This window comes from Synchiropus splendidus, chromosome 2 (genome assembly GCF_027744825.2).
Source record: "Synchiropus splendidus isolate RoL2022-P1 chromosome 2, RoL_Sspl_1.0, whole genome shotgun sequence".
In the NCBI taxonomy this organism is placed as follows: domain Eukaryota; kingdom Metazoa; phylum Chordata; class Actinopteri; order Syngnathiformes; family Callionymidae; genus Synchiropus; species Synchiropus splendidus.
The window spans coordinates 37,865,501-38,121,185 of record NC_071335.1 but is presented as its reverse complement, the minus strand read 5'-3'; the positions used below and the strand labels follow the sequence as shown (position 1 = coordinate 38,121,185).

The following is a 255,685-nucleotide window of genomic DNA, read 5'->3' as shown; positions in this document are numbered from 1 at the left end:
CACACACGCACACTGCAGCACACTTGGTTTTCATCCGCTCACACGCGACAGACATATCTACTGCAGTAAAACTAACTTTAGTCCTCTCTATGTGTTCATCTCCACTGGGAGTCACATTGTTCAGCTCCTGCGTATTCTGCCCTGGAATATTCATGTCCGACGTGTTCCGTCTCTCTCCGAGATGCCGCGCTACAAAACGCAAAAGCTCATTTACTCAGTGTCATGAAAAGCTTTTGTATATCTCGAGCCAAAATCTTCTGTTACCGTGTTGTCACATCTGAGGAGACACGACACTCTCCGATTGTGTTTGCTCTTTTTTGTTCCTGTGTTTTCGTCAGGAGTGCTCGCCATGCTGGCAGACACAACCGCAACAGAAATTCTCAATCCTGATTCAGGCTTCTTCAATTATTCATACCGCTATTGCGGTGCTCTGGCACACTCTGAGAGAGAGAGAGAGAGAGAGAGAGAGAGAGAGACGGGGATGCTGGGGCTGGGAGGGGGTTTCCTGAGAAAGACAGCTCTAAAGAATCTATGTGGAGTCTCTGGGAGCATCTTTCTCTTATCCCAGCCTGTCTAACTCCCATCTACTGTTTCTCCCTCTAACGTTTTCCTCACACGATCCACTTTATCTTCTCTCTCATCATCTAACTTTCCGCTCACCTTTCTTGCCCTTTCTCCTCTTTTTTCTCTTCATATCATTCATTAACAGCCCCCTCCCACAGAGCTCTGATCAGAGGATGGACAATCAGACCCTTCAGAACAACTGGAAAAGTAGGAGAGAAGGAGAGGTGTGAGTCTCCTCTCTGCTGCACTCAAGGACTGTCGGCTGCCCTTGAACATGTGATCCCCCCTTTTTCACTTCCCCTGGGAGGGTGCATCATCTCATTTACAGTTACACTTCCCCTGCTATACCAAGGGGGGGGGAGGTCTCCAATCCATACACCAAAGCTATTTTTAGCTCAAATGTGTGTCTATACCTTTGACCTCTTTCCCTCTGCATATTATTTTCGATGTATTGTCTTTTTTTCCCCTCTCCTCTCCAGCCCTTAGCTCTCAGGAGCAGAGCAGGCTTGAGCGAGTCTCCCCTCCATCCCCTTATGGGAATCACTGCTCCAAGAGAGTGGTCCATATATATATGATGCTCCAGTGAGTGGTCCATGTATATGCGATATGAGCTGTAACTGGATCCCGAGAGATCGAGTGAGGCAGGAGTGTAAAAGAATGTGGTTGGGGGAGGGGAGAAATTATTTCTTTCAATTAAAGACACTGGATTCTGGAAAACATTGCAGGCCCAGATGAAAAGCATCAACGCAGCATTTATATAGTACATAAATTACCCTGTTTGCACAGATGAAATTTGTGTGTTGTGAATGTCATACTTGCTATTGTTTACTATTTAACATAAATTATAATACACAATTTTCTATGAAGGAAAAGTTGAGTTATGGCTGGGGGACTGATGTACTAGTTTTTCTAGTTTACCTGCAAGAATTTTCACCCTCAATTATTTGCGCAGGGGACTGAGGTACAATGGGCAACTGTCCTCCCAACCATCATTTAAGACTTACAGAACGTTTGAGAGATGGGATAGCATACGTGCGATAGCTAAAGGGTCTTCTTTAACAGTCATGAGTCGACAGGGATGAGTGGATGGAAAAGTGAGCGTAGAAAAAAACAACCATCACACCATTAACACATTCACACCCACTGCTAAACATTTATTGTGCACTCCAGAGACACATGCATGAACACACTGTTCTTTGTATTTGGCACTGGGGATTGCGATTAACTGAATCAACCTCTGTTTTTTTTTTCAGTGCAAGAATTTATTAGTGATTTCAAAAACATGCAAGTATCACATGAGTGAAACTATGGTGACAAATAACCGACATGTCATATGATGGCTCTTTTATCCTGACCATCAAGGCTTTTTCTTTTGCTTTTTTCCCCCCACCATAGACATCACAACTTCTGGTGCGACCTCAATGAGTTAGAGTGAGAGCACAAAATGACTGTTCGAACCCCAGTTTATCCTGATCATTGAAATACTGTCTTTCTGTACGAGGCTCCTGCAGCAACTCCAATCTTCAAATGATTCAAAATATCTTTGTTGAAAACATGGAGTGAGCTGTGTTTGAAAATATCATCTGATAAATGTGTCACATCCATTTGTGCCCAGATTATCTTTTCCGTAGTGGGCTCACCTCACACGACCCATGAAATGAGACCAGGACTCCTGAGGGCACTAACGCCGCCCATCACCCTCCCCAGTGATCCACCAACCTCTGTGACATCGCATCGCAGTGCCTCATACATGCATATTTCATTGAGGAGCCAGCATGGGGTCAGTGCTGGTGGGTTTGTGGTCTCAGCACAGGTTGTCTGTCCCTTCACAATGTGGATTCCTGCATTGCACCACGCATAAAATAACATTGTCATTTACAATGCTGAGCAGTCATGTACTTTTTTTTTACCTTTTCAGTACAAAAAAATGCTCAGTTTTGCCTTCACTTTATCAAATCCCTTGATCTCAACCCTACATTTACAACCAGCTCTGCCTGCTCAACTTTCAGCTTTCAACAGATTCCAGCGCTGGATATTGCAACATGGTTTGCTTGACACATTTCCAGTGCTTTTAATAGATGAAGGTAAACGAACCATCTGAGATATGAGGAAGAGGCGTGGCATTTTTTTCTGTCTGTTAAAACTAAAAACTAAAAACTTAAAAAAATACATAGAATGAGAATACTGGATCTAATGCTAAATGTTTATTTATTCAGAGAGAATGCAATGATTTGGGTTTTTCTAACAGGCAATAGCATGCATGCTCCAGTAAGTTCTAAAAAAAATGGGGCCCACTCTTACTGACAAAGTCAGAGTCATCAAGTAGACGTATTGTGTGTATTTATCACTCTTGTTTCACTTTCTTCAATCCCTCTGCAAGCTGGACACCGTCATTTTTGCTGTGTCTTCATGCTTTGAAACGTGATTACTTCCACATGTGACCTGGGTGCACTCAAGGTTAAGTTAACATGAAATTCCATTTTTATTTATGTATTTATTTTTCAGGAGAACACACCTGATTCCACAGAAGTAAAGATGCGGATTAGAACACAACAACAAGAGTTCTTTTTTACACACACACACTTCAAAACACGTCCATGGTTGATGTCCATGGTTGATGTGTATTGAATGCCTTTTTTGTATTCGTATTGAATTTATTGAACTATTTTAGTGACTAACTTTGGGGAGAAAATGAGGATTTTGCGATTGTGATTATATTTCCTTTGCATTTCCTTTGCAGGTTTCTTCCTAATCAAGTGTGTGACTTGTGTAACAATTCACAGATCACTATGCCTGGTAAAGTGCAAGCAGCCGTTGTGGCAGAAACCCCACAATGCTATTCTTTTGTCACAGAGCAGCAGCTGACAATTGTCTCTGTCCGTCTACCCTGCCAGCACTCTCCTCTTCACATCTAATCCCTGTCCATCACTCTGTATGACTGATCTCAAATACATGAACTGGCCTGTTCTCACTTCCTCTACTCTTCATCTTTCCTGCCTCTCTCTCTTATACAAACATGTATTCTGTCTTGATTCTACATTCTTGAGTCTATTTTAAGCCTATTTCTATCTCCTCCTGTCCAGCTCCTTCACCAACTCATCTCAGCTGATCCCTGATGGACTCCTGCTCTGTCTTTGAAACCCACCATCACTATTACGGCACACCACTGTCTCACTGTCCTCTCGCATGTCCTGCAGTGCACACAACTCACATCCTTCTCTCCTTACAATATGACAGCTTTCCCTCTCTGAGAACGCTGTCATAGGTGTTCACTATATCCACAAAGACACAGTGGAAGTCCGTCTCTGGGTCCATCATCTCTCTCATTCTCTATGATAATCCTCATCCCCAGCCTTGACCAGCCTCCAACAGTACCATGCCCCATACCCGCCTTGGTTCAAGGTGGAGCGGGAAACCATTGTCTTTTCATTTCCTCTTTGGCAAACTTGGCATGTCCCGAAAGGACATCACTCAGACAGATACATAATGGAAGCTCAGGTAGCCTGAAAGTAATGTGTACAAGTGTGCAAATTGAAAAATATACAAACTGGCGACTACCTTCTACGTGAGTAGGAGTTAAATTGCACCATCAGACCCTTTATCCTGCAATAACGTTGTGGGTCAGAACTTATTCAAATTAGAAGACATTCAAATAAGAAGACACATCGCAGTTGGGAGCACATTTTAAAGAAAAAGAGAGGTGAGATCATTGTTTACAATATAGTTTGTCAGTGGGAAACAAATTCATTATTATCCTTCAAAAACACAAATGCATAAATGCAATCCAGAGTGACCTATATGTGTAACATCTCAAACTTGTCAAACTGGTCCGAGTATCTCAGGACGAACATGGCATTCATCTTAATTACAAAAGTGATGTTGCTTTTATATTTCTCTATCCTATTTTCAGGTTTGTAGTTGACATTTTTTAGAACATGTCTGAGACACTAGGGACTGGAGTGGTACAAGGCCGAGAAACGGTCAGACTCGTCTTTGTCATTAGTTCCGAAGCCAGGTTTCAACTTTGCCACATTTGCAGTGCTGCAACAAATGCATATGAAATGCAGTTGTTTCATCATCCAAAGCGTTTCTCCTGCCTTACTGCTGCCATTGGGGACAGCTTCTGAATAAATGAGGCATAAGTGCAAACGCCACATCTTTATCCACTCAGTCTGTTTGGATGACTAAAAAAAAAAACCATGGAGGAATGGATGCAACATAGCTCCATGAATCTTGCCTCTCACGGGTGAATTGACTCCTGGGGGTTCATCCTTGACAAATCTTTCTTGTCTATTGTTTTGACAGTCAAACAAACGGGAGGAAAATGTTGGCACAATGTGAAAGTAAATGATTCATCAATAGAGATCTAATTAATTCCCTCAGAGGCAGTTGGGCTTAAATGCAACGAGAAATCTATGAGCTCAGCTGAGCTTTGCCCCCTGTTTTACTTAAGAATTATTGTTTGTTTTCAGTAGATAAAATCGGATTGGGCCTCCTCAGCACTCTGAAAGGTCCAAAGCCCCCAGCATCATTCATGTGAAATGTTTGTAGTGATTGGGGACAAGAAGACTTGGACAAGCAAGATTACAATTATAAGTATTTATTAACAATAATACTAACAATAAAACAAAGATGGATGAGAAAGCAGAGCCAAGGGAGTCACCAAACCAGGAGAGAGAACACAAACGAAGAAAACTTGAATCAAACAAACCGGAAACAACATGAAAAAAGGAGAACAGAAACCTCAGCAGAATAAAACACGCCGGGAGAAATAAACAATAGCAAACAGAGTATATTGTGGTGGTCACAAGTCACGCAGGATACACATAGAATAATCGATTGCACATAGTGGAGAAGCTCAACACTTACAACCACAATCATAGACTAAGGTGAACAAAAAGTGTGTGGAGGACCAGGGTCATTAGCAGTATCATCAAAACTTTCCAAATACACTATCTTACCAAAAGGATTCGCTATATGTTTTGGAATTGTTCAAAATGTTTTGCTATGATGAAGCATTCAAAGTTCCATTCACTGGAAATAAGGGGCCAAGGCCAACTGCTCAAAAATATCCCCACACCATAATTCCTCCTCCATCAAATTTCACACTTGGCACAAAGCAGTTTGAACCGTACCGTTCTCCTGGCAACCTCCAAACCCAGACTCATCCAGCGGATTGCTAGATGAAAAGAAAAAGCATGATTCATCACTCCAGAGAAGGTGTCTCCACTGCTCTATAGTCCAGTTGCAGGTGCTTTACACCACTGCATCCAGTGCTTTGCATTGCATTAGGTGATGTATGGCTTGGATGCAGCTGCACCGCCATGGAAACCCATTCCATGAAGCTCTCTGCGTACTTTACTTGGCCTAATTTTGAAGGCCACGTGAACTTTGGAGCTCTTTAGCGAGTGCAAAATGTTGGCGACCTCTTTGTACTATGTCCCTCAGCATCTGCTGACCCCTCTCCGTCGGTTTACATGGTCGACCACTTCGTGGCTAAGTTGCTGTTGTTCCCAAACTCTTCCATTTTCTTATGATAAAGCTGAGAGTTGACTGTGGAATATTAAGGAGCGAGGAAATTCCACAAATGGATTTGTTGCACAGGTAGCATCCTGTGGAACAGTCTGCAGGCCTAGGAGCTCTGTGTTATACACCTGTGACCAGGCCAAGTGTTTGGGACACCAGATTCTGATCATTTGGGTGGATGAGTAAATACTATTGGTAATGGTATGTTTGTACTCAGGCATCTGACGTGTGCCCTGTCTCCTGGCTTGCTTGGCAGAGCCACGGATTTTGAGCCACATTGAGACATGCTTCCTTGGTTCAAATGATGCTGATCATCTTTGTTGTCTGTGGAAGACATCATACCCTCCGCAACCTGTCGTGTGTTCCCGACACTCACTGCCGGCCATAGCACAGCTCGTGTGTAGTTTTCCGCCAAAGCTTGGACATTCCCTGCACTTTCCGTCAGTTCCACCGGCTCCTTGCACTTGGCACCGCAGCTGTGTGGGGGCAGGAACTGTAGGAACTTGGACGACTTCATTTTGTGGAAGTGAAGGCTGTTCGACAGGATCATGAACTTGAAACAAGACATAGAAGGGGTCATGATGCATGTAGACAGTGCTTACGCCTACATGCATGTCAGCTAGGATGTCAGCAGGAAGATAAAGAGGGGTTTTGGAACAAGCTAGATGAGATGATAGAACACATTCCCCAGAGGGAGAGAGCAGTGGCAGGAGCAGGCTTCAACGGCCATGTAGGTAAAGGAAACAGAGGCAGAAAGGCAAATCTGAAAGAGAGAGTGTTCCCAGGGAGCATAGGCCAGTGAGCAGTAGAATGAGGTGAGTGACTAGGAAGACAGTGAAATTAGAGCATTATGGGTGTTGAGGCAAGATGAAGGTTGGTTCGAGGTCCGTAACACAGGCTGTGGAAAGTGCTGAGGGACTACTGGAGGAGTGGGAATGTGTAGCAAACGTAAGGATACGGTAAGGGAAACCTTGAACAAGGTGTTGAGGGTATTGAGAGCAATTGAACATTTTATTGTTGCTTTCTCTTGGGCTATTCTTATTTAAATGATCTTTTGACAAGATAAAGACCCTGGTGACCAAAGCCAGCATAATGTGCTTTATGGATTATGGATGTTAATATCAATGGTGACTTTCAGCATGGTACAGGTTATAAAGTTGTCATGCAATATGCATGTATTTATCAATATTTATTCTGTCTTTGCACCACTTGCTTCCGCTCCTCAGGTTTCTTGAGCTTGTCTAATGGCACTCACCTGCCTGAAGTGGCATCTTTAGATGCTTATGTATTAATGTATTAATAAGAAATATTTTCCCAAAAAGTGCCTACGGGCAGTTCAATTGAGTTTTAGCTTCTGACCAACGTTTTAGCTCTGAGTTATTTATGGACTATTAGACAAAGAAAAGGGTTTTTCCTGTCTAAGACAGTGGTGGGTCCATGAGAAAGTTCAAATTAGGCTTTTATCTCAGCAGCACACTCTAAATGTCACGCGACACAGGACTGGGTCTATCAGAGATCTGGAGATTCAGATCGACCGCAGGAAACCGAGGGCATTCTGAAGCTCTCAAAAGTGAAAGGCTGGAATTAGCCAACCTGCTGGAGGCCAAGGTCCAGGACGCAATGGTACAAGCACAGATGCAGAGCAGAAAAAGAAAAGAAAAAAAAAGAAAAGCGGACAGAAAAAGATAATTCACTTGCTGTCGAAGTCTGGTTAAGAACTAGACGAAGCCAGCCAGATCAGAGAGAGAGCCATTGGATTTTTTTGAAAGACTGCATTCCAGTGAGCGATCTGATGACCCACACCCGCTAAATGACTTTTGTCATGGGCTGCCTCTGCTGAGGCCAACAAGTGCCTCGAGCGCCCCCTAACAAGGGAAGAACAGCACACCGCCCTTGAGAGCATGCCTAATGGGAAAGCTCCTGGAACTGACTGCTTCTCTTTGGACTTTTACAAGGCCGACATGGACATTCTGGCTGATGACAGCCTGAACTTCTGAACTCTCTCCGGCAGGAGAGCTCTCATCAACCTCCTGCCAAAGAAATGGAATCTGCAGGACCTAAAGAACTGGCGTCCCGTGTCACTCCTCTGCACGGACTACAAAATCCTCTCCAAAGCCTTTGCCAACCGGCTGAGAGAGGTCATGGAGGAGGTCATCCACCCGGACCAGACCTACTGTGTGCCTGGCAGGTCCACGGTAGACAATGTCTGCCTTATTTGGGATGTTTTGGAGGTCTCCAGTTCATTACAAATCAACGTCGGATTGATCGCACTAGACCAAGAAACAGCGTTCGATCACGTTGAGCAAGGCTTCCTGTGGAACATCATGGGAACGTTTGTGGTCAGGTCTTAACACCAAGATCCAGGTACAGCATACCTGTCAACCTCTGCCAATAACTCCCCTTATAAATCAGTGCAATTCCCCTTATAAGTTGAATAGAAACCTTGCAAACACAATCGTGGCGCATTTTAATATTTTATTATTACTATTTACATCACAGCAAGACAGACAATGTACTGGAAAATGATAACAAAGATATATATAACATATATGACAGCTCCTGCAATTACATTTATCTTCCAATCCAACCCAACAATCTTCCATAGTCTTCCATAGTGTCTTTCAATCAAAAAATCATAGAAGTAAGCATGGAAGAATCATGCTTACTTCTATGATTTTTCTCTGAATGATTCCTCTTGCAACACAATTCAAAACAACGGATGTGGGCCGCAGTGCAACACGCATGCGCAAACATCTCTCCTATCATCCAAGCCAAAAGCAAAGAGAAAAATACATGCGGATCGAGGGTAACTTTTGCCAGTATGATGCACCGAGAGTCGTCAGTTGAGACGAGACGATCCGTTTTGGATCCGAAATTGCCGAGTCGATATCGGTCTGGTGTGAAACGTCAGTGGGAATGTTTTTCTTCTAATGTATTTTTCCCCGTATAAAAGTCGTTATATGCCGTACATGATTTGAAATTGTAAAAAAAAAAAAAAAAAAAACGTATAGAATACAGGGAAAACGTGTAAGTTGACAGGGCTGAGGTACTGTACAGTGACATTTAGAGTGCGCCGAAACTGAATGGCAGTTTGTATGCTCCTTTTATGGTCCATCGTGTCTGACAGTACTGTGCTTTGTTGGGGATGCTCTATGCACTCACCCTGGAGCTATGCCTATGGTGATAATGCTGTTTTAGTGAAAGATCTGCAAGATATACAGTAAACGCACTCACCACTTTTCTGAAGCGTGTGAATAACTTGGGGCTGGACGCAGATCTGTTTTTAACTGATTCTAGTCTTCTAAACATAAACAATTTACCATCTATTTATCATGGAGTGTTTAGGTTATGTGCATTTTTCAAATGGAACCACGATCATTAAAGCAACTCTCTGCAATGGTTTTTAGAAGAACCTCTAGTTGGTGGAGCACTGTTTGGCAGCAGCACTTTAACTGGGCTGATGGGGGCGCTGGAAATATCAAAAAAACTACAGATACGACATCTGGCAGATGAAGCCAGCGCTCTCCAACTAACAGGCCACCTGCACCTTGTTGGGTATACACTCCCATACAGAGCAATCACCAGTAACTCCTTTTTATCCCATTTTAATCCTGGGGTTTTAAGTGTCCATTCTGCAACCAACCTGAGAATATTTGGGGGGTTGGGTGGAATTTTTAATGTTTTAACCATTGTCTCTAACCTTTTTAACTGTGTGTTCTCTGTCCCCGTTTTTTATAGGAGGAGCCAGATACACCATGAAAGAAATTAAATTACTTGGTGGGGGAAGCAAAGATGGCGGTGTATCTGACTCGCTGGCACCAGCTGCTCGATGGACACTTGCTGTACGTGGTGACTCTCCAGAGTGAGGCCGCAGTTCTGTTACCACAGGATCACCCTGAACACTGAGGTGTTTTGTAGAAAGTGAGGAGGTAATGGCCAACTTTGCACACTGTCAGAAGAAAACATTATATTTGGACACTGGCTTAATTAAATGAATGTTGCATTTTACACTTTACAGATAAATGTTTCACACTCATTTATAAATGAAGTATTTTTAAAAAGTCTTCTTCTTATTATTATCTTTTTAAAAAAACTTTTATACCCATGGAATCATGTTGTGGATCTGTCTCTGTCTGGTCAAGTTAGAATTCTGCAATGTAGGTGAATGTGTTGTGAGCCGCTCTGATGCAATTGCAGCAGCAATATACTCACAGGAGAGTTGTGCCCTGGCAGGTGTGGTAAGCATGAAGAAGTAGGCAGATAATGATGGAGCACTCAGTGACCGATAATGCGCGTGAGCAAGTAGCAGGGAAAGCCAATTGATCTCATCACAGCTCACCATCCACACCACTGACTTATCTGAGCCACTTTCACCTCCATAATCTAGCCATTAGAGGTTTTGCTAAAAACCGAAACAATCATGTCTGACTAGTTACCTGAATAAATTTCCCATGTTAAGCTAGCTCTGCCTCGGTTTCAAGGTCAGGAAGGGTAAATATTGGGCAAAAGATCCATGGATGGAGAACATATCCAAGACAGAAACTGGTAAGTATGCTGGCAGATGCAAGGTAAAACAGAGAATGATGAGTGGAAAGCTAAAAGTGGATATCTAAAAATGTTCATTTGTTGTAAGAAACATAGAGGCAATTCAGCTTGTGACATTAATTTGGGATGTTCTCACAACTTGCTGGTGCCCTTGAAATGAAGCTAATCATTGGCATCTGTGTTTGGTTTTTGGCTCCCAGGACCTGCTGCCTTGGCTACCCAGTGTCATTAGACAATAGACGACTATCTGCAACCAGAACTTGTGATGAATGAAGTGGTGCTGCTGGCTCCCTCAAACTGAGATTGCGCTGTCTAACTGTTTCTTAGATATCAGATAAGGAATTCAGTGACCCAGGAGAGACCAGAAGTCCAACCTCTTTTTCTCTGCATCAAGAGAAGCTAGTGAGTTGGTGTGGGCATCTTTGTAGTACACTTCCTGCACAGCTCTCTGGTGAGGTACTGTGAGAGGGGGCCCTGGGGCAGACCCAGCACCATTCTCTTGGCAGAGCAGTAGGTCTAGTTTGGGTCTCTTCTCTTCAACTGGTGCTCCTGTGTCCCAAACTTGGACAAGTGGGAAATGATGGATGGATGGACTGATGGGAAGCTACATTTAGGTGTCAATGAGTTTTATGGGTTGTGGATTAATGAGACCCCCAGTGTGACCCTGTTTCATGTATCTATTTGTCAACCTTATTGAGCATGGAGTCCAGAGTGTTTGGGGTTAGTCACAACCTTTTAAGAAAATCTGCTGTGGAATCATTAGAACCTGATCTGTAGCCTAGTTAGAATGCTGCAACAGAACTTGTACAGCCTTGCAGATGTCTGACGGGACTGATAATGAAAGTTGACCTCAAAGTGGTGCAGTGTGGGTTTTTGGCTGCTCTCTGTTGAACTGGGTCACTGGAGGGATGACATGACGAGGCACTTTTCCCCTCCGACAGCACGACTGCTGTTTTTAATGTTAGCGATGCAGCTCACAGAAGCAACAACAGGCCACGAGTCTAATCCACGCTCAACTAAAAGAAGTTTCTCCTTCCTGACCTTCACAGCTTTGGAATCTCTCTTTGAGAAAATGCTTTTTTATGATGAACCAGGACTCAAGATTTGTGTCAAGAGGTCAGAGTGAGAACAGAAATGTTATTTGGAAACAGTTGGAAAGGATGCTGGACAGAGATTAGAAGAGATCACAAAGAGGAGGGTGGAGGATGCAGGGTGGAGATGTTAGTCAGGTGCGCCCTGTGACTGGAGTGCAGCGACGAGAAGAAAGGGAAGCTTAATAGGACAGTAGTGACACCCACTGTGACCAAAGTTTGGAGACAGCAGCTCTGACTCACTGGGAATGTTAAAAAAGTGAAAAAAGTGAGGGTGGGAGTGAACATGTCTGTCAGACCAAGAGTGCTCACGATGAATATTATCATAAGGAAGATACGATGTGCTTATAACTATTTTGTCTTGAGAAAAAAGGACCACCAAAAGGAACTGTTATCAGTTGATCATATTGAAGTGCTTTTATTTACTCAATTAACATCCTTGTAGTACAAGAACCGGCCTACCATGTTTCTTGAACTCACTAGTTGATGTCTTCTGGCAGTGCTGTTGCTGTTTTTGCCAGGGATTGTGTCATCACGAGCAGTGGACACATGCCAGTTGAACACAGCAGGGACGGGAGCAGGGTAGCACATGTCAAGATCTCTTGTTCATTTCTCTTGACTCTGTGTATCATGAATACACTCTCAGCACAGTTCCTGTCCTAATATCTCTTTGTTGATTTGTTGCGCTCAATGACATATATTGAAAATGTTCTGAAAATGCTGCAAAAAAGGAAGGGTAGTTATCTCATTTTAATTGCGATTCAGGGGAAACTTTCGGCTGCAGTGAGAGAAGGTCATGTGATCTTAGGAAATAACTACCTGTTTCATCATAGCAAACAGTAAGTATCTTAAAGGACTACCAGAGAAAGAGTCACAGTCGCAGGTGAACAAAATGATTAAATTTCAATTGAATCCAATTTTAACGGCACAGTTTTAGAGTTGAATTAAGAGCTGAATTCTGTCTTTACAGAACAAGTAAGCGTGTTCCCATTCTTGATGTTGTTCAGTTAGTAATGTGTGTTGATATTTATCACTCCCATTCTTATTTAGTGTGCAGGATTTATCAAGAGTGCTGTGTGTTTCCTAAAAATGTCTTCGGCTGAACATACATGAACAGAGGACCACGCTCACATTAAGTATCACAATTTTATTACAAAAATTAAATTCTTCATCTCTCAGGTTTTGCCATGCTTGGAGCATATAACAATACAGTAAAAAACCCACACCCAGAGAAGATAGTAAAGCAGATTCGAACAATGCTTCCACAGCACTCCGTCATTCATGCTGTTACTATACAGATACTGTAACATTCCTAATACAGAGCAGTACAAACACCTGTCAACACACCATGTCAGAAAACAAACTCTTCAAAATTACATTTACCAGGGGAACGTCAAACTAAATTCAGCTTTAGGAAAGGAAGGATAAGAAAAACATAAACCAATAAACACTGAGTTTGCGACAGATTGGATGGTGCTGAATATTTGTACCAGCCCAAGGCACCCAGGCTTTGATGCAATGTTGGCAAGTTAACAACATTCTTACAGAAACACAAAGAGCAGACGAGAAATACAAATTGACTTGTGCCACAGTCTGACTTTGCAGTGTCCTCCGATATTCCCTCCTCTCCTTTCAACAGGGCTTTTTGTCAGTCACAGTGCAAGATCCGAAGGGGCCGGGCAAGAATGGAGGAGGAAGCTGTACCGAGTCAGAAGACGTCACGTCACGGCGCTTGAACACTGACAAGAATGAGACAGACAGCGTAATCTATCTCCAGAAGAATGGGCCAGGAGCAGTGAAGGAATCCCTCACTTGCACTGTGAGGTGGCCGAACATAAGGCTAGGATTGCCAGCTGCCAGTCCAAGACCAAATAAGCCAAACCAAAAAAGCTAGAAGTATCAACCGAAGTTGATGAAAACACATGGGTTTCTCGAAATTCTTTTTTTTTCTTCTTTTTTTTGTTTCTAAACCTCAAGTGTACTGCACATAAATACCCACGAAAGATCCAGGAGTGAAGCGTGACAACTAACTCAAGTATCAAAGGAAATTGAGAAGGGTAGAAACTCAAGAACAAAGCAGTTTAGTTGAGAGAACGACACGGCTCAAAGATCCACTTAGTTGCTCCACCGAATATTTCAATGTTGCTCTCGGTCCAGGAGAAGACATTTCCTGCTGGTGCCTTGCTGTTGCATGTCGCCAGGTTGTAGATCTCAGCGATAGAAAGTATTCTGTTCCAGATATTTAAGCCTGCTAGCTCGCCGACAAAGGCTTGTGTTGCGTCAAAACCTCCTCCAAGAGTGTCCTGGAGAGAGTAGAAAGCAGATAGAACATCAGATCCTTTAGTGAGCCAATTGTTGCCACTATTTCCATGATGCAATTACATCGCATGGTTGGATTAAATTCTTGAACATTTTGATGATCTTGTCTAGACCTACTGTTTGGAGTGTTTTATCAATTATATTGGACCCCACAAAACTCTTTTTAATTTTTAGCTAACTAACCCGAATCGTGCATTGTATCTCTGATGTGATGCGAAGCGGACAGTCAAATAAGGACAGACGCGGGGTCAGAACTAAGGCAGAGGGTGGGTTGTGCACTGTGACGTCCCTTTGCGCTTCGCTCCTGTAACCTCTCGTTCACAGAGAGGGGGAGAATGTTATGAAGGAATAACTTCATGAGGGAGGATCTTTTTATTACCACTACACCATTATGTACCGATCCCAACCAAACCAAACCAAAAAATATCTACCATTTCTTTTGCAGTTCAGTATGTGATAAATGTGTGTGTCTATACGACTAATAGACTTGGGCTCTGTATTCAGCGTTTTGAAGTAGCTTTGTGAGGCTTGCTGTCGGTGGAAATGAGCTGCTTGGCAGAGGGACAGTAGGTGCTCTCTTCTGAGATAAACATTCAGTCAATTAATTATTTGAATATTTCTTCATTGGAGACCTTTGATGAAATGCATTTTTGATTGTATGTTGACTCACATGCTGATGACGCTAAACATTCCAAGCTGTGTTGTTATTGGCATGACGCTCAAAATACCACTGAGAGGTCTTTTTTTAACCTCATTATTGCATTTTCTGCATTACTACAGTTTCAGGGCGTCCACCGTGAATTGCGTGTGTGCTTTTGACAAGCGAGACACAGCATTTCCCTGCATCATCATGTAAATCTGGTCAGCAGAACGCCATTCTCAAGGGTGCAGGCCATGGACTAAAGCTGCTGTCAGCTTTTCATCTCTGAAATGTGATGGCTGATCTCAACTCTTGAAGAAAGCTCTGGCAGCCCCTTGATCATAACGGTTACACAATGTGTCGTGAATCAGCTAAATTATAGCTCAGAATATTCTATTTCAAGTTCATCCAGCTGACAATTGCAGGAGACGTCATGGTCATTGTTGACGTTCTGGTAATCATTTCTTTGGAGTACTTTTTGTTCGGGGATCATGAATATAAATGAAATGCAAGAAAGCAGCATTGTCATGATGAGGGACTGCATCACAGAGAGGAGGAATTCAACATTTGAAACATACAGCATGCATGAGTCAGGAAAGTTGAATTTGTCGCTCTTTAAATGGATAACAACGGTGACAGTCCAAATTTTCATCTATTGACTCTAGTGAGTCAGAGTCAAAGGTGACTTCTGTTTGACCAGCTCATCTTTTTTATCACTTTACCACTGAGGATAGAGTCCAATTGGCTATATTAGCAGCTCGTAGTTTGCCTTGCCACTAAGTTTAAGAGGCAGAGATGAAAGTCAGCGCCCGTGGCCTTGAGAACATGTTCTCAGCAAACCTTTTTATTAACATTTCTTTTCCTCACATAGAGGTGGTTTGAGCCAGCCAGGTTATTGAATTGGTGTTACATCCAAGAGTCAGAAGAGTGAGCATCAGCATGCTGATCCTATATGTATTGACCCGAGGTCAAAGACTCCATAAACAAGATCACAATCCAAGGCCAAAATGCTTTCCTCACTCATATGACTGTCGCAGAGAGAGGAGGAGTTCACTCTTCCATTTGAGACTCAAAGCACAGCCACTGCTTGAACAAACGGAGAACGGAGCTAGGGGGTAGATGTAACCCAGTCAGCAATCTTGGAATTTTGAAATTCAGGTAGACCGAAACAGCAGGTGCAAATCAAAGGCCAGGCCAGAATATTTCCACTCCAACCGTATGATAAGCCTTTATTATATTTAATTACACAAACTTATGTCAGTTTGAATTGAATTTAACATAGTGAATGTCCAGCTAAACTCATAGATGACATTAGATATGAGTTAAAACAGTTTATAATGTACCTGCTCTTGTCCCAAGACCAGAACTCCCTCTGCTTTGATGGGGTGATACGGAGCCAGATTCTCTCCCTTTCCTCTCCAAACTCCATCCTGGAAGGCCTCCCATATCCCGTCACGCGTGGTCCACGTGATGCAAAGATGATGCCATTTACCGTCATTGATGTGGAAAGGCAGGTTGGCCACCTGCAATATATGCAACAAAACATCCACATGCACTGTCACACTTGCAGCTGACAAAACTGTTTTCATTTCTCCCCCTGTGCATCTAAGACATCTTTCACCTTTGCGCTTATCTCTTATTTCCACCCATCACACGTTGTCAGGCTACAATAAGTCACTCACACACATCTGTGACATGAGCAACAGAACCGACAAAAAAAATACAAATGTAACATGTCAGCTACCTTGTCATTGATGACAATCTCCATAGGATTGTTGCCCCACTCTATCAACACCAGCTCGTTGGCCTGGCCCGGGACGGCATAGGAGAAGGGTGTCCCAACTCCAGGAGAGGCGTTAGACTTAATCCACAGACACACACTGAAGGAGTACATCTCCGGGAGGCTCCTCTTGGCTTTGGCGTACATGTAGTTTGTTCGGAGCGGGACTGTCAGCTGGAACAAATCCATCTGTCTGTTGTCTTTGCCTGGTGGTGAGATTCATGTCAAATACTTCATCTGTTACACGCTGCGTATGACAACAGAACGAGGATATTTGATGAACATCAAACATCCTCATTTGTACATCAAGAAATAAAACTGAAGAAGATCAGAAAAGCTATTTTTACATTGCTTTCTGTTGATTCCCGATGGATATACCTCTTATTAAAGAAATTATTGTTGAAATACTTTATTGTCTCTTGCTTTATTTTCTGCCTCTGCAGTGTTCTCAAGACAAGTCAGCTGATCTGATTTCACGGTACAGTGTAGAAACGTGGAGGATGCTGATTGAAGTTGGATTGAATTTGTTGAATTTCTTTTTTTTTTATACCCCAGACAGTTTACATTTTTTACACTTGTTGTGTAGTTAAACTAAAAGGTTCTAATAGGACTTTTTTTCCTCAGTTCTTCAACGATCTGTCGGACACACGCACATTCGCGCGCCCGCACACACACGCGCACACACTGCAGTCATGAAGACACCCTTCACCGCATCTGAGTGAATCTTGTACTCGAATAATGCAAGCTTAAATCCATTCCATTTTCCCCAAATGGAACAAACACGGGACAGATGACACTGTTTGACCCCCAATGGAACAAACTCACGGACCAACGTGAATTTTAAAGTGACCCAGTAGCAATCCACTACCAGCGTCGCATCTTAGAGAAGACTCAAAGCCTCTTTTATCTCTGCGTCGGTTATCGAATCTCGTTACGTCCTGGGTATCTTATTCTTGCTGTCTACAAATCCCGCTTCTGTCAGATCTGGCAGCACAACAACAAACTCGGGATGTAAGCGACAAGGAGCAGCGCGCCTCGTCTCTCGCCATCTGCGCGCAGTTTGATTGCTGCGGCACTAGGAACCCAAATCTTTGCCACCCTTTCCGCGGGACCCTCCAATTGTAAGACTCGATAGCTTTAGGAATCCATAAGACGTAACTTGTTGGCAACTCCAAAAATCCAGTGCGCTCTGAAGATCCAGACGCACCTTTCTCCAGGTCTGTGATCCGGTGGTGCAGCGACGTGAGAGTGGACTCGACTCGGTTCCTCTGCTCGGAGTCGTTCCTGGCTCCAGGCTTGGCTTCCTCTATGGTGTTGACCCGGGACAGGACCTGCTTCTCCATGTCATCTATCTTGTTTTGGAGCAGATCTTTCAGGCTGTTCGCCTGCACTGTGTTGTTTCCGCGGCTGTATTGCTGCACGAGGGAGAAAAAAGTGGGTTAGATTTCGAAACAAACAGCTTGGAGCGTCACATAACCATCCACTCCTTTACCTCCAGATTCTCGAGTCTCTGCTTTAGGCTCTGTAAAGTCTGCCCCAGCTGTGCCAGAGTATCCGTGGTGCCCCTGGAAACATCCCCCATGGTGTTCTTGCCGCCCGGCCGTTTGCCCCCGGCTCCCGGGACACTCTGACCCTCACAGCGGCTCAACTTCGACGTGAGTTCCCTGATGGTCTCCCTTTGGTTCATGATTGTCTCCTTCTGCTGCAGCACAGTCTCCCGCAGTTGCATGACTGTGGTTTTCAGGTCCTCCGCCGGGCCACTGTTCTGCATGCTGGCCGTGCACAGGTCCATGTCTTTGGGCACCGAGGTGCAAATGAACTGCGTCTGGAAGTCATGAGCCTCCACCACCACTAGGCTGGAGAGTAGAAAAAGTTTCAAGGAGAGTCCCTCCATCTTCTTACGCATCGTGATCGACGGCGGGTCGGCGCAGGAGAAAGTGTCTGATATTTCAGCACCTCGGAACTGTCCACCGGAGCCTGCTCGCTTTATATAGCGGGAGAGCAGCGCGCTTTCCCGCATCACTGTCATCAAGATCCGCGGAGCCCTGCCCACGATTTAAGGTGGTCCGGAGAGATAGCGCCGTAGATCGTTTAGATTTAGAGATATGCGTGACTGTAACCAAGAGAAAGCGAGAACAAAATTAAATAAAACGCAGGGAAAATGAAAACCCGAGACATAGCAAAATATAGTATAACTAGAAGGCCAAAAAAAAGAAAAGAAAAAGATGTTTGACGTTTGTAAACGGTAAAGGTAAGGTGGTTGGAGGTGATCTGCACGACATTAAGTAAATACATATTGATCAGGGATTTCTGAACAAGGAATTCATTCGTAGAGAAGGACATTGTCTGTCGAAGAAGTCCTTTACAGAGGCTATTTTACTTATCGCATGGTTGTCATAAAAGCGTGATAAGGGGAATGACGGCTCCACCTTAATTGGAAGCTGTGGTACAGTGAAGCATGCCTCACTTCTCTCTTTTTTACCCCTCACGCACAAAATGTTTCTTACCCTGAAATGTGACGTAGATCATGTTCTCTTTGTCGTCAAAGGCTGTGTTCACTGGTGTTCTGTGCTTGTCTGTGTGTGTCGATCCGTTTTCACCTTCACATGAAGGAAGAAGAGGCTCACGTGCTGCTGCTCAATGAACACTTTCCTAAGTGTTGCATGCAGTGAGAGTGCTCCACTGAATTGCTTATGAATTCAACAGTTATTTTATAAATATTTTAAATATATTATAAATACCTTAAATGTGTTTTCATGAGTTTTAAAAAGTCCCCAGCCAATTGTTGCAGTTGAGGTTGCCCTTGTCAACAGCTGGAGCGGGCACCAATTTGCCAGTTCCTTGTGCACATCAAGAAAACTAACTGATTTTACCATGAACAAAATATGCCACCTTGTGCAGACAGCCAGTTCACCCCTGCCGAGGACCTCTCTGATTGTGTGCACTGAGGCATTAAAGTAGTCAGAGAGCTAAACCACTGTTTCTCCTCACAAAAGTTTCAGCAAATCCTGTGAACAACTTTCATCTGGATTTATTTTTGCACAAATATGATTGGAATTGAAAGGGATTCGTGATGATGTGAAGTTTCCTTCCTCCCACAAACCCAGCATGGAAGAGCAGATACGCAATTCATACAAACCCCTGCTGGTTCATCACTGAATCTGACAGGTGTGAGTCTTACTGGTTACTACTCTTAGAGTTCTTTCTTCTTCACAGGCTTGAGCAATCAAATGATGAGGAGCCATACTGTATAGCATGACTGTCCTCAGCGGGACGTCAAACCAAACAACACAGAAAAGTTAGATGGGGCAATAAAGACACATCCTTAAAGTCAAGATAAAAAATGAGGACAATAATAGAATAAGATCAAACCATAAACAACTAGTGGCAAATCAACTCATGAGGTCATGGCATATAAATAAGGTCTATACGCTAAAACGTTGGTTGGATATCTAATATTTCAGTGTGCTGCGTCATAATGTGTCAGAATGTTTTGCCAAAATCTGCACCCTCCATGTGACATCTGTCTTTGTTAAACAGGCAGATGGTTTCTCTGCATTTCCATGCTGCAGCTGAAAGACTAAGTGAATAAATATGTATAATATATAAGTCTTTTGCTGCCTCTCTCACCACAAGTTTCCTTGTTTAACTCAAATTGCTTATAATGATGATGTTTAATGCATAAATGTGTCGAGTTGGGCTTAGTGTGACATTGTGCAGTATAGAAGCTTAGTTCCAGCTGAAAAATAAAGAGAATAATTGATATCATATGATGATGGTGCTAATGCAGAGTTATTTTCCAATTCCATGTTGTGGATAAATTAATTTTGAGCAGCTACTTTGTTGGTATCTTCAAGGGATCGGTGCCATACATGCATTTTTTTTTTCCTGAAAATAATGCCATTGATTTTCTTTTAGAGTGTTCTGTAGTGTCAGACACTTGGGTCTGCTCGCATTATCCTTTAAAATCCACTTGAAAATATAAGAATATTCTACACTTGTATTCCTCTTATTTACAATAAACACATTTCCTTTTTATATACTACATGTTTTAAACATTGCTACTGCAATTAAGTATCTTATCGTGTGCATCTTCATATTACTATCATTATTCATCACATCCTGAGTCTATCGCCTTGTTTTGCTTCATACTTAGATTTCTAACTGTTCCCACTCCACTCTACGTGTCCAAGCCATTCTAGATAGTCAGCCCATGCCCCTCTGTTTTTTAAAATTTATAGTCAAGTCCTTCCTGCCCACACCCTGTGACAAAATAATTTTCAATTTTCAACCACCTTTTTGGACCGTGGGACAGTTCACAGGTTCATTCCAAACAACACTGTGCAGTGTGAATCACTTTCATACTGGGGTGGTCCATGCTCTTGAAAAGAATACGGAAAAAAAATATTTTATTTCAAATTGGCTAATAAAGTATTCACTTGCTACAATTTCCTCTCGGCAGTTTCTTACCGCAAGCATTAGCTTAAGGACGGACTTGGCAGCCGCTGGCTAAGATGGGATGAAAATTGACCTGGCGTCAGCTTTAATTTGTTAAATTATCGATCAGGCCGGTTGTAATCAGCAACACACCTAGCTGGTGGCACGGGTGTGAGGATGTAGCAATGGTTAATGGCAGAGTTTAATTGTCAGAGACGAGCCAGCCTCATAACCCATTCTCTCTGTCTCAGCAGAAAACCTGCAGCCTGATCTGTGCTAGATGCTTCACTGACAGCCGCAGACTGTGCAGCACGTTTGTGAGTTGGAGTGAGATAAACGCTTGGATGCTCCTGGTCCAGAGAGGTTCAGAGAGTGGCTCCTGACCGTTGTCCCCCGACTCACATTACTGATCACACCTGAAGAGCGCTGGGAGTGAAGAATCTGAACTTAAACACTATAGGGAGGGTATTCTTTCTTAAGTGGAAGAGCCTCTTTTTGTCAAGCTGTGATGAGTGCAGACACGAGGGTGGCCCCAGCAATTTTCGCTCATCCATTCCTTCACATTAACCCGATCAAGCTTAAGCTTGAAATGCAGTGTTTTGAAAAAACATAAACCTAAAGAGTGTCACCTGACAATGCTGTTTCACTAGCATTGTTTTTATTGACCAGGAAATTGTCAGAAAAAACATTCTGCCCATAAGTGAAGCAAAGACATCAGTATGCAGGGGCATGGATGACCAGTAGTAATCTAGATTTGTAGTGATATCAAAAAAAGATCTGCTCTGCAGCTGACAGAATAGAGCAAATATACAGAATGGAACTTCAGACTTATGGTGAACTTATGATAGAGTGGAATTATTTCACGCACTTTCAGACACCTGATCATTTTCTTTTTTTAAAATCACACACTGCTATGGCGGTGAAGACACAAAGAGATAATTCGCACAAGTCTCCTCTTGATCACCAGCTTATTGTTCATCAGAAGAGTACAAAAAAGCCCATAGTTGAAACCTGTTGCTTGCCCAGTTACATCATTCTTAATTGTTGTGAAGAGTCATTGTCACATAAATTAGCATCATTGAGCATGCGTAATATTAGCCTTTTGGAGAAGCAGAATGGACATCTGTGTGACGGAGTGCTGAGCAGGGTGGAACCCAATAGCAGAATGTCGAGGGACAAGGGACAACAAGGCAGAAACAGTTCAATAATTTAATAGAATAATTTGCAATTGTCCAACAATAGTGCACGAAACACAATCACAAAATATCAGGAGTCCAAATATCTCAGAAGGGCCAAAATTCAAAACGTAGAAAAACCACGGGTGAGAGGTAAAAGACGACTAAAAAGCTCAGGCACCAAGGCAAAAATGCAAGACCAGTAAGAAGAGAGCAATTTTACCAGTCTGGAAACTTCATCGGTCTGCACACGAGACTGGAACCATGTGGAATAAAGGCTGCCGGTGACTGGGAATCGGTTCCCGCTATGTGCCAAAGGTGAAAAACAAGAGAAAAGCAGATCACCACAATCTGGCTGGTTATGAATCGAAGGATCTCCTAGCTTGTCCACTAAGTTAAGGGCAGGAAGTTTACATAAATAGATAATCTTGATTCTGTTCTGATTTCTTTGACACAATGCGAGTGAGAACAGCCTTTCACTCCAATTCTGAATCGGTGTCTCACCAACGGCAGAAGGAAAAGCACTCCACTGGAACTAATTCCATTTAAATCGAGTTTTTGCTTCAGGACTTGAGGAATATTTCTTGATTAAAAGCTCAGTGAAATAAAGTGGATTGTGACTTATCAAGTTTAGCTTTTTCTACTGAGCAGATGTTAGTCTCCTTAAGATGTTTGAGCATTTCATCAGTGACCCACAGCACTTAATCATTATGTCCTTACGGTCACCCCAGAAATCAATGCTCTCAGACATGTTGATATTGATATGTTGGCACACACCAGAGACTTGCTCACCAGCTCATTCCCCACCCATTAAAACTCAAAGTGACACAAACAAATACCAGTGGCATTACTTCTAACCTCGTCATAATTCTCCAGCGTCTGCGCATTAACGCCGCTGCAGTGACAGCGCTGTTCATCAAGTCAATCCAGTTAGACCCGGTTGGACCCAATCCAACATTTCCTCCATCATGTCTCTGCACAGTCAAGTATGTACTGTAGGGGACTGTGTGTTTTTGATACATTTGAACACATTTACATATTTGAACCTGGAACCCACCGCAAACCGATATGTAGTTTTATTTTATTTTATTTTTAATTACTTAAACTACCAGTCAAAAGTTTGGACACACCTTCTCATTAAACGGTTCCTCTTCATTTTCAATACTACATACATTGTTGATTCTCAAGGCGTCAGAGCTATGAATGATCCTGTATGAAATTACATAGTAAACAGAAAAGTGTGTAATTATCTACAATATAGAAGGTAGTGTCCAAACTTTTGGTGAGTACACAACAGTATACATTGGCCAATGGTGGGTATTGTCTTGAAATGCAATCTTAAACTTGAATGGATGCAATCTCAATGAGGAGTCAAAGACAAGTTTACATTTTTATGACCAAAATTACACTGAAACAAAATCTAAATTGTAGCACTAGTCCCATTAGTGTTTGCAGTCAGGAAGGAAGGTCAAAGCTCTAGCTGTTCAGAGGGCGAGCAAAGCTTTGGCTCAGGGGGCGCAGGTGCGTTTTAGTACTCAATAATGTCGTGGAGATGAAATCTTGTAAAGCTGAAGGGCCTGGAGTGGAAGTGAATAAGAGCCAGAGTGACTTCTATGTACATCCCTGCTAAATTACATCAAGTGACCGAAGTGTCTCCTTGTAAAATATAACTTCCTCTGGCTCTGCACTGCAGTGCGCTTGCTCACTACCATGTTGGGAAAAATACATCATCTCATTCTCATGACATTGTCGTTCAGTCCATTTATGTAGTCCGTCCAACTTCCTAGGTTTGTCAAGCTCCATCTTCAATTGATGCTGTTGGAAAATGCAAATATATTATGTGTATGTACAGGAAGTACATTAGCTGAGCAAATCAACATTTGTTTTTTCCATTTGTTTTTGGTGTCCTGCATTATTAATGATGATGGAGTGAAGCTGAGAGGTCTCGGTTATTGTTGTGCTCTGTTTATTTATACACAACAAATAAGGAGCCGTGATGGACTGAACATGAATAATACAGACGCAAGGCCCTTCTAAACACTGCAGTGCTGTTTCCACTGGCATTATCAGAGAGATGCTTGCGTCTGATTTAGTAAGATAGTGTGGACAACATAACAGGAGCAAAAGTGTTAGAGACACGAGGAGCAAAAGTGTTAGAGACACGCCTATTTATATGAGAGATTGCGTGTTTCCGGTTTGTAGCAGGGTTAATTTGAACACAAGCTCGTGGAACAATGCTGTACAACACAGACCCTAGAACAGAGCTACAACAGTGCTGGAGTCAGCAGAAATTAAAGGCAAAAAACATTTTCACTGTCACATGATTTTATGGCACGATTTGACACCACACTATGCTCTAGTACAGACAAGTGTGGCCTGGGGTTCCAAATGCGGCCCTTTGATTGTACGTATGCAGCACGGGAGTAAAACTATTAAACTCACATCAGAATTGTTCATCGTTCAGTTGACTTTTACGAGCATTTCTTGTCTCCTTAAAGTACATAGGAATAGTACATAGATTATGTATAAGAGACATCAAGGATCTTTCGACGGAATGTGTTTTTTAGCACACAAGACAAATGCTTCAGCACCCCATCTGAGCCAGTAAAAGTGAATCTAACCCTTCATATCGATGGACCAGATGGACCAATGTCATGCTATAAAAGTAAAGCTAATAAAAAATACAGTATATAATTGCATTCAAGTGAAGACTTACTGTAGGAACCACGCACAGAGGAACAGAGGGAAAACAAAGACTGAAAAAAACTGAAAAAAGGAGAAAAAAAAAGTGTAGTCGATGAACAAATCACAAAAAGATAAAACGATTGAGTGGTTCAAGACATACAAAATAAAACAAAGATAATAGCAGATAATGACAAGAATTGTGGATTTACTGGTGGATGATGACTGTGTTTTATTCATTGGGCACCTAGGGCCAAGCAGCAACAACCACATGAGAAACCAGTTGCCTTTGAACTTCAAAAATATCCTGCTCTACTCCTGCCATTCCTCATTGGATTTTACACACCGACATTTGACAGCGCAGATTTCACCATTTAAATCTCAATATATCAGAGGGAGCTGAGCTTCTTGTAAATCTGCAAGAAATTGTCCCTTGAATCCCAAGACGTGACTCAATTGGACCCAGTAAAGATCCATTCCAGCGGTGACATCCGGCTCAACCTTCATTCCTCATGCATCCAAGACAATGATCCAGCTGTTTAGTCAAATATAAAGCGACATTTCTGTCAAAGTTGATGCTAATCAACGCTGGCTTTTTCTCTGCTTCCCTTCTTATTCTAGCCTCCATTTCTACAGGCATCCGTTTGCAACCACTTCAGAGTTCAGAGTAAGACGGTTCTTTTGTGGTATACTGCTATTGCAACGTCTCCCTCAAGTTCTTCTACAGTTGTTTGGCCGAAAGAAAGGAGAAGAAGATAAAGGCTCGACATGAATGAAGACTGTGCGGTGTAAGTGGCAACTGACTGTCTTGTCCTGAGATGCTGTCAGTGATTTCAGAGGATATGCCTGAACATTGGGGCGACCTACAGATCTCTCCAGGTGGATTATCAACGCAGCAGATGGAAAGTGATGGAATCATTATGTCATCTTGAATCCCTCAGTCACTCCCACAGCACACCTCATCCTTCCTCTCATGAGCTCTGTGCAACCCTCACACCTCTGATGGATTCCTCTGAGCATATGTATTTTCCCCGCACAGACTAATTATATCATCACATATTCACAAAGCAGAACTGTTTGTTATTTGAACATTATCATAATTGACCAGACGCCACCAATACGGCTATGTATGTTTTATGAATATGATAATCTCAACCCATGCTATAATGGTAAAACCATGCGTTATGCAACCCATAATTCATTGCAGCAAAGCGAAACTCATCCATCTCTCATATAATGGTATGATCACAACCTGCTCTACCAACAACAAAGCGCCGGAGGAGCCTACTGGCCCATTTAAATGAGTGCTGTGTGATATAAAAACTGCCCATTCAATGGCGACTTATGTAAGTAGAGGCTGCCATTGACACTTGTTAAGTCAAGGTTCTGTGGTTATGATCACTAGAGATGGGAACTTCAAAAAGGAGAAAAAGTGTAAAATAGAAAAGCATCAAATGAAGCCCACAGAGGTTTTACAAACACACGGCCATGTGGACCTCCCAATTCGGCCTGAATGGGAAAGTCATAAGAAACATTGGGAATCAACACATGCATATAGTTGACACAAAGGTTGCTTCGATTGTTTTGAGCTAAACAATGTGTAATCCATATAGTAGCTTTACGTGACAATTAACCATAACCTGAAACCATAACTGAAAGGTCAAGCAATGATCATGAAAAATTCAAAACAACAGTCCATAAACATCTTCCAGAGCCGTTTGTTGTGAATGATGTATACTGAACTTTAAAATGGCTTCGTTTGAGCGGGCACTGCCTGAAGACAAATAGAAATTAATGATTTCTAACTCCTTGAACTATTTCCTGGTGATTGTGAATGAGGATGTTCATCCATCAGGACACAAGTGATTGGTCAGTGGGAGGATCACACCATCAGTAATCTTTCTCATGATCTTTCTTGTTTTCAGTCATTTAATGACAATGACTTTTCTCTCCCTTTTTTCCTTTCTAGTCCAGCTAGACATGTCGCCTGCATGCAGAAAGACCATGCGAGGATAATACCTAAGCTTGCCCTTCCAAACGCATAGCTGCTACCATGAGCTTTCCCGGGGTCTCAACCTCCATCACACAGAGAAAATTGAATTGGTTTCCTCCATTGCAGGGGATAGTACACTGGAGGTGAATTCAGACGTATGTCTCAAGGTTTATTCCCTTTCTTCCCAGTTTGATTGCTTCTCTCCCAGCTCGGTGGTGGCCAACAGAACGGGACTATGATTACCATGTTGCTGAATGTGGTCAGAGGGATGTTTTCATCACCCATTTGTGGCAACATTTTCTTCTTTTCTAGGCACTGAGAACCCAAGGATGGCAAATTTATTCCATAGGCTGAGCAGTCAAGCACATTGAGGAAGGTCTTTGTCTGTTAAAATCTGGGCTAAAATCTGAAAACATGTTCATTACTGTCAGTTACCAAGAGCAAATTGACGTCATGGTCACCTGCCTGCGCGATTAAACTTGGTTAGGATTTGAGAGATGATGTGAGTCCCTCTCTCTGTGATGCTTCGCTCAAAAAACAAACCTTTGACTCCCACTGTTTGAGAAATGAGTGTGAGGCTTGACAGGAAAGGATGTTGGGGACAAAACAAGCCTAGGCTTTTTTTTTTTTTTTTTTTTAGAAATGGCTGTACCCAACCTTTATAATCGACCTGTTTTTGTTTCTGTTGACATTTGAAGGATCAGGTGTGGCAGCAGATGAAAGTAGTTTGAATAATTGCACTGCAACACGCACTTTCCAACTAATCAAACTAAACTGACAAAGGTATACACACACACACGTTTGTCTTCCTATCTTAGTGAGTACCGTCATTGGCATACATTGACATAACCCAGCATCACCCTATAAACCTAGCCATCTCAAACAAATGGCTAAGCTCAACCTTGACTCTGAACCAAACTAAAACCCAATTATAAAAACCCAGCTATTTTGTAGTTTTAACACTCAAACTCAGGCTTGACAAAGTGAGGACCGGCCTAAATGTCCTCACTTTGCAAAAATGTCCTCACTCTGATGATTAAAAACTCATACAGGTTGTCACAAAGATAGAAGTACAGGTACACACACACACATCAATTCTGGAAGATAAAATCTCTAGTCTCAAATTCTCCGTCTGATAATGTCGTTTTTTGTCACAGTCAACAACCCAGAGCCACCACAAATTGAATGAATATACCACGTGACCAAGTCATGTCAGTAATTGGTTTAGCTGCTGCACTGATATTTTCTGGCAACCCAGAAGCAGATTGTGATGCATGATGCTCTTTCACCCATGATATGGTGGATACCACTGTAGCAAAAGAGGTTACTGGATTCCAAAACTATCCCACTCAAATTATTTGAATTAAAAATACAACCTACATCATTCATCCATAAATAATAATGAGAAACCATAATAGCATCAAATCAAAAAGTTCACCAAGAGGATCGAGTGACTAAAGCATGAAGGTGGGAATATCAAAAGCATGGAAAGACATTCAAGACACGACATGAACAACGGACAGAGATGACCAATTAGCTCCTAAAGCTAAAAAAATGGCTGGAGAAGCCTGGATGACATCAACATACGGGGTCGAACATGGCCTGGAATAGTTGCGAGTCGCTTGCGACACCAGGCTACGTCAAGAGTTTTCACTGGACTTACACATTCAAAGAGCCCGTTGAGCACAGTTCCCGAGACCAAAACCAAACCAACCTCCACGGTCGATTGTTTTGAACTTAATGTTCACCATGAAAGGAATGATAGTGAAAATGGCATGGCAGAAACAAACACATTACACTGGAAGGAAAGGCTGTTATGCCGGCGTCAAGAGGGCGTTGAAGAGAGAGGGGATCGAGTTACGGAAGAGAGCAATCGAAATGGAGGATGTGTTGGAAAAACCTCAAACCTAATGAAAAAAATAGAATCATGACGCTCATGTCAATGTAAATGGGCTTGGAAACCCCATCAAAAGCACATAAACAAAACTCAAATCAACTTTCTGCAAGAAACTCACCTCACTCAGAACACAAAAAAATTTTCAAAATTCATACTTCAGTTCTAATATTAATTTAAGGAGTCACAATTTTTTATTTTATATAGAGCAATAAAGCAATGGCACATTTGCATCCTTGCGTGATCTTATACAGGTAACATGGTAAAGCAATGGTGTACTGTATGTACTGTATACGTGGCGGAGATTTCAATATGATTGCGAATACAGACCTTGATAGGACAAACAAGAAAAGAAGCGGAAACACCCATTTGCCAAATAGTTGACATTTTTTTACAGCACAATTATATACATATATACAATTTGAGATCCAAAAACGAATCAACTCAAATATCAGCTCAAAGAAATATTCAGAATTTGTTATCACAAACTGTGCACTCAGTCTGCAAACAGAAATGAAGAGCTCATTGAAAGATTTGACTTGATCCCTTGCACCTTCCATCTATTGACAGTAAGCAAAACAAACAATGTACAAACCAGATGACTCTTGAGGAGATTAAAAAAGCAATAAAAAAGTAAAACAACAAACAAATCACCAGGAAGTGATGGATTTCTAGGAGAATGATACAGAAAATTTGAAAATGAATTGACACCTCCACTTTAATCTATCTTTAACTGGACACTTTCAAAAGCTATTGTACCTCCATCCTGGAAAGAAGCCATAATCACATTTCTACCAAAACTATTGCCAAGTTACCGTCCGATCGCAATTCTGAACGAAGACTTTTGCATCAGTCATCTCAAGTAGATTACAGTGCTTTGTCACAGACCTTATAGATGAGGATCAAACAGGAATTGTACGACAAACACAACATAATATTAAGAGAACATTACATATTATAAATAATATATAAAAGAGAATAATATATCACCTGCATTAATAAGTTTAGACGCTGAAAAAGTGTTTGATCTGGAGTTTCTATATAAAAACAAGGACGAAATTTGGGTTTAATGAAAGCGCAATTCATATTATCAAGATGATTTATAACCAGCCGATGGCTAGGCTAAAAATTAATGGTTCTCTATCAAGCACGAAGATTTCTATTACCAAGGGGGACGATGCAGGGTTGTTAGCATCTTTCACACTCTAAATATGGTCCTTTGTAATTAAGAAACAAAAAGCTGGCAAATAAATCGGTCTACTGAGATCATTCCATGCGATAAAGATTAGATTTAAGAAGACTACAATGACAAAAAAATGATGACAAATATCAAAGAAACTCACCTTCTAATAAAATTACTAGAGCACTCATTTGCTAATATCATTACTAAAGCAATATCATTAATATACAAGCATCTAATTGGATACAAGAATGAAAATACATTATGTATTAAACCAAACGGTTCAAAGAATTGGATGAAGAGATAACGGACAAAATGTGGAATAAAATGTGGATAACAAAGCAGACCACCTCCCAATCACATGGATGGATGTAATTTGCATGGAAGAACCAAATACAGTACTTCATTACTCTCCACATTAAAGCCAAACACTTGAATAAAAATCTGCTATGTTAGAGAAAATACAATCGAATGGATCCTAACTCCTCACACATCTCCTGGGTGTGTCCAATAATTGTGTTTTTGGAGAATGGGTTGCGTGTGAAGTAATGGCATACATGATACCATTTACTGCAAGTGTTTTATATGTGGGCATCTAAAAGGACCTGCGCAGAAATCAGACACAAACTGTGTTTGGTGAATATTTTACTGAAGGATGGAAAGAAGGCCATCACAAGAAAATGGTGTCAATCAGCTGCACCGGACATTGAACAATGGTGTGATATTATTGAAAATATATTTACAATGGAAATACTGACATATAAATTAAAAATGAAAGATGAATGGGTAAAATACAAAGGAAAATGTGAATCTTAAGTTAATGTAATTGTTTCTCACATGTTTCATGTACGTTTACTTTATGTCAGTGTCTTTTTGTTAATTATGGCTGCTTTTATTTTAGGAGAGGGAATGTGTTTCTGGATGTTGTTGTTGATGTTTTAGTTTTTTGGGGTATGTTTATCTATGTTATCTTCTTTTCTGTGTACATTTTGTATATTGATGCCAAATCCAAAGTGTATTTGTCACAAAATGGACCATTGTATGTGCATCTACAATAAAAATTCCAAGAAAAAAAATATTACAATTTTACAAAAAAAGAAAAATGTCAAGTCACTTATTTCAAGGTACTGCTGACTTTTGACTCAGTGTTCTCAGTGACCACCACTACAAGTTCTCTTTCAACATGCAGTGAAGGATTTTAAAGGAGCTGCTTCCATGCTACTTTTGATGGATGCAGCTATCAGTGAAAGTGTTCTTGGTTCTAACACAGCACACAGAGAAAGAAAGTCATGACGTGTTCACCTGGATATTTAATCTAAACTCAACTCACTTGGCACTAATGGCGGCTGCGTTCCGGGGAGGGCCGGGGAATGCAATATTATTTATGGTAAATAGAAACTAGATGTTGTCATCATCCTTTCATATCACTTTTCACATTATTTGGAGTTTAATTATGGATGAAACATATACTATTAAAAAATGTGGTGCATGCGTGTGTTTTTGTGTGTGTATTTGTTTGTGTGTGTTTGTGTGTGTGTATTTGTGTGTGTGTATTTGTGTGTGTGTGTTTGTGTGTGTGCGTCTGGCTAAATTTCACTTGTGAGGACCAGTTCTTGACAAAACACTTTGTGAGGACCGTATGCCTGTGGGGACGATTTGCTTCACCTGATACAGACAAAACCACCCCATTTAATGGTTTGTTTGTTGTTTGTTGGTTTTTATAGTATGCACCACCCACTGAAATCACACAGAAGGCTCCTACTGTGCCTCCTCGCTGGTAGAGTAGGCAGCGATCACACTATTCAATGAGAAAGGGACACGATTCATTCTGCTGCAATGAATTATGGGTCACAAAACACACTTTTTTTAAACTTAATAATGCAGTTTCGGAATATCATATTGTCATAATACATACATTCCATGCATACATTACATGGCTTAATGAGGTAGTATACATAACTGCTGATGCCAAATTCATAATAAGGCACATGAACTTGGTAATATTGCATGAAAGACATCCAGGCAGCTTTGAACAGTTGACTGATCCTGATCCTAACCCCAACCATTGACCTATTAAAAGGGATGGTTATGGCATTTTGAACCAAACCACCCATTCTTCAACGTAACTGACTCATTATGATTTGGTTTAAGTTTGGTTCAGAGTCATGGTTAAGGTGAGTCATTTGTTTTGGATGGTTTAGGGTGAGAGGCTGGGGAAAGCACTATGGCAATGAGAAACCTCACAATGTTCCCACAAGGATAGAAATACAAACGTGTGTATGTGTGTGCATGTGCGTGTGTGTGTCTGTGTGCGAACTGATATAGCCACACCTATGGGAATGAACTCTTGGAAACACCTCCTTTAGGGGACTTTTGCTATTTGTGGGGACCTTTTGCTGGCTCAATTTGAGTATTAAAACTTCGAAATAACTGGGTCATTATATGTGAATTTAAGTGAATGTAAATAAACAAATAAAATAAAACTATAGATCTGTATAGCAGGAAGGTAAAACATTAACCTAAGAAGGTGGATGGATTTTTGAATATTATAAATTGTTATTTTGGAGTCTTTACATTAAGTTGACATTAATTCAAATAGTTGTCACTGGTTGGGGGTGGCAGTGGGAGGCACTTACTACTACTTACTATATCTCGTTAGTTACATTTAAATCATAAAATGTCAGCAACAATATCTACTGAGGCGGGCAATAAAAAGTTTGGACACAATCTGGGTTTAGCTCGGGAGTGATGACGTCACCTGACAACATCGCAGCGCTAACGGTGCATGCCGGGTACAACTCAAGATGGCGGCGCCCTTGCAGAAGTGCTGAAGAAGTGCCTCCGGTTATCATTCTTGAAATTCCTAGGGATATCCGGCAAGTCCTTGACTTCAGCCTCCTTCTTGTGCCGCCCAGACGAACCCGGCTGTCCAACAGCGTTAGCGGTGCCTGGCGTTGCTGTGTTGGACAGTGAGTGTGGAGATGGGCCTGGTGTTCAACTGCTTCCCTTAGCGAGGGTCCACGGATAGTGCCGCCGCACAGACCCTTCCTCTCCGGCTTGGAAGCCTTTCACCTGCTCTACCGGCTCTGGACGCTGCCCTACAACTTTCTTGCCAGGATAGTTTCTGTCATCGTCCGGAGACGGAGAGGTTCCCCAGCTCGTGCGGCTAATCCCACCGAACCGAGGTCTGCGCACATTTGCACACCGTGATTGCGCCATTTATGTGCCTCATGCACCTGTGGGCACCGTGTACTTGACAGCAGGCAAAGTTCAGGAGCTGCTCAGGCTCCCTTGTTGCCCAGCAGCTGACTGCCAATGAGCTGTCACTTTAGCCGCGATAGCTTAGCATGTACTTGCAAGACAGTTACCGGTTCTGCTTGAGACCAATGACATCTGTAGTGCTCTTATAACGGCGTCTTAATTTGGTGCTAGACACCCCAAATCACCGCAACATCTTCAAACTATCACGGCGAAGTGATCAATAAAGCATGAATCCACGTGTTTATCATTTATATGTGAAATAGATTTATAGCACTGAAGTTAAGAAGTGCCATAAGAATAGTGAAACATTTAAATTTCTGCTGTCATTTGACAGTGAATTTGTTAGTGAACTTTGCTGTGTATTTTAGCAGTATAGACACAATACGTGCTTCACTCCACTATGCTCCGCTAGCATATATATATTTTGTTGACAATGGATACTTATGACATGTTGCATGTGCTTCGTGGTTTGTTGATGTGTTTACAACTTGAGGCTGCGGGCCACTGGCGTTACCCAACTAAATCTGTGGAGCAGTAAAGGAGCCAAATGATACAATGGATAATCAGTGTATTGCAGTCATCTCCTGCAATGAACATACATTTTGATTGGGCTATTTTTAAAGGTTATTCGACTCAATCCAAAAATGGGTATGTGTTAGTGTGATTTCTTCTATCTCTGGTTTTTACCAGTCATTTCATTAAACAGTATTTGATTTGTTGTCAGTTGTTTTGTGTACATTATTTACAATGTGTAGTACGAATTGAAGCAACATGAATATCAGCGGCCATTTGGCAAATTCAAATCTGTGGAAGCTTACATTTGTTGGCAACATTGTATTGCGGTTTAGTTGACAGCGCCATGTAACAGCCCAAGGTTGATGCAGTATGACTAGTTTTTCATTGGCTAACCAGCACCAGTTATTTATTTACCATTTCCAATGTTATACTTTGTCTGTAATATTTTCATGTCTCAGTGTAGTTACCATCTTCTTTCCCTCTGTACAGTGCTCAAATGAAAATGGATGCGGACTTGATTCACTTGCCAGTCGCTGGCCTGGCTGAGGAAGAAGAGGCTGACATGAATGATTGGAAACTTCCTCTTGCCTTCATGAAGAAACGTCATTCAGAAAAAATTGAAGGTTCGAAAGCTTTAGCACAGAGCTGGCGGATGAAGGACCGGGTATGTCTTGTTTCTTGTTCACATCCTTTACTGGAGTCTTTTTGAATGTAACCTTATATATTATGAACCTCATATACCTTTGTGACGGTTGGAGATTCTTGTTCTCATTCTGCATTTCAGTACTTACTACTCACTTGCCTTTTCCTTCAAACCTGGATCAGTAATTACATTAATAGCACCATGAGTGGGGATGTCATTTTTTCCCCAGGTATTGTCTCTAATTGATGCTATAAATTTCATAAATTGAATGCTCCTTCAGCGTTTAAAGCTGTTCTTTTGGACTGATGAATAAAGCAGCAACGAGGCAAGCTTCTTTTGAGATTCAAAGAGCTGCTTTTCACGCGTCTCTCTTCACTTGAAGCTAATATATATCAAGCACAAACTGTCTTGGGTTTTGTTTGTACCTATGCGTTTTGTCCAAGTTCTGTGAAGCGTTATCATCGCATTACATGCGACAGAAAGCAGGTGTTTTGCATACATCCCTGTGGGATTCTTCAATCTAAGGGTACAAACTAGATGAGTTTTGTCTTTTGGGTTCTGAATACTACTGACACTGAAAAGTCAAGTTGATTGCATCCAGTACTCCAGGTTTTCCCCAGAGCTTGAGCGGCATGTTGACCCCCTACGCTGGGGTTTTGAGCCCCTGCATCTAACTTTTTCCAGTCAGTCTATGTTGTCTGGTGTGATTTGCAATGACAGCGCAACCTCATTGTTAGTCAAAGAATGCTCTTCTTAAAGAAGACTGTTACAGATGTACACCCTCCCAGCAGTTGCATGTTTTAATAATCATATAAAGATACAAGGGCGTGTGGTCTTTTTTCACTTCAACTTCCTTCACATGAATAAATACTAGAATATGTAGCAGATGTGGGATGGTATCTGTGTTATTGAGTATTTCTGTTTTAGAATCCATCTGTCTGATATTTTATTTGTAGATTCAAATGGTGTCAATCAGATTACTTTTTATTAGGGCTTCTCAATATTGGAAAAAAAATGACATGATTTCTCTTTCGTTGTGCTATTTATTGCAATATTAATTAAATAACTAGAAAGAGTAGCAATATGTGGAAATAACTAGGTACTAGGTTACCAGTGCTGGCAGATTGGGTTCCCTTTACGCAACTCTGGCCTTTCAATACACATGATTTTATTATTATTATTATTATTATTATTATAATTATATTATTACCCATGTCCATCCAACAAATACAAGTGTTGACTAGTCAGGTTATTTATGACATTATTGATTAAACGATGTTGTCTGATGCAGCATATGACTGAAACTGCAGATAGTATATCTTTTTGGATTACAAAAGTCGCACTGCACCCGCAATATCTGTGGCATTTCCACTGTAAATCACTGCTGCCAAGGCATCCTAAATCATCATCTGTTCCTTAAAGTGCATTTGCCTCTTTATATAGCTCTCTGTGACTTGTTGGGACCCCAAAGATTCGTCATTTTACCTCGAGTTGTGGGAATAACACACAGGCGCTGTCGACACAGCACAGTCTTTTGATCGACATCATCATTGTGAAATCCAAAAAAGCTTCATATTTCATATGTTGATTTTTCTTTTGGGGACTTCATCTCCCACTGACTCTTTTTCCTGTTCTTCTGTTCTTCTGGGATTTCTCAGTGATACTTAAATGAAACAATACAAAAGTTGAAAAGGGGAGTCAACATGTGTTGTCATCACAGACATTGTCCATGTTTAGGCAGAAATAACTTATGGTCAGCCAATGATGGTTTTCCATGTTTTTGGGTGAGCGATTCATCCATTCCTCCATTGCCATATAAATAACGAATATATCACCGAAACAAATTTCTCACTTTTGCAGATTCCTTTTGCCTACAGCTATTTTTACGTACTTCTTGCAACATGCAAAAAAATATGGGATCGATGACTCACTACAGAGGGACATGTATTTGCCTTTCGTAAATACTGTGCGACACAGGCTCCGTGGATTAAGTTACAGGATGCCTGCCGCAGGACCGTGACCGTCACATGGTGTCAATATTACACTATCTTGTCCTGAAATGCATTAAGAAAAGTCTTGTTATGATGATTTCTGAGTCGGGTTTATTTTTATAACAAACAGGTTGGTTTAAGCTGCTCTAATGCGTGATTGATATTTTTGTTCTGTTGAAACCGGAACGTGTTGAGGGCCTTGTCTCATCACCCATCTTTGTATGTAGTTATTGTTGCTCTGTCAACGTAGAGTGTTTTTAGGGAGGTGGCCATTTTGTAAATTTTGCTTCTATATAACTGAAAACATGAACATTTACATTTTTATGTAGGCACAAAGGAACTTTGTTAGCATGTACTATTCTGTGACTGAAGAAATAAAAATGCACGATAGGATACCTTTAAAAGGGTTGCATGTTACCCCGTTATTTTTTTGTGCTTCTTCTGTGCGAACAAGTTTCAACAACTTTCATCACACATTACCTATGGGATTCAGTTTTAAGTGTTTTATTGCCAAAATGGCTGCTTGTTTATGTTTTTACATTATTGTTTGGCGTTTCACGCAGATTCCATGGCAGGGGGGTTGACATTCATTCAGAAAGTATCATGCTTGAACTGTGTTATCCCTTCATAACTCAATCAGTTTATCTTATCTTTATCATAAGATTTTTTTTTTCAGTTTTTGAGTCAGATTTGGATCAGTCTCAGAGCTTCAATCTGACGGATGTGACATTGTGTCATGCGTGTCATGGTGAATAGGAGGAAATGAAATTACTTCGCAGACACCAGTCACGGACTGTTGTGGTGACATGATCTCTTGTTAGGCTTTCATTTCCTTCCTTTTTCTCTATGACAATTTACGCCTTTTTGTCCTCCAAATTAGCTCTGAATTCAGTGTTACTATTTATTACAAGTGAATTGAGTCATTCACTGTGCAACTACTGTACCAATGCAGTACAATTCATAAAAAAGTTGTTCTGTTCAAAACTTGCACATGCGAGTATTGAGTCCTTGTTGATGCTCACTTGTTTTATCAAACAACAATGGTATTTCATGGTCGCTCAATTCTGTTGCACGAGTGATTGAACTTAAAAGCTCTTATTGATGAGGACTTAAGAAGCTATTTTTTTCTGATTGATAAGCAGTTGGCTGCTGCAGTTGTGTTGTAGTGTTCGTCTGATTTAGATGGTGCGTTGAATGTTGCTTTTCTACATTTCAAAGTGAAATGAAAAACGTTTAAAGTATTGCGACGAAGATGGTCATTTTGTAAACGTAAACTAGGCATGACTTTGAAAGTGCAAGCGTTTAAAATGTTATGTTGATGGAACCAACTCTAATAGTTTGGGAGATGTGATTGCTGAAGAAAAGCGATGACATTATAGGGCCCCTTTAAAGGGTCCATGACACAGTTCTGTACATGCATAAATATACAGTATGAAATTATCTTGGATAGAAAAGTATATAAAGGATGGAGATCTTCGTAAATAAAATGAGTGGAGCAAGTTCAGAGAACAGGGTGTTTGGCTCTCAGCAGCGATCAGTGCACTGCTGACAGTTTTGAGGAGTTGCCTGCTCTTCATGAATCTTAAGGCCTGAAACTTTGCAACGGAGAAGCTGACTGACCCAGCCGGTTTTGGACTGAAAGTTGATGGGATAAGATTATGTCCATTTTCTTAAAACAGCAGAAAGAAGCAACAGTCAAATGTTGCTTGGAGAAGAGCAAGTGCCTTTGTTGTGTTTTGGCTGAGATTGATGTGCACACATCAGATAGATGAGACAATTGGTTGCGTTAAGTTACAAGCTCAGAAGGGGCAACAAATAATGACTCTGTTTTTTGACAATAGTGTCACATTTACTTTACATATGTGCATTTTGGAGCTGACTGATTGCCATCTCTGGTCCTTCACCAACACATCTTCATCCTGTGATAAGCTCCAGTCATCGGCTCCAAAACAAATTGATTCAAATATATGTTATGAACCTGCTCTTCTACCACAGAAACCACAAACGAAATGTTGAAAATCTTGTGTACACTAAATGAAAATTCTGTTGATTGGATCTATGTCATGGACCCTTTAAGTGGCTGCAAATATGTTGTCATTTGTAATGATGGGCGTTTCCCTTTGAGAAGCAACCACGATCCCCTCTGGTGTGGGAGCACAGCTACGGCATATTGGATACTGGAGGCCCTCACTGTTAATTGTAGCTGGTTTGTCTGATGTAGCTGCGGGAAACTGGTGCAACAACTTGACAGTAGAACCTGATATTCTGCGCCTGGGCTCTCATTTAGTGCAGATCCACAGCCTGACTGTTTCACTGCCTCTTGACTGCAGCACGTGGTAATGATGGCCCAAGTTATGCTGTCCCATAAAACCTGCATAATTCACACAAATGAAAGCCTAATGCCACCACTGCAGGAAATGCTGATTAGCACGACACCATTACAAAGTGCACAATGCAGTGATTCCAATCAGAAAGTCTGGATAATTTACATTTTCAGACCATTGACCCTCATTTGTTCACTCTCTTTTCACTTTCTCTTAGCTCAGTGCAAGCAGTGGAACATGATCCGGTGATTATGGAATTTCTCAAACCCTGATATGCCTCAGTAAGACTGTAATTTAATGAGCACAGGCGACTCAACAGCAGTTCACCAGTACATGTACACGTGCACACATGCCCCCTTGCGCAACATTAGCCAATTTAATTGATCAATTTTGTGCATTGTCCGTTTAGTTTTTGAATGCTCAGGTGGAACTGAATAGTCAGTGCACACACCATTATAGCATTTTCTAATCTCTGCCCTTAACAGCCACTAGCTTTTTGTTTTGGTCCAGCTCTTCCTTCATTCCACCAGAAAGGTCAACTCTTTGCTCTCCACTAATCTAAGTTTGGTCATATTGAACACGATTTCTTTCCAACATAGTGGACACTGATGCAGTTTTGGTGTAACAAAATCGATTTCTGGGCTTCCCGGGTGTTTTTGTCCTAATTATTGGATATAAATTCTTTTTCAAAGCTCTGAGGAGGCTGTTTTTGCTGGTGTTTATGGGTGGATTTATATATATATATATATATATATATATATATATATATATATATATATATATGAAATTGCAGTTTAATGGTGTAAGAATAATTACCACAAGAAGCCACATTTTTCAATTTCAATGAATTTGGTGCATAAGCACAATGAATCATGATGGTGGCTATATTGAAGTTTTAAATTTAATCTTATTTAAACTAAGACCCTATTTTTAACTCAGAGCAGTGGAAACCCTGGTCATTGTGTAGTGAAAAACTGATCAAAAGCAAACAGATTGCTGGATTCTGAAAAGATTCTGTGTTGTCTAGAGAGCAAACTGTTCAATTCAATTCAATTCAATTCAATTTTTGTTGTAATTATATGTAATAATCGTAATAATGTTGTAATTAATTAATCATGATTAACTTGTTAAAGTCCCACTTATATATATATATATATATATATATATATATATATATATATATATATATATATAATGTATAGCGGAACTGCCAGTCTTCAAAATCTGTACTTAGTTACTCTGAGCAATGAAAAACTACATCTGTTCCAGTCCCAGTCGCTCCTCCGTAGGTCTGGAGCTTGCCTGTCTTGCGACAATATTCAGCTGTAGCAGGATTGAATAAATGAGTCATCATGAAAGCAGCTCATTGTGGTAATACAAAGTAAGACAGGCAGTCTTTACTGATTTGTCTTCCGCATCATTTGCTGCAGGCAATCAATGTTTCTACTTCATTAGGCTGCGTACAGATTTTCAGAGCCACAAGCAAACATTGAAATGTCCTTTTGTTAAGTACCTGGTCTCATTAGCGATTTTTATAGCATGGTGCTGTATTTTCTCTTGTTTATATGAGCAGTTGGAAAACTGTGACCTCTGACCTTTGTGGGAACAAGCTTGCGAAATTGATCTATTGATCTGTAATTGTGCTTAAAGGGGCCTGATGATGCTTTTGCATGTGTTAAAACCTGTGTTGGCAAGATGAAGCATCGCCTTAATGTATGCTGGATTATGGAAAAATGTCATTCTTCCATTTCTGAATGTGAAAAAAAAATCCTACCCATTATATACATAAAACAGTTTTACTAGAGACGCTTGCCGACAGATTGTAACAGAGCGCCGTGATGGACCCACAATGGATCATGCGATCAATGGTGCACCAAACTATCTGAACACCTCCACGACTGTGGCAACTTTCCGGCGAGATGAGGAAGCATGTTTTTGACTCTGAGATAGAGAAACACATATTTAGTCTTTATTAATGAACCCACTGCGAAGGCTCAGTGGTGGTTTGAATTCAAGCTGCAGCTGTACGAAAACCTCCCTCCTAGAATAAGAATCCAGCTTGTGCTGAAGCTCTTTTTTTTTTTAAAAGAATACTTTGCTTTTGCCACGTTAAAAAAATGCTTGTCCAGAACAACAATGAGGACAGAGGAATTTAGATACTTGAGTTTGAACCAAATATCCACTCGACATTGACTGAATTGTATGCAATGTAACAATAATGAAGTCATGTAATGGTTTTCCAATAGTCGTATAGCTTGTCAAGTAATGCATTCAGAAAGTATTAGATGAGGTTGAAATAAACATGCATTCATTACTTCAAGCATTCTAATTCCTTTAAACAGATACTTGTGACAAACCTGTATTACAAATTGGTAACACAGTGAAATGGCACAGACTGTTTCACTGTCTTGCTTCCTGCTGTCGTGCAAGCCTTCCTCAATCAAGTTGCCCAGAGAATCTTGAGAACCTTTTCATATTCATGGTTGAATAAACTTTAACTCTCAGAATAGACTGTAAAATTCAACTTTCAATATGATGCAGTGCTGTTTCATTTTACTCAACCTGAGGCAGTTTCTCTGACAGCGGGCGAAGCTCATCTTTCCCTTGAAAATGGTCAGGCACTGTTGGTATCAAAACAACAGGAGTGACTTGTGAGAGGAAGAACAAATAAAAGAAAATAAATCCCGCTTTGAGTCTTATGTGTCTAGTTGCAGCCCTGTTATTACTCAATATAACAACATTGATGAAAATGTGTCAAATTATAATAAGATATTTTGTACTTCTTGATGTTTGGTTAATAGTTACATTAAAACAAATAATAATTCTTCATAAGTTAATTGTTTTTGGCATCCTTCATTTTTTTCCACAGACCACAGCTTTCACTCCTCATGGACCCAGCGGAAGCAAATGTGATTTATTGTATATGCAAATCATATAAGTGATTTCTTTGTTGGTGTCCACCTGACCTGTTGCTGCAGGCTGTTTTCCCAGGGGAGATCGATCCTCCCCATCGTTAGTATGTCCCTTATTTATTGCAGAGCGCACATGCAGAGCAATCAGAAGACATCGATTGTGGCAGTGGGCTGAACTATGGGCTACATAGGAGGCGCTCAGGAGGGAGGTGGAGGCAAAGGACCCCTGGAGACTTGTGTAGTATTCATTGGATACCCATTCATTATATACAGTAAATCAAGGGAACAGACACATTTTCTTATGCTTTTTCTTATGCTTTTTTCTTTTTTCTTATGTTGTCAATGTCACTGCTTGCATGTTTTTTTTGTGATTTTTTTTTTTTTCCCTTGTTGTATGGAATGTGACTATATGTCATATTCATAACATATTCATAACACAGTCTGTGCGTTTTGTGTGCGCACTGTAAAACCTTCATACAGTATATCTTTGTCTTTCATCACGATGTGCATGTTTAACTCAACTCATTGCCTCGTGGGCGTTCGCCTCCGCCAACCGGTCATGTTGCACTTCACGCCCACGTTCATCCTAGGTCCAGCCTGGATGCTCTGTTTTTATTTGATGGAATTCATTAGTTCTGGAGTTTTGTTGTGTGGGCTTTCAACAACATACAATCACAACTTTCATTTACGATTAAATGTTGATAATGTTGCATCAAATGTTTGTCAATCATGTACCAAGAATAGGAGAAAAATCTCAATGAATAAATTCACCCTAATATATTACAATGGTCGGATTATGCCCATATATTTTTTTTAATGTTCTACCATGCAGCAATTACTTCCTATTACCCCACGTATAATTAATGATAATAAAACAATCTTGACTTGACCGTGTTTATCATGTCTTGCTGTGACTTTGCGCCAATGTGCTTCTGCAGTTTTACTCTAATTACCACCCGACTCCATCTGAACCAAGTTGATAAATGAACTAGTTCCTGCAACATCACACTGTGATGATGAAGTGGAACAGCGAAACACTTTCTCCTGTTTGTGGACAGTATTTGCATACAAAGGAAGGTGGAGTAAATTAAAGCTTCCCTCGGAAGGAAGCAAATAAATTCATCAGGGTTGTTTGTACATGGACGATAATTAAGATAGGATTAGAAAGGCATCTGAGCAAATCACTGCAAGAAACAGAGGGACAGGACACCCTCTTGAAAAGAAGTTCTTTTGTGAAATGGGAGGGATTCACTATTTTCCAGAGGCCAAATTTTGTCCCTGTCTCCTAGAGTTTTGAATGTAAACGGTTAAGAGGAAAGAAGGGGTATAACTCAACTTTTCATACTTTTATTCAAGGACCTATTTTTTTTTAATTCTGTGAGTCATCTTTCCTGGAGCAACCACTTTTAACAGGCAATTGACAGCAAGCAGGGTAGCGACTGTGAACTGTGTTTTCTGGTGTGGATAGCTCCTCAAAAGAAGGAAGAAGTGATGCAAGACTGCGCCGAACTCGATTTCAGCCTGAGCCCAAATGTAATGTTTTCTGAGAGGGTAAGTCTTTTCATGAAAGCCGTTTTTGGATCAGATTTTCCGTGTGCGTACTGTATGTTCGAGTGGTGGGACTTGAGTCAAGGTTTAATCTAATTAGGGTTCTGATTGAAGTTGAATCAGTACACATCTGAAGTATCAGGGTTGAATTGATGAGTGGTTCAGTCCACTCTTCTATGTACATGTGTTCTTGAAGTGTGGACTTAACCACACTGATGCTCTACCTTTGCACCTAAAATGGTCATCTTTGACATTTCAGAGGCTCTGACAGAAACATTGTTTTCTCTCTGGGTGTTACAGTACCGTCGATCTTGTGCTGTCATTTGTTCAAAAGGTCAGATCTGTCTTCAGTCCAGAGCTGCGCTCTGTTATTTATCTTGCCTGATCATAAATGTCTATACCCAAGATGCAAGTGTAAATGCTTGGTGTGTCAGGTCAGGGACGAGGAACAGTCCAGCTTTTGCTCAAATCAAATAGGGCTGCACTGATCGCCCTTTTTCTGGCCGATATCGATTCCGATTGGAAGGCCCAACAGGCAGATATAAAATATTTGCAGATTGTTTGCTTTTTTTTCTCCTCAACTAAATCATGCAAAAGTCACTTTTTTATTTTTTCAATTAACAATGAACAGATCGAACCCAAAATGTAAACTTGTTAAACAGCGGAATGTTAACTTATAACCTGACAGACCGCTCCTTTTCATCCACTACATGTCCAGGGAATGAGTATCTGGGGTCCATGTGCTCTATTAGGTACTGATCCGGTCTCCAACGACAGAATCCGGCTACTCGTCTAAAACAATTACAACTCCATTGGCAATGGTTTCGACTGGAGTTAGCTCTGGTTAGCATTCGTTCCTTAGCCTCTTGGTAGTGATCGAATTTGACGCAGCGATTTCAAGCCTAGTGTCTTCTTTTAGTGCTGTGTTGAATCTGTGGGTACACAATTTGCAAACAGCAACTAGGTAGTCATTTTCCTGACACTTTGTCATTTTTACATCATGTCGTAAAAGTTTAAACAGTAATAACATTTCTCATCATATATGTATATAAATAGCATCTTATTAAAATAAATAATGAGTCGAAATAAGAAATCGGCCAATATTTGCCATTCGATCCGCCGTTCATGATGACATCGTAAATGCCCATATCGGCCACGCAGATTCATTGTGCAGCCCTGAAATAAACTCCAGAAGTTGACACAAGTGAACTGTAAGTCAAATGAGAAATGGAAAATAAATGCTCAATATCTTAAACTTGTAACCACCTGGTTTAAGAAAATTATTTTTTGGCTCAAATCTATCAATAAAAATTACAAATTCAACAGGTAGTCTGCAAAAACAACACAATCAATCAATGATTTTATGCATAGTAAATGCTTGCACCTGTCTGGGACTTGTTAATGAACACAATATATCTACATATGAAATTGCTTCCATGTTTGATAGCTCACATTAACAGGAATTGAAACACATTGGAATAATTTTTCATGGATGCATAAAAAATCGCATCAGTTTCTAGGTCACCCAAGAAGTATCATGCCATTGTCTATGTGGATGGTGAAAGGGCAAAGCATGTCGTGCAAGAACAAACAAAACACAGCGACTCCATGTCCTCTTGCACTATTGCACGAGTGGAATCTGATCCTGCAGATGTCTGCAGCCTGCTGACATTTTACTCAGTCAGTGGTATTGCAGAAAGCAATGTAACTATCTCAACAACACTAATAACATTGTTCCTCACAGTAGGATGCTCAGTAATACCCCAATGCTCATGAACTGGACCTCAGGTCCGAACCTCAGGTCCGTATACCAAACAGAGATTATATCTGATGCAACCCCTGAAAGGTCACTCTCCAGCAGTGATTACCAGGTTCATATGGGTTTGTAGAATTTTCAGGACCGCAGTATTCTTGGAAACATGCAATAAACCTGTGGTGCGAATCTGCAGCCCAAAATTAATCGTACCCCCAAGGGGTCTTCTGAAAAATGTCAGAATCAGAAGCAGCTTTACTCGCCATGTTGACAATGTACAAGGTGTTTAAAGCACATACAGTGTGTGTGTATGTATGTATGTGTATATATATATATATATATATATATATATATATATATGTATGTATGTGTGTGTGTGTGTGTATGCGAATGTACAATGACCCCACATTGACAGTAGATGGCAGTTTTACAGATTTTCTTAAGGCACTCGTGAGAAGTGAAGAAGAAATCAATAAATGAGAAAACTGTCACTGCAGTCACATGAAGGATGATTTATTACAATTTGATTGTATGTTGTTTTGTTAAATTAAAATGTCAGTATGTGAGTTGGTCATGAGGTGTAGTGCCCGTGGAACCGAACACCAACAGAACGCCACCTAAATCAAGTTTGCCCATTTCAAAACAGCTTTTAAACTTTTTAATAGAATTACGATCAGCTGTGTCGGAGTTATTCCGTATTCAAATGCACAAAACCTGCCATAATTCACACAAGGCATGCTGCTGAAAACACATCAAAGAATTTGATGGCTTGTCCAAGGTTTATGATATATAACTATTTCCTTGAACAAGTTAGTGCTGCAGGTCATCACTTTTACTGATCACCACTGTTACCATGGTGACACAAGACCTGAAATATTTTCAAGACTTGACTTATAAATGGGGAAATGTGTGCTTGCCTGCTGGTGCTCATTTGATTGCCGTCATTCGTTCACATCATTCAAAACACAAAAAGTCTAGATAGTGGTGACTTTTCTAAATCTTTTTAAAAGCTTTTTGATATCTTTATGGTTGTCCCACTGTTTTCTGTCTGTTGGCAGTGTTTGCTTTGCTATTACAATTTATCTGCATTGTCCTGGCATTCCTAAAACTTGCATATGTTGTGTGCAGTTGAATAAGTTTCACTGCAGTGATGAGTTAGGCAGATGGTGGACGTACATGTTGCAAAATTCCTTGAAAAAATTTCCACTTAAATGTTCAATTGTTTCTCGTTTAGTGTCAGTGCCGGCATCGTTGGAACTTTTGGCACTCGTGCTGGCTTTGTGTAGACTGTAGAAACAAACTTGGCTTTTTGATGCCTGGGGAGTTGAGCATTATTGCTGCTGTGTAAATGCAGTTTCATGAGGTATGGTTCTTCTTGCAGTCGTCGTTTTCACTAGGGTCGTCTCTGTGTAAACATTATCAATATCTTTTCTTTTTATTTCTTACAACATTGCCAGGGAATTGCCAAATACGTACTCTGCTCATGTTCAACAGCCTTCTTGTGAGGCGAAGCAATTTCAAAGCATTTGTTATTCGGAGCATTTATGGAAATGATTGTTGTTTTGATGATTGTCAAGTGTCCAGGGCCTAATTCATTATGCATCTCTATCGTTTTATACCAGTGTCGGTCCAGAAAAATGTTCTGCCACGGAAATATTGGTTCACCTAAGGACGTCATTTCTGAAAATGAAAAACATGTAGACTATGCAGCTATCGAATAATTCAGAAAATTCAGTTTGTTAATCAGATAAAATCTCTCTCTCTCTCTCTCTCTCTCTCTCTCTCTATATATATATATATATATATATATATATATATATATATAGCTTTTTTTCAGTTACAGAGCACTTACAAATATACATTACAAATATGTTTCTCTTAGAAATTTATGTTTTTCAGATATTTTGTTCTTGCAAGCAATGGTAAATTGAATACGCTGTTAAATTGACCTTGTTTGGGTTCCATGGCTCCAATCCGGATGCCTTGGCTGAAGGTGCTGCATCATCGAAGAGGACTAATAAAGGCCATCTAATCTAATCTGATCTGATCTGCTGTTACGAAAGGCGGCTTGGTTGCACTGAACACACAACCAAGTTTGTCAGGACATCCAGGTGTAAATGCTCCCATCCTCTTGACCAGGGGTCACCAAACTGTTCCAGAAAAAGCTGAAGTTGGTGCGGGTTTTTGTTTCAACCAGTCGAGCACACGCAGCTTCACCAACCTGGTCATCTCTAATCAGCTGTTGTCAGCTGCTGCGAAGTTCCAGGTGACACCTGGTTGGTTAAACTGTGTACTTCAATGGTGGAACTGACACCTGCGACCCCTGCGGCCCTTTCTGGAACAGTTTGGTGACCCCTGCTCTTGACAGTTTCTGTCAGATAGTTTTTATACACAGTCCTTATGTGTTTGTCCTCACCTCTGCAAGCTTTCCGTCTCCTATGTCTCCTGTTGCGTTGGTGACATAAAAACATGCTTTTCCACGCTACAAGCTGAGAGTGAGGTTTGCCGTAATTTGATGTGAAATTCACGATTACACAATTTACTCAGATGTGTCTGTTTCTCCCCTCTGTACAGCTTTTGTATATGACATGAGCTAGGCTGTTGACATTCAACAACATTTTTCAGCATTCAACAATGAGCATTTTATTTGTTTATTTGTTTGTTTTATTTGTGCATTTTATGGTCTGATATGAGAATTATATTGCTTGCAGATGAAGACCGTGAGTGTGGCCTTGGTGTTATGTCTCAATGTGGGAGTTGACCCACCAGACGTGGTCAAGACTTCCCCCTGTGCCAGACTGGAATGTTGGATTGGTAAGTAGAATGAAAATTGAGACGTGACGTCCACCTTGTACAGGTCTCCGCTTTATTCAAACCATGACCTACTCACGATGGCAGAATGTCTAGAACCTTGTTGCTTTATTGTAAAGATATTGCTAGGTAAAATGACTAAATAATGGTATATTTTTTTATAACCCAAGATCTTCCCATGTCACTACTTCATGAAATACTTTCCCAAGACTTCATTTCACATTCTGATGTTGGGTTCCTTCATGCTACATTTTACCTTCCTTTCTTTGCTTGTTGGGGAGTCTGTGCGTGCTTCAGGTCTCAGGAGGCAAGAGTTCTGACAGCTGTGGTTCAGTTCAGAAGAAACGGGTTTACCCTGTGGCCAACAACTTTTGGGCCGTTCAAAATCAAAGTAACTTCTTCGATCGCCAGAAATGTGTTTCAAAGAAGCAAAAAAAGAAAAGAAAAAGTAACTTTTTCAACAGCACAAATTATTGTCATTACAAAATCTATATTGATCTGCGCCTCTGTTGTGCTCTTCAGTCAAGATATACTGTTTAGAGTTTATCTTTTGTGGTCAAATACTATCAATATGTCAAATACCTTTTTGTCAAGCTTTTTTTTGGTTGCCTATCATTATTTTCCCACAAGTTTGATTGGCATGATGGCACTTTTTACATACAATGCAGTCACTCAATCACAGTTGACTGTGGCGTTCTTGAATTGTTCTTACGCAATCCAGGAAGTGTGCTTTGAGCCATTGTCCACCGGCTTCAATCACATGCTATCCACAGTGGATGGCTTGTCATTACGGATGGAGTGATGTTCCTTCCCTTTTTACTCGTTTCATTTTGCCCAAGTGTTTTCACATATATTATGCCTCATATATCCAAAAATCCCGCCCTCTACTCCGCATCTCCCCAATGACTTTGTGCTTTTGTCCAACTTAATCTTTTTATTTTATCGACTACTCTCAAAAATTGCATTTTCTTTGCCTCGCTACAGCTTGGAGTCACCTTTGTGCTGGGGATGTTGAGGCCATTTTTTAATAATGCTGCCAGTTGAGCTTTAGTTTTTCACATTTTCCTGCATGGGATGACCTTCATTTCTATCTGAAGATTAGACCAAATGAACAATGACTAGACTACTTCTCTGATTTGTTTAACATCATCTTCTTTGAGAGAAAACATACATCCCCTAAATACATACTGTATATGACCCCAAACTTTATAAAAGTGCTTTAATTCATTCGAAAGAGACAAAATTGTGCGAGAACTTACAAGTCAAAATACAATGATTATGATACAACAAATAACTACATTTTTAAGACCTAATGCAATGCAGTTGTGCAATTATGTAGAATCCATTGTCTGTCTGTATTGTGGTACTATATAGAGATGACGATGTATTTAATTCTGTGGAGTTTGGTTCTGCCATAGCTCCAATCTTATCTCGTGATTTCTATCGGGATTTAAACCTCATCCTTCATCTGAATGCACACGTGTGGTTTATTCTTTATCGACTATGGCTTTTTTCAGATGCTAACTACTTACAGATAAATAAATCCTCAACTCATGAGGTGTTGTTAATGCAGACTAAATGTTATGATTTAGACTGCATGACATGATTAACTCCCAGGAATATGACCAGTCGAATAAACCGCTACTGTTTTTGAGGAAGTGTGTGTTCTGAATACATAATGCACTTGAATGTTATTTTTATCTTTATTTTTCCAACAAAGTGCTAATTCGAGGGAACGAAATGCTAAATTGGGGCCAAGCACGGACAAATTGAGCACACCTCTCGTGTCAGCATCAGCCAATATGGCAGACCTGTTTAAGTTGACAAGTACACGTTAGATCGATTAAGAAGGACCCAGTGCTCTGGCCATTCGTCATGATCCTGTGCTAATCAGACATAACATCTACTGAAGCGAAGCGATCTAACAGAACAAATGGGAATGGCCCTGTTTACGGCCCTCACAACTGTTTTTTGGATCTGATTCCTTGGACGCTGGCCATGCTGGAATGCCATGATATTAAATAGATGCCTCAGTGACATAAACTCAGGTCATGTAACTTTGCCGTAATATAGTGGTTAAAGCACATCGCTGTGATTAACTGGGTTACCGGTTCGCATCTGGCGCTTGTCGGCAGTGCATTTATTTTATCCATGATATGATAAGTAAATAACAAAGCTATTTATAGTTCCATATACCAGTATAGCGTATAGCACATTGATAATTGCACCACACCAGGTAGGACAACGATAGTTGCCATTTCCATTTTTGTCTCACTCCCGCCTCTGAGTAACTCTGAAGCTTGAGTGATTTTCTCTTGTTTTTGAGAATGGAGTTAGTTAAAGTTTTAGCGCTGATTTCAATCTACATTTGTTTTCCAGATCCTTTGTCCATGAGTCCTCAAAAAGCCTTGGAGACCATTGGGGGCAACCTGCAGAAGCAATATGAAAACTGGCAACCTAGGGTAAGAGCCCAACAACCATGTGACACTGCATTTATGTCCATGAAAAGACATTCTCAATTAAATCAGGTCATTGAATGGGTTTTTGGGAAATTTGTAAAATGCCATTTGAACCCCCATTGAGCATTTTAGCAAGGTAGAGCTTCAAGTATCATCAATGATCCCACTTCCTGATGAAAGTGGAGGGAACAATATTTTAATATTTGGTGTCTTTGCACTACTGCAAGCACTCCAGGCTTTCAGGAAGTAGAATGGTCCTTCATTAAGTGTAGAACAGCATCTTGTAAGCCGAATATTTCCACTGAACATGAGGACTTCTGGCATCTAACTTCCGGGCACATTAATATGATGCAAAACACAAATGTTTGGGGTTTGGGGTGATGTGACTCGGTATGTTTCCTTGAAAGCTTGGTATAGATTTTCCTGTTAGGTAAAAATGGAAACTGAAGACAGTTAGCTTGTGTGTGTGGAAAGAGAAAGGTGCTAAAAGAGTGGGGAATTGTTTCATACTGGAGCTCAGCTGTAAAAAGTGAGCTGATATCCAGGAGGATGTGGGAGGATGATCGCTCACATCCTCGCAGCCTCACCAACACACCTTATATAAACTTGTGTTGAATCTTCAATTCCATTGCAAAAGCTAACTGTCAAGTCATTGCTGTTTCTCCTCAAGTCCACTTTCTCTACCCAATTTACGACAGTGTGTGCGAACATAGAGACAACTTTTTGAGATTTACTCTTCACCCTGTGTTTAACATTTATGGCCAGAAACACACACAGCTTGGCTGCCTCCCACTCACTCCTTCTTCCAATACTACCTTTAGCATCTTTGCTTTTCTTTCACTCTGCATGAACCATTTTACTTTGCCTTATTTGGACCCATTTCTAGTTAAATCTTAATGTGGCTGGATGTTATCTGAATTTGGCAGTTATTTTTGATCCCGAAAGCTACAATACATCTTTTACTTCTCTATCCAGCTTCTGTTATGCACGTTTGAAATTGGACTGTTTGTTTTTATTTATTGAACTTGGTCTGTCTTGGTCTCCGTTCTCTCCGGTTCAGGTGGTCTTGACTACAAGTCTAACCAGACCCCATCTTTATATGCTTTGCAAGCATTGTTTCGATATGCTTAAGGGTCTTGTGCCACCCTTTTGGATACATTTTTATTTGTCCACAGTTCATGGTACCTCTGAAAAGTATGTTTTGATCCAAGAAATCCGAAAGTCACACAAACTTCCCATCAGAATTTAGTGAGTTTCACCATTATATCTGGGCATTTCTGCCTGCTCATGTTGGAGTGTTGAGTAATGTTCACGGCTAGTCTGTTCTGTTCACTCAACAAGAAAGAAAGGTGCCACCCTTTGATTCTCTCTCCTTCACTCCCATCCACACAGGCACCATCTGCTCCTCTATTCTGCCAGGCTCCTCTTTCATTCTGTGTGTTTATGTCACCCTTTCACGCTCCATCTCTCTGTCTTCCCCTATATGTGTCGGGATGTGGTTTGAAATGACTTTCCATTGACACATGCTGTATCAAAAAATAAGCTTCTTGTCTTCTAAAATTGTCGCCACTGCTGTCTGACTTGTTTACTTTGCACCTGTGCTTGTTCTATATAGGCTTGGATGTTTTTGTGTCCTGCCTTTCCTTTGTGTTCTGCAACCCGTAAAAGATATAGAATCGTCTGGTTTATTCATCAAATAGCCTCACCACAAAGAACCCTGTGTTTTAGCATGGCAGGTGTAGTTCAGTGCATCAAATCTGAATGAATGAAACTTCACTCAAAAGCTGGTGCTTTGTGTCCAATTTGTACATTGCATTACAAACGACAGCACCATGAGTAAACTGCTCAGCCATGCAGGTCCTAGCCCCAACCCACCCCCTTGAAACATGATGCTGAAGAGGAAAGAAGAGGATGACTGCATTGAAACAACTCATGTGGCAACACTGAAGGCTGACAGGTGCATCTACACTCGATGCAAAATTCCTCTTAAAAATAGGGATGTCAGCCTAAAAATTAAATAATGACTTCAACTTCCGTTCTTGTCCTTAACTGACTTTGAAGGCTACCTTTGTCCAACTTTGTGTCCTTCTTCAGTCACTACCACATTGCATTGCAGAACATCTTTTTATAAAATTCGGATGTTTCTCATTAACAGCCACCCAAATCAATGATGAGTGCGCCCAACAGAGGCCCGGCTGTACTTCCTGTGTTTCTGATGCAATTGGAGCCAAAAACTTCCTAACAAGGTCCAACACTTATTACATTTTCATGTTAGATCGCAAATTGTACCGCAGTTATTCATAGAAACCTTCTTATTCCCTTTGAAATCAGGGCAAACATTAATCCGCTATTTTAATGACAAGATTTCACATTTTTACACTGTAAATCCAGCTGGTAATCAGGCAGTAGGATTGAAGACTTATTTCTCTCCGTAATGGGGAAATAAAAAATTGAGAACGTTTATGTTGTCTACAGAAATTAAGCGTGGCTTTGATGAGTTTTCTAATGGATAACTACAATGGACAAAGGTCATCAACTGTGTCTGTCAATGTTATTTGAGGGTTGTTAAAAATGACACAAAATGACACTTGGTGCTGCCATAAAAATGAATGGTATTGTATACTGTATACTATAATTGAAAACTGCAATATATTGCAATATACTCAGACGGCACATTGTTTCTAAATGTGATATTATATTTCAAGCTGTGGATGCACATTTTGATCACCTATCTTCATAAATAATCTGTAGATGCCATGATCATTGATGTTTCATTGGTCTTTCAGCTGTGGGATTCAACATCATTATGCTGCCTCAAGGATGTCTGAATAATGCAAACAAATTGCAATTAGGACAGGGTTCTCTATATGCTGGAAAAATCTATGCATTGGGTAAAATCTTAGTGTAGGGCTAGAAATCCCAGCAAAGGGAGCCCATGTTTTGCTGGTGCGAACCCTGTACGATGAGACATTTTTTGGAGTACGTCTATGAAAATTCGTGAGACAAACAATTGGATTTAGGTTGTAAATGTTGGTTGATTATCCTGGTAATATTTAGGTCAGCGGTGAAAAGGCTTTGTGTGTCTGGACTGCATGCCACTATCGGATTAACAGTCGTAGTCAAGTCGTAGTGTGCTGACTGGATTCTATCAAGTCCTTTTCGAGTGAATTTCCGAAGCACTTTGGTAAATCCATTCACTCAACAAGTAGCCTTTCCTGTCTTCCTCCTCAGTGAGGCAACCCGAACCCAATCAATGGCGATCTCTGCAGGAATTGTGTTGTTATGGCAACCATGTTGTTCATGATAGAGTGTGATTAGTTGTTATGAGATATCTGATATTCAAAGTATAAACACTGACCAGACTGTGTTGGTGGTACATATTTTCTGAGGACATCCATGCGTGTTGTCTTGGCTTGTTATTTGTTGACTTCACCCATCAGATTATTTCTCCTTAGGCCCCCTTACCTACTGATCTAGCAGTAGAATTCCAGCTTAGCTAAATTGATGGCCAGTGCTCATGAGGCTGCGGAGTGAATAATGTGCTCCGGGAAAATGCTCTAATGATCTCCACTCTTAGTCAGGTTGGAGCCTCATAAGAAAACCATTAGTCCCTTGGAAGGCCTGTGGTGGGACTGCTCCACGTCTTTTATCAACATGTTAAGGCAGAAGGCTTGAGGTCATAGCGGCTCAATCCCCACTGGACAGATGGGGAGTATTGATCTGTGTACCTGCGGGTGCGTATTGCTTTAAATATCTCACATTATCAGCTCCAGATTCCCCCTGTTGTTGCTCTGATTGCATAATGAAGTGGAATGCAAATGTGTTAGTGTTTTTCAAGCCTGTTGGTTAAATTAGTGAGCTTTGTACTGAGGAAAGAGGGGATCACTTTCTGTCATGGATGACTCTTATTTCAGCCAGCTCACAGATCAATTGAAGTTAAACCGGATTACTGTCAATAGTGGCTGTGCTTCTTTGAGACTTTTTTTTACACATAAATGAGGTGGTGTACGATGAAGTGATTGAACACAAAAAATGGCATGGTTCTAAACCAATCATAGGGGACTGCATTACTTAATCAAAGAAAGTGCATGTCGCTGTCGGGGCCAATCTTGTCTAGAGGTTAAAGCAGTATAAAAATGAAGGTCGGCACTGTGAAACCAAATCTGAATATTTGTGAACAAAGATGACACATCAAATCAGAAAATGCGGTGGTAAAGGTGCCCTATTGTGATTTTTTTTTTTTTTTTTTGTTACAGTAAAATCTCACAGACTTGGAAACAGGAAATGTGTTGGACAAGAGGTTTGTAATTGGATACATCTAGCAAAAGGAGAGGAAATGTCTTCTGTCATTTCCTCTCAGGGGTTGCTTCCATAGATTATCCTCCTAAGTCGCACCTACAGTATTTTCGTCTTCAGTCATCACATCCATGAACCTCAATGGTGGTCTATCTCGCCCGCTGCCAATTGTAGCACTCTTCATCCAACATGTTTCCAGTCTCCCACTCTGTGAGGTTTGATGAGTACAAAACATACAAAAGTAACTATAGGTTAAACTATTCTTTTTTCTTTTTTGATGACAATCACATGGATTGGTTATCAATTTTAAGATGTAGTTATGATCAGTGTGATTAAGTGCATGATGTGGATAAAATCAGTCATAAGTACTCCTTAACTAAATAACTTAATTATCGACCAATTGATCATGTAAAGAAAAGTGCTGAAAGAGACAACGCAATGTATCTGTTCCATGTCAACCTTGACTCTCCTGTGTGGAGACATGCTGGTTTTACTTTCTTGTAATGTAAGGTCAAGGCTTCTCTTTAAAGATACTATGCTTCTGCTATACTGTACTATACTTTATTCTGCATGAATGGTCCAAACTTTCACCAGTTGAGGACTATCTTGACTTCTGTTGTCCCAAGTCATAGCAATCACTAAATGCATGGTTATTGCTAAGTCATTTTATTTATTATTTTTTTAATATACGGCATCAAGTTCTTCCTGAAAGTAATTGACAATTGTTAATTTAGCATTGTTACTTTTAACAAATACAAACAAAAAACTAAACAAAAAATGTCAAATGTCTTCAAGGACTTCATGCTGTTAGTGTTGAAGACCTGCTCGTGGGTGTGTTGGAAAGGTCCTCTGGATAGAAGCAGACCAGAAGGGGCCATTACAGGAGGCCAGCGTGTGACTCATAGGACAGGGATGATTGATGCACCATGTACCTTCCTTTGAACTATTTTTACTTCAGTACAATCAAGGTCAGTCAGAAGAAATATGCATACAAGGCTGCTTTTTATGTTCATTTTTTCCTCTTTGCCATGGTGCATTGAATTTATTTGACTGTATGATTGGTCCAGTGTTGCTGTGCTCTTCACTGATTGAAGAATATTTTTATCAACATGGAATTCTTCACTAATGTAGAATTATTTTAGACACATATTTTCCTTGACCTTCCCTTCCTGCCCAACAGGAAGTAGCCAAGCTTATAAAGACTTCTTGAACAAGTATTTATAATTGATAATATGATAATTAATACAAGTAAAAAAAATAGTATGTCTTTGGATCATGTTTCTTGTCAACACATTTGCGCAAAACAGTTTCTTTAGTATTGCAACTGAGAGTTGTTCTGATAGGTTGTGCCAACCAGAGACCGTTAAGAAGAAGAGGCTGTGGCCGGGGTGAGTCTGACAGTCAGTTGGGGGTCTATTCTTGTCTTGCTTTGGTGGCTGAACCAAACAAATGGTTATGTAGGTGCAGCAAACAGACTGGATGAGAATAATTTGGAGTAGATGAAGATGTTAATTTCAATCCCACATCAACAACATTCAATAACATTCCATTTCAATGTGACTTGACGGATTGGAAAAGGTGCACAGAATATTTTTTTTCCTGGTCAGATTATCAGAATTAGTTCAGTCCTGTTGTGACAATTCTTTGTTGATTATTTGGCAACTTCAGTAGGTTTCTGAAGATGTAACACTCAATCATAACTTCTCATTCTTGCTCAATATTCCTTTGGTATTGTGGCAGTGGGCATGTTCTTCTACGTCTGGGCTTTGGCACATTTCCACATCTCTGTCTTGGAATTGAACACTCAGCTTTGCACAGAAGAAGCTGTGCTTTGCATTACCTTCATTCCCACAATTTATTTCTCATTTGTTCCTTCTTGTCTTTATAAACCTTCAGTGTTGGGGGAGGGTGGTTTCCTTCTTGAATGGCCATGAGCGGGTTGAGCAACAGATGGTTCTGATCCAGAGTTCCAGCCTGTCTATATTGACACTCATTGCTATTCTGGATCACAGAGACGACGCTGGTGTCTGCAAACTTCAGGTGTCTTTGACTCCTTTAAGACACTGGCTGTCAGGACAGTCACATTGAAGATGGTGGTGAGTCGTGGATATCTGAGATTATATTGTTATATTCCCTAAACAAAGTCCTTTTTTCTGTGTTGGGGCAGACAAGGTGTTGCTTAACGTGTTGCTTCCCATTGTCTGAACTGTTTGCTCTGTAACTGGACTGGTGACATGTTATGAAGACCATCACAGACCTCCCTGTGACATGTCATCGTATATTTCATGACCACAGATATGGACTCAATCAGTCTGTTTCTGAACTTGGACACAATGCATTTTTGCAGCACTGGACCTTTCTTGGTTGAGTTTGCATGCTCTCCATGTGACATTCTGACTAGGTTAATTGGTGTGCGTGCGTGCGTGCGTGTGTGCGTGCGTGCGTGGGTGGGTGCGTGTGTGCCGTGCGATGGACTGGTAACCTGTTCAGGGTGTTTTCCTGCCTCTTGCCCAGTGACCATTGAGACCGACTCCAGCAGACTAAGCGGTGGTTAAATGAAGATCTATTGACTGTGGTTTGGATAACTTCTGCAGTCCTTGACCGGAAGACTTTATTTTTGTATTAAGTATATCTGGCTTAATAAATTGAGAGAAAGACTTGTGCATGTCTTGTTTTTTAAAGCTCTGGTAGAATGACCATTTGCTTGTCTCGAATAAAGAGTTCTCTTTCTGAACCAGCACCATCTAACAAACCAGCTCCCCCAATTATGCACGGTAGATTGAGTTATCAGTCCTCTCTTCCGCTCTCTTGTTAGATGGGTCTGTATGTCACTGGATGCCCTGGACCCCTCACTCCAGATTGTCTCCCATTGTTGGTTCCTCAATTTGGCCCGATGGACCCTGGGTACGCTAGTAATTAGTCCAGCATCTGTCTTTGTAGATTATTGGTATCCCTGACTACTGCTTGGACAGATTGGGATTTCTGCTCAAGTGACCTGACCAGCATTGTTTTAGAAATGTTCTGCAACATCTCTTCAGGAGATCTGAGCTGACTAACTGCAACTACAAAACACTTCAGTTCTTGAATCAAATTTTCAGATCCAGGGTTGTTGTTGTCATCTGTATGGTGAGACTGTGGCCTTAAATTCACTTCTCCAAAGCTGAGGACATTTTTAATTGTCTTTAAAGGCAAACATTGCACGCTGTATATGTAGATCCTGTATTTTCCTCACATCTTTGACAACATTACAAATGAAAAGACGACTGTATTATTTATTTAGTTATTTATTTTTAAAGGATTACACATATCAAAACTTCAGCAAATGCATTTTTTTTTCTGTTTCATTTTTTTGGGGAAAGATCTCTGTCTTAGTTTCTGAGTGTAGCAGAACCTTATTTCCAGTGGTAGCTTTTGATGATAATGACTAATTGATTTTTTTTTTTCACTTGAGCATTTTCAGATAATCTTCATTGATTTGTAACTGATTGAAGTGTGAGATCATTCAGTTATTCAGCTCTGCAGTCACATGTATCCCCATCAGCTGCTGAGCAATAATTTACATTTGTGACAGCATAATATATATATATATATATATATATATATAATTGTTGATATTATTAATTAAATGTGGTTGATGCATTGTGTGTCCATAAAAAAAAAATCTTGTTACATTTTCTTGCCTGAGTGCATTTTCAAGTCCTTCAATAGTCTTCCCTTTCAACAAACGACAGCTGCTGTTGCAGGGATGAGCAAACGTATTGACTGTTCAACTTTCTCTGGTGAAACTATGTTGACTTTGTAACGTGATTTAGGCTTGAATCAATATATTCTAATTACATTTTAAGCTTCTCTTTCTTTCGTTTCTAAATTCATCTACTTTTATTTCCATTGTGGCTGATTATTTGAAGGAGCTTTTTTCACCCCCTAATGAAATTATCAATTTAAAGGCTCTGTTCAGAAAGGTTTGAGTTATTTAGAAAGTTTAAATGACTTTTTTTCTGTTTAATAACAGAATGGAACATTTGAAACTTGAAAGATCTTGAAAAGCAGTGCATGAAAAAGGGCCCCTTTTCTTTTAACATTTTATATATGGAAATGTCCGGTGGCATACTGTCGCGTATGCCATTGTTGCTACGATTTATAACAATGAAAGCACCCTAATCTCATAATTTCATGGATGACCGATGTCTGTGTCTCAATTTGTCTCCCCCTTGTCTTGATGCAATTGATATGTCACCTCCTCTGTGGATCCTTTACTGTGGCACGGCAACTACATGCTGAAGAGTGAGTGGCAACAATAACAAAGAGGGGTTTGTCCCAGGACATAAAAAGGAGTGCAGACAAAGCCATTTATCACAGCCAATCCTGCAGCACACTCCCGTAATGAAGACAGATGGAGGCTGCTGGATCAACACTGGAACTCTCTATATTAAGAACACATCAGCCACATATGAGAGGGTCTATCAAAATCACTTAGCCAATGAGTGGACCTTAATTATGCTGGCGTTTGACTTCCCTTTTGGTTTTCCATTGCATCCTTTCTCTCTGCCTGCAACCTGTCACTCAAGTCTATGCATGTTGGCAAAGCTGTTGATGTTTCAGGGAACGTCAAGTTCTCTCTGATCTATTCCAAAGGTGTTTTGCAAATGCATTTTGTCTCACTCTGTTACAGACATTTTAAGGTCAACAGACTGTGAATCACAACCCATAACCCATGTGCAGAGGAACCCTTGAGTAAAAAGAGGTATCTTCAGTTAGACCCCTTGTGCCGTGGAGCATATTGTAGGATGGGTAGTGAAGAAATAGCTTTTCACACCCTTTGCTTCCTCTTTTGTGATGTGATCCTTTATGGATTCACAAAAGGAAATTCTATTTCTCCCCTTTGCCCTCTGATCACAGCAGTGTCAAAGGTCCATTGAACAATGGTGTCTCCAGAGTTTGTGAAGTGAGCCTGACAGCAATAGGCTATCACACACAATTTATCACAAAAAACTATCTCCACGATAAGAATTAGACATCTCAACCACGACAGTGCGATGCTCTCCAGCTCCGTGGTGCGTGGCTGTTGACACCGAAGGGACCATATAGGTTTTCTGACGCGCCTATCGCACGAGAATCGTGTGAAGACATGCAGTGTTTCACTCAGAACTCTCCTCACTTCGACTATATTCTGCCCAGAAAATCGTTCACAATAATGCCAATAGATTTTGATCGTACTGGAACTATTCACCCAAACATCTCTCTCGTCTTTTGCAATAAAACCGCCAGAACAGAGCATGTAAGGTTACATGCTTCACAGAGTTATAAGAGAGATGTGAAACATTGAATTGCCCTTTAATACCCTTATTTAACCATAAACTAATGATGTTGGAGACAAACTCCAGTAATCTAATCGAATGCAGAAAACACAAGTTACCATTTAGTACGCGTTTTTTCTTTAGAAAACAGTTGGGCTTGAAAGTAGTAATAGAACAAAAACATATTTTTATCATTATTGCTAAAATGCCAAAATGTATGGTGACATAATATTTTGTCCATATCGCCCACCAAGTGTCTGATAACGGAGCAGGTGGGGGAGTTTTACCCCATTGAAAGGATGACCGTTATTCTAATGGCAACGCATTGCATTGTGACTGTCACTCCAACATGAGGCAGCACTGAACATGCAGGAAAGCTTGTTCATCTCCCCTTTCTCTGGTACCTGTCAACACTTCATTTACATGTACAGGTACTTTGAAGTCTAACTTTGTACTTTGAATTCTATACCATTCATTTCGCACACCTACAGGGAGTACTACAAATCCCTTGCCACGTACATGTTTGTAAGAAAAAAGTTTACCTTGGTCTCCTGCATAAAAGCCCTCTGTTAATGACTTTGGCTTTTAGTTTTTACTTTGTACTTAAATGTGAAAACAAGAAACAAAAAAAAAAAACGAGCTTTTTGACTTAATGCCATTACTTTCAATATGATATGAACTGAGAGGAAGCCTTGCATTCATGGAGTGATGCATTCTTGTCATGTTTAAAATGCCAAAGCTATATAAAATAATGGATGAGATAATGGGCTGGCCATTTTTTTGTCACACATGATTTGCTAGTTTCCAGGAATTTTGTATAGGAGAAAAATACGCTCAGATTTCTGCCTCAAGTGCTGGTGATTGGAGGCTTTGGGAGTTTTTCATTATTTTATTAGTAATACTCATCTACATTATTTTCTTCTATCTCTAATACATGATACCACACTGAAACAAATCATATTTCCACTGATAAGAGCCACATAACCCAGCAGATTGTTTGGCTACGTGTTCAGTATGGGCCGATGTCCAAATGGGGTTCAAATGCACTTGTTGAGTAATATGGCACAGTTGATGTGAACCATGCGTTGTGAATAATGATTTAAGTCATTCTACAACAGCAGTATGTTTCAGAATTTGTCAGCGGGTTGACATCTGATAGATTTCATGTTTGACTCAACAACCAGATGATCTCCAGTCTGTCTGGTTTGCTCGGTATTTGTGGCGTGTCCTCTGTTTTGTTGCATTTTAACCTTTTACTGAGTCTAAAATCAGTGGTTGAATAGCACTGCTGTACCTGAACACATTTTGGGTGAACATGAACTTTTGTAATTTTAAGCTTACCATTTTCTACCTCTGTTTCAGTTGGTAGAATGTGCTGTATGCCACTGTACTTTTCTTTAATAATTAAAAGACCACAATGTCATTTTGGTGTGAAAGCTTCAGCTGCTTCTTGTGTGGACTGAACTGACACCAACAATGGGGAATTGCTCCCTATATGCTAATGTGATTCCAGGTTTGAAATTTGATCTCAAGATGAAATCTAGCACATAGATTTCATCTGTGTTTTAGTTTTAACTGCACTATGAAGATACTGAGCAATTGTTTCATTTTATTTACGGAAAATACAGTCACTCTGCGTGCGATTGTTTTGTGTCCTGACTGTTTTCCCAATGTGGGGAAAGCACATATGGACCACCACTGTTCATTGACTTACAGACACAAAAGTTCAAATGCTACTCCAGCTCATACCAGGTCTGGTAATGAAATATTGATCCCATCCTGAACCAGTCATTTGAATCTTCTCTGTGCTGCAGGAAGTATATATTCTGAAACCTGATTTAAATTGGAGATCATCACAGAACAGTGTGTTAATCTGAGTAGGAAACACTAGCTCATCCTGTGGCCCCTGGAGGATTGCAGAACCACAGTCTCAATCATTGGACATCGTCTTTGAGCCTAAAATAACATTTCCATATCTGGTATCTCCTGATCGCCAGTAAATGTAGTCCACCGTGTTATAGAATTAACACAAAGTCATCACTTCCTTGGAATGCATGACAATAAATACGGGGACGCCACTGACCTGTAAGACGTTTATCATTGACTGTTTTTGTTGTACATAAATTGCACAGGCGTTGACTGCAATAGATGTAGAATTGTCTAGAATTTTTGAAATACCTTAAATAACTAAAGAAGAACCTTAAAATATCAATTCCAGTGTATTCGATATATACTTTCAAACATCTTTGTTTCATGCAACACCTATTTGTAGATCACTATTTATTTACTTTCAAGTTGATTCATTTTGGAATTTCCATCTTTAGCATCTATTCACATGAATGTTTTAACAAGGGGCTATTGAGAGGCTTTTAATCAGGTTCATGTGCGATTATGCTATGTGCTTCATCCACTTTGGCACATACCTCACTTAAGTCAGGCACAGTCACCTTGTCTCTTTGCTAATGGCTTTGGGCACTCTTGACTGCTCCAATCCCCTCTCAATCAGAAGCCACTGGAACTTTCCATCCAGGTGGTGGGATACGAAGGCGGCACTTGATTGGAGTCATACGTGGATCAGTCAGAGGCATCTGGCAGCTTGTGATCAGAATTGTTGTGCAGATGGATCTGTGAAACCACAGGTTTCTCAGAACTGATCATACAGTCTTGATCGGTACAGAGTAGTTGATGAAACATTCTCATGATTTACTCTTCACCACAGTTAATTTTTTTAATGCTTTCCTGTCATATTCTGATGTATGTCATGTAATTTAGTCGGCACCATTTGACTCTGATGATCCATTTAATGGTATTCATGATGACTAAAAAAGGAGGCAGAATTTCTGTAATTTACTGTGGAGCTCAGCTGATCAACACCACAGCCAGGAGACATGGAACATAAGTGAGCCAAGTGGCTCAAGTTCTTCCAGTGGCTGAGATTACACCTGGGTAGTTTGAAGAGCTGCTGTGTGTGAGGATCTAAATGGACAGTTTTGTGTGTATCAGGGAGGATAACACGGGCCAGATCCAGGACACTTTGAAGAGATTGTGTCTCTGGCCCACCTGGGAAGCTGGTGGTAGTGGCAGTGGTGAGGTGTCTCTGTGTTTCCCTATTGATGCTGTCGTTGTGAAGACAGCCACAACACAACAGATAAGCGACAGAAAATGGATGGATGCGTCGATGGATGGAAGGATTAGTTAGAAATGCCTCGCCATGAGATTCAGTCTGGGAAGGTGGAGAAAGGCAGTGGTAGAAGATTACTATTCACTGCAGCATTCACCACTGACCAGAGATGTGATCCTTTTTCATCACCCCTTATGTTGCAAATGTTTGTCAGCACATAATGAATTCCGTGAATCGTGATGAAAAACTTAATTTCAAACATGTTGACAGAGATATTTGATACTGTGGCTTCTTGTGCCAACACTTGTTTTCTGCCAGTTATGTAACCCACGCCACTTAGTCAGTGGTGTTCTGACTCCTGCTGCTCTGTTTCAGCCTCCAAATGGACTCCAAATCAGAAGCGGGCACAATTGGAACTGTCTGTTCGGGGTCGGCAATGTGGTGCACCAAATTTCTCTCACAAAAAATGTAAAAAAAACTGAAAACTACAACAATGCAAATCCTTCATAGAATATAACCTTTCTTCTTTGATCAGGAGATGTGTTCAGTTGGGGGCTTGCGGCTGATCTGTTGTGTGTGCTTCTCCATCAAACCTACTGTGAACTGAGTCATTGTGGCCTCAGCAGGACTGGTGTCTCTGGGGAGTTGACTGCTGCCCGTTATCACACTGGCTGTCCTTTATGTCATGCAGAAAATGCATCACAATCTGGTCTATCTTTTTACATTTGGAACTTGGGTATCCAAGCCTGTTTAAAAGACTGTTTATAATTTAAAGTAACATATAAGTGACTATGAAATACAGATGATTCAAACAGGACAGACTCATTGTGAATTCGATGTTGGCTGCAACATCAGAATCTTTAAAATGACCATTTACACAGAGCACAAACCTGTATGCACCACTTGTGATGTCCATATATGTCTGTTTTTTTTCATGCTGTAAAAATTTACTCATCTACTTACTTATCTATCGCCTTTGGATTTCATTATGTAATTAGAACTTCTGAAAGGAAGGATAATTATCCCCTTCCTCATCCTGCCATTTTTGTCATCGTCGTTGCCCGATGTAAAACCAAACATTGAGCGCGAAATGACCATTTTGACATAAGATAGTTATAACTTTAAAAATACAAACATTTGAAATGTTATTTTGATGCAAAGCAACTCTATTAGCATGTGAAATTTGGTTACTGAGGAAAAATCATAATGGTCTTCAAGTGGTACTTTGTTGTTATTCTCAGTAGTCTACTGTGACTGTTTAGATGTTAAGCCAGATGTGCTGGAAAGTGATTGTTGTATAAATGAGAAAAAGAAAAAGAAGAGCACTAGCACTACCCTATAACAACATCGTTGTTTAAACATATGTGCCTGCCGTAGGAATATATTGTTTTCATTGTTCTCCCTGGATCAAGAGAGGACAGCTGGGCAGTGATATATAAGACAATCATCAATAATCAGAAACTCTATTAAATATTTCATGAACTTACAACAGTACACTTGCGTTACAAGAGTGCCTCACTACCCCACGTCCACGTTTTAAGTTTTATTTTATACGTTTTATTTAGAAAATCTAATTACTGTGAAATGACTGTTGCAAAAGAATGGCTTTTGACTCATCACAGCCCAGAAAGTAGTCATGGGTGGAGTGCATCTTCTAAACGCGAGCAGGAGAGAAATGACAAATTCCCCATGAACACATCATGAAATGTTAAAGCATTTAATCTAAAGAAATTTACTGTGGTGCTCCACTGGGATCCAAAATATCCAAGCCACTGAATTGAGCATAGTATGAGACCTTTTTCCTGATGATTTGTTTCAAGAGCTGTGAACCTGCCCTTCCCCGTCTCGCTCCCTCATCGTTTCGAAATAAGCTCTGATTTCACTTGTAATTTTTACTTGGAGGATTCCTACTTTAACAACATTATGGTGCTTTGATAGCACTTGATATCTTGGGGCTGATCAGCGTGCCTCTCAGCATTCAGACGTTTCCGTTTGATTCCGCACAAATTGAATCAGCTTGCCAGAGCGCCTCTCTTGGTGCAATCTGATTCGGATATCAGAATTCACATTCCCATTACGATATTCACATTGCGGGATGTGACAAACGAACATCGTACATCCAGGTTAAAAAAATATGACCCGTATTGTGTGATTTCTTTGTCGAAACATCCGGTTAATGCCTTGTTAATCTTTATCTCAGATTTATCTGCAGTGTGATATAGAAACATTGCAGAATTTGATATGCATATTTTATTATAGCGGGGCAGTTCCCATACTGAATCAACAGACGGCAACAGTTGTAGGATTGTTGATTGATTATGGCAATGAATACACCTAATATTATTCTGCTGAAACGCAGTGAGAGTTATCTGTTTCATTGTGCTTTTTACTAAGGGAATTCAGCCAGTCTTGCATCAATTACAGTACCAATACAAGTAACATCCGACTTACAACCGGGATCGGTTCCGACCAGTCGGACTGGATGTAAGACGACGACGCGAGGTTTATAGGTACTACTGTAGTGGTAGATGGCTGTGTGACAGTGAGATGCTGGGATACTGTGCTGCTGTAACTGTCGTACACGTTGCCGGGCTGCTACGTGCTGAGGTGCGGCCAGAAAAAAAAGCATCTTCTGGCCGTGGAAGTACGTCGAGCAGGTCGTAAGTCGGATGTTACTTGTACACCTGAGCTTAACACTCATGATCTGAAGGTTCTTGGGACCTTTCAGTCATAAATAAAACAGACATAAACTGTATCAAAATGGACTGAAATCTTGCAGCACCTCAGGTCTCCATGCTGAAGAAGGGACTCAGTGGAACTTCTTACTGACTGGCCAAATAAAACCTGTTCTCTCATAAAAACACAAAGTGCTTTTGACTACCATGTATATTTACATTTACTGATAGCATTATTACTACAGTGTGCATTCAGAATAGGGCTACATGGTGGATGGAAAATATTTACATTGCGAATCATTTTTCTTTGCGATATATATTGTGATACTAACAAGAATTGTCACCTGATTGCTACAGTATTGTATTTGGAAAGAAATGGTTCTCGAACAAGTGAGCAAACTTATGTTATTTGACACTTCATTTTAACGAAAGAAGTATTTTGTTCACAAATCCAACAGTGAAATAAAAATCAGAGGCAAAGTTGATGAAGAATGATGGAATATGAAAAAAAGAAAAGTGTCTCTAATTCAATAGGGAGAGTGCTGGCAGATTGAGTTGCAAGGCTGCAGAGAGTTTTTCCTCTCTCACAGCTTCTCTACATCCATGTGAACTGGTTTATTTCTACACCCAAATAATGGTCTTTGTAATATGGATCAAGTAGAGTTGCACCTGTCTATGTCCATCATGCATTGGCAGTGGTTTTGCTTGTGTCATCACCAAATCCCATTTTTGCCTTTGGTCGTAAAAGTCTTTTGGATGAAAGCTGAAAATGCAGACAAATTTTGTTGGCCACATTTCTGGTGCATAGTGTGTTCGTAGGATGAACAGATGTGCAAGTGTGACCCAATGGACACAATCCCCACAGTAAAGCAATGGAAGTGGAAACACAATGTTTTGGGAGTATTTCATGTAACCTTTCCTGGTACTGCAGAGACATTGTGTACAGAAGAATTGGCCTGAATCTTCCCTAAGCTCTGCGCAAACCTGGTGATCAATGATGAGACATGACTCATTGCTGTTTGCCAACAAGAGTTTCTCGACCAAGTAGGATTTGCATTGATTAGTGTCTTTTTAAGTGGGAAAATGGACAACACCGCGGAGGATCAAATATGTTTCTCCCATTTCATGCTTTTGTCAAACACTGCACAGCCCCTGGACCTTTAGGTTGAAGGCCGGCTGTTTGCAGAATTACATGTTAGGTTCAGTACCAGAAGGGACTCTGTGAGTGTGATTATGACTCAGACTGGTCTGACTCCTCCAGTAATGCTTAAACAATGCTATACCTCAACAGGAAAGAACAAAGTCATTTCTTCTCAAGTCATCTCCTATTGTTACTGACGTGAATAAGTGTGTCTCAGTGAACACTTGGGACTCACTGCTGAACAGTATTAGTTATCAGTACTGACTGAAAGATATGTTGGCAAGTGAAAAATGTAATTAGACACATGAAAATGTTACTGACATCAATATCAGCATAAATGTGTTTAGGTTTTGACTGAATGCAGCATCAGGTTTTGACTTTGGTGTGAAATCATCTCGAACAAAATGTTGATCATGTCTGTCGGCTCATGACTCACTGAACTAGTCAGATTGTGTTATTTCATCTGGGTGATGTAAGGGTCTGTCCAGTTTCGCCTGACTTCAATGTGTGATTTTAAATCAAACGTTGAACACTAAACATCCACGACTGGTGAAATATATGAAGCTTCTGGATTGTGACGCAACACACAAAGGTCCTTTTTGTAACTTGTCCGTCTTACGTGGAACAGACTGGGTGCCCTGCAAGCTTATGCGATTAATTGGTGATAAAACCTGGCCCAAACTGTGGGGTGATGACAACCTGACATACCAACTGCCGAGGCACAGAGGGAGCCTACTGGTCTCTATAAATGGGTGATATGTTATATGCAGACAGCCATTCAGTGGGCTGATCCATGGTATTGATTGAACATCCTCTCAACACTTCACAAGGGAGAGGTCTGGAGGGCAATAAGCTAGGACACCATGGCCAAGTACATTAGCTCACTTCTATGTGGAAGAACAGTGAGCTCTAATCCAAAATACATGGTACTGTCATTCATGCAGAAGAGCGAGCAATTCTACCTAAAGTCATGCTCGACGTCATGGATGAATGTTCTAGTTTTTCAAACATGATGTTGGTGTTATTAATTGAAACATACGATGTCCGTATTTTTAATGTTCAGCCCTGTCATATTGATACTGTCAAGAATTCGGTTTTGCTAGTTTTTCTTGAAAACAATGAACAAAATAATGTAGAGATTATTTGTATTTGTGTCTACAGCCACGCCTTTTGTAATACAAGAAACAAAGAAATTGAAGAGTTTTTATGATAATATTTGAGGTTGCATCAAATTTGAAGGGTGTCTTTACCGTCCCTGAAAACAGTAGTGGTTTGTTAATTTCTTCTTCACTTTGTTATTATCTTTGTGGATGGTAGCTTCTCCCCATTTTCTGCTCCATCCTAATCTATTATGAAAACCTCATGGGTATGCTGATCGGTCTGCCCCATAGTATTAGAACTACAAGTCCTCCATCAGGTCACTATATGACTCATGTTTAGGGGTCCAGGTCCGCGAAGGACATATTTAGGCTGTCAACCACTAGAGCTCCTCCTGAAGAAGATCTGCTAAACTACTCCATGGCCAGAAAACAAAACCAAAACATCTTGGAGTTTGATTTATTCTCCAGTTCAGCACCCCTGAGAGGAAGCATATTATCCCAAATTATCCTTTGGACCATTGTGGTGTCTGCAACATAAACAGCAACGAGTCTGGTTTACACAAGTCATCACCATTGAGTGCTCACTTTGCCTCTGATGCTGACACTTACGATGAACACACACTCATCATAGAAAAATAAGCCATCTGGGTAGAAAGCCTCAGGGAGTCTTTTCCTACTGCCCTCTGAATGTTCATCTCTGTAATGTTTCTCTTTGCTTCGGCTATGTGAGACATTCAACACCACTGATGTGAATGACCAGTACATCCACCGGCATGATTTCTTAGTCTCCAAGATTTGAATGTGATAGGTGTTGATACATGTTTTCACTTTGCTATCTGATTTCCTGATTTTCACCGCGACTGAATGATTCAGTTGTAACACCCTGAGTGGATCTAATCTGTAATGTGTAGGATGCCACCTGCTATCATTTTGCACTCGGCGTCGGGCACAACAGCTGTACTGATGTGTCCTGCTTTCTGTCCTGCAGGCTCGTTACAAACAGAGTCTGGACCCCACGGTGGACGAAGTGAAGAAGCTCTGCACTTCTCTCAGACGGAATGCCAAAGAGGAACGAGTGTTGTTCCACTACAATGGCCATGGAGTGCCCCGTCCTACTGTGAACGGGGAGATTTGGGTTTTTAATAAGGTAAGCAACAGCCTTGATCTTTTTTTTTTAATACATTGATTATTTTCTTATATCTTTGAGGAAATTGTTTCCAAACGTACAATGTAAGATGCTCAGGTTCTCATTGGTAGTGACTAGGATTGGCAAGAAAAAAACACAGGTATAATTGAGGGACAACTCATGTTGCAAAAATTGGTGACAAGGTGAGGGAGGCCACACCCTATGTGGAGAGTAGAGACACATGTTACAAAAAGAGTGTTAGAAGTAGAAGTACAGGGCAAAAGAAGAAGCAGGAGCCGACCATTGAGGTTCTTGGGTAAGAGAAAAGAGCATATGAATAGGATAAGTCTGACCACAGTAGATGGCTCATGATGGCTGGGTGGAGGCTGACTTGCTGTTGCAAGGCAAATGCTGAAGGACAAAGAGTAAATATAATGAATTATTCTCCATCCACAATCAATAGTATATTTTCCACACATGTAATCAATTGAGTATGAAGTATGCTGATTTACGACTTGCCATTTCATTTCTGACAACATTAGTCCCCCGATGACTTGTATGAAGTGTTTCCACCGAACATGTTTACACAAATATAAAACATCAAGCGCTCCGTGGATCAGCCAAATAATTTAGGTATTTGATTAAAGTGAGGCCGTTTTACGCGTAGCTACCTTATCTTCTTGGTCAACTGGGGCCACAAGCTGCATTAGTCATTACTGTAGTCGAGCTGACTAAAGTTAGATGTGAGGAAAGTTTCTCTAGATCCTTGAGGGACATTGGGACTTTGATCCTTGATAGTTTTTTTTTTAGATGGTGGAAGGCAGACTTTGTAATTGATTTAATGTGGCCTTTCAAATTCTGGTCCATGTCTATGACCTCATCATGATTTTTCACTTGGCTCAATGCTTTTTATTCAGGGTGAGGGGACTAAAATCACATCTGAGTTTTATTTTGTGAAAGACTCTTGTGGAACACTGTGTACACTCCTAACATGTCACCATGTCAGGAGTTATCCACTGACCTGGCTAAGTAGATTTCTGGATGTCCTTCATTGACAAGCGTTTGATTGGGTATGTCCATGTTTTATGTCATCCAAAATGATTTAATGTCACCTATATTATATATATACAATAGGTGATTACCTATATATAATCACCTATTAACATGTGTGTATGCTCGAAAAGTACAAAGTCTTCTTTTTATACACATTAATGAGCTATTACCAAACTTACTGCAAGTCACAGAAACAATATATTATTTCCAGGTTTTGGAAGAAAAATGTATTTATTAAAGGTTTTGGAAATATCCCATTCATGCATCATCACATGGTGTTGTTTATGACTCATGGTGGTGAACATTTCATGGAGTTGAAAGCAGAGTTCATAATCATGACTCTACAAGGTATTGGAAAGTCTGGCAATGTTTCACACCTGATACAATGTGGACCCCTATTGACTTCATGTAAATAAAAGAAATCTAATCCTCTTGCTGATAGTAATTCTTCTGGCATTCTCACTCATTTAGTCTCTAAAAAATATAATTACTAATAGACTGTTGTCTGCCAGTATTATGTCAACATTTTAACCATAACTGAAATCCTCTGGCACCTTTTTTACAAAGTTTGATGGCAAGTGTTCACAAAACCTGAGGTACACAAACATGACTTGGGTGTTGTATTAAAAAAAATATATATATATCTTGGCAAAGAGAAAGACTAGAGCCTCAAATAAGCGATGGAGACTCTGGCTTTATTGTGCTATTTTTGCTGTTTTTCATTTCCAGGTGCCATTTTTGCTATGATAATTTCATTTATGGTTGCCACAGACTTCTGTGATATCACAAATCAGTGATCTTGTCTTTGGTTGTTGTTTGGTTAATGCTATATTGCCAGAAAGGATGAGGATGATGAAAATCACAAGTAAAGAGGAAAACCTGACATGCTTTCTCCACCTCTCTGTAGAACTACACCCAGTACATACCTCTGTCCATCTACGACCTGCAGACATGGATGGGGAGCCCGTCAATATTTGTCTACGACTGCTCGAATGCAGGAATCATCGTCAAGTCCTTCAAACAGTTTGCCCTGCAAAGAGAGCAGGAACTGGAGGTGGGATTCTATACTACATCCACGCAAGCTCACACTTGTGAACAAGTTCACAGCTTTTCACAACAGACCTGGGTTCTGAATTGTACAGTGATAGTTACAAAAATAAAAGGCACAATTCAAAGTTTTGGTGAGTCATAACAAGTGCTGATGTGCTCAACTGCCAAATAAAAAGCCCTATTGGTTTTTTTTTTTATGAATTATAAGTAGCACGGAGGATGAGACATTGAAATCATTGACAAATATTGAGTACTTAATCGATGAAGGTGAACAAAGTCAAAGCCACAGCCACTCTCGCTCTCTCTCTCTCTCTCTCTCTCTGTCTCTCTGTCCCTTAGCTCTGCCTTTTATTTTTACAATGTTTTCTCACTCTGCTATGGTGGCGTGTGTTAATTCTCGAAGAGCTGGTGCTGCCATTCATCTCAATTATTTACAAAGTGTCCTTCTGACTGCAGTAGGGGGAAGTAGGGGAAGCACAACTGTTTATTGGAAGTTAGGTCTGTTATTGCCGCTTTTTATCTTGTTAATTGGTATATTAACATACACTCTACTTTGACTGCCCTGGTTTGCTCAGAATGACTCAACAAAAAGATGCAACCGGTAGTCGCCCATTAATGGCTCAATACATTTGACCGCCACTACTGCATCATTAAACAGTTTTAATTTGTTCTCGATTGAGCCATCAGTTGAAACATTGCTTCACAAATAATGATTCCATTTACATTAAGCATTACTTGATGGCACTGGCAGGGGAGAGCAAAAGTGAGGATGCTTGGCAGGGTTGCTGGCCTGGCTAAAGTATGAACTCCACTGACCTCTGCCGCCATCTACTTGTCCTATGCCAGACCTCTGGGGAGTAAGATGGGGTGACTTTCCAGGACCACACGCGATGGTTGATGCACCATAAAGGAAGAAAGTCGCAGCACCAAAGTATGACCACAAACATTTTTTTTAAACTTATAAACTACATCATAAAGAAATCTTCCAGTATCTGGGTGGTTTCTCTCTCAGCAGCTGGAGTGGGTCATAAATCAGCTGATCAAAGACGCCGTGTCAGCAATCTCATTGCGGCAGACGTGCGGGTGGATCTCATCAGATCAACACTGTGAACTGTTGAGTTTCTTGTGTTAAAAGTACAAATAAAACTGCGATCTTGAACTCTAGCATGCTCAGCTTTGGTGTCTGGTTTCGGTTACGTGCTCTGCCCTCTAATGGGCTTTGCTATTGGCTACCTCCACTCCGAGGCCCCGCCCTGCACCTGAGAGTGTTTGATTGAGTCTCCACCCAGGAAGGCTCCACCTCTCCCCATCAGACCGCCTATCTACCGTTATGCCTGAGAGTGTGTCATCATCATCATCGCATGCTCAGCGACCGGCTGAGGGCCACTCTGGCCGACCTGGGCTGCAGCTGTGGCATGCAAGTGAGGGCCCTCGCTATCAGTATGTCCATATTGGCTGGCTGGCTCGCTCTGTCACTTAGTCTTCTCTAAGAAAGCTTTGAGGCCGCGGACATCCACAAAGTTTGGCGGCAGACCTCCTCTGGATGCCTAGTACTCTCTTTGGAGCACCGATCATGGACAACTTCCTGTTCGGACCGGTGGAGGAACTTTTCGCCAAGAAGGAGACCACGCAGAAGACAAAGAAACATCTGGAGCGCATTCTTCTCTGGGCCTCCACCGCCATCATTATCAGACTCGCCGTCTGGGGTCGCAGAGCGGAGTTACGGGGACCGTAGTCCCCTGTGTGTAAATATGTTAATAAAAGACAACTGAATTCTGGTGTCCTCTCTCCTGCTATTAAGGCTGGTCGGCTTGACTGTGTTGTGCTTGGTGGTAATGGCTTGGAGATTTGGCCTTCTCCGTGCTCGGTCTGTTGGTCGGAGCAGGGCACACTGAGCACTCCGATGAAGAAGGCTAAGCTAGTTAGCTGTGCACTGGTTGTCATTTTGGATCTGTCAGCAGGTCATGTAAAGTTGGTCGCCATTTGGGCCAACAAAAGGGCCAAAGACATGTGATATGCCTTGGTTATGTTAGTGAACTCAGGCTAAACAGTTCAAAAAAGCACAAGTCTTTTATACTGTTTGTCATGATAGAGGTGATGGTTGTGCATTAGCACTCTGCAAAAGTGGGAGGGAATGGTGACTGACGCACCCCGGTGTTGCTTGTGCACAGGAAACAGAAACTAGAGCGTGACCGAGTGTTGTGCCAGGTAAAGGAACTGACAAAATGATAACACTGCTGGGTGTAAAAGAAACATTTTGCTTTTTCATTTTCACTTCTAACCTGTTGATTAAAGTAGTAGTAGAGAAAAACTAAAAAATGTAGTATATTTGTAATGCTGTTGAGCCACATTTTTAAGAGCAGAGTGAATCACACAGTGATTTATCGATCCAAAGCTCGATGAATCAAAATCAAATAGATTTATGAAATGGACCATTATACCGAGCACTGTTTGCTGTTGAATGCGACAGATTGCTTACTCGTCATGTCCCATCACAAGTGTCACAGTGGGAGAGTCATTGCTGCTACCGAAAGTAAATCTGGCTGTGTCTCTCTTTGTACACACATCATTTACCACTTCTGTAAAGTGCTGGAAAATCGTGAAGATGTACCTTGAAAGTGCTGGGAAGTGCTTACTCAGATTGTTAGCCAGAAGGACCATTTTGTCGACTTTATCTGGGTTGTACTTGTGTTAAGGTTGGCATGTGGTTTCTAATCTACCTTCTTTTGTATCATTTCACTCTGGTTTTGGGGAGTTTGAGGACCAATCTTTCACATGCGTTATTTCAGCTAGCATCATAACGATAATCATTCTTTATGTGTTAATATTTTGGAGCGCATTTATTTGGGTCATAATTAAGTTTTAATCCACCTATTAACCGACAAGGTAAACCTTGATGCTCTGTGAGTGTTAATGAAGGTATGAAGTGAAACATCACATTCGCTGTTAGCTCCGTCAGCTCTGCGGTGCAGACACTCTTTGGCATCGTGGGTCAGACAAGAGAGACACTCCATCTGTCTCCTGTGAAGGTGTGTGGTAAAGTTAGAGCTGCATCTGCTTATAGAACAACTCAACACTGGCTGTTCGCTCTGACTGTGAGTGTAGGTGTGAGCACATGTGCTTGGGACAAGTGCACAGTTCCCATTGCGAGTGCATCAGCGTATATCTGCAAATGGTTGAATGTGTCTGTAACTATCCATACGACTCCTCACTGAGGCAGATCGTCAACACCTTCTAATCGTTCATGATCTAATGTTGTCGTGTCGTAAACCCCTGTCCCCAGACAAATGAGGTGGAATTGGACAGCTACCTAAAGCACACCTGATGATCTCTGGTCTCTGGGCACACTGGTTGACTGTACTTGTGCATAACCATATGTTTTCACCTCATGAATTAGAGTGGAGAAATTCTGAGCAATTAAATTGCTCTGCGAGTTTCCAAGTGATGCAAAGAAAACAGAAAGCTGTTGCTGTGATTTTCATGCTAATTCAGGAGATTACATTATGCTAATGTGATAATTACACTGTCTGCATGGCATTAATCAGCCAGCGATGTTGTAATGTTTACCATTTGGAAGAGAGTGACATGCTGTCCTTCCTCCTCTCCAAATGTCTTTCAGCGGACAAAGATCATCGTGCGCTCACTCAAAGAAAGGTTTTTTTTGTTGTTGTGGAAAAACTCTTTCCTTATTCAAAGTGACCATCATTCACACACACCTCACCCACTGATGCTGCCAACTATGTCTCGGAAGGTGTGTGTACATTCTGCTCTGGGATCAGGCGCCCTGAATTAATGACTGCAATTGCTTTTTCTCTCTTTGTTTTGATCATGATCTATTTGTGAGTGCCGAGCGCCTCATAGAGCCAAATTCCTTCTCTACTCAGGTGACTGATCCTGGAATCAACTATGAAGTTATTGAAGTGGTAAAAATATGAGGCTTCATGTCAGTCTTTAGTTCCCTTGATAATACATTCTTTCAGCTTCATTAATGGTGTTATTGGGCGAAACAAAACTCAGGTCGATCATTTACTACTTTAATCAAATAGCATTTTTGTAGCACACATGCTTCATGAGGTGGTAAACCTTGTGCAGAAGTCATGTGGTTTCAGTCCGTTTGGCTTAAAAGTGTTAGAGTTCACCACAGTGGTGAGTTTAATCAAGAGCGTTCAGTGTTCACACAGTGTATGGTTCCTCACCCCAAAAACAGCATTCCCCTGCTGCCCAAAAAATTGTAACTCACCAGTGAAGTCAGTTGTTAAATAAACTTTGCTACTACAAAGTTAGCAAAGGATTTTTGACAATGACAAGGATTTGATGAGGGAACAAAGTTGTAGACCCTGCATTGGACCTTCTCAATCCACAATGTCATGTTGCCAGGTTTTACATGTAGGATGCAGAAGGCTATATCAACTTTCAAATTCAAACAGATGATCCTGCTTAGGAATCGGCTATACTACAGACTTGGTTGATCTTCTGACCTAGTGTTGTTTGCTTTTGTCATGAAGCAATGAAATGCTGTGTGAGCTAAAGGCTCTGCTGTAATCCTCCTACCTCAATGCACTTCACTAATGGATAACAAAATCCGATTTCAGATGAAAAGTTGATAAAAATCATTATTCAAAGCTTCCTGCAGTCGAGAGTAGAAGAAAAGTGGCAAAAATACCAACACTTGAATGATGTCTTCTCCCTTCAACTTTAGGCTTCACAGGGCATGAAATAAGCCAGCAATGTCTGTGATGATAGGAAGCTTTGGATTGTTGCTTCCGTCTGTACCCACGGCTCATTAAAGTCTTCTCAGCCACAGACAAAACATATTGAATTCAATGCACACACACACACAGAAAAAGAACATTAATAATTACCACACAGTTAGCACAATCAGCGCAAACAACAACATGATGTTAAATGGTTTTAAATCACCCGCCAGTTTTCAATTCAATTGTATTCCGATACTAATCCAAAGCTGAGTGGTTTACGAGTTGGAGTGCCCTTGTCAAACATGTTCCTGTGTTTTTTAATGAACTTTAATGAACTCATTCTTTAGTTTCAAAGTAATACTAATATCCTGCTCCATGCGAAGTGAATCATAAGCATCATCATGCCACAATATAAATATCAGATTTTGCTGCCAAATAATTCCTATTTTACTTGGCACCTAAATATGCTTAAACATCCATGCCATGTTGTTACACAATGTCATTTCTGAAAGTCATTTAATGGAACTAATCGTAATAAAAACTTGTTTTGTTTATTAATCATCAATTGCAGGTATGTCCAAAGTGGCCCACGAGGGGTTGTGCAGGTTATTGTTCCAACCCACTCTGGTTCAGCTTGTTTCAGCAGACACCTCATTGATTAAATTGTGTGTGTTCACTGATTTATTGTATTCTGTCCATGTCTACCTGCAAGCATGTTTTTGTGTGTGTTATCATTTGACATATCTATTATCATGTCAATGCTACATTGCTCTTCCCACCTGTTTTAAAGTGTTAAAATTACCATTTTAATGAAGAGGTCATGCCTTTAATAGGGCCCTCTGACAGGATGTGTACATTTTCAAAACATCGAAGTCCTACATGATTTGTACCTGCCACATCATAACTTTGGGATGTTTTTAAGTTAGTCCAACTTCATTAATTATCAGCATATATGCACTTTTTACAGTATGTATTTTATTTCCTTCTCCAGACACACAGAAATAAAAATAAATAAATACATTTCACAAAAAAGTAAAATTAAATAAATAAATGAATTGAAGTGCAGTTCAATGCATGCTAGAGTTGGACGTCAGAAAAGATTACCCCACTTTCACCTTGATCAAAACTCTTTCTCAACCCTAAGTTATAGGCCAGACTACTTGGGATGGGTCAGTTCCATTGTTGGTATTGGTGTCCAAAAAAAGCTTAAACAAACTGATCAGGAATCCGCAATCCAACCATCGGATATTTCACATCCAAGAGCTTTTGAGCATCATGTTGTCAGCTGAAATTGCTTCCCCATCAGTGTCTTTGGTCAGTCACTGCAAACAGTAGAGTGGATTTCAGGAAATCCTTTCCACAGTATTCAGTCATTTAGCTTGCAAAGCGTTTAGCTGCACTGGAAGCTGAAACTTGCCTTGCATGCAAGTGTTTGGCATAGAATTACTTCACTATTTAAGATATACTGTATATGGGTCACTTGTAATTAGGGGTGTACCGATCAGCGTATTTTTGGCCAATTTCAATTTTTTTTTAAAGTCACAGCAGGCCATAACTGATTCAGGCATATAGTTTGTTCTGTTTTATTTGTCCCCCAACTAGACTAGACAGACTCTTCCTCTTTTCATCAACCAGATGTCCAGACAATAGAGAATATCTGGGATACATGTGCACTATTACAAAGCTCCGGTCTTCAACAATATAATAATGCCAAATAACGTTTTATATAGAATTAAATATATAATAATAAATAAATAATCTGTGCCTCGGCACAGACTTACTTGTAACCATTGTCATGATCATGATTGCTGAAGCTGTAGAAGTTCATGGACAATAAAAAGCCTAAAATATTAACGTGATGTGGCGTTAAAGCCCTCCAGCCTTAACGCTACATCATGGCCCGAGAGAGCCATAGTACAAAAGCATAGTACATAAATACAATTCATTCTACGTTCTGAAGTCAAGCCCATTCTCATTAGTCCTCCAGCTATGATGTCACTCTTCTCCAATGATTTATTTATGCTGCAAGAGTGAGTGTACTGTATGTCATTTTGCTATAACAATTGAATCTGTAGCTTGTACTTCATTTACCTTATATCTGACTTGGATTTACTAAATATGATCTGTCGTTGTGAAACCTTCTGAACTGCAAATTTGTTTTCATGACTTCCTTTTCTGGTTTTATACTTACCAAAATTTGCCTTTTTTATTGCCAAATCTACTATCATGATCATGAAGCAATCGGAGCTCTGACATTGGATCGGAGTAATATCGGTATCGGCTGATATCAAAATTCATGTCTCGGGATGGATTGGAACTAGGAGGGACATCCACAAACACATTTTAGCAATTGTCCACACAGGGGATGTATCACTCTTGTTTGCTCTGTAAATAACTTGTCCCTTGATGAATGCTTGGATATATAATTCAGTTGAGAATTTTTCTGAAATCACTTGAGACTCCACTGGATTGGTCGTTTACAAGCCAAATTGTTGTCCATAGCCTGCTGAGAGCAAAGCGGGCAGACACACCAGAGATAGATTATTATTGGTTTTTGTGGCAATTCAGTGCCTGAACTTCCTGTGGCCCTGTGTTTTGTTAGGTTGCAGCCATCAATCCCAGCCACCCACTTGCTCAATTACCACTGCCACCCTCCATGAAGAACTGTATTCAGCTGGCTGCCTGTGAGGCCACTGAGCTGCTACCTATGAACCCTGACCTTCCAGCTGACCTCTTCACATCCTGTCTCACAACACCCATCAAGATAGCTCTTCGTTGGTGAGTACAATGATTGTTTCCGTACCATTCTTCGGTCTTATTAATTATTCTTATTAGTAATATTGGTGAACAATTTCAACAACACATTTTGCATTGCTGCCTATAATGATAAAATTCACAGTTCATTTATTTTCATTCTGTTGCATTTGTTTGACACTTTACATTCTGTGTTGAAAGCCCAAATGTTCTATGATGAAACTTCTATCAAACTTACTATCTGGTCAGTTTTGTTCTCTGCATTACTGAAGTCTGTCTCCCGCATCAGTTGTGTTGATGTTTAAATATATTATTAAATAGATGATTATTCAATCTAACTAAACCGACACTGACCCAGAGTCTCAGTGTCCACCAATGTCATCATGAACCATCGAGATTGTGAACCAAAATTCTCCAGATTCTCCTTGCTGCTGTGTTCAGTCTGTGTCAGCCGCTACATGCAGTGGAGCTATAAGTCATGCTCGGCTGTCACTGTGTCGACATAGCCATGTATGCAAATTGGAAAATATTGAGATGTTAGAATCACCCCATAGGGATTGTTTTCAGTAGTACCTGTTCCGAGACTCAAAGGTTCAAATGGATTTTGGCCCTATTCCATTTCTCACTCTTAACATAGCAGTTTGTTCTGAATTCCCCCCCACTATGTAGTGCCCTCCGAAGACGGAGTGAGAAATGATTGACTTCTCAAAGAATTGGGACAACACTTGATGATGGTAAACGCTTAAAGACAACGTAAGCCTCATTGACCGCCGTGGTGTGTTTTATTCACTGAGTATTGAGTTTCGGAGAAGTTTTGGAAATGCCAGCGTCAGCATTTTTGCAACGTCTTGCATTAGCACTGATACATTCTTACTGTTTTTTGTGAACCAGCGGAGAAGACATGGGCACAGCCGAAGCTGGCTTCGCTGCTGTATTGTGATGATACATATGTTAGCGGTGTGTCGACGTTAACACTAGCCTGAATGCTAGCCGACTGTTGTTTGTCAAGAAGAAAAAGCAACATACGAGTGAGAGCCTGCGACAAGCATTATAGTTCACTACTACATATCACACAAAACTTATAGTAAAGGAAGTTTTGATGCTGGTCGAAAAGCTGAATGATGAGAACGTATCTTTCAAATTCACAGACATCAAATATGAGATCAATGATATATTTGAAGCTAGATCTGAAAAATTACGTTTTATCTCTCCGTTGACTCCCATTAGGCGTAAGTAGATGGCGTGACATAGGCTCCCCATTGTCTTAGTCAGTCTTTCTTTCTTTCTTTCTTGGATCATTTGAGAAGCCAGTTGGTTTTCTTGGCAGCGCTGCAAACCCTTGGCCTTTGTGGTGATGACCTCATAAAGCTCACGGTAAGAGTGCCAACACAGAGCAAAGTAGGGATCAAAGCAAACTGAGGCTAATTTGAAGAATGTAAAATACAAAACATGCTTTGAGTCATTTCACACTTTCTTTTTGCTTTTTTTTGTTCGCTACATAATTCTTTATGTGTTCAACCATAGTTTGACGCCTTCACTGAGAATCTGCAATGTAAAGTGAATCGTGTGTCCAAGCTAGTGTTGCAGAAATTGAGCCGACAGAGAAACTAGGGAGAAAAGGGAGGATTTTTGACATGTATTGAACCAATGACAATAAATGTGCTTCTAATCGTGTGACAGAAGTCTCACTCCAATCTGCACCTATCTACATTGTTCATTGCTTCATGGAAAAACACACCTGAACCATCAAGTCCACTTCCATGTTGCGAGTTGTGTTTTCCTCTGGCTGTAGTGTTTCCTCTTCTATTTGTCATGTGTGATCAGGCAAGATTTCTGACTTGTGCTGAGAGTAGAATCTTGATCAAGTCGTGTGCTCTGTAAAGATCATCAGGGTACAGCACAGACATGATGTTCTCACCACATTTGTTGTCCTCATGTGTGGGGAAAATCCTCATGTATGTGCCCCCCTTTAGATACCTTTAGATTCCTCCTTGCTGCCGCCACTCTTGAGCGAAAAGCAGTTCAACCGGACAGGAAGTTGAGACTCCAGTATGCACTTTTCAAATTAAATTATTTCTGGATACAATTTCAAGATTTTTTTATGGTCCGTAAATGTTCAGTGATATAGACTTTTGATTTAGCTGAATGTTTCGTACTATTTGATTTATATATGTGGAATAAAAAAAGAAACAATAATATGAACAGTTCTGAATTCATGGTGGATTTTATTTCACTGCCACGATCCTTTACATGTGGAAGCCTAGCCTTTTAGTTTCTGTGATGTTGTCTCACACTCATTTGAACAGATCATTGATCTTCCTTGAAGCGCTTTGCAAAATAATTTCAAAATACATATCAGTCAAACATTATCAAACATAATTTTGATTTTCACCCAATACTTAATTAAATATGCTTCAAGAATCTTTGAGCTGCTCAAAATGAACACTCAACCTAAATGGACATGAACTCCTTTCAGAGAGCCATAATCTATTAGGTATGTTAAGGCCGACAGGAAACCATCTTCATCAGCCGTGATGGTGGGCCTCACATGACACACTGCCATCTTTTTATTTATTTATTTATTTTTATTGACAGCTTCTCTAATGAACAATCTTCACCAAGTTGAGTGAGCTGATGAGTGACATTAGGTAGGATGGTGCTCATATATCTTTTGGAGTTTTGTGTCACTTTGCCACCTGTAAACAAAAAACCCAAGACAATAACTGCTATCACACCACTACAAAAATACAAGTACATTTTGATAGTTAAGACGACTAATGTGTCATCTTTATCCCCTTTTCCATCTCTTCAAAATGGATTTGCCATAACTTTCACAATTTATGGCATAAAAAAATTAAAACAACCAACAGGAGTCACAAAGCTACTCTGAAAAGGTTTTGGCTCTATTTTATTTTACCATTTTACCATTTTACTTTTCATGTGATCGTCCTTGCTTGTACTCCACACAAGTTCTCGGGTAGTGTGTCAAAAGAGTCACCTGTGGGAAGTGTGACTCTGCCAGAGCAATGTTCTTCCACGATATGATTGTAAAAGAATTGTGTTTGTCTTGTCCTGCTCCAAATCCACTCCCCCGCTGCAACCTTCTTCATAATGAGGGCTCAGTGTTATGCCATTAATATTGATATCCTTGAGCAGCATCCCGTTCCTGAGATGGAACCTCTGCAAGATGGCTTCGTATTATTGACTAAGCTATTCCCCTGTAGCCCGTCTCTCAAGTTTGGGCAGAATCTGTGTGTTTATGATTGTGTAATGTCAACCTCAGTGATTCATCACAATGTTTTAATTTGTCTGCCTGTCTGTGATGAATCAGGGGAAATTAACACTTACATAATTCCTCACTTTGTGCTAGAGAACCATCAGCTTTCCTTTGTGTCCCACTTTGATTGTGTAAGTTGCCTTTTCACTTATTCACAGACTCAAGTAATAACAGTGGATTTTAAACATGATGCTTTGGTTATTTAAGCAACTAAAAAAAAAATCTTGCTTTTCTTTTGCTATCAGGGATTCTGTAGGATCTCATCATCTCAGTTCTCATGGAAATTGTCAGCAGTTGCTTGACATTTCAGTTTTGAGTTATGTACTATTTTTCAAAGCATGGCTTTCCATCATAACTGCATTTCAAATGTTTGTGTTTATTAGTTGTTTTTCGCTCAAGTTTCCATAATGGATGCCTCACTGGGAAAAAAAGACTGGTGATTTGGGAAATACAAGGAGTAGAAAAATAGGCGATCCCCTGTCCTGACAGTCCTTTGCAAATGTATGGCGGCTCCATTACGGTATGAGGTAATCATACCTGCCCTCGGACAGCATCAAATGGATTATTCCATGAGCCTGATGACTTTGTTAATGATGATGCTAGTCAGTAATCTTCAGATCGTCATGTAAATTAGCAGATTAGCAAATCATTGGACTCAACAATTGCATATTGTTCTACATTTGGTATCAATTCATTCAGCTCTGTCCAGGAACAGGGAAGCAATGTACACTATTGACTTTAATACTGCGCAGGCACTAAGCAAACTTTGTCGGCTCCACTTTCATGACAGCCCATACGTATTTACAAGGAAAGAGTCATTTTTCTCAAAATTGTTTTGTGAGACAATTTTGTCTCGTCAAACAACACAAGAAAATGACAAGATGAAAGAAATACAAAAGAGAAATGAAATAACAATTACAATGCGACTGCCAGCCTAATAACAAATATCAGAATACATAATTGCCCAGCAGTATGATAATTACAGTATAATTCTACTTTTCACTTTTTATTGGACAAATGCAAAAGGAACGATCCCCACAGAAGGCCAGACTTGTCAATCATTTTAGTCAACACTTGTGGGAAAAGTGGGGAGGAAGGGCACTTACATTCCTTTAGGTTCAGTTTTTTGGCCACAGTCATTCCTTGAGTTGAGGCATGTTGGATCGATAGGAGAAAATGTAAAGCTTGTTTAGACCATTCAAGACGAAATGTCTCTTAATTAGGATTTGTTGTTGTACAGGGTTTGTCTGAAAAGTTGTCGGAAGGAGATTTGTGCTTGTGTCTTTGTGACACTGCCATCGACGTACTATGCTTCAGTTGACTTCAGTTGTATTTATGGTTGTGTTTTAGGCACATGCTCCTATAAATTGTGTTTAATCCCTCTATCAGCTCTTTTTGTCCACCTCAAGTGCAGATTCTTTGCTGTAGGGTGTGGGTTGTAGACTTCTGAGTGGGCGAATGGTGGGATCCACTGATGCACTGGCTTACACAGCTTTAAATCTTTAATGAGATGCACAGAGGTATGTATGATGGGGAGAAAATGTGAGTGGTGATGGGTTGGGGGAGCACAGGGTGAGTGCAAGCCCGACTTTCATCACTCAGCTGAGCCAAAGATAATTACTGCCGAAGAGCCATCTTCAAGGGATTTCCCTGCTGCTGTGACAGGCAGCGAGGGGAGAAGGACTGGGGTCAGCAAGCCATTACATCAGGGAACTGGAGATAAGTGGGAAAATGCTCATCTGTATGTTAAACTATGCCGTCACATGACTGACTATCTAAGTGTTATCATTTGTGAAATCATATGTTCAACTGTTTATCTTCAGGTCATATATGCCAATCATTGAGTGGTTTCATGGGAACTAGTGAGACCCATTCAAAAGTCCTCAACTATAGCACAGAAATGTCAACAGAAGATAGTTTGAGATTGATAGAGATTTGATTTGAGCACCTGGTAAAGCAACAAAACTTTTCCAAAAATGTTACAATTTCCTTCTTCTACTGAGTCACTTCCTCTTGGATAGGTTTCGCCAGCGCTGTGAATTAAAACACACCCGGGTTTTTGGGTGCCGTTTTCACCTTTCTGAAGTCAGAAATGTAATCTTGTTTTTCCTCGTACAGTCTGGAAAGAAAGTCAATACTTGCCAAAATATATCTACTACCGTCTAGGACAGATCAGAGCAATTTATCTACACAGTCTGGGACATGCCACAATCCCTCACAGTCAGTTATAGCACTGAACGCTAACCTGGCTCAATATTCTATTCTATTCTATTCTATTCTATTCTATTCTATTCTATTCAATTATATTATATTATATTATATTATATTATGTTATATTGTATTGTATTGTATTGTATTGTATTGTATTGTATTACCTTTATTAACGTTTACAGTTTTTTTTTTTATCAACATACCCATTAGGAAATATGCCCTTGTTGTCAAAAGGTTAAAGCCAGAGTAAAGTAATGTGACAAGTCTCTTTTTAGCTCCAAGAGAATGCACAATTACAGTCAGCTCACCATGAGTAGTGTAGACATACAGCAGTCAGATCATCAGTGGGAGCTTCCGTTTCAAAGCAGCTGGACAGATGCTGCTTCTTAATTGCGAGGCCCAGAGTCGCTCTTCCTTGCCCTAAGGGTCGACATAATTGGGAGCAACTTGAGAGCGCACAAGGCCTCATTATGCTCATGAGGCAGACTGTAGTCAGTATACCTGTGATTTATACAGTCTGCATTGATTTAATAATGGGTGGAATCTACCTCACCATTTTTTGTAAAACCAAAATCAATTGGAATTGAATTGGTAAGCCAACAAAATTTTGCTGGGGTCTATGGTGGGCTCAGAGTTCAATCAGAGAGGCATGTTGTAAAACTCAAACTACTTGGATTTGAACGTTAGAATAACATGTGTTAGAATAACATTCATAATGTAACATTAATTATGTTGTCATTCATTTTACCGGAATGAACCAGTGTTTTCCGTGACTAGTTGTTCTCAATGTGAATGGAATGGATTGAAGTCTCAGATGAAATGATCAAGTTGTCATGGGACAACATGTCACTACAACATTTGGGTTGCCTGACAACATTCTATGGAGATGGACACAGTTTTCCCTTCAGCCTGTGTGTGTGTGTGTCTCTACCCTACACAAACTGACGTCATGTGACACAAGTACAAATGATTGTATTCCCATTGATATGACTGTCTAGATACGCACATGCAGCCACTGGGACCACTTGCTTCTGGCTTGTGCGTGAATCATGTATGATGAACATCTACTGCTGACGATACTGTCGATAAGTACTCCTCAGAGAGGTGCTGCTCAGATTGAACATGCCTGTTGGCAAATTTATTATCTTTGTGTAGCTGCAGAATATGTAGTGAAAACCTTGAAGAGTAGAAACAGCTCCAGTTGGTTTGTTATAATATTTAATACTGTGAGTGCTGGATGTGGACCAGTTGCTGTTAAATATGAAGCACTGACTTTGAATGTAACTCTGCTTTTTAAATCGTGTAGATCTACTTGGGGGAGGACACTAAATCTATTCTCCTGAATGAGCTTTGCAACATGGCAGGTCAATCTTGACTGTTGAATTTGTGAACAGCCTTGTTGTTGACTCTGCGATTCACATAGCTGTTTATATGTATTCAGATAACAAATTTCTTGTTGAGTTATGCTTTTCCCTGAATTGAATGTTTTAAATGCGTGACTGTTGCTGCAGCTATTGCACCTACGGATGTTTGCAGCATTCTTCCGGGACTCAAGCTCGACAGGGAGTCTTTTTGGTGCATGATAGTTTGATAAATAAATGATTTAGTTTCCCACACACCTGCTGTCCAGGTGTGTGCACTCTTGCTGGGAGCTTGGCGCCTCTGCTTATGTCTGTCAGGCCTCTGCGAGTTGACCCGCTGTGAAGTGCAGCTGGTTCAACCTGTCACGAGATTCCTGAGCTCAGTAAACAATAACAGTGGTGGCAGACAACTCTCAGTTCTGACTGTTTCCTCGCTGCCTCCTGGAGTCCACTTTTTTCATGTGTTCCTTTTGCTCACTGGCCGAGAAACTTTGTACCACCGATCGCAAATCTTGTTTGTGTTCACCTTCGAGTTTTCATTTCTAATGATTACACGAAGAAGTGCGGTGAAAGGAACACAAGGAAGTTTGTACACTCAGTATACGTTTCTGGAAATGTCTCAAACAACACCAGTCCTTTTTGACAGTTTCAATGCTCTCCTGTCTGCATTGAACTGAAGGAAAAATGAGTAATTCAAGGTTGCTACTGGAATTATATGGTTGACGAGTTAAGGGTCTCTTTATCAAACATCATCATTAGTTCAGTCTACTTCTTGAGTCTTTTGATGAAAGGAAATGTTTCATGGTTCTCTGTTTACAACCCATGAGTTTTCATTTTTAGTTTCATATCAACAAGTTCATGTTTAAGACTGTCGCTGAAATCTTATGTTTAAACAAATTCTCCACTTATACATTTGCATGAATTAAGTGCCTAGATTTGCCCTGGAGTACAGAAGATTTTAAATCAGTTCTTTTGGAATGAACAAAATGGCAATTGCTTGATCAGTCAGTTAAATGATTCTAGCCTGCCCTCTCCATTTCTCATCATCTCTTTCTGCTCCCTTTACAGGTTCTGTATGCAGAAAAGTGCCAAGTTGGTGCCAGGGGTGACGTTAGACCTCATTGAGAAGTAAGTGCATCTCTTCTCAGGAGGCAGCAGTCAGTTATCCTTCGCGCCTCACGTGGTTGTCTTCTACTGACAGTCACTCCTCTCTTTGTTGTTCATCATCCTGCAGCTATGATTTCATGCCTTTGCTCCTCAAAGATAGAGGGAAGAAGTAGTTCGGCAGATTTAAAGCTTCACCAATAAAACCCTCGGGTGCACGAGCAATGCGTGGAACGTTTATTGCTGTGAGCACACACACTCCCCAATAGATGCTGGGGATGGGTGTGGATGCCATCCAAACAGTTATAGTTGTTCCAGAAGACTGTCAGGCCTGATTTGGCACCAGTAACCTGAATTAGATTACGTTTGTGTTCAGAGGACGTTCATCAAATGCAGAAATGAGAAATCAGCCCATGGTCAAATCTGTTTTATGTCCATTGTCATGGTCACTTGACTGACAACTCAGATATCTAGATGATGATGATGCTGTCGATTTTCAAGGATAATTGTGGCTAAAAACTGTCATGCTCATGCATCAGGTTGATTCTGAAGATGAGGGAGAGGGAAGAAGCCTAAGATGGCTTCACCTCATTAAACTACAGTATGTCACACATTTCTGCTCTCTGTCCGCTGATGCAAGTTGATTTGCCTAAACATCCCTGTCCGCTCTTATCTCTTTCAAATACTCATAGTTTCACTCATCACTCAATTCTCCCTTCATCTCCAGTATATTTTTTTTCTCCTCATGTCAGCCATGTACTTACCCTACCTTAGAGGCTGAGTACTCGATGAAAACTCCTTCAGTTGACAAACCACCACTTGAAAAAGCCAGCTGTTATGTAGAGAAGTGACAGAGGAGCCCCACTTATTTTTTGGCCCCCTGTCTTGCCGTCTTTCTTTGATACAGGGAGCTCACTCAATTTGAGTTGTTTTTCACAGTTGTGTCCAGTTTTAAACCATCAATTATTGCGTCTCCAAGCTGTCATCACAGCGGACTGCTACATGAGAACCGGCTTCTAGGAACTTGAGGTGTGGTTGGCTACATTAAACACTGTTTACATGGTGCAGAGGACTCTGCAATCAATTTTCATCATTTGTTGGATCTGTGTGCCCATTGATTCTCTATTTCTGTGAGTCAGCCGATTATAGTCCAGTAGGAAAATATGTATTTATTTATGAAAAAGCTCATTCAATGATTGTCTTCACATTGTATCACGAGCTCATCTACTGTGTCATATGTCTGTGACCATTTAGAATGTGCATAAATTCCACCCCGTCCATCCCTCCAAACCCCCATTTTTTCTTCAAATACTGTCTGTTATAATAACAAAATATCGATATATATAAAATATGTAGAAAATATATCAACGCTAGATAAATTTCTTTTGTTTTGGCCTTTCTTTGGAGCTTCACTGCATTAGGCATAAAATCTTGCCAAATATCAAGCCTTGAATGGCCAGTTGTCGATCTGGCTACACGGTGGATCCTATATATCTACTGCTTTCTATCAATCCTTTGTGTCAAATCTGTCAAGTTACAACGAGTGAGTGAGTGAGTGAGTGAGTGAGAGAGAGTGTGAGAGAGAGAGCGAGCGAGAGCGAGAGAGAGAGAGAGAGAGAGAGAGAGAGAGAGAGAGAGAGAGAACATCTTAAAGCCTAATATAGAGGAGCCAAAGAAAGAAAACGATGTTTAGAAAAGCAGTCAGAGTACAGACCTCCCCCGCAGGCAGGTTTGTTCCCAAAGCACACAGAGTCAGATATTGAACAATTTTTATTTTCTTTAACTCCAAATTGGGGAATAATACTATTACATAAAATGAGTATATAAACTGTCTGGCTGTCAGAATGCAATTAGGCTCTGTTGTGACCTGCGTGAAAAGGCAGATGTTTGTCTGACATCTGTCTATCATCTTCCGTTTCCATCCAAAGTGTTGTTCTCCCAGTGATTTCATTTCATCTACTCCTGACCAGATGCACCTGTTGGCCCATTGAAATCTTTAAATCTTTTGAACGTTCATAAATCCAAACAAACTGAAAGAACACCACCAAACTCAAATCACATCAACCTTAGCGCATTTCTAACCGGCCATTAAAATCCTTCTATTTTGAAGGTATTCCGTTCACATACAAATGTGGAAAACATAGAAAACGGAGACACACAAACTCCAGAGGAAATTGAAAAGCTCCACCTAGAAATACACAAAGCTCAAGGTGATTTGCAGCACATCCGCTGCATAAAATCTGGAAAAAAGAATCCACAAACACAATGTGTTTTGTTTCACATTATTTTAACATTTGTGATTGTTTCTCTAATATTCCACTAAATGTTGCATGTTTGTAGGTGTAGTTGCTACAGAAAGCCATGATGTAAGTTGTATCCTAGCAACAGCAAGACATAGTTGTGCTGGCCTGTTTTCAGTAGAGAAATCAAGTGACTTTATTATTGTGCATGTTCACCAGTTTTATTGACATTCCGAACTACACAGGTAAACCATTTTAGACCAGCAGTTTCATTTCTGGTCTATACATATTTCAATAGAACATCATTGCTGTACATGACTGGGAATGACTGTAAGTAAATAATATTGATAATAATAACTCGTGGGTTTTATTTTATGATTAATAAAATAAAAATCCATGACCCTTCCTATTTGTTTCCTCCATCTGTGCATCCTTCTGTCTCTGCTTCCCACATAGATCCAACACATATTCTCACCACGTCCACTGATACTCGCCTCCTGGATAAGATAGTCACGATTTTGTGTGGATGATACTTTCTCTCACGATCCACTCACGTGTCTTTCTCCTGCCACAAACTTGCATGCTTCTCCCACATATGTCGCTTTTGCTTACTAATTAACTGGATGACAATAATAAATACAAAATAATAAATGGACAGAAATGTTTTCCATCTAACTTTACCGCACACAGGGCATCTGTTGTGCCCTGGGTCTGTACTGGTACCCCCCCTGCCCCCTGCCAGGAGTAGCTAACCAGGGAGCCATTCATATGACTTACATTTCTTTGCATCATTTTATATATTCTCCTTGACGTTGGGTGGTCCTGAGCTTTAAAGTCTCTCCTCCAGAATGTCCTCCAAGTCTGTGTCAGATACATTTTCTTGCAAACCCTCATTTGCTGTTTTGGTTTTTCATTTGCTTTGTCACCAAGATCCACATTTTTCCTTCCACTATTGCAGTGAACATTTGTCTCAGTGTGGTTCTAGCATATGGTTGGTTGAAGTCCCCGCTTCTTCTCTGGTCCTCATCATCAGGATTTAGTTTAAACAGTCTTTGGAGATTATGCAGTAGCAGTCCATTTCTGGCTCAGTTGGGTCAGTTGCCTAGCTTTGGCAAACATTGGTGTTGGTATGTGGTCTGTAATCTGCCTTAGTATTGTTTTTAAGATAGGGGTGCTAGTCCTTTTTCGGTGTTGTAGGAACAGACTTGCCAATCAGTCTTTTTGGCTGTGACATTCTTACAACATCCAGAGCCTTGAGATACTCCAGATAGAGTTTCTGCAGTCTCAGTTCTGGTGATTCCAATTAATACCCAAGTCTGAAAAATAGCAGGGAAACCCCGATTTTAGTAACATGGTGGAATAAAATTGTAGTCTTCCACACCGCATGACATATAGCAATTAATTTTTGCTTTAACATTTGAAGCAATATGCCCCACAACCATGATGCAATTTCTTGTGTCTGTGAGGCCCATTTCCCACCAGAAATAAAATGTGTAAAAACTGTTACTTCAGCACTCAAAACCTGAAAAGTGGCATATTTTTGCAATGTGTCGAGCCATACATTCATCTCTTTGCCCTTCTACGCCATCCTCAAATATATTAGCATGGATATTGAGAAATGATGTGAAGTGCTGAGTGCTCATCTTCTTGCTGCTGACTTGTCAAATACCTTTGGCTGAAGCTCAACGTCCCTTGGTGCTGGCTGGCCTTGTGGTTTTAGTGCCACTTCGTAATTGTGAGGGGCTCATAATTATTCGCCTCTTGGAGGAAAGGTGGTAGTTTGAGTTAAGGAAAGGTTCATATCTACCATCTATATTTATGGGGAATTTATGAGATATATTAGAATTGCTAGCCAAAGATTTCACATGTTGCTTTGAGACATTTAAGTCCTTTCACATTATGTCAGTGATTGTTTAATCTGACCTTAAGGTCACCGCATTTCTTGTTGAGTCCTACAACTTACTAATATCTGAGTTCTGGTTCTTGCTTTCAGAACTTAGGATACTTTGTATGAGTTTTAGCAGAAACCATGCGGTAAGTTTAATTCTAGCAATATATGGTTGCTATACTGTTGCTATACTGTTAAGAAAAAGTAGAAAAAAAAATCACACGGTACTTTTTTGTGTGTTATTCAACCGCAACCTTGACCAAGCTGAGTTGCTGTTCCATCCAACGATAACATAGACTTCATCTCCAATCTTGAATGAAAATGAAACTCACTCACACATTACCATTCCTGCCATCTCTTCACTGGCTCCTCATTGAAGCCACAATCCATTTCTAGACTTTGGTGCTTGCCTACCAGGCCACTAATGGATAAGGACCAATGTACATCTAAACCTTGCATCTTGGTCCGTACATCGGCTTGCTGCTCCTTCACCCAGAGGATGACATTCACATGAGGGTAGGTGAACTAGGTGTCGCCAAGAGCGTTGGAACAACTTAGTTGGAGCAGGATCCGGCATTCAAACCATCAACCCTACAATGTCTACACCCACCAAATTTCCCCGTCTTAGCATTAATGTGGTCTTTCTTTTCTTAATGGGTGTCGAGTTAAAGACATCTCTGACAGCAACACAGTTCGCTTCCTGTTTTTTAGCGACACATTAAGGCTGGACAGATATTGCTATTGTTCAGGAAATTGAGCAAACTCATGCACCTGCAAGCACTGTGTGTGTGACTTATCTTTGCGATGTCTAGATCGGGCAGAAATACCTTCTTGTGTAGCGTATCATTCATCTTGAAGTATTCCATTCATTCAAAGCAATTTCTCTGTCCTCACTCTACCCTCGTGTGTGGTCTCAGCATGTTGTCTCACTGAAATAGTTGAAAGAGCAGACTGCTGTTCAGTGTAGGTAATTTGATCAGTTTTGCTTCAGAGGTGATTGTTCCAATGTTTTTGACTCCCTCTGGAGAACAAAATCCCTCCTCTCATTTCCATCTCATACCCGTTTTCCATGATCTGATAACCACCACCATAGCAGCCAGCCTCATTCATGGTTTTGATTAAAAAAAAGTTCAAATGTACAATATATAATTTGCTAATGTATCACTTTAGCACCCCTGTAACACTAAGACTGCAGACCAACAGCAATATTTTATTTATTATTTATTAAAAACAGGTAACCTTTTGCAGGAAAGTGGATGTTGTGCTCTCATGTATTTGTGTAAGACTACATTAGCAACCTTCAGTATCACCTCTGAATAGTCGATGTGCACCTTCAGTATAACTGAGTGACGCCCTGTAAGCATCACGTCTTGCTCATGGCTTTTTTATGGCATTTTCATGGCATAGGTAGTAAGACTTATGATGATTTTCCAATCTCTGAAAAATCTACATTCATTTTTTTTGTCAGATGTGGAAAAGTCTTGTGGTCTTGACCTGCTCATGGGATAATTTAAAATAATGAATTGTCAGTCAGAAAATTCAGATTCACATGTTGGTACAGTAATAACCACAGTCCAACACAGGCTCTGTGCATACACCAACTGCTAACATCCCTTGCACTGCTCCTGGCGCATGTGCAATGTGCTTGTTTTTCAGTGACCACTTCAAAATACTGTGCTACTCGCCGACCAGTCATTGCTACTTTCATGACAGCACCTGATACCTACTACAGTGTTCTCTTGCAATATTCACCTTCCGTCTATTCACAGATTTTTACTGGGCTGTCAGCTCTCACGCAAATGAGGGTTGTTGTAGGACCTCGTGCCACTCTCATGGATTAACTATACTTCCTGATGAGCTGCGCGGCGACGGACCTCCACTCCACTTAAAATCAGCTTTACTTCTATTTTTCACGGAGCTCCATGCAGCACTGAGGACAGTTCCAGACAGGAACTCAGCCGTGAAAAGTGGCGTGAATCTGGAAAAGTGTCATCATAAAACACCATGTGTAGACACAGTTCACATTTTACTGTAAAGGAGCAAGTAGATCATTACAATGGTTTGACATGCTGTGGTTTATCGACCAGGTATTTGAATGTTTTGAGAGAATTTTCCTCATTGGTTTGCAAATTGAACATTTTTTTAGCTCCTGGGATTATGTTTAGTTCAGAAATACATTCAATTCATTTTGACAGAAATGAACCCATTCATTGTTGCGAAGCAAACATTTAGGCACCCCACATACCCGCTGACACAGAGGTGACGATGCAATGACGGTGCCTTGCACGTGCACAATTTCCTGCCATGTTATCCTCTTATTGCAACATAATAATTGTTATGACAGGATGCTTGAAAAAGTAGTTATTTATTGATGTTGTGGCACAAATAAAACCATTACCATGTTCTGAAATCTTCTGTATGACCCTTTCATTAGTTTCATTGACTGTCATGGCTGTTTTTATCTCTCCTTGTTTACCAGAGTCAAATTAATAATCTACGCTTAACTTATCCTGATTAAAAACATAAACACAAGTCGTTATTTTTCTGTGGTTAAATATACAAGATTTTATTGCGTGCTGTGAATTTGGAATTTCTCCCTGCTGGATGAATAAAGGAATCCTATCTTTCCCTAATAATTCATTCACCAACGTCCTTCTTATATCGGCTGTCTTTTTAATGCATTTGTGGAAACGTTTTCATTTTTGTTCATCAAAAAAGGATGAAATAAGAATGTTGATGAGGAAATGAGAAAAAAAATCCTATAGCAAATGACTCTAATGCCACAGCCATAAGTAATAAAAATAAGGAAACAAAAAAGCAGCAGTTAAAGTACTGGAATGGACATTGTTGGCCTTTTGGACCGTCGGACCAACTCCGTATGTGGACCATTAAATGATCCATGAATGTGGTCCAGTTGTCTGCACTGATTTTAATTCCAAGTGTTTTCAGAAACTGTGTGCTAAATATTTGTAACTGATGTCAGCTGTATTTATGTAGCACCTGTTTTGTGTGTTGCAGAATCCCAGGCAGACTCAATGACCGTCGAACTCCCCTTGGAGAGCTCAACTGGATTTTCACAGCCATCACTGACACCATCGCTTGGAATGTGCTGCCCAGAGGTGAGGCCCTCACAGGTCCCAGAAGTCTTGTTTTCTCTGTTCATCTGCACACATTTGGCGTTTGGTTGGCAAAGTGTCATCTTACTGTGGATCTTCTTTCACAACATGAAACCCTGCCATTAGACCTTAATTGCATCATGAAATGTGTCTCAAGGTGCCTGAAGACTTCGACTGACTTTTTGGGCTCCTCAGCTCACTGTCAGGTGTTGTCCCAACAGAGAGCCGAATAAAGGTTTCCACTTTTTGGCCTCTTGCAGGTGTAATTTCATGGGACTGAACCTACCCATGTGTGCTACTGTCAAGCACAGAGGAAAATAAGTTATTTGAGGAATTAATATTTCTTTGTAGAATTGTTGTTTCATTCAGTTCAGTTAATCTTCTTCATTTGTCCTTCAGCATAACCCATCAAAGCCACCTTAGTCTTATGTTAGTAGTCTCCTCTGCATTCATCTTCCCCTGTTTGAATGCATTAAGGGAATGAGTAGAATACAATAAATGAAGAAACCTAAATTAATTATTGATGACTAACTTTTGCAATACACCATGATCATTGGCCAGTTTTTGTAGGCTGCATCTCAAGTGCACATGAAAATAGAAGGCATAGACATTCTGGTTTCTTTATATCATCCAATGAACTAATGAAATTCTGCTTCTTGAAAATTGTAACGATGACAAATGAAATGACAACTGTGAGCCGCACCATGAGGCCAAATGAGGGCGCCAAGTGAAAGTGGCGCAGTGAAGCATCAGCAGTCCTGGAATTCCCATCCCTGTTGGATGGAAGAAGTTAGCTTCTGTAAAAGTCAGTAGTGCAGCAGGTCCAGGTTGGCCGCTTAAATGGAGATTAATTGTGTTTAGAGTTTGGAGCAGTTTAATTGGGGATATTATTTTAGTGGTTATTTGGCAGCCCAGCAGTTAAAGCGAACACACTTCAGAATGGCTCCTCTGGCTGTGTGTTCTCTGCGACACCCTCGTGAGAGTGGCTCCCTGCTAGAATAACAATGTGACAACACTGATGGCTGCCAAAGCCCTTAAACCCTGGAGGCCGGGCTGTTAATAAAGCAGCCCACATTGCGGTGAGAGTCTCTGTAATGAAGGCACGACACGCCTAATCCAAATGGTACACACAACACTCAACTTACTGGCAAACACAAGAGCATTTGAATTTCTCGTAATGCTTTGAATATGAGCTGTTCAACACTGTCCCTCATTAACTCATCCAAAGCAACATCATCAGGTGATTGTCAAGCTGACCGTCCCCTCATTAACATGAATCTGTTACATCAATAGGGAGGTCATCACTATATTTTGGCACTGTGATTTCAGCGACTTGTTCCAATTAAAGTTTTGCTTGAACTTTTTTCAGGACATTCACTGTCCCATTTATATCCGAGTGTCCCCTTTTTTGTGGTATCCATCCTTGCGTTGGCCCTTATCTGTCTCTGACATGATGGATCTTCCTATGTTGGTCTTTATGTCTGCAGATCTGTTCCAGAAGTTGTTCCGCCAGGATCTCCTCGTGGCCAGCTTGTTTCGCAACTTCCTCTTAGCTGAGAGGATAATGAGGTCATACAACTGTACGCCGGTGAGCAGCCCACGTCTCCCACCAACGTACATGCACGCCATGTGGTAAGACTCATTCAGTCACATCTCATACATATGCTGATTTCCTGTTGCTGTTTATGCTTTGTCATTTGTATTCCCGATGTATTCCTTCCCTTTGAATATGAATTGTGTCAGGATAATAGTTGAATCCAAATTTTGACATGCGATCTCCTTATGATTCTGAATCTCCTCTTGTCAACTCGCTAATAAAACATTACAAGGGTCATCTTAGTCAATTCATGTTTAGGTATCTGTTTATGGGAAAGACACATTTTGTCCTGTGGAATGCTGCGCTGGTTCATATAGTGCTGGCATCAGAGCTAACTTGAACTGGCAACTTTTGAAGCAGACCTCCGAAGTGGAAAAATTTGGCCCAAGAATTTGCACGTCACAGCCAAGCAGGGCTTTAAAGCGGTGGAAATTCGGCTGAGACGGGCCAGTGTTCCACCTCGCTCTCAAGCAAGCTCTGGCCCCAGAGCACCAGATTGAATTTGTTGTAAAGGAAACCCAAACAACAAAAATCCAACTTGAACTGAGTAGACCACTGCTAGAACTTGTAATGAAATGCTGCTTTTTAAGTCTGTAGTTGATTGATTGCACTTGCAAAGTTCTTGCATTTTTTTTTTACCGGTTTTACAGCTTTCATCTTTATTTTTCTTATTGATGTGATGGTAACTAATTCGAATGATCTCTCTTGCCTCATTTCTTTCGGTCTGCACAAATGAAAGTGAGATCAATGATTGAGATCAGGAAAAAAAGTAGTAATAGTGGTAGTTTCATTTAACACTCAACATGCCACCTCACACCACATATCAGGTGTTTTTTTAATCTTTTTATTAAAGAAAGGCATAGAATATCACATACATACATTGCAATATATGTTTCTATTATGATTCCCAGTCTCTTGGATTTTCCATATAGCTTGCACTCAATGGGTGTGCATCCATAGATCAGAAGTTTGGGTATCTCTATCAACATTGCCATTTTGTTTTTGATTTTTTCTTATATAACAATAAAACACCATAACTACAGAGTAAGGGAGCATATATTTTCAAAGAAAAATAAAATGTATAACAGGTTTGTTTTACATCTTTCCTCAGGTGAAAACGCTTCTTACAGGTTTGACATATTCAGTCCATTTTGACCATATCTTTTTCTGTTCTGAGAGCATACGTCGACTTCTCCGTGATGTAGATATTATATACAACATCTAGCCATTCTTCTGTGGTGGGGGGTTCTATTTTCAACCATTTCCTCATTATATATTTTTTAGTGGCTGCCATCAATATACAGAGTAATTTTCTGTTTTCTGTGGCATTCCAAACTTATATCACACACATCACCCAAGTACAGGTTTTCACATTTGAGAGCAATATTTACGCAAAAAATATTGTTTATATGATTGTGGATCTCTGACCAAAAAGATCTGATTCTTTGGCAGTCAAATATGCCAATGACTTGCATCTTTAGCCCCACATTGCCTCCAACATGAATTGCCAGTCCCAAGATGTCTTTTTTGAATGGGTGAGACAAAAAAATCTCACAATATTCTTCCAACGAAATTCTCGCCACATATTTGACCCTCTTGACAACCACTGTAACCGACAGATTCTCTCCCAACTTTCCTTTGCCAGCATCATGCCTCCATCTTTTTCCCATCTCTTTTGAATATATTCTGTGCTTTCTTGTTTTGATTGTTGAATCTCTTTGTACAATTTGGAGATAACTTTACAGCTACTGTTGGCTTTGAGTAAGGAAAGAAATAGCTCAAGAAATCCAGTTTCACATTTTTTTCAAGTCTTCTTCACATTTTGATTTAAATAATTTAATTAAAATAAAAAAAAACTTGTTCATATCTGGTGTTTTATGGCTGGAAGATTGGAATTCATGAGAAGTGGAGACATACTACCACCACAGATGCTGAGGAGTTACAATCATGTAGTGAGATAATCCTTAATAATGTTGTTTGAGGACTATCTTTTGATTTAATAATATAGTAATTATGATGATTTTAAAAATTGCTTGTAATAGAATCATGAGTGAATATGCTGACCGAGGTGTTAGAACACTTTTGAATGCCTTTGATGATTGATCACCTGTTTCACTTGTACATGTTCTGGTATGCACATGCATATTTATACCCATAGCATCACTCATAACATTTTTAAGTACCGCATATACTATACTACGCAAGTTATTAAAGTAAATAACATGAGAGTAATAACAGCCAGCTGAAGAACGGAGGCATCAGCAAGGCATGTAAGCACATGTTTGGAGTTTTTTTTATTTCCTGGCTTTGTTTCTGTTATGTTTTTGGCAACAATTCAGAATATTAAATAGATACACGTCAAAACTCTAAATATCTGCATTCATATGTACATAATATATGTTTCTTCAATGATTGTTGACATTACAGTTAAGATAACTCACATATACGACTGATATTAAACTGCAGTAATTGCAGCAATTTTCATTATATGATCACTATTATTACCTCGCTGTTTTCGCCACTTATATAATGATGACCATGTGGGAACCTGCTGTTTCCCAAATTGGTGTTGTCAAGTTGTTGAGTGCATTGGTGATGTCAAGCCTCTAGGTGATGATGTCTTACCATCGTGGTCCACATTACTGAGTTTGAATGAGGAGTCATGTAATATCCAGATTTCACTTGTATAGCGCCATTAAGCCTGGTCGTGGTACCTTTACAACAACTATACCATTTTAATTGATGTCCTGAAATGTTTTAATATTTCACAAAGCTATCTGATTGGAAGGTAAAAGGTTAAAACAATGGTTTGTGCTGTATAAGCCGTGCACCATAATTGTTCACATGTGTTAAGATTGGCTACATTGAACTGGTAACCTGATTTGATTCTTGTTGTCCTTGGCATGGTCTGCCACGACTTCCTGTGTTGTTGTGTGTATTATCCATTGTTTCAGGTTTTATACGATTGTGGGCCGTTGTTGCCTCGAGTCACTTTGCAAATTGAAATAGAAAGTTGATTGTTGACCTGAATCAAATGGTGTTCAGTCAACATGTTTTCGTCTGAATCACAATTGAAATCTTCCTGTTATGTTTTCTGGCCTAATTGTGACAGATAGGTGACGTTTGAGTGGTGCATTGCTGAGATGAGAGTTCCATCCTATCATTTCCTGCATTGTTCAAACAGAATCTGTTCTTTGCATATTGGCTTTACATTCTCCTCCGCTGTGTAACAAATACCGTCCTGTCATCCGTCTCACTTTAGTTACACAAACACTTCACCCACTATTTATCGTTGCTAGTCTTCTAAAAATGCCTCTCTCCACTCTCCCACTTATTATCTAGCTTGTGTTAATTAAAAAATAAAATAAATAAATAAACTAAACCGCGTTCTCATTCTTCACTGCCTACAGGAGCTCTGTTGTGTAACACACTGGCATCATTTATTATAAAGAACATCTTCCCCTCCTGGAGAAAACAATCCTGCTTGTCCGGCTGATATCGTCGTCTTACTTACCGTCGTAGGTCTATTACTACTACTATACTGTCTACCAGCAGAAATGTGAACGCTGGCGTCAGGAGAGGGCTGAAGGATGCACAGGTGAAGAAGGAAAAGGAAGACAAGCGTAAAAGCAGTGTGAGTTATATGAGTCTCTGTCAAAGTCTGCTCTTTTTCCTTTTTGGATTTCATTCCAAAGTTTGGATCGTGAAATATTATTGGATTTAAATGACCCTTGGGAATAATTAAAGGGTGAAACAGAAGGCAGTTGCGCAATATAATGCTGGCCATTGAATTCTTTCATCACGATTAATCTCGCAATTTGCACTCTTTGTATCGGTTCCCAATTAGACTTAGACTTAGACTTAGACTTAGACTTAGACTTAGACTTTCTTTATTGTCATTGCACAAAACATATTACTATATGATGGCAACGAAATTTCGGTGCGAGGCCTCCAGTTTCCAAAAACAAAACGAAATGTCCAAAAATAAATAGATAGATAAATAATAAAAAAAATAATAACAGATAAGTGCCAGTCCAGAGGATGTACAATTGAACAAATAAACAGTATTGCAGCTATTGTCCAATGTTCAGCAACCTGACAGCACCAGGAACAAAACTGTTCCTGAATCTGGTGGTTCTGCACCGTCTGCCAGATGGCAGGAGGGAGAACAGTGCATAGTTTGGATGAGACTGTGACTATGTCATATCAATGTGACTTCATTGAAGATTTCACAAAGTGTTGAAGATTTTATCAACAGAAAACTTTACTAAAGTTGGACACTTTTTTGTTGTGTTTATGCCTTATGGATTCAAATAGCTGCCCACAAATGTGCAGAACAATAGCAAAAAATAAATAAAATAAAAATCATCATGACATCATGACAAGCCAAAATTTGCTGCAGTAAACCTGCCAAAAAGGGATTCAACATCATGTTTCACTTCTGATTCTTGCTATTTGTGCGTAAATCGCTTCACTACATTGTGTAGTCCTTGCCATCATTCCCGCTCATTTGTGTCATACTACTAGTCCTAAAAGCTTGTATTTTTGAATGAGGTTTGTGCCCATGTGATGGCCAGCTCCATGATCATGAGACATAAGCTATTGGGTTAATCATAGGCAACGCAGAAATGTTAAACATGATGACACATGCAACATCCCTATTCAGAAGAGTACAGTCGACACCATCCACTGGATGCCATATGATTGCTGGGTTGCAGAAAGGGCTGAGACGTTATTTTCTTTAAGGCTCGAGGAGAGATTGGCATTTGGGAAAGGGGGGTTATCTCCTTAATCTTCCTAAATGGATTTTTGTGTGTGTTTAAAGTTCACATTCGGATACACATCACACATGAAAATGCAGCCTACAATGTCTAAACAGCTGTTGACACGACAATAATTGAATGAATAATTGCTGATGCTTATAGTAGGTTGAATGAAAGTTGTTGGGCCCTTTTATTGATGGGATCATATCTATAATTTTATTGAATCTAAGAGGCCACTTAATTATGGTGATTGCTTTTTTGGTATTTTGTCAATGCTAATTGTTGAGCTTGATGATACTGGTTCAATATTGAAAATACACAGTTTTATGAGTTGATCATTGTGATTGACTGATATTCATTCAAGAGTCTCTCAAGATGATGCATCAAAATGAAGAGAATCGATAGGCTATGTTGACCAGCATGTGGCTGCAACTCAAAAAAAAAAAAAGTGAGGATTACTTGACTGGACAGAACAGAGGCTGATTTATCCCTTGGGCCAGATTCAGTGTGGGTGTGTAACCAAGTGTCGTGCTGCTCTCCGCAGGCGACTGGGAAAAGAGCTTAGTCAGCCTCCAACTGGTCTTGACACTCCTCAGTTTCCCCCGATCTCTCTCCCTGGCACGCATGCACACACACACACACACACACACACACACCCATACAAACACACACACAGTCTCCATCTCACAGGAAGGTTCTGATGATGAGTCACTCATCCATATTGGCAAGCGTTTGTTCTCGAGTGAGTGCTGTCATCTCCATCGGTGCTGCAGCCTCTCGTGAACGTTTCTTCGTTAATTCGACTGCTCTTTCTGTCTGCCGGTTTTCTCGCCTCCTGGTTACATAAACACTGGCAGGGATGTGCTGGCAGTAAGCAGTTTCAAATCCCAGCACTTGAAGTTCTGAAGGCCTCATGAATTACCTGCTTGATGCATCCCTTCCAAAAGCTTGACTTTTGAAAGGTTGCCTCATGTTTTCATGTCACTTTTGGCATGAATTCTATCCATTACAACATTTGGTCTTCCCTTTGCTCTACTCTTTTGAACTTATTTGTTTCTAAGTCACCTGTTATTCTTACAACATGTAAGTGTTTTCAGCGAGTGCTGTGGCCCAAAGAGTGACGAGCCAGCTCTTCAGCATGTGTGCAGCCCACCTAGTGGAGGGTTTAGCTTCTGAAAACACAGTATGATTTCATACTGATGCAGTAGAAACAAAACAAATAGCATGTGTAGCTTCTTTTTGCGGAATTACCAACATAAGCACTTGTCACTCTTGTCACTTTCATTGGCATGCGTGTACTAGGAGATCATCTCCTGTCACTGGTGACTGAATTTGCCCACATTGACGACATGATTGAAGTGCACAAATGTTTTGGAATGATGCTGTCTCATCTGTCCTCGTACTGAGGAAGGAGTAAGAGTGGGGAGGAGTCAGGCATTCTCTTAGCAGGGAGATGAGACGTTTTTTTCTCCTTCGAGTTCACTGACTACTCATTGTGAATGAGGTATATCTTAGTCCTCGACTCTGAGAAAGGTTCTCAGGTTGCCTACAGTTGAGTCCAAATGCCCAAAAGCTATGGAATCAGTGCTATTCATTTACAAAACATATACATTTAGCGCAATAAAGTGACATGTTATCGTCAAAAAACAAATAAAAAGAAAAAAAGAAGAAAAAGATCCAAGTTTTCACTTGAGGTGCATTGGGAGGGATGGCTTTCCTCCAGCACAACTGGAAGTCACTGACTCATTATGTTGTTCTCCTGAACTGTCAAAGGAAATATTTGTTTGCAGAAGTACCAAAGGAGCATTTATAAAAAAAGTAGATTTTTAATTACTTTTGATTTAGTTATTTTCAATTAAAAGTGTTGTTTGCAAGGGCAAAAGTCATCTCAAAGAACAACTCATAAACGGTTGACAGCAATATATAAAAAAAACATCAATGGCACATTCTGTGGCTACTTTTTGTTTGTGAACTGTGACTTCAAACTGTTTTTAATGTGAGTCGAATGTCCTAAACTGAAATAAATGAAAACTGCAGAAGGCTGTTTGCTTTAGAAAAAAAACAAAACAAAGAACTTCAAGATTTCTGGTCCACTTCAACGTGGAAAACTGAACTATGTTATTGCTCAGTGACACACTACTTAAATGTTTTGACTGCTCTTGCCGTGTGAGGGGCAAACTGCACAAATGAGCCTCTAGCTACATTTCTTTCACCCGTAGAAAGGGAGAGTCGAGCACCAAAGCTGCGGGAAGGTTTGAAGTGAGTTACATAACTCCATGAATTAGATATGATGTCCATGTGAGAGCACTGGTGCTTAGAAGCAGATTAAAGACTCCTCGCCGCCCTCTGCAGGACCGCCGGCTGGGAGTAAGACGAGGTGCATACGGGAGAATGAAAAGCGAGAAAAAGGGTAGTGAGGGTGGTTTAAAAGCTGCCACCAAGGATGAAGTATTGATCCAATGCTGTACTTGCCATAATGTTGTTTTCATCAACATGTTCTGGGTCTTTTTTCAGAAGCATAATTGCAATGTTTTTATCTTCAGGCAAGCATGGGACCTTGCTGTGGACATATGCCTCTCTCAGCTGCCGACCATCATTGAGGAGGGTACTGCCTTCAGAGTAAGTGTGTGAGGGAGGCCTTATAGAGAGCTAACAGTCCACAGACCAACAGTGCTCAAAAAAAAAAAAATCAAACAAGCAGTACCTTGAACAATAACTTGAATGTCAGATCTACTATCTTTACACACATGATTAGTGCTAGTGAGCTCTTTTTGGTGAGCGCTGTTGGTGAAGATTAATTCCTACCTCTTTTTTGTCCATGAGAGGCTCAAAGTGGAGACTGTTTACAAAATGGATTATGCTGTCATGTCTGTCCTGTCAGTCTGTTTTTAGATTTTGCTGTTTTTTGAAGGTGATGGATGTCGTTTATCTTGTATATGCTGACACACACTCACACCAACACGAGCTACAGTATATCTCATTTAATCTCACTCTGTTACTGGTCACTCGCACCCGACAAGCTTGTGTTCCCCGTGACCAAAGCTGTAAAATGTCTGCTGTAATAACCTTTTGGTTTGAGTGTCAAATTAAGAGTCAGTGACAAACCAGTGGCTGCTCTTTGCTGTGTGTATCACTTTGTTAACTGACATGGCTGGAACTGTTATGAAGGTGCTGAGTGCACAGGGACAGCATTTCATGTGGGCAGTAGAATTGATGATGCCTGAAGACCAACCGAGTCTTTTTTTTCTTTTTTATTTATATTTTAGCAAACTAAATCTAATTTAATTCTGATGGCAAATTTACGACCAAATTCTAAATGAAAACCAAGAGTGCATGATAGTTCCATACTTGCTCGTTCTTGCTACACTGAGTGCTTTCAGTCTCTTTTTCTGTGGTGCCAACATGAATGCACTGCTAAAGAGGACCTGCTCCTGCTTAATGGGAATGTGTTGCTACTATTTCTCCCCAACTACCATCTAATTTATTATGACTTATTATGATGATGTCAATCACATTTTGGGGTCTCATTTGTCTCAAATACGTCATTGTTATTGCCATGAAAATATCCCATTTGCTAGCTAGCATGTTTTATCAAGTCATATACATTGTCTGAGCACATCATGCCATAGCTCCGCTGGTTCTGAAGGGGCTATGTCAATATGCGTGACTCAATGGAATCAAACAATGTCTTAATATGTTGTGTGACAAAACCAGAAGACCACAGGCTTGTCCAACAATGAAGACATGAAGGACAGTAAGTGGTGAATGTGGAATAAGATGTCACGCCTCGGAGAGTGCGACCACATCTTACGACACGAATTTAGCAGGTTGAGCTATTATTATTATAATATTATACAATGTAATATAATTATAATATAATACATTATTATTATTGTTATTATTTATTGTTGTTGTTGTTGTTGTTGTTATTATTATTATTTAGCTATACCCGGTATTTTCACAGCAGTCAATGGAAGAAGAAAAAAATCGTGTTGACGAGGCCGACAGGATGTTTGTGTTGCAGTAAGAACACTTAGTGGACTGGCACAGGTGTTACTCTTCCTCAATGAGCAGGTCCTCCCACCTTGGTGTAGAATCACTTACCACCACTGTAATTGAATCGCCCGGGACTCATTCCGGTGTTTCTCCTGTCTGACTATGTTGGTCTGGAAATTTCCATTTATGCACTGAACAGTTCATCTTCTTTGCTCCTCACTATATTCCCACACAGATAAAGCTGTACCATATGCAGTCAACTCAACACATACCTCCTCACTCTTTTTCACACATTGACACACGTTGTTATTCACACATACAAAACAGACATAATTTCCACACTTAGTAAAGTTATTAACCAGTGGCGCTGGTGGAAAAACAGGGGAGCCCGGATCAAGTTTCACCATCAAAACTTCTCAATACATATAATTTAACACAAATCACTAAAAAGTACTTTCATAGTTCACAGTTTCATAGTACTCTGACTTTATGTTATTGTGAGTGTTTAGAACTGTAAATTCTCCTGCTATATATGAATATTAAATAGAACATGCTGAAATGCTCACATTCAAATAGGAGTCAGGCGCTTAAGTTCTCTGTTATGAGAAAAAAAGAAGAAGAATTGTAGTTATTTTGTCAAAATAACTAATACATTCATGAAAAAACAGTCATTAAATGTATGTGAACATTAAACACATTGATGTTCATGCAAAACATGCAAAACATTTATTGCAAAAGACGAAAAGATCATTTTCCAAGCATATATCCAACAACTTCTGTGATTGGCTGATATGCACCACATTGTCTTCAGACCAGGAAGTAGCTGGGCCACGTTCTGTATAGTGAGAAGCGCATTCATTGATGCACAATTTTTCGCTATAGATTAATAAATGCATCCTCTATGGCGTGCAGTTCTCTTCTGAGATGTACATTTTGAATTTTGTGCATTAGGAAATAAAAGTAATAACCTGTACATGTTAGCCAGTCATCATGATCAGGAAGTTGAATGGACATGTGCTTGGCAAAGGACCTGCTTGACAAATGTTGTCTTTTGCTAATGTTTTATGTGTAGCAAACAGTTCCATCCTTCATTTGAGGTTTCATTCTCTCATTAAAAGGTTTTTACAAAATGTCACGTGACAGCTAGGACACACTCTGTACCTCCACCGGTGTTGGCGAATTATTTTCTCGGCTACTCCAATTCTCTCAATGTGGGGCTAACGTTGTTAGCGCTTTTGTTAGCGGCGTTTCGGTCAATGACTGATACATTTTTATTCATACAGCTGGTGAACTGCTTCATATGCTACGGTACAAAGAACATTATCTGCGTTGTAGATTTTGTTACATGCACATGTCTTTGTCCCCGTGTAGTGACTGCGGAAAAGCAACGCGCTTTAGCAAACTGTTTAATTCATATATTTCATTTGTATATTGACATTATCTGTTACGGATGGGTTCTTCAATTATTTCACTGTAAAAAAAAAAAAAAAAAAAAAAAAAAAGATTCACATTTATTCCACCACAGAGGTTGGGGTTAGGGTAAGCCATGGAATGGCATTAGATTCATTCTGCGTTTCTAAGGTGTCAGATTTAAAGGCCATCAAACGGCTCCGCATTTTAATCATGGTGACACGGAGTAGAGCCAAGTAAGGGGTTATAAACGGTAACTGACATCTGACAGTCTTTTCAGTGTCTTCCTGCGATGCACACCACTCTTGAGCATTCCTGCACCTTGGCGTGTGCTTCTTGTCTCGTGCAATAATGCATTCCTACGTGTGGTGCTCTTCGCTCTCCATGACAGGGGGATCTATACCCACGCTTGGATTTCTGTGGAATAAAATGTGTCTCCCCTCGCACAATGTGCCCGCGCGTGCTCAATGTACGCTCACTGCAACACATGATCCACGCCATCCCACCTGTAACGTGACTGAAGGAAACCGTTCTTTCAGTCCATTGAAACCCCTTTTCATAACATTTTATGGTGAAGGCTGCCTTTTTTGTTAGTGTACGACAGAAAAGTCCTCTTTCCCAATCAATATCAATATATTACACCATGGGAGTGAGGATGGGTTGACTAATCAGTCGCTACTGTTATCAACAAGTGTTTCTACACCAACACACAAATTAGACATTTTGAAACGCCATCTACCAGGCATGAAAACCTCTCACCTTTTGGCGAAATACAAACATTATTTTTGCTCAGTGAGTGTTAAGGTGGGATGCAGCTCTTGCTTAAAGAGCTGGATGCTGGGTTTGAAGTGCAGCTGAAACAGTCTGTAGCTAAAACTGGAGAGCAAGGCGTGTCACTCTAGCTACATGATGGAGGAACACAAAATCATTCCATTTTTTTCAGAACCTGTGCTTGGTTTACATTGCACCCTACTCCAATGGCTACTGTGAATCAATCGGATATGTTTCAATAATGATGGCCCAAGCTTTACATGCATGCACCCTTTTTCGCCCATGACCCGTTTTCAAGCTCACCATTTACTCACACAGAAGGAGGTCCATTCAGTTTCCAACCGGTGATCCACTTTACTACACTTGAGCTACAGCACATTGAACCATAGCCAGAACCTGTGGCAAAAAAAGAATAGTTACAGACATTGTGATGCAGATGTTATTCACAGTAGATTTTGTTCTGTGATTTTTGTTTTTCTTTGTATATATTTATGTACTTTTTTGTGCCCACAGCACAGTCCATTCTTTGCAGAGCAGTTGACGGCGTTTCAGGTGTGGCTGACAATGGGTGTGGAGAACCGAAACCCTCCAGAGCAGCTCCCAATTGTGCTGCAGGTAACAGATTTAAATAGGCACCCACAATCTGACTCGCACAGATACACACACATATACAACCTTAATAAGAATATGGGCATGTGTGACTTGGATCATTAAAACAAAGACTGAATGAGGGTCTCGCTAGCTGTTAATTCCATTGGCTAGAGTTTATTATATTGGAATACATTTAAAAATATGACACTCAACTGAAGTCTGTCAGATTGACACTGCAGAACAAATGTAAAGAGTGGTGGCTAGGCTTATATTCTGCTGGGTTTCATTTGACTTTTGACTTTTTTTGATTTCTTTGTTCTCTAGAGAAACAAAGGTATTTTAAAGTTATTAACCTTAATTGGGAAATGTAAATCCCATGTCATGGTTAGTGAGATGTCACTGTCATTCAGCTTGTTAAAAAATTATATTAATAATTCATTGGAACACATAAAATCGAAAGCAACCATCTCTTGAGACGACACAATGATCGGCTGGCGGTCAGCTCCTATCTTTGAGAAGACATGCCTGCGCTGCAATGTCCAAATGGCTCTTTTCTGTCATCTGATGGATTTTACCGGTTCATGCTCTGACTTTTTATGAATCTAAACATGCATACATTGATGTTTTTTACCCGGCAGAACATGATTTGAGAATTTCAGAATCTGAAATATGCCTTGTAATTCCTGGAATTACAAAAATAAATTAAATAAATAAATATTTGCCAATAAGGTAGAATATTACTGGATATAATATTTTCTGCTTTGAAATAAAGTGAAACATTTTGGTTTCCTCTGGACATTGACCTTTGTGGTGAATGTGAATTTTTCTTTTGTGGATTTACATAATAAATTACTCTGATTTTGTCTCCCCACAATTTTCTATTTCTATTATTGCTACCAAGTATTTTGACAACAAAATAAATCTTTACATGCACAAGTTAGCAGCAGTGAATAACTATCTGATCTTCTGTCTTGCTTTGTTGATAGCAACTCATATGGATTATAGAACACATTATTTAATTAAATGAAACTAAACTCTTCTGGAAAAAAAATAAAACGAAATAAACTAAATTGCCATAATTGTTATTATTATTTTTAATTCTATCCTCTCAAAGCATCAACGTTGCTCGATCATGCAAAGGTCATCAGTCAATCATGTTCTCCTCATCTCGACTAACTGCCTGCACTGTCGCACACTTGCGCCTTTATATTCATTTTATGTATCACAGAGTGGTAGTACACTGTATTGAATGGTAATTTCCTGCTCACTCAGCAATGTGTGAGCCCTAGCACATCTGTACAGCACTGGTGTCAGGTCATGTTAACAGGGAGGAAGAGGCAAAGTGATAGGAAACACAGCATGGACAACATGTGCTGTGGTTCCTGGAGGATGGTGAGGCACTTTAGCAGCTTTTAAAATTACATGTTACATTGTGGATTAAATAAAATATCCCAAGACCAGTCTGCTCATGGATGTGGTCGAGCATCACATGAACAGGTTTCATACTCTTCTGAACATGCGTTGGCATAAAAGTCAAGTTTAAAAGCCGGCGTATTCTGAAAGGATTTACGGCTCAGTGTCAATTTATAATCTGCCCTCATTGATAGATGCAAAAGAAATGGGAGTATGTGAAGTCAGTGGTGGAGGTAGTAGGAGGAGGACAAACAGGAGGCTGAGTTTCCATAACAACAGCCAGTGAGGATTGACAGTGTTTTAGCTAGACAAATCAGGTCTCACACTTGTCATTTGAACTCTCTCTCTTGTCAAAACTCACTCTCACCAATCTCTCACTGACTATTAACTAACAATGTCACTCACCCGGCTGCCATTCTTCATTTGCGCTTTCAGTCTGTCTCACTCGCTCACTCGCTTTCACGCTCACTCGCTCACACAATGACTCACTCACTCACTCACTCACTCACTCGCTCACACAATGACTCACTCGCTCACACAGTGACTCACTCACTCACTCACTCACTCACTCACTCACTCACTCACTCACTCACTCACTCACTCACTCACTCACTCACTCACTCACTCACACAATGACTCACTCACTCACTCACTCACTCACTCACTCACTCACTCACTCGGCACAGATCAGGTCTTCCCTCTGCCTCCTACTGTTCATTTATAGTCACGCTCGCCGGGGTTAAGTCCTGTTGTGTGCTAATTATACACAGTAGTGAGTGTGTCCATATGCTTGTTCCCACACACACTCTGAGGCAGTCTCCTGAAGGTGGATCCGGTGTTCAGCCCACATCACGGGTTCTTATTGTTCAAGTAGCACACATGCTGTACACACACGCACATGCACGCAGCCTCTTCGTTTTTAAGACATACATGCCTCTAATATCAGCAAATAACAACGGGGAAGGGCAGCAAAAAGGATTTCATGGACACAGGCAGGTACACATTCAGGTTTGTTGCACTGTCTTTGTGGGGATCGCTCATCGCCATAATGCTTTCCTCAGTTTCTCCTAACCATACAAAACAAATGGCTAACCAGGACTCTGAACCGAACTTAAGCCTAATTATGACCTTGTTTTATTCAAGACTTCATCCTCAAGTTCAGGCTTGACATTGTGGTTTCTTGCAAAAGGGCCCCACAAAGGCATAAGGTCCCCACAAGAAGGTGTTTTCCCCATAATTACGCCTCACTACGATAAATGAGCTTAAACACACGCACACACACAGAGGGTGTGTGCCACCTGTCCGCTGGATTCCTTACCACTGAATCTTGTGCTCCCTCAGGTTCTGCTCAGCCAAGTGCATCGGCTACGAGCTCTGGACCTGCTTGGAAACTTCCTAGACCTTGGACCATGGGCTGTGAGTCTGGTATGTTAAACTCATCAAGGTACTGTTTGTAATGAGCGGTTATCATACCAACCAGATAGAATTGCTTTCAGAATGCTTTTCCGAGCATCGCTTACATTTGCAGGCCGTGAACAGAATTTAGAATGTACTCCTTCGCCAGATCAAAGTTTACCATTCCCATCCTCAATGATTTGCTTCTTCTTTGATTCTGCAACACCGGATATTCCAATGTCAAGTCAATATGGAGTCATTTCACTCATTTCACATATTTCCAGAAACAACTTAATCTGTCCGTTACTTTTCAAGTTTCTTTTAAATACAGACTTACAGACAAATCAATTTTGTCGATAGTATAACCTCCTTGGCAAGAAAGTCTATGATCGTTATTTCAAAGGTGCTTAAGGGCAGTTAATTGTCACAGAAAGTAGGTCAAAGAAAATGTGAAAGGAGAAAACACAGAAACACTAAACTGTATGTATGCGTTTTTGTGCCGGTCTGTTTGCAGGCTTTGTCAGTGGGGATCTTCCCTTATGTCTTGAAGCTGCTTCAAAGTTCAGCTCGAGAGCTGCGACCGCTGTTAGTCTTCATCTGGGCCAAAATCTTAGCCGTGGACAGTGTAAGTAAAAAACCATGACCTGAGACCTCAGACCAGATGTATAGATTTTGTTTTTCTGAGCACACCACCTCTATCAATCTGTCGCTTGCGCTACTCTTCGTCTCTGCACTATAATGTCTGTTTTCCCTTCCATTGTGTCATAGATCTGAGTATAAAACGGCACACGGCTTAAATGCTTCACTCATCGCATAATGCTGAAAGAGGATGCGCATGCAGAGACAGTAGCCACAAGAAAGTAGATTTTTATCACTGTTGGTCAAAACAGGATTATTGACTTCGACCACTTTGTTGTCATGCCATAGCCTGCCTCCAAACTGCGGCACTTATCAGGTGGTAACACTGTGCAGTCGTCGGCAAACGCCCGCAATTGTCTTTGTCATCTAATTTATCAAATTACATCTTATTTTAACAACAATACCAATGATATCTTGTACAGCCTCCTGATTTTTCCAACACTTGATGCAACTATGAATCAAATATTGACTCAGCAGCTGGTCATAATATTGTGTTACCCTTTTCAATTATAAGTCACGCCAAAAACTATTGTCTGCGATCCTGTTTCCTCAGCTCAATCACTTGTGAGTGAATGTTTTTGTTTATTCTGTTACGTTGCGACTGAATTGATAAAAAATAAATAATAATATCAATGGGAATTATGCATGTATACTGAGCTTTTCTTCCCCTCTCCTTCTCTCCACAGTCCTGTCAGGCTGACCTGGTGAAGGATAATGGACACAAATACTTCCTGTCCGTGTTAGCTGATAATTACATGCCAGTGAGTGATAACAATGTGGCCACAAATGAAAGTGAAATCCTCCAGGAATTGTATGTCATTTTTATATCCATTGAAAAGATGCTACTACATCACTGCAATTTGATTTTGAAGTACTCAGTCTTGATATGTTGAAGGTAATGGTCGTGTAAAGCGTGTGTGTTTATGAGAAATCAGCTTAAACCTTGCTGAGGGTGTTGTATGAGAATCATCAGAATGTTTCGATGTTCAGTGAGGAACATTTTCACATATTAGTTCACTTCATAAACAAGAATATTGAAGACAGTTATCCTGTGCTGTTGGCTTTTGGAAAATGAATCACATCATTCATTTTACAGATTTAATTTATTCAATAAGACATTTCTACATTTGGTCGTGAAGAAATTCTGCCATGGAACTGTCAGATACTGTATATCTACCTTACCTTACTTCTGAAGCTTGACTGAGTCTTTCTTTCAGGCTGAACACCGAACCATGGCCGTCTTCATCTTGGCTGTTATTGTCAATAACTACACAACTGGACAGGTATGTTTAAGTGTGTTTGGTTCATCTCTGTTCTGTCTGACCTGCAGGATCAAGAAGTCAACCAAGTAATTCATTAGTTTCCGTCAGGAGCTACTGCGTAGGAGGATCACTCCTCTGTCACCAGTTCTTCTTCTGGACATGCGTGACACTTTTGTCGCTTGCAGTCACCCGTATGATCTCTTTATTTTCAAATTGTCAAACAATTTAGCTTTTTGCTCTGTATTGACAGCACTTCCTTAAGGGAGGATTTTCAATTGGACTCTTGTTGACTGTTAAATTTGAAGAAGAATCTCTTTTCCAATTTCCTGTTATGTATTCATCAATATCTGATGTGATGACTAGTCATGCGTCACTGCAATGATGGAAAGTTTCGATTTCCTCTTCTTAAGAACGATCAAAAACGTCTAATTTCTTTGAATATGAGTCTGTTGTCTGTGGCCAAGGTGACACTTTTTTGTTATGTTTTTTCCAGATTTTTTTTTTTGTTTTTGTTTTAGCTGTAGCTAATATGCACAGTCAAGTCAACCATAGAATTTTGTGTACAGACCTGAAAGTTCAGTTGTGGCTTCCCTCTATGGCAACATCTGAGTGCTGATTTATAGCTAGTTTTTTAGAGGTCTCCAGACACACAGTATTTCGTTTTGAAGCTAATTCTCATGTTGTGTTTAAAAATATTAGCACATCCATACGATTCATGCTTATCTCTGAAAAAGTTTCAGTCATGTTAAAGTAAGTTCACGCCTCAGTTCAGCTCATCCTCGCTCTGGTCCCACCAGGAGGCCTGTCTGCAGGGCAACCTCATTGCCAACTGCCTGGAGCAGCTGTCGGACCCTCACCCTCTGCTCCGACAGTGGGTGGCCATCTGCCTGGGTCGAATCTGGCAGAACTTTGACCCAGCACGCTGGTGTGGCGTCCGGGACAGCGCCCATGAGAAGCTCTACACGTTACTGTCTGATCCCGTCCCTGAGGTAAAAATGCACTTTGTACTTAGCAAGACACGTGCATTTAAATAAGTGCAATTTAGAAATAGAATAGAATAGAATAGAATAGAATAGAATAGAATAGCCTTTATTGTCCTTGTACAGTGTACAACGAAATTTGAGCGCTACTCCCTTGGTGCAAACAATGTACAAAAGAATATATAAAAAAAAAAAACAATGAAGCATGCACTAAAAATTAAATAAAAAAAAAAAAATTAAATAAAAAGTATATACACAAGTAGCAGCAGAAATATAGAAACATCACTTTTAACTTCATAAGCTTTGCATTATTGGAAGTCAATGCTAAAATGGAGAGAATAATACATCTGTCAGTGGATCTGTGTCGGTTCGTAGAGATTTAAATTGAGTTCTGGTTCTGGTAACATCCTGACAAGGTGAACGCCAAACGGACCTCCAGGCAGAGTTCACCTGCAAATTCACCCCGACACATTTTGCCCTTCTTTTGCCTGTGCTTTCACACTTACCTTCTTGCACATAAGCACACCACGACCGCGCATCTGTTTCATGCTCTAACCTGCTGCTTTCTATGATCTGACATCTGTTCTGGTGATGATGTTTCAGACTCTCCTCATGTTTACTTTTACATGTCGCCTGTTGGGTCCATTCAACAGACGAACAGAGCAAATGTAATCAAAGGTGGTTATGATTTCATTTACTCAGGGAGTACTGTAAAAGGCACTATTTAACTTGCCTGGCCTTTAAGATACCACGTTCCTGTTACGTTGCATTGAATTAATGTTGACAAATACTGCGCGTGGAATACATCCTTTCATCTCATGATTGCAGTCTGCTCAAACAGCGTGTGTGAGTTTGCGTGCTCCAATTCAATGTATGTCCTCCAGCATTTAAGTTGCAATCCAAGTTCGCTACATTTGGTGATTTCCACTGTGATCAATGATCAAACTGAGCCTTTTTTCCATGCCATCTGGTATAGGAAGGACGTAAGAGGTTTAATTACTGAACTTTGCCTCAAATGAAAGTATTTTCTGCCAAAAACATAAAATATAGATCTTGCATGTCAAAATTTGGCTTATTACTGTGATTATTATTTTTTTCTTCAAATATGAACCTTAATGTTGACCTTCCTGCCATATTGCTTTAACTGAAATGTGTAAGATGGTCTGAGCGGTGTAGCTGAAGAAAAAGAAAAAAAGACCTGCCGTCAATCAATCGCAGGACTGACTGCTGCTGTTTGTCATCCTGGGGCTATTTTTCATCAGGTTAGGACAATCCACTGAAATGGTAGGGGGTTGCTACCGTGTACTGCAGCACAAAAGGCACATGATGCTTGCACACATTTTTTTTGTGGCAACCAAAAATCAACTAGGATATTGATGCTTCATTAATGCCTGTATAAATAGTGATTCATCCTCACGTGCAAGTCCAGAAACGTTGTCCTGAACTAAAGCTGACTTTGCTCACATACTCAACAATTAATTCAAAAGTAACCACTCACTTCTAGGCCCAAATAAATACATGTTCTTACAGCATGAATGATGCAAGTGAATGTATTGTTTGTCTACTCATTTTTCTGCCAGCACATCAGTTAGCCTTTATTGTTTGTTTTCCCATACTGCTGTGGGATGATGAATGGTGATTGATCGGGCTGCTTCCTTCCCAGGTCCTTATAGACCGCGTCTTTGTAATTACAGCTAATGCATTTTAGTGAGATTCTCTGGGAATAAATGCTGGTAGAATATGATGAGGGGCATCATTATCACATGAAATCCGAGGAAGGGATTTGTGAAGTGAAGTCTTTCTTGCTTATGGTTCTTTCATATGGTTCTAAAAATGTGTGTTCCAGGTGTGTTTATTAATGCTTCTGCTGTACCAGTGTGGTCAGTTACACATACGGATCAGTGAACAGACATTCATTTACTGGAAATAATCTTTTAAATGTCATCGGTGTTGCGATAAAATGTCACAGTTTTGTGCAAGATGAGCATCGATAATGTAACTTCTTGTGGCTGTTCAGTGACATATAAACCATGTGACTTTTTTTACCAAAGTACGTCTCATTTACATACAGGTTCTCACAAAGATAGAAGTGTACACACACACACACACACACACACACACACACTCACACACACACTCACACACACACTCACACTCACACTCACACTCACACACACACACACACACACACACACACACACACACACACACACACACACACACACACACACACACACACACACTGTACTGTCTTGCTCATCCAGTCATCTCTGGTGTCAACCCCGCAAATGCACGTTTGGGTGAAACCAAGCGAGAGGAGCCACTAATGAGTTTTCTTTTACAATGGAACAACAGAATTTAGGAGTTGTAGTGATGTGTGTCCGTGCTGATGCAGGTCAGGTGTGCTGCTGTCTTTGCCCTCGGGACCTTTGTGGGCAACTCTGCTGAGAGGACGGACCACTCCACCACTATTGACCACAATGTGGCCATGATGTTGGCTCAGCTCATCAACGATGGCAGTCCTGTTGTTCGCAAGGTCAGAATACTCTGCCAGAAAACATGGATAAATACACCCACATGTATCCCACGTCATAAACACATATAGTAATGTGCTTTGATGCAATTGTAAACTGTGCAAGCAGACAGTACATGCAAATACCCCTGTACCTTCACAAGTGCAAACATACACACCCGTATACATGCACAGTCATGTTTTTAGGTTTGGGGAGACATTTCACTGACTTTCATGCTTACTTCAGCCTCTCACCCCAAACTTAACCATCCAAAACAAATGGCTAACATTAACCAGGACTCAATCATAATGACTTATATCAATTATAATGACTCAATTATTTTGAACTTTTCATCCTCAAACTGAGGGTTATCCTTGTGGAGACCTGGAAAAGTATTGCATCAGGTCCCCATAAGAAGGTATGTTTCCAACAATTGGTCCCCACAGGTATAGCTGTACAAGTCTGCACACATACACGTGTCCCATGTTGCCATAGCACTATCTCTGATGCACTCAATTCCTCCTTACTGTATGCACTTTACCATACATTGTCTTCCAAACACTCATAACTGATATTTGCAAGACAATACATTTACAGGCCAAAACTGAGTTAAAACATAAATAAACATAAACAGCTTCATTACATTGAATCAGTTAACCAGTGATGACTATTCAAATTTGTGGCTCATTGAAGCAGTGTGTTCTCAGTATATTGGCTCAGTGTTTAACTGACTCTGTCTAACAGGAGCTGGTAGTGGCTCTGAGCCACCTGGTGGTCCAGTATGAGAGCAACTTCTGCACCGTTGCCCTTCAGTTCATCGAGGAGGAGAAGAACTACTCGGTACCCTCCCCAGCAAACACTTCAGGTACATGAAGCGAACCTGTAAAGTCTTGGTCACCTGGACAGTGATACGATTACCACATTGTATGACTTGAGAGACTTTCGCCGTGTAAGAACCTTTTTACTTCTAGGAACCATTTCTCAGATTAAATGGTAACTTGTCAGCAAATCTACACTTAACTGGTGAACTGGCAATGCCAACTCTTGTTCATTACAGGATGAGAATGATTGTCTGAATGAAAGCTAATCATAAACCTCATCCCTCTTTGTCAATAACCAGAGCCTGGTAACCTGACCCCAGTGAGGGACAGTCCCGCCATTCCCCGCTTGAGATCCGTCAACTCCTATACCAACATCCGAGCTGTGACAACAGCCCGCAACCTGAACAAGAGCCTGCAGAACCTCAACCTCAGCGAAGAAGGTAAAGAGAGTGATTTAGACAGTGAGGTGGAGGTTAGGCTTGAGCAACAGCGTAGAAGATGATGTAGAAGAAGGGAGGAAATCAATCTGGTGCGAACACGTCAGGCTAAGTAGCTTTATCAGTAGTGCAGTTGATGTGAATGAGTCCTTGGAGTAAATCCAAGAAATATTAAGAACCTCTTGAGGCTGCTGATGGTTTTTCCAGCGGAGGTGAAATTATATCACCCGCTCTTCACACATCCCCTGGCCAGAGGAGTAATTGGTTGTAAAGCGCTACGGGCGAGAAGTTCCAGAATCATTTGTGTAATGGTCATTTGTATTTCTGATAATAATACAAAGGCTGAGCTTGTCATTCGAACGACCAGCTACTCATCTTGCGGGTTAAATCGTGTATCGCTGTTTTCTGCAGTAGTTCATAAACCTCTTTCTTTCGGCTGCTGCTTGCATTTGGCAAAAATGTAATGGAAATGACTCATCAGAAATGACCTTTAACATGATCATTCTTTGAGAAAATCAACGAGATCCAATCTTATTTAACAAAACGGACTGCACTGTTCCTTGTACCAAAGGGGGAAATGATTTCATCAGGACATTGCTGGAAGTAGTGAAGAAGTTCTGCTGTTCATGACCATCTCTGAAACTGAAACATCTTTTAAGCATAGGAAACTTGACCTGCTTCAGACAATCACAAAGTTTGTATTTCATCCCATCATCTCGTGCTTATTCCTGGATTATTGGAAAATGTCAGAAGGGACACACTCTTGTCCATCTCCTGGATTTATGGAGCAGTGTTCACCTAACTCTTGATGATAAATCAAACTCCTCATCCGTGTTCAGCTCGGGCTTGGGCGCTCATCACTGATCATCATTTTTATAAAAAACTTATTTGAGACAACTCAGAATGGTGGCCTGAGTGGACCTGGGAATGCAACGGGAAATGATGTCAACACAGTTATGAACAATGAATTCTAAGAAACCGGTTCACCTGGCACTTGCTGTCCCACAATTTTTGTTGATGTATTCTATTTTAATTATTCATGATTAAATATCTCGCATTGGTTTTTAGATAATCTATTTTAGTGACATTTCATTTTGCATGAACAGACAGATAATAGTTGGGAATGTGTGTGTGTGTGTGTGTATATATATATATATATATATATATATATATATATATATATATATATATATATATATATATACATATTCATTTAACGGCTCATGTTCACAGCAACATTTCATTCCCATTATTGTGCAGCTATTCAATAAATGGACTTGAAACCTCAACAGCTTTGGAATGGCAAGAATCCTTTGCTGCAAACCGTGGCAGATCTACTGTGACACTGTAACGCTAGTGTCAATATGATAATAATAATATAATAATATTATGATCGTCCGGTTCTTTCGGAACAGATGACCATTGTCGTTATGATATTTCACTCAATAACAAAAAAAAGTAAAATGAATCTTCAATTTGAAATACAATATTGAAATTCTGTGAAGGTTTGAATGAGCTAAAATGTAAAACAAAAAATTACAATTAATATGTGATCTCATGATGTTATTACTGTAACGGGGTTAAACCTTCCAAGTGTTGGTTTAAGGGTTTTGTTTATCTAGCTGACAGAACTCGGACTTCCAGACCCCTGATGGCTTTGTCTACTAAGTGGATCTAGAGGTTAAAAAAAATCCTGCACTCTGCTATCACCTGTCACCCATAGTAAATCATGAGCTGGGCCATTGACGCTGTCTCTCATTCATATGCGTAGTGCTCACTGCGAGGAACCAATGTGTTTACCTGTCTGTAAACCGGGTGCTGACAGCATTTCCATTTTCTTTCAATATCTTTTCCTTTATCTCAGCCGGCAGATTCGTGCACTGAAGTCAATGCGACACAGAATTGTGAGATCACAGGAGTCGCTGTGTGTCTGACATGACCTGTGATGTTATTTATGTACTGTTCACACAACTTTTGGTTTTTTCTTTTTTAAATTAAGCTGAGAGCGATTATAATGACAAAAAAAACAAAACAAAAAAAATCATTGGAGTGTTCCTGTTGTCCTCATCAGTGCCTTTCCTGACTCTCCAGGTGGACCGGCAGCCTTCTCACCAGGAAACCTGAGCACCAGCAGCAGTGCCAGCAGCACTTTAGGAAGCCCTGACAATGATGAGTACATCCTGTCTTTTGAAACCATCGACAAGATGAGACGAGTCTCCTCCTACTCCTCGCTCAACTCCCTCATTGGTAAATATTGTTCATATGGTGATACAGTCTTGCCTCCCTGCTTTGCTGAGTCCCCAAAGTGCTTACTAGCCACAAAATTGAAAGTTACTTACAGTGCGTTTTGACAGTTCACTTTTGGAACAGGTGAAAGTGACGGAACCTTCATCTAAGTTGTTTTATTTCTTGGGCCACAGCTAAAGGGAAGTGGGACCATAAAAATGCTCTACGTGAAGGGAGACAACTCATTTTGATCGATCACAGCAAATCTTTCCTTCCTGCTTGTGCTCACACTCCAGTTTTGATCTCAGGGACATGCCCAAGAGGCTCATGGTGTGCGTAGTCCCATTCCTGTAAATACTATGTATTGATCACAGGCATGTGATCTTGTCTTTACCTTCTGATTTCTCCCGCCCGAGAAATTTCTCTTATAAGATTAAAATGTTCTCCTTCACTTTTCCCATCCTTGTTGAAACCATTCATCCTTGAAAGCTGCTGAAGCATGCTGGGTGTTATGTTACGATATTTATAATATATCAGGCAGGCAAAAATCCTTAGAGTACTGCTCACCTGGTAAGGTAAGATAAGGTAAGGTAGCTTTTATTCTCAATTCTGCCATATGCATTACATACAGTGGACCGTGCGGTGACATATGCAACATTAAACCATGTATAACATTAAGCCACCAATACAACATAAACAATAAAACAACATAAACAACAACAAAAACCTAAGTGTCGAGTTAATGATGGTGCAAGTTAACAACAAGAGTGCAAACAATTAAAGTCCAACTAGGAATGTAAGCGGTGGTTGAGAGTTCAGCTTCCTGGCGGTCTGGTGGATGAAGCTGTCCCTCAGTCTGCTGGTTCGGGCCCACGTCGCAGCCTCCTTCCTGTTGGTAGCAGATAGGTTGTATGATGAGTGTGTGGCGTCTTTCATTATCCTGACGGCTTTCCGGGTGCTGTAGATGTCCTGCAAGGACTGTTCTTACTGTGTGGTGGAGAGTCTTGCGACAGGATGAGGTGCAGGCTCCATACTACACAGTGATGAGGTGTTGCTGGTCCAGGAGAGATCGTCGGCAAAATGCACTCCCAGGAACTTAGTACTGCCCACCCCCCTCACTGCTGAGCCATTGATGCTCATGCCACAACAATTGTTCTTGTCCACATTCAGGGAGAGCTTGTTGTCAGCGCACCAGCAGGCAAGGCGGCTCACCTTGTTTCTGTATTTGGTCTCATAGGCGATGCTGATGAGACTCACCACAGTCGTGTCATCCGCAAACTTGATGAGGAGGTTGGAACTGTGCGCTGGGATGCAGACGTGGGTCTGTACGGTGAAGGGGAGTGGGCTCAGAACACATCCTCGTGGGGCCCATGTGTTCATGATGATGGTGCTGGATGTGTTGCTGCTGGATCAAACTGCCTGTGGTCTCCCTGTCAGGAAGTCCACCAGCCACTTGCATGTTGAGATGTTTATTTATGAGCTGTAAGGGGATGATGGTGTTGAATGCCGAACTGTAGTCTACAAACAGCATTCTGACATATGAGTCCTTGGTCATGGTGGGTGAGTGCAGAGTGGGGGGCGGTGGAGATGGCATTGTCCGTTGAGCGGTTGGGCTGATATGCAAACTGGAAGGGATCCAAAGAGAGGGGTATAGAGGACCTGCGGTGGCGATGACTTGTCGCTCGAGCACTTCATCGGGATGGGGGTCAGTATTATTGGACGCGACCAGGTATGTTGTCTGGGCCCGTGGCCTTCTGTGTGTCCAGGGTCAGCACCAGCACCGGGTTCACCGGTGACAGACTCTGTATACTCCTGGATGTCCGTGGTGGAGTCGTAGATGGCAGCTTGATTGAACATGCTCAGGTCTGTGGTGGCAAAACAGTCTTGGAGTGCTTCTCCTGCCCCCTCTGGCCACACAGCTACATTAGCATAACAATGGTCTGAGGCACCCTGTTGGGAGAGGGGAAGGGCCTTGTAGGCTCCTCTCTGGAAGGTAGATAGATAGATAGATAGATAGATAGATACTTTATTGATCTCCGAAGAGAAATTCCCAGGTTTAGTCATTGTCTTAAATGTTGCTTCCTTGTGTTGGAAAGTTGATGTGTGGAAACACAGTTTTCGGGTTGGCATGGTTGATGAGTAAGGCATCTGGGTGGACTGTCTGCAGATACTGATGTGATGGTGCAGTTTGTTTAGTGTTTCACTTCTTCTTGTTGTGGTTAGGAGTTAATGACTTGATTCTGACATGCATGTTTCATGACAAACACTGTAAAAAGTGGCAAACTACAACATGTGCGCCTCAAAAGGAGCAAGGGAGATAAGTGGCCTGATCTGACTAATCTTTTTTTTTTTCTTTCTTCACATTGTTTACACTGTATCCAACAGGGACTGCAGTATCTGGACACGCAACATGTTGCATGAAATTTTTTCACATCGACTTGTGTTTTGTGTCTTCACCCAGTGTAATGCAGAATTGTCATGAGTCGAATATTGCATTACGGCAAATTGTTTTACTTGGATTTTTTTCACTCTCACTGTATGCCAACAGCATTCAAGACTTTGAACTTGTTTCTGCTCTTCAATACACTTAATAAATTAAAATTGCTTGTAATAAAGAGACAATATAAACATCCACCAAGTCAACCTATAAATACATTGTAGCAAGTTCTGAACTCAAGGTGACACCAAGCTCCAATAGGACTGTAACAACAGTGTAATTTATATAAATTAGGTGTGAATATTTGATTCATGGATAGCTGTGCTCAGACAGAAATGTCATAAAGTAGGCTCTGTTAAATTATCATTGACTCTCAACTATCAGTGAAAGGAGAGCGTGGTACAGTAGATTTGTGGACGGTCTCTGTCCAGGGACAGCAGATGTGTAAAAGCTGTTTTCTGATGTGTGAAGGACGGCAGGTCAGGTGGGGGCGCTGAGGCCAAACCTGCAAGCCGCTCGAGGTGATTAAAGTGCTTTTCCTAGTACTAACTGTGCTCAAACCCACACACCCATCTCTTTCAGGCCCACTCCTGACTGGCAGCTTGCTCCATGGTCCCTGACAGCCCCTTTGCTGTGCTATACTAGGAAAGCCATTAACTCCCCCACCTTTCCTTCCGCCACATGAAAAAGTAAAACTGGGGATTCCCTGTTTGTTTTGCTGCAGAAAGTCTTGTGGTCTCCCAGAGGCCGGGTCAGGTCTCAGCCTTTTTGTTTCACTGAACAAAATTTAAATGAGACAAGAAGGGAAATGAAAAAGTAAATGGAGCTCAAAGGCTAGCAGGTTTCACTTGTCATTTCCATGAGTTCAAACACTCTTTATTGTCTTTCAGACCTTGTTTGTTTTCACTTCCTGCCTTTAAATATCCGTTTGTTCCATCTCAACTCAATTACACCTAAGTTTAGCAGGGTTTGAAAGGAAAACCTTGTACTTGTAGTCCCACAGCAATGTAGGTAGGATGCGTGTGAGCTATTGTCCTAGTCTTTTCCCAAGATAGTTTTCATCATTGAACAATGTCAAACGGTGTATGTGGAAAAAAGGCTGATTTGGCATTTTTTGATCGTTGACCGCATATAAGCCAGGTGAGGACCACATGAGAAGGTGGTCTTAGAACCACTTTCTTCGTGCCGGGTGCTCCACTGATGCATTTGAATGTAGACTTCATTAATGTGTTCTTACCTCAAGTGGAGAAGTTTAAGTATCGTGGGGTCTTGTTCTCGAGTGAGGGCGTGAGAGACGTGAAAATTGGATGGTGAATTGCTGAGCAGGGACGGTAATTGCAGTCGCTCTACTGCACTGAGAGAGAGCTGAGCCAAAGGCAAGGCGCTCTATTTACCAATAAATCTTCATCCCGAACCTCAACTATGGACATGAGCTGTGGGTCATGACCGAAAGAACAAGATCCTGGATCCACACAGTCATTTCTTCAATCACTGTTTTAGCCCTACAACACCCCTGTGGGGATGTAGACAAGCTGATGTAGAATGCAGCTGCATAGCAGGTGGAAGTTTCTTTCATGTGTAAATGTCAGAGTTGGATATTTATTTTCTGACCATATGTGTCTGTTTTCATGGCAAACTGTCTTTTACAGTTGAGTTGAAGACTGACTATATATTGCCCAGAATTGGTCAGTAAAAGGTCATGCTAAACAGCACCATAATTATTATTATTATTATTATTATTATTATTATTATTATTATTATTATTATTATTATATATATTATCTGCAGTACTTAATAAACCAATTGTTAGTAGCTCTCCCTTAAGGCCCTTGGGTAAGATAAATATTTATTTCATATAAATTAAAAAAATAAGTATCAAATTTTTCTGTTCCGTATCAGTAGCTATGCTCTCAACTGAATAATGTTCCCTTTGGAAGCAGATCTGATCAGTTGCCTTGTTGCACTCCAGGTACTTGAAATTTAACCAAGAGAATTATTTATGTGATAAAAGAGGATATGAAAAGAATATCCTGTATGTGTGATGAAGGAGGATGCACAACATGGGTATGTCATTGGCCTATTGTGGAAACCCCTGACAGGAAATGCTGAAAGACGAAAGTCATTTTATTTTTATTTTTTTAAATCGTGAATAGAAATTGTTTCATTTTATTATTTAAAAATATGAAGTTCAAATAGTGCGTTTTCTAAACTCATCTCAGGGTGTTATTTCACTGTCAGTAGAGCAACATTCGACAGGTAGTATTATGTCTCTCACATTACCTGTGTTGTGGTGCAACCGTTTTGAAGATCAGATGGGTCGTAACGTGGAGCTGCTTTCTAATGCCATGTGAGAAGTGTTTAAAAATTGTCCCCAAAAGGAATTGTCTTTTGGCCTTCAAATATTGAGTATATATTAAATGCCTGGGTCTTTTTTGAGCAGCCAAATCTCTGTGTGGTGTTAAAAATGCTTTATGCGATGTGGCAGACGTGAGCGGCCCATAAAGTAGTGAGGAATAGCTTCATTCACCCAACAGTTAATGTCTTTACTACTGTACATCCATTTTACCCCGTCAAACGACACAGCGAGTCACCCGAGGACAAGACAGTGGCGCAGCCCGTGACTAATGCCCACCACTACTGTCCCTTGTGTGGAGTAAGTGGTGGCGCTGCAGTGGTAATTTGTGTGCTGCTGTAATGTTGTGTGGCGTTTCAATGAGACAGAAAGTGTTTTCCACATTAATCACTGGCTTTTTTGCGGCGGCTGCTAGCCCGAGAGCTAACCATTGCTAATTACATTTGGTCCCAGAGGCAACAACCTAATCACCTCTTTAGCTCGCTGGCTAGAATTCCGCTGTGTTCTGCTTCCCTCACCAATCTCTCACCCTGTTCTTCAGACGCAGTGCATTCCTTGATATGTGTTTGATAAAATTGTCCAAGTTTACATATGCATTTCTTCTGATTCTACTTTCCATGCACATCATTTAGCAACTGCATGGCAGCATCCACTTACTGTACTTACTGTCATGTTTTTTCACTTAGCATTTTTGTGTGGTATGTGTTAATTGATTGACGATGAATTGTTTGTTCATCCACCTCATTTCCTTCCAATCCTCAAAATGCCTTTTACAATGACTATTCCCGTGAGCTACAAGATTAAGTCAGAGTATACTGTGTCCGTGAAGCAGGGCCTTCTGTATGTTGGGCACACGCACACCTACACCTGCGTCATCCAAATCCTCTTTATATGAAAGGTGAGCATGTGATGTGGCGAGTGAATCATATCCTTTTGATAAACAGTTTGAGCCTGATATTAATTCATATTTGGTTGTGTCTCTCTGAATTTCTCAGTCATTTCCTAGGCATTTCTTCCAGCTCATCTGTATGTTTGCAGATGTTGAGGGAGGGACTGCAAGTTGACTCAGAAATAGGATGATGAGACTTTCCTGCTCCAAAGCTGACAGGTGTTCAAATCCAGATTGTGTGAAATGATTATCCAGCAGCTCTGTTGGACTCCCAGTCCAGGTGTTTGTAATGATGTTTGTCTGCAGGTACTAATTTGGATTATCTTGATTTTCATGTGTAATGACACAAAATTTCAGATGGGCACGGTTCCAGCTGTTTGATGATTGCTTTAGTGTGCATTTCAATGTCAGTCTGTTTGGGGGGGATTGGGCTGCAATTCTAGGCTCTGCCATTGTGTTTAAAACAATTTTGAGAAACATCTGGACCCTACGAAGTTAGTCACCAAGAGGCAAAAAATAGCTTCTTTCGATAAAAAAAAGCTGACAAATACAATAAGAAATAATTGCACCGAAATCCACTTCATATAACCCATTCATCACTGTGGATCTGATCAGGTGAAATTTGCTGCTCACCACTTCCAAAAAACGAGTATGTGAATGAAGGTGAATGAAACATATGGTTAACACAATTATTGATTTGAGCTTACTCATATGAATACACATTGGTTTTTTTTACCTCTTTAATGACGTGTTTTGAGAACTGAGGAGATGTCCAATGTATTCAGGAGCCAGCGTGTCCCGGCTGTACCATGATGTCCCCCATAGGGCTTAATGTTAATGTTCATCTTTCTGTTTTTAATTATGTATGATTAACATGAATTCATAACGTATATTGTGTTGTCCATTTTTGTTAAATGTTTATTTTTTTCGTGCAAATTGTTTTGTTTTATGTTAATTTTTATTTTAAACTCCTCTAATGCAATCTAATTACATTCAACTTTTTCTTCTCAGGTTGTCATAAAATAAGTTAGCTCGAGCACTAGAAATGACCTATAAGATCATAAGAACTCCCTTGCACTAAAATAAGGCATACGAGAGTCCAAGTCCAGAGTTTTTGCTAAATTAATTAAAGTTAATTGTATTGTCTTGTTATCATCTTGTTAATGACTAAATACATGTAGGTTTGACCACATTGTATTAGTTTAGATGAGCCGATTCTAGCCCAGCCAAGTGTGGCTTAGCGTTTAGCCTAGCATTTATTCTGTTTACAACCGGCAAGTTTTGGTTGCACTGCTTGATACCAGCTGGAAAAATGCACTAGGAGCAATGAAAATATGTGTTGAAATGTATTTCGCCATGCCTTTTCCACCATAGATGTCTGTTGTTGCTGTGCACATTTTTTTCATATATTTGTGCCTTTTTCTGTTCTCATGTTTCTTTCCCTCAGGAATTGTTTTTCTTCCCCTGTTCACCCCACAGAATTTCCCTCCTTTGACACTGTTCCAACTCAGCTTTACTGTATTAAACACTTGATAATGGTCCCTGCCTTGGTATCACGTAATGAAGTGTGCGTCAATGCTCACTGTCCCATATCTCCTTGACTGTCTCTACAGCAACTTTGCTTACTATTTCACGTGTGTTTTCTAGGCGTTTCCTTCAACAGTGTGTACACTCAGATCTGGAGAGTTCTGCTGCATCTCGCTGCTGATCCATTTCCTGAAGTGTCAGATCTGGCAATGAAGGTTCTCAACTGCATTGCTTACAAGGTACGTGCTGCCCATGTATATGTCGTACATGCAGTCATGTAGTACAATATCTGAGCTTCTTAAGATTTATATTCAGAAACTCAAAATGCAACCAACTTTTAAACCATGACGCAAACTTTGATGGTCTGTGGGTCTCTGACGTTTTGAAGTGAGATGTCATGTGAGCCATCAGCTCTATTACCTATGTGGTGCAGACAGTCTTTGTCTTCGAAGGACCAACAAGGAACACTTCATAATTCTGCTGTGAAGGTGTGTGGTGAAGTTAGAGGCACATCAGGTTTAAAAACAACTCGAAGTTGCACATTTGACTGGCTTCTTCGCTGTGACTGTGTGTGGGAAGAGCAACTTGCTCAGATCAGTTTTGAGTGATGGACAAATCATCATCATGGGTACGTCAACAAAGATCTATAGTCTATTGGAAGAATGTGACCAAATCCATGGCGTCTCCTCATATTGGTAGATTGTCAACAAATTGGAATTGTTCATGATTCCATGTCCTTATATGGCCCACCTCTAGCTCTTAACAAATTAAGTGATGTTGGAACAGTTTAAACAGCGTGAAGCAGAATGCACCTGGGGCAAAACTCCATTACTTCACTCCTGCTATGTGCAGTATTTATGACTCACTTTAACCCAAAGTAGACGTAAATAAAGTGGAGCTGTGGTGCTCACTGACAAAACACACTGTAACAGGAGCGCGAGACGGTTAAACGTCGCATGTCGTCGCAGCATGTGAGGGAACAGCACATTGAATGTTTTTGATTTGCAAACAGCATGTGTCCTTAAATTAATCCACCCTAATTTTATTTGCATGCAACTATTTTAACTACTAAACTGCTTTAGCTACTGAATTGCTATTTCAAAAGTCACATCATCCACCTTGCACTCTTCAGAACACTCCTCATTAGATAATATGCAGCACCAGCAACTGGTATGTGCACATCTATTCGCCAAATGCTGGTGCATGAATACAGTTAAAGATTGGTGTGTGCTGTTGGTTCAGGAGCCATATTAACAGCTGTGGGGAGCCCATATTTTCACCCTCAGGCACCAGTTACCACCCTGAGCCACAGCACACTCAGCTATACCCTATCTTAAATGCATTGCATTTAAAAAATGCATTTAAAAAGAAAATAATTAATGTGATATACAGAATTATTGCTGTTTACTAAAACTTTTTATTTTTTGCCTGCATTCATATAAAATAATGGAGCAAGACAATATCAAGATCCTTGTTGAGTTTGGCCAGTAACTGGAACTCGTTTCTATATACAGTAACACTATCTTACAGTGCTGCCAGATTTTTGTAAAATGATGCACAAGCGGTACAGAGTTTGAAAAATGTTCTCCTTTAATCCAGGAGTCCACTAGAGTCAGACAATACATGTACAATGTGAGACAGAGGGACACAATTGTGTGAAATAAAGCCTTTGAACTTGAAAGATGAGGCTGGCTGACTGAAACCTGCTCAAAACCATGGAGTGTTCTGGTGACAAGCCAGGTCACCCCTATCCTATAGTTGCCTCCTGGTTTTCTGCTGTTCAGACCCACTACAATGCACTAATTTCATGAGGTGGCTCCTACTGTTGGTCAGCAGGGCGAAGAACAAAAGGCTGAGCACACTCTCTGGGAGTCCTGTGGTCAGTGTGATGGTCTTGGAGGTGTTTGAAATCATTTTCTCTGTTGCACAGTCAAACTTTATTCACCACATCAACCAAGGCTAAATTGTTGTAACAGTTCGGGCAACATTCAGGCCCTTTCATTCAGTCACGCTCATTTACAGGGCAGAATTCAATCACCACGAGCAAGGGCATCAAGTGAATCAAACCACTATAGTAAATAAATTTTAACGCAGTACTCAAGATTCTTGATCTGATTTGGAAGCCTCCTCTCCAATTACACAAGGCCAAGTGGCTTGATCAAACCAAATAAACACTTTGTAAGACTCCCTTGAAGTGTCAGAAACTACGAATCTTATTGGCCCTTTCTTGTCAACTTGTCAAAAGTTTAATTTAAAATGATATTGGACCCCGACTGAACACATTAGTATGTATGTTAGCATAAAACGCTCTATGGTTTAAAATACTATATGGTTTAAAACTGCAACTCATTTTCCCAAATTGACCCTCACCCTTATCCCCAAGAACGAGGGAGGAGACAGCAGTGCCTTTATTCCCTGCATTACTGGAATCTCTGCCCAAAATTAATGGACTTGACTCTCTTGCAACCTCTTAAAAATGTAGAGTCATGATGATGAGGCACTCAGTGGATCATGGAGAGGAGGACTTCAACATTTGAAACATGAGACTGGATCAGGAAAGTTGGACTTGGACATTAGATGTGACAATGCCACACCTTGTTGAACAAAAAGACACCAATGAAGCTTGTACTTGGAACAGGGACCTTTCATACAGTATTTCCGGTGTGTGCTCGGAAACACGTCGGCTGCGTTCCACCAATCTTTTTAATTAGTGTTTTAAATGTCAAATGTTATTGATCTGTAATAGATCCTGTAAGGTTAGTGGCCAATTACTTTATTTTTAATTATAGAGCTAAATGGTTCTCATAAATTGATATTTGAAAGCAACCCTCAGGTGATAGGATCAATGAAGAAATCGTTGGGAGAAACAAACTACTGTTTTTCAGCGTTATTTCATCAACACTTTTAAGCCTAAATGTTCAATCCAAATAGCCGATTAAGTCTCTCTTGAGACCAGCACTGGAAGGTTTGTGCTTTAGGTCAATTTAAGCAGGAAACAACGTAAATTGTAGAAGTTGTAATTTGCCTTTTTGCCTGCCCCTTTACCTTTGAGTGCATTGATGTTGTCACCTGAAGTTTATTTCCCTCGTAAAATAATAAAAAATAAATTATGTACTTCACTGAGGCATTATGCATCACCAGCTGCGTGAGCATCCACTGATGCTCTCATTTGTTTGTGCAGTCGACTCACATTCTGGTAAATGACTGATTAGGAGCATCTACAGGTGCAAAGTGAAGCAACTGAGTGCACCAATTACCCTTCGTTTCCAGCTAATGTGGGAGTTTTTTTTTCTCCGCTAGCTGGTGTGTACAGCCAGCAGCGGCTTGAGTATGATGTTTAGTTAGTGCTCCGAGTATGAATTATGCATGAATGTTGTGTCGTCGATGGTCTGATGATGGCGCTTTTTGGTTTAAGGTGATTTCATCCAGGAGCCTTCAAGCCTAGTGATAGTGATTTTCAAACCAGAAACACACCTAATGTGAATTATACTGAGAGCTTGTTTTTGTTTATTGATACATTGAAAGAGCAATAGCGATGATAAAGATCACAACTATTAAACATGAATACAGTCCAGCTGTTTGTAACATTATTCGGGAAGGGATGTGGAAGACATGGTCTGGTCAAAGGTTATCACCATGGAAGTACGGCTCTGCTGCTGCTTGTCCTGCCGCTACGCTTGGCCCTTGATATTTCTTGATCAAATGGGCTTTGCCACAACCTCTTGAATTAGCTCTGGAGCTGCAGTGCCCAGCTGCTGACTCCCACTCACCACTGCCTACTGTTTCCACTCCTATCACCTCCTTTTGCAACTAAAAATGGTGCTGCTTTGCGACTTTTCTGTTTCAGATCATGCAAACTACGGTAGCTAAACAGGAAAAGTTGTGACTCTCATTCATTAATTCATATTCTGTGGGTCTGTGTTAGCATGTTGTGTTGCACAAGACGACGTGCACAGACTGAGAGACCTCACCATCATCTTCTTTCATACACTTTGTAGCAGCAGTTTTCTCATTAGCATAGAAATCAAATAAAAGACACTTCCAGCAATTAAAATGTTAGTCTTCTCGACTTCTAGATAACTAGATTTTGTTTGCACCTTTTTTCTCCCTCCATTGGTTTGCTATCTGTCGTCTCTGCTATTCATCAGCCATGCTCTGCTGTCTTTATTAAGTTTCTCCCTCTCCCGCGTGTAGCTATTAGACTACACACAATGAAGAGCGCTCGTATCACCGGTTAATGAGATGAAGTTGTTCCAGTAGTGGCAAACTTTATGAGCTTTCACGTTACATCTTTGTGTGTAAAAACAGCTTTTGCTCAGTTATAATGGGTTAAAACAAGGTCATTATGTACTAGTAATCGATGACTGTCACAGTCAAGTTTGAGTCCAATATTCAAAGGACTGTTTAGCTTGTTCATGATCTTCCTTATAAATGCTTTTTCATCTTTCCTCTCGACTATGGTGCTTTAATGAATGGATGTCTTGCGTTTGAGACAAATAATGGATTATGCCATCTTATTGAGGCTCAAATCTTTTTAGCGTATCACATTTAAATGCATTATTGTCTGTAAAGTGATGGAAACTTTTCTGTTCCAGGCTACAATGAACGCTCGGCCTCAGAGGATCACGGACTCTGGGTCTCTCACGCAGTCAGCCCCTGCCAGTCCCACCAGCAAGGGCGCACACATCCATCAGGCTGGGTAGGAGCACATGGACTTGCCTGTCAATACTTCTGGAACTGGAACACATTCAATTTAAAACCTGATTCATTGCAAAGTGATGTTTAAAATTATGTTACTTTTATCTTGTATTTTTAAACAGCTGTAAGTTTGAGAGGAAAAAGGGGCTAAGTTGTGTATGTGGCTTTTTGTATGTTTTCAGTGTGACCAATATAACTTTGGTCCACTCAGTTGCCTCACTTTGAACCTGGAGCTGCTCCTCATCATGAGTTTTCTTATGTGCATGTGAAATTCATCAGGTGATAAAAGCGTTCAACACTCAATTAAATTCAACACTTCAAGCCAATTAACTGGGAACAAGAGATGGCGTGTTGAGACTGCACGTGATAAGAAGCCCAAAATTTGCTCGAAATTCTCCCCTCAACAATGGACGGGGATGCTGCAGGAAGCAACCTGAAGGGAAACAGATGGGGAGGTGGACTCAAAATATGTCTCAGACAAAATATACAAGGAACTACGAATGGAGCTTGGCAATGACTGCAAAAATATAACACCTGGAGTATAATATGCTTAAACATGAATTTCAAAAGCTGTGGAAGAGAAACCTCTAGCTATGCTGTGCATGAGCATTGCACAGTAGCAACGATTGAGGCGAACTAGTCGTCTTCTTTTTCATGACTCTTCATTTTACTGATGCCAAGAGAACAGTTTTTATACAATCATTTGTCTTGGAAAAGAAGCACACTGCACTTTCAGTGAGTGGCTATGATTGTAATTTCTTTTGTATATGTATACATTTTGTGTATAAATATATGTAAATATTTTGTGACATTTGACATATAATTTGATCACCTCTCTTTTGATCACCTCTCTTTTTCTTCAGTGGCTCTCCTCCCATGCCAAGTGCTAGCAGCTCCAGTCTTACCAACGATGTACCCAAACCCCCTACCAGAGAGCAGACCGCCACACGTCCCCCCTACACCCCCACATTGGGAGGGCAGGCTCCCCACTCACATCAGTTCCCCAGGACACGCAAGATGTTTGACAAGGGACCTGAGCAGGTATGAGCTTTCCTCCATATTGGTATTCACTGTTTTCCTCTAATAATTGGTGTGTCTTTGTGTCTATGCGCAGGCAGCAGACGATGGCGATGAACCAGGGGGTCATCGGAACTATATAAGCGCTGCACTGCAAACCGGACTCTGTGACTGGAGCGCAAAGTACTTCGCTCAGCCCGTCATGAAGGTAGTAGCCGCTCAATACACAGCACTCGCTGTGAAGTAGTTATACAATGCTGCATATACCCCGAGCGGTCCACTTCAGTTTGCCATGGATAGTAACCCTTAATTTGAGATTCTACTACCAAAAGTGGGCCTTCCATCTTGTTTGGTTCATCTTGGCTTGGGATCCCAAAGTGTGCCGATACCTGTGAAACGCCCAGGCGCCGCTTATTGCATGGCAGTGAGGGAGGGAAGTTGAGTTGTACTCATCAGTACAACAGTACAGTAAAGTGTGTCACGAGCTCGAACGTGCATCTGCGCAATTGCATTATGAGATCCTATTCAGATCCAGCAAAGCAGTGTGTGTTTGCAGCTTAACGCGGGCAGTGAATCTAATATGAATTTGTGAATACTTTTACAGCCAAAATACATGTTAATTTAGTGTTTCTCCCAAACCACTGTGGCGAATTATCACTTGAACATACGGGCACGTCAAGATGATCCTCTAAGTCTTCATTAACGTGTGCATTGGTGATCGTCTCCTGTCATTTGTGACCTAGTTTGTCCACACTCACATGATCAAGCACAAAAGGTTGTTCTGGAGTCCTCCTGTTTCATGTTTAATCGCGCTGTTCTTCTTTCGGACGACTTGTAACTTCTGTTAGCACGTGAATATGCTTCCTAGAGATTTAATGTTCTTTACATGGGGTCAAGGATGAAGTAGTCATGTAAGGACACGAGCAGTAGTTTAGAAAAGATTAAAAGGCAAAGCAGGAAGTCCTCTCGCACGCAGCAGGGAGCCGGGACAGTTGACAGTGCAAGAGACTTCCTGCTGCTTTAACAAGATGGCTCTGCTGAATAATTGAGTTTCACAAGTTCTATAAGTCTACATCCTCTCCAGTGGAATGATCTGGTGCTTTGACTGTGCATTTGAGTTTTATCAGATTAAATCAAGCCTTTTTCGGCTAATGTACTGAAAGTCGATTATGTCTGAATTTTATCCATTTTGAAGAGGTAGGTACGTGATCCTAACAGAACCAGGTTTGGACCGTCTTATCTTTCTTGAATTCAAAACGTTCTCAAAAAGTAATATCAAATGATTCCTTTTTTCATGATTATTATTATTTAATCCAGTGACTTTTTCATCATCCCCCTATTATTAACACACAGAAATCTATTGTTTTTGTGACACAAATGATCCACAGCACTGTATTGTAAAGGTGCCCATGTGACAGATTTGATTTATGATGAGATCAAGTCTCATAGTCTGACAGAATGTGATGTCAAGGTTTGTTTGAGAGTTCTGCTGTTAGTTCCTTCTTGTTCTTGTTGTTTTTGTTAATATTCAAGCATCGTACTACATTTCTGTTTGTCAAGAATCACAGTTGAATTTATAAAAGTAGTGTCTAACACAATGGTCCATTGTAAGGTGTTGTTGTGTTAGAGGAGTGGCAAAGATAGCAAGATCTGGAATAAAAAGAAATGTGACAGCAACAAAGAACAAGAAGAGGCAGAAGAGTGATTGTTTGAATCTTCTGACACATTTCAACCATGTTATATGACATTTGCGTCACCATTATTTCACGTGGATTCTTAGTTGATGCATTGCGTACAACTCAGACAATAGTTCTACTGACATGATACAGAGACTGGAGAAGGAGCACAGTGCAGAACAGTTATAATTTTGAGCATCAGAGTAAAGTGTTGATTGGGTGAAAGAAACTATATATTCTGCCACATTGGCGAAATTTTGAGTGCTGCTATAAAACTAGCTTCATTACAACTCACGGCATCTGTGTGAGTTTTAACGTCTGTGAATGGGTTATCATATTGCCGTGTCAGCAGTGGCTTGGAACATGTGTGTTTGGCTGTGGCAGGTTTCTTAAAAAAAAAAAAAAAAACATGAATCGCTGTCTGCAATCTGTGTACGCAATATGGACCAAACACAACAAATAACAGCTGCTCTTAAACCCAAATTTAAAACTGGTTTCCTAAAATCCTCTCCCAAAACATTAGGTTGGTGAAACAAAGACAAAAGTGCAGCAATGAATCTTGTTTTCATATTGGTACCCACAACACATAGAGCAATGTGTTGCACCGACATTGAGGCATGTCCCAGTGGCATCGTCATTGTTTTACTGGAAAAAGAAAAAGGTATAACTATTAATGAGCTCATTACTATATATATATATATACTATATAGTCATATATACTATATGACTTAATTATTGTGTTATTGGCAGTAATATATAGTGGTAATGGTGACACTTTAGATTGGGGGAACACATATTAACTATTAATTGAATAATTACTTGTTTATTTAAGGTTATTACTTGGTAATTACAGTGTTGTTTGGAGTGAAGTCCTGACCAGACCTTAATAAATAATCTATAAAATAAAATATATAAAATAATCTCTTGGATGGCGTAATGGTGAAAAAGGTCCACTTCATCATTGTGTGTCACGAATAATACATGATAGATGTGTCTTCATATGAACCCAGTGCAGAGATCCAGTCATCAGGACCAGCTGTATCAGCTGGTTCTTACCTTTGCCAATAATACTGAAGCATGCGGACACACTTATTCCCACTTGACGGAATAATTTAGCCGTGGTCTGACGGCTTGATCTATCGCTCTTTAAGCAGGAATTCAAATGCCACACAAACAGTGAAGCACTGTGTCGATGTGCCTTGTGTGTTTGTTGTTTTGTATTCAGCAGACATTGCAGGACTCACTTTTGAAAAGTGCTTAGTAAGCAAATACTGACAACTAGATGACACCAACACTCACGCCTCTAGATTTATACAGTTGCTGTCTTCCCTCACTGTGATCTCCATTAAATATTCATGGAGGGAGGAAAGTTCAGGGTTTTTTTCATGTCTTTTGTGTCATTTGTGCTTTGTGTTTGTTCACAATTCTCAGTTTATGGTTAGTAATTGCCAAGATGGGTAAAATGCAGCCATTAATCTATGTTTGATGTCGCAGCTCCTGACATGGGCAGCTGATTTGAAAGGGAATATTTCAGGGTTAAGATATCAATTACTACTCAGAAGGTATAAGATTATGACCACCTTCTATTGTTGCCCCTATCTTATTTTTCCTGCTTGACTTTTTATTTACGTTCTCTGTGCTGTGCAGAAACAGAATTATGACTCATTTTTATACATTTTATTGGTCCGGTCATTTTAGCTTATGTTGTGTTCATGTTGTAAGTAGTAAGGGAGGGAGAGAGACTGAGAGAGTGAAGGAGACACGGTCTTGTAGCATGAGATAGTGGCTATAGTAGTGGAAGAGAGACAGTTGAAGAAAACGGCTAGAGCAAAAGGAAATTCAGACATGGATTTTGGCTAAATTATGCTCATCCAGAGGTAGAAATCATCATTTTAAATGTGGAAATACTAAAAATGGTGGTTGTTAAGCTTTGCATCAACTGCTTTGTCTGTATTGTTAACTAATGATTTGCACCTTTCAGATGCCAGAAGAACATGACTTGGAGAGCCAGGTGAGAATGGAGCGGCAGTGGAGGTTCCTGAGAAACGCTCGAGTAAGGAGGCAGAGCAGGACTATCACACAAAGAGGTTTGTTGCACATACATACACTCATGCAATGGCCGTCGATTATTAAAAATGTTATTTTAGAAATGCACTGATATCGCTCGATTTCCCACTTATTTTGTTATCTTGGTATAACATCTTTCGCTCATGACAACATAATTGTTTTTCATGATCGCAACATGTTGTCATAGAGATGATCATTTTGCTTTTTTGCTTATTAAGTTTGTTTGTGAGCACATTTTTCACACAACGCACCATGCACACTGCCTCACACACATACGATTTCTCCTCAAAATAATCCAGACAGAATATACAGTAACACGGACAAATGGTGTTGCACTGGAAACAGGTTCAACTGTGGTTTGTTGAAATATTAAAGTTATTTTGCGAAGAGCTGTTCAGGAAACTCAGCTAGAAACGTATACCTAGCAATGATTAACTGTCTGTCACTGTCTCAGCTATTTGTTGGTGGACATGCCCAAATGTTACATCAAAATGTCTGAGAACGACTTCAGAAAAGAAAATGACCATTAAAGAAAAAAGTCGCATATTTCAAATTTGCCATCAGGGTCACGTTGACTGGCATCTGCCGTGCACACATTTAGGCGCACCATGGCCTTCAGATATATCGTGGCTGGATTCTTTAAAGAGACATGCTGAAAGTGTCTTCACAGCTTTCCAATGAATTTCTCCCAGGGCTGAGGTCAACTGGCACATAAATGTCAAGTATATGAACTACATTTTCTTTTTTAAAGATAACTTTACTTTTTAAAACACTTGAAAACACATTTACACATGTCTATACATGGCTGTCTGATGCAGCAGGTTTCTGTCCTCACACTCTTTCTGTCCTCACACTCTTGACTTGGTCAGGTCTACGGTCGACTCATGCTATAAATAAGTTTTATCTTTGCTGATCTTAACTAAACTTGGTCTGAACTGGAAATGGATTCTGTTCAGGTGTTGGCTTGACCACGCACACACTGGTGAAATTTCATCATCAGTGACATCATTGAGTTCATAATTTCTGATTTAATACTAAAAAACTTTTGTTTCATGACACTGTTGTAGCTCAAAATACATGAAAATCAACTTGTGAGCTGACACACTGAATTTGAGTGAGCTCCACATTTATTCGACCAGTATTTAAACACTAAAATGATTCTTCATTGGACAGATTCCAGTGATGGAGCGAACACTAACCTTTGATCACTAGGTTCTCCTGCAGTGGAGAAGACACATTTACCGGGTGTAGAAGATCCTTGAATGGGCATGTATGAGTCTGGCAATTGAAATTAGGAACCAAAATGTTAAAATTTAAAAGAGCTCTGAATATCAGGGTAATTGGATAGATTGTCCCACTTCCAATCAATCCTGGATGCCCAACCCTGGTGGCTAGTCAGCATGTTTGCATTACTTGGAATGGGTCCAAAGGAGAGCAATCTCAGCACTGTGTCTCCATGGAGCTGCGCTGCTTTGAGGTGGAAATGTTACCTTTTGACCTGTGTTAAGGGTGTTAACAAAACAGTTTTGGGCTGGTTGCAGAAAACAAACTGTTTCCATAAAAACCCATTTTCAATACAACTTACAATGCCTGTATACCATGATTCAGCTGCTGTAATTCACAACCATCACAATCCTGCTGGAGAGTCTTCTGTCTGAGAGACCTAACAAGATTGTCAGCAAAAGATGAATATGTCGATCTGAGTTCAAGTCCCCAGCTGAGTAATGTTTCATTCATGCGGCTAAAGCGTAGTCACTCGGCAAAAATGCATTTGTACCAAATTTGATTGATTAAAATGGCTCTGAGTTTGGCTGGTCTGACACACTCATTCTCACGTGTCAGAGTGCCCGTGGTGCAGGCACACTCAAGTCAACCAGAAATCTCTCAGACAGAATTGCCAGCACCTCCGACGTCAGCGGCAAACCCCCTCCCTCCCATTCACGTTGAGTCACGAGGTGATTGGCGTCATAGCTTGCGCCACGTCTCCCCACTTCTCTTTCTGCTCCCTTCATCAATGAATTCTCTTCCATCCTCGCTGATCATGTGTGCCGGCTGTGGTGCGGCTGCCCTCATTCAGTCTGGTGCCTCTGGTGAGGGGTGAGGATTGGGGAGGAGGAAGGTGCGTGTGAGACAGTGACTGTGTGAAGTGCTCTCTGACTGTGTGTTGCTTTGAAAATTCTGTGCTCATGGTTAAATGATGTGAGACCTCAGCTAACGCACAATGTTGAAGATCTCTCCTGCTTGAAATGAGAGTGTTTCAGTCCAGAGTCGTGACTTAGTCTGCCGTTTTATGATCATTACACTGGTCTCATGGCTCTTTCAGCCAGTCAAGGATAAATCTGTCCAGATGTTCGCATTGCCATGACAACGGAGGCTGAATCGGTCAACTTTCTGGCACCATCATCATACCACCAGTAAAATGCGCAAACAAAGTGAACTGTTCACTGTGTAATATATGACCAATTTCCAATTGTTGTTGGGTCATTTGTGTCACTTTCCTGAAACATCTCTGAGCTTCAGATTCATTGCATCCGAGCATGCTGGTGTGACTGAGCTCCATCTCAGACCTGCTGCAATGAGGTTCAACCACCTGTTGCCATAAATCCACTAAAATGTGTTGCACATCCTTATGTTAACAAGGCAGAAATGAAAGTATCACTTTAATTCAAGCATCATCTTGTGGGTGTTTATTTTGATCAAAACAATAAACCTCAGTCTTTGCTGTGAAATCTTCATCAATGGTACCAGGGGAGCATTGGTGCCGTTGTACCGATGTGGTCTGTCATTTTAATTCCACCAATCATTTTTCTTTGTCACTGCTGCTTGGTGTGAAACAAATCATTTCAGAGTTATTGATTCAGAGTTTTATGGTACGTGTAGATTATCTTAATCCTAAAAGTTTTTAGATTCTGATCCTGATGAAACATAGAGTCAATATCTTGTTTTCAAGAAACTCTCAAAAGTGATGTTATATGACACTGATTCAGGATGCTTTAAGAGTTCAAGGTGCACAGCTCTTTTCTCAGTGAAGTTGTCGTGATTGATGGATTCAACCTTTGCACATTAATTGCTGTTAAGACAATTAAAGAGAAAACCCTAGTCTCTGTCAGCAATGTCAATTTGACACAATTTCACTGACAGTCAAATTGCAATTTGAAATTTCTTAAATGTTTTGCAGAAATGATATTAAGATGTACTATGACCCATGTCTGAAAACTTTTGATCATTTGAGTGCTCAATATATATGTCAGTTTTAATCTGCACAGTAAAAAAGCATTTTCTGACTTGCTAATATGGCAGTTTCTGTCTCTTTTAAAATGACATTGGACCTCTATTGAACACATCAGCATGTATCTGTTTGCACAAAATTCTGATTTGATATTACAAAATGTGCATACAGTAAGGCCCACCCATCGAAGCATATTTATAGTGTTAAGCGATGATACCAACCTGTTAAACCAACGCATCCTCCCTCCCAATGCGGGAATGCGCGAGGCGGGGGCTCGTGGGGAGCATCGCTGGGAGATGTGCTGAAGCTCCTCACTGAATGACACTGGATATCAGTTGCTATTTCTAACCCCTTACGTGGCTCTCCTCCTATCCACCATGACTAAGACACACGACCACTTGATGGCCTTTAAATAGCTATATGACACCTTATTAAACATTGAATGAATGGAGCGCCATCCCATAGACACTCCTCTTACAAAAGTCAGAGTTGTCGCTTCTGACATGACATGACAGGACATGGTAAACTAATCCTAATCCTTCATTTTCATGTACCTGCTTCTGGCGCAAAAATCCTTGACCAACCTTATGAGAACCTTGTCAGATTCATAATATGTGATTAATACTATTTATGGTATTGATTTTATAGTACTATTTGGAAACAAATTTCTATTGATATGTACACACAGAATGAAAACCCAGTATTTTTTTTCTTTCTACTTATGTATTGGTTGTTTAGGGCCTATAACAGTAGTTATAATAATATCATCTTTGTTCTTAGTATTGAATTACTGTAGCATCAAGCAAAGTGCATGTGTACAGTGGAACAATGTAAAGGCAAAGTTGACTGAATTAAACTGGAATTGCAGTTTGTGTTTCAGTTGAAACTAGCAGCACTTTGTCCCCACGACTCAGCAGAACATCCATTACCTGTGTAAATCAAATTTTTACCTATTTCATTTTCATGCATTTTCAATCACAAAGGCATATTATTTCCATTTCCCTACCATTTTTATTATTCAGTGACTCCAGATGGGACACACAGTTGCTTCATTTTCACTCTCTGAAATGTTTTCATTAAATTCTGCTGTATTCTGTGAGGCGTGTTGCTGCAGTCACTCCATGTGTCAGTGAGTGTTGAGTCCAGCAAACATCATCAGTAAGCACTGGGATATCTACTGAGTTCTTTTCACTCACATTGGTGAAAATGTTTCAGTTGGTGCTTCCACTCAGCATTTCTCAGTACCGCAGGCAGAAACTCCGACCAAACGAGAAGACTGCGCTTTTCAGTGCACTTACTACCACTTACGCACAGTTATACAGTAATCGATGACTACCTCGACTGGAGCATATTTACTGGAATACACTCCCAGAACACCTCAAAACTGCTCCAAATGTTGCCTTGTTGAAAAACACATGTTTATTGCAACTTTTCTTTTCAGATTTTGATTGTATTCATTACCACTTCACCACTATTGTGATGATGCTAAATGCTAGATTTTAAATATCCCAATACTTTTTGTCTGTTAGTGGTTAAAAATCCAATTGCCTTTCCCTACTAAAAAAAAAAATATTGATCCACATCTCAACCGTGTTGAACAGGGCTCACAGAAACAAACCAGGGTCACTAGGGTGTGAGCAAATGTTTTATTCTTGTTTTGTTGTGTGTGTAATCCTTTGTTTCACTGTTAACTGTGGGAAAATTCACAAAAATTCAAGATATTTGACTTTTTTGTCTAATTGAGGTTTTTTTTTCATATAATAAAACGCATATGTCATTAAAATGGTACAAGCTGTCTAGTCGCATTAGAAATTTAGTTCAGCCTTAACTTTAATATGACACTTGAAGTAAGGTACAAAAGGCTCCTTAAAACAGCATAACTGCAGACTTAGCTTCAAATATTCTTAAAATTGGTCCTGATGAAGTAGCGGAAGAAGAACATTTTTCTTCGTACTAAGTGCTGCCTTTCAATTCAAAACGTTATATGTTGCATTGGAATTAGATGTTGCTCTGTATCAAATGATGAGTTCTCTGCAGATGCCATCTTATTCTATCTTACTGTGCATTGTTGACAGCCCATGGGCTGCTTGTCTGAGACCCCTGATTTTGAACGCGCAGTGTTGCCTTCCCTGTCATGTTTGCACCAACATTGTTTTTGGCTCTTCCAGGCATATCCCGTTTGGATGATCAAATATTCATTAACCGCAACCCAGGAGTTCCTTCTGTTGTCAAGTTCCACCCCTTCAATACCTGCATTGCTGTGGCTGACAAGGACAGTATCTGGTAGGTCCCAAACACAGAGTTACACAAGTGTCGCACAGGAGCTCAGCAGCTATTATTTAGCCTTGGGTGTGCAGCGACGCTGATGTCCCATGCGAGGTCATCAGAAGGTGGAGGATTTTATCAATCTGTCAGCTGTAGTTAATGTAATGTGATTACAAGTGGAAGAAGGTCCTTAAAATTGCTCCTAATGAAGTAGTGGAATAAGAACATTTGCACTTTGGTTTTTGTTCTTTGCAAGAAAAATCGGCCTCACTCAACGACATCAACTTCCTGTTTCATTTTCTTCACATGGCATTTTTGACTTTTCAATGTGGTGAAATGCTTGTTTGTTTTTTTGTTTGTTTGTTTTTTTGTTTTTAAACCTGCCACATTTCTCGAAACTCAGTGGCCAGATGTGTAACTCAACCAGAGGGTAAACCAGGTGTCCATTACCTTTTTCCTACGCCTTTCATTTAACTTTTTTTCTGTGCTTCTTTTTTCATATGTATGGTTGCTAGCATTGGTTAAAGGCTGAAGAAAAAACAGAAAATCCACATTTAATGAATTAAGAAAGGTGCTTTATTTCTCATGAATGACCATGACTCCTCCATGCTGCTGTTCCTGCTCTAGTCACTGCTCACTGGCCTGTCTTCTCTTGTCGCTCCTTCTCCCTGTCTTCAGCCACTCACTTCCAGTTCTTGATATCTGAAAGTGTTAAATACTCGTTCACTTCTGTAGGTAGTTAGAGTTTCGTCAGCAGCTGTCTTACAATAACGTTATTACATTTCCGCCATGATAAAGGTGTAGGCGAAACTACTGCTTTCAGTTAAATGTGTCTTACATATAAAGGACATATACACAAAAATGAATGCACGTTTATTGTTCTGTAGTTTTTGGGACTGGGAAAAAGGCGAGCGCCTGGACTACTTCTACAATGGAAACCCTCGGTACACTCGCATCACCGCCATGGAGTACCTGAACGGACACGACTGCTCTCTGCTGCTCACCGCCACAGGTTGGTGACTAAACAACACACAGTGTGGTCCAAATTAATTCTGTAGAGTTCCTTCATGCCCACCAGAGCTAATTGCATTGAAACTCATTTGTAAGTACAGAAGGAAGCTTAAAACACTTGACTCTTATTAGTAACAGACACACACACACATACCCCCAAGCCTCCGGTGGCTGTGTTTATCATCTTTTATCGACGGACCGCACCAATTACACTTGTGGTTTTATCTTATTAACATGAAAGTGCAGCAAACAACACAGACATGGGCACACTTGGATTAATGTTGTAGACTGAGGTTGGATCAAGGATGACGGATCTGATCCGGGCTTTCTTTCTGAGGGAGCTTAATGGCAGCTCAGGGATGAATGGATCTCATTATTGCCATCGACAAAAACATAGCGTTGCACTTCCTCTCCATCAGTCAAGATGTGACCAGATGTGAGGGACATCACAGACACTTAAGTAGTAAAATAAATAATTTAAAATAATAGAAAATGCACAAATTCAAGTACAAATCCCACCCACACACAGCGAGGAATGGTGAAACTTTCTCATCTTAACTGAGAGTTTTTAATTGTCGTGCTGTGGGCTTGTTTCCTAACACCTGATGTTTCATGCCAGCTTGATTGTAATACACAGGAAGTTAGACGCTTAAGTCCTCGATGATGACATCTCACATAAATACAACACGAGTGTTATGTTTCGAAAATACTCTACGTGACTAGTGTTGAATGATATCGTGAAATAGTTTTCAAGATTGGAGTGACTTATTTCCTCCACTGTCACACGTCTTAATGTGGCTGCTGAATCGCAAAATAATCACAAATGGAAACAGACATTTCTTTTTGCGCATTTACAATAAAATCACAAAAAAATCCCCCAAAACTGTCAAAACGTGGATGGAATGGAACTCATTTCAGCAACAGCTGCTCCAGTGAAGTGATTCACGGATCCTGACATCAACGCTCAGATCCAGGACAAATCTTAGTATATTGCTCTGGTTATATTTGTCCCTGAGTGGTTTTCAAAATCTGTAAGGCATGACTTAATCCAGTCATGTCTGTCTAACAGTCCGCCATGAAATGTCTGCAACAATATACCAGAAATGTGGTTGCTGTATGGAGAGACTCCTTCAGTGCTGACATCCTGCAGCAGTATCGTCTTTTCATTGCCTTAAAATCTATCCAAATCCATGTTCCTTACCCTCACAGATAAAAGCACACTTCATCTTTCAAGTCAATGGTTTGCAAGGCTTAAAAAGTTACTCGGTGAAGTCAGTAAGTGGCACCGTATGCAGACACTTGATGTCACAAAACTGGAGAGGATTGCATCGTGGTTTATTGTGCCGGCTTATTTTTATAACTGAACTACTATATACTATTAAATGGATGATCATAGTTTTTCCACACTCACACCATGAGCTAAGGTGACAGTCTTGCTGACACAGTAGATAACTCTTTAACCTTCTAAGTCGTCCCCTTAAGTTGACAATTTTGTTTTCCAGATGATGGTGCACTGCGTATCTGGAAGAACTTCGCTGATCAGAAGAATCCAGAGATGGTAACGGCGTGGCAGGGTCTTTCTGATATGTTGCCCACGACCAGAGGTCAGCCTTCCTCCAGCGCACACAGTAAAGATCAAGATGCTTTTTCTTCCATCATTCTCATCTGTCACTCTCACTATGCTTCATTGCCATCCATCAAGTCTCCACTTGGACAGTTTTCCAAAATCTTTCCCTGAAGTGAGGCACCTAAGACTGTGGTTTTTGTTTCGTCACCAAAATTAAAGTGGTGATTTTCCATCCAAAAAGGTCATTTTGGTTAGAAAATTGCCTCTTTCTTGTGGTAAAGAACGCTGACCTTTGTGGTTCTATGGCTATTGCGGTGGGGTCTTTTGTGACCTCATGGATGAGTCGTTGCTGCACTCTTGAGACAAATTTGGAAGACAGACTGTGTTGTTCCATGTGATCATTTGTGATTTGTGGCTCTCAGCTTTAGAAATGGCTTAAGAATCTTTTCCAAGCTGATAGGTCTAAATTACGGTCTCGCTCATTTTTTCGGAATTTCTGCAGCTCACCTTGATGTCTAACGTTTGAGGGTCTTTTAGTCTACTTCACAATGTCAGACAGGTGCTGCACAAAGCTGCCACTTTTGAGGACTGGATTTCCCAGGTTTCATCAGGTTAAGCGAGCAATACGTTTTCACACAGGCCAGTGGAGGTGTTGTAACCTCTGTTAGAAAAGACTTCACATACAATAATAACAGTAACAATAAATATTTTTATTCATATAATTTTGCCCACCTGTCTAACAGCTTATCTTTGTTTAACTTGACCTACATTATTTTTGTTTGGACAAGCACACCTGTTTAATGCTACATGAGAGCGTGGTAGATCGTATGCTCAGGTGGTGACCTTTAATTATATAGTTACATCTGTCCACAGTGGAGCGTTGTTATATCATTGTGTCCATTGTGGGAATGCAGCGTCAGTTGAAGTCATCAACACAGTGTGTAGTAAACTTCCACAGTGATGTCAGAGGTGGAAAGTCATAGACAGAAGTGGAAGCATATGTGACAGGCACACTCGTCAGAGATGTCACACACATGCACACACACGAACACACTTAACTCTGCTCCATATTTCCATATCCTGCCTGCCTCGGGCGTTTCTTGGGCATGTGGATTTTTAGGGAACTTTGACAGCAGATTGACTGGTTGTTTGTCATACTATGAGAAAACTATTCTAGTTTGTTGAGCAAAGTTCAACTTATTTTGATATTGCCATTAAATACTTAGGACTTAGGAATCATGTTGCTTGCATGTTCATGCTCAACAGCTCTTTGTCTTCTGTGCTGTCTGTGTTAACAACACCAGATTGATGAGGTATGCGAATCCAATATTCACTGTTAATCTGCGTGATCAAACAGATTACCCGACTGATAAACATTAAACTGATGATTTTTTCAACATGATTGTGAAGAGAACGTCTCAGTCGGTATCGATGTGCTCTATGTCTGTCTTAACTGTCTGCCGCTCTTTCTGAAGCCATGATGAAAGAAGTATATTGACTACACTAGTCATTTGCATTGTGAGAGACCTGTGGAGCTGCTAGACTGTGATGACAGGTTCTTGAGAGGACGAACAGCTCTCTTGCGGTTTTAGCTTGTATTTCTGATGATTTATATTTTGTCAATTGTTGTCAAGGAGATTGGCACTGTTGGCCTGAGGGTTTTGTACCTGTTTTGGCTCTTTTTTTCTATTTTCTTTCGTTTGTCCCCGGATGACGCACACTCAGCTTGCACATTTTTGCCTCCGTCATTCCAAAGTCCTGTGGATGCTGCAGAGAGGTGATGCTCCTCTCTGTCTGTCTCCCACTGTCTCTCTCCACTGAACTAGACCCCTGAGACGGTGTTCTTGCTTATCCCACTGCGTGTACTCTCTTGCTTTCAGCCAGACTTTAGCGTGGTTAGATGGTGTGCTTGTTATCCACTACGTATGCTTGGTGACACTTGCTGTGCGGATAATCCACTGCAGAGCCATCAATATCCATCAAGTCCATCATTTCTCAGAGATCTTTCCTGAAAAAGGGTTTGAGAAGCATCCAGGTCCACTATTTTTGTAACAAATCTTTTACTTCAAAGGCTTGTGCGTTGTTCATATTTTATGGAATTCCCCATCATTTTGCATTCCCGACCACCGACTTGTCTGTCTGTCCGCTAAAGCAAGATAATTATATGATTTATTTTTGAACACTTGAGGTTTTTCGAAGTTGCCTCAGCTGCATTAATAATCTAGCAGCTGATGAAATCTTGCAGTCTGTCTATGTCCTGCCAAAAAGCCTGCTGAACTGTGGAGAACATGTTGCAGGAGGCACAAACACTCCTTTTCCATCTTCCCACCCCTCAGTGTCACAAAGATGTGTGCTGCTTTTGCTCATGCATTTCTCATTTGTCAACGCCATTATTATTATTATTATTATTATTATTATGTTTGCATGCTGCAAGAGACCCTGCTAATGTGTTGCTTTGCTTGCATCCCCTCCCACCAACCCCTCCACCCCATGCATGCAGGTCTAGCCAGAAGGGTCTCCATTTATCTGGACCGAAGTAAGCAAGGAGGTGAGTGTGGCTTTCTGTTCTCCTCTCCCCAGTTTTATTTTGTTCTATACACTTACACGTAGCAATCAGCAGCTCAGCTACTACCTAATTTGTGGTTATGCAAATTCCAAGCACTTATGAATGGTATGCAAACTGCCAGTTATTTACTTCTTTAAAAAGATGCCAACCACGTTGTTTAGAAGATCAATTCTCATGATGACGCACAGCACGGCAACTGCAGAAGCATTGCAAAAGGGTGGCCTGACAGTTGTCGGTTAGAAGGCACATTGAGGCCTCCACTCTGAATGCACCACGGCAGTGCTTACTGTTGCTAAATCGACTGAAATCATCTTCAGTTCCAGTGTGGTTTATGTGGACATTGTAATCGTTGACCTTAATCTTGCAGTGTGTCATTTACCAGTCACTGATCACCAAGATGTTTTGTAGTTCTGTCTTGTCACCTGAACTGGAGCTCATATTAAAGATTGTCTTCAATTTTTTGTTCTGGCATTTCCTGTCAGGCATTGACAGTCGTCTCCATCCTGACTGCACTCTCCTCTGTACCTCCATTATTCTCTGTCCATAACTCTGTGTCCATAACTGTGTGACTGAACCTAAATACTTGATCTTGTCTGTTTCCACTTCCTTGTCTTTCTTTCTCTCAATTACACACATGCATTCTGTTTCACTTCTTCTGAGTTTCACTCCTATCCAGCTTGTCCACTTTACTCTCTCTACAGATTACTGTATCATCAGCAAACATCATTGTCCATCGTTGCGTCGGTCTGCCATGGGTCTGCCATGTTTTTTTGTTTTTTTTTTAGGTTGGGATGATTCTAGTGGTGGCCGAGAAAGCTCACATAAAATGTTGCAACAAATGAAATACAACATCATTAGCTCACAACACATCTGCAAAAGCCACAACAAATTGAAATGCTACAACATGACAACATTAAGCCATAACATTACTTCATAAACCAAACGGAGGTCATAACGGAAGTTTCCACAGTGTAACCCAATGCCACAAAAATACATGGCAACCTTCAAAGTGGCAGAATATTCACAATATTCACACGTTTGAATGATTTGTTGGTGTTCAATATCGGAGCGTTAGCATAATTATAGCTGGAGCTTCTGCATTATACAGGTATAGAGCACGTACATGGACTTGTTGACCCATAGTACTTTTAAAAGTCAAACATGGTACACATCTGAAAACCAGAAAGTCAGCCATATGTAATGTAATGTAATTCTGTCCTTACTGGATGAGAGAGCATATAAAATGTGATGACACTGCCATCTATGGCGTCTGTTGTTTCCAGATCTTCTACTTGTCCTTGACTTGGTGTTGATAATTTGTAAGGTTCTAGAAAGCTTTCAGTCACAAATTTCAATTACTCTAACTTGAACAACCTTGCTATGTTGAAGCTAGAAATGTATTGTCGACAGGAAAATGTCTCCAAAATGTCCTTCCTGAGATCCTGAGTTGCTTTTCTGAAACTTAACTGTTTGCTTCAGCAAGTTACGTCATTAATTGGGCAGAATTTGTGAGAGGGACTTCTTATCAGAAAGCTGATCCAGGTGTGTCGCCTGCGTCCCTCAGCGTTAGTCTCTCATTTTAAGAAGAATTCATGAATGTTTCTTCTCTAAAGGCCACAGCAGTTACTCATCTTCACTTTTAGTGGATTCACTGCCTTTACTGGGATTTCTCTCTTTAATCCACACAATCCTCTCCCCAAGGTGTCTGTGTTTAATTGGGAATGTGTCAATGCCATGTGACTTGAAATGCACCAAACCAGAAGTTCGTGCTGCCACAGGGATCAGTCTGTTGGACTCTGGAGAAACCAAGGAAATTAGGAAGCTGAGGCTGGCACACGCTCCTGCAGCTGCCGCATTAGTATGCCAGTGCTGTGATGGGAGCAAGAGAGAAAGTGCTCTGGGCCAAAGAAAAACATGAGGGAAATGGATTTCGAGGTAAAATGTTAGAGTTCCTATGCGGTAAGGTCACGAAGAGGGTTAAAGGAGTTAGACAAATAGTTTGGACGGGCCGAGAGATTGATGACGACTGTGGCTGTAAATCAGCTGGAAGAACAGGGAGGGAGAAAAAAGGTAGATGATAAAGAGATAAATCAAAAGTGGGAAAAAGATCATAAATTGGTTCATTTCAGGTGAGTACAGAACACACACACACACACACACACACACACACACACACACACACACACACACAGAAAGAACAGATACACATTCTGATACTCTATCAGTTTGCGAGATTGAGTAAAGTACTTATCTGAGGATAAAGTGTCTTTGTAATGACATTTCATCTGCTCTCTGTTTCACATTTTCTCCATGTCATTTATGTTTTGGGTCAACCTTTATTGAAATACAAAATATAGAAATATAAATACATGCCAGCCTTAACAAAGCTTTTTTTGTGGGTTCACGTTGACCGTGAGATTTTAACTTGAATTTATTTCTTTAGTTTCCCTACGCAAGCTTTGGGCTCACAGTGATCAACACTGCATGACATGACAGAGTGCGACAAGAGGAAGACAGGATATCAGTCTGATTATAGCAAACTAAATATTGTCATTCAATTAATTCCGCTTAATCCAATGTATTTAATTGCTGACTTGAATATATGTAATTCCTAACTGTCCACGTACTTGGATCTGTCTCTACTCCTACATCCTTGAACAGCAAAGGAGACCCATATAAATGAATACCGGTGGTGTCAGTTAAAGCGCTGGAATAAGCGCTTTCTGCTTTTCCGCAAGTTTGCCGACAACAATGTGAATGCTGATAGTGAGTACAAGCTAGGTTGAAGATGTACAGAAGAACTGATATGTTCAAATGGTGGTTGTTAACAAGCTTCATTCAATAACAGTAAAACCGTAACGGGCTCTTACCCTGCTCGTTTTAGGGGCTTGTAAAATGGTATTGAGTCCCAATGGAGCATGGTGGTAACTTCTAATAAAATTCTCCATGAATGTCAAGACAAGACAACTTTCAAATGTGATCTTGAACCAGCCTCACTGCAGAATGTTTTTGACGTTGGGTTGAGAGGTTTCACGGAGTCCCAGTTGCAGGCTGCTGAAAAGGAACCGCTATGTCCAGGTCTAACTAGAATCCATCACAAAATGAATTTGACTTCTGGAAAACAACCAGATTGCATGTTGTAACGTCAGCATTTATTAATTCATTCCTGCTTTTTATTTCATCTTCAGCGAATGTCAATGTTGATTTTTAGTTCTTTTTATAAGACAGAGTTAACAGAAAAGCTAGTGTAATCAGTCACATCATGCCTCCCTGCTGCCTGTGCTGCTCACCTGTTCTCGGGCTGCGCTGCTGCATGATCGTTTCTGTTTAGTTTGAAGCGTATTACTTTAGTTTTTCATACTCTGTGGATGGATCCAAATGATACAAAAATGCTTACCGTATTTTCCGGATTGTAAGCTGCTACTTTTTTTCTTGTGGTCTGAGCCCTCCGGCTAATATATACATATTTACTAGGGATGCTCCAATCGATCGCCACCGATTATGAAAGGCTGATCTCGGTGTGATCGGTGAGTGGCGATCACTGCCTGTCATTGCCGATCACAAAATCTGATCACATGTGACAGCTGATCTGTGATGCGTCCGCTCCTTCCTTCCCTTCTGCCGACTCGCCGCTCGCTTAGCAACAACATGTCTACTGTGGAGGTTTTCTTCAGTGATGGACCACAGAGAGTGTTCTGAAATATGAATTCTCATGAAAGTGAAACTGCAGGAACCAGCGGTCACTTGCAGACACTTGCCGGTCTGAGCGTGACATTCGAATGCAAAGCATCATTAATTACACCATTATTATTATTTTTTTTTATTATGAAAATTATTATTTGCTGCTTTTGTTTAGCAAAGGCAAGATCAAACTCAGTGAAGATAAATGTTTACTTTTCAAGCTGTCCTCCTGATAACTTCCTTGACATACAGTGTGTAAGCGCAAGGGTTGCAGTCAATACATTACTGTGGTGAGTATGCTGTTTATTTTATAGGCAGTAAACAGGAATTTGCTTCTCTGTTTTGCTGCATGGATGCTGCTTCTTCCTTTCATGTGGCAGAAGTTGTGTGAGAGCACTGGACATGTGCGTTTACAGAATCAATCATTAAATTAACCTGTAAGTCTCAAATGAGCTTTCCACTCGCTGAGATGTTTTATGCATGCGACATTGATGCCCACCAGCAGGCCCCCTGGTGCTGCGGTGTCCACTCATGCAGCTGATAGTTTAGAGTTTAATGGTATCAGAATATTTGCCACTAGAAGCCAAATTTTTCAATTTGAAGGAATTTGGTGTATTACTGAATCAAATGATGGAACCAGACATACATTTAAACAACAAAATATTGTTTAGTTTGCAATAGCACAATAAGTGCTAAGTGCTAGTTTGACAATAGCACAATAAATCACGATGGTGGCGATATTCAAGTTTTTATATCTCCTCATTTAAACTAAAGCTCTTTTAATGTCTTGAAAATATTTGTATAAGAATTTCAGTTTTATAAGAATTTCAAGTACATTCTGAGTAGTGGAAACTCCGGCCATTGTGTAGCGGAAAACATCCCTGAACAAAAGCAGATGCTTTTGTTTGCTCTGTTCAGGGATTCCTCCATGTTTGTTGTTGTTGTTATCATCCTAGGTGTGACGTGTCTTGTGCATCAGTGTGATCAGTGGACCAGGAACTCCTGCAATTACAAAGGTTCTGTGTTGTCTGGCGGGCAAACTTAAATTAATGTTTAAATTAAATGAAATGAAATATTTTAACACATTTTTGGACTAACTGGCACATGCACATATGAAAGAGTCTTCAACTACTTAATCACTTCCCAAAGCTATGTAATAGTAGTATGTTAGTAACATGTGGAGTGTTTTCCAAATGGTCTTTTCCTCAATCCCATAAGGTGCCATGTGGTTAGTGTCAGTTGTTGTTCATCCATATGTGCCCTTCCACAGCCTGGTGATCTCTTCCTGACTTCTGATAAGCATTTCTGGTTGGTGTGGTTTGAGCCCAGGTTTCTTTGAGTTGTTGGGTCTGGTGTCTCTAATCTTGTGTCTCACAACAGCCCATAGATTCCCCGCCAGAATCATGTTGGGGCAGTTGCTGGTTGTCCGTGGCGAGTCCTGAGTTTGCAATGGCCCAGAAACATCACCCAATTATGACTAGGAAATGTTTTTGTCACTGGTCTCCTGTAAAAATGACCAATTTGGGGTTTGTTAAAAATTAAGGTTCCGATTCTATTACGTCAACATGGTATTCGTGAAATGTGCATTGGTCAGCGTTCTTTCGTAAACAAAGACTCATTCTATTTATGAGCCGTTGATATTCCATGGTAATCCGTGGTAATGAAGTTCTCTAAGTGGAGTCCTAAAGGAGCAAACAGGAAGAGGGAGAGGGAGGGATAGAAGAAGCAGGAAAGCTGCTACATGGGTTTAATGAGCTTTACTTGGTGGGAGAGTGAGTCAATCACTGCAGATAATGGTGCAGAATAAGAATTCAGAGAAGGCTTGTTCTCCAGAGGGGAGGCGTGCAACAATAATATTAATGAAAAAAGATAAATATAGATGAAATTAGAGTGAGGTCTGCGCACTGGAGCTAGACCATGATCTGCATTGACTTCTGGGGAAGTGCTGCGTTTTTTTCTTCATACTGGAGGCTGTCATGGGAGAAGTCATTATACCAACCATGTCATTACTGCTTTGATATCATTATTAGAGAGGAATCAGAGCAGCAAGGAAAAAAACCTAGGTTTGTTCTATCTATATCGAGAACTCTACTGGGGAAGGAAGAACATGCCCACAATCCTTTGTTCCATGTTCCAGTATTGGATGTATATGGGGACAACTCGGACTCACTGTTTACGTGCTAGCATACCTGACTGATCACTGGCTGCAAAACAAAGGTCAAGTTTGTTGGAGCAGACATGTAATCCCTCTAAAGAGTTTTAGAAGAGGAGGGGATTTTTTGTGTTTGAGACCTTGACAGCGTTCGTCGAATCAAAGGACGTGTCAAACGTTCCTGGAGAAGCTATGTTGAACATCTTTCATCAGGAGTTGGTTCTGCATTTATTTGACCTCATGGTATTTATTTATATTTATTATTTTGTGATGCAAGTCGGGTGCTTCACTGTACCCTGGTTAAAATGGTGTTACACTCTGGTAACTGTTGGAGAAAAGCAGTTACTCTTGCTTCGTCTTTCCACTACGCTGTACAAATTATACTTTAAAATGACTCGTGACAAGTTGGAAGACTTTCCAACTACTACATCACATAACACCATGACAGAAAGGAAGAAAGTCATCTTTTTTTTTTTTTTAATGTGCATTTGTCTGGCAAGGTAAGATTGGCTTGACCACTTCACCTATTTCACTGTTCTGCTTAACTTGGTTGGGTCAGTCCACCCCCCGAGACGTATGCAATGCATTACATAAACAGAAATAGATACTGATCAAAATCTCAAGACCAGAGCAAGATTGTCATACTTGTCATATTGTCTTTTTCAGTTGAAAAAAAGGATAGGAAGGAAGGAAATTGACATTTGAAGCATGAGGTGCATAATCTTTGGTTTGGCTCAAAAAAACAAATGTTGTGCATCCTCAGCTTTTGAGCTCTTGATGTCTCTCGAGTCTCTCTTCTACTGGCACACGTGCTTCTCACTGTCACTCTGCTAAGTTGTTCAGGCTTCGCACTTTTAATAGCTTTTTCCCCCCACTAATCCTGGCAGTCGATTAGCATTTAGCTTTAGTCATCGTCCTTTTATTTTTCTCCCTCGTCATGCTTTATAACACCATTAGCAGTTGTATTTTCAATGGCATATACAAGGTCAACTATGTTTCTTCCTTACATAGCAGTGGCCATCATTCAAGCTAACAGATAAGATGAATCAGACTGGTTTTGTTCTATTATGCTTTCAATCTGGTTTGAATGAAGTCATTCTGCCAAAGATGATGGGAGAGGAGTGGAGAACATGCTGCACATCAGCATGGTTGACTGCTCTGCCTCACTTTCCAAGTGGCGGATGAAACCCCTGTCCAGACCGAAACATCTATATCTTGAAAAGTGTTAGGATGTCCAGTCGTATTTCCACGCGCTATTTTTGAAAACGCTGCCACTTGCATGTGGACACTTTGAAACCAAACCGCTCATCCTCATCCCTGGCCGTGCCAGTGCCTGGGCACCTCCCAATTCTCCCTTCACTGTGCCATTATATACAAAAAAAAAAGATTCCAAACTACACAAGTACACACAAGCAAGTCAAATGATAGCAAGTGATCACCTCCACTTAGATGCAAACGTTGTGGTGATTCTGCTTCACCAATTTGATGATGTCGATACTTACTGTAGTTTCTGAGGGGCCTTCTTACACTGGGGGCCTTAATCGCCTTTTTCATCATCCGTCAAATGCTCGCCGTTCAATGTTGAGTCTGTTCACTCTTTACAAACAGACAACACACATCTAAATGACAGGTGCAAGTGTTCTCAAAATCTGTTGGCAAAACCCACATTAATTTTGGCTTTTTCCCTTAAACCACATGTCATGATACACTGAATAATGGCCATGTTGTAGTAGAGCGTTTATATTAATTGATCTAATACCACTGAGAAGTATGGTCTGAAATGGACAATCACTTCAACTCAATGTTTTACAGAAATTACTATTGAGGTAGTAAATAACCCTTCAATGCTCCGGAAGCTGCAGTAGCACTCACACAACACCCTCTGGATCCCCCATTCCCTCGCCGCTGAGCCGACTGCTTCAAAGGGAATGCCTCTTCTATCCTCTCATCGCCTCAGAATTGAACAGGCATCAAACGTACCCACATGCGAGTGCTCGCATCAGCGGGCTTCTTCCCTGCACGCGTCTATTTCATCTGCTGCGTGGTGCCAAGGCGGGGAGCAATGACGTCATAGAGGAGGATTTAACATCGCCACGTGGGACTTGGGTTTTCCTCACAGCAGAGCCAAAGTCTTTGAAACAGATGGTTCTGCGGAGGGAGAATAGAAGCACAAGTCTAAGAGGCAATGCTTGTTTACTTGTGTAATGGCTCTGTGTTGGTCCATGATGCTGCTGGTGCAAGAAGATCTGTTGTGGCTGGATTCAGGGTCACCATTTAAAGTAGTTATTACTAAATTATTATGCATCATTCTCATGCGTCATTTGTGCCACTGAGCCAATATTTGCCACACTTGTTGCGATACACACATGTTTGTCACACCATCTTTATGGGGACCACTCATTGCTATAATGCTTTCCCCAGCTTCTCACCATAAATGTAACCATCCAAAACTCATGTCTAAGCTTAACCAGTTCTCTGAACCAAATTTACACCCTGTTATAATGACCCAGTTCTTTTGAAGTCCTACCCATGCTGCCTCATTTACTTATGCAACAATGAGCATTGAATGTGGTTCCATCACTTTCCTAATTCTTTCGGGTAGTGAGTCAGCACAGGAACCTCAATTGGCTCCTCAACCCATCGAGATAGATGTTTCACTGGTGAGCATCATGGCTGGCCATTCACATACATCATTGAGCATGTTATCTCAAAGGACATAATCTAACATAATGTAAAATGTGAGTGTGGCAGAGTATGTAGTATCCTCTGGATCAAGATGTTGCAGGAACTTAAGTGTCCTATATGCACAGAGCTTGGGGGTTCCTGCACAGCATGTTGCGAGCCTCAGGTACTTTGTTTCAAAAACCCATTAAATTACATATTGATGATATAAAATAAGTTGCTCGTACTACATCTATGTTCGGTACCATGGTTCCAACAAAATGAATCCATTTTTGAAGCCTCCCCTGAATTGTATGAAACACGGCACTTCTTCTCTTCCTTTTTGTGTCACTGAGCCAGCTAGAGCTTGATTCTTGTCACGACTGTCGACATACGAAAAATTCTCGGTGCCTCCACTCTCTCATCCAAATGCTATTTGACTGATGCCGTGCAGAATGTGCTGACGGCGCCACCCCTATGGTCACACCGTAACTTGACGTCCCACTCACGATGCAATATTGTGCTGTTGTTCACGCATATGTCAAAAGAAAGACTGAACCACCACTTTATGTAAAAGTATTTAATTGATGGAGCTGGAGAGTCGGGGATTCTTGATCCATATCAATGTGAAAAAGTTCTTGCATCTATCCATCACTTGAGCTGCTGCGAGTGGCGGATAGATTTCACTGAGACTGCTAACAGATTGTCTGCGTTGTGTTTGAAGGGGTCGAACACATGCTCGGTGTATTTTGGCAGCTGTGTGTACAGTAATAAATTATGCAGTTTAGAAAATGTGATTTCACTTACTGTGTACAGGCTTGGCTCAGGAACTTCATCTTTCAAGGCCATATGTCACACAGAGCTCATGGATTTCTGTTTTGCTCGCTTGTTTTTGTCAAATGAAATGGAAGTAACTCTGTACTGTACCTGTGTATTTTACTTTTGTTTGGCCTTCCTCAGGTGCAGGAATGGTGGTGGACTGGGAACAGGACACTGGTCTCCTAATGACATCAGGTGACGTCCGTGTCATTCGAATCTGGGACACGGACAGGGAGATGAAGGTCCAGGTAAGACACTGCATCTGGTCCTTACTATAATGTCAGTCTGAGTTTGACCAGTATAGGTGTGTAGCCCTGTTCACACTGAGAGATTATTCAGCGATGTTGAACGTCAATGACCTCATCTTGTGCTTTTCTATACCAATGACCAGTTTAGTCCGGCACTGTTAAGCGGTGTGCCATATTCATCAGGAGTCAAGACACGATAACTGAGCCAAAAATCCCCGCTTCAAGGGTTCTGTTCTTGTCTGAGGAGAGACGAGACTGAACTGAGAATTGCTTTAAGGAAGGCATCAGATAGTTTCCAACACTGCTGCATTAAATAGTACAGCAGTACTCATCCGAAAGCCCAAAACAATCCGGGGTATTTAGTATGTGATAGCTTGTTTTACAATTCAAGCTAATTGACTCTGACACTGAAGTTCAACGCTCATTTAGGATTTGCTCTAAATAATGACCATTCCCCGTCCAGGATATTCCGACGGGAGCGGACAGTTGCGTGACCAGCCTCTCGTGCGACTCACAGCGCTCGCTCATCGTTGCTGGTCTGGGTGATGGATCAGTTCGTGTTTTTGACAGAAGGATGGCCCCCAACGAAAGGTAACACCTCCATCCATCTGTGTTGTCTCACCATGAACCCCATGATCTTGTCATTATCAGTGAGTTTTGGATGTTGAATTTAAGGTTGGTGACCTCTTCTAATGTTGCATTATCAGATTGCTCAAACTATTCACCTCTCCTATCGACATGTATCACCTATACATCCGGGCGTTCCTCGTGGCCGTCACCTCTAATGGAGCCTCATGATATAACCCCCCCCCCCTAGTTAAATATTATTTTAATGACATTCTCTTAAGGAGGAAATGAAGCCGTTACAGCAGGAAGTGATCCTATAAATATTTTAGTCAAGTTCATTAGGTGTTTTCCTCTCGGGCTAGAGGATGATATTATTCCTGGACGTGTGGGCTGGGCATATTTATCCTTTTCTCCAGCCTATGTGCTTCCAACTATATAAGTACGTATTGTGGGAACGAAAGAGTAGCGTTTGAAGAATTATCAGTATATTATTTCAGTTCTCAATGACCGTTAAGAAAGCTTCGAGTCATTCCTGTTCAAATGCTGCTCCCTAGTGTCGACTTATTGGAATTACAACTCTGACTCATCCCAGCGAAAAAATACTTTTTCTGTCCATATAAAACATAATTATGCGCAGAATGAATGAGAAGAATACATTTAGAACTCAAATATACAAATCTGATAAAGAGGTGCCTCAAAGATTCAGTTAACTAGACTGCTGAGGGAAACTACAACTACCTACTTCTCTTTGAATTGAATTCTCCAGATCCTTTTGTCTGGAATGTTGAACCTGTCCTTCATATAGTGGAAGTCAGTGCAGTCAGCGTGGAATGGAGCGTGATCGACGCTCCTGGTTTTCATTGACAGCTTGGTCCGCAGGTGGTTGAGCTTTGAGCTCTTTAGGTGTGCAGTAATCCTGCTCCTTCGTTGACTTATCACAGATTGATGTTGCTGGAGGAGGTATATGTACAGTTACATTATTGTTTTATTATATTGTTGGCTTCTACCCCCTGCCGGCTTCTTTTATTAGATAGGGGAGACGCGACAATCAGTTGTTCAGTGTCCCAGGTGCTGCTTTGTTCAGCGAAGATGCTATCATGTACCGCCTTTCTCAGCGTTCAGCATCCCTTCTTGTGTCATGGCTGTGCAGTGCTTAAGCTGAGTTTTTGTAACCACCCCATGGTTTTCAATAATAACCCGCATCACTATGCAGAGCAGTGCCATCAGGCTGCTGTCCAGAGAGGTGGTCTTTTTCAGTGTTTCACAGGATGCTGCCCTTCCATCATGCGCACGCTTACATGGGCCACTTCACTTTATCACACTTTCTGCGTCCATTTCTTGGCATCATCTAATAAATGTGATGTCATCTGTCCAAAGTCGCGTGATGACATACCGGGAGCACGGCGCCTGGGTGGTCAAAGCTCACCTTCGGAAGGAGACAGACGGCAACATAATCAGTGTCAGGTCGGTACAGTTCCTCCATTCCTGCTGAAATCTTCAGAATGCATCTTCATTTTGCACTGACCTCACTGTCGTCCATCAGTGTTAATGGAGACGTGCGATTCTTCGAGCCGCGGTCGCCCGACTCCACCAATGTGTTACAGACGGTGAAGGGACTGACAGCCCTGGACATCCACCCGCAGGCGAACCTCTTAGCTTGGTCAGTGATGCAGTACTAGTTTTTTTAAAGACCATCCATATTGTTCTGGAGTGACTGTGTGTTCCCTATCTGTCTCTCCCGCCAGTGGATCCATGAACCAGTTCATAGCAGTTTACAACACCAATGGTGACATCATCAGCAACATAAAGTATTACGATGGATTCATGGGCCAAAGGATTGGGGCCATCAGCTGTTTAGCCTTCCATCCTTACTGGGTAACTTGTCTCTCCCTCCATTTTAAAACGGTTAAGATGTTGAACGTCTACGTTTGACACAAACATTATGTACTGTAGTTCCAGATGGATAAAGCTAGCATGGCGATGAAATGTTTCTTTTATCTGGTCACCTGGTTTACACAGGAGGCCCCCTCCTCATAACAGAAAGTAAAGAAAGACTGCAAACAATAAGCTTTTGATGTCCTGGAGGGAGCTGCAAATGTTCCCTGAACTCCTCAGCACACCTCCAGTAGCTTCTACCAACTACGGTGGCCTCAGGTGGACATGAAGCCTCACACTGAAACTGAATAATACAGTAGATGTCCGTGCCAAGGAAGGCACCCCGGGGCGCTGCCGTGCTCACGTCTGAAATTCAAAGAGTTCATGCAGTATTTTTGAGTGCTATATTTTTGTCAATACATTCATTCATGCAGAATAAGAAACATAAGAAACAGAGCATAATGTGAATGCATTCACGGAGTGAAAGCTTTGACCTTTAAAATGTATCGTGTTCAACAACTTGCTGACTTCCTGAACGCTGTTCATGCCTGGAGGCATCGATCATCAGGGCATCACTGATTCTAAAGTAGCCATATTGGATTCCGGCATGTTTCTCTCATCACTGTCTTCTCTCCTCCTTCAGCCTCACTTGGCAGTGGGCAGCAATGACTACTACATGTCCATCTACTCGGCAGAGAAGCGGCTCAGATAACACACCAGCATCACCCCGACTCCCCATCACCACACTTGACTTCTACCCCGGAACGCTCTGTGCCGGCTTGTAAATTATATTGTACATATGCAATTACAACCCTGAATGTTCTTGTGATGGCTGCTGACGAAACCGCTACAAACGACAAGATATACATATATAGATGTGTGTTCTATTATTGGTATTCTCCTTGTTTCTCTGAGGCGGATGATTGTATCTGGGCAGCACTGAGGACGCTGTAAAAATGCTGATGATGAAAGGTTTTTTTTTTTGAAGACGTGTCACCTGCACTTCAATGGACACCCACCTCCTCCATCCACTGCAGAGTTGTTCCCTGAGACTCACTCTGGCGTTCTGCCTGCAGTGCTGGGAGATGTACAGACGCCCTCAGGGCAGTGACCTTTTGTCCTCTACGCTGATGACCACAGGACCTTGTGTGGACCCAGAGACTGTGACTGAGTCCACTTTGCTTTGCCATATATGTGCCATGTTGCTATCCCACAACCCCTTACGGCTGCTGAGAAGGGGTCACCTCTGCACATGTTTTCGCTAACAAGAGAAAGGAATCACTTTAGTGCTGTGCCTCGCTCCCGTCAGGTCCTGCTCACCTGGTTAGAGAAGCAATAACTGTCACACATCCTGACTGGACATTTGGTCCCTCTCAACTGGCCACAGCTCAACACCGACTCATGACGTCATGCGCAGTCCAGTGCTTCAGTGCTTGGCGATGCTGCCACACCTCCTGCCAAGTGAACTTTTAGTTACTTTCTGCCCTGAGTTTTAAGTAGGTTTTATTGCCAGACCTTCTTTCTGCATGCGCTGTTTCTTTGCCACGTGCTCAGGTATCTGTCTGTCATCCCATTGTAATTCAACAGTCAGTCTCAGAGATGTGCCTCTTCCACACAGTTTCTTATATGTTTGAACTTGTTCTTTTCTGTTTTGTTATTTCTGGCAATTTTATGGTTTTAAATTCTGCAACGCACACACACCGACACACACACGTCTGCATCACTGAAGTGGATCGCTTGACAGTCGGCCTGGCAACAGCCCAGGCCTTGCATCGCGCTGTCGTCTCTGACTGTCTAGTTTTAAGATTTTTAGACTCGAGATGTAGTTCAGCAAAGTAGGAGAGGGTACTGTCTGTGACGTCACGTTAGAAAAGACACCTGGTGGAGCGTTAACAAAATAAACCAAATATAACACCACATTTGTTTTTGCTCTTGTTTGCATCTAAAATTGTTTGTTGCATTAATAAATGTATACAGGATCCGTGTGGATCCTTAAAAAGTCTTAAAAGAAGAATTCAATTAATGAATCCAAAAACAAGGCCTTAGTAGGCATTAAAATGTCTTAAATCAAATTCAAAAGTATTAAAAATGTGAACATAAAAGTTTTTAGGCTTGTGTTGAATTTCAAAATATTTGCCAACATTCATGTATTAAAAATTATTTTAATAAACAAAACGGTGACGTGGTTGGTATTTTGTTTTATTGTCGAGTTGGTCTTTAAATCAACTTGAAATGGCAATAAAGTCTTGAATTAAACTTAAGATATCAGAACCCTGGCATCGGAGATTAAATAGAAGATGACAAGAAAGCAATTCTTTGAGACTTTAGATATGAAAAATGGCTGTGTAGTACCTCTTTAAATGACAGAAAACTGCAGTGTGATCAATTTGGTTCAAAATTGAGAACAGGGTTTGCTTTTTTTGCCCCTTGTCTGTTGATTGTCGAATTGTGAAAATATGCTGAGTGGATTAGCGGAATTTTTTTTTTTTAAACCTTTGTTTTCCTCGGCATCGTGCGTTCTGCAGAGAAGGTGATTGGTTGCAGCCAGCAGCCACCTCTTCAGGACCTGTATATCTCCAGGACCCAGAGACGTGCAGGTGGGATCAGAGCCGACTCTTCTCACCCTGCTCCAGGACTGTTTGTCCATCTTCCCTCTGGCAGGAGGCTACGGTCCATCCAGACCAAAATCTCCCGTCACAGGAACAGCTTCTTCCCCTCGGCCGTCAGACTGTTGAATTCGTGAACAGCCTTGTTGTTTATTTTATTTTATTTTATTTTCTCTCAGCACTTTATTCCAAAACACTTTCCTAGCTGGTGGGATCCCCACTGACCATGGCAATAAATTTGATTCTGATTCTGAGTCATGTCTGCAGCTCTACATCAATGTCCTGTGGCCCCTACCAGAGCCCTGCGTCTTGGCGCACCCTCGGTGCCAGGCTACTAACACAAGGTGAGTGCTCCTGATTCTTCCTCGTAATTCCTCTGTGGCAGTGTGAAGATAGTCTTCATGCGTTCAACACCTGGGGAGTTTCGTCCCTCAATAAATCGACCGCGACTTATCTTGTGATTTTCGTAATGGCGCCATCTGCTGAATTCAAATAGTCAAGACACTCGTGAAGAGATAATTGATTTTCCTTCAGTTATACAAGTTTGTAAACCAAATCGGGTCCACGCAGATTCTCAAAAAACAGAGGGGAAAAAAAACAATTAACAAATTTAAAAATAATTAACAAAAAAAAGTCAGAAGGGACCAATGACGCAGGTCTGCAAAGTAATTGGAGAGCCAACTTGTACAGGTGTGGTCGACTTTTTGTGTACACCAGTACCACGATGGATCCTAAGCTCTGGACGGGTTGGTGTCATCCAGATAGCCCTGAAACTGTAGACCTTCGTAATGGCATCAGCTGTCAAGTTGGAGGTTACTCTCTCAGACCCAATGTTCAATTCTTGAATATGCCAGCGAAGATGGTGGACACGTGGTACCGCACATCTCCATGTTCATTTCTCATCTACTTTATATGCAACAATTAAAATGGTTAATAATCAGAAAATCGAATAAGAAAAGAATAAAAGCAAAAAATGCTAAAGTTAGCCTAATTTGCAAACATCATAAATCATCATGCAGCTAAAAGAATATTTTGACACCATTATGTCTCTCTGTCTTTTAACCCTATATATTTTTGGTCTGGATGCTGTCAGCATGCAAAATAGTTTTATAACCTGGTGCCGTGTGGTTTTAGGTCACACACATCTCGAGGATGCGGAGAGAGCTATGGCGGCGCCCTTTGGCGCCATCTTGTGGGTGCCTCTCCGTTGATGCGCCCTTAGACACGGTGCAGTGAAAAGGTATTTGAAACCTGTTTCTTTGCATATTAATCGCACAAAAGAAGGAAATGATTGACCCAATTTTGATATCAGTCAGAGTCAACCCAGGGAAATACAAAATGCATTTTCTAAATTATGATTTTATTTAGCAAGTAGGGAAAAATTACAATCCCATCTGGCTCTTTGTGGAAAAAAGTAACTAAGTAAATCACAAAATAACTTGCCAACATACTTGTTCAGTCATGAAATCACTTAAATAGATCATGTCCGAGAAAGTAGGCTACAAGATCTCAAGAACCAACGCACCATGCCACAATCCAAAGAAATTCAAGAAGAAATGAGGAAAAAAAGCGATTGAATTCCATCCATCTGGAAAAGGTTACAAAGACATTTCCAAGTGTTTGGGGCTCAGCAAACCACAGTCAGAGCTATGATCCACAAATGGAGAAAACGGGGCAGCGTGGCAAACCTTGTGGTGGTTGACCGACTGAAATAACTCCAAGTGCGAGTGCGAGAGTGCGAGTGCGACGACGACTCATCCAGGAGCTGACAAAAGAACTGCAGGCCTGACTGGCATCGGTTAAGGGCAGTGTTCATGACTCTACCATGAGACAGACACTGGCCAAAAGTGGCGTCCATGGGAGAATTCTCAGGCAAAAACCCTTGCTGTCAGCAAAGAACACAAGGCTCGTCTCACTTTAGCTAAAAACCATCTTGATGATTCTCAAGACGTTTGGTGAATTCATTCTGTGGACTGACGAGCCAAAAACGGAACTTTTCGGAAGGTGCCCGGTGGAACATGAAACGCTGTGATTTTTGTTATTGCTACCAGGGGTGGCCCGACCCGTTTTTAGAAATTACTTTCTCACATGAGGTCAGATGGTTTGGGATTTTTTGTGCATTTTAAATGAGTATTTCCTTGGGTTCTCTGTGAGTGATATTAAAATTGGTTTGACTGTTTGAAACTTTCTCTGTGAGTGATATGAAAAGAAGAAACAAAACAAAACAAAACATTAGTTAGAGGGCAAACACTTCTTCAGGCACCGTACATGAGAATGTTCACTCACCAACTTGGTATCCAGCGGTCCATTGGCGACACTCGGTGGCGATCCTGGGATGTGCACATCAGAGACACATGAACAAACAGAATGGACAGTTTTCTTTATATCATTGCTTTAGGCCACTCCTGATGAATATATCATTTCTACTCTCCTCACAATGGCAGAAATGCACAGTGCGTCCACAAACGTAATGAAGAAACCAATTACTCTAAAATAGTTTGATTACTTTATTCTTTATATCAAACATATTTTGTAACAGAAGTGTAAAATAAAATATTTAAAAAAACATTTAAAGGGAACGCACCCTGCTTTCCTGACTCATGAATACCTTTTCATGACGCAGTAAGCCCCACATCATGACGTTTGTACTTTGTAAAGTTCTCTCCTGTCAGAATCCTCAGTGAATGACTCATACACAATGTGACATTGCATTGGGGTTGACAGTGGTTAGTCTGTCTTGGCATGTTTCGGACATTTCTAAGCATGTTTTGTAAAACAAAGGCTCATTCTCTCAGACATGTATTACGTACAGCCCTGCACCAAGTGCGATGTGGACCCTTGAGCTTGCTAGCACCTGGTTCACATGTATATTATTATACAGTCTGTGTGTGTGCGTGTGTTTGTGGCATTTAGATGTGCCAGCTTCAGTGGAAAAATATTAATCAAATAAAACATGATTTAACTGTATATCTACAAAATTGTGTAGGGCCTCATTTGGCCCTGCACTTGAGTTGTACACACACCTTGAGTGAAACGTCTGTCCATTTAAAGCCCAATATATACAGTACCTGGAGACACTAGGTGCTTCAAGCCAGAGACGGACTCCCACCTGGTGGTTTGATCTTGTCTTGAAGTTTTGTGACTATGGTCTTCCTCGGGTGTAGCTATACTTCTGGCTGAATGAACTGTCACCCCTCAATTTGTGATGGAAAAATTATTGTTAACAGAGTGCAGACTGAGCATCTCACAGATGCTCAAGGTTTGTTGCTGCATTCTTGTTATCTCCACATCGAGGCACTGGCCTCGGCCTGAGACTTCAACTGATTGGCTCCCCGCCAGGAAGGCACCACCCCCCACGTATAACACCCCCTCGTCTTCCGCTGCTCGGCTCCTTTTGGAACTCAGCCGCCGAAGACAGGCCTGCTGGGCAGCCAGTGAGAGGGCTCCACACATATTCATAGAACTGCAGCTATATTAGGGAACCAGGATTTCTATGTCATATGTGCTTTCAGTTCCCTCCCAGCATGGCCTAAGAAATAAACTAGACCATACCTCAGGAGCCAAGTGGTTGACGTCCTACCAGCTCTGCCGAGGACGAAGATGCACCTCTGGAAAGGACAGTATGGGCAACTGAGGTGTCCACCATGTCCTCCAAGTAGGTCCGAGCGAAGGTCAACGCAGATGACCAGGGCACCGCCTGGCAGATGTCCTCCATGGAAGCGCCACCAAACAGTGCCGCCGAAAGGGAAATGGCACTTGGGGAGTGTGTCCTGAAGCCCTCCGGGACTCCAGCTCCTGTGGCCTCATACGCCTTCTTCATGGCTGAGCACACCGAGTGTGCCAGCCGCTGGGAAGAAACCAATCTCCCTTCTGTCCCTTCTCCTAGCTGTCTCCAAAGCTAAGAGCAGTACCGTCTGAAGACTCAGGCCTTCTAGGACCACCTGCAAATACCATCTCTGAGTTAGGCTCCTTACAGGAGGCCAGACCTGTCTGGCACCAAGCAGAAACCTCTTGATGATCGGACTCTTGATTCTCACAGAGAAACGACCCAGGGCCTGGTGTCCCACATAGATGGCTGCCGAGAACCCATTCACTGTGGAGACGGCAAAGTTTCCAGTGCTCCAATGGAAACTTTGATATTGCACACTTCCTGAGGGGCGACGCATCACACAACCAAATATGGTAATGAGCAAAGTGGGCGGCACGTTCCGCGACCAAATATGGTTATGAGCAAAGTGGGTGGCAAAGTGGGCAGCAAAGTTAGCGGCGGGTTACATGACCAAATATGTTAATGAGCAAAGTGGGCGGCGCATCACGCAACCAAATATTGAAATGAACAATGTGGGCGGCGCGTCACGCGACCAAATATGGTAATGAGCAAAGTGGGCGGCGCGGCACGCAACCAGATATGGAAATGAGCAAAGTGGGCGGCGCGTCACGTGACCAAATATGGTAATGAGCAAAGTGGGTGGCAAAGTGGGCGGCAAAGTTAGCGGCGTGTTACACGACCAAATATGGTAATGAGCAAAGAGGGCGGCGCATTACATAACGAAATATGGAAATGAACAAAGTGGGCCACGCCTCACACGACCAAATATGGAAATGAACAAAGTGGGCGGCAAAGTGGGCGGCAAAGTGGGCGGCAAAGTGGGCGGCGCGTCACACGACCAAATATGGTAATGAACAAATTGGGCCGCGCGTCACCCGACCAAATATGGTAATGAGCAAAGTGGGCGGCGCGTCACGCAACAAATATGGTAATGAGCAAAGTGGGCGGCGCGTCACGCGACCAAATATGGTAATGAACAAAGTGGGCGGTGCGTCACGCGACCAAATATGGTGATGAGCAAAGTGGGCGGTGCGTCACACGACCAAATATGGCAATGAACAAAGTGGGCGGCGCGTCAGGCGACCTAATGTGGTAATGAGCAAAGTGGCCGGCAAAGTGGGCGGCGCGTTACACACGACCAAATATGGCAATGAGCAAAGTGGGCGGCGCGTCACGGGACGAAATATGGTAATGAACAAAGTGGGCGGCGCGTCACACACGACCAAATATGGTAATGAGCAAAGTGGGCGGCGCGTCATGGGACGAAATATGGTAATGAACAAAGTGGGCGGCGCGTCACGTGACCAAATATGGTAATGAGCAAAGTGGGCGGCGCGTCACGCGACCAAATATGGTGATGAGCAAAGTGGGCAGCGCGTCACGTGACCAAATATGGTAATGAGCAAAGTGGGCGGCGCGTCACGCGACCAAATATGGTGATGAGCAAAGTGGGCAGTGCGTCACGCGACCAAATATGGTAATGAACAAAGTGGGCGGTACGTCACGCGACCAAATATGGTAATTAGCAAAGTGGGCGGCGCGTCACGCAACCAAATATGGTAATGAACAAAGTGTGCGGCGCAGAACGTTACCAAATATGGTAATTAGCAAAGTTGGCGGCGCGTCACGTGACCAAATATGGTAATGAACAAAGTGGGCGGCGCGTCACGCGACCAAATATGGTAATGAACAAAGTGGGCGGCGCGTCACGCGACCAAATATGGTAATGAACAAAGTGGGCGGCGCGTCACACAACCAAATATCGAAATGAACAAAGTGGGCGGCGCGTAACCCGACCAAATATAGTAATGAACAAAGTGGGCGGCGCGTCAGGCAACCTAATATGGTAATGAGCAAAGTGGCCGGCGCGTCACACACGACCAAATATGGTAATGAGCAAAGTGGGCGGCGCGTCACGGGACGAAAAATGGTAATGAACAAAGTGGGCGGCGCGTAACACGACCAAATATGGAAATGAACAAAGTGGGCGGCGCGTAACCCGACCAGATATGGTAATGAACAAAGTGGGCGGCGCGTCACACACGACCAAATATGGTAATGAGCAAAGTGGGCGGCGCGTCACGGGACGAAAAATGGTAATGAACAAAGTGGGCGGCGCGTCACACAACCAAATATGGAAATGAACAAAGTGGGCGGCGCGTAACCCGACCAAATATGGTAATGAACAAAATGGGCGGCGCGTCACGCGACCAAACATGGTGATGAACAAAGTGGGCGGCGCGTCACGTGACCAAATATGGTAATGAACAAAGTGGGCGGCGCGTCACGCGACCAAATATGGTGATGAACAAGGTGGGCGGCGCGTCACGCGACCAAATATGGTGATGAACAAAGTGGGCGGCGCGTCACGCGACCAAATATGGTGATGAACAAAGTGGGCGGCGCGTCACGCAACCAAATACGGTAATGAACAAAGTGGGCGGTGCGTCTCACGACCAAATATGGTAATGAACAAAGTGGGCGGCGCGTCAGGCGACCTAATATGGTAATGAGCAAAGTGGCCAGCAAAGTGGCCGGCAAAGTGGGCGGCGCGTTACACACGACCAAATATGGTAATGAGCAAAGTGGGCGGCGCGTCACGGGACGAAATATAGTAATGAACAAAGTGGGCGGCGCGTCACGCGACCAAATATGGTAATGAACAAAGTGTGCGGCGCAGAACGTTACCAAATATGGTAATGAACAAAGTTGGCGGCGCGTCACGTGACCAAATATGGTAATGAACAAAGTGGGCGGCGTGTCACACACGACCAAATATGGTAATGAGCAAAGTGGGCGGCGCGTCACGGGACGAAAAATGGTAATGAATAAAGTGGGCGGCGCGTAACACGACCAAATATGGAAATGAACAAAGTGGGCGGCGCGTAACCCGACCAAATATGGTAATGAACAAAGTGGGCGGCGCGTCACACACGACCAAATATGGTAATGAGCAAAGTGGGCGGCGCGTCACGGGACGAAAAATGGTAATGAACAAAGTGGGCGGCGCGTCACACAACCAAATATGGAAATGAACAAAGTGGGCGGCGCGTCACGCGACCAAATATGGTGATGAGCAAAGTGGGCGGCACGTCACGTGACCAAATATGGTAATGAGCAAAGTGGGCGGCGCGTCACGCAACCAAATATGGTAATGAACAAAGTGGGCGCCGCGTCACGGGACGAAATATGGTAATGAACAAAGTGGGCGGTGCGTCACACGACCAAATATGGTAATGAACAAAGTGGGCGGCGCGTCAGGCGACCTAATATGGTAATGAGCAAAGTGGCCGGCAAAGTGGCCGGCGCGTCACACACGACCAAATATGGTAATGAACAAAGTGGGCGGCGGGTCACACAACCAAATATCGAAATGAACAAAGTGGGCGGTGCGTAACCCGACCAAATATGGTAATGCACAAAGTGGGCGGCGCGTCAGGCAACCTAATGTGGTAATGAGCAAAGTGGCCGGCAAAGTGGGCGGCGCGTTACACACGACCAAATATGGCAATGAGCAAAGTGGGCGGCGCGTCACGGGACGAAATATGGTAATGAACAAAGTGGGCGGCGCGTCACACACGACCAAATATGGTAATGAGCAAAGTGGGCGGCGCGTCATGGGACGAAATATGGTAATGAACAAAGTGGGCGGCGCGTCACGTGACCAAATATGGTAATGAGCAAAGTGGGCGGCGCGTCACGCGACCAAATATGGTGATGAGCAAAGTGGGCAGCGCGTCACGTGACCAAATATGGTAATGAGCAAAGTGGGCGGCGCGTCACGCGACCAAATATGGTGATGAGCAAAGTGGGCAGTGCGTCACGCGACCAAATATGGTAATGAACAAAGTGGGCGGTACGTCACGCGACCAAATATGGTAATTAGCAAAGTGGGCGGCGCGTCACGCAACCAAATATGGTAATGAACAAAGTGTGCGGCGCAGAACGTTACCAAATATGGTAATTAGCAAAGTTGGCGGCGCGTCACGTGACCAAATATGGTAATGAACAAAGTGGGCGGCGCGTCACGCGACCAAATATGGTAATGAACAAAGTGGGCGGCGCGTCACGCGACCAAATATGGTAATGAACAAAGTGGGCGGCGCGTCACACAACCAAATATCGAAATGAACAAAGTGGGCGGCGCGTAACCCGACCAAATATAGTAATGAACAAAGTGGGCGGCGCGTCAGGCAACCTAATATGGTAATGAGCAAAGTGGCCGGCGCGTCACACACGACCAAATATGGTAATGAGCAAAGTGGGCGGCGCGTCACGGGACGAAAAATGGTAATGAACAAAGTGGGCGGCGCGTAACACGACCAAATATGGAAATGAACAAAGTGGGCGGCGCGTAACCCGACCAGATATGGTAATGAACAAAGTGGGCGGCGCGTCACACACGACCAAATATGGTAATGAGCAAAGTGGGCGGCGCGTCACGGGACGAAAAATGGTAATGAACAAAGTGGGCGGCGCGTCACACAACCAAATATGGAAATGAACAAAGTGGGCGGCGCGTAACCCGACCAAATATGGTAATGAACAAAATGGGCGGCGCGTCACGCGACCAAACATGGTGATGAACAAAGTGGGCGGCGCGTCACGTGACCAAATATGGTAATGAACAAAGTGGGCGGCGCGTCACGCGACCAAATATGGTGATGAACAAGGTGGGCGGCGCGTCACGCGACCAAATATGGTGATGAACAAAGTGGGCGGCGCGTCACGCGACCAAATATGGTGATGAACAAAGTGGGCGGCGCGTCACGCAACCAAATACGGTAATGAACAAAGTGGGCGGTGCGTCTCACGACCAAATATGGTAATGAACAAAGTGGGCGGCGCGTCAGGCGACCTAATATGGTAATGAGCAAAGTGGCCAGCAAAGTGGCCGGCAAAGTGGGCGGCGCGTTACACACGACCAAATATGGTAATGAGCAAAGTGGGCGGCGCGTCACGGGACGAAATATAGTAATGAACAAAGTGGGCGGCGCGTCACGCGACCAAATATGGTAATGAACAAAGTGTGCGGCGCAGAACGTTACCAAATATGGTAATGAACAAAGTTGGCGGCGCGTCACGTGACCAAATATGGTAATGAACAAAGTGGGCGGCGTGTCACACACGACCAAATATGGTAATGAGCAAAGTGGGCGGCGCGTCACGGGACGAAAAATGGTAATGAATAAAGTGGGCGGCGCGTAACACGACCAAATATGGAAATGAACAAAGTGGGCGGCGCGTAACCCGACCAAATATGGTAATGAACAAAGTGGGCGGCGCGTCACACACGACCAAATATGGTAATGAGCAAAGTGGGCGGCGCGTCACGGGACGAAAAATGGTAATGAACAAAGTGGGCGGCGCGTCACACAACCAAATATGGAAATGAACAAAGTGGGCGGCGCGTCACGCGACCAAATATGGTGATGAGCAAAGTGGGCGGCACGTCACGTGACCAAATATGGTAATGAGCAAAGTGGGCGGCGCGTCACGCAACCAAATATGGTAATGAACAAAGTGGGCGCCGCGTCACGGGACGAAATATGGTAATGAACAAAGTGGGCGGTGCGTCACACGACCAAATATGGTAATGAACAAAGTGGGCGGCGCGTCAGACGACCTAATATGGTAATGAGCAAAGTGGCCGGCAAAGTGGCCGGCGCGTCACACACGACCAAATATGGTAATGAACAAAGTGGGCGGCGGGTCACACAACCAAATATCGAAATGAACAAAGTGGGCGGTGCGTAACCCGACCAAATATGGTAATGCACAAAGTGGGCGGCGCGTCAGGCAACCTAATATGGTAATGAGCAAAGTGGCCGGCAAAGTGGCCGGCAAAGTGGCCGGCAAAGTGGCCGGAAAAGTGGCCGGCAAAGTGGCCGGCGCGTCACACACGACCAAATATGGTAATGAGCAAAGTGGACGTCGCGTCACGGGACGAAAAATGGTAATGAACAAAGTGGGCGGCGCGTCACACAACCAAATATGGAAATGAACAAAGTGGGCGGCGCGTCACGCGACCAAATATGCTGATGAGCAAAGTGGGCGGTGCGTCACACGACCAAATATGGAAATGAACAAAGTGGGCGGCGCGTAACCCGACCAAATATGGTAATGAACAAAGTGGGCGGCGCGTCACACACGACCAAATATGGTAATGAGCAAAGTGGGCGGCGCGTCACGGGACGAAATATGGTAATGTACAAAGTGGGCGGTGCGTCACACGACCAAATATGGTAATGAACAAAGTGGGCGGCGCGTCACACAACCAAATATGGAAATGAGCAAAGTGGGCGGCGCGTCACGGGACGAAATATGGTAATGAACATAGTGGGCGGCGCGTCACGTGACCAAATATGGTGATGAGCAAAGTGGGCGGCGCGTCACGGGACGAAATATGGTAATGAACAAAGTGGGCGGCGCGTAACCCGACCAAATATGGTAATGAACAAAGTGGGCGGCGCGTCACGTGACCAAATATGGTAATGAGCAAAGTGGGCGGCGCGTCACGCAACCAAATATGGTAATGAACAAAGTGGGCGGCGCGTCAGGCAACCTAATATGGTAATGAGCAAAGTCGCCGGCGCGTCACACACGACCAAATATGGTAATGACCAAAGTGGACGGCGCGTCACGGGACGAAAAATGGTAATGAACAAAGTGGGCGGCGCGTCACACAACCAAATATGGAAATGAACAAAGTGGGCGGCGCGTCACGCGACCAAATATGCTGATGAGCAAAGTGGGCGGTGCGTCACACGACCAAATATGGAAATGAACAAAGTGGGCGGCGCGTAACCCGACCAAATATGGTAATGAACAAAGTGGGCGGCGCGTCACACACGACCAAATATGGTAATGAGCAAAGTGGGCGGCGCGTCACGGGACGAAATATGGTAATGAACAAAGTGGGCGGTGCGTCACACGACCAAATATGGTAATGAACAAAGTGGGCGGCGCGTCACGCGACCAAATATGGCGATGAGCAAAGTGGGCGGCGCGTCACGGGACGAAATATGGTAATGAACAAAGTGGGCGGCGCGTCACGTGACCAAATATGGTGATGAGCAAAGTGGGCGGCGCGTCACGGGACGAAATATGGTAATGAACAAAGTGGGCGGCGCGTAACCCGACCAAATATGGTAATGAACAAAGTGGGCGGCGCGTCACGTGACCAAATATGGTAATGAGCAAAGTGGGCGGCGCGTCACGGGACGAAATATGGTAATGAACAAAGTGGGCGGCGCGTCACGGGACGAAATATGGTAATGAACAAAGTGGGCGGCGCGTCACGCAACCAAATATGGTAATGAGCAAAGTGGGCGGCGGGTCACGCGACCAAATATGGTAATGATGCGATTCGCACTACAAACACCACACCTTGCTGACTTTTCCAGAACCCATTGTATAATTTGGAGAAGCAAGAAGAAGCCATTATGATATGTTTTTTGAACGATAATACTGTTCATGAATGTGCCTTGACGTTTTGTAAAACATTTAAATGTAGACTTTTTGCTCTTTCAGAATTCAGCCAGATGGTTGGACAAGGTAGTTATCAGCCAGTGAAACAGTTAAAGCCAAGAATCCAAGGGTCCTGTTTTGTCATTACTTCATCTGGATATTTAATGCAAATATACACCTTCACTGTGGATGTATTTAGTCGATTTGAACATATTGCAATTGGGAAAGCAACAATGCATAACATTTAGACATAAATACATTATTTTCATGTTTTCTGAGAAGACAGGTTTCAGTATGAACGGTCACAAATCCCGGAGTCAGACTCTCCAGCTCACTGTTAAACAATCCCTACGACTGTGTAATTTCTCTGGGCGAGCTGCCCAGAGGCGTATTCTGAGAGTGGTGTCACTGCCCCAACTCCACCCCGACCGCTACACTTTAAGGCAGAAGAGTAGAGCGACCTCGGAAGCGAGCTGGCTTCGTAACTGTTCATCAACGTTGTCATTCACTGTCTGCTAGTCAGAATATTGCTGAGGGCAAAATCTCTGCACTTTTAACACTCTGATCAAGTGCCTTCTCCTCAGAATAATAGGTATGTATGTATGCTCCTTATTGATGTAATAAAGCCAGGCAGGAAAAAAGCTTGGTTCTTATTCATTCTCCGGTTCTTGTTCCCCTGTGCTCTCTGTTCTGTTTCCCGACAAATTCACGGAGAAAAACGAGCGCAGACTCATCATATGGACGTGCATTTTATTGGTTTAAATTTGACTGAATCAGTTTAGTGAATGTGCCACATTTTCGTGGAAATAAATGAAACTTATTCGCCGTGCATGCATGCGCGCGCACGAACGTATGGTCAACTAATTTTTAAACAGGCATTGTCACCGGCTACTATGCTACTGCGTGACGCTTCAAGGACCCCAGGAACAGACAGACCGTCGCTGCCTGATGCGGTCTGCTGGAAATTCTGGGACTGGAACCGGAAATTGCGCATGTTTTACCAACTGACGTTTACTGGTAAGCGCGTCCATCCATGGTTATATCACGTGCAGGTGATGAAAGTTTCTTTTTTAACTAGATTAAGGGCTATGGTTAGGTTTAGGTCTGTGCAGTCCGACGCCCTCAAAGAGAACCAGAGGGGACATTTTGCATTCACTTTTGTAGCGAACAGATCTGCAAGCAGTAATCCGAACCGACTCCAAACAGATTTTATAATTCGAGGAGACAGCTCCCCCTCTGGACATACTGTCTGCTCCCACATTGAGCGACCCCGGGACGTGACGTGCTCTCAGTGACAGCAGATGACTGTCCGCCCATACTACGATGGATGCTGCCACCTTGTGGAGAGCGGGTGACCTGACACCCCCTTGTCTGTTCAGGTACGCTACAGCAGTCGAGTTGTCCGACCTGATCATGACATGCGAGGAGCAAACATTTATGTGGCGGACCTGACCAGACTCCGCCCACGCTGTCTCCGTCCTGCACCCCGCCCCAGCCCGACAGGGACGCGTCTGTGAACATGTGAAGATATCGTGGGACACAACCGATCGGCATGCCCCTTATCAGACGTGCCCGAGAGTCCCAGAACATCAGATCCCGACGTGCCTGTCTGGACAGCACCAGACGGCGATTCTTGTCCTTCACTTGGTCCAGCTTCAAGCGGCTGAACTGGGTGGGCTGCAGACATGAGCCGCAGCAGCGACATGACATTGCAGGCTCTCACACGGGGGTTGTCTCTGGCTGTCGCTATTTGATCGAGCCACCTCATCATCAAAAAACCCATCTCCATGTCTTCCTGATCCACTCTCGACTTTTTTTTAATAAAGACGAGACTTCCTGGTTGAGACATTCTCTCTCCTGCATTGTGCAGGGTGGAGAGACAAAATGCCCGAACCTCCCACGTGAGCCACACTCGTCCGCACAAAATGGTCGGTCGTCATCTTCCCCACATCAGAACCGGTGGTCCGTGAAGATGGCGACGTCGTAACTCCTACTCGGAAAACGCGTTGACAAGCAGGAACCGTTGTATTAGGCCTCAGGGGTCAAGCCAGGCCTGCAGAACCACGTGCCGCGTCACCACACAGTGAAACAGTGTGAACAACAGTACATGAATCACCAGGCAGAGAATACTTTTGGGATTTTTCATTGAATCTGATGTCAGATGAAGGAGTCTCTCATCTCCTCCCTCCGTGGAGCACCGCTGCTGGAAGGGCCTGGTCTCGGCTTGCTCACCTCCTGTTCATGGGTCCGTGATGGTTCCCGCCTCCGGTCCTCACTGCTCTCCTCCTGGCGTGGACCCCTTCGGTCCTCCCTGCAATCGGACCGGGAACTAGGCCGCTTGCACGGAGGAGGCGCCGGCCTCTTCTCCGTGCCCACTTTCAGCATGCCGGAAAGCGGGGCCGCCGTCTTCCGTGAGCTCTCCAGCTTCTCCAAATGTTCGGTGATACCCTCACCTTGTAGGGAGGCCGCCATCGTTACCTGGGCCTCCTGTAGCTCCTCCCTGGTCAGGTCCTCTTTGCTGTACAGCATCCTGTCCATCGAGCAGGCCAAGAGCGACATGTTGATGGCCAACGCCGTGACTTGGCCATCACAAGCGTCATGCAGTAGCATAGTAGCCGATGACAATGCCTGTTTAAAAATTAGTTGACCGTACGTTCGTGGGCGCGCATGCATGCACGGCGGTACATTATTAATATTTTCTTACAATGTGTGTGGCCTTCCTTCAAAGCGTCAAAAGAAATGTACTGTTCGTGCCTGTACTGTGGCTTTTTGGACCTGCCTACAACTTCCATATAAGTTGTTGGGTGAGAGTTAACACCCTCTGGCTCTATGTGCTTTGTTGCACTTAGTCTGGTTGCTACATACATTTTTCTATTTATTTAATTTTTTTTTATTTTAGCAGTAGGTATCCCCAACATAGCGGTTTGATGACGTGCCGTGAAAACCCTCTATACTACTATTTCATCAAGACCCACGAAAGAGTCTGGGTCAAAATGGAAAAATCTAAGCTTCATATACATAAACCGATCAGGTAACACGAAGGCAAAGAATATAGCGTGACGTGATCAAAACATAACAAAAGCTTTTCATTATTTTTAAATCTTGCAATGTACTGTGGAATAACAGGCGACATGTGCAAACGTCATAATACTATTTCAACGACACCCACAAAAGAATCTGGGCCAAAACAAAACAAAACAAAAAAGAAACAAGCGACATATACATACACCGAGTGGGTAGTATAACAATAAAGAATAAATTGTCCCTAGAAATGCGAGCAAAACTCTACAAACACTTTCATTATTATAAAATTAGCAATTTACATAAGAATTGCAGGTGAGATGAGCAAACGTCACAATACAAGTAGTTCATCGAGACCCACACTAAAAAATGAAATCAAAAATAGAACGGATGTTCGCCATATTTTGTGTTCAGACACGGGAGAAACCTGAAAGCTATTGAGAAGTAAAACGTACCAAGGTGACGTTTTTTGAGGCATTCCTGTCAAATGGATTGACAAACATCATTATTGCACGTTTTTCAGTGAGACTGGGTTGTCAGAGACGTGAGGACCAGTTTGCCCACCACAGGGTTAATGCCTTTGGTTCAAGAACAACGATCACTTTGGGGTGTGATTTGAAACTTTGAGTTATCACAGTTCATCTCAACAATGCTCACTACTACCTGTCATGTGCCGTTCATAAGTGCGTTCATTAAAAAATGCTTGAACTGTTCATGGCACTGGATGGTTCAGTGTCTTTCATGCCATCATGTGAAAAAAAGGCTTGTCATGTATCTGTAGTGTGGTGGTTATCACATCTGCCCAACGTGTGGAAGGTCCTCGGCTCGAAACCGAGCAGAAACCACTTTGGCTTCTTACAGAGAGGAACCCTGACAACTTGCCTGTGATTTCCACCGTATTATCCACCCCTCTGGAACTCGGATTGAAACCTCTGAAAAAAAGTGCAGAACAAAGGCAAAAGTCTCACCAAGCCTTGATGACAATATCTTGAGTTGACGTGTGGTGGAAAACCAACTCTCAGTTTTGTGCCCTGAATCAAACCAGTTTTTAATTGAGTTATGGTGTTTCTACACTCTCTGCAAGAGCAGAAGTGAAGTTCTGCCGAGGCTTCATGAAATACTGCCATTATTTTCACAGCTCAGTAGGTGGCGCTCTTAAAATTGACATGAGGCTTCACTGACATGTTTGTTCAAATCAGAAGAAGTGTGCCATCTAGTGGTCTCTGAAAATTAAAGAAAATGATGCAAACCCGAAAGTGTAGTAGTAAACAAAAATGTTGTACAAAAAAAAATGCTGCCTCCCAACTCCAAAGTCCAGGAGGTAATAAGGTAACTATACCCTCTGGGATAAAACACAATACACTTTTTCACTGTTGACCTCTGAAATGTAAAACAAATCTTAAAACCCATACAACCATGGTTAGGCTTGAGGCTGGCTCTCTTGTTTGAGATGATATTTCCTGCTGCTGAGAAGAGGCGCTTATTTGCCTTCCACCAAGAAAGGAGACTCTCAGTCTCAGAGGAGGCTGCCCTACAAAGTATATCGGCACCTGTAACAGTATAACAAATGAAAACAAATATTTTGACAACACTGGTATAACAAATGTTGTTAAAAAAACACTTATTCATATAAATACAAATTCCCTCATTTGTCATTGCCTGATTTTGAGCGTCCAGTGAGTGATAGAGTGAATAATGGCAGACATGAGATACAGTACGACTGTGCTTTCCTGTTGTCCATATATATATGTGAAAGGATATAACTTGATGGCGACGAGGCATGGCTTCACGTTGTGCTTAACCGGTGTAGAGTTGGCGTTAGGGTTAGCCTAACCTAACCCTCATCACTAGAAAGGCATGTTAAGGCAAGAACGCGAAGCACACTGGTAAACTGATTGTTGTGACATGAATAAAAACACTGGCATCACGCAAGCCTGCAATCTACATATACCCATCCCGCCTTTTCACAAAAAAAAATGTGTGTCTATTTGTGCAGTTACGGTAGCGACACCGAAAGCTACAGTGAAGTGTTGAATGTGTCGAAATGTTTGTTGTGTTTTACTGAGATGACTGATAACAATGTGCTGTGTTCTGAAATAAATAAATAGACTTTATGTATTGTAAGAATATGGCTTCAACATCTTTTACAAATAAATACACATTATGTCATGTAATAACATGCACATTTAAAAAAAATATTAAAAAATACCACAAGGGGTTAGTGAAATCTTTCACTGGATTCACATTCAGGAGGCCTGGCTACCATACATGTGAGGTTTTTTGTTTTTTTTTTTTAAATAGAATTCTGAAGTAAAGGGGTGGGATTCGATTTAAAACAAATAATCGAGTTAATGAGAGAATTTGTGATGAATTAATCTCAATTAATCACTGTTTAATGGTATAAGAATATTTTGCCACAAGAAGCCACATTTTTTCAATTTGGATGAATTTGGTATATTACTGAATGAAATGATGGAGCCATACATACATTTAAACAACAAAATATTGTTTATTTTGCATCAGTTTTACAATAGCACAATAAATCACGATGGTGGTGATATTCAAGTGAAGTTTTTCACCTTATCACCTTACTTCAACTAAAGCTCTTTTAATGTCTAGAAAATATTTGTAGTGTAGTGGTGGAAACCCTGGTCACTGTGTAGCGAAAAACATCCCTGAACAAAAGCAAATAGATGCTTTGTGTGTAGGTGTAGGTCATGTCATAGCTCCCCCACACGGGGGCAGCACTTGATCGGTTTGGGGGGTTAAGATGTCTGAATGTTCTCTCAGTAGTTGTTGTTTGAGTTGTGTCCGGTAACTCTTGTCCAGTTCGTCTGTGGTGTAATCTGTGTCATATCATTAACTGTTGTTAATGGTTTCGTTCTTTGGTTTCGTGAAAACAGATTGTAAATTGTTTGTTCATGTTTTTTTTTATACCAATTGGAGTCGTGTTCTGTATGTTGAAAAGGTTGAAAAGAGTAAAAAGTCCATCCACAGCTTCTGAACCGTAGCCACTCGTCCTCTTTTCGCTCCACCCTGCACATCAAACCCCAACAAACACAAGGCAGAGTACCGGCGGGTGCAGCGTCGTCGAGGCAGCAGACCAGCATAGAAGTTTGGGTTACATCTTTGGTGCCGTGACCCCTTGATGGTGGATGTCGTGAGACAAACTTTTAAGACTTTTCTCTTTTTAATCTGTTGTCGACATTGAGGAGTAGTGAGATGTACTAACTTTTGACAACGTAACTGCAAATGGTGCTGTTATACTGATGAGGGGTTAGAAAGTGTTAGTGTTTCAGAAGAAGATATTGCAGTGTGACATTTGCTTGAATTGTTGGTACCACAATTGTCATATATTATAGCACATAACATGTCTAATTGGGAAACAGAACACTCATATGTAGTGGACATCCCTGGTCAACTTTTCCCAGAAGAAACGGAGGGGATGAGGGAAAACAGCAACACCCAACGCGCATGTCCAGAGCCAGTGGCGCGGCTCAGGCCTTATTATCCGCCCCCCACAATTCCTAAATTCCACTGAACGCCTCAGAACACTCCTCATCTGGCTCCTCTGCAGTCAACTCCACCACCTCCAGACCTCTCAAGACATTACAGTCATCAGGACGCAACTGATCTAGCATCACTGGATTACAACCATCCTGCTCCCTGGCCTGATCAAGCGCAGCCATTCTCCACTCCAGCGTATCAAACGCAATCTGGACCCCACCGCACACAGTCAGTCCCTGGTGCCAGGATGGCAAATACAGTGCCCCAAGTCTTTTATCCAGGGCACAAAGAGACGATGGCACCACAGCCCTCCAGGGTGGCAAATCCCCAAATTGCATACGGGGGTTTCCTGCAGACCCATCAGGTGAAAAATGTGCAAATGTTCAGTGGTAACGCTGACAGTAGGATTCTGGTGGAGGACTGGATCAGAGATATGCAGTATCTTCTAGATGCTATAGAACTTCCCTCACATTTGCGCTTCCCAACTATAGTGCGACACCTGAGCGGGGAGGCCAGGAAGTTGGTTTTGAACCTGCCGGTGCATGAGCAGAATCCAGCCAGAGCCTTTGAGGAGTTGAGGGCCGAATACAGCGAGGCACAAAGCTCCCTGGATCCACTGGCTGATTTCTATGAACGCAGCCAGCGCCCAGATGAATCGGCATGTTCATATGCAATAAGTCTTGAGGCTACACTGCGTGCTGTTGAAGAGGATGAAAGAGGTGGCCGTCCTTTTCCTGACAGAGACAACAAGCTGACCAGGCAGTTTCTACGAGGACTGGCAGACGAGGAAGTGTATATGCGAATCTCACCCATGAAACCCAGATTGTTGACTTTCAAAGAGCTGCAGGAAAAGCTGAGAACCCTGAGCCGGGAGACTAAGACGTTTCAGTTCAGACACAGTCCGAAAAAGATGTTCTCTCAAGTTCATGTGGCTGGACATGTGGCTGACATAAAGGGAACTGAGAAGTCCACAGAGTTAACGGAGTTAATGGAGATTGTGAAGAAGCTGGCCTTGAATCAGGAAGAGCAGATGAAAAAGCTGTTCCAATTGGATTCCAGAGATACAGCTCTCGGATGCCCTGCCATCTCCAACGCCATCACAGGCTCGTGGTCAAGCACTTCGGAGCAGAGAGGTAGTGTGTTACAGATGTGGTCGGGTTGGGCATATAGCAAGAGTGTGTAGGTCAGTTCTGTTAAATACTGATCACATGCAGGCTCCTCCGCTAGTGCCTACACAGTCATTGACGCCTGCCGACGGTGGGGCGACATCCCTGCCACCTCAGCATTTAAACCACTAGGATCCATGGTTATTGGGGCAACCATGGATACAAAGCAAGTCCCCCCACCCAAAGAGAAGGCCAGCAAAGAGACTGCTCCCTTGGTAGGTCCTCGAAATGAGGGCGAGGTTCTGATAAATGGGTTGAAGTGCCGTGCTCTCATTGATTCTGGTTCTCAGATCACCAGCATTACTCACAGCTACTGGTGCAGTCATCCTTCACTAAAAACTCAAAAACCTCAATCATCTAACATTCCCATAGAAGGTGCTGGAGGTCAGACCGTCCCTCATCATGGTGTCCTGAACATCAGCTTAGAAGTGTTGGGCAAGAAATTTCCCAGTGTTCCTGCATTTATTGTACCTGACTCTGAGTACAGGTCTTCTGTCCCTCTGCTGGTGGGAACCAATGTCATCCGTGCATCCAGGGAGCAGCTTATAGCGTCTTACGGTCAGCAGTTTCTCCATCGAGTGAAGGAAGACCATCCAGAATGGTATACGGCTCTCCGGCAGGTGGGCGACATGGAGGAGCAAGATACACGTGAGATTGTGGGCCCGCTAGTGTATACTGGCAGGAACATTAAAGTCCCAGGGGCAACAGAAATGGATCTGCGTTGCAGGATTCGAGCTGGGCCACAGAGAAAGTCTTACACTGCCCTGATTGAGGGTCACAGCTCATATAGTCTCCCCCAAGGTCTGCTAGTAGCCCGAGTTGTCGCCGATGTGAAAGGAGGCATGGCTCCCGTCAGGGTGATGAATTTATCCCAACGTACCATTACGCTGAGGCCACACACTCACATTGGCCAAGTGTCTCTGATTAAAAGGGTGATCGAGTCTCACCCTGCTCAGGTGGAAGCAAAGGATGGTGGGAAGAGTAAAAGTTTCAACCAGGTTCTCGTGGCCAGTGGGGTGGACCTAACTGAAGCTGCAGTTGAAGATGACAGCCAGCGGGTTCTTCTGAAGGAGTTGTTGGAGAAAAATTCACACGTTTTTTCACAACATCCAACGGACTATGGTCACACGAGTACTGTGCAGCACGAGATCCCCCTGGTGGACTCCAGACCTTTCAGGCTGCCTTATCGGAGAATCCCACCCTCACAGTGGCAAGATGTCAGAAAAATGTTGATGGAGATGGAGGCTGCAGGAGTCATCAGACCAAGCAAGAGTCCCTATGCATCTCCAGTCGTGATTGCTGCTAAGAAAGATGGTTCCCTGAGGTTGTGTGTAGATTACAGAAAATTGAACTCCTACAGCACGAGAGACGCATTTCCCCTGACGAGAATAGAGGAAGCTTTGGAGGCTCTGGGACAGGCCCGGTACTTCTCTACTCTCGATCTTACCTCTGGATATTGGCAGGTGGAAGTGGCGGAGCAGGACAAACACAAAACGGCGTTCAGCACTCCAATGGGTCTGTTTGAAGCTAACAGGATGCCTTTTGGCCTGCAAAATGCTCCCTCTACCTTTCAGCGACTCATGACCTGTTGTTTCGGCGACATCAACTACACTCAGCTCCTCATTTATTTAGATGACATCATAGTGTTTTCTAAAACATTTGAGGAGCACCTTGAACGACTGCAGCTAGTCTTTGTTCGACTCAAGAACCATGGTTTGAAATTAAAACCATCAAAATGTCACCTGCTGAGAAAAGAAGTGCAGTATTTGGGGCACGTGGTGTCATCTGAAGGAGTGAGAACTGACCCAGAGAAGATCAGAAGAGTGAACGACTGGGAGAGACCTAAGAGCAAGAGAGAATTGCTGCAGTTTCTGGGTTTTGTCGGCTACTACCGCCGTTATGTGCAGGATTTCTCTGCCATAGCTGCTCCATTATACCGCCTCACCACAGGTGATCCTAGAAAAAGAGAGGATGAAAGAGAAGTGCTGGCCCAGACCCACCATTTATTTGGACAGATGAGTGTGATTCAGCTTTTCTTACTCTGAAACAAAAGTTGGTGACTGCTCCTGTCCTCTGCTACCCCGACTACAGTTTACCGTTTGTCCTGCAAACTGACGCCTCAGGTGAGGGAAGTACAAGATGGGAAAGAAAGAGTTGTGGCCTATGCAAGCAGAGGGTTGAGTCCTGCAGAGACCAGATATGCTGCACATAAGTTGGAGTTCCTGGCTTTAAAATGGGCTGTAACTGAGAAATTTTACGACCATCTCTGTGGCCGCAAATTCACAGTCCAAACTGACAATAATCCTCTCAAATATGTGATGACATCCTCAAAGTTGGATGCCACTGGTCAAAGATGGGTTTCCCAGCTTGCAGCCTTTGATTTTAACATCCAGTACAGGAGGGGGCGGAGCAACACAAATGCAGATGCTTTGTCAGGCATGTCACCGCAAGAGGTCACCCAGGTCCTGAGGTGCTGCCCGCACACCGTCTATGATGTTTGTACAGAGGGAAGGGAGTCACCTGCACAAGTTCCATTAGAGGCTGAAACTAGCCAGAAAGTGGATCTGGATGAGAGATACTGTGGAGTCGGCACTGACTCTCTCCCTGCTCTGACGAAACAGGAAATCCGTGAAAGTCAGAGACAAGATCCGGTGATTGGCCCGGTTTTACACTTCAAGAGTGGAGACCAGAAACCATGCCGTCAGGAGAGAACCGCAGGGGAAGAGCAGGTGCTCCTTCTGTTAAAAGAGTGGAGGAGGTTGGTGATTAAAGATGGTCTCTTGTACAGGAACATCAACGACTGCCAAAGAGGACCTACATGTCAACTGGTGCTACCTGAGAGTCTGAGAACGTTTGTCAAAACTGCACTTCACAATGATTGTGGACATTTGGGATTCGAACGAACACTGCAGACGATAAGATAGAGGTTCTACTGGCCCAAGATGTTCCATGATGAAAAAATGTGGTGCGAGCAATGTGAGAGATGTTGTTTGAGGAAGACTCCCACGGCAGGTCACAGGGCCCCCCTGGTCAGCATCCACAGTGGTGCACCGATGGAGCTGATTTGTGTGGACTTTCTAACCCTGGAAAAATCCAAAGGCAGTATAGAAAATGTGCTGGTGGTGACTGACCATTTTTTCTCGCTTCGCACAAGCGTACCCAACCAAAGACCAAAAGGTCCAAACAGTGGCCAGGGTGTTGTGGAAAAACTTCTTTTGCCAGTTTGGCTTTCCTGCTAAATTGCATGCCGACCAAGGGAGAAATTTTGAAAGCGCAGTGGTGAAGGAGTTATGTAAATGCACTGGCATAAGAAAGACTCGCACGACCCCTTATCACCCTCAAGGTAATGGCACTACCGAGAGGTTCAACAGAACTCTGATGAACATGCTGGGAACTCTGGAGCCTCACTTGAAGACACGGTGGCATGAACATGTTCAGGCAATGACACATGCTTACAACTGTAGCAAGCATGACTCGACTGGGTTCACACCATATTTCCTGATGTTTGGCAGACATCCCAGACTTCCTGTCAATCTAGTGTTTGGTCTTGGGAGCAAAGATGAACCTTGTGAGTACCATGAGTATGTCCAGACTCTACATGACTCGCTGTCACAAGCCTATGCAGTGGCCAATTGTGGAGGGCCGACAAAAACTCGGCGACAAGTGGGAGTCCTGTCCCTATAGTGTTGTGAAGAAACAGCCTGGTGTTCCAGTGTATGTTGTGAGAAAGGAGGGCCAGGAGTCAGAGAGAGTGGTCCATGGTAACCTGCTCACACAATGTATGTTCCTACCAGTGGAGGATGGCACTCACCTGGAGACCGAGGAGGTAAACCTGGCAGAAGACGTCACAGAGGCAGGACTTGACAAGGGAGTAAGAAGTGATGTGAGACAAGAGGTTAATGAGCCACTGACGAAAGATGACGATGAAAAGGAGGATATAGATTCGACGGAAACAGAAGGATCGGCCGAAGAAGAGTGTGTGACAGCAAGACCCTCCCATGATGTCACACCCATGAGAAGACATCCAAACCGAAATCGTCGTGCTCCAAAGAGGTTGATCTGTGAGCGCCAAATTGTGGAGGTCGCTGACCGAATGAAGATTCAAAGAGGTTTGGAGTTGTGGCAGAAATGCTGCAACACGGGGTTCAGAGTAGTTTGGACGCATGTTGCTGTTTTTGTTGTTTACACATGTTCCAATATTTTGCATGACACATTACTGCTTGGGCGACTGACACAAGACAAGGTTTCTTTTGTTGTGTTCTATTTAGGAGAGTTATGTGTGTGTGTTAGAAGGTTTCCTAACATTCTGATTGACTCGGAAGTCAACAATTAAAGAAGGGGTGAATGTAGGTGTAGGTCATGTCATAGCTGTGATATTTTCCTTTTGGTGATATGATGAAACTCCAAACACTGACGACACTGACTTGTATATTTTCTGTTTATTCCTCCATCATCGATCACATCCCACAACTCCCGTTCTCGCGTGACGTTAAACACTTACGGTGGTCCAAGTGACCCGGATGTTACATCTCCCTTCTTAACAAAATAAAATCTATTTTATTTAGACATAATGAAACAAATGCACTGAAAACAAAACACTGCCTTTTAAACCGTTAACAAGTGCTGCATAACAGATTAAACAGGCTATACGTATATCTGTAGAGAATACAAGTGCATTTCAAAAGCATAACAATTAACAAATGTTTAGAGATCTAGTATTTGTCTCGGCTTGATGGTACGGCCAGTTCTGGTGGTGTAGCTGGGTAGCTGGCTGACAAGTGGTGGTTGATCCACAGGCTCTGGCTGTGGGGGTTGCGCGTCTCTGTCGGGTGATTGCTGCGCGTTGCTGTTCGGTGTATGTTGAGTGCTTCTGGTGGGCGTCTGTGGGGCGTCCGTGATGTCTGGATTTTCTTGTCTCGCATGGAGATGCCGTCTGTTGCGTCGGAACATCTGACCTTCATTTGTTTGTATGTGATAGCTTCTCTGTGTATCTGCCACTTGTGTCACTATGGCCGGCTTCCAGGAACCGTCATCTTGCTGGTAACGGACAGGTGTGCCAACAGGTAGACGGGGTAGTGGTCTTGCTGATCTGTTATAATATTTTTGCTGGCGGCTCTGACACACTTCTCTCCTCTTGTGTACAGCTTTCAGATGTGCAACTCGTGGTTTCAGCTGTCTCACAGTCATTGGGAGTACTGAGCGGAGTCTACGGCTCATCAGAAGTTGGGCGGGGGATTTTAGATTGTCCACCGGTGTGTTCCTGTACTCTAACATGCCCATATAGTGGTCCTTATTTCCAGCTTTAGCCTTGTCTAGAATGTGTTTGGCAGTCTGGACTGTTTTTTCAGCAAGGCCGTTACTTTGTGGGTAACGCGGGCTTGAAGTGATGTGCTTGAAGTCCCACTCTTCTGAGAAAAGGCGAAACTCCGTCGAGCTGTAGCATGGTCCATTGTCACTGATCACCAAGTCAGGGATGCCATGTCGTGCGAACGCTGCTTTGCACTTTGCTATGATAGCAGTCGAGGTGCAGCTGGTTAGTTTCTCCATCTCGAAGTATCTACTGTAGTAGTCCACGATGACGATGAAGTCCTGCGAGTTCCACGTAAATAGATCAGTTCCAATAACTTGCCATGGTCTCTCTGGTATGGGATACGAGATGAGCGGCTCTCTGATGTTGGAACTTCGTCGTTCTTGACATATGTCGCACTCTGCAACGGAGGCCTCGATTTGTTTAGACATGCCGGGCCAGAAAAGGATGTCACGAGCACGGCTTTTACTCTTTTCTATACCCATATGTCCAGTGTGGATGCGGGCGATCATGGCAGCTCTTAGTGCGTGAGGGATTATGATTTTTTCACCTTTGAACATTAAGTTGTCGGCTTCACTTATTTTATCCCTGTGGTTCCAATATTCCTGGATGTTGGCTGGGCACTTTCTTCTCTCGTCGGGCCACCCTGATTTCACAGTATTTTTTAGTGTGGTGAGCTGGATGTCTCTGGACGTTGCCTCTTTGATTTCCTGCAGCTTGGTCTTGCTCACCGGGACGTTGCTGATGAGGGTGTGCACTTGTGCCTCTAATCCTTCTGTTATACGGTTGTCGTGGTGTTGGATCGACTTACGTGACAGGGTATCAGCCACAGGTATATCCTTTCCAGGAAGGTGTGTGATCTGGATGTTGTATCGCTGTAGCTGTAGTATCATCCTTTGAAGCCGTGGGGGCGCTGCGGCCAAAGGTTTGCGTAAAATGGCTTCCAAAGGTTTGTGGTCTGACTCAACAATGACCCTTCTTCCGTACATGTATTCGTGGAAGCGTTTGCACCCGAACAGTACTGCATACAGCTCTTTTTCTATCTGAGCGTAGTTTTCTTCTGTGCTGTTTAGTGATTTGGATGCATATGCCACTGGTCTTCCCTCTTGGAGCATGACGGCTCCCAAACCGTATTTCGAAGCGTCGACCTGGAGCCTCAACTCTTTCTGGGGGTCGAAAAACGCAAGCACCGGGTGGTGTGTTATCAGGTCTTTTATGTGCTTGAATGTCTCATCATGATGGGGGTCCCATGTAAAGTCGTTTTCTTGTTTGAGTATCTGCCGCAGGGGTGAGTTTATCTGGGACAGGTTTGGGGCAAATCGGGCCAAGTAATTGATCATCCCCAGTATGGTCTCCAGCTCTGCTTTGTTCTTTGGCGGTGGCATCTCTGTGATGGCTTTTACCTTAGCAGGGTCTGGTTTGATGCCTTCACTTGACAGCGTATGTCCAAAATAACTGACCTCTGGAACGCAGATCTGACATTTCTCGGGATTCAGTCGCACTCCTCTTTCTCGTGTGCGCTGTAACATGGCTCGAAGATTTTCGTTGTGCTCTTCTTTTGTCTTCCCGAACACCAGGATGTCGTCCACTATTGCTGCAACTCCGTTGAGCCCTTCATACGTCTCATCAACACGTCTCTGGAACTCATCTTGGGCTGAGTTGAGCCCAAATGGTAGCCTTAGGAATCGATACCGACCAAACGGGGTGTTGAAAGTTGTCATCTTGGATGAATCTGTGCATAGTTTGATGGTCCAGTAGCCAGATCTAGCATCCAGGACGCTGAAAAACTGTGCTCCAGCCAGTTTTGTTGTGATGTCCTCTAGTGTTGGAAGTGGGTAGTGCGGCCTTTTGATGGCTTTGTTGAGGTCCCTGGGGTCAAGACACACTCTAAGCTTTCCACTGTGTGGTTTTTCTACTACCACCAATGCGTTCACCCACTCAGTGGGCTCGGTCACTTTGCATATTATGTTGGACTTCTCCATCTGGTCGAGCTCTTGTTTCAGTCTGTCGCGCAGTGCAATGGGGACACGACGTGGTGGATATGCCACAGGCGTGGCTTCCGGGTCAATATGGAGGCGACATTCTCCTGGGAATTCTCCTATTCCTTGGAACACATCAGCATATTCTTTTAAAAGACTCTGTGCGTCGTCTTCTTTCTCCACTGCAAATATTAATTTGATCAGGTCCAAATCCAAACTGGCCCTCATGCTCAGTATGGGTGGCGCTTCTGTGTCGACGATATGGAATTCCAGCATACTTGACCGGTCTTTGTAGCTACATTTGAGCTGGCAGGTGCCCCTCACTTTCAGCTGCTCACCTCCATACGTTGTGAGTCTTTGTGTAGCTGGTTTCAGTCTCATATTTTTGAATAAACGTCGAAACATGGAATTTGGGATGGCGTTGGTCTGTGCGCCTGTGTCGATTTTAAATTTGATGTTTTGCGTGCCCACTTCAATTTCTGCATATGCCTGTTCCGTGTCTTTGCCAGTGTTCTCTGTCGTGAGTCCATCTATGAACAGCTCTTCCTCGTCACTCACTTCCATCACACTGTGCATGGCTTTGTGACGGGGTTGTGTAGTGGTTCTTGATTTACATGCTTTAGCAAAGTGGTTCATCTTTTTGCAGTTCAAACATTGTTTCCCTTTTGCTGGGCAGGTGTCTTTGGTACTGTGTTGTCCTCCACATCTGCCACAGTCTGTGTTGGTTGAGGTAGGGTCTCTGGGTCGTGCCCTTCTATTGACTGGACGTCTGTTGTCAGGTCTCTTGTTGATAGTGTGTATGGCTTCACTTCCGTGGTCCCTGTTTCCAACCATCTCCTTCATCTGTGCTTGTGCCAATTCATAGGACCTTGCTATGTCAATAGCTTTTTCTAGTGTGAGGTCCGCACCATGGCTGAGAAGCTTCTCGCGCACACGCGGGGAGTTGGTTGCTATGACGATGCGGTCTCTCACCATTTCGTCACTATTTGGGTAACCACAGTCCTTAACGAGTAGCTTTAGTTCAGTTATAAAGTGCTCGAACGTTTCTTTATCTCCTTGTTTCTTTTCATGGAAGCGATATCTGGCATAAATGGGGTTGGACTTAGGAGTGACATATTTAGTGTATAAGTCGTAATATGTCTTCAACTTCTTGGCGTCCTCCGCAGACAGTGTCCATGTGTTAAACACATCCCTGCCCTTCTCTCCGACCCATAATAGTAGGTAGCTGCACTTATCTGCCTCCTCTTTCTCCCGTAGCGGTCCTGAGAACATCAACTCTGCATGTTGTTGAAAACTGCGCCATGCCTCCGGCAAGTTCGGCGAATCCCAATCCATCCTGGGTGCTGGAACTCCAAACGTCTCCATCTCGGTCTGACGTGCGGGTTTTTATCCTTACTCTGACACCATGTGATATTTTCCTTTTGGTGATATGATGAAACTCCAAACACTGACGACACTGACTTGTATATTTTCTGTTTATTCCTCCATCATCGATCACATCCCACAACTCCCGTTCTCGCGTGACGTTAAACACTTACGGTGGTCCAAGTGACCCGGATGTTACAATAGCTCCCCCACACGGGGGCAGCACTTGATCGGTTTGGGGGGTATAACCCGCCAGTCGTGTTCTGTATGTTGAAAAGTTAAGATGTCTGAATGTTCTCTGAGTCGTTGTTGTTTGAGTTGTGTCCGGTAACTCTTGTCCAGTTCGTCTGTGGTGTAATCTGTGTCATATCATTAACTGTTGTTAATTGTTTCGTTCTTTGGTTTCGTGAAAACAGATTGTAAATTGTTTGTTCATGTTTTTTTTTATACCAATTGGAGTCGTGTTCTGTATGTTGAAAAGGTTGAAAAGAGTAAAAAGTCCATCCACAGCTTCTGAACCGTAGCCACTCGTCCTCTTTTCGCTCCACCCTGCACATCAAACCCCAACAAACACAACGCAGAGTACCGGCGGGTGCAGCGTCGTCGAGGCCGCAGACCAGCATAGAAGTTTGGGTTACATATGTATGTATTGTCTTCGCCATGGAGGAGCCTGAATGTCTAGCCTTAATGGTAAAAGTATTTCTAGATTTGTTTATTACCAAGATTTTATGTTTGTGTAGATGTATGTTTCCCCAAATTCATATGGCATTGGTGGGAATTAAATTTCTCATAATTATATGTATAGGGTAATGACATGGACCCTCTGATCACATCATCAGATCCCAGTGATAAAGAACAGTTTTTCACACGTCAAATGCCACGTTCGACACAAAGGAATGGCTTGACTTAAGGAAAACTCAGAAAGTATGATGCTTTACTGGGCTGCAATGGACTAATGTGGTTTCAAAAGGAATTAAAACAGTCCATCCACACTGCAGCTTTGCATTTAAACATTACACTCCCCTAATACCAGTTGACTTTTTAAATGCTCTGGTTATTGCCGATTTGAGGATTTCTGAGGATTGCCCTGTCACCTTCACCATCGACATAAAAGATGAACACACCCTGAAAGCTGATGTGGAGAGGTGTGCCACTGCACTACTGAACTGAAACAACGACCCGTACGAGCAGATTTGCACTGTGAATATGAAGAGATAAGAGCAGAAACATTGTGAGGACTCATAGGCAAGAAAATAGGGCCCACCCAAATGAGTTGCGTCTGGATGCTCTACTGCGCCAACAAACAGACCCAGAGGTTCTGAAGAAAGTGATAATGCATCCAAAACTTGTAATGCCATGGTCTATAAAGACACTTGCAGTGTATTACAAGAAATGCAAGGATGATGCTGTGTATTTGGATGCAACAGAAAGCATAATACAGAAGGAATGTGCCAGAGGTCAACCATATTAAATCTATGAACTTGTGGTGAGAAATCCCACTGAAGGTGCATCTCCCCTGCCTGTTGCATCATACACACAGCATCAGAGACATGCTTCCTGCAGGCATTCCAAACAGTTTTCCTAAGGCTGTATGGAACTCAAGCAGTGAGGAGGCCTGACATGCTCATTTGTGATGGCTCTCTTGTTTCACTATATCTATCTCATTCATCTCCTGTGGAATGGCATTACAAGAACTTTTACAAAAGTACTTAGAAGTGGATGCTGGCCAACTTCAAAAGGACAAATTTGACATCCCTATTTTGCACAAGCGTCTTAGCCATGTTATGATGCTAAGGATCTGTGATCAAAACAGTGTTTTTCATGGACATGTTATTACAATACAATGTCAATTTACATCATAATTCCAAAGCCAAGAGCATCCTGAACAAGAAGCCAGTGAAAGATTTCACTAACCCCTTGTGGTGTATATATATATATATATATATATATATATATATTTAATACTCATGTTATTACATGACATAAGGTTTATTTACTTTATAATTCCAAAGTGAAAACTCACTGGCATAATAGTCAAGAGCATCCTTTCACTAAGTCCTTGTGGTATTTACTTCAGAATTTCATAGCAAAAAGAATCCAGTGAAAGATTTCACTAACCCCTGTGGTATTTTTAATTCATATATTTTTTTTAAATATACAGTGGTTCGGTTCTCGACCACAATCCGTTCCAGAAGGCCGTTCGAGAAGCCATTTGTTCCAAATATGAATTGATTTTTCCCATTACAATTAATGGAAAAAGAAATCATGTCTTCCAAGCCACGGTCCAGACCAGGTTTTACACCTCAATATGAAGAAAAAATTTGTTCAATTTGTTCGAAGTCGGGGACGTTCGAAAACCGAACATGACATAAGGTGTATTTATTTGTAAAAACGAAGTCTAGTTATGAGTCTCATCACACGGTTCCTTGAGAATGTCTTTGTGGATTATGGAGCGGCTCCAGGGGAAACGCAAGTTGTCTGCCGTGTGGGGCATTTATTTCAATCTTTCCCAAGCCTTGTCTCCTTCCATTCTTTTTCAAATTAATTTCAAGGTATAATGTAATTGAAAAAATTTAAAAACATTGGAAAAATGATGCCATTATATACAGTAGGTCACCAAATCATTGTCAATTCAGTCTGTCAGGTCGGTTGCCTGCAGGGATTTCTTATGTCCAGCAGGTGTCAGCATTCAGTGACACAGTATCAACACAGAGGTCATTGAGTCTTCACACTTAATGATGCCTCATTCACCCATCACTACACCTTGTGTGTTTGTTCACTGGTGAGTGTACCTAAAATTCTGTGCTCAAAGTGACATTACATATCGGTTATAGCTGCACAATTAATCATTTTACTGATTTACTAAACGTATTTAGAGTGAGCTATTTCACATTCGGCCCACTTCTTTGAAAAAGAAAAAAAAATCTGTGGTTTCCATCACAAAATGACAAAAGAAGACTTTGAGGGAGGGGTGAACCGCACTCGACGGCAGCTCAGGCATTTCATGACTCATCACAAATTGTTGTTAGATCTGCCATTAACATGACAAACTTATCCAATTTTTTTCAGCATGCATTTACCTTTCCCCGTTTTATTTTCCTGTTACATTTGATGGATTATTTATTTCAGGATCAGGATTTGCTTTATTGTCATTGTTGAGATCTCAGAGATAGTCAATCTATAAGCCCTACCCAACTTCAAGTTCAGTTCTATTACAAAGTCACCACTTAGTGACCAGAAAGTGCAATGGCAGTGCGAGTGTCAGGGCTCAGACAATGTGGAGAAGCCAAGCGCAGGAAGTATAGAAAGGCTGATACCAATATGCCCACAAAGAGTCAAAGACAAGAGCCAACACAAATGGGGCATGGCCTGAGTCCAAACAAATAACTGGGAGGAACTCCAACGAAGCAAGCTCAACCGAAATCCAGGGAGCATCAAAACAGTCCAGAGACACACTTGACAACAGATCAGGCACGAGTGATGAGGAACTAAGAAACAAGAAAACATCAAGTAGAATAAACTTACAAAAATTCTCAGGCACAAAGGCAAAAAAAAGGCAAAGCAGGAAGGGGAAAAAAATACAAGGAAGTAAAAGGCCAAAATGTTCAGAACAGGAGTCCAAAAGCAAATCACGGTGTAGAAACATTCACGATGTGGCGCTGCATCAACCTCCAGCTTCTGCTTAAGAGGTTCATCAGTGATAAATTGATTGCAGCTGCTGATTGCGCCCGACACTGTCAAGAGAGTTAAAGACACACACAGGAGCAGGAAGTAGCTGACAAAATAAAAGCATGGTGTGAGGGGCCATGACAGTGAGAAACTTTTGATGGTCATATTTATTGTAATCATTTACATAACAAACTATACTTTTAGCAGTGAAAAAAAAATCAAATCTTTTACAGAACAAACAGCAGCAAGAACAAACAATAGTGCAAATAGTGCTATGCTGATAATCATTAAACAGCAACACAACCATACCAAACTGGGAAATTAACAGCAGTGACAATGGTTTGGTATAGCAAATATTTTTAGCCACACAAACAAAAATTAATTTTCTTAATTCTAGATATTATGATAAATAAAATAACAAATGAAATAAAAAATCTTTTTTAAATCGAATCCCACCCATAATTATTTTATAATATCCACGTCACAGATGATACACTATTTCCCGATTTTCACTACTTCCATTTGTTTCAGTTTGCCAAACACCAACTTCCCTCGACCTTTAACCAGGACACTGTTCCTGAACTCCTGCTTCTGCTATAAACTTTGGAACACAGACCTGATTTGACTTTTGGCTTTTTGTCATGTCCATGTTCAGCACTTTTATTTTGTTGTTCCCAGTTGTGTTTTTTTCTGTTTCCTGTCCTGCTGTTCACCCCTCCTCCAGCTTCACAGCTACACAGCTGGGACCAATTCTGCAATCAAACCTCGCTGATTTCAACACCTTGGTTCCAGACTGTGTTGGCAGATGGTTGCTTCACATCCACAGGTAAAGATCGTCCTCATTGGTTCCCTATGTAATTGAAAGAGTTGGCTTGTGTGTGTGCGTGTTTATTGTCTGCTGCCTTCTTAGTTCATTCCTTGTTTTGTTTTCTGCATTTTGGTGTTTGTCTTTGTGGGTAAGTGTGTAACAGGAGATCGCTCTGAACCAGGAAATGAGACGGAACCAGCTAGTCAACCAGAACCAGCAGAGTCAGTTGCTGCAGTCTGATCATCCAGTCCGAGGGTTTGCTTCCCCTTTTCCAAGTCCCAGATTAACAAAGACTTGTATGGAAATGTGTCTTAATGTGTATTTCTGAAAAGGGACTTTGCTTCTCAACTAACCCAGTGACCCCCACAGGACATTCAAACAAGCCAGATGCCCTGAACATGTGATGAGAAGATTAACATGAATAGTGATTGTTATATTGGTCATCACAGATCTCGTGCGCTAGAATCCTCATGTTTGGTCTAGTTTGAATGCTTAAATAGAGGTGGGAAAGTTTTCAGATTGTCAGCAACTTTAAACCTCAATGTTTTATCAATGAAACTCTGGTACTGAGGGAATCAAGATCTCCCATTTGCAAATGGGAACTTGCGACCTCAGCAGGGTAGGAGGACGAGCTTGGGAACCCTGGTCCAATTGGCAATAGGTGATGGAACTCATTCAACCAACCAAAACTGGGCAATGGGACTTTCCAACATAGTTTAAAAGAGCCAGTTTCCAGAGGCTCTTCATCCTCTTTTGATCATCTCTCGCTTCTTCCTCTTCTCTTTGGCTCCGTCACCTCTTCAACTTGCCTCGATCATCTCATGCCATTATTGCATTTTTCTGTTAAATTTATAATTACCTTGGTCTTAATCATGTTAGTCTGGAATGTATTATCAGTCTAAGAGCCTCTGACCAGTAAAGAACATTAAATCATGACAAAAGTAGTGACTACAGAGATTTATTATGCTAATTATTTTACTAACATTTGCAGGCAAAGATGTAAGAGGTTCTCAGACACTCCCATTCAGTGGTTGCGAAGGGAATTGCACAGGCAGCACATTTTCATCCGGTTATGTTGAAGTTGGCGTTAAGCAGATCTGGGATTTTTATGGACGTCTCTTCCACAGGTGTCCTTGTGTTGACCCTCACGCAGTCCATTAAAGGCACGTTCATTCCGGCCGCTACTTCCGCGAGCGGCACGACTGACTTGCATACAAAGTCAATGGAGTTGGTGTGATTGACAGCGATCAGCGGCGACCAACATGGCCGCGACGCTCCTGGAGTGTGCGACGCTATGTAATTCCTCACCACAGGGGGAAGTCGGAAAAGAAATGGACAAAATGGAAGACATTCTAATTTCTGCGGTGGCTGCATGCCCGGCCCTTTACGACCTGCAATGCCCCTTTCACTGGGACAGAAACAGGAACTCGCCTGGAGGGAAGTCAGCAAAACCATTGACGTCCCTGGTGAGTTGTGAAATTTATCATTTTGCTTAATTTACGTAGCGCATGCGCTACATTTCCTTCAGTGGAGATCTGCAAAAAAAGGGAAAGGACTGAGGGACATGAGAGAGAGAAGAGGAATGCCACGGAGAAAAAGAGGGTGAATACTCGCTGAACATAAGTGTAATGAGCTTTCTGAATAGGAAATATAATACAAATCACACTGTTCTCATTTTTCAGAAAGATGCCATCATGAGGAGGAATTGACCCTAGAGGAAAGTACAGAGGTAGAACCGCCTTCTTCCTCATCTGGTGCTGCGTCAGCTCCTTCACCTGTCGCTGGCCCATCCACATCCTCTGCTGGTCCCCAACGTATGTATGAAAATATTTTTTATTCATACAATATTAAATGACTGTACTGTTATTAAAATGGTTAAACTGGATCACATAAAATGCCATAGCAACGTCATTTTACTTATTAATCTGTGATTTATGATATACAGGTTATTGTTAGTAATAATTTACTTATATTATTGAAATCTATATGCCTTATTTACAGAACAAAAGGAAGAGGTCTACGTCATCCGTGGTAGGGGAGGACCGACAGTTGCGACGGGTTCTCATCGCCTCGCTGTCCAAACCCACTGCTCCACCTCCCTCAGCAGAGGAGTCATTTTTGATGAGCCTGGTTCCTATGATCCAGAGATTGTCGTTAGAAAAAAAAGAATCTCTTCTTTTGGACATACACAATTAAGTTTATGAGCGTACAAAACAGCAGCAAAGTGTATTCTCGTTCAATTTTATTTGTATTTTTCGTTTCTAGATCCTAGAAACCAGGCTCCCTGTCCTTCCTCTTCTCTCTCTCAAGTCCCTCATTCCTCCAGACAAGCTCCTTTCATGAAGAAAGTCTATAAGTTTATGTATAGTAATGTCTGTTTGTCATATTTTGACTGGGAACTTTCAAGTAAAGAAATTGAAAAACAGTGCAAAACTCCAACTCAAGTTAAATGGACACAGTTATAGTTTATTGCAGAGATGATAATATATAAAGGAACTATATATATATATAGCTCTTTTGTAATACAGGGCTTGGACATAATGGAAACACCTTAAGGCCCAACCCCTGTAGGTGTGTGGCTCTCAAAAGAGCCGTTGTGGTGCACTGAATGTGCTCTTGGTGTGTGGCTGCCATGGAACTGCCTCCTCTGCAGAGAAGTACTCCACGAAGGTCTCCCTCACCAGAGAATTTCCCACGACCCAGACCTGGAAGTGGCTCCTCTGCATGAGATGACACGCTCTGTATTGCTGAACACACGTGCGCCTTCACACACCTCTCCACAACATCAGGATCGACATTAATGACGCACCAAAACAACTTCCTCTGACGAAAGAATGGAGCCAAAAGCATTCTCAACAACCAGCCAGGCCCTGGCCTGACGGTAGTTGTCCACACTTCGCTCAGGAGGGAGGGTGCACCCAGGGAAGGGTCTCATGAGGTTCTTCTGCAGAGGAAAAGCCTCATCCACAAACACATATGGCTGTGGCCATCTCCGAGAAGTGGCCGGTCAGCAGGCAGGGACAGAGAACCGGATCTCAGAGTCTGAACAAAGGCTGAATTTCCCAGGATCCCACCATCGCTACTTCTCTCATACCCACCTCAATTAGTCAGCAGCAGTATTTGTAGTCTACAACTGCAAGGAGAACTAGAGAAAAAGTTCCCTTGTAAAAAAAAAAAAAAAAAAAAGATCCTAACTTTGGTGATTTCATGATGTTTCCCGTAAAGTGGCTCCTGGAGGAGGTGGTGATACTCACAGAATTGTGAGCGATTTCGGAGGACATTATGTACCTACAGATGTTTATTCCTTTTTTTTTTTCTAAAACATATAGCTCCGCTGTCTTTAAATCCACAATTCACAACTTGAGACCACGCCCCCCGGCCACTGACTTACTTTGGCGACATGTTCGAATCGGGCAGGTGACAACTAATCACTACCTGAGCAAGCTACGAGCTACTGACCACTGGCGCTACGCCGGTGTGAACGTGCCTTAAGAGGAAGACCATAGAATTCGCCGACCGGAGAGAGCAGGCATTAAACTCTGATCATAGGGTACATATCATCATCTGGGAACATGAATGACATTCAACAGTCAAACGATCTCAGATCCCCCGGAGCCTCCCAACCTTCGTAATGCCCTCTACGGCAGTAGAACCAGTGCTTTAAAGCTGTGTTACACCGCTAAGCCTGGTGAACAAGTCTACTACGCTGATGTAACCTCCTTACTAGTGATGGGCAAAACGGTTCATTTTGACTCAGTTTATAAACTCTCCTTCAGTAAAAACAAATCTTTTTTTGAGTCTTACAGTTCTTAGTGGCGACACGCAATACTGCGATTGTATTGAATGTAAGGTCTTTTTAATTGACTTTACCAACATTTTACAAATAAAACAAAGTGTCAAACATGGGATGCTGTTTGACACTTTGCAATTTTTCTGTTTGCAGACATACGGTCTGCAATTTACTGCTTGAATGAAGAAGTGGTTGGACATCATTGCATGGTATAAATGTATATAAACCAGCACAACCTCTGATGCTGGCTCTACATCAGTCTAATGTCTAAACCATAGTCTAAACCATCTTGAAGAGTTGGCCTGGTGTTTGACACCATATGAAGAAGTAACAGGTCATCAAAATATCACCACTGAGGGAAGAATACAGGCACTCTCATCAGGGTAATGTTAGAAGATAAATAACAGAGGGAGATTTTAAAAACTTATTTTTTTCAAAACATAATAAATTACGTAAAACAAATGACTCTCTCCAGCACATGGAACAGGTTCCGCAGCATCCTCCTTGACACCCCACAGGAACAGGGTCTGAGAGACAAGAATGTTAGTGGTCACACACTGCATCAGCAACATGATTTTAGCATAGAAAAAGTACCTGCAATTGGATCACATGGTGTTGCCCTCATGTATTTTTGTGTGAGGTCTGGTGGGAGTGTTGAAAGGGGGAAGAGAGAGAGAGAGAGATGGGGCAACAGGGAAGAGAGGGGACCACAGATGAATGGAAAATGGCTTTGGACATTGTCACCATTCTTCAACCCCGGTGCTGAAAGGCAAGTAGTTTAAAGTTTTGAATGGACGTCAGCTATTGAACCACATTACTATGGTCGTTTTGATGAGAGGATATCTGTGCAAAAAACAAAGCCCTCAAACTTAAACTGCACCTGTAAAGAGTTTGCTGGACTCCCAGATGAGAGAAGTGACCTCAGCATTTGGCAGGGTGGAATCCATTTACAACATCCTGGTTTCGCCAAGCACAGAAGGCAGACGGTGAAGACCGTCCTAGCAGCTGTAGCACTTGTGAGTTCAAGGAGAGGATGAAAAGTATGAGACCTTGTACTATGAGATGTGTACGATGAAGGCCAGGTTGTGCATCGTGGCCACATCAGACGCCTCCCTGCAGTAAGAGCGTCGTCCCCAGGTGGCTCACACCAACTGAGCACGCTATGAACTGGAGAAGCACCGGCCCAGCTACAGGCAGACCACGTCAGTGACATTGATCACTAAAGCAGCTAAAACTCAGCCACTGAGCAAGTAAGCTGAACGCAGCTGCTTTAATGATGTTTACAATAAAGACGGAGGATGGAATGCAGACGAGCTCATCATACGGGGACTGAATTAAGTGCGACACATGTAGTTCAACGAAACAGTGAACGATTCGTTCTTTGAGTGGGAAACAGAATTGAACGAAATAGGGAACAATTTGTTCTTTGAACGAGAAACAGAATTGAACAAAACAGGGAACGATTCGTTCTTCAAACTGACACTGAATGACACTCTACACTGGAAAGGGTAGGGAAAGAGAGAAGCAAACAATGCAACACATGTTACCAGGAGTATTTTCTTGATCATGATCCATGTACTCAGGAACTATTAATCCAACAACAAAGCGGACGAATCCAGCACTTCTGTTGGAGCTACAGCGGACGATTAAGTGTTATTAGTCATGGGAAGTGACAAGACTTCTGATAGCGGATTTCAAAATTAACAAAAAAATGCCGGTGACGTGAGGAAACCGTATCTGTGCATGCGCATTAACTAATCACTCCGTGAGATGACTCGTAGTTCTCAGTTCATTTTGAAGACTCGCTCAAAGAACGACACATCACTAATCCTTACGTCAACTCACTCACGTCAACTACCCCTCAGGTCATCCCACATAATCCACAAGGACTTCAGGGATCCCAGGCAGTACATTGTTTTTATCAAAGCAGTTGTCTATCCGCCCAGGGGATTGAATGTACCCGTTTTACCCTACAGGGATCCAGGGGGTAAATTACACTTCCCGTACCTGTTCAGGACAATGACTGCACACATGATGAAGCCAGAGCTTTGACAGGGGTCTCGGTCATGGTAGAGTTCTTCAAGGCTCTGGATGAGGGATACAGAGTGGCTAAGGTGATTGGGATTTTGATAGATCTAGCAACGACAGAAGTTGGAATGTTAAATGTGACTAATACCTTCTCTGGCTGCCTGAGTCAAACCTCAAATTTCTTCATAAAGAAGAGAGAAAATGTAAATGCCACATGGAGAAGGGCTCTCACTCTATTAGTTCTATTACTTTCTCCTGAAACTAACATTCTTGTCTCTCAGACCCTGTTCCTGTGGGGTGTCAAGGAGGATGCTGCAGAATCAGTTCCATGTGCTGGAGAGAGTCATTTATTCTTATGTTTCGAAAAAAAATAAACAGTTTTAAAAATCTTCCTCCTGTTATTTTATTTATCTTCTAACATTACCCTGATGAGAGTGCCTGTATTCTTCCCTCAGTGGTGATATTTTGCTGACCTTTTACTTGTTCATATGGTGTCAAACACCAGGCCAACTCTTCAAGATGGTTTAGACTATGCCTCATGATTCATATTGTTGTTATGCATAAATCTAACTAATTCAGGCATCAGAGGCTCTGAGGTTGGACATTTATACCATGCAATGATGTCCAACCACTTCTTCATTCAAGCAGTAAATTGCTTACATTATGTCTGCAAACAGAAAAAATGCATAATTTGGTCAAAATTGTTCAACAGCATGCCATGTTTGACACTTTGTTTTATTTGTAACATGTTGGAAAAGTCAATTAAATTGATGTTTAAATCCAACTGCAATTACAATTCAATCGCAGTATTGCATGTCGCCACTAGACAGCGAAACAAAGAACTGTAGGACTCGAAAAAAGGTTCGTTCTTTTTACTGAACGAGAGTTAATGAACTGAGTCACTAAAATGAACTGTTTTGCCCGTCACTACACCACAACACTTTACAGCAGAAACACAGAGCGGCCTCGGCAGTGAGCTGAGCTCCTTTGTTTACATCATGGCAGCAGAATGGAATGACAGAGCAAGATCCCGGACAAGAGTCGATATAGGAGATGCATTTATAGCCTGGCAATAAGGGAGAGCTACAAAAGGCTTCTCTACTGATCCTCGACTTGTAAGTCAATTTTGTGTTCACTGCTGTCTCTGTTGTGTTACCAATGCTAATGATTGTGCCAGTCGTGTTAATCAATACATTACCTCAAAAAATAGTACCAGACTTGTAAGGCATTCTTTGTTTTTACTGCTGGTCTTTGCTGTGTTATCAAATGTGGGGAACTTATTTTTGAGATGATAACAAATCTGTGTCCATTACTCATTTTATTGTGTTTATCACAGTATAGTGTAGATATATACAGGACTGTCTCAGAAAATTAGAATATTGTGATAAAGTTCTTTATTTTCTGTAATGCAATTTAAAAAAACTAAAATGTCATACATTCTGGATTCATTACAAATCAACTGAAATATTGCAAGCCTTTTATTATTTTAATATTGCTGATTATGGCTTACAGCTTAAGAGAACAAAAAAATCCTATCTCAAAATATTAGAATATTTCCTCAGACCAAGTGAAAAAATGTAAAACAGCAAAAAAAAACAAATTCAATCATTTGAAAATGCCCATTAATGCACTCAGTACTTGGTTGAGAATCCTTTTGCCTGGATTACTGCATCAATGCGGCGTGGCATGGAGGCAACCAGCCTGTGGCATTGCTGAGGTGTTATGGATGCCCAGGATGCTTCAATAGCGGCCTTTAGCTCATTTACATTGTTGGGTCTGGTGTCTTTCAGCTTCTTCTTCACAATACTCCACATATTCTGAATGGGGTTCAGATCAGGGGAAATGGCAGGCCAATCCAGGACAGTAATGCCATGGTCAGTACACCAGTTACTGGTGGTTTTGGCACTGTGGGCAGGTGCCAGATCATGGTGGAAAATGAAATCATCATCTCCATAGAGCTTGTCAGCAGACGGAAGCCTGCATTGCTTTAAAATCTCTTGGTAAACACATTCATTTATTCTGGACTTGATGAAACACAGTGGACCGACACCAGCAGCTGACCTGGCTCCTCAAACCATTGCTGACTGTGGGAACTTCACACTGGATTTCAAGCAACTTAGATTTTGCTCCTCTCCAGCCTTTCTCCAGACTCTGGCGCCTTGACTTCCATATGAAATACAAAACTTGCTTTTGTCTGAAAAGAAGACTTTGGGCCACTCTGCAACTTTCCAGTGCTTCTTTTCCATATATAGTCAGACGCAAGACTTCAGAAGTGGCTTGACCATGGGAATAAGGCTATTGTAGCCCATTTCTCGGACAGTGGCTTTTGATACCTGGACCCACAGTGCCAAAACCACCAGTCACTGGTGTACTGACCATGGCATTACTGTCCTGGATTGGCCTGCCAATTCCCCTGACCTGAACCCCATTGAGAATTTGTGGGGTATTGTGAAGAAGAAGCTGAAAGACACCAGACCCAACAATACAAATGAGCTAAAGGCCGCTATTGAAGCATCCTGGGCATCCATAACACCTCAGCAATGCCATAGGCTGCTTGCCTCCATGCCACGCCGCATTGATGCAGTAATCCGTGCGAAAGGATTCTCAACCAAGTACTGAGTGCATTAATGGGCATTTTCAAATGATTGAATTTGTTTTTTTTGCTGTTTTACATTTTTTTCACTTGGTCTGAGGAAATATTCTAATATTTTGAGATAGGATTTTTTTGTTCTCTTAAGCTGTAAGCCATAATCAGCAATATTAAAATAATAAAAGGCTTGCAATATTTCAGTTGATTTGTAATGAATCCAGAATGTATGACATTTTAGTTTTTTAAATTGCATTACAGAAAATAAAGAACTTTATCACAATATTCTAATTTTCTGAGACAGTCCTGTATGTAAGTGTAGTGTTGAAATTTAGAAATAGAAATTTATCCAATTCACTGTCATTTGCAGTGTTTATGGTCCATCTGGTTTGGACAAGTGTAACATGTTATACCTCATGTTCTATCTGTAGCTGCTGCAGCTGAGCATAGCACATATCACAAACATGTAGGTGGAGATGAACATGACGACATGTTTTTCACAGAAGAATCCCGTAAGAAACATCACAATGACTGGGGTCCATTGCTCGCGGAACTCAAGTAGTGCATTCCAGCCGGACATGTGAAGGAGACGGACCCGTGATCGTACAGATTCATTTCTCATAACTAAAAGATAGTGATTTGTTTCCTCCAATTCAGTAAAATGTCAAAACTTTCCCCTTTTCTTCATTCTGAAACGTGCAGTCGAAATGAAGTTTTTTTTTTTCTGCATGCATTTGTGAGGATGTGACTAGTTGCAAACTTTTATTTATGTAAAGGACTGAGGAATGTTGAGGCCTTAACAGATGCCTTTCCAAAAAAAGAAAAACTCGAAACTTGACACAAATGAAGAGACACCACATGCAGTGTGCCATAACAAGGGTGATCCCTTCTATCCCCCAAAATATGTGGTCTTACAAAACATGATTTCCTGCATTTATCAACAGAAAAAGTTACCTGCTGAGGTACCAGGGCATTTCAGGGTACTGTATCTGACTGACTACGGGATGTTGGGGGCTGGGCCTTGGGAAATTTCTCGGCAGATCTCTTTCCTTTATGAGGCATGGTCCCAGGCCACTGCAATAAAGAGGTTCAATATCAACATCAAAGCTCTCCCTCAACACTTGTGAGTCTTTAAAGATCAGACGTACCGTTAAAGATTATGCAGTGATGAAAAAGGAGCAATTTTCAACAGTCTTCTCTTCAATGTCTGGTGGATGTTCTCTGCAGCAAGCAAATCTGGAAGCAAAAAAGGGAGCCGGTTATTGATCACACCAATTAAGTGTTCTAGTCAAATGATGACAGACGTGATACATGATGTTTCCATAATTTAGGAATGTTTGGTGAAAACTGTTCTTTCTCTGGAGTTATGAATTCCAAAAAAAGTGAAAATGTTAGATCTTTGTTAATATGTGTATTGACTATTCACTGTATAAATGCCATCAGTTGGTCATGATAATGTCACGTGACATCATTTCTCCTGGCAGATAACCAAGTTCATGATACGCGTGCACCTTAGGTGCATACTTCCGATGCACCTAAAACAAGTGAGAACAAATGCTTTAGATTAATCCCTTTTATTGCTGGCTCAGACTTCACTGCTTTATTCTGCAGATATCAATTGAATCAACTAATTTGTTTCAATAAGAGGCAGTCGATATATAATGTGTGTCTTTCTGTTTCCTGTCCTGCTGTTCACCCCTCCTCCAGCTTCACAGCTACACAGCTGGGACCAATTTTGCAATCAAACCTCGCTCATTTCAACACCTTGGTTCCAGACTGTGTTGGCAGAAGGTCACTTCACATCCTCAGGTAAAGAGCTTCCACTTGTGCCATTGGTTTCCTATGTGATTGATAGATCTGGCTTGTGCGTGCATGTTTATTGTCTGCTCCCTTCTTAGTTCATTCCTTGTTTGGTTTTCTGCATTTTGGTGTTTGCTACAGGAGATGGCTTGGAACCAGGACATCAGATGGAACCAGGAACTCAACCACAACCTGCAGAGTCAATTGCCAGGTCTGATCATCCAGTCGACGGTTTGCTTGAACTGTTTGACTGTAAGAGCACATCAGATGTATACATTTGTTTTTCCCCCATTTGGTAGAAAAAGATTTTAACCGCATTTCATGGATGTGTTTTAACTTTGTGTTTTTGTTTTAGTCAAAACTTGTGCATGTAAAACAGGCGATCAGTCACTATTGACGCTGTTTTTAACGCTGTCTGTTATTTAGTTTGTCAGTGATGACATTGGTTGTATGATTAAGTATTTTTTTTGTTTTTCCTCTGTATTTTAACAGTCTCTACTCGGCTTAAGCATTTAGCATTAACTGCTAATCTGCTTCTAGATTGTATTTACATTTGTATTGTTGCTGATATTCTGTTTCATCTCTCCCTCCTGGGTCTTGGCCTTTGTGGCAAACATCGACACCTGTTTCAGCGGTAAGGTTGGAGCTACTAGCGGGATCGTTTCCTGCTGAGGACCTGGTGTCTATCGCCGCAGACCTTGCCTCCACCATCATCGCCCTCAAACCACACCCACACAGCGCCTCTGCCGCATCAGCCCCAGACTCTACCACCACCGCCTGCAGACCGCCCTGTGGTCCAAGAGGCTGCATCTTGTATGTAGGCTCCGACAGAGTGAGAAATTTGCGCAAAGGTAAGATTAATGATTTTTTTTTTCAGTATTAAGTATTCAGCTGGGATGCATATGAGGGATGGAGGCACCAAAATGTCAAACCTGAATTGATTTATGACCCCCCGGAAGTAATAAGTAAAACCCCTCCCCCCTTTTTTATATCAACAGGAAATTAAAATAATAACCTGCCCATTTTATGATGGGAAGGGAAATGATGAAGGTAGAGGGGGAAGCTACATCCTGTGATGCAATGGAGGGTCAGCTGCATCCTCACAGCTGCAACAAATGGTTAGGCACGGTGGGGGGTCAGGTAGGGTCTACGTGAGGGAGGGGTTTGATGTGGCTCCGTGGCATTACCTGAAGGATGAAATTGAGATATTGAAAATAAAACTTTAAAGTTTCAGCATTAGTCAATGTTCGAACTGTTTCTGCATTCTAGACTAAATAATCAAAACGTGTAAGTAGCTACAATATTTCTGGTTTAATCATTTTAGAAGTTATTAACCACACCTGAGCTACGTAGCAGATGCTGGGCTCTTCCAACTTTTTATTTTTTCTCCCCAGATCAAAAAAGGTATCGCAACAGCTGTTCCTAGGCCCTGTCCAAACAACCGGAGTATTTACGTGACCATGATTCAGACCACATTTTACATCAGTTCAGGAGTAACCTTTGCTGTTGACCAGACCTTCCAGAACTTCATCCGACTCTTTTTCAATCGGACTCCAGTCTCGCTATGGATGCCTCTTCCTCTGCACGCCGTAGGTGAATATATATATATTAGAAAAAAACTTTGTCATGTTTATCATATCTCCTTTCATTCATAGGCGTCGTCACCCATCTGTGTGACGTTCATTTAACGCAGAGTGATACAGGTAAAAAGACTTAATCATTTTATAATTTTTTTGTTAATATCTCCATTATGTACTACAACAGCCTCCCTTCTATTTTCAGACATTATTGACTCGGTGTAAAACTTCTGAGACGTTGATTGGCGCTGAGGAGCTTGAGCAGTTAATGCGAGCAACTTTCGAGAGCCCGGATTCAAGAGAGCAGCGCTGAGGTGATTTACCCTCCAGCAGCTCCGAACCCGGAAATCAGACAAGACCGGGAAGTCATCGGGACCTCGCGGAGTCAGATCATTCATTGGAGGGGACGCTTCAACTGACGGTGAGAGCAAAACATTCAGTTCAGTCAAAAAAGTATTTTAACCACATTCTGTCGATGTGTTTTATACTTAACTTCCTATGTTTTATTCAACGCCTGTTTCTTTACAAAAACAGACGGTCAGTCAGAGGTCGGAGGAGTGGTGCGTTCACTCACGGATCCTTTCATTCACCAGACGCAGCAGCTGATAGGTGAGAAAAAACATTTACAGTGATAGTTTACGCTTCACTACTGTATGTATTTTCACAAACAGATACAAAGGCAACGAGCACATCGTGCCATCTACCCGGCGCTTCACCGCCTCCAACGTTTGGTAAGGTGTGAATCTCAATTTTCTCAACACATCTCTACCGTTCGGTATCAGCTGAATGGCTGTATGTTCACTATTTTGTGCGTGGTTTAATGATGTGTCTGCTATTTGGTGTTAGAGCGTCAATGTGTCTGTTATCCGTGATGTGGTTTATCTGTGTTCTGGCTATGTGCTTTAGACGGTGTAATTTTACTATTGAAGGTGTTTGAGTAACTGTTGCTAAGCGTCATTGTGATTTTACTATCCGTAATATGCTTTAACAGTTATGGCTTGAGGTCGCGATTACTATTTAAACTAACGATGGTAGCCACTAGAGGTCGTGATTTTACTAATTGTAATGTGCTTTAATGACAGTATACACTAGTGATTGGTGATTTGCTATTTGTTTTTATGCTTTAAATGTCGATCCTTTGTGGATCCCTACATTGCGTTTTTTTTTCCGCTCTTTACTATTTGCTTCTGTTGTGATGATGGTTTTCAGCATCCATGAGTATTGATGCGGATGCTACACGTGTTATTGTCATCGCTAGAAAAAAACATGGCTCTACACTGGTTATGATTATGTAATTGTTTTTCGGCAGGTCATATTTTACTCCGCTTATTTTCATACTATGCTTATATTCATGATATTAACTGCTATCTGGGGTCTTGCTTCTAGATTGTATTTACATTTTGTATTGTTGCTGATATTCTGTTTCAGCTCTCCCTCCTGGGTCTTGGCCTTTGTGGGAGACATCGACACCTGTTTCTTCGGTACCGCTGGATCGTTCCCTGCTGAGGACTCGAAGTCAGCATCTGGGCAACCAACACCGCCAACGACCTGACAGCGCCTTGGATACCACTGCCGACTTACGTTGCATCACCGCCATAACCAACCCCGGACTCTACCACCAGCCCCTGAGCGCTCTGTCGCAGCACCCCAAGATCACCAACCCTATTGGTGTTCTATACTGCAACGGCTACAGAACAGCTTGAAAGCAGAGTACGTACGCTTGAACGTCGTCTGCATCAACGTGAGATACAAAGTCGTCATCTGGCACGTCAAGCACGTAGATACAGGCGGGTGACAAGAAATCTACGTGAAGGTAAGATTAACAACTATTTCAATGAGTAATCAGCTGGGATGCATATGTCTTATATATTATGGTTATAGAAATCGTCCGGAAGGACTTCATGAATAAAGCGCTGGTGTCTGAAATCGTGAGGCTCCAAAAACTACAAGGACCTGGTGGCAACAGATGTCGTGGACTGACCTGAATGAAGTTCAACCACAGTAAGGTCCATCAGGAGCCTCATTATTTAAAAGCAGCGCTGGGTGATTGTGTTTTGAGGTTGCTGTTGTGTTTATTAAATTAATAAATTATTTTATTATGACGTTATGGCCGACCATGGTTTTCCTTCCGGTTCTGCCCCTGAATCCACCCACAACCAGGACACTACACCACACCTCATTGACCAGAGTGCTTCACCAACACGGATGTTTCTGTCTGGCTTGTTTGATCATAGACCTGCTCTACATCCTCCTCAGACATGTGGTCAGAGTATAAATGAAAACATGGAGTCAATTTTCTTCGCTGAGAGGATAATTGTATTATAAATATGGTTCCTGCATCATCTCGTGAGGGTAGGGCTGATACCTCTTTAGACAATGGCGATTGGTTAGAAAGGTTTGTTGATAATCTACAGACGGCTGATTCAGGAACACCTGCTCTTGACCCTCTGATAGATCTGTCTGGCTCTAGTTGTAGCGATGGCAGTGTTGATGATTTAGTTCAGGAAGGATGCTGTGTTAGAGGTACCAGTATTGAATCAGAAGTCAGAGCCTTTTAACACCGATAGGATAAGAAGGGTGCTAACACGCCCTGCTGTACCAGACACTCCTGATCTAGCTACGTTCTACAGAGGTTTGTTGCAACAGGTCAGAAGAAGCGCAGAGACTGGCAGATCGAGAGGATGTGGCTCAGCTTGAAGTGGTTGGCGAAGATGTTCAAGAACACGTTAATGTTGTGGTTGAAGGTGACGGTGGAAATATCTACCCTGTTTTTGAGGACCTCCTTAGCAACACAGTGCAATCTGACAGTCATCGCTATGGGTAAGAGAATTGAATTAACGGTCCAAATTGTGCATAACCCTTGAGGAGGCGCTAAACGCAAACTCGAGAAGACACTGGATGCTGAAATTATTGGTAAAAGACATCTCTATGTAGTTGGGGGTGATGGAACTGATCAGCTTTGCAGTCAGCCTCGTCTCCTTAATCCTCTCAGTACGTATCAAGATTGTGTTGAGTTGGGGAGGGAATTACAAAACAAAGCTGGTTTAGATTCTCAAACACCTATCACATTCACAGATATACCCCTGTTTGAACGGATAGTGAGGCATAAAATTGTTTCATAAAACGACAGCAAACCAACCATTAGCGCATTATGCCACAGGTTTTGCTGATGGTTCGGATCCCTTATACTTGTTTCTACTTCAGGGACACTATTACGGGGTGAAGAACCCAAAGGGTTTTAGGTACACGTTACTTTTGCGTCAGCTGTCATAAGGGGTATGAAGATAAAACACATCTGCAAAGGTCACTGTAGCGTTTGTCACGATCCTGTTTGCCCTACAGAGGTCTAAAGCTCTAGGTTTCACCAACCAGTGCAAGGGTTTTTCCCCCCCACACAAGTTTAGCACGAAAGATTGCATTACATAGGGGTCTATCCTCCTCCGTCAGACTATGCCGTTGACGGTATGTCAGACCCTGAACAGAGATTTTTACTGCTGGTATGAATCTGCGCATGAGAATTCTTTCAATTTCAGGAGTGAAGCTATTCACTATTGCAAAAACGATGTTGACATTCTGGCCAGAGGATCCATGATATTTAGAGAGGAGTTTTTTAAAGAAACAGGTGTTGATGCACTCTCGTGCGTAACAATCGCCTCTGCGTGTATGGCTGTTTTCAGGACCAACTTTTTTAAACCAGACACATTAGCCATACCATGTCCCAACAATTATGTAACAAGAGGTTCTCAGATGCTTCCATCCAGTGGTTGCAATAGGAATCACACTGACAGGGCATTTTCATACAACATGCCTTGAACTGTGGGGAGATGGTGTTTGGCCAGTATTTTGTTGTTGATTATGCTGAAGTTGACGTTTGTTAAGCAGGTCTTGGAGTTTTATGGATGTTTCTTCCACGGTTGTCCTTCATGTGTTGACCCTCATGCAGTCTGTCCGTTAAGAGGTAGACCATACGGTGTATTCTACTCTGCTACGATGGAGAGAGAGCAGGCGTTAAAGTCTGATCATGGGGTGCGTCTTATTACCATCTGGGAACACGAATGGCGTTCACTTCGACAATCGCGTGATGATCTCAGATTTTCTTTTAGATTTTGACCCCCCTGAGCCTATCAACCCTCGTAATGCCGTCTACGGCGGTAGAACCACTGCTTTAAAGCTGCGTTACACGACAAAGCCTGGTGAAAAAGTTTATTACGCTGATGTCACCTCTCTGTATCCTTACGTCAACAGCACGTGCTCCTCCCCTGTAGGTCACCCCCGAATAATTCACAAGGACTTCGGGGATCCCAGACAGTACTTTGGTCTTATCAAGGCGGTTGTCTATCCTCCTAGGGGTTTATATGTACCCGTTTTACCCTATAGAGGACCAGGGGGTAAATTACACTTCACGTTATGCAGTATCTGTTCAAGACAGTGACTGTACGCATAATGATGAGCGTGCTTTGACAGGGGTCTGGGTCACGGTTGAGTTCAACAAGGCTCTGGACAAGGGATACAAGGTGGCCAAGATTATTGAAGTATGGCATTTTGATAGATCTAGCGATCGTATTTTCACAGGCTACATCCGTACATTCCTGAAGGGCAAGCAGGAGGCTTCTGGTTACCCTGCTGAGGCCGTTGATCAGGAAAGCCGTGACAAATACATTCAGGATTATCAAGCCCATCAGGGGATTTTGCTTTGCACTAAGATTTGTCACAACCCAGCAAAGAGACAGGTGGCACAACATGTGGGTGATGTTTTGCCAGAAAGAACATGTCTCAGGTTTCTGTAGTGTCAGACCCCAAAGTTTTTCGGTTTGCTTTCAGGGAAATATGAGGTCAGTTACTTTAACGTGCTGAATGAGAAGTTCTGATCCATTGGCGTTACAAGGGTCTCTACCTTCCCGGACCAAAGGACAGAAGGTTGTGATGAAAGTTAAAAGGTATCACGCAAACAAGAGTCTTGTCAGCGGATGAACTTTGACTCTGTCAGAGATCTCGTAGAGGGCTATTTGCAGAATTCTCCAGACGGGGTGCTTGAAACCCATCTACATATCATAATTTCGATCCACGTTTGAAAACCAAACCATTTTCATGTCTAGTGGTGGGACCATCAGGGTCAGGAAAGACATTTTTTAAAATGTATACTTAAATTGTGAACATGTTGTGGATGAAATAAATGTAAATATATGTAAATATTGGATTTTCTACTTTTCAACCTATGTACAGTGAATTGCAAAAGATGAATAAAAAATTCAAATTCATTGAAGGTTTATCTGAATCTTTTGAAAATGAAGATGTATTTCCTTCTGATAGAAAACACTTGATTATTCTTGACGATGTTATTTTTGAAGGTTCTGAAAACCCTGAGGTTGTTCGCATTTTTACGCAGTACAGACATAAAAATGAGTGTTATAATGCTGCCACAAAACTTATTTCATCGTGGTAAATATAGTCGTACTATTAGTCTGAATAGCAATTACTTTGTATTGTTGAAGAATCGTCGTGATGAAATGCAGATAAAAGTTCTTGCTCAACAGATTTACCCGTCTCAAAAGAGCTCTCTTTCTAGAAAGCTTTGAAGATGCTACAGCTGGCGCTCAGGTACTTAATTCTTGATCTAACACCCTCATGTCCAGAAAGCTACCGACTAAGGGCCGGGATACTTCCTCATCAACGTCACACTGTGTACATGCCAAAAACGTCTTGCGCGTATAAAAAACGCAGATTTACTTAACACGTTCCAAAGAAACGTTAAGACATTTTGATGCATAGTTCTCGGGACTTTATTCAAGCCCTCAGTGAGATCGCTCTGAATGTTTTTAAAGGGAATGTACCATTGTCACAGGCTCAGTTAAAAAAAAAAGACTTTTTGCTTTTTAAGAATCCTACGTTTATGCTTCACGCTCGCCTTTTTATTAGCAACGGCAACAGGAATCCTCCCGATTGCTATCGGCTGCCGTTCCAATCATTGGAAATCTAATAGGACTTGTAAAGAAGTAAAACACTGAAGACTGTCCACAAAATGTATCTCGTCTCTCCTCAGCAAATTAACCAGTTATCACGTCCGACATCCGTGAAACTGCCGAACATTAATTGAATGAGAAGATGAAGACCATTCTAAATGATTCTCAGTTAAACCCATATGAGAAGATTAAAAAGTGTGATGCTCTATTGCAGAGACATTTGTGTCGAAAGTGTTCTAAAAACACCCACTGTAACAGATGACCTGGGTAAAGGATATTCTAAACAGCTTTCCATCAAAAGCTCGAAGAAATGCTGAATACATTATCCAGAGGATATTCAAAAACGGTGATGGTTGGAATATGAATGGTGAATTTATGTATGAAGGAAGTGCTGTAAAAGGTTCTCATGTGATATATTCAAGTACCTTTCCCTACCGTATTAGAAAAGTTCTTCATGACCTGAGGGATGGTCCGAGTTTCTCGTCACATTATTAAAGCTAAACACTGCTGTCCAATCCTGAAGTGAGTCATTATCAGACTTCAATCGGATTCTCTTGCGCAAGAAAAGTATAGCTGAGAGCTGGTCTCCCTCCCCAAAGGACCCTGAAGTAACACATCAACGATGCTTGACACGTGTAGTGACCAAAGGGAAGAAATTGTCTCAAACTTCGATGGGTTTCATGAATAATTGCCTTGTACACAATTAGTCTTTTCATCAATTAAAAAATATCGAATTACTATGAGATTAGATTTTTTTTTTTTTAACACAAAATAAGATTAGTCACGTTACAATAGTCTTTAAAATGCAGAGAAGAGTTTTGTTGTTTCCACAGACGGTGTACACCATTGGCCCACCATTGCCATGAGGTCATTTTTTTAAGGTATCGTCACTGTATAGACTTAATACTACTTCGATAGACACCCCTCTAGCACGATGACAGAGGTGGAACACGCAATGATGACCGCATACAAACGATAGAGGGTTCTGTAGTTGGCCATTGTTGTACTTGATGTCGCATGAATGTTTAAGAAGCTTTAAAATATTTTCAGGGTAATGTGCAATGTAGGGCCCCATTCCAAATGAGTCAAAGAAAGTTGTTCTACCATCTTCTTTGAGAGTTAAAGCCAGCCAGTGCTCTCCTGGTTTATCTGCCAGATGTGTGTTGACGATGAAATATGCAGGCGGTCTGAGGGGGTGTGTCAACTGAGGCAGCTTCTCCGACGGCCATACACCGTAAAATGTGTCGCCCAAGAGACCTCTCAGCAGCCTCCGTAACTGGAGACTATCCATAACTTTTAATAATAGTCCACCAGCACAGTGTTCCGGTGTTTGGTAAGGGTACGCTGAATCTCATCTCCAGTCTTAAATTCCCATTTAAGTAAAATTCTTAAATCGACCGAGTTTAATAACGGTCTCTCACAGAAAATATGTCGCTGTTGAGAGGACCGAGAAGATGTACTTCTCTGGATCTGCTCGTGAACTCAGCCCATTTATTCAGGCCTGCGTTGGGACCGTTTACAGTGACGATCGAGTCAACTGACCCAGGTGTGTCTTGGTAAAAAAGACCGGCGCTAAACTGTGTTTTAAGAGTGTCGCCTGAAAAGTTGAGAAGTGTTGCAATCATAGCTCTGTACGGGTGAGTGGAACTGGACTGCGAAATCAATCGCCCATAACCACATCGCACTGATCAAAGATTGTGTTTAGAGGATAATTGATGAGACCGACAGCGGCGTCGTTAGCCAGCGGGGTGCCATCGGCGTTAGTAATTCTTGCACGCACGTGTAGAAGGGTGTCGTTTAGGTCTAGATACTTTTTCGCCGTCTCCCGGTATAAAAAACTCAATCGGTCCTCCTTCGCTGATAGCGGCTACTGGTGCAATTTCAGTGTAAATTTTGTCCTCGATGGAAAGTTGCGTCATCAGCGGCGTGAATAAATCCAGTTCTGCCAATGTGCATTCTGCAGATTTCTGGTGTAGGAGCGCCATGTTACTGTATATAAGGTTTTTTAAAATATATCAGAGCTCCCTCTGGACTTCCTCTTGGCCCGTTTGCTTCTGTCAACTGACTTCTTTCTTTTCTTGTTTGTACGTTTATTAGAGCTCTGTGTTACATGTCGTCCTGGAGGGCGTCTCTTTGTCCTTCGCGGCGGCTATACCTCCTGATTTATACCTCCCATTATTGGGAGGTATTGATACCTCCCATTTTTGAGAAGAGGGAACCGATGTAGATCGGGTAGATCTCCACCCACCTGTTTTTCATAATATTGTACAAATCTGTGCGGGTCGTCTCTTAAGCCTGCATGAACCATTGTGTTTGTTTATGACTTGGTCTGTAAAGGTGGGTTATCTCTCTGGTGTTTTGATGAAGAATGAATTTCCAGACGATGATAAAAGGGTTATCTAATATCCATATATAACAGGTCTAAAGTGTAGAGTCACCGCCACCTTTCCAAAGGTAAAATTGACTGGTTTTAGATCTGATTTAATTTGTATCTGAATATTTTCAATATGGTTCTTGGCAACCGGTAAATGGTAAGCAGGGTTAAAATGTCATATCTGAGTAACTACCCTTGATTTGGTTTGGAAATATCTGTTCCAGCAGTTTTGAAATGTCGATCAAACCCCCGTGATTCATCTTTTTTCCTCTGAGCTGAGGCGCTGGCGTCAGGATCCGGAGCCCTAAGTCTCGCCATGGCTCTATGAAATTCATCTTTATACAGATGCGTTAGCATCTGAATCTGATCCTTTCGGGGGAGCAGTGTTTGTGTTGGAATCACGTCCTCTAGGGTTCGGTTTCCAGTAAAATGACTCCACATCCTGCGGAATATTGTGCCATGTGTGAGGGTATGTAATCTCCGGCAAAGCAACCTCCCATTTTCCATCTCAATCGATGTGTTGTGCTAAATCAATGCGGAAAGTACCAATCGAGTTGTCTTTAAAAACTTTTGCACTGGCGTTTGATGGTAAAGTCACATCGAAGCCAGTGTTCTTTGAGCTGTACATGATATGACACCTGGTGTAAAGGATTGTCTTATATAGTTTTTGTGTCTGAGGCTTTTACCCAGCTGTTGAGTTTTTCAGGCCAGTTCCTCCACTGGGCAATGACTTGACTCTCTCCTTTAACGATGCGTTCCTTGAGAATCTTTTCCACGTGAAATACTTTATCCTTTACGAGTTGTAATTTTTGTAATTCTTGATCATAAAATGACCCCTGGATGGGTTCGCCGTCAATCTTCCAATCTATACACAGGCGGTGTGCGCTGAATACATTCCGTTATCGTAAATATCTCGTCTGTAAACCTCTGCTCATACTTTTTGTCAAATACACCTCGCAGTTTTGATATCCTAACATGATCGCCCTCCTTAAATTTCGGCTTCTGTCGACCTTTCGACGGTCTAATGTAAAGATTGTCAAACACTTGCGGAGTATTTTCTTTAGTTACTTCCATCGGTGTCATTTTTTATACTACTGTGATAGCTGTGATTATAACTCTTTACTAGATCCTGTAAAACCTCGATGTAACGCAGAGTGTTTTTAGCTGTAAAATATCTCCACATCCGATTTTTAAGAGTGCGGTTAAATCTCTCAACCACAGAGGCCTTCACGTCACTCGCTGTTGAAAAATGATTAATACCCTTCCTTTCCATCAAAGCCCGGAAACTTTTGTTAAAAAATTCTTTCCCGTCATCCGTCTGTAGCTTTGCAGGCGTCCCGCTCTCCTCCAGCACTGATTCGAACGCCTTCACTGTCTCAATCGCAGTCTTTCTTTTTAAAACGCGTACATAGGCCTTCTTTGAAAATACATCTATAACGGTCAACAAGTAATTTTGATCGACGTTATATCTAGCCAATGCCTTTATGTCGCATAGGTCGGCCTGGAATTGTTGAAGAGGCCTGTGAACAAATACTCTGTTTCTCGGAAAGTTTACTCTGGCCGGTTTATGCAGGTTGTAAGCATCCTGTTTTGATAACAAATCTTTAATAGATTTAGAACTGACTGGTTTTCCAGTCTCAACCAGCACCCCTCGACGGAGGCGATCCACGCCTCCATAGCTCCCAGGGTGAAGAGGATTGTAATAAACTCTTTTAATGATGTGTTTCACTGACATGTTAAACGAGAAATAAATGAGCTGAGATCCGAATATGCTTCTTAATTTTATTAAACAGGTTATGTCAGGAGTCACACGTAATGTTATACAAAGAGTGAGTAAAAAAAAAGAAGTATCACATACGAGGGTATCTCGTGTTTGTGACATTGCCCAGGACCGGCGTTCCATTCCAGATTCTACTTGCTGATTCCAGACGTTCAATTAGAGGATCCTCTGGCTCGTGTTTGATGTATTCGTTCCAGACACTTTATTTTGGAGACCTCATTTCGAGCAAGGCTGTCTCAGCCGTAGCCTTGATTCTCATTTTCTTCGGTTGTGTAAGTCATTCAGGGTCAAGTAGTGTTGTATAGCAGGCAGAAAGTTCTTGTTACAGAGTCTCTTCATCAACGGATGGAAGTTAAGGCTGTAGAAAATCATCCTCCATCTCTTCAAGACGGCTGTGTTGTAGTTGGCTGGGATGGTCTACTTGGCAACCGTAGCAGATCTCCCTCCAATTCCTGCGCATGGTTTTACCGAGTAGATGAAATACAACTGTCTTTACAGCTTTCAGGAATAAACCGCTTATCCATCCATCCGTTTCATCATTAGCTGCTGGTTCTTGGTCTTGAGAAGCTGAGGATGAAGCAGGCGGATGAAGCAGGCGGATGCACGGAGACAGTTTCGTTCTTGGGGTAGGGGGTTGTTGCGCTCCCTACAGGTTCCTCCACATCATCCATTTCAGTTGCATCAGAGTCGTCGGTGTCGTCTTTGATGGTTAATGAAGCACAGGCTCCGGCTGTCGTGTCGTTGTTAGAACCGTCATACTCATGACCATCACCAGTAACGTGTTCTACTACAGGAAGTAGAGGGGTCGTTGAGGAGTTGTTCATTCCGTACCCAATTCCGCCTGTAGCAGCTCCGAGGAAGAAAAATCCTCCAGCCATCAGCAAGTAGGCGGTCCAAGGGGGGCAGGTCTAAAAGTTCAGTGCTTTTTTTCAGCACAAGGGCATCATTCTATAAGCGGCTATGGTAGAAGAGTCCGTTTATTTTTGGAGAAATCTCCTGGACTTTCTCCTGTTGATACTTTATGGATGGCCCTGAAGGACCAAAATTTCCCGGCTTCTCCTCTCTCAGCACACCCCAGTGGTTAGACGATGACACAGCCATCTCCGACTGTTTTAATTTCCTGTTGATGAAAAGGGGGGAGGGTTTATTACTTCTGGAAGGGGGGAGGGGTTTATTACTTCGGTGGGGGTCATAAATCAATTCAGGTTTGACATTTTGGTGTCTCCATCTCTCTCCTGTGCTACATAAATTGCTGCCAACATGCTCATCTACAGCAGGGTCATCAGCCACCAGCTTCGTCTTCCTGTCTCTGCTGAGCTCTCTTCACATGGCGTTTGAAACGTGAAGTCTCAATTTTTCTCTGTTTTTTCAGGGGATCTTAGCTGTCCTGTGATGCGAACAGATGGCACCCAGTCTGGGCCATCCTTGTGATAAAGGTCAGCATTTTTAGACAATGAGAAATGGCGCATTTTAGCTAACCTTTAAGATCTGCTGATGCTTCTGTAGCGCAGTGTTGACAGATGCGGTTGCTTGAAATGAACAAATGCCAAACTACACACTACCAATACCAAACATATTCAAGTACTTATACATTTTTCTTACCTGACAAAAAATGGGCCAAACAAATTTGGATGTTATTCAGTCTTGCCACAAAGGTCCACAAGCGCCTCCTTTCTTCCGACAACTTCTGGCATTGTTCTCTTTGATTTCTAATAACTTTTGAAGTCGATAAAATTCCAAATGTTTTTCACGATCGGAACGATTTGTACAGCCCAAAACATGTCAGTAATTCACCATTTATACAAAAACCTATCAGGTAACATGAAAGCAAAGAATGTGGTGTTCACTTGTCGTGATCGAAACTTAGCAAAAGCTTTCAATTATTTTTAAATCCAGCAATATACGGCGGAATAACAGGCAACAGGTGCAAACAACACAATACTACTAACACCCGCGAAATAATCTGGGCCAAAACAAAAAAAACAAGCTTCAGATACATAAACCGAGTGGGTAATATGACAAAATGAAGAATGCATTTGTCGCTAGAAATGCAAGCAAAACTCTACAAACTTTTATGATTATAAAATTAGCAATTGACAGCAGAATTGCTGGCAAGATGAGCAAACGTCACAATACAACTAGTTCATCGAGAAATCGAATGGATGTCTGCCTTATTTTGTGTTCAGACAGGAGAGAAACCTGTCTGATGAGACCAACGTGACCCTTCTGAAAGCTACTGAGAAGTAAAACCTACCAAGGTGACAATTTTTGAGGCATTTCTGTCAAGTGGCTCTGGGATTCTGTGGTTGATCATGGGCTCCTGTGCGTCATGCATACATGGCACATCCCAACCATCTCTTCGATTTGCTTGTTCATGCCGGGCCAGAATATGATGTCACGGGCTCACTGCTTACACTTTTCCATCCTTAAGTGGCCTGTGTGCACTCGTGACAGCATTTCTCTTCTTTGAGATGATATAGTAGTAGTATTATATCGGCACCTGTAACGATATATAAAAAATGAAAATTATTTTGACAACATTGGTCCAACTAATGTTATGTTGGTTAAAAAAAAAAAAAAAACTATTCATGATGGCCGTGTAGAACTCCACCAACTTCGTCGGCAGTCGTAGTTTTCGTAGCTGCCTTAGGAAGAACATTCCCTGCTGGGCCTTCCTGATGAGGGACCTGATGGTTGGCTCCCATTTGAGGTCCTCAGTGATGGTGGTTCCGAGGAAGCTGAAGGAGTCTACAATAAGAATAGGTAAACCAGCCAACATGAGAGGGGACAGAGAAACTGTTACTTTCCTGAAGTCTATGACCATCTCCACTGTCTTCTGGGCGTTGAGCTCCAGGTTGTTGAGGCTGCACCAGGACACCAGCCGCTCCACCTCCCTCCTGTAAGCCGACTCATCTCCATCTGAGATGAGCCCGATGATGGTGATGTCATCAGCAAACTTGATCAGCTTCACGGACTCGTGGCTGGAGGTACAGCAGTTAGTGTACAGGGAGAAGAGCCATGGAGAGAGAACACAGCTGTGAGGAGACCCGGTGTTCAGGGTACGGGTGTCGTAGACAGTCGTCCCAAGCCGCACACGCTGACTCCGGCAGGTCAGGAAGTCTGTTATCCATCTGCAGAGGGAGTCAGGCATGTCGAGCTGGCGAAGCTCGTCTTCAAGCAGAGCTGGAAGAATTGTGTTAAAGGCAGAGCTGAAGTCTACTAACAGGATCCTGCCATAGGTTCCTGGGCAGTCCAGATGCTCCAGAACGAAATGAAGGGGCTGGTTCACTGCATCGTCCACAGATCTGTTGGCTCTGTAGGCAAACTGCATTGAGTCCAGGTGAGAAGCAGTGATAGATTTCAGGTGAGAGAGAACCAGGCGCTCAAAGGACTTCATGACCACAGACGTCAGTGCCACCGGTCTGTAGTCATTCAGTCCTGTGATCCTGGCCTTCTTGAGTACAGGAATGATAGTGGAGGACTTAAAGCAGGCAGGAGCATGCAAATTCAGCCATTGCTGCTATTGTGATGAGTCAATAAATAGAGCACAGTTTTTGAAACTCTTGTGTTCAAGTCACCACCCAGTTGTGACACTTCTTCCACTTTTGGACATCCATAATTCATAATTTGCCTGTTACAGAAGAAGATTCTTCTGCACCGACTCCTTTGCCAAACTCGGTGGCTCCTTTCTTGGCTCCTCTTCCAGAGCCTCTTACAGAACACCCCCATGACCTGCTGTCCACCCGACTGAATAGGACAAAAAAACCAAATTGGCCTCATTGCAAATTGCATTTAAGTAAGAAAAACTACAAAAAAACATCTACAGCGTAAACATGCACATTCATTCGAAACAGTGTTCAAGGACAGACATCTATCATGTGTGTGTTGATCCCGAAAATGGTGTGTTTGCTGTAGAAAAGTCATTTTCTGTCCCTGCAACGCCCACACATGTTGTAAAGAACACCTGGGCACACACAGATTTTGTGTGAAGTTGAACAATTTCAGCTGAACATGGCTTTTTCTGTGCGGTCGGGTATGTTAACTTTTGAATGTCCACGTTTAAAAATCTTACTGCCTACTTGAAAGGGTTGTGGCATCTCATGACAGCAAGCAGAACAGTTGGCATTGTCCTCGCTCATATGCAAGACGGTGCTGTATTCATAAAGTCATTGCTAAATGGCCCCAAAAGCTTCCTTTTCAAGAGATTAGTTTCAAGAGAAGATGACATTATGCCTCCACCACAGAGTGTTGGAAAGCAGGATGAAAGTCCAGTCGGAGGAAAAATATCCACCGAGCCTACACTGTGTAAAGTGGGTGTTAAAGTACATCATGGAACGTAAAAAAAATACCTGCTGATTTACCACAGTCCATCATACAGCTGTCGAGAGACACTCATCTATTGAAAAGCTTTGCATTGCATCTGGTTCCTATGGAGACAAAATGCAAGGAGTGTGACTTTATTCTCTGTGACCCTGTAATCATCAGAACAAAAGGCAGGATTCTGACTTCCACTGATGTAGTTGGAGGTGAGTTACACGCATATTGCAATATGTGTGTTGTCACATTATGTGCTTAGTTCTGTAGATAATCTTCATAACCAGAAAACATTACTTCAACAGTCAGTCAAATCAAGAGTTCTGGGATGCTATTATCACAGAAATCCTTAGTCGGGGTTTCATTTCCAGTAAGTCATGGGGAAATAAATGAGTGTCAGTGTATTATATTTGTATGTAAATTAAAGTTGTCTCTCGTTGTTTTCCAAAGGTGCTTGGAGAAACCATTTTGCTGTGCCACTGACCTACCACCATGGATTGGTCCAAAAACCAGAGGTTCAGATGATACCTAAACATGGAATACGAAAAGCTTTTCAAAGTCAAGCAATGTTTTGTCTCCAAAACAAAGACATAATATGACTAAAAAACTTTTGTTTGCTTTTAGGTGGCTGGCCTGTCATCACATGCTAATGTGGAGTAGTGTGCTCTGCTAAATGTAAACTGAGAGCAGAGAGTCCCTGTGACTTTGTTGATCTTTTACTTTCATGGAAACACTTTCCAAATGTCACAATATATGATTATGCAAGGGGATTAGCATTGCACACTAACCACCAATTGCCAGAAACCTTCCTTCCATTTCAAGGAAGACTGGCAGATCCTACACCAGAGAACATAAAACAAGCTACCGAGGGCAAGGTTGTTTTAAATATGCCCTGGTTGAAACAACCCAAAATCCCAGCAGACAACAATGCTCATCCACAAACTGGATCTGCACAGCATTCTGTTCATATTTATGCAAAGGAATGTACTATACCATTATAATGTGACAAGGAACAACTAAGCTAATGTTGAATACAGCAAGTTTATTCCAGAAAATGCAGAATTGAAGCTGCATAGCTATGGAAAGATGCTGTGGGGTATGCTATTCTATATTGTAATTTTCATATTGTTGCTGATAATGGCTTGAAAACATTTTATTTGTCATATTATAACAGATGATCTTCAGCAATCTTCCCCGTCAACAGCCACATCTGGCCAAAGTAGAGATGATGAAGTGCAACTGGAGTGAGGGTCAGCTGCCTTTCCACATGGGGAAGATGAATGTGATCAAGGTGACTTGTTAGTTTTCATAGAGTAATGAGTAATGCACCTTTTGGACAAGACCCCAAATCCAAATGACCACATAGGATATGTTTTTTTGAGTTCTTCTTACTTGCTCAGTTCCATTAATCCAGTTTCATGTGATGATGGAGTGTATTAAATGACTTAAATTGTACTTTCTCTTCTTGCTGCCATGCAGGAACATTGCTTTTATCCTATCTCCTGGTCAATGGACGGTGTTTGGTGTGGATGACAAGGTTTGGTTGCTTTAAATTATTTTCATTTTGATTTTTACTATTAGCTTTCATACAAATGTTCGATTGACACCATATGGCCTACCAAAGCAAGGAATGTCCAACCACTGTGTGGTATTTATTTTGATGGTAAGATGCTCAATGTGACTCTCTCCTTTAATTCTTTGTGGGGTGATCAGAAGTATTTCAAAAGAAATTCCTGGTGACGTCAACATTACATTTATTTTCTTGCAGTATGCACTGTACCTTACATTGGGAGCGAGCTGTGATTTCAATGAGGTATGATTATAGAACATCTGACTGCAATTATTATTTTAATGTGCCCCATCTATGAATGACTGAATGTTTATTTCAATCTACTGGTGAAATACTGTTCCATAGACAAACATGGCACAAATCAGGTCTCGTTCTTCGAGAACTTTCCCATGCTGTAAGTACCTTACAAGTTTTTCATCCATTTGGACTTTTTGTTTTTCAAGGATGGATTGACTTAGATTTCATACAATTCACTCAACAAGCTCTGAAAAAGACCAGCTGCAACAAAGAAAGAGAAGCAGAGAGCAAAGGTGGATACAAGTAGGTGTAAGATGAGTGATATCAGTCTAAATCAAAGTTGCTTCCTAGTGAAACCACTATGAATGTGTTTCAGGATGAAGAACACAGCCCAAGTAAAAAGCCAGTGTGTGGTCTTATTTGTCACATGGGAAGTGGCAATAAAACTGTCTTGTATTTCTATTCCATGTTGTGGTGATGGTCAAACATGCTTTTCTGAGGGACTTGGCACAGGCAGCAGCTTGGTGCCAGACCCAACCGTTTGTCAGTAGAGTTTCCCTCCTGAGTGCATTTGGGATGGATGCTGGAGACAGCCAAGAAATCTTGGATACGATTCAATCTGATGATGGCCTGGATGAGGAAACCTCTCATGAACTGAGGGAACCGCTCATGTTCCAATTTACTGTTAAAGCAGATTATGATGTGTTCTGGGAGGAGATTATTGAAAAAAGAAACCTCTTTGCTTCATTTGAAATGAATGAATGAATGAAAGGCTCACAATAAAACATGCATTTGTGTATTGTCTTGATTACTATTGTACTGATTATTATTGTATTATTTCTGAGGAAGACTGAATTATCTGTTTTGCTCACTTGTAATGTTCATGTAAATTGAAATGATTCAAGACGTTGAAAAGAAATACAGTGGTACCTCGGTTTTCGAACGTCTCGGAATTTGAACAAATTGTAATTCAAACAAAAATTTAGAGATTTGTTTGCTTCGGATTTCGAACGAAAATCCAGAACTTGAACGCCCCCGAAAAAAGCCGGGAAAAAACATAACGTGCGCGGACGATCAGCTGACCCATGACGTGCTTTATTGTGTATAACGCAACCTCTGTATGCAGATGTGTCCCGTTAGCTACATTTACTGACTGTTTTTTCTTCATATTGAGGTGTAAAACCTTTCCTGTCTCCGCACTGGACCGTGGTAGAGTGTCACAGGGGAGGTGTTCTCTCTCCACACCTCCGAGGCTGGAGCGCTCACTAGAGGGTTTCATGTCCTGTTGTTAGCTGGAGCTGGGACAGGGATGATGCGAGTCTGGGACAGAGCGTTACATGGTTTATGCACAGAACCACCACAGCCTATTTTAAGGCTTGGAACTAATTTCTTTTTCCATTCATTGTAATGGGAAAAGTCAATTCAGATTTTGAGCAATTCACTTGTCGAACGCCCGTCAGGAACGGAATGTGGTCAAGAATGTGGTCGAGGCACCACTGTAACCCTTTTCAGTTTTAAAAAGTTACCACATGATGGCGCCAGAAAGAGTAAAGTATACAATTAGTGACGACGAGTGAAGATAAATGCAATTTTTTTTTCCCCATCCTTGTGTTTCATGCCGGTTTTATGTAGTGGGCAGGACCATCGAGCTCAATGTGGGTGAAGCTCAACTTGGGCATACCTCAACGTTGAGCTCGGCCCCATTCTCCAGGCTGCAGCCAGGTCATCTTACAAGCTGCTGCAATAGCTGTTTGCTTAGAAGTTGTGAAGTCCTGTTAAAAATGACACGAGGGCTCACTGACATGACTGTTCCAATCAGAAGTTTAATGAGGAAAATGAGGACAGTGTTTCGTGAAGCCTCAACTGCTCATCACGAGTACCAAGCAACAGTACAATAATTCAACAATATGCCAATAGCAGGCTGTTATCATTGAAAGTAACAACACAAGAGTTTAGACATACATTAATTTCATATTTCCTGAGACGACAGGTTTCAGTGTCAGCAGTCCTGCTCAGACCTGGTGAGAGACGTGGCCAGCGCCACATTTCATCATCCCTGGCAATTGTTCTGGACCTTATTAAAGAAGAATAGTTTCACTCTGACATCCACTTCCACAGTCAGCTCAAACACAGTCAACAAGACGTTTTGATTATCTCTTATTGGAGACGTACTCTCATGTGATCAAACATGTTTAATCGAAGTGGAAACATTGAAACAAATGGATAGCACATAACACAAACATGTAGGTGGAGATGAATGTGACGGAATTTCCTCCATGTTTAAGAAAGCATGGACTTTGCAATGATCAGCAATCGACTTACTCATCGCAAGTACACACAGTTCATAACCTCCATCTGAAACAAGATCGAGGTCAGAGGGTTGGAGATGCTGTCGCTTGTGGAGGACAGCCAGAAATGTGCCCGAATTATAGGTGCACTGACTATTATTGGAATCTGTGTATTTGCCATGCCTCTGACTATGGGATGTTGTTGAGGTGTGTGCGGGGGCTTGGCCTCTGGAAATGTCTCGGCAGATCTCTTTTCCTTACGTGGCATGGTCCCAGGTCACTACAAAGAGGTGGTTCAATATCAACATCAAAGGTCTCCCTCAACACTTGAGTCTTTAAAGAGCAGACGTACCGTTAAAGATTATGCAGTGATCTCTTGAATGTCTGGTGGATGTTCTCTGCAGCAAGCAAATCTGGAAGCAAAAAAGGGAGACGGTTATTGATCACACCAATTAAGTGTTCTAGTCAAATGATGACAGACGTGACACATGATGTTTCCATAATTTAGGAATGTTTGGTGAAAACTGTTCTTTCTCTGGAGTTATGAATTACAAAAAAAGTGAAAACGTTAGATCTTTGTCAATATGAGTGTTGACTATTCACTGTATAAATGCCATCAGTTGGTCATGATAATGTCACGTTACATCATTTCTCCTGGCAGATAACCAAGTTCATGATTTAAACCTTCCAATGCACCTAAAACAAGTGAGAACAAATGCTTCAGATTAATCCCTTTTATTGCTGGCTCAGACTTCACTGCTTTATTCTGCAGATATCAACTGAATCAACTAATTTGTTTCAATAAGAGGCAGTCGATATATAATGTGTCTTTCTGTTTCCTGTCCTGCTGTTCACCCCTCCTCCAGCTTCACAGCTACACAGCTGGGACCAATTTTGCAATCAAGCCTTGCTGATTTCAACACCTTGGTTCCAGACTGTGTTGGCAGAAGGTCACTTCACATCCTCAGGTAAAGAGCTTCCACTTGTGCCATTGGTTTCCCCATGTCATTGATAGATCTGGCTTGTGCGTGCATGTTTATTGTCTGCTCCCTTCTTAGTTCATTCCTCGTTTTGATTTCTGCATTTTGGTGTTTGCTACAGGAGATCGCTTGGAACCAGGACATCAACCACAACCTGCAGAGTCAATTGCCAGGTCTGATCATCCAGTCGACGGTTTACTTGAACTGTTTGACTGTAAGAGCACATCAGATGTATTACATTTGTTTTTCCCCCATTTGGTAGAAAAAGATTTTAACCGCATTTCATGGATGTGTTTTAACTTCATGTTTTTGTTTTAGTCAACGCTTGTGCATGTAAAACAGGCGATCAGTCGGAGGTCAGGGGAGTAGTTTGTTCACTCTGGGGTTCTCTTTTCCGATCAGCACATCCATTGATTGGAGGTGAGGGAAAAAAAAGTGAGTTTATGTTTCACTACTGAATTAAATAAATGTGTGTGTGTGTGTGTATATATATATTATTTTTTTTCCGTTATGTTGACAACTAACACTCCGCCTCTTCTACCAGACAGTTCACCATCTCTGTTTGGTAAGTTCTTGTGAATTTCATTTTTTTTCCCAGCTCTCATTTCTACCCTTCAGTATCTGGATGGTTGAATGTTCACTATTTGCAATGTGTATTTTTATGCCATGTTTGCTATTTGTGTGATGAGGGTTTCCTGCTGCCTTTTAAATTATCTGCATTGTGGTTTGTGTTCTGGCTATGTGTTTGACAGTTGTTTTACTGACGGTGGTTAAGTAACTGCTTACATAACCCTTCAATTTCAGATATTATCGAGTCAGCCAATAACTTTCCAGAGATTGCTGCTCAGGAGCTTGAGCAGTACATGCGGGAAACTTTTGAAAACGGCGATGTCCACATTAGAGAGATGGAGGCCACTATATGTCAAACCTGTATGATTGATGGCCCCCGGAAGTAATAAACCCCACCCCCTTTTTATATCAAAAAGAAATTAAAATAATAACCCTCCCCCTTGTTTTTGACAGGAAGGAAAATAATGAATGTCGAGGGGGAAGCTTCACCCTTGTGTGATGCAGGGGTGGGGGTCAGCTACATCCTCACAGACGCAAGGGTCAGGCAGGGTCAGCGGCAGGGTGGGTGTGTGATGAGACACCGGGGGATGACCTTAGGGTTGTGGGTAAAAAAAAAAAAAAGGGATAAAACAAAAAAATACTTTACTTTTCAGCATTAGTCAATGTTTAACTGTTTCTGCATTGTAGGCTAAATAATCAACGCGTTAGTAGCTACAATATTATTTCGGGTTTAAACATTTTAGAAGTTATTTAACATCTTATGAAGAAGTTTTTCATTCTTGAAATATTTCTTAAAGATAAAACAGTAGAAAGAACACTTTTTAGTCTTCACTAATAGTTCAAACGACACAGCTACCCAACTCATGCACCATTTTTCAAAATGTTTAAACAGATAATTTCTACTTATTTGAGAAATACTTTGTTTTCAGAATAAAACAATAGATACTTTTAGTTTTCAGAAAATAAGGTTGAGTGAACAAGGATAAAAGAAAAATACTTTAGTTTTCAGCATTAGTTCAAATGACACAGCTATTCAACTCATATGTTTCTGTTGAATCAGTCTATTTAATTTTATACCCTGTGTGAGTTTGAAACAATGCATTTTTACTTACTCAGGAAATACTTTCAAAAGAAAAAGGGGTAAACAGCGGTGTGACAACAGGCATTATGTCTGACTCTCTCAGACACTGAAACAGAGTCTGGTTAATTTGCAGGGGAGACGTGAGTTCTTTCCCACACGGTTGAATCTGCAAAAGAGACAATCTGAAGGCGGACCTCATTGTCTTCAGACAACATTGTTTAGGCTGTAGGAAATACACTTCTGTACCTTCCGCGTGTTCGTTTACTCGTGAGAATGACTACCAAAAACACCTCAACTTAAAATCCAAAAGAATTTACACCCTGACAGAGGCGTCTAATTACCCTAACAGAGCTCTGGGCCCGCAACTACACCTGACTTAGCCTTAGCTCCGATGGTGTAGAGTGACAAAGACTATCTCAGGCCCTGACTCCTTTTATTACACATTTCAGTTCATTTTGGGGGTGTAGTCTCCACTGATTGATCCTGGTCTTCTTGTGGTCCAGGTCGTCATGGGTCAAATTCCAGATCTTGAGCCGTCTCCACCACATCTGGAAACCCTTTCAAATATTTATACATCTGTCTTTTATCGGCGACAATGGCAGAGCGGATGACCCGTTCCAAATCAACAAAGACATCACCTAGGCCCTGCCCACACAAATGGAGTATTTAGGTGACCCTGATTCAGACCACATTTTACATCAGTTCTGGGGTAACCTTTGCTGTTGACCAGACCTTCCAGAACTTCCTCCTCCTTTCCAAAAGGGCTCCAGTCTCCCCATGGATGCCTCTTCCTCTGCACATCGTAGGTGAATATTTATCTATCTACACGATATACATATATGTATATCTATATCTACATTTACATATAAGTATAAAACGTTACATCATGTTTATCACGTACCACGTCTCTTTTCATTGACAGATGTCGTCACTCATCTGTGTGATGTTCATTTAACGCAGAGTGATACAGGTAAAAATTTATTTTATAATTCGTTGTTAATATCTCTTATGTGCTACAACAGCCGCTCTTCTATTTTTCAGATATTATCGCCTCCGCGAATAACTTCCCGGAGACGCTGATCGGCGCTGACGAGCTTGAGCGGTTAATGCGTGTAACTTTTGAAGACGGAGGCGCCCGCGCAGATCTGTCAGCGGTGAATCCGAGAGAGAGTCTTCAAGACAGCGGCGCTGAGGCTCCGAACACGCCGTGTATTATAATAATCGACAGCGAGGACGAGTTTACCGCACCTCGTCCGGGACCGAGTACAGGAAATCGACCGAAGGGGAGTAACCAACGCTCTCTGAGCTGTAAGCGATGGTATAATTCGGCACGGAAGACAGGACCGGCGCGAGTCAATGGTGAGAAGGAGACAGCGATTCTAATCATAATTACGATAACTAGGTAAAGAATAGCGGTATTTATTAAGTGTATATACATGCGTGTGTGTGTGTGTGTGCATGAAAAGATCACCCGGAACCCGGAAATCAGACACGACCGGGAAGTCATCCGGACCCTGTGGATGCTGATCATTCATTGGACGGGTCGCTCCAACTGTTCGACGGTGAGAGCAAAACATTCAGTTCAATCAAAAAAAAAGTATTTTAACCACATTCTGTCGATGTGTTTTATATTTAACTACCTATGTTTTTGTTTTATTCAACGCCTGTGCGTATGAAAACAGACGGTCAGTCAGAGGTCGAAGGAGTAGGGCGCCCGCTCGTGGATTCTTTCACTCACCAGACGCCTCAGCTGATAGGAGGTGGGAAAAAACATTTGGAGTGATAGTTTACGTTTCACTGCTTTATTCATTTATTCACATGAAAACAGGTACAAAGACAACGAGCACGCCACACCTTCTACCGGTCGCTTCAACGCCACCACCAACGTGCGTGTGCGTGTGTCGCGGTTTGTCTGTGTTCTGGCTATGTGCTTTAGACGGTGTAATTTTACTATTGAAGGTGTTTGAGTAACTGTTGCTGCTAAGCGTCATTGTGATTTCACACTATGCTTTAACGACGGCGGCCGCTTGCGGTCGTGATTTTACTAATTGTAATGTGGTTTAATGACAGTATACACTAGTGATTTACTATTTGTTTTTACGCTTTAAATGTTGATCCTTAGTAGATCCCTCCATTTATTTATTGTTTACTTTTTTTTTTTTTCTTTTCTGCTCTTCACTATTTGCTTCTGTTGTGATGATGGTTCTGTCCATGAGTATTGATATGGATGCTACACGTGTTGTTGTCTTATTATAGCCATCGCTAGAAAACAACACGGCTCTACACCGGTTATATGATTACATCATTTTGTTTTTCCGCAGGTCGTATTTTTTAATATTGTACAAGGGTTGTTTTCATACTACTGTTTATATTAATAACATTAACTGCTATCCGAGGTCTTGCTTATAGATTGTATTTACATTTGTATTGTTGTCGGTATTCTGTTTCAGCTCTCCCTCCTGGGTCTTGGCCTTTGTGGGAGACATCGACGCCGGTTTCCGCAGTACCTCTGGATCGTTCCCTGTGGAGGACTCAACATCGACGTCTGGGCAACCCACACCTCCGTCGCCACCGCCATCACCACCGCCAGCGACCACAGACAGCCCACGGACAGCACCCTGGATACCGACTCCGTCTTACGTCACATCACCCCCCGACCAACCCCTGCCTCTGCCCCCGAGCGCAGAGTGCGTACGCTTGAACGGCGTCTACATCAGAGAGAAATACAGAGTCGACGTCTAGCCCGTCAAGCGCGTCAAGCACGTAGATACCGACGGTTGGCGCGAAATCTACGTGAAGGTAATATTAACAACTATTTCAATGAGTAATCAGCAGGGATGCATATGTCTTATATATTATTATCATCGTTACAGAACGCATCGTTAAGGACATCACGAATAAAGCGCTGGTGTCTGAAGTTCTGAGGCTCCTAAAACGACAAGGACCTGGTGGTAACAGACGTCGTGGACTGACCTAACTGAAGTTCAACCACAGTAAGGTCCATTTGGAGCCTCATTATTTAAAAGCAGTGCTGGGTGATTTCGGTTTGAGGTTGCTGTTGCACCGCGGGTGATTGTGTTTTGAGACTGTTTTGTTTATTAAATTTTTAAATTACTATTATTATTATTACGTTATGGCCAACCATGATGGTTTTCCTTCCGGTTCTGACCCTGAATCCACCCACAACCAGGACACTACACCACACCTCATTGACCAGAGTGCTTCACCAACACGGATGTTTCTGTCTGGCTTGTTTGACCACATGTCTGAGGAGGATGTAGAGCAGGTCTACGATCCGAGTATAAATGAAAACATGGAGTCATTTTTTTCGGTGAGAGAGAGGATAATATTTTTAATATGGTTTCTGCATCATCTCGTGAGGGTAGGGCTGATACCTCTTTAGACAATGGCGATTGGTTTGAAAGGTTTGTTGATAATCTGCAGACAACTGATTCAGGGACACCTGCTCTTGACCCTCTGGTAGATCTTTCTTGCTCTAGCGATGAGTGTTGATGACTCGGTTCAGGAAGGATGCTGTGTTAGAGGTACCGGTGTTGAATCAGAAGTCAGAGCCTTTTAACACCGATGGGATAAGAAGGGTGCTAACACGCCCTGCTGTACCAGACACTCCTGATCTAGCTATGTTCTACAGAGGTTTGATGCAACAGGTCAGAGTTGGCTGATGAAGCGCAGAGATTAGCAGATCGGGAGGATGTGGTTCAGGTTGAAGTGGTAGGCGAAGATGTTCAAGAACGCGTTAATGTTGTGGTTGAAGGCGACGGCGGGAATATCTACCCTGCTTTTGAGGACCTCCTTAGCAACACAGTGCAATCTGACAGAGTCATCGCTATGGGTAAGAGAATTGAATTAACGGTTCAAATTGTACATGACCCTCGAGGAGGCGCTGGATGCCGAAATTATTGGTAAAAAAAGACAGCATCTCTATGTAGTTGATGGTGATGGAACTGATCAGCTTTGCTTTGCAATCAGCTTCTTGTCTCCTTAATCCTCTCAGTACGTATCAAGATTGTGTTGAGTTGGAGCGGGAATTACAAATCTGGTTTAGATTCTCAAACACCATTCACAGATATACCCCTGTTTGAACGGATAGTGAGGCGTAAAATTGTCGTGTTTCATAAAACGACAGCAAACCAGCCATTAGCGCATTATGCCACCGGTTTTGCTGATGGTTCGGCTCCCTTATACTTGTTTCTACTTCAGGAACACTATTACGGGGTGAAGAACCCAAAGGATTTTTTAGGTACACGTTACTTTTGCGTCAGCTGTCATAAGGGGTATGAAGATAAATCAAAACACATATGCAAAGGCCACCGTAGCGTTTGTCATGATCCTGTTTGCCCTGCAGAGGTCCCAAACCCTGTAACTTGCGGCGACTGCAGCAGGGTTTGTAGAACGCCTTCCTGCATTGCGAGACACTAAGAAATTGGCGCTAATGGGTCGAGTCTCTGCCAGAGATACAAAAAATGCGGAAGGTGTCGGTATATCCCGTTAAAACCGGGTAAACCCAACCATTGTTGCGTTGTGCTTAAATGTAGCCTCTGCGGTGTAAAATTATCGACGATAAACGAGGTCCACCAGTGTTACATTCAAACCGTCGCCAGGAAGACTGAGCATCCTGATCTGGTTTTTTATGATTTTGAAACATTTACAGACGAGCATGGTAGACATGTCCTTTTTTTTAGTGTGTGCAAAGACGCAGAAAGGTGAAGAGCGGGTGTTTTACGGTTTCGGTTGTGTTAGAGCGTTTTTTATATTTCAGAAAGAACCGGTTTAGACGCTGTTTATGTTGCGCATAATGCCAGGGGTTTTGACAGCATCATTGTCTTGAGAGGTACTGTATGTTTGACGAAGGGTTAATACCTAAGAGGATAATCATGACTGGTAGTTAGATACTTTGTCTTGAGGATCCTCACTACAAGCTAAAATTCATCGACTCTCATTCATAACCATGCGACTCAGCTCCATGTCTAAAGCTCTAGGTTTCACCGACCAGTGCAAGGGTTTTTTTCCCACACAAGTTTAGCTCAAAAGATAATCTGCATTACATAGGGACCTATCCTCCTCCATCAGACTATGGCGTTGAGGGTATGTCAGACCCTGAACAGAGAGATTTTTACAGCTGGTATGAATCTGTGCGTGAGAATTCTTTCAATTTCAGGAGTGAAGCTATTCACTATTGTAAACGATGTTGACATTCTGACCAGAGGATGCATGATATTTAGGAGTTTTTTAAAGAAACAGGTGTTGATGCACTCTCGTCCGTAACAATTGCCTCTGCGTGTATGGCTGTTTTCAGGACCAACTTTTTAAAACCAGACACATTAGCCATACCATGTCCCTACAATTATGTAACAAGAGGTTCTCAGATGCTTCCATCCAGTGGTTGCAATGGGAATCACACAGGCCATTTTTGTACATCATGCCTTGAACCGTGGGGAGATGGTGTTTGGCCAGTATTTTGATGATTATGCTGAAGTTGACGTTTGTTAAGCAGGTCTTGGAGTTTTACAGATTTTTCTTCCACGGTTGTCCTTCATGTGTTGACCCTCATGCAGTCTGCCCATTAAGAGGTAGACCATATGATGTATTCTACTCTGCTACGATGGAGAGAGAGCAGACGTTAATGTCTGATAATGGGGTGCATCTTATTACCATTTGGGAACACGAATGGCGTTCACTTCGACAATCGTGTGATGATCTTAGATTTTGACACCCCTGAGCCTCTCAACCCTCGTAGTGCCGTCTACGGCGGTAGAACCACTGCTTTAAAGCTGCGTTACACGGCCAAGCCTGGTGAAAAAGTATTACGCTGATGTCACCTCTCTGTATCCTTACATCAACAGCACGTGCTCCTACCCCCTAGGTCACCCCCGAATAATCCACAAGGACTTTGGTGATCCTAGACAGTACTTTGGTCTGATCAAGGCGGTTGTCTATCCTCCTAGGAGTTTATATGTACCCGTTTTACCCTACAGAGGACCAGGGGGTAAATTACACTTCACATTATGCAGTATCTGTTCAAGACAGTGACTGTACGCATAATGAGTGTGCTTGGACAGGGGTCTGGGTCACGGTTGAGTTCAACAAGGCTCTGGACAAGGGATACAAGGTGGCCAAGATTATCGAAGTATGGCATTTTGATCTAGCGATTGTATTTTCGCAGGTTACATCCGTACATTCCTGAAGGGCAAGCAGGAGGCTTCTGGTTACCCTGCTGAGGCCGTTGATCAGGAAAGCCGCGACAAATACATTCAGGATTATCAAGCCCATCAGGGGATTTTGCTTTGTGCTGATAAGATTTGTCACAACCCAGCAAAGAGACAGGTGGCTAAGGCTTGTCTTAATAGCCTGTGGGGCAGGTTTTGTGAGAAAGAGAACATGTCTCAGGTTTCTGTAGTGTCAGACCCCAACGAGTTTTTCAGTTTCTTGTTTTCAGGGAAATACGAGGTCAGCTAATTTAACGTGCTGGAGAAAAAAGTTGTGATCCAGTGGCGTTACAAGGGTCTCTACCCTCCCGGTAAAAGCAGCAATGTTTTTATCGGTTCTTTTACCACTGCTTACGCTCATCTGAAGTTGTACAGTTACATGGAGAAATTGCAGGAGAATGTTCTCTTTGTCGACACCTTTAAAATTAGGTAACTATCTCGGTGATCTGACTGAACTCGATGGGGATAGCATCGAGGATTTTGTTTCGGCGGGTCCTAAGACGTATGCTTATAGGACCAAAGGACAGAAGAAGGTTGTGATGAAAGTTAAAGGTATCACGCAAACAAAAGAATCTTGTCAGCGGATAAACTTTGACTCCGTCAGATCTTGTAGAGGGGTATTTGCAGAATTCACCTGATGGGGTGCTTGAAACCCTCCAACACAACATTGTGAGGGATAAGAAGAACATCGCCCTAAAAAACAGATCAGTTATTAAAAAACTCCGGGTCGTGTACGATAAGAGGCGATTGTTTTCGGACGGCACAACCAAACCTTTCGGGTTTTGAGTGGATGAGGGGGTCATTATGGAAGAAATTCATTTCGATCCACGTTTGAAAACACCATTTTCATGTGTAGTGGTGGGACCATCAGGGTCAGGAAAGACCCATCTTGTAAAATGTATACTTGAAAATTGTGAACATGTTATGGATGATGTCAATGTAAATATTGTATGGATTTATACTTCTTTTCAACCTATGTACAGTGAATTGCGAAAGATGAATAAAAATATCAAATTCATTGAAGGTTTACCTGAATCTTTTGAAAATGAAGATGTATTTCCTTCTGATAGAAAACATTTGATTATTCTTGATGTTATTTTTGAAGCGTCTGAAAACCCAGAGGAACTTATTTCATCGTGGTAAATATAGTCGTACTATTAGTCTGAATAGCAATTACTTTGTACTGTTTAAGAGTCCTCGCGATAAAATGCAGATAAAAGTTCTTCAACAGATTTACCCGTCTCAAAGAGCTTTCTTTCTAGAAAGCTTTGAAGATGCTACAGCTGACGTTCACGGATACTTAATCATTGATCTAACACCCTCCTGTCCAGAATGCTACAGACTAAGGACTGGGATACTTCATCAGCGTCACACTGTACATACCAAAAACGCCTGCTTGAGTTATGTCAGCGCGTATAAAAAACGCTGGTTTACTTAAGGAACTATACCAAGCTCCGTCAAAGAAACGTAAAGACATTTTAACACTTAGTTCCCGGGACTTTATTCAAGCTCTCGGTGAGATCGCCCTCAATGTTTTGAATGGGAATGTACCATTGTCGCAAGCTCAGTTAAAAAAACTGAAAAAACAGAAGATAAACATCAGACTCTTGGCTAATAAAAAAAGCGTGCGTTAAACGTAAACGAAGGATTCTTAAGCGTTCGGGTGGATTCCTGTTGCCGTTGGTAGCGGCTGCCGTTCCAATCATTGGAAATCTAATAGGAGGCCTTGTAAAGAAGTAAAACGCTATGAAGACTGTCCAGAAAATGTATCTACTCTCTCCTCAGCAAATTAACCAGTTATCACGCCCATCCTCCGACATCCGTAAAACAGCCGAAGATGAATTGAATGAGAAGATGAGGACCGTTCTAAATGATTCAATGAAACTCGTATGAGAAGATTAAAAAGTACAATGCTCTATTGCAGAGATATTTAACCTTTACAAAACAGGATCAGAGAGACCAAAGGAGAATAACTGACTTTACAACGAGACGGAGTCAACGATCATCCCCTCGACTCTGACAGTCACGACGAAAGTGTTCTAAAAACACCCTCTGTAACGGACGTCGTGGGTAAGGATATTCTAAACAGCCTTCCGTCAAAAGCTCGAAGAAATGCTGAATACATTATCCAGAGGATATTCAAAAACGGCGATGGTTGGAATACGAACGGTGAATTTATGTATGAAGGAAATGCTGTAAAAGGCTCATGTGATCGATATATTCAAGTACCTTTCCCTACCGTATAAGAAAACAAGTTCTTCATTACCTGAGGGATGGTCCGAGTTTCTCGTCACATTATTAAAGCTCAACATCCCTCTCACCCTGCTGACCAATCCTGAAGCGAGGGCTCAATATCAGACTTAAATCAAATTATCTCGCGAAAGAAAAGTATAGCTGAGAGCTGGTCTCCCGACCCAAAGGACTCTAAAGTGACACCTCGACGACGCTTGACGCGTGTAGTGACCAAAGGGAAGAAATTGTCTCGAACACCTCGATGGGTTTCCTGAATAATTACCTTGTACACGGTTATTGTCTTTTCATCAAAATGTTTTATTGAATTACTAAGAGATTACAGATTTTCTTTTCAACACACGCACAAACAAAATAAGATTAGTCACACATTACAATAGTCTTTAAAATACAGAAGAGAACAGTTTTGTTGTTTCCACGGACAGTGTGCGCATCTTTTTAGACATTGATGTCCTTTCAAAGTTGTATACCATGAGGTCGTTTAAGGTATCGTCGCTGTATAGACTTAATACTTCTTCCATAGACAGCCCTCTAGCACGATGACAGAGGTAGAAGACGCAGTGATGACCACATACAAATGATAGGGGGTGCTGTAGTTGGCCATTGTTGTACTTGATGTCGCCTGAATGTTTTTTGAGAAACTTTAAAATATTTTCAGGGTAATGTGCAAAGTAGGGCCCCATTCCAAATGAGTCAAAGAAAGTTGTTCTACCGTCTTCTTTGAGAGTTAAAGCCAGCCAGTGCTCTCCTGGTTTATCTGCCGGATGTGTGTTGACGATGAAATATGCAGGCGGTCTGAGGGGTTGTGTCAATTGAGGCAACCTGTCCGACGGCCATACACCGTAAAATGTGTCGCCCAAGAGACCTCTCAGCAGCCTCTGTAACTGGAGACTATCCATAACTTTTAATAATAGTCCACCAGCACTTGTCTGTTCGCATCAATCTCGAGAATGGAATCGTAACAAGCGTACACAATCAGTGTTACGGTGTTCGGTAAGGGTAGTCTGAATCTCATCTCCAGTCTTAAATTCCCATTTGAGACAGGAGAGAGAGCGTCGTTGTCGTCGGCTGGATTGAGATTAAATGCAAACAGCGAATAACCGTAGTTAAAACCTTCGCGGTCAATGCTTAGAGGCAGATCCTTCAAATGTCTTCCTGTAGCGAGAATCATGTTATAAAACTCTGACCGCCATACCGTTATTAAACTGAGGTTGAAAAGCTTTAGCGGGGATCTGTCGATCGTCCTGACAGAGGGCTAGATATTCAGTGTTGTGATGATGAAAATTGAACTGGGAGAGATCTCTCCTACCGGTAAATGCCTCATGATGTACCAACCCTAAAACCACGTATTTAGGTATTGAACCCAGAAATAAATTCTCCTGGGTACATATTGAGTTTTCTGGAATGGACTATGTTTTTACATTGACTCGTGAGAGCATTTCCTTTTAACAAACCCGCTGCATGACCTATTCTCACAGCTGGCGAAACAGTGACTTTCACAAACAGAGGCGCCGAGGATTTTCAGACGAAAGGTGGAGTCGCGGGGTCTGGTCAGACAGAAGGCATCATTCGCCCTGGTGAGTTTAATTCTTAAATCGACAGAGTTTAATAACAGTCTCTCGCAGAAAAATATGTCGCTGTGGAGAGGACCGAGAAGATGTACTTCTCTGGATCTGCTTGTGAACTCTGCCCTTTTGTTAAGGCCTGCGTTGGGACCGTTTACAGTGACGATCGAGTCAACTGACCCAGGTGTGTCTTGGTAAAAGACCGGCGCTAAACTGTGTTTTAAGAGTGTCGCCTGAAAAGTTGAGAAGTGTTTCAATCATAGCTCTGTACGGATGTGTGGAACTGGACTGCGAAATCATCCGATCCCCCAGAACCACATCGCACTGATCAAAGATTGTGTTTAGAGGATAATTGATGAGACCGACAGCGGCGTCGTTAGCCAGCGGGGTGCCATCGGCGTTCGTAATTCTTGCACGCACGTGTAGAAGGGTGTCGTTTAGGTCTAGATACTTTTTGCCGTCTCCCGGTATAAAAAACTCAATCGGTCCTCCTTCGCTGATAGCGGCTACTGGTGCAATTTCAGTGTAAATTTTGTCCTCGTTGGAAAGTTGCGTCATCGGCGGCGTGAATAAATCCAGTTCTGCCAATGTGCATTCTGCAGATTTCTGATGTAGGAGCGCCATGTTACTGTATATAAGGTTTTTTTTAAATATATCAGAGCTCCCTCTGGACTTCCTCTTGGCCCGTTTGCTTCTGTCAACTGACTTCTTTCTTTTTTTGTTTGCGCGTTTTTGAGCTCTGTGTTACACGGCGACCTGGAGGGCGTCTCTTTGTCCTTCGCGATAAGACGGCTATACCGCCAGACCCTTCCTGTCTCTGTTGATCGCTCATTCCTCTCACGGTACAGGTGAACATATCCGAGGCTATGTTACCCGCCGCTGATTTGAGATGGGGTTTTGCTATGGCAACACCTCTTTTCAACAGAGGTGATGCAAACCGAAACATTTTTGAGAAGAGGGAACCGATGCCTCGTCCGTACATAACCGGGGCCCCGTAGAAACCGGGTAGATCTCCACCCACCTGTTTTTCATAGTATTGTACAAATCTGCGTGAACCATTGTGCTTGTTTATGCCTCGGTCTGCAAAGGCTGGTTATCTCTCTCCGGTGTTGTGGTGATGAATGAATTTCCAGACGATGATGCAAGGGCTATATAATATCCTCAAGTAACAGGTGTAGAGTCACCACCACCTTTCCAAAGGTAAAATTGACTGGTTTGTTAAGATCTGATTTAATTTGGATCTGAATATTTTCAATATGGTTCTTGGCAACTGGTAAATAGTAAGCAGGGTTAAAATGCTGTGTGATTATATCTGAGTAACTACCCTTGATTTCCACAGTTCTTAAAAGCGGTGCATATGTATCCCCTACAAGCTGAGGTCTTACAACGTCGCTGTAACAGTAGAGATGGTAAAACCCCGCTTTTAAATCAACTGGATGGGGCGCTCTGTAGTCGCTAAAATTGATCCAATGACCAGGCTCTACACCTAGCATGTAAGCCAAAGGCGAGTTAAAAAGCACTAGGTTCTGCCCGTCTCCTTGAAGATCAATTTTTTGCCGTGCACTGTCAAACAGGAAGCGTATATCATTATTGGTTTTTTTAAAGGTTTGCACCAACTCAGTGGTAATCTGATTAATAGAGCTGTAGTATCCACCCTTGAACTTCAGTTTGGAAATATCTGTCCCCGCGGTTTTGAAATGTCGATCAACCCCTCGCGGTTCGTCTTTTTTCCTCTGAGTTGAGGCGCCAGCGTCATGATCCGGAGCCCTAAGTCTCGCCATGGCTCTATGAAATTCATCTTTATGGCGCCGCGGCGTGTTAGCATCTGTATCTGATCCTCTCGGGGGAGCCGTGTTTGTGCTGGAATCAGGTCCTCTAGGGTTCAGTTTCCAGTAAAATGACGCCGCATCCTCCGGAATATTATGCCACGTGTGAGGGTATGTAATCTCCGTCAAAGCGACCTCCCATTTTCCGTTTAAATCGATATGTTGTGCTAAATCAACGCGGAAAGTACCAATCGAGTTGTCTTTAAAAACTTTTGCACTGGCGTTTGATAGTAAAGTCACATAGAAGCCTGCGTTGTTTGAGCTGCACATGATATGATTCCCTGTGTAAAGGAGGATCGTCTTATATATTTTTTATATCTGAAGCTTTTACCCAACTGTTGAATTTTTCAGGCCAGTTTTTCCACTGGACAAAGACCTGTCTCTCACCTTTAACGACTCGTTCCTTGAGAATCTTTTCCACGTGAAATACTTTATCCTTTACGAGTTGTACTTTTTGTAATTCTTGAACATAAAATGACCCCTGGATGGGCTCGCCGTCGAAATCTTTCAATCTATACACAGGCGGTGTGCGGTGAATACATTCAGTTATCGTAAATATCTCGTCTGTAAAACTGCTCATACTTTTTGTCAAATACACCTCGTAGTTTTGATATCCTAACATGATCGCCCTCCTTGACCTTTCGACGGTCTAATGTAAAGATTGTCAAACACTTGCAGAGTATTTTCTTTAGTTACTTCCATCGGTGTCATTTTTATACTACTGTGATAGCTGTGATTATAACTCTTTACTAGATCCTGTAAAACTTCGATGTAACGCAGTGTTTTTAGCTGTAAAATATCTCCCCATCCGATTTTTAAGAGTACGGTTAAATCTCTCAACCACAGAGGCCTTAACGTCACTCGCTGTTGAAAAATGATTAATACCCTTCCTTTCCATCAAAGCCCTGAAACTCTTGTTAAAAAATTCTTTCCCGTCATCCGTATGTAGCTTTGCAGGCGTCCCGCTCTCCTCCAGCACTGATTCAAACGCCTTCATTGTCTCAATCGCAGTCTCTTTTTAAAACGCGTACATAGGCCTTCTTTGAAAATACATCTATAACGGTCAACAAGTAATTTTGATCGTCGTTATATCTAGCCAATGCCTGCATGTCGCATAGGTCGGCCTGGAATTGTTGAAGAGGCCTGTGAACAAATACTCTGTTTCTCGGAAAGTTTACTCTGGCTGGTTTATGCAGGGTGTAAGCATCTTGTTTTGATAAAAAATCTAGATTTAGAGCTGACTGGTTTTCCAGTCTCGACCTGCACCCCTCGACGAAGGCGATCCACACCTCCATAGCTCCCAGGATGAAGAGGATTGTAATAAACTCTTTTAATGATGTGTTTCACCGACATGTTAAACGAGAAATGAATGAGCTGAGATCGGAATATGCTTCTTAATGTTTTTATTAAACAGGTTATGTCAGGATTCGAGTGTAATGTTATACAAAGAGTAAAGAAAAAAAGTAAATCACATACGAGGGAATCTCGTGTTTGTGACATCACCCAGGACCGGCGTTCTATTTCAGATTCTACTTGCTGATTCCAGACGTTCAATTAGAGGATCCTCAGGCTCATGTTTGATGTATTCATTCCAGACAGTTGATTTCGGAGACCTCATTTCGAGCAAGACTGCCTCAGCCGTAGCCTTGGTTCTCATTTTCACCGGTTGTACATCATTCAGGGTCAAGTAGTGTTGTATAGCAGGCAGAAAGTTCTTGTTACAGAGTCTCTTCATCAACGGGTAGAAGTTAAGACTGTAGAAATCATCCTCCATCTCTTCAAGACGGCTGTGTTGTAGTTGGCTGGGATGGTCTACTTGACAACCGTAGCAGATCTCCCTCCAATTCCTGCGCATGGTTTTACCGAGTAGATGAAATACAACTGTCTTTACAGCTTTCAGGAATAAACCGCTTATCCATCCATCCGTTTCATCATTAGCTGCTGGTTCATGGTCTTGAGAAGCTGAGGATGAAGCAGGCGGATGCACGCAGACAGTTTCGTTCTTGGGGTAGGAGGTTGTTGCTCTCCCTACAGGTTCCTCGTCACCATCCACATTTTCCATTTCAGCTGCATCAGAGTCATTTGCGTCGTCTTTGATGGCCAATGAAGGACATCCTCTGTCTGGTGTGTCGTTGTTAGAACCGTCGTACTTATGACCGTCACCCACCCCGTGTTCTACCACAGGTAGTAGAGGGAGCGACGATGAGTTGTTCATTCCGTACCCAATACCGCCTGTAGCAGCTCCGAGGAAGGTAGTGCCAATACGTCTGGGAACACCTTCTGGCCTCATCGTTGTCTCTCTCTTGTCCCGACGGGCACGTCTGCAGGGTGTTGATCTGGAAAAAGCTCTCTTTATAGCAACCGTTAACAAGTAGGCGGTCCAAAGTGGGGTGGGTCTAAAAGGTCCGTGCTTTTTTCAACACAATGGCATCATCCCATAAGCGGCTATGGTAGAAGAGACCGTCGATTTTTGGAGAAATCTCCTGGATTTTCTCACTCCAAGCATCCATTCGTATGGTTAACAGAGTACGAAATACACCGCAATCAGAATTAAAATATTCCAGGACGAAATCTTCTTCTTCTTCACCCGTGACTCCTGTTGATACTTTATGGATGGCCCTGAAGGACCAACGTCCTGATCCTGACATTTTAGCCAGCCAAATAGCCATGCAGGCCGGCTTCCTCTCCGTTCTATCAGGTTTGTTGCACATAGCTCCAGCCTTCTGACATTGTTCTTTTTCACCTCTCTCAGCACGCCCCAGTCATTAGACGATAACACAGCCGTCTCCGTACAGGCACTCAAGGTTTCGCCATCCTCCAGCTGGTAAATGCACAATTCAGCTGTTTCGTACTTAAACACGTACCCCCATCTTCCACGACGTCCGTAAGGCTCTAGAGACCACTCGTCCTGCAAAGATTCCCCGGGTGGTGCCTGCGTACACCGTAGGTACATTACGGATTTACGGGGAGCCCCTGCACCCATCCACGGGTCCTCAATAACAGTCACAGCCGTCTCGCTGATCACCGGTGATCCGCGCATCGATGTAGGGACAGCCATTGCTTGTTGGTTGTGCTCGACGGGTCCTTGTTCCTAGCAACAGTCTGAAGGGTACATATATATACACACATGCACACACACACACAGGGGTGATGTTTATACAGCCGTCCGACCCTCCACCCCTGGTAGCGTTAATTATTTTCCTTCCTGTCATAAACAAGGGGGGAGGGTTATTATTTTAATTTCTTTTAAAAAGAAATAAAAAGGGGTGGGGTTTATTACTTCCGGAAGGGGAGGGTTTTATTACTTCCGGGGGCCATCAATCATACAGGTTTGACATATAGTGGTCTCCATCTCTCTCAAATGCAAAAGTGAGTAGTTGGCACCAAGTGTGTGGTAATGAAGGCATGTTTGTCTGCTTAAGTAGACAAGTTTAGTTTTGTCTACATAAAAACCTTTAAGATGGATCCACAAAACCAAAACTGATTTCAAACTGCAGTTTCAGCTTGTTTAAACATCTGGCATAAAACATGCTTCAGACGAACAAAGACAGACTTCGTCCATGTGTCAAAGGTGGGTGTCCCACTGCATTATATACATGTATAGCTTTCACTAGCCTCATATTTTCACTTTTTAGGTACAGTTTGATGATGGTTCTGTAGATGAGGAGTTGCCTGGCAACGGACCACCACAAAACATGAGGATGACACAAGTCAGTCTGACGTAGACTCTGCGGAAGAATCTGAAGATGACTTGGACGCTAGCATTCCAGTCATTTCACCATCGAAGAAATTTAAAAAAGCATTTGCAGAACTGGTTAATGACTTCATCAGAACAGATGAGAGCACCTCAAATAGACCCGGGTCCTCTAAAGATCTGTTGCCTCCTGAAGACCCTGACAGTCCACCACCGAGACCAAACCTAAGTGAAGAAGTGAAGAAGAAGTGAGTAGAAGAAACGACTGCAGCGACCCTAAGTTCCAAAAACTCCTGCTTCATTTGTGGGAAGTCCGTGAGAAAGATGGCCCATCTTCTGCAAACCCACTCAAGCTTTTTTGCTTTTTTTCCCCCCCACACTCAAAAGAACGTAAAAAAAGTATTGGACATGTTGAGGAACAGGGGCAACTTCCAACACAGCACAGGTTCTACAAACTGGGAAGGGGGTGCTGAAAATCAAAAGAAAGCCAGATGGTAACCCAGTGAGAGAAAACTGATCCACTGCACCTATTGCCAAGGCATGTTTGTTCGGAAACATCTGTGGAGACATGTAAAGCGATGTGCCCGCAAGCCAGAGGGTGAAGAACAACAGCCTGGGAGAAGACGAGTAATCGGTACTGCTGCCTCGCTGGAGTCCCGCTGGAGTGTATCCCAGCAACCGATCTCCACTGGAGTGTGGAAGCTGTTACATGCCATGTACCAGGATGAGGTCGCCTGAGTTGTGCGTAACGACTTGACCATCATTCAGTTTACAAAATCCCTGGTCAACAAACATGGACAAGACGCAACAAAAAATGAATACAATATGGCTCAGCCTCTCTCATGGCTCAGGCTCTCACCTCTACCGCTGGCCTCCCTCCGGCACCGAGGTGCAGGACCTCCGCTCCTTAGGGCCGGTCTCGTTTGACTGGTCCAAGCCCGCAAGCTAAAAAAGCTAAGCTAATGCTGGCGGCCCCCTCTCTGTGAGGGTAAACAGGACGCGAATCAGGGGTTACGTGCTTCAGTTTTGCTGGCACCCTTCCGCGTTTGCAGGGATTCGTGTAACGTCCCCATGCTCCCCAGCGGAGTGGCTATGTCTGCCTACAGTAGAGGCAGAGACCGAGGGAGAAGCGACGATGGTGCTCCTTGGGGGTCTGGCGGGTGTGACCCACTTGCATGGGTTCCAGACTGGTTAATTGAGTCGCCAAAGCAGGTGAGTTGACAGCAGGAACTCGAGGATCAGGACGAGTGAAGGGCTGCAAGCTGGAGAACTTATGCTCTCTACGCCGCTTGCATAACTGGTTATCAATCTAGACTGCGAAACAAATCAGATCCTCAAGCGAATGCGGCTCGTCTCAAAAAGCCAACTGATCATGGATCTCTTAAGTCAATCCTTGAATAAATGCTGACGGGCTCATTCCAGCCACTTTCTGATGCAGCTATGCGGAACTCGACCGTGTAGTCTCCCACCGAGGAACTGGACTGGCGGAGAGAAAGAAGCCGATGGGATGCCAAGTTAGTGTTTTGAAAAGGTAAATCAATTACCTGATGCATCTCAGCTGTCAAAGACCTGAATGACTCGAGGACCGGTGACTGAGACTCCCACAGCTCATTCAGTGGCACTACCCCTCATTAAATTAAACAGGAACGCTATAGTGGAGTAAAACTCGGCTGCAGATCAAAAACTAGGTTGCTCTGTAATAAGAAGTGATTACAGGAACCAATCTCTCCGGAGTAGAAATCTGGCATGGGGATGACAGGCTTGAGAGTCGCGACTAGAGCAGCTGTCGGACTGGTCTGAGAATGAGTATCAGGTGAACTGGAAATGGATGATTGCTCTGAGGAGGAAAGCTGTTTTACCGAGGCAGACAGGGAGGAGAGGGCCTCCAAAAATCTCTAACTTGGAGATCCTGTTGCCTTAGACGCCTGCGGCTACGTGTGAATCTTGGCTTCCTGCTGAGTCCATTTTGGGTCAGATCGTACTGTCACGAGGCTCAGAAATGACTCAACCACAGGAAGTAAGAAAGGTGAGGAGGTCAACGAATGAATACAATGTTTATTAAACAGAAACGGCAGAGCCAACACAAACGGGACGCAGCCCAAAATCCTCAACGAATACAAAAGGAGTCTCCAACGGAGAATAAATGACGATCGAGGTCTGGAGAGTCCAAGTTAGATCGGGCACGAGGAGGAACAGGAACTAGGCAATGAGAAATCAAGGTCAGGATGCAAAGGTTTGAATCAGGTCAACCGGACTAGTAATAGTCGAAGAAAGCGTTTTGCCTCCATCCAGAAGGCTCAGTTCTAATGAGCTAAAGAAATACGGGTTAAAATACCAGAGGCAATGAGCAACGCAAAAATCCCTCTCAAGGGAAGAAAAACAGGCTATGACAGCACTCCAGAAGGACAGCAATGTCACTATCCTACCAGCAGACAAAGGCAGAACAAACACATCTGACTATCACAGTAAGATGGAAAACCTGTTAAACGACAAAGACACATATGAAGCCTTAAAAAGGGATCCCACCAACTCGTACAAGTAGATGGCGATTGACTGTCTGCAAAGACTTGAGAAGTCCAAATTATTGGACCGTTTCCTATCCTACGACTTATACCCAGGGGAAGAGCACCTTTAAGACCTATTGTCAGCAGCATTAACTCTGTGACATACAGCATTGCCAAGCATCTATGCACACTCTTGGCACCTGTTGGCGGGGCACAACACCCACCACATCATCAATTCAACAGTCTTTGCACAAAAGAAACAGGGAACTAAACTAGATGTGGATGACACTACGGTCTCATATGATGTCGCGTCTCTTTTCACGTGTATCCCCACCCACGAAGCAGTCGGCGTGGTAAAAAGATATCTCAACCATGATCTCAGTCTGCCTGACAGAACCAGTCTCTCACCAGAGAACATATGTGAATTGCCTCACCACCACCTACTTCCCATACAATAGATCATTTTACAAACAAAAACACGGTTGTGCAATGGGCACCCCAGTGTCACCCATAGTTGCAACCTGTACATGGAAGAAGTTGAGAACACTGCTTTGGCGTCATGCAAGGGCACGCCACCCAGCTGTTGGTTCAGACGTGTTGACACCTGGGTCCTAATCAAAAAAGTAATGGAAACTTGGTAGAAACTTGGTTCTGTGCAGTTGAAATAACTTTGAGTGATCAGAACATTGAGACATCGAGCTCAAAACATCCCCAGCTCACCAAAGGGGAGACAGAAGGAGCAGATTCACATCAGGAATGCTCTTCAAAGATGTGGCACCGCAAGTGGGCCTTTACCAAAACATCAAAAGTGTCCAGCGTTGTAAAATGTCCAGCGTCGTAATGACAGTTATTCCCCACGAGGCCAGGGTCTCTGAGAAAGTCAGAAGAATCTTAAGCAAAGTGTGGGTTCAGTTCAAACCATGCAACACATGAAGACAGAAACTCGTCCATACCGAGGACAAAACACCTCACCACAAAAAGGAGTAATGTGGTTTATGCACTCCAGTGCAGCCAAGAGTGGGCTACATTCAGCATTTGCATTAATGGCCCATCTATACCCATCCCAAATGGGCAGGGACCTATAAATACAACCCTCTTAGCATAATGCTGACCCCTTGTCACGCATCACACTGGATTGGTTCTACCCCTGTCCGTTAACACCTTTGCCCATTCAACAGGCCCAATATAAGCCTGAACTCCAACCCAGCTCATTAGAACTGACAAAGCCTTTGCAAGGAAATTTTGGCCAATGTATTAAGCTAGGGCTAAGACCAGATTTACAATGTGTAAAATGAACAATCCTATTCAGTCAGATCACAAGCTTTTTCTGCATCCAATGATACAGCGATTTCATGATTTTTAAATGTCTCTGCAAATTGAAAAACTCATGACTAACTTTAATTAAGCTGCTTTGGTCTGATGAGATTCAGGAGGGTGTGAGGTGGATTCTTAGACAAAGAACTTGAAACATTTTGTCTGTTGCAGATGGAGTACACACATGGCCCAACCAAAATTAAGCACAAAATCAGAAAGTGATGAGTCAAGTGATTGACTTGAAGCGGATTCCAATGATGAACACAATGTAAACACTGCTCTGTCCTCAGGCAATAAGAAATCAGTGAGTTATTGGTAAAGTAAAAGTGAAATACTCACGTCATTGAGCAAGAGGCAGGAATACACCATGGGCAGGTTGCCAGTCCATCACAGGGTTTATTTTTCCACCATGGCTGTTTTACTGTATAATGTAAGTGATCTTTTGAAATGGTGAACGTGATGTATACTATTCCTTATTATTTATCCGTTGCTTAATGATATATTAATGTTACATTTATTCATTTGAACAACCCCAACAGCATCAGTGCTTAGCAAGTCTTTAAGTTCCACATTTTTTTGCTGTTGCGGGATAACGCCTGCCCGTTGCACAGAATTAGTCCGCCAGAGACATCTGTCTTGTACATGGAACAGGAACTTTCATCTGAGTTCTGGCAGGTGCCTGACACTCTCCCACTGTCAGCTGAGACTCTTCTGCACTCCAGCCTCGTCCATGACACGCTCACAAACAGTCCATGACCAGGGTAAAAAGAGTTGGCTCTGATCCGACCTGCACATCTCTGGGTCCTGGAGACATACAGGTGCTGTATCACAGGGTGAGGAGGTGACTTGATGATAACTGTGTAGAACTCGAACAGCAGCTTCACCGGCAGACTTTGTTTCCTTAGCTGCCGCTAATAATAGCACTCATAAGATAATAACCCCCCTTCTTTTATATCAGGAAGGAAATGAAAATAATGCGGGGATTAGGGGAGCTACTGTCATGGCTATGGCTAAGTAGGACCCAAGTGCAGCTGGTGTGGTTTACAGATGGCACGGAGACTCGAGATTAAATTAAGAAATTTAATCACAGATGGATAAATAAATACAGACAAACAGCACACCAGGAGTTAAGCTCTACGCGGTGGCGACAAACTTAAAGCGCTCGGTGGTGGTGATTATACACATGCACGCACGCACGCACGAGGGTTAAACTTCATGGATCAACTAAAGAGTGAGCGGGATAAATTGCTCACACGCGGACTGAATTTTACTAGGAGAGAGAGAGGAGCTAGCGAAACTAAGCAGAGCAGAGAGAGAGAGTTATGGCTGAAATAGGAATTCCGAGTGCGCAAAGAATTAAGAATTTCAACAGGGTGAGGAGCAAGAACATGGAAGTCTTGAGTAAGCGATTTACCTGGACGAACGAGACGCTACAATCCGGCACACGTAGCTGGCGTTGGAAAGCTTAAATCCACAATATCTAAACATTTAGAAGTCATTGTTAACGGTTCCAGGGTCACTGTCACTGCATCACACCTCAATTCAGCCCCTACAGACCTCCCTTTTTCCAATCCACCATTTGGCAGGGAAAAGTTCACACCTCTGAGTTACCTAGCAGACGCTGTCTCTTCTGAGATTTTTGAGGTATAATAGCTGTTCCTAAGCCCTGCCCACACATCCAGAGTATTTAGGTGACCCTGACTCAGACCACATTTTACATCAGTTCAGGGGTAACCTTTGCTGCTGACCAGACCTTCCAGAACTTCCTCCAACTCCTTTCAACCAAACTCCAGTCTTGCCATGGATGCTTCTTCCTCTGCATGGCGTAGGTGAATATATATACGTATAAGTATTATAAAAACGTGGAGCTACCAGACTTCAGCACAGTCAGAGCGGACATAAACACGAGATCGTGTGGGAAGCGTATAGGAGTTGAAGGAATTGAATTATCGGTCCAGATAGTGCAAAAACTCTGGATATCGAAATTATTGCCAAAAAAGAGGACATCTCTATCTGGTTAGTGGGGATACAACTGATCAGCTTTGCTTCACAATCAGCCTCTTGTCTCCTCAATCCTAACCGTACGTATCAAGATTGTGTTGAGTTGGGGAGGGAATTGCAATTATTAAATTAACCGTGGTAACTTAATTAATAATTAGCGTAATCAATCTATTTATCTGAAGTCACCTCTCTAGTCGCGATGTAATGTCCTTTACTGATCAGAGGCTCTTAGATTGATTATAATACACTCCAAAGTAACGTGATCAAGACAAACGTAATTTTATAGATTTAAGAATAAAAGAAAAAGAAACAGCAAAGATGCAAAAGTAGAATGAGATGATCCCGACAATATCGCGATGGAAACGTAAACCAGTTATGAGGCAATGTCAATGCTGTATCAGACACGTGTGTAACTGATGGGAAAGTTAAGACGTTCTAGTCTAACTGTCAACCTCAGGCAAGTAATGATTACTACGCCCCAACACACCAATCTGTGCAGAGATGACAAGCAGCAGCTCACTTTGGTGATGAGTGGAGGGATAAACGGGATGGATGACAGGGTGATGAGTCGATGAAGAAGGTCGGTCGGGAGATGAGGGAGGAGGCAGGCGGCTTTGGAGGGAAGCGTCCTGGTTCTCAGCGGGGTGATGAGGACCCGCGGCAGCAGGGGTGGATGGCACTCTCGGATCGTCTTCCGGACCGTCGAGGATCTTTCGTCGCAGACGGGGTGATCGTAGTCATCCAGCCCAAGGTGTATCTTTATCTCGTGCCAGGTGATTCACCGGTCTGAACAACCTTCTAGAGCTGTCGCCTTAATGACAAACTAAGTAGCTGAAGGTTGGTTGAAGTTGGACTCGTCACAGCTGCCGGCTGTGATCACGTGGTGTGGCAGGGCCGTTCCTGGAGGCAGCTCTGGCTTGGCAGAGGACGAGGGCGACGTGCAACTTTGAAGAAGTTCCTCAATCACTCTCACACTTGGATCTGTAGCGAGTGGAGCACTGGCACGGCTTCAAGGGTGGAGGAGAAGCAGGAGTCAGGAGAAACAGGAGCCATCAAGGAAGTTGGTTGTAGGCAAGTTGATAGGAGGCGAAGGAGCAAGAAGAAGAAAAGAGGTGAACCTCTGTAAACTGGGTCTTTGAAGAGTCTCATTGCCCAGTTTTGATTGGTTGAAGGAGTTCCATCACCTATTGCTGATTGGACAAGGATTTCGAAGTCGGTCCTCCTCCTCCTCCCCTGATGAGGTCGTAAATCCTTTATTTGACAATAAAACATTACCCGAGTTGTAAAGTTGCTCACAATCTGTCAAAACTTCCCCATCTCTATTTAAGCATTCAAACGAGACCAAACACGATCATTCTAGCACATGAACATCTATAATGATTAATATAACAACCAGTTTAACATCACATGTTCAGGGCATCTGGTTTGCTTGAACATCCTGTGGGAATCATGGGTTAGATGGGAAACAAAGTCCAATTTCAGGAGGATACATTAACATACAAGTCTGTCTCTGTTCATCTGTGACCTGGAAAAGGGGGAGCTGTGGGTGCCCCACCAAACTGGGTTCACGAGTTGGTCAGGGTTTTTTTTTTTTTCTCTTACGACACCCATCTTGGAATGTTCTCTGGTCTCTTCCCCCTTTGACCACTCAAACAATTTATGGTCCTTATCTGAGGGTTCACAACTCGGGGCTGATAATGGCATGGAGGGAACCTGAGCCGATGTCTGAGTTGAGGTTACACATTGTTACACATGCCAGATATCAGGAGTTGATGTCTGCCTGCAGCTTAATGGTTGATGCCATTAAGCTGCATGCCAGACAGGAAAAGGAAACTACAGGGGGTTAACAAAATAAAAGCACATAGAACAGACAAATAAGAGCACAGAGTGCAGAACGTGACAGTATATATGTATAGAGAGAGAGAGAAGAAGAAAAAATAATACTAATAAATCAGAATACCAAAAACCAACAAACGGAATGAAAACGAAACACCCGCATATATAAAAAGGTAGAACAAAATAAAGATGAAGTGTCCTTCAGGGAGAGCCATCACAGTCAACTCTTTGTTCTACTGTTCAGGTGGAGCCCAACCTGGCATCTACCGGGAATTTTAGATTGTAACCGTGGGAATTTGGGCAGAATCCTCCTCTAGATCGAAGAGGACTCCTTCTACAATCTGGGGTCTCTCTTCTTCTTCGTTGGAGTTCTGGTGTCTTTGGTTTGAACACCTTTGCACGTGAGCTCTTACATGCCTCTTTAAGATATTTCATTTTACGGAAGGAAAGGTAGGCTACCAGAAAGGTTAGGATATAACCTAAACTTAGTGTGATGAGCATGGTATCGGCTCCTGACCAAACACGAGCTAAAGGTGGATTCGGGTTTCTCTGGGCATTGTCAATGTCTGGAAGCACGGAGTTGATTGGGGCCAGGTTGACCGTTTGTGTCCCCTCGAACTTAATCTGTTAGTTCTGGACTGTGTTGAAAATTGTGTCCCCTGTGGGTTTGAGTCCACAGATGCCAGCAGACACATCCCGAATGAATGGTTTTCTGGGGCATAAATAGTGGATCTCTGTGGTGAGCGTGCACATTTTTGAATTTGGCGCTAAATACAAGGTGGGATTACTGTCGTGGAAAGCCACCACCTCCGGAGTATTGACCTTCACGCCTGCGACCTCTCGCCAGGCTCCTACATCAACGTCTGAGTCTGTAAATATTTTGTGAATCTATGATTGGCATGGTGACCAGGAAGGATATTGCTCGATGTACGGATTGACATATTAGACCGTAGCACTGCCTAGCGCAAAAGCTAAGTGGATTTGTAGGGGTTTGACTGGACCTGTTAGGGTTTTCCGCATTAGCTGTTCAATGAGGTTTAGAGGGATCAGATAGGCTGGGATTTTGCTCATGGCTAAGGTGTCGATAGACCAGCTAATTTCCCTGAACATATCCTTCATTATCATCATAGCAATTTGAGTATGAGCATAGACATTTTGGACAACAGATAAGAGTCTGTTCACGGTTTCTGTGGTATGGTTCAAGATCACATTGTGTGTGTTCAGCAACAAGATAGTACCTTTCATGGTCTGGCCTATGGTTTTGAGGTTGCGGATTTGGTCACTTAATTTGTCTCTGATCTTGGGGATTTCACGTAGTTCTGCGACCTGTTCTTTGACGTTTTTAGGACTGACCGCATTCATAGTGGACATTCCCACACCAAACAATGAGCCCACGGCGGCGGCAGCCATAAGAAGGCCACCCATAAACCTTTTCGAATGCCCAGGTACGCGTCCAAGCACAGACTGGCTCACGGTAAACTTTTGTAGCTGTTGAAGCATGTGCGTAACATCTGCATTTGTGTGATCAATGGCTTCGCGGGTCCATGTCTGGCCTGCCGAACTGGTTTGGGCTGGGGGCGTTTTGGCATGGGTGCGATAAACACCCATTGGGTGTGGGTCCAGCAGTTGGTGATGAGCAGTCCGTGGCTCACGTGACTGAGCCTAGTGACAGCGTTATTTCTGAGCGTGGTTTAACACTGACCTTCCTTTTTGCGATTGCTCTCACCTGTTGCAACACATTCACTCAATTGTTCCTATCATAACCGAACGCGAAAACAGATATGGCACAGATGTGAGTGTAACAACTTACAATTTATATACATCCGGTAGAGAGACTCAACGAGGGTTTTCGTATCTGCCTATCCTAGTTATTATCTGATGTTTGGGTTTTGGAGATGTTGGGGGTATGGTGTGAAATTTGGTTTCGGTGGACCCACTTGAGAGGATTCTCCTCATCTGTTGTGGACTCTGATTTGGTAGGTGACAGGCGACAGCTTGCTGGTGATCTTATATGGCCCTGACCATTTTGGAAGTAGTTTGCGGGAGATGCCCTGGTTTGCTTCTCGTCTCGTTCTACCAGGTTGGTTGAACAAGAAGTACCAAACTTTGTCTCCCACTTCAAACTAACTCTGGGACGGCTTTTGATCATAGTGGGCTTTGTTGGCCTCTGCGCTTTGTTTCAGGTGCTTTTGAGCGAACTGGAAGGAGATGAGCGTGTAGGTCTGCCATGTATTGGTGGGTTGTGTAGGCAGTAGCCACGCTTGCCTCTCCTGGCATGTACAGCAGGTGTAATGGAAGCGTCATTCGTCTGCCTGTCATTTCAAATGGGGAGATACCTGTGGATGCCTGGGGTGTAGCACGGATTGCCATGAGCACCAGAGGAAGTTTTACATCCTAGTCTTTATGATTGCTGCTCACAAACTTCTTAAGCATGTTCACAACCGTCTTGTTTGTGCGTTCTGCTTGCCCAGATGCGATGGGGTGGTGACTGATGTGTAATTGGGAATTGATTCCCAACAGTCTCCAGAGTTCCTGGATCACCTCTGCGGTGAAGCGGTTTCCCCTGTCGGAGTTCACCCGTGACGGGAGGCCGAACCTGGTAAACACGTGGTTCAAGAGTAGGTAGGCTATAGTTTGGGCTGTGTCATTTGGAGCAGGAATGCCCTCGACCCATTTTGTGAACGCACACGTGACTGTGAGGAAGTATTTATTGCCTATTGGTAGAGTTGACCAGGGGTCCTACCCAATCGATTTGCAGGTCTGACCATGGGAATGCGAATCCCCTGTTTCTTAAGGGAGCTCTGTGATTAGGGTTAGTCGGTTGGAATTGACAGCATGTTAAGCCCCCTTTTATGTAGACAGCTACATCTTGATGCATGCATAGCCCGTAGGCTACTTGCTGTAGTGCATCAATGGTTGCTTTGACCCCTCTGTGACCTGCTCATTGTGCATCGTGTGCACATGTTAGCATCACCCCCCTTAGGCTCAGTGGAACTGCAAGTCGTGACGTGGCGTGTTCATCTGAGATGTAAACCGGCAAATTGTCAACCATGCGCAGATTGTTTTTGACCATGAGCCAGCGGGACAGTTCCTTGTCCAGCAGGGTGTTAATGGGACTGGGGAAGTCATATTCATGGTCAGCTGTGAGGCTGCGAATGAGAGATGATAGGGTTGGATCATGGTTTTGCTGATGTATCAGGTCTGAGTTTTGAAAAACCGGGTCAAATGCCAAGTGTAAAGATGTTGTACTGCGTGGGGGTACTTTTGGACCGTTGGTGAGTTGTGACCAACACTGCTGGCGTGGATTCCGTGGGGATCCAAGCAGGTTGAAAGCTCCACAGTTTCCCATGGAGCACCTTCTTTGGCCAATGTGTCTGTGAGGTCGAGAATGCATGAATGACCCCGTACCTTTTTCCAATACACACACGTCATGGGTGTTGACCATGTATTCAGACAGTGAATAGGTCTTTGTGTTTTACCGTTACGTTTCCAGCCTGGAAGCTGGTAGAGAAAGGCTAAACGAGCATAATTGGAATCTGGGCAGATAACCATTTTTTTCACCTGTTTTTGGATAGCCATGTGTAGAGTGATCAAGATCCCTGCGATCTCTGCATATTGGGATGTTTGGGGACCCAGTAGGAAACTTTGAGGGTCAGATGGGTGTCACAAACCCACACTACACCCACGCCCCCGTTTATCTCATCAGAACGGCGATAAGAGCAGCCATCGACATGTCTTCTCATCAAAGTGACTGTGGTTCATCCAGTAGTGGTGTGGTGACGTCTGGTGGTGAAGCTGCCACATCGGTGGTGCAGTTCTGACGGACTGCCAGGCCTGGTTTTTGGTTCTGTGCATAGTGCACCTGGACATTGTAGCTTTGCAACATCATGAGCCAAGCTGCGATTCGAGCATTGGTAATGACGCCATCTCGAATGCGAGCTGGCAGGGCTTTTTCACAGTTTGTCTTTGTCGTATTTTTGATACAGTCCCACAGAGATGCAGTGAGCAGAGAACAGTGACTATAAAAATAATTTTTTGTCAGTATGTTAGACTGGGAGCAGTACACAGGCGTTGTTTGAGTGTCTGCTCTTGCTCGTCACCCCATGAGAATATTGTGTACTTTTTCAAGAGCTCCGTCAGAGGTTGCGCAATGTCGGCATAGTCTTTAATGAATTGGCAAGAGTAATTACAAACACTCAGATAACTGCGCAGGTGGGAGATATTGGACGGTGCCTTGATGTTTAAGACACCCTGGACCCGGCTGGATTGTGGCTCAATGCCATCAGGCGCAACAAATAAGTCCATGTAGTTCACCTTTTTGCGACAACATTGGCCTTTGAGAAGAAAGTGGAGGTAATCCATTGTTAATATCTCCATTATGTACTACAACAGCCTCCCTTCTAATTTCTAATTATTGGCTCGGTGGAAAACTTCCCGAAGACGTTTGGTGCTGAGGAGCTTGAGTAGTTGATGCGGGCAACTTTCGAAGACGATGACGTCCACGCGGATCCGTCGGCGGTGAATCCGAGAGCGCGGATTCAAGAGAGCAGCGCTGAGGTGATTTACCTTCCAGCAGCTCCGAACACGCCGTCTATTATAATAATCGACAGCGAGGACGAGTTTACGGCGCCTCGTCTGGGACCCAGTACCGGAAATCAACCAACGAGGAGACATCAGCGCTCTGAGCCGTAAGCGACGGTATAATTCGTCACAGAAGCCAGGACCGTCGCGAGTCATTGGTGAGAAGGAGACAGTAATTCTAATCATAATTACAGTAACTAGGTAAAGAATAACGATATTTATCAAGTGTATATACATGTGTATGTGCGTGTGCATGAAAAGATCGCCTGGAACCTGGAAATCAGACACGACCGGGAAGTCGTCCGGACCCCGCGGAGTCGGGTCATTCATTGGAGGGGTCGCTTCTACTGTTTGACGGCGAGAGCAAAACATTCAGTTCAGTCAAAAAATAAAAAAGTATTTTGACCACATTCTGTCGATGTGTTTTGAATTTAACTTCCAATGTTTTTTGTTTTATTCAACGCCTGTGCGTATGAAAACAGATGGTCAGTCAGAGGTCGGAGGAGTAGTGCGTTCACTCACGGATCCTTTCACTCACCAGACACCGCAGCTGATAGGTGAGAAAAACACATTTAGAGTGATAGTTTGTTTCACTACTGTATTTATATATTTATTTATCACATGAAAACAGATAAAGGCGACGAGCACATCGTGCCTTCTACCTGCCGCTTCACCGCCTCCAACGTTTGGTAAGATGTGAATCTCAATTTTTTCAACACATCTCTACCGTTCAGTATCAGCTGAATGTTCGCTATTATGTGTGTGGTTTAATGATGTGTCTGCACTTTGGTGTGTTAGAGCGTCAATGTGTCTGTTATCTGTAATGTGGTTTATCTGTGTTCTGGCTATGTGCTTTAGACGGTGTAACTATAGAAGGTGTTTGAGTAACTGTTGCTGCTAAGCGTCATTGTGATTTTACTATCCGTAATATGCTTTAACGGTTATGGCTTGAGGTCGCGATTACTATTTAAACTAACGATGGTAGCCACTAGAGGTCGTGATTTTACTAATTGTAATGCGCTTTAATGACAGTATACACTAGTGATTGGTGATTTACTATTTGTTTTTATGCTTTAAATGTCGATCCTTAGTGGATCCCTACATTGCGTTTTTTTTTTTCCGCTCTTTACCATTTGCTTCTGTTGTGATGATGGTTTCTCCCCGAGTATTGACACAGATGCTTGAATTGAATTGCTAGAAAACAACTTGGCCGGTTATATGATTACGTAATTGTGTTTTTCTGCAGGTCGTATTTCATATTTTTCTCAACTTATTTTCATACTACTCTGCTTATATTCATATGATGTTAACTGCTATCTGGGGTCTTGCTTCTAGATTGTATTTACATTTTGAATTGTTGCTGATATTCTGTTTCAGCTCTCCCTCCTGGGTCTTGGCCTTTGTGGGAGACATTGACACCGCTGGATCTACTATCTGAATCGTTCCCTGCTGAGGACTCGACGTCAACATCTCCTCCACCACCATCAACCTCAGACCGCCCCCGGACAGCGCCTCGGATACCGCCGCATCACCCCCCAATCAACCCCAGACTCTACCGTCAGCCCCTGAGCGCTCTGTCGCATCAGCCCAAGACCGACCCCAGACTCAACCATCACCAACCCTATTGGCGTTCTATACTGCAACAGCTACAGAACAGCTTGAATGCCGAGTACGTACGCTTGAACGACGTCTGCATCAACGCGAGATACAAAGTCATCATCTTGCGCGTCAAGCACGTAGATACTGACGGGTGACGAGAAATCTGCGAGAAGGTAAGATTAACAACTATTTCAATGAGTAATCAGCTGGGATGCATATGTCTTATATATTATCATAGTTACAGAAATCGTCAGGAAGGACATCACGAATGAAGCGCTGGTGTCTGGAAAACCTGAGGCTCCAAAAACTACAAGGACCTGGTGGCAACAGACGTCGTGGACTGACCTGACTGTAGTTCAACCACAGTAAGGTCCATGTGGAGCCTCATTATTTAAAAGCAGCGCTGGGTGATTGTGTTTTGAGGTTGCTGTTGTGTTTATTAAATTTTTTAATTATTTGTTATCACGTTATGGCCGACCATGATGGTTTTCCTTCTGGTTCCGACCCTGAATCCACCCACAACCAGGACACTACACCACACCTCATTGACCAGAGTGCTTCACCAACACGTATGTTTCTGTCTGACTTGTTTGACGACATGTCTGAGGAGGATGTAGAGCAGGTCTATGATCAGAGTGTAAATGAAAACATGGAGTCCATTTTTTTTTTTCGCTGAGAGAGAGGATAATCGTATTTTAAAAATGGTTCCTGCATTATCTCACAAGGGTTGGGCTGATACCTCTTTAGACAATGGCGATTGGTTAGAAAGGTTTGTTGATAATCTACAAACAGCTGATACAGGGACACCTGCTCTTGACCCTCTGATAGATCTGTCTGGCTCTAGCTGTAGCGATGACAGTGTTGATGACTCGGTTCAGGAAGGATGCTGTGTTGGTGGTACCGGTGTTGAATCAGAAGTCAGAGCCTTTTTACACCGATAGGATAAGAAGGGTG

General features: G+C 42.1%; 2 protein-coding genes and 3 long non-coding RNA genes across 6 annotated transcripts; 4 read left to right on the top strand and 1 right to left on the bottom strand.

The window, feature by feature from the left end:
* Nucleotides 1-12,654: 12,654 nt before the first annotated feature.
* Nucleotides 12,655-18,435, bottom strand: LOC128754098 (neuronal pentraxin-1-like). Its single transcript, XM_053856438.1, has 5 exons — nucleotides 17,958-18,435; nucleotides 17,673-17,880; nucleotides 16,430-16,671; nucleotides 16,029-16,208; nucleotides 12,655-14,029 (listed from the first exon to the last, which is right to left on the bottom strand). Exons 1-5 carry the CDS (start codon nucleotides 18,369-18,371, stop codon nucleotides 13,808-13,810), a joined length of 1,266 nt encoding a protein of 421 aa, XP_053712413.1. The 5' UTR covers nucleotides 18,372-18,435; the 3' UTR covers nucleotides 12,655-13,807.
* Nucleotides 18,436-32,630: 14,195 nt separating this feature from the next.
* Nucleotides 32,631-159,587, top strand: LOC128753630 (regulatory-associated protein of mTOR-like). Of its 2 annotated transcripts, none has more exons than XM_053855481.1 (36): nucleotides 32,631-33,011; nucleotides 34,093-34,267; nucleotides 47,486-47,588; nucleotides 49,965-50,047; nucleotides 68,663-68,821; nucleotides 70,761-70,907; nucleotides 78,203-78,378; nucleotides 86,272-86,331; nucleotides 93,454-93,554; nucleotides 95,039-95,183; nucleotides 102,455-102,530; nucleotides 106,602-106,703; nucleotides 109,434-109,517; nucleotides 110,002-110,112; nucleotides 110,813-110,887; nucleotides 111,344-111,409; nucleotides 112,186-112,377; nucleotides 114,764-114,904; nucleotides 115,626-115,746; nucleotides 116,002-116,142; nucleotides 118,231-118,386; nucleotides 125,692-125,810; nucleotides 130,167-130,270; nucleotides 131,133-131,310; nucleotides 131,384-131,494; nucleotides 134,944-135,049; nucleotides 140,427-140,541; nucleotides 141,411-141,535; nucleotides 143,037-143,138; nucleotides 145,602-145,649; nucleotides 155,122-155,228; nucleotides 155,692-155,819; nucleotides 157,173-157,259; nucleotides 157,339-157,455; nucleotides 157,541-157,670; nucleotides 158,314-159,587. In XM_053855481.1, the coding sequence occupies exons 2-36, from the start codon at nucleotides 34,100-34,102 to the stop codon at nucleotides 158,380-158,382; spliced, it is 4,053 nt and encodes a 1,350-aa protein (XP_053711456.1). In that variant the 5' UTR covers nucleotides 32,631-33,011; nucleotides 34,093-34,099; the 3' UTR covers nucleotides 158,383-159,587. The 2 variants fall into 2 exon arrangements, with proteins under 2 accessions (XP_053711456.1, XP_053711455.1); XM_053855480.1 differs by having other exon boundaries at nucleotides 143,037-143,162.
* A 44,829-nt stretch (nucleotides 159,588-204,416) lies between these two features.
* Nucleotides 204,417-206,167, top strand: LOC128754740 (uncharacterized). Its single transcript, XR_008413968.1, has 5 exons — nucleotides 204,417-204,601; nucleotides 204,715-204,789; nucleotides 204,852-204,911; nucleotides 205,609-205,993; nucleotides 206,062-206,167. It is a non-coding gene; the product is annotated as an uncharacterized LOC128754740 (long non-coding RNA).
* Nucleotides 206,168-223,102: 16,935 nt separating this feature from the next.
* Nucleotides 223,103-223,876, top strand: LOC128754731 (uncharacterized). Its single transcript, XR_008413966.1, has 3 exons — nucleotides 223,103-223,408; nucleotides 223,570-223,671; nucleotides 223,805-223,876. It is a non-coding gene; the product is annotated as an uncharacterized LOC128754731 (long non-coding RNA).
* A 2,025-nt stretch (nucleotides 223,877-225,901) lies between these two features.
* Nucleotides 225,902-226,878, top strand: LOC128754730 (uncharacterized). The gene is made up of 4 exons (XR_008413965.1): nucleotides 225,902-226,140; nucleotides 226,257-226,304; nucleotides 226,376-226,693; nucleotides 226,801-226,878. It is a non-coding gene; the product is annotated as an uncharacterized LOC128754730 (long non-coding RNA).
* Nucleotides 226,879-255,685: the final 28,807 nt, after the last annotated feature.

What these genes read in the sequence shown, in the direction of transcription:
- LOC128753630 (XM_053855480.1), top strand. Translation starts at nt 34,100, where the DNA reads ATGAAAATGGATGCGGACTTGATTCACTTGCCAGTCGCTGGCCTGGCT. An exon ending in CTCCCCAGCAAACACTTCAG is followed by an intron (nt 115,747 to 116,001) that starts GTACATGAAGCG and finishes GTCAATAACCAG; the next exon opens with AGCCTGGTAACCTGACCCCA. An exon ending in ACAGGGAGATGAAGGTCCAG is followed by an intron (nt 155,229 to 155,691) that starts GTAAGACACTGC and finishes TTCCCCGTCCAG; the next exon opens with GATATTCCGACGGGAGCGGA.
- LOC128754098 (XM_053856438.1), bottom strand. Translation starts at nt 18,371, where the DNA reads ATGCGTAAGAAGATGGAGGGACTCTCCTTGAAACTTTTTCTACTCTCC. An exon ending in AGAGACTCGAGAATCTGGAG is followed by an intron (nt 17,881 to 17,957) that starts GTAAAGGAGTGG and finishes TCCCTCGTGCAG; the next exon opens with CAATACAGCCGCGGAAACAA. An exon ending in GATCACAGACCTGGAGAAAG is followed by an intron (nt 16,672 to 17,672) that starts GTGCGTCTGGAT and finishes TCTCACCACCAG; the next exon opens with GCAAAGACAACAGACAGATG.